Raw genomic sequence first — 278392 nt, 5'->3', positions numbered from 1 at the left:
ACTGAAAATCTGCACCAACCAACTAGCCGGAGTGTTGACGGTCATTTTCAGCCTCTCATTGCTGCAGCTAGAGGTTCCCATCAGCTTCAAAAGGGCATCAAGCATCCCGGTACGCAAGGAGAGCAGTGTGAGCTGCCTCAACGACTACTGCCCAGTAGCAGTAACTTGTACTGTGATGAAATGCTTTGAGAGACTGGTCATGGCCAGAATTAACACGTAGCTAAGCAAAGATCTGGACCCTCTGCAATTTGCCTATCGTCACAATCGCTCCACGGCAGATGCAATATCGCTGGCCCACTCAGCTCTGGATCACCTCAAAAGCAAGAATTCATACACCCAGCTACTTTCTTTGGCTTGGCTTCGCGGATGAAGATTTATGGAGGGGGTAAATGTCCACGTCAGCTGCAGGCTCGTTTGTGGCTGACAAGTCCGATGCGGGACAAGCAGACACGGTTGCAGCGGTTGCAGGGGAAAATTGGTTGGTTGGGGTTGGGTGTTGGGTTTTTCCTCCTTTGTCTTTTGTCAGTGAGGTGGGCTCTGCGGTCTTCTTCAAAGGAGGTTGCTGCCCGCCGAACTGTGAGGCGCCAAGATGCACGGTTTGAGGCAATATCAGCCCACTGGCGGTGGTCAATGTGGCAGGCACCAAGAGATTTCTTTAGGCAGTCCTTGTACCTCTTCTTTGGTGCACCTCTGTCACGGTGGCCAGTGGAGAGCTCGCCATATAACACGATCTTAGGAAGGCGATGGTCCTCCATTCTGGAGACGTGACCTACCCAGCGCAGTTGGATCTTCAGCAGTGTGGATTCGATGCTGTCGGCCTCTGCCATCTCGAGTACTTCGATGTTAGGGATGAAGTCGCTCCAATGAATGTTGAGGATGGAGCGGAGACAACGCTGGTGGAAGCGTTCTAGGAGCCATAGGTGATGCCGGTAGAGGACCCATGATTCGGAGCCGAACAGGAGTGTGGGTATGACAACGGCTCTGTATACGCTTATCTTTGTGAGGTTTTTCAGTTGTTTGTTTTTCCAGACTCTTTTGTGTAGTCTTCCAAAGGCGCTATTTGCCTTGGCGAGTCTGTTGTCTATCTCGTTGTCGATCCTTGCATCTGATGAAATGGTGCAGCCGAGATAGGTAAACTGGTTGACCGTTTTGAGTTTTGTGTGGCCGATGGAGATGTTGGGGGGTTGGTAGTCATGGTGGGGAGCTGGCTGATGAAGGACCTCAGTTTTCTTCAGGCTGACTTCCAGGCCAAACATTTTGGCAGTTTCCGCAAAACAGGACGTCAAGCGCTGAAGAGCTGGCTCTGAATGGGCAACTAAAGCGGCATCGTCTGCAAAGAGTAGTTCACGGACAAGTTGCTCTTGTGTCTTAGTGTGAACTTGCAGGCGCCTCAGATTGAAGAGACTGCCATCCGTGCGGAACCGGATGTAAACAGCGTCTTCATTGTTGAGGTCTTTCATGGCTTGGTTCATCATCGTGCTGAAGAAGATTGAAAAGAGGGTTGGTGCGAGAACGCAGCCTTGATTCACGCCATTGTTAATGGAGAAGGGTTCAGAGAGCTCATTGCTGTATCTGACCTGACCTTGTTGGTTTTCGTGCAGTTGGATAACCATGTTGAGGAACTTTGGGGGGCATCCGATGCGCTCTAGTATTTGCCAAAGCCCTTTCCTGCTCACGTTGTCGAAGGCTTTGGTGAGGTCAACAAAGGTGATGTAGAGTCCTTTGTTTTGTTCTTTGCACTTTTCTTGGAGCTGTCTGAGGGCAAAGATCATGTCAGTGGTTCCTCTGTTTGCGCGAAAGCCGCACTGTGATTCTGGGAGAACATTCTCAGCGACACTAGGTATTATTCTATTTAGGAGAATCCTAGCGAAGATTTTGCCTGCAATGGAGAGCAGCGTGATTCCCCTGTAGTTTGAGCAGTCTGATTTCTTGCCTTTGTTTTTGTACAGGGTGATGATGATGGCATCATGAAGGTTCTGAGGCAGTTTTCCTTGGTCCCAACAAAGCTTGAAAAACTCATGCAGTTTGACATGCAGAGTTTTGCCACCAGCCTTCCAGACCTCTGGGGGGATTCCATCCATACCTGCTGCTTTGCCACTTTTCAGTTGTTCAATTGCCTTGTATGTCTCTTCCCGGGTGAGGACCTCATCCAGCTCTAGCCTTAGGGGCTGTTGAGGGAGCTGGAGCAGGGCAGAATCTTGGACTGAGCGGTTGGCACTGAAAAGAGATTGGAAGTGTTCTGACCATCGGTTGAGGATGGAGATCTTGTCGCTGAGGAGGACTTTGCCGTCTGAGCTGCGCAGCGGTCTTTGGACTTGGGGTGAGGGGCCGTACACAGCTTTTAGAGCCTCGTAAAAACCCCTGAAGTCGCCAATGTCCGCGCTGAGCTGGGTTCGCTTGACGAGGCTAGTCCACCATTCATTTTGGATCACCCGGAGTTTGCGCTGAAGATGGCTGCATGCGCGACGGAAGGCTTGTTTCTTCTCTGGCCAGGACGGCTTTGTAAGGTGAGCCTGGTGGGCAGCTTGCTTCTTTGCCAGCAGCTCCTGGATTTCCTGGCTGTTTTTGTCGAACCAGTCCTTGTTTTTCCTGGAGGAGAAGCCCAGTACCTCTTCAGTGGATTGCAGTATGGTAGTCTTCAGCTGATCCCAGAGGGTTTCAGGGGACGAGTCCGTGAGGCGGATTGCATCGTCGAGCTTTGCTTTGAGGTTTGCCTGGAAGTTTCCTCTCACTTCGCCTGACTGCAGGTTTCCAACATTGAACCTCTTTCTGGGGGCTTTACTGTTCCTGGGCTTTGGCTTGAAGTGAAGGTTGAGCTTGCAGCGAACCAGCCGGTGGTCAGTGTGGCATTCCGCGCTGGGCATGACCCTGGTGTGGAGCACATCTCGTTTGTCTCTTTATCGCACCAGGATGTAGTCCAGGAGGTGCCAGTGTTTGGATCGGGGATGCATCCAGGTAGTCTTAAGGCTGTCCCTCTGCTGAAAAAGGGTGTTTGTAATGACAAGCCGCTGTTCTGCGCAGAGCTCCAACAGGAGGCGCCCATTGTCGTTGCACTTGCCGACACCATGCTTGCCCAGGATTCCTGGCCAGGTTTCTGAGTCTTTGCCGACACGAGCGTTGAAGTCGCCCAGGATGACAACCTTGTCGGCTGTAGGGGTGCGTTGAATGAGGTTGCGCAGGTCAGTGTAGAACTTGTCCTTTTTTGCTGGTTCCGCCTGGAGGGTTGGAGCATAGACACTGATGAGGGTGATGCGACGCTTGTTTTGAAGGGGGAGTCGCATGGACATGATCCGGTCCGAGTGGCCTGTCGGGAGGTTTTCGAGTTTGGAGGCAATGGAGTTCTTGACCATGAAGCCTACACCAGATAGGCATCGTTCATCCATAGGTTTGCCAGACCAGTAGAGTGTGTAGCCCGCGCCGCGTTCTTGGAGGCTGCCTACATCTGCAAGGCGGACTTCACTGAGAGCGGCTATGTCGATGTCAAGTCTGAGGAGTTCATGTGCAATGAGGGCAGACCAACGTTCATGTCGGTGGCTGTCAGCCTTGTCTATCATGGTTCTGATGTTCCAGCATGCTAGCTTGAGTTTGTGAGCATCTTTTGAGGGGGAGGACATGGAGGGAGAGGACATGGAGGGGGAGGACGTGGAGGGGGAGGACGTGGACCTGTCCTCAGGCCTGCGCAAAGGAGCTTTTAGGTGGAGTGCAGTGCGCGCAGTACTGGCCCCACCCTTTACACCCATGGTTCGTGTGCCGTGGCCAAGCAAGCTGGGACGTGCCAGCGAGGTCCTTGGGTCGTAGGTTTTATATCGGAGTGGCCTTCTCCTATGCAGGTTTCTTACCCGGGCTGGAGGGGTCTGCCTCCCCTCCTAGGTCGGTCCATACTGCCCGGACCGGGGCCGAGGCCGCCGCTGCTGTCCCTGTGCCCGGACCGGGGCCGCCGCCTCCTACTTTCTGCCCGGACCGGGGCCTCCGCCAGCCTCACTCGACTGAGGCCGGGGCCGCCGCCTCCCCTTAGCTCTTGCACGGATTGGGGCCGCCGCCGCCTACCCTCTGCCCGGACCGGCTACTATTTATTGACTACAACTAAATCTTCAACACCATTATTCCGTCAGTGCTGGTCAAGAAGCTACAAACTCTAGCCCTCTGTACCCCACTCTGCAAGTGGATCCTTGACTTTCTCATCGGAAGACCACAGTCAGTATAAATTGGAAACAATGCCTCCTCTTCATTGACAACCAACACAGGCACGCTCCAAGGATGCGAGCTTAGCTCTACTCGTTATACACCCATGACTGTGTGGCCAGGCACAATTCCAATGCTATCTACAAGTTTGCAGATGATGCCACAGTTGTCGGCAGAATCATAAATGACAATGAGGAAGTGTACAGGAGGGAGATGGATCAGCCCGTTTAGTGGTGTAATGACAACAACCTTTGGCTCAACATCAGCAAAACCAAGGGACTGATTGTGGACTTCAGGAGGAAGTCAGGGGAACACGACCCAGTCCTCATCAAGAGCTCAGTAGTGGAGAGTGCCAAGAACTTCAAATTCCTGGGTGTCAACATCTCTAAAGATCTGTCCTGGAGCCTCCATGTTGATGCAATTACAAAGAAGGCTCACCAGCGGCTATACCTTGTGAGGTGTCTGAGGAGATTTGGTATGTCACTAAAGAGTCTCGTAAACTTCTACAGGTGTACCGTGGAGAGGATGGACAAGAATAAACTCCAGAGGGTTGTTAACTCAGTCTGTGATATCACTGGCACCAGACTTCACTCCATCGAGGACATCTACATGAGGCGGGGTCTTAAAAAAGCAGCTTCTATCCTTAAAGACCCCACCACCCAGGCCATCCCCTCTTCATTCTGCTACCATCGGGAAAAAGTACAGGAGCCTAAAGATGAGCACTCAGTAGCACAAGGACAGCTTCTTCCCCACTGCCATTACATTCCCGAATAAGCAATGAACCAAAGGTACTGCCTTAGTTTTTGTGCAGTTATTTTTTAAAATTTATAGTAATGTTGTAAGATGGTTATAATATGAATGTTTACACTGTGATGCTGCCACAAAACCCCGAATGTTATGACTTGTTCATGACAATAAATCCGGATTCTGATATTTGTGATTATTTTGTGTTGTGTATTGTGTGTGTATGTGTGTGCACCATGGTCTGGAGAAATGCTGTTTTGTCACGCTGTACATGTACAGTCAGATGATAATAAACTTGTCCATGAACTTAGGGGAATAAGAACAAGACTCGTCAAAGAGATGGAAGTATTGGATCTAGATAGGGGAGGGGGGGGGGTTACTCAAAATTTAAAAAAAATCAATGTTTGTGATGCTGGGTTTAAGGCGATCCAGGAGAAATATAATGTGTTGTTCCTCAAATTTACATTTGGCCTCACTCTGGCAGTAGAGGAGGCCAAAGTCAGACATTTCAACGTGAGAATTGTTTGAGGGACTTAAACTGGTTGGCTACCAGGAGTTCAAGCTCGGACCCAAAGACAGAGTACAAGTGTTCTGTGCAGCAGGCACCCAACAATCATTTGGTCTTACCAATGTAGAGGTCGCACCGAGAACACCGAATACAGCAGATCAGGTTGGACGCTATGCAGGTAAAGTTCTGCCTCACCTGAAAAGTCTGCGTGTGGACGTGGATGGAAGTGAGGTAGAAGCTATAGGGACAAGATTTACATTTTCTGTGGTTACAACGGAAAGTGTCTAGTGGGGGGGGGAATGAATGGACAAGGGAGTCTCGGAGAGAGGGGGAGAGGAAGATGTGGTTAGTGGTGGGATCATGCTGAAGGTGGCAGAAGTGTCTAAGGATAAATAGTTGGATGGGAGTGAGGTGGAATGGAAAGTAAGGACCAGAGGGACTCTGTCTGGTTCTGCCTTTGGGGAGGTAGAGTGAAGATGGAAGTATGGGAAATAGAGAGGATAGGAGTACAAACTTAATCAATGACAGAAAGGGGAATCCATTTTTATTAAAGAAAGAGACCAATCTCTGAAATTAGACTGTGCAAGACCCGAACCATTATCATTTTATTAGAGAGTTTCAATGAAGTAAGCCCCTTCTGTGTATTTCAGTTCCAATCTGTGATAACGCAGTCTGTGAAATACATGTGATAGTATGGCCTCTTTCAACTACAAATAAAAGCAAACTTTGGGTTGTTATCTGTTCTTTTCTCCACTAGTGATTGCTACAAAATTCCCTTGTCCTCAGCACTGTTATATTAAAATGAGTGAGATTTTAGTGGCTTCAAAAGAAGTAATTAGCTGATCGTCAGGAGTTACCTTGGGAAGCTTACAGCTCAAGCCCTTTTCTTGTAACACGCTTCTAATTAAAGTGTATACATATTGCTGAAGGACCCATTTCAGTAACAAACTGGCTTTGGTTATCTGGAATGAACTACTGATTAAGGATTTTTGGCTGACCTGTTTGTTGGATTGGAACCTTCCAAAATGACACTGATCATGTTCCTCGCTTGCTTCTATTTTGACAAATATTTCATGTCTTCAGTTCAAAAATGCAAAAGACTGCGGATGCTGAACATCTGAAACTCACACAGAGAATGCCTGGCATACTCAGCAGGTCATTGAGGCAGGAAAATTCTTATGGGGATTGGGAGGCACGGGGACATTTCTCTTGGTGGGAGTACATAGAAGCAGGGGTTAGAATCGCAAAATAAAGGTTTGACGTTCAGGTTGAGATGAGAAGTATTTTTTCACCCAGAGGTTTGTGAATCTTTGCAATTCTCTGCCCAAGAGGGTTGGCGAGGCTTAGATAATTATTCTGCTTTTCTCTACATTCTCTAGATTTTCCGCATCTCATTAGCACCCTCTTTCACCATACACTATCAGCCCCTTTTCCATTTAATTCACGCTGTTAAAGAAAAAAAAACCTTCCTTGTTTTCTCTGCTCCTCTCCCTCTTTTGGTGAATCTTAAAATTCTCAGGTCTGATAAAAGAACATAGAGGAATGGCTCTGACAATGGATAAGGAGCTTATTGTTTTGTACATTGTTCAATGTACCTATAAAAAATTATTATTTGCTGCAGGCAACAGACACTTCATTAATAAAAACAAATGCAATAGTGAGCATTAAATTAAATTAAGAAGAGATAATAAATACCAAAGTCAGATGGATAATACATATTCACAGTAGCCACTGTGCAAGAAAAATAGTGGCATTACAATAGAGCAGACAGGTTTTGGGGGGTCTCAGAGTAGTTTATGGTTAACACTATCACATAGCCAAGTCGAATGTAAAAAAAACCCTAGTTCCTTACATCTAAAGCATAAATTTGACAAAATTAAATTATATATCTTTAATTTTTGAGGGGTTAAATACAACGATGTATATCTCACATTAACAATCTTAGTCATACTATCCTTACATATAGTTCTCCAATCATCTTGATTAAGTCGTATCCTTTAAGGAATTTTTAAAGATTCAATTACCGATGGACCCAACATTATTTTTGTTCACCAACATTAAAATGTTGAGTTTGAAATTGAGGTTGACTATGTATCAAATCACGTTTTTAAGACTAGCAATGGTTGTAGCAAGAAAATGTATAGCCATTACTTGGAATGAGATTGATTTGGGTTTGCAAAGATAGCATCTGGAAATGAGGTCGTATATTTCATTGGAGAAAATAACGTATAATTTACGTGATAATTATCTTTTTTTTGGGAACTACGGAGCCCTTATTTGAATTATATGGGTTTAAGATGTGGAGTTCCCTGTGGTTCGTTGTGATGTTACTCTGATCCAAGACATTCGATTGTGTTAACAATGGTTTAAATCTCCTGCTTTCTTCTTTTTTTTCTTTGAGGTCTTTGGGTTGGGAGGGAGGGGGAGGGTGTGGAGGGAAGGGGTGGAGGGGAGCATTGGGGGATTAGACTGTAGACCATATGTATTTTCTTATATATAATTCATTATTAATTGAATGTATTGTGGCTTAAAAATTTTAAATAAAATATTTTAAAAATATAGTTTATGGTTAGACTAGTAGGAGAAGGTTCAAGAGCCTGATAACCACTGGAAAGAAAATGTTCTTGAACCCAAGGTGCTGGTCTTCAAGTTTCTGCACCTTTTTCCCACAGGTAGCAGAGGGATTGCTACCTGTGGAAAGAAGAATGGAGTGGGGAGGGGAAGATGGTGGTGGGATCCAGTTGCATCTGATGGCAGAGGCGAAGAATCGTGTTGCGGATGTGACGATTGGTTGGGGTGAAGATAAGATGCCCTTGGCAATGGTGATCTCAGTGTTAGTGACGCACCTTGTCAGTGTTAATCACTGTAATGAAAACATGGAAGAATTCATCACTCATCCTATCCCACTGTTCGATAAGATCGTTCTTGAATTGTTCTCCTGATCCCATTTCTCCTCATTTTTTCTGATGCCCATACCTCTATTAGCCTCAAACTTACCAAAAATTCCCTACCCTTTGAGTGAAGATATTTCTTTTCTCCTCACTTTTCCCTCTCTCCTGAAGCTGTGACCTGGTCTTGGGCTCTCTACAGTATGTACCTTGTCAATCTCACTTACAATCTGATATGTTTCACCTTATCCTGTCTGCACAATAGAATACTGTACGTAATAAACATCCCCTCTCTGTATTAATAGTTAAAGGTAGAGATGATTGAAATTAGCCTCAAAATAGGAAACCGGTTTCAGTAATTGATTAAGATTTGAGAAACATTGAAGTCTTATCCTTGTACTGTTGGAAAATCCTGAATGTCAACAATTCTTCTGAATCACCAAACATTATAGGGAATAGAAGACAAAATATATAAAGATTGCCGTAGATAGCATGTGGTCCTCTTTGCCTGTCAGATGAATTAAAATGATGCTTACAGTTGTTTGCAAAATAGAGCAATTCTCCATTTACATGGAATTGTCAGACCTGGTGGTTCCAACTGAGATATGGTAATACATAACTAGAATAAGCAAAATGTTTGAATTCCCTTCCCAAAATAGACAAAATTAAATGACAATGTAAATGTAAAAAAAGCAATTCATGGGTGTTTGCAGAGTTTACTCTCACCCATAACACTACCTTCTTCAGTCAGGGCTGTTCGACAATGGAGCATTGTATCTGAGATAGGATGGAAAAGGAGGCTTCAGCTGGGAGTGTGTATGTTTGTTTTTATGTTTACTTTGAGTGTGTAATATTTAAAGTTCTTCCTGGTTCTGGTGAAAAGTTTTTAACCTGAAACCCTGTGCAATGGGTTCTGGGCAAAAGGGAACAGTGTAGAAAGGTATAACATTTATCAGGGATCCAACTCTACAGCACAGAAAGAGGCCATTCGGTTTATCTAGTCCATGCCGAGCTATTATTCTGCCTGGTCCCATTGACCTGCTCCTGGATTATAGTCGTTCATACCCTCCCATCCAAATTTTTCAATAATGTCAAAATCAAGCCCACATCCACTCCCTTAGCTGGCAGCTCATTGCACACTCTCACCACTCTCTGTGTGAGGAAGTTCCCCCTGAACATCTCATATTTCACCTTTAACCCATGTCCTCTAGGTCTTATTAACCTCAGTAGAAAAAAGCCTGGTTGCACTTGCTCTTTCTCTATGCCTCATTGTTTTAGATACGCCTATTAAATCTCTATCATTCTCTGATGCTCCAAGGAATAAAGTCCTATACTGTTTAAACTTCCTCTGTTACTCAGTTCCACAAGTCCTGGCAAGATGATTCAATTTTATTGATACCATGTCTGTAGTAAACAAAACTGCACACAGGTCTCCAGATTTGGCCTCCCACTATACAACTTCACCATAACATCCCCACTCCTGCAATCAGTACTTTAAATTATGAAGGCCAACATTCCAAAATCTCTCTTTATGACCATATCTGACACCATTTTCAGGGAATGATGTACCTATTCCTAGATCCCTCTGTTCTACTAATCTCCTCAGTATCCTACCATTTACCATCTATATCCTACTTTGGTTAGTCCTTCCCAAAGTGCAGAACTTCACACTTGAGATGGACTGAAAGGGACCAACCTGTTTCCGTCCTGTACAATTATTCTGCCGTAGGTACAGCAGAGGTATTGGAGATTTGCGATGATAACCTGCCCTTTGGCAGTGGTTGAACGGGACCCGGCGGTTTCAATGAAGGCCAAAGACCAGTAGCTTAGGAAGACAAAGATGAGCAGTCTGGTGACCGTGGGAAAGCTTTGTGAAGTTGTCAGATGAAGTTTCAATCAGCTGCTTGAACTATCTGCAAAGTAATTGGAGTTTGTCAGGGCCTGGTGTACAAAATCTTGAGAGGAATAGATTGGGTGAATGCACCAAGTCTTTGGCCCAGTGTAGGAGAATGGGTAGCTAGAGGACATAGATGTAAGGTGAGTGGGGGGGAGGGGTGGAGATATTTAATAAGAATCTGAAAAATTACTTTTTTTGCACAGAGGATGTATGGAGTAGATAGTTGAGGGAGGTACTATTGCAATGTTAAAGAAACATTCAGATGGATACTTGGAATAGATGGATTTAGAGGGATATGGGCCAAACGAAGTTGGTGGGACAAGTGTGGGCGGGGCATTTTGTTTGGTGTGGGAAAATTGGGCCAAATGGCCTGTTTCCATGTTGTATGACACAATGGCTCTATGATGTTTTATCCAGGGCTAAAGATTCCTGGCTGCTTCATATATCAAATTGGTAAAAATACAGAGGAGGAGGAATTCCTTGAATGTTTACGGGACGGTTATTATGTTGAGGAACCAACTCGGGAGCAGGCCATTTTAGATTGGGTATTATGCAATGATAAGGGGCTAATCAGCAATCTTGTTGTGCGAGGCCCTTTGGGAAGGAGCGATCACAATATGATCGAATTCTCACTCGACATGGAGAGTGATGAAATTAAAACCGAGACTGAGGTCCTGAATTTAAAGAAAAGGAATTATGATGGTATGAGACGGGAGTTGAGTAAGATTGATTGGGTGGTGTTTATGGGGGAGTTGACTGTGGATAGACGATGGAAAGCATTCACAGATCTAATGGAGAAATTGCAAAAATTGTTTATACCGGTTTGGCATAAAAATAAACCAAAAAAGGTGACTCAACCGTGGATAACAAGGGAAATTAGAGACAGCATTGGGTCCAAAGAGAGAGCATATCAATTGGCCAAAAAAAGTACCGCAACCGAAGACTGGGATCAGTTCAAGATGCAACAAAGGAGGACAAAGGGATTAATCAAGAGAGCAAAAATAAATTACGAAAGTAAGCTTGCGGCAAATATAAAAACCGACTGCAAAACTTTTATAAATATGTCAAGAGGAAAAGATTGGTGAAATCCAGAGTAGGTCCTTTGCAGTCAGAATCAGGGGAATATATAATGGGGAATAAGGAAATGGCAGACCAATTAAATTCTTACTTTAGTTCTGTTTTTACAAGAGAGGATACAAATAACCTCCCAAGGATGTTGGGAAACATAGAGACTAATGCAAGGGAGGAACTGAAAGAAATTATTATCTCTAAGGACATGGTCTTGGGGAAATTGATGGGATTGAAGGCAGATAAATCCCAAGGGCCTGATAATCTACATCCTAGGGTACTCAAGGAAGTGGCCATTCAGATAGCAGATGCTTTAAGAATTATTTTCCAGAACTCGATAGACTCAGGATCAGTACCCATGGATTGGAGGGTAGCTAATGTTACCCCACTATTTAAAAAGGGGGGGGTAGAGAAAAAGCGGGGAATTATCGGCCGGTGAGCCTTACATCAGTAGTGGGCAAAATGTGGAATCCATTATTAAGGATGTAATAGCAGAGCATATGACTAGCAGAGAAGGGATCGGACGGAGTCAACATGAATTTACAAAAGGTAAATCGTGCTTGACAAATCTATTGGAATTCTTTGAGATGGTGACAGGTAAAATAGATGGGGGAGAGCCAGTGGATGTGGTGTACCTGGACTTCCAAAAGGCCTTCGAAAAGGTCCCGCATAAACGACTGGCTTCCAAAATCAAGGCTCATGGGATTGGGGGCAAAGTATTGATGTGGATTGAGAATGGCTGGCAGGTAGAAGACAGAGAGTTGGGATAAATGGCTCGTTTTCTGAGTGGAAGGCGGTGACCAGTGGGGTGCCACAGGGATCTGTACTGGGACCCCAGCTGTTTACAATTTACATTAATGATCTGGATGAGGGGATTGGATGTAATATCTCCAAATTTGCAGATGACACTAAGCTGGGAGGGGTTGTGTGCACGGAAGAGGGGGTCAGGAAGCTCCAGTGTGATTTGGATAAATTTAGGGACTGGGCAGATACATGGCAAATGCACTACAATGTGGATAAATGTGAGGTTATTCACTTTGGTAATACAAACCGGAGGGCAGATTACTATTTGAATGGCAATAGATTAAGAGATGGGGAAGTGCAGAGAGACCTAGGGGTACTTGTACACCAGTCTCTGAAGGCGAGCATGCAGGTACAGCAGGCGGTTAAAAAGGCAAATGGTATGTTGGCCTTCATATCAAGAGGGTTTGAGTATAGGAACAAGGATACTTTACTGCAGCTGTACAGGGCCTTGGTGAGACCCCACCTGGAGTATTGTGTGCAGTTTTGGTCACCTTATCTAAGGAAGGATGTTCTTGCAATGGAGGGAGTGCAGAGGCGATTCACCAGGCTGATCCCTGGAATGGCAGGAATGACTTATGAGGAAAGATTGCGCAAATTGGGATTGTACTCGCTGGAGTTTAGAAGATTGAGAGGGGATCTCATAGAGACCTATAAAATTCTGGCAGGACTGGACAGAATGGATGCAGATGGGATGTTTCCAATGATGGGAAAATCCAGAACCCGGGGCCATGGTTTGAGGATAATAGGCAAACCATTTATGACCGAGATGAGGAGGAATTTCTATACCCAGAGGGTGGTGAATCTGTGGAATTCATTGCCACAGAGGGCAGTAGAGGCAGGTTCATTAAATCTATTTAAGAGGGAATTAGATCTATTTCTTCAGTATAAGGGTATTAAAGGTTACGGAGAGAAGGCGGGGACGGGGTACTGAACTTTAAGATCAGCCATGATCTCGTTGAATGGCGGAGCAGGCTCGAAGGGTCGAATGACCTACTTCTGCTTCTATCTTCTATCCTCTAATTTCCTGTACTTGGCATTCTTGTTCTTTGATGTCCATGTACATCACCACTGTCTTCTGTACATGCAGGTGCAAAGTATTCAGCTTCCACACTCAGCCTGCCCTTTGGTGTCAAAGGAGACCTTTTGTTTTCTCTCAAAACTCTGTTCTTTTACACATATATAGAACATTTGAGAATTTCCCGTCTTTTACCTGACAATATTTTTTCATACCTGTTGTAGGGGAAAGAATAGTGAGGTCTATAACTAATTTTTAAAAAATTTAGACATACAGTCCATGTTGTCCCCACAGGTCTGTGCCACCCAATTTATACCCAATTAACCTACACCCCCAGTACATTTAAGAGTAGTAAGGAGGGATATGGATTTTGCTAATATGGTAAGAGGGAACCCAAAACAGGCCCAAGAATAGAGCTGTGGAATACAGCAATGACAATATCCACGTTTCAGGAACATTTTAATTATTTTATGGTGCTGTAGGAAGATATTGGATTAATTGTTAAGTAAGTTACAGTCATAATATGCATCTATTGTTGTAACAGAAACTTTGACTCCTTCTTTAGTTAAACTTATGGATAATTAACCATCCTATTCTGTAATCAAACTTCATCTTGTCAGTAGCTAGATCTTTGTAAATCCTATTCCGTAATCAAAACAGTAAAACCAACTTAATCAAGTTTCTGTAATCATGTCCATAGAGTGAACCAAACTCGTGCTCAGGAGATCAACTTTAACTGATCTCTGGAAGTGCATTAGTTTTAATAATTTTGCCCTTTGTTTCGAACACCAACTCCACATGGCATTTGCACTTGCTCTTACGATACCTCTTTTTATTCTAATTTCTTTTTAAATCCTCTCTTGCTCCATTCACTTTCAGGCTCTCCATGGTGCTGGGCACCCAGCATCTGCCCAAGTTTCCCTTTCTTTTCTTCAACCTGCCCAATATGTTCCTCAACACCCTTTGTCATAGGGCATTGGAAGCTCCCCTGTAGGGCTGTGCATGTCTTTGTTTTCCTGCAAGCAAAATGATGAGAGAGAGGTGGAGCTGTACACTGAATGTTCTTTATTGACTTAGGCCAACAGCAAGTTCTCATGCAATACAAGAATGTTTCAAGGTCATTTTCAGTACTGAGGTACACTCAGTTCTTTAAGGTCCCCATTCACTCACCCACAGAACTTTGAAATGGAAATAAATCTACACACAACATCAATTGTTTGCCAAAATGAGTTATCCAAAATAGGAAATATTTATTTCCGATTAGAATCATAAAAATACAACTAATGTTGAATTAATTTGATTGCTAAACTTTTTGATGATCATGATTTTTGACAAAGGTCAACTCCAAGGTGTATTTGTCATCCTTTTAGTGCTCACAACAGTGGCCTCAGATTTGATGGGCACAAATTCCTCTTCAACCATTAAATCCATGCCGTGCAGGGCACCAGAGGGGGAGAGCGTGCCCACTCCTGTCGAGAAGGTGAAGCCTGAGAGAGGACCCTAGGGGCGAGGAGACGACAGAACGGACCAGCAAGGGGCTTGTGGGTCGAAGGACTTACACTAGGGCCATGGGCTGCTGGAGACCGGCCCGTGGGTTCCAGGTGTCGAGTCTGGGATTTTTGAGGATGCCAATGGTGTGATGGACTCTCGAATGGCCTCGGGTGCTGTCAGCTTCCTGATCACATTGGGTTTCTGAACCCGGGGGCGGGAACTTGAACGCCTAGAGCTGGAGTTCATCGCTGGACCAGACAAGGGGCCGTGAAGCTCTGGAAATTTCGGGAGTGCAAGAAGTGGTGGCGTCAGAGGAGGTGGTGGGATCCACAGGCTTTCAATGTCTTGGAAGGCAGTCTCTTTAGTTTTACTTTTTCTTGTTGGTGGGGCCGCTTGTGTAGCTTTACAAGCGAAAGTAAACAAGTTTTATGTCTTTATGACAATAAAGAAACCTGATCATAAGGCATGATGGGAAGCTTGGCTATGTTTATTGAAGGTGAAAGGGTTATTTCCACAAACCATGCAGGTTCTAGAATTTTCGTTAACTGTGCTGTTGCCGCAGACTAGCCCCCTTGTGAAAGTGGTCTTCCCAGAAAGGAGCTGTTAATGCAATCAATTGCCTGTTTGTTGAATTGAATATTCTAAACAAATATGATCCACTCTAAAACTGCAGAGGAGATTCGCTATGATGTTTCAGGGACTGGAGGGATTTAGTTATAGGGAGAATTTGGAGAGGCTGTGCCTTTATTCCCAAGAGTGAAGGAGGCTGAGGGGTGACCTGAAAGAGGTTTATAAAATCATGAGGGGCATGGATAAAGTTTTTTTTTCCCCAGGGTAGATAATTATAGAACTGGAGGCCATAGATTTAAGGTGAGAGGGGAGAGATTTAAGAAGGATCTGAGGGGATGGGGCAACTTTTTCACTTAGTTGATGGTCCATACCTGAAGCGAGCTGACAGAGTGAACTGTAGAAATGGGCACAACAACAACATTCAAAAGACAGTTGGATGGATGTATTGGCAGGAGGGGCTTAGAGGGATCAAGTCCAAATGCAAGCAATGGGACAATCCCAGAATTCCAAGTTGGTAAACATGGATAAATTGGGCCAAATGGGCAACATTGATAATGAAACAACTGGCTTCCAAAATCAAGGCTCATGGGATTGGGGGCAATGTATTGATGTGGATTGAGAACTGGCTGGCAGGTAGAAGACAGAGAGTTGGGATAAATGGCTCATTTTCTGAGTGGCAGGCGGTGACCAGTGGGGTGGCACAGGGATCTGTACTGGGACCCCAGCTGTTCACAATTTACATTAATGATCTGGATGAGGGGATTGGATGTAATATCTCCAAATTTGCAGATGACACTAAGCTAGGAGGGGTGTGTGCACGGAAGAGGGGGTCAGGAAGCTCCAGTGTGATTTGGATAAATTTAGGGACTGGGCAGATACATGGCAAATGCACTACAATGTCGATAAATGTGAGGTTATTCACTTTGGTAATACAAACCGGAGGGCAGATTACTATTTGAATGGCAATAGATTAAGAGATGGGGAAGTGCAGAGAGACCTAGGGGTACTTGTACACCAGTCTCTGAAGGCGAGCATGCAGGTACAGCAGGCGGTTAAAAAGGCAAATGGTATGTTGGCCTTCATATCAAGAGGGTTTGAGTATAGGAACAAGGATACTTTACTGCAGCTGTACAGGGCCTTGGTGAGACCCCACCTGGAGTATTGTGTGCAGTTTTGGTCACCTTATCTAAGGAAGGATGTTCTTGCAATGGAGGGAGTGCAGAGGCGATTCACCAGGCTGATCCCTGGAATGGCAGGAATGACTTATGAGGAAAGATTGCGCAAATTGGGATTGTACTCGCTGGAGTTTAGAAGATTGAGAGGGGATCTCATAGAGACCTATAAAATTCTGGCAGGACTGGACAGAATGGATGCAGATGGGATGTTTCCAATGATGGGAAAATCCAGAACCCGGGGCCATGGTTTGAGGATAACAGGAAAACCATTTAGGACCGAGATGAGGAGGAATTTCTTTACCCAGAGGGTGGTGAATCTGTGGAATTCATTGCCACAGAGGGCAGTAGAGGCAGGTTCATTAAATCTATTTAAGAGGGAATTAGATCTATTTCTTCAGTATAAGGGTATTAAAGGTTACGGATAGAAGGCAGGGACGGGGTACTGAACTTTAAGATCAGCCATGATCTCTTTGAATGGCTCCGGGATCATGATGCCGGAATTTTCCATTTGACTGCGACTCCCTTTTCCAATGCCTAAGAAAACACCATTTAAAAGACATAGATTTAAGGTGAGAGGGGAGAGAGCAAAATGGAAAGGAATTTTTTTTAAAAATCAGTTTTGTTGTCTCTAATTATGTAAAGTTCACTTTAATCAAGTAATTCCTGCAACTTACAAAATTTAAATTAAAATTTGAACGCCAGTCTCTGGCGCTGTAACAGCATTGCGAGAACTGCAACAATAACTGTGCTGATGCCATAATTAATTCCTTCCTCATCCAAGTTTACAGATAAAGCTTTACTAATATACCTAATGCTTATAAAGACTCTTACCAGGCAGAGATAGGGAGACACTTTGGGAGAGTTGCTCCAGCGATGCACGGCATTGACTGGTCTTTCATCCTTGTGTCCCGATGTAACCCAACTCATTTCCACCCCAGTGTCCCGGTCAGGCCCTCGGCACAACCCGACTCACCTCCACACCAGTATCCAGTCAAGCCCTCGGCACAACCCAACTCACTTCCACACCAGTGTCCTGGTCAGGCCCTTGGCACAACCTGACTTACCTCCACCCCAGTGTCCCAGTCAGGCCCTCAGCACAACCCAACTCACCTCCACACTAGTGTCCTGGTCAGGCTGTTGACACAAATTGACTCAGCTCCACACCAGTGTCCTGGTCAGGCCCTCGGCACAACCCGACTCACCTCCACACCAGTGTTCCAGTCAGGGATAAGGAAACACTTTTGGGAAAGTCACCCCAGCTGTGTCAGGCATCCTGGGTGCCATTTTAATCCAAACACAACTTTATTGAAACTGCTGCTGTAGACGGGGCATATCTGGGGCACTCCGCTGGCTGAAATTTTGCTCCCGGGGGTGGTGTGTTACTTCAGAGAACATTTACTTTAACATTTTTAAATTTTATTTAAACTTTTAGTTAAAACTTTATTTATCCTGATTTATTGTTAATTCTATTTATTTATTTCCATTATTATTTGTACTGGTTCTTTGCTGATTGATTGCTAGATAATGGCGATTTTACTGTATAATGTACATGTGCACCGAGATTCTCACTTGCTGAGAAAGTACTTTGGTTAAAATGCAGTTAGAATAGTATACATTAAATAACCCCAGTATATAAGAAATAATAAATATGAAAGATGAATATGCAATAAATATTCACAGTTAAAGTTAGAGCAGTATTTTTTTTCTAGAAATTAAAAGTGCACTAGTGCAGACAGGACTTTTAAGGTTGGGACATTGCAGCCACTGTACTAATGCACTGAATGGGACTTCACCAAATCAATCCCAGGCCTGTACACATCATCTCTGGCCACTCTCAGCTTGGGGACAGCTCCCATATGGTGGCCATCAGTTTTCACTCTCCACTTCAAGTAACTTGAAGTTACTTAACACTGGTGTCTTCTGCAGAGGGATTCAGTCTCTTTGCTCACTTCTATCCATACTTCTTTCCAACTTCTGGCAAGTCATTCCTATTCATTGAAGGAACATCTGTAAAGGTGGTCATGACAATCTTTTTGGCTACCTCTGGAAAATCATCAACCACAGGTTAAAGAATACCCTGTTCCAAATGACCAGTTAGCCAATGAAGCCAATGCAGCATTGTACCCTGCTGCTTAACCTGGTGTCATGTGCAGTACCCAGTTGAAGAGTCCATGTGCAACAGCTGGATCATCAGTTGTGGCAGATGTGCTGCTGCCATGGTCAAAATGCTCCAATGTAGGACCAGGATGAAGGGCCTGTCAAGAGGGAACATCTGAGGTTGAATTAGCCAAAGAATTTGCTTTATTAATGAGCCTTTTTAAAAAATTCATGCACAGTTTGTCTCACTGGAGCTGTGGGTAATGTCATATGGATTAGGGATCAGATAGATAACAGGCAAGAGGTAGAGAGTGGGAATACATAGGAGTGTTTCATTTAGGAGCCTGTGGTCAGTGGATGCCACAGGGATGGTCACAACCTACATCAATTATTTGAATACTGATGAGCTAAGATGGGTGTAGTATGTACTGTGATGAAGATGTTTCAGACAATATAGTCAGGCTTTCTATTTTTCATTGATTTTTATATACATAAATATGCATTTACAGGTTACACAATAAAAATGGTAAGTTACATCACTCAACAAATTATATAAAGACATATAAAGCACATCCATAACACACAGATAGATGTGTTTCTAAACCCCATCCCCTTACCATTGTTGCATGGCAAGAGGGGAAAAAAAGGGAAAAAATGTAATTCGTTCCTGGAGTTATAACTAAAGTTTAGGATTTCTATGATGCCCAGAGGTTGTGGAAAATATTCAAGAATGGCCTCCACAACATTTGAAACCTTATATTTGAGTTACTAATTGAATAACAAATCTTTTCTATATTTAAAGCAGGACATAATGTCCCTTAGCTACTGAGCATGGGTAGGTGGGGCAGCATCCTTTCATCTCAGCAATATCGCATGCCTGGCTAAGAGAGAGCCAAAAGACAGAACTTGACATTTGATTGGAGTTAAAAGAACCTCATCCTCTCCAGTTGTGCCAAAAAGAGCAACCAAAGGATTTGGCGCTAGATTTAAATTAATGATTAAGTATAAAGTGTGAAACACATCTCTCCAATATCCTTCAAGAATAGGTCACATCCAAAACATGTGGATTAGAGAAGCCTCTTCCTTCTTACATTTATCACAGCAAGGATCTACATCTGGATAAATTTGAGATAACTTAACTTTAGACTTATGAACTCAATGTGCAACTTCAAATTGTAACAAACAATGACGTGCACATAAAGATGTGGTATTAACCAAATTAAAAATTGAATCCCATCTTAATTAATCTTATCTATATTCTATTCAACACTAATTTTGGCTATATTATGAGGAATGGATTTACTGTTAACTCAATATAATCATAGAATTCAATGTTTTGAACAGGGTAGGTTAAGTAAATAATTATGGTTACACATTTTACACATTTGATATACAATTTTTGTGTGATATGATTATGATTTGATTTATGTTATTAATTTGGAGACTATGTATAAAAGTTTTTTTTCTATTAAACTCAGTAAATATATTTTAAAAAGAAAAATTGAATCCCAAATCTTATCCAATATTGAAAGTTTTAGATCCTGTTCCAAGACATTTTTAATGTTAACTAAGGGAGCATGCCTTAAACCTACCAACTTATCATATCAAACCTTTGTGAGACGGTTGTAACCTAAAAAACATATCAATAACGTTCACGTCAGGCAGCCTCGGAAAATTAAGTATCTGAGATTGAAGAAAATTTCTGATTTGCAAATATCTGATAAAATGAGTATTTGGTAATCTTAAATTTATTAGAAAGCTGCTCAAATAATGTGAAACTATTGTCAATAAAAAGATCTTTGAAACAATCAATATCAAATCTGTATCAATTATGAAAAGCAAAATTGTGCAAAGAAAGTTTTAAAAGGTGATTGGACAGAATAGGACTTAAGAGAGAAAAGCCATGAAATCCAAAATATTTTCTGAACTACACCCAGACTCTCAGAGTCTGCCTGACAACTGGATTGACAATTGATTTGTTTAAAGAAAAAGGAAGTGAGAATCAAAGAAGTGCTGAGGCAGAAAGCTTCTGAGTAGAATTCAGCTCCATTGCTACACAAACTGGATGGTCCATCTCGATTATGAAAATGTAACCAAAACATATTGACCACCCTGTGATGACGCACATGATTGTAGTGGCGAACTGGCCCCGGTTGTCATGCGCAGTTAGCGGGACAGCCGCGGCAAAGATGGCATCATGGGTCCTTCTCTTCCAGTGCAGACCAGAAGAGGGAGTACTTGCTTATGTCAGGGTGATGTAAATTCTGGAAAATGAGGGGCGGGCTGAGGACGGCGTTGAAGGCTGTAGCGCAAACTTCAAAGTAAATCATTTGTGCTAAATGACCTCACAGTCTGCTGTCTCAGTCTTTTCGCTGTGCTCGTGCACAACTCGCTACAATTGAATAATAAAATTTAAAATTAGGTAACACCATACCTCCATTACTTTTGGATTACCCTTCCATTTATAAGATGATATAGCCGAATCAAGTGAGTCAAAAAACGATTTGGGAATGAAAATTGGTATAGATTGAAAAATATATAAAAATTTTGGTAAATATTCATTTTAATAGAATTAATACAACCAACCAGAGATATAGACAGGGGTGACCATCGTGTTAGGGACTGTTTCACACATTTTAATAATGCGAGGAAATTTTCTTTAAAATGGTTCTTGTGATGCTTTCTAACTCTAATGCCAAGATATGTAAATTGACTTCTCACAATCTTAAAAGGGAGACTAGTGCACATTGATGCTGTAACATTCAATGGGAAAAGTTCACTTTTATGCAAATTTAATCTATCTCCTAAAAACTGACTATATTTAGAAAGCAGTGATAGCGTGGAAGGTAAGGAAGTGTCAGGACTAGATGTAAAAAGCAAAAGATCACCCACATAAAGGGAAACTCCTTTCCTACAAATTCCTGAAATATCCACACACTCTTGAAATGCAATTTCTAATGGCTCTATAGCTAAATCAAAAAGTAATGGACTTAAAGGACAGCCTTGACAGGTTCCCCGTTGGAGAACAAAAGGCTGTGACAGTTGAAAGTTAATAAGAATTGAAGCTGTAGGGCATGAATACAGTAATTTAATCCATGCAATAAAACATGGTCCAAAATTGTATTTTTTTAAGGTCACAAATAAATATCTCCATTCCACCCAATCAAACACTTTCTCTGTATCTAAAGATAGAGCACATTCAGGAACTGCACTGGGAGGAGACTACAAAATATTGAATAAGCAATGTGCATTAAAATAAGAATAAAGAAAAACATATTTTAATAAAACTGTCTGATATTCAGAAAGAATTGATGGTAGAAAATCTTCAGTCTATGGGTCAATTCTTTCACAAAGATTTTATCATCAATATTTAATAAAGAAATTGGCCTGTAGGAAGAGCACTCAGTTGGATCTTTACCTTTCTTTACTATGAAAGATATACATGCTTCATTAAAGAAGGTGGAAAATTACCTTGGTTAAATGATAACACAGAACTTAAATGGGGTGAAAGCAATTGAGAAATTGACTTTAAAAACCCCACAGGAAACCCATCAGTTCCTGGAGATTTCTTAGATTGCAAAGAAGAAATAGCAGTAGCAATTTCCTCTGTTATCAGACTCTTAAATGGACCTCTCGTTGGTAAAAAGCCAATTCACCTGCACTAACTGTACTTTTCTCAATATCGCCATGCTTTGTCATTGTAGCACTATACCCAGTACACTCTGACTAACACTACACCTGGCACATTTTTTATTGCACTGCCTGTTGTACCTGAGTTGACTTTACCAGAAGGAATGCCCTAGTTCAAATAGGTGGCTCACATCTGCTTCTCAAATGCAATTAGGAATGGACAATTCATGCTGGCCTCTCTGGTAATGCCTACACCATGAGAATAAAAGGGTGAATTAAAAATGGCTTTGATTTCCATGAAGGAGAAATCAAAACCAATGACTGTATCAATCAGTATGAAATGTAATAGGAATTGGGGAGAAGGTGGAGAGCATTCTCTTGGTGAGTGGTAGAGCAAGGCTAAAGGTAAGCTCAGTAAACAAGTGATGGACAGGAGAATGGAAGAATAGGATAAAGGAGAAGATACAGAGTAGAAGGTAGGAAGAAACATCAACCTGGAGTGATTGAGCTGCTTCTGGGCTATAACTAGTTCTGAGCCCTCGGAGAGGTAACATTTCCATTACATGCCGTCCCTTGAGCTGGGAGTTGAACCAACAGAGTGGACTGAAGTTCAGTGAATGGCTTGGAGCAATAACCCAACTTATTCATTGCAAGAAACCCAGTGAAACAGAGAGGAGCAAATTCAGTCCCCTGGTAAGCACAGTCTTCATTTGCTCCACAATACCTGATGAGATATTAATTCAACAACATATTTATATGCTGTAGTTCAAAGGACGGGTGATTTGCAGAACAAAGTGCTCAGGAATAAAGTGCACTTCAATTGGAGACTGAGTGCAGCCCAGTTCCTGTGAAATGAATATTGTTGGGTTTAAAACCCAGCAATAAACCAATGTGCTTTATTGCCGTGTTCTATGATGGGATTTATTTTTAACTCATTCTTCTTTCAGACAGACAAAGTCCTCATCCAAATGGGAATACAGGACAAGGTCAGGGGCATTGTTGTGGCTATTTCCACTCCTGTTCCCTGTCCATTAGCAACATTATGTTAGAAAGGTGCTTCTTGCTGTGCTGTAGACTCACAGTGGTGAGTACAGTACATGAATGGTTTAACTTACTGGGTTGATGATCCAAGAGGCACAAGCTTGAATCCTGCCACTGCATTTAAAAATTTAAGTAATTACATCAAAGTCAGCCACAGCATTGTTAACCATAAAACTACCAGATTATTTTAAAAACAATCTGAGGTTCAAAGAAGGAAACCTGCCACGCCTTCCTGATCCAATCTTTAACAGATTGAGACCCATGACAACAAAGGCAAGATATATCTGCATCCCATGAACAAGCTTTCCCTCCCAAAACCTTAAGCGCTGTAACTCTCTTAATCCCATCAACAAATAGAAAGAATTCTCACCACTCGTAAATCTGACTCTGAAGTTAAACAAGAAAGCCTGCAAATGCTGGGATCATGTGCAGTACACAAACATGCTAGAGAAACTCAGCCGGTCACGCAGCATCCATAGGAAGTAAAGGGTAACCAACGTTTCAGGCCTTCGTCAGGTACCTTCACTTCCTGTAGATGCTGCGTGACTGGCTGAGTTTCTCCAGCATGTTTGTGCATTGTAATCACTCCCTGAACCTTCCCCTTTCCACTTCTCATACCTCACTCTCCTCCTGCTGACAGCTTGATGTCCTGTTCAGTAGAATCCAAATATTCTTATTGTATCGTAGATCAGTGCAAAGGGTTTACTTAGAGTTCCACTTGTACAACGATGGCAGGAAAATTATGGCCCAGTTGAGCTGTACTTGCAGTCTGAAAGAGACTTCCTTTAAGTTTTGTTCCTCTGTCCTTTCTCCAAAACTTGCAATAGGCCTCACTTGTTCTATGTTTTTTTAAAAAAATCTCTGGTCCAGTTGGGGCCATGTTCTTCAGTTGTCTTCTGCTGGTTGGATGAGAAATGGTTAAAGTTTGCTCACTACTAACCAGGAGCCTGTTCAATCAGTAACCTGCCATATATAGACCAGGTGTAGTTTGACATCTTCGTTAATTATCTGAAACCATAATCCATAAAAACTATCAGATCAGTGACAGCAATTTCCATGAAAGAAGCTTTAACATAACTTTGCATTTCAAAGAAATTAGATCATCTCTATTTTATATAAAGAAAGGATCTAATTTGAACGTGCATTCATCTGCATATGTGTGATGGTGGCAGAGTGCCAGGGGTGCTAGTGCCATTTATGCTGGGAGATTGGAAGATCAGCCAGGTTAATGTTGCAAATTCCCATCATCACCTCTCTTACCATCTGGTCTGCATCTAGGAGTTAAAATTTATCCCATCTGATTAATATTCCTCATTTTCTCCAAGCATTATTCCAAGAGATGCTCTGCCTGACACCCAGAAGGAATTAAATTGCATCTTTTACTTCATCCCTCTTCTCAGGAGATGGCATTTTTATTCCACTTCCACTCTCTCCCACTTGAGCGGCACAGGAAAGAAATCCACATTCTTCATCCTACAGACCAATGCAGCCCCTCTGATTTGAGCTGGCAATTTTGCTCCACATCTGCCTCCTCCCACCTCTTTCCATCTCCTTCCATTCCTCTCTACGACCTTGTGTTTATCAAGCTTCCTTTGAAACACATCTCGTCTGTTCACCTCAAACATTCTCCAGTGGCAGGCCCCCACGGAAGCTCCATCCTAAAACATGTGCTTCAAGGACCTTACTCTGGTGGGACGAGATGTTGTGCAGAGTGCCTCTGATGTAACTTGTGTGAATTAAAGTCATGAGCCACAAAAATGGAATGAGTTTAGTTGTGTGAACATGGCATTTGGAAGTGATTCTACCTGTAATTACTTTGTTCTCTAGCTTTGATCAGGGATTCTATCATGACATGTAGTTTATCGACCATAGTATAGCCCAAAGGTAACAACAATCTATCTGCTGCAGTGTCCCAGGGATAGCTCATGTACACTAAAAATCCTGTGGCTCTTGACAAACCAACTACATTCTTGGTCACGAAGTTCCTGCAGACTCCTGCCTTATTTTTAATGTCAAATTCTACAACTTCAGGTGCGTCACTTTCTTTCTGTATGTCAGAACTGACAAGTTATACTGCAGGTCACTCATGTGTGAAATTGGAATTTTTTTCTCTCCACCAGTACAAATTGGCCTCCCAAATTCTTGCATTTCCTATTGAACTCTTACCCTCTCAGTGCTCTCATTTCATTACATTTTCTCAAACTGGCCCATCAACCCATGATTGGAAGATCTCTTCAATCTGCATGTCAGCCATTGCCTCATCCTATCCATTCTTCCTACACACTTTAAGTAACAAAGCAAACTTCTTTCCTCTCTAGTTCTGATAAAGGATCCTCAAGCCAAAACGTTAATTCTGGTTCTCTTTCCAAACATGCTGTCTGATTTGCAGAGTTTTGTGAGTATTTTCTGTATTAATTTCTCCTGAAGTGTAGAAGATTGAGAGGGGACAGGTAGGATCTGATGGCACTTGTTAAGATGGATGCAGAGAGGATGTTTCCTCTTGTGGGATAGTCTAGAACAATGGTTTTCAAACTTTTTCTTTCCACTCACCTACCACCTTAAGTATTCCCTCTGCCATAGTGCTCTGTGAATAGTAAAGGATTGCTTAAGGTGGTAGATGAGTGGAAAGAAAACGTTTGAAAATCACTATTTGAATCGTACCTAATTGACTCGTTATGTATCTGGTTTCATAACTCCAAAGGAAATGGACCAATGATAATTTTTCTCAAGCAAAATGTTTCAGTAAAATTTGGGTTTAGAGCAGTGATTCTCAACCTTTTTTTTCCCCATTCACCTACCACCTTAAGCAATCCCTTACTAATCACAGAGCACCTATGGCATAAGGATTACTTAAGGTGGTAGGTGAGTGGAAAGAAAAAGATTGAGTGGCACTGGTCTAGAACTAAGGCTTACTGTTTAGATGTTTGTCAAGAAATTAGCTTTATTTTCCTCAGAGCATCACAGATCATTGGAACTCTCTTCCTCAAAGATGAGGGGGGCATAGTCTTGGGGTGTTATGAAAACAGAGAGAGAGAGATAGCTTCATGACAAGCATGGGATGAAAGGTTACCATTGGCAGAGGGGAACATGGAGTTGAAGTTACAAGCACATCAGCTATAACCTCATTAGATGATAGAGCGGTCTGGAGAGACTGAGTGGCCCACTGCTGTTCCTATTTCATATGTTTCTATTTTTTATCATTTTTATGTGGTTCCTTATAGAATGCCTTTCAGATATTTGACAGTGTTGCATCCACTGGCTCCTCTTCATCTATCATGTGAGTTACATCTTCAAAGACCTTTAATACTTCTTATCTCTTTTTGCCAACCTAAGTTTATTTCTGTTGCTTGCTCAATGACAGAGACTAACATTTTCAGAACACTGTTTAGTTTGTGACCTGTGGTCCTCTGCACCTTCTTTCTTAATCAAATTTCAGGGTTTGTAAGATATAATATAACATAGTCTGCAAAAAGACTAATTTTATGTTCTTTATCTTCTATCTTGAAGCCCTTAATCTCATCATCTCTTCTTATCACCTCTGCTAAAGGTTCTATAGTCCAGCTCAAATAAAAAAGGTGATAATGGACAACCATGTCTAGATGATCTTTCCAATGTTCTGAAATTTGTCTATTTGTAACTACTTTAGCCTTTGGGCGATTATATTGTGCTCTTATTCAATTTATAAAATTTATTGGAATTCCAAATACCTTCAAAATTTTAAATAAATAGTCATGAGGAAACATCCTCTCTGCATCCATCTTAACAAGTGCCATCGGATCCTACCTGTCCCCTCTCAATCTTCTACACTTCAGGGGAAATTAATACAGAAAATACTCACAAAACTCTGCAAATCAGACAGCATGTTCGGAAAGAGAACCAAAATTAACTATAAATAGACAAATTTAATGTATCAAATGCTTTTTCTGCATCTAAAACCAAGGCTACTGATGACATTTTTCTTTGTTGAGCTACATTAAATAAGCTTAAAAACTTAATAATATTATCTGCTGATATTAATGAAACCTATTTGGTCCAAATGTATCAATTTAGTTAAATATTTAGCTAACTTATTAACTAATAATTTAGACAAAATTTTATAATCTGTATTCAATAATGATATTGGTCTATATGAAGATGGAAGCAAAGGATCCTTCTCTTTTTTTGGAATATGCACCTTCTTTCTGGATGAGTGATGTTATACTTCTATTTTTCTAAACTGTTGGCAATTTTTCAGAATCTAGAGCATTTCGAAAAATGAAGGTCAAACATCAATTTCCTCTGGAGCGTAAATCTTTCAGACCCCTTGAACATGAGCCATCGGTTGCAGAGGATTTGGAAGACTTTAGGTCCATTATTTTGCCTGGAACTTTTGTTCTAGTGATAAAAATTGCCTCAAGTTCCTCTTTTTTTTGTCCTGTGGATAGCTGCTGTATTTCAAAAGTGAAGGCTGTCTTTGAATGGAACGACAGATGCAAAACATTTGATTGACATTAATGCAATTTTTAAAAATCACCTATTGACAAATCTTGTTAAGAAAGTTTTGTGAATTCATTTAAAGAGCCATTAATTTTGACGTTACCATTTCTCCCTAATTTGTCGCAAATTACTGTTATATTATTCCTTCTGACTTCTGTTGTTACTAATATTTATTATCTCCACTCTATCTTTAAATTTCTAAATTCCGCAACACAAACCCAATATGTTTTATTCAGTTTAAGAGCCATCAACAGCCTTGATAATTCAATATATGTAACCACTTCCATAGAACAGTTCCCCTTTTCCTATGTTCTGTTACAAGGGAGCCATGAATCAAACCTCCGTTCATCCCACACCACTCTGAGACAATGGTCTGGCCTGCTTCATCCTATGCTGATGTACAAGTGGCTGCTACATGCAGATTGATACCCTAACCCCTGTCCTCTTTCTGCTGACCTCTTCCTTCCTTGTCAAAGGAAGCGGATTCTCCCTTTCCTACCTCCTGATCCAAGAGACGTGACTCAGCTTATCACTGGTTAAACAGCACAGGCTTTGGTGAACCACGATAAAACACCCCCTATTTTAAAATGCAATATATTATAATATGATTATTATAAAATGTTCTATTGTAAAAAGTACTCTTTGATAAGAGCAACTACTGTGTGTCAGCGAGATTTATTCACTTATATAAGGCCATCTTTAAACACTCCCAAATTCCCCAAGCACTGTCTCAGCTTCTGTTGACAATAATTACCACTTATTCAGGTAATCAATTACATCTGACTACTTAAGCATCTGTCAGCTGTTACCTGGCAAGCTTTCTGTTTAGTTTGGACTAACACTGTGAGAATTTATAAATTAGAATTAAGTTAAATTCGCACTTCAAGCATAAAAATTATGATAAGATCGTACCCCACCCAATTCCCAGATTCTGTTCAATCTAGATGTTATTTAAGCTACATTTTATGTAGTAGCCGTTATGCAAGACTAAAGTTGAAAGTTCATCACATAAAACCCTGAGATTCTTTTTCCTGCAGGCGAGGCAGAATTACCACTTGTTGGTAGTGCAAAAAACTGTTCTCAAGAAGATACGTGCGCAGAATACAGAGATGTAAGCAAACTAACTGTGCAATACAGAGAGGAACAAAAATCAATAAAGTGCAAAAGTAAAAGTCCTTAAATGAGACCCTGATTGAGTCTGTCATTGAGGAGTCTGATGGTGGAGGGGTAGCAGCTGTTCCTGAACCTGGTGGTGTGAGTCTCATGGCACCTAGACCTCTATCCTGATGGCAACAGCAAGAACGAAGGGTGTACTGGGTAATGTAGATCCTTGATGATTGCTGCTGCTCTCTGATGGCCTGAGATGTCCTGGGTTGTGTCCACTACCTTTTGCAAGGCTTTACACTCAGGGGTATTGGTGTCCCTCATATTAGACCGTGATTCAGGCAGACAGCACCCTTTCCACCACACATCTGTAAAAATTTGCCAGGGTTTCTGATGTTATACCAAACCTTCGCAAACTCCTGAGGAAGTAGAGATGCTGATGTGCTTCCTTCATTACACCATTAGTGTTTTGGATCCAGGAAAGATCCTCTGAGATAGTGACTCCCAAGAACTTAAATTTGCTCACTCTCTCCACCTCTGATCCCCCAATAATTACTGGGTTGTACACCTCTGGCTTTCCCTTCCTGAAGTCAATAATCAGCTCCTTAGTTTAGGTGACATTGAGTGCAAGGTTGTTGTTGGTGCACCATTAAGGCACGTTTTCCATCTCCCTCCTGCATTCTGACTCATCACCCCTTTTTATACAACCCACTACCACTGTGGGGCATTAGTGCTATGTTTTTCACACAATCCTTATGAGCTATTGGTACTCTGTGAAGAGCAGAGATGTATTGTTTGGACCTCATCCACACAATACCTAGTTGTTGGTGGATGACACTTTTAAAATTATTCTTCTATATAATCCTTGTGTTTATACACTTTTTGCTATATCAACCTAGATTTTTTTTGTCTTCCCTCCATCCTGGTATCTATGCCCTTCAGCACCAACCCCCTATTCTTGCCCTATCTCTAAGCACATTGAATTGTATAGCATAGACATGAGTCTTCTGCTCTCCCTGCTGTTTCTCTATTTCTTTGCTCTTGTGAATATCCTTCTCTTTACTTTAATATCCATTGTGGAACATTTTTTTTAATTGGATGGCTAGTTGGGGATGCTACATTCAGAATTGCCAATTCCCCATCTAACTACTTTAATTCCACTTTCCTTTTTTCCTTATGGGTCTTAATATTTTCCTTTTGTAGGTACTTTTCATAATTCATTGTTAAATGCTGCCATTCCTTCACCACTTGCTATCAAATTCAAACGATCTCCTCATAAACCTTATGGAAAATATCCTAAATTTATTAACTTTAGCTGTTACTTCACCAAGCAGTGTTAATACACTGTCACTCATTCCCATTGCAACCATTTTTAAATCTTTAAACATCTCCATTAAACTCTCCATAACCTTTTTCACAGTGAAATCATTACTCTTAACCTCTGATACTATTCTAGTCTTCATCATTGTGCTTTCTCCATGGGTCCAATATATTTTTTATACCATTCAAACCTCTGTAGAACATTCATACTGGTGCCTGAACATGCACACAATCCTTAATTTTCCCTTCCTGCTTTGGATACTGTTGGATACACGTTAAAGGGTTGACAATTGAGGAGTGCAATGGAACAAAGGGATTTAGGAGGCATGCTACATTATTACCTGAAAGTTGAATCACATGTGGATAGGCTGGTGAAGAAGGCATTTTGTATGTTGGCTTTCATAAATCAGAATATAGAATACAGGAGTTGGGATGTTATGTTGAAATTGCATAAAGCATTGGTGAGGCCAAATTTGGAATACTGTGTGGAATTACAGGAAGGATATAAACAGTATAGAGAGAGTGCAGAGGAGGTTTACGAGAATTTTGCCAGGGTTTCAGGGTTTGAGTTACAGGGAAAGTTTGGGCAGGCTGGGACTTAATTCCCCGGAGCGTAGAAAGTTGAGGGGTGATTTGAAAGAGGTATTCAAAATTATAAGGGAGAAAGATAGAGTCAATGTGGATAAGCTTTTTCCATTGAGAGTGGGGGAGATACAAACAAAAGGGCATGGATTGAGAATAAAAGGGGAAAAGTTTAGGGGAAACATGACGGGAAATTTCTTTATACCGAGGGTGGTGGGTGTACTGACAATAACCACAACAGCAGTGTGAGTATAAGACAGCTTTAATAAACTAATATGTACACTAAGAGATCTTGTCTCTCTGCAAGACAAACCTGGAAGGCTAGACTGTAGCTCTGGACTGCTTTATATACAAGGTCACCGGGATGATGACATATCATGCAGCAGATGTGGTAGAAGCAAGATCGATGTTAATATTCAAGGAAAGTTTGGATAGGTATATGGACGGGACAGGTGTGGAGGGTTATGAGCCAAATGCGGGTCAGTGGGACTAGGTGGGAGAAGATGTTCGGCACGGACTAGTAGGGCCGAACAGGCCTGTTTCTGTGCTGAAATGGTTATATGGTTTATATGGTTCTTCTTGACAGTTTAATTCAGTGATTTATTTACCTCTGCAAATGCTAAGACACAAGCTTGTTCATGCCATTTTTTCAAGCACCATATTATATATATATATCTATATAGATATATATAGATATATCTATATCTATATAGATATATCTATATAGATATATCTATATCTATATAGATATATCTAAGAGTCGAATAGTGTGGTCCAATTTTAAGTATAAAATTTAGGAGGTCCACTATTAGGTGGCCAGGATCAGGTGGTAAGTCCATGGTTGGGTGTCAGGAGCTCAGATGGGTGGGTAGGCATCCAGGATCAGGTGGTAACTCCACAGTCAGGTTGTCGGGAGCTCGGATGAGTGGCCAAGATCAGGTTGTAAGTTCACAGTCAGGGTATCAGGAGCTTGAATGGGCAGGTGGGTAGTTGGGATCAGATAGTCGGGGTGTTGGGAGCTTGGATGGGTAGGCGGCCAAAGCAAGGGTCCACAGTCGGGACATTGGGTGCTTGGATGGGTAGGTGGATGGGCAACAGAGGGGGAGAGTCTGTAGATGAGTAGTCAGGAGCTCGAATGGGTGGGCGGCTGAGGTGAGAGTACATGGTCGAGGAAACAGGAACTTGGGTGAATGGGCAGCCAAGGCAAGGATCCATGGTTGGATGGACAGGTGGCCAAGGTTAGGGTCCGCGGTCGAGGTATCAGGAACTTGGCTGGGTGGACAGCTAAAGCAAGGATCTATGGTTGGAGTGTCGGGAGCTCTGGTGGGCAGTCGGCCAAGACGAGGGTTCGTGATTGGGCCATCGGAAGCTCTGATGGGTGGGCGGCCGAAGTGAGGGTCCACAGTCAGAGCATTCAGGAGCTCAGACGTGTGGGCGGCCTAGGCCTAGGTGAGAGTTCGTGGTTGTGGCATTGGGAGCTCTGGTGGGCGGGTGGCCGAGGCAAGATATGGTGGTTGGGAAGTTGGGAGCTCAGCTGGATGGGTGGCCGGAGCTAAATATAGGTGGGGGGGGGGGGAGCTGCTTTTATATGGTATTAACTATTACACGCAAATATATATCTATTTACCAGTTAGTTTTGACTTGCTTTTTGGACAAAAGAGTTAAACAAGAAAGTCTGTAGATCCTGGGGTTGAGTATAGTGCACAAATATGCTGAAGTAACTTAGCAGGTCATGCAGCTTCAATAGCAAGGGTAAACAACATTTTGGACCTGGGCCCCTTCATCAGGTATAATGAATGCAATGCACAAACATTTTGCATCTTTCAAGGGGTCGGGAGCTGATATGATACCTGATGAGGCCTGAAATGTTGGTTACCCTTTCGTTCCTCTGGATGCTGCCTGACCTGCTGAGTTTCTCCAGCACGTTAGTGAATTATCTTTGTGACAAATTGCCAAGTGATACCTCAGCTCTTTATTTCTGAAACAAATGAGGTAAAAATATACTCTCACATACTTCATTGATGCAAATTGCTACCTAATTGTACTAACTTCTTGCACATCAGGAATGTGGACGCTGACTGATTGAACAGACACTCAAAGTAAAATGATCAACTTGCACGTTATGTTTCAATGGCATAACTTTCTCCTAACTTCCCAGATAGGGGAAGCTGGTTTTGTCAGTATCCTTCCAAACTAAGGGTAGATATAATTCTGACCATGAGAAATGGTTGTTTCAAAATGTATGACCAAAATGTAACAAGCAATTAGAAACTAGTTTAAATGCATTTAAATGAGATGTGATTAATATTAGTTGACAGAGAATTAATCTTCTGTCCAAGGAGTCCCAAGAAGACTTCTCCACCAAGAATAAATGTATTGAAGAACTGAAATTTACAGAAAAATGTTTGTATTGTTAACCAATGTCCTTTATTTTAACACTTTTGGTAGCTACAGTCTACCAGCAAACAAAACCCACCATAAAGGACTGGAGGGGATTACCCTGACCAAGAGCTGCATTTCTCCATCTCCTCCTGTCCTTTCACATAATCCTTCTTAACATTTTTAACTGAATTTTAAATCTCTTTGCTTGTGCTTTTTTCTCTCGAGTGACTATTCTTTTACAAGTGATTGGCATGTTTGTTTTACACTCATAGGGGTCTTTCGATGCACTATGGGCTGGACTGTTAAATGTAATCCAAGGATTATGACTAATCCTTGCCTGTCAGGATTAAAGGCAAAGTTAACAGGCATAGGGAACCTTGGTGTTCAGGGGATATTGGCGGTCTGGTTAAGAAGAAGAAAGAGGTGTATAGCAGGTTGTAGAGCTTGTCGAAAGAATCAAAGACTTGTTGATCCAAACCAAGGCTTTTATTAGCAAAAGACAGGAGCTCTTCACAGGTGGCCGACCAGTCGGGAATGATCCGACCTGGCTAGGGACACAACCCTTTAAGGCCCAGACAATAAGCGTGGCTTAGCTCTCAGCCAATCGCTGTAAGCACAGTCTAGATACAGTAACTATATACATTATGTACATTAGTGATAGATCTGTTCTATCACATTCACCCCTTCTTGGAGAACTGACCCTGGAAAAAAAAAAAAACGAGGGAGAGAATGAAAGGAAGGGGTAGGTTAAGGACTGTAGCAGTCAGGGGGTCTGACCATCCGGCGTGACCGCTGTGGTGCTGGGATTGGGGTCGCTGGAATGGTGTCACCAGCGGGCTCGTCGGGTGCGACCGCTCCTTCGCTCAATTCCCCAGTCGTGTTGTCGGCAGGGTGGCCCGCGTCATTGGGGTGCTGTTGGTCCTTCTGTTGCGGCACGGGGCTTGGGGAATAAAGAGTTGGGGAAGGTTGGGTTGGGGGGTTTGCTGGGTCTACCACATCCTGAGCTAGGTCCTGCACCGAAACAGTGTCCTCCCGCCCGTCTGGGAACTCAACGTAGGCGTAATGTGGGTTCGCGTGGAGTAGAGTCATTTGGTCGACCAAGGGGTTGTTCTTTGAGTGCCGGACGTGGCGTGGCAAAAGGATGGGGCCAGGGACGGTGAGCCATGCCGGTACAGTGGTTCCTGATTCAGATTTCCTCGGGGAAAGGAACATCCTTTCGTGGGGGGGTGGCATTTGTTGCGGTACATAGGAGGGAGCGGATGGAGTGTAAGGCACTAGTGAGAACCTCCTGCCAGTGAGAGGTGGGGAGACCTTTAGACCGGAGAGCCAGTGTAACCGCTCTCCATATGGTGGCATTCTCCCTCTCGACCTGGCCGTTACCGCGTGGGTTATAGCTCGTGGTCCTGCTTGAAGCGATACCACACTTCAGAAGGTACTGTTGCAGCTCTGCGCTCATGAATGAGGACCCCCTATCACTGTGGATGGAATTGGGGTACCCGAAGATGGCGAAAATACTGTGAAGGGCCTGTATCACTGAGGTGGCAGTGGTGTCTGGGCAGGGCACAGCGAACGGGAAGCGGGAGTACTTGTCGATGGCCGTAAGGATGTAGGTATTATGGTTGGTCGACGGTAGGGGCCCCTTAAAGTCTACGCTAAGACGCTCGAAGGGGTGGGTGGCTTTGATAACGTAGGAGTTATCCGGACGGAAGAAGTGGGGCTTGCATTCAGCACACACCGAACAGGCTCGGGTCATGGAGCGGATCTCCTCGACTGTATAGGGTAGGTTGCGCGCCTTCACAAAGTGGGCAAACCTAGTGACCCCTGGATGACAGAGCGCCTCATGGAGTTTCTGTAGTCTGTCCATCTGTATGCTGGCGCACGTCCCCCTGGAGAGCGCGTCAGGCAGGTCATTGAGCTTACCAGGCCGGTACAGGATGTCATAGTTAAAGGTGGAGAGTTCGATTCTCCATCTGGCGATTTTGTGGTTTTTTTATCTTACCACGCTGGGTGTTGCTGAACGTGAAGGAGACCGCGCGTTGATCAGTCAACAGTGTAAAGCGCCTCCCAGCGAGGTAATGTCTCCAACGATGCACCGCTTCAACTATGGCCTGGGCCTCCTTCTCGATTGAGGAGTGTCTACTCTCTGGACCCTGGAGGGTTCTGGAGAAGAAGGCTACAGGCCGACCGGCCTGGTTCAAGTGGCTGCCAGGGCGAAATCAGATGCATCGCTCTCGACTTGAAACGGGACAGACTCATCGATCGCGTGCAGCGTCGCTGCGGCGATGTCGGATTTGATTCGATCGAAAGCCGCTCTGGCTTCAGTTGAGAGGGGAAAGGAGGTGGTCTTGATAAGAGGACACGCCTTGTCGGCGTAGTGTGGAACCCATTGGGCGTAATACGAGAAAAGACCCAGGCAGCGTTTGAGCGCTTTCTGGGTATGGGGGGTGGGGGGGTAAGTCCATTAGGGGACGCATGCGGTCAAGATCTGGCATGACTATCCCGTTCTCCACCACGCAACCTAGAATAGCGAGTCGTGTGGTCCGGAAGACACACTTGTCCAAATTGTAAGTCAGGTTCAGCTGACGGGCAGTTTGAAGAAATTTGTCTAGGTTGGCATCGTGGTCCTGCGTGTCGTGGCCGCAGATGGTGATATTGTCCAGATACGGGAAGGTAGCGGTTAGCCTGTTCTGGTCCAACATCCGGTCCATTTCCCGCTGGAAGACCGCGACACCATTCATGAGCCCGAATGGTACCCTGAGAAATTGATATAGCCGCCCATTCGCTTCAAAGGCCGTGAATGGTTGGTCCTCGCAGCGGATCGGGAGCTGGTGGTAGGCCGAACGTAGGTCAATGGTGGAGAATATGCGGTATTGGGCGATCTGGTTCACCACATCCATGATGCGAGGCAGGGGGTATGCATTCAGGAGCGTGAAGCGGTTAATGGTCTGGCTACCTATGAAGAGCTCCTGTCTTTTGCTAATAAAATTGTAGAGCTCGTCGAAAGAATCAAAAACTTGTTGATCCAAACCAAGGCTTTTATTAGCAAAAGACAGGAGCTCCTCACAGGTGGCCGACCAGTCCGGAATGATCCGACCTGGCTAGGGACACAACCCTTTAAGGCCCAGACAATAGGCATGGCTTAGCTCTCAGCCAATCGCTGTTAGCGCAGTCTAGATACAGTAACTATATACACTATGTACATTGGTGATAGATCTGTACTATCACACAGGTATAGGCAACAAGGAGTGAATGAGTTACTTGAAGAGAATAGAAAAAGTAAGAGAATACTAAGAAGGATGTCAGGAAGGCAAAAAGAAGACACGAGGTTGCTTTGGGAGATAATGTGAAGGTCAACCTGAAGGGTTTCCTCAAGTATATATTTTTTTATTATAATTTTTTTATTTTTCACACTGTGAACCATATCAACCAAAATATGTACAAATGTATCTCATTAAATTTACACAGTGGTCTTTTCTCTCCTTCCCCCCCCCCCTTTCCCTCCCTCCCCTCTACCCACCTCTCTCCAAAACCCATAAATATTCAATATATACAATACAATAAAACCATAAAACAATATTTTCACACAAAGGAAAATAAACTAGAAAAATGCATCATCTATTTATTACACAAAGAATCTAGTCATTTTGTCTTCTTATCATTTTCATTCTCATTTTAGGGGATGGAAGTCGAGGGCAAGCTCTCTCTGATATGTTCCATGTATGGTTCCCAAATTTTTTCAAACATTGTGACTTTATTTTTTAAATTATATGTTATTTTTTCCATTGGAATACATTTATTCATTTCCATGTACCATTGCTGTATACTCATGCTCTCTTCCATTTTCCAAGTTGACATTATACATTTTTTTGCTATCGCTAAGGCTATCATAATTAAATATTTTTGCACTTTATCCAATTTGAGGCCTAATTCTCTTCTTATGTTACTTTAAAAAATTATCTCTGTTTTTTTTGGTATTTTTTTTTGTAATTTTATTTAGTATCTGATTTAATTCTTCCCAAAACGTATTTACTTTTGTACATGCCCAAGTTGCATGTAATGTTGATCCCATTTCCTACTTGCAGCGAAAACATCTATCCGATAATGTTGAATCCCATTTTTTTTAATTTTTGAGGATTAATATATACCCTGTGTAACCAATTATACTGTAACATGCGTAACCTTGTGTTTATTGTATTCTTCATAGTTCCAGAACATAACTTTTCCCATACTTCCCATACTTTTTATCTTTATGTTTAAATCCTTTTCCCACTTCTGCGTAGGTTTATAGTTTATCTCATTTTCCTTATCTTGCAGCTTAATGTCCATCTTGGTTATAAATCTTTTGATTATCATTGTGTCTGTAATCACGTATTCAAAGCTGCTTCCTTCAGGTAGTTTCAAGCTGTTTCCCAATTTATCCTTTAAATAAGCTTTCAATTGATGATATGCAAACATTGTACCATGAGTTATTCCATATTTGTACTTCAACTGTTCAAATGTTAATAAATTATTTTCCAAAAAACAGTTTTCTATTCTTTTAATTCCTTTTCTCTCCCATTCTCTAAAGGAAAGGTTGTCTATTGTAAAAGGGATTAGCGGATTTTGCAACAATAGTAATTTTGGTATTTGATAATTCATTTTTTTCCTTTCTAAGTGGATCTTCTTCCATGTATTAAGTAAATGATGCAGTATTGGTGAGTTTTTATATTGCACAAGCTTTTCATCCCACTTATAAAGTATATGTTCCGGTACCTTTTCCCCTATTTTATTTAGTTCTTTATTAGTCCAGTCTGGTTTTTCCCTTGTCTGTTAAAAATCTGATAAATACCTCAATTGTGCGGCTCTATAATAATTTCTAAAATTTGGTAACTGTAAACCACCTTGATTATACCTCTCTGCTAATTTATCTAATGCTACCCTTGGATTCCTCACTTTCCACAAGAATTTCCTTATTATTCTCTTTAGTTCCTTAAAGAATTTTTCTGTTAAGGGAATTGGTAATGTTTGAAATAAGTATTGTATCCTTGGGAACACATTCATTTTAATGCAGTTTACCCTCCCTATCAACGTTAGTGGTAATTCTTTCCAATGTTCTAAGTCTTCCTGCAATTTTTTTTATTAGTGGCTGATAATTTAGTTTGTACAAGTGGCTTAAGTTATTATCTAACCTGATCCCTAGGTATTGGATTGCTTGTGCTTGCCATTTAAATGGGGTGATTCTTTTTAAAATTCTTTATAGTCTGTATTACTCATTGGCATCACTTCACTTTTATTTGCTTTGATCTTGTACCCCGATATTTCTCCATATTCCTTCAATTTCTTATGTAATTCTTTTACTGATACTTCTGGTCTGTTAGGTATATTATGATGTCATCTGCAAATAAGCTGATTTTATACTCCTTCTCCTTTATTTTTATCCCTTTTCTTTTATTTTCTGTTCTCATCAGTTCTGCCAAAGTTTCTATTGCTCAGGTGAACAGTGAGGGGGATAGTGGACATCCTTTTTCTGCATCTAGAGCAGCAGCCACTATTGGTTTCTTATTTACTTGAACTGCGTGGATTAGATTAATAAGTTTGCAGACATTGTCCGTTGTTTGTCTTTTCTTAATAAATCCAGTTTGATCTTGTTTTACTATTTTAGGTACACAATTGGACAATCTGTTTGCTAATAATTTTGCTATTATCTTATAGTCTGAGTTAAGTAGAGATATTGGTCTATTTGATGCTAGTGTTAGTGGATCCTTCCCCATCTTTGGTATTACTGTAATTATTTCTGTCTTACATGAATCTGGCAAGTTTTGTGTTTCTTCTATCTGGTTCATTACTTCCAGGAGAGGAGGAATTAATAACTCTTTAAATGTTTTGTAAAATTTTATTGGAAATCCATCCTCACCTGGTGTTTTATTGTTCGGCAGCTTTTTAAAGATATCCTGTACTTCCTCTATTTCAAATGGTTTTATTAGTTTGCTTTGTTCCTCTTGCAATTTCGGCAGTTCAATTTTAGCTAAAAATTCCTCTATTTTATCATCTTTCCCTTTGTTCTCAGTTTGATGCAATTGTTCATAAAGTTCCTTAAAGTTTTCATTAATCTCTGTTGGATTACATGTAATTTGTTTGACCTTTCTCCTTGATGCCGGAATCATTCTTTTAGCTTGTTCTGTTTTAATTTGCCAGGCTAATATTTTATGTGTTTTTTCTCCCAGTTCGTAATACTTTTGCTTTGTTTTCATTATGTTCTTCTCCACCTTGTATGCTTGTAATGTTTCATATTTAATTTTTTTGTCCTCCAATTCTCTCTTTTTCATTATATCATCCCTTTTTACTAATTCCTTTTCTGTACTTACTATCTCCCTTTCCAACTGCTCTATTTCCCGATTGTAATCCTTTTTCATCTTAGTCACATAGCTTATTATCTGCCCTCTAATGAAGGCTTTCATTGTGTCCCATAATATAAATTTGTCTTTCACTGATCCTGTGTTAATTTCAAAATATGTTTTAATTTGGCATTCAATAAACTCCCTAAATTCCTGTCTTTTAAGTAGCATGGAGTTTAACCTCCATCTATATGTTCTTGGTGGGATGTCCTCCAGTTCTATTGCTAATAATAGGGGTCTAGCTTTATACTCAGTTTTCCTAACTCTCCCTTGAATATGGGCTGACAACAAAAATGTATCAATCCTTGAATAAGTTTTGTGCCTACTCGAATAATATTAAAATTCCTTCTCTCTTGGGTGTTGCCTCCTCCATATATCCATAAGTTTCATTTCATGCATTGATTTAACCATAAATTTGGCTACTTTATTCCTTTTACTTGTCTTTTGTCCAGTTTTATCTAACATTGGATCCAAATTAAGGTTAAAATCCCCTCCTATCAATATATTTCCTTGTGTGTCTGCAATCTTCAAAAAAATATCCTGCATAAACTTTTGATCCTCCTCATTAGGTGCATATATATTGAGCAAATTCTAAAATTCTATATCTGACACATTATCATTGCATACCTCCCTGCCGGATCTATTATTTCCTCCTCTATTTTGACTGGTACATTTTTGTTAACTAGTATGGCTACACCACTAGCTTTTGAATTATAGGAGACTGCCGTTACGTGTCCTACCCAGTCTCTTTTAAATTTGTTATGTTCTGCTTCAGTTAGATGTGTTTCCTGCACAAATGCTATATCTATTTTTTCCTTCTTCAATAAATTTAGTAGCCTCTTCCTTTTAATTTGGTTATGTATTCCATTAATGTCTATAGTCATATAGTTCAACATGGCCATCTTATATCTTGCATACATCTCTTTTCCAACTCTTTGCCACCTTCATCCCCTTTTCTCCATTTTCCTCTCTTAGTTTTCTCTTATTACACTTAATGTACAACAACACATTTAAAATACCCTCGCAGTTTGCACATCCACTAATACCTTAACCCCAAAATATCCCCCCCTCTCTGAGTTGCCCCATACCCCTTGTCGGGCAACCACAACTCCCCTTCTTTTCATTTGGGTTGCGATCTTGTTCGAAGCGTCAACTGATTTTCCAGTGACGGTTATTCCCCCTACCCAGCCCTCCCCAGAAAACACTTTTTTTTAACACATTTAACAAAGCTCTTCTTTTTTTTATTCCTCCCTTACTCCCTTCCTTCCCTTCTCTTTTCCCTCTTTAGTTCTTTATATATACATTGTTTTTACATCTTTATGTATACTTTATCGCCATTCTTCATTCTTGTAACATCTCTTGATCTCTTCTCCTGTCCTGCAAACGTTCTGCGAATTCTTGCGCTTTCTCTAGATCCAAGAACAGTCTGTTTTGCTCCCCGGGTATAAATATTTTAAGCATGGCTGGATGTCTTAATATGAATTTGTAACCTTTTTACCATGAAGTTGATTTCGCTGTATTCAATTCTTTCCTCCTCTTTAAGAGTTCAAAATTTATGTATGAGTAAAAAAATATTTTTTTGACCCTTGTATTCCTTTGGTTTATTATCTTCTCTAATTTTATTTCTTGCCTGTTCCAGTATATTTTCTCTTGTCGTGTATCTCAAAAATTTTACTAAGATGGATCTTGGTTTTTGATGTGCCTGAGGTTTCGGAGCTAATGCTCTGTGTTCCCTTTCTATTTCCATTTCTTCCTGCATTTCTGAAATTCCCAGGACCTTCAAGATCCATCCTTTTATAAATTCCTTCATGTCTGTGCCTTCTTCACCCTCCTTCAGGCCCACTATTTTTACGTTGTTTCGCCTACTATAATTTTCCAACATATCAATTTTATGAGATAACAACTCTTGTGTCTCTTTAATTTTTGTCACTTTCTTCCAGTTTTTCTCTTAAGTCATTCACTTCCATTTCTACAGCCATTTCCCATTCTTCCACATTTTCTACTCTTTTCCCTATTTCTACCATGACCAGCTCTAAACTTTGCATTTTATCTTCTGTTCTTTTCATTTTCCTTTTAATTGCATTAAATTCTAATGATAACCATTCTTTTAATGATCTCATTTGTTCTTCAAAAAAGACTTTATCTATATTCTGTTCATCAGTTTTACCTTTTATTTCTCTTTGTCCATCAGTTTTACCCTCTGTGAAGATCTTGGTTTTCTTCTTCCTCTTCTTCTGTGTCTGTATCTGTGTTTGTGTCTTCTTCTTCACTTCTTTGTGTCTGTATCTCTTCTGTTTTTTTCTGATGAGCAGCTTGTGTCTCTTTGTCGGGTCTCTTCTTTCTGGGCTTCTTGTTGCTGTTCCTCCCCTCCTGGGCTGCTCATCTCTTGTACTTCCTGATGTTGGTCTTCTTGTCGATCTTCCCTCCGTCTGTCTTCCACGTCTGTTTCGTCGCACCCTTTTCTGCAGTCTTCCTTATCCTCCACCTGAGAACCCTGGTGTTAGGGGTCCCTCAGCTGCTCGGTCTGTGACAGCCCGCTCCTCTGCTGAGCCCCCCTCATGCCGGTGTCCTCTTTTTCCTCTGATTGCGCACTGTGCACACGCGACTCCTCATGCATGTGCAGTTGTGCACTTTTGTTTGGCTTCGAGAGCCATTTTTGTAGTGCACCGGCTGGTGGGTCACGACTCTGTAGGACAGGTACTGACCTTGAGGGTCGGGCACTCCTCGTCACAACTGCCTGCAGGTAAGGCCTTCTTCTTTCTTCTCCGGTGACTTTTTTACTTCTTTTTTTCCAGTTCTTACTTTCTCCATCTTGGAAGCCATCTTCTTTCTCTTCTCTGTATCCTTATCTTCTATTTCTTGTATTCTATTTTTGTTATGCTTTGCTTTTTCCTAACTTTGTTTCCTATTTTCCGGGAGCGGCTGATTTTCCCAACCGGCCACTACTCCAACACATGACTCCTCGTTTTCTACAAGTATATTAAGAGTAAAAGAATAATAAGGGACAAAATTGGTCCCGTACAAGATCAGAGTGGTCGTCTATGTGTGGAGTCTCACAAGATGCGGGAGGTTTTAAACATTTTTTTTTGCATCAGTATTTACTCAGGGGAACAAGCAGTAGTGGCATGGAACAGATGAAGATTAAAGAGCAGGAGGTGCTTGCGGCCTTACAGTGAATAACGGCAGATAAATCTGTCAGGCCTGACATGATATTCCCTCAGACCTTGAGGGAGACTAGTGTAGAAATTGCAGGAGGATTGGAGGGTAGCTCAAATTGTTCCATTGTTTAAAAAAAGGCCCCAAAAGTAAACCAGGAAATTACAGGTTGGTGGGCCTGATGTCAGTAGTTTGTAAATTATTGGAAGGTGTTCTGAGGGATCAAGTATACAGGTATTTGAACAGCTGACTGATTAAGGATAGTCAGCATGGATTTGTGCATGTGAGGTTGTATTTAACAAAATTTATAGAGTTTTTTGAGGAGTTTTCCAAGAAGGTAGTTGAAGGAAAGGCTGTGGATATTGTCTACATGGACTTTTGACAAGGTCCCAAATAGGAGGTTAGTTCAGAATGTTCAGACACTAGGTATCCATGGAGAGGTTGTAAACTGGATTCAAAATTGGCTGTATTGGAGAAGTCAGAGAACTGAAGGCCTGTGACGAGAGGTGTGCCTCAGGGATCAGTGCAGGGACCCTTGTTGTTTGTTGTCTATATCAATGATCTGGATAACAATGTGGAAAATTGGATCAGCAAGTTTGCTGATGGCACTAAGTTGGAGGTGTTGTGGTCAGTGAGGAAGGCTTGCAGAGGGATCTGGACCAACTAGAAAAATGGGCCAGAAAATGGCAAATGGAATTTAATGCAGATAAGTGTGAGGTGTTGCATTTTGAAAGGACAAACCAAGGTAGAACATACACAGTAAATGGTAGGGCACTGAGGAGTGCGGAGGAACAAAGAATCTGGGAATACAGATGCATAATTCCCTGAAAGTGGCATCACATGTAGACTGGGTTGTAAAGAAAACTTTTGGTATCTTGGCCTTCATAAATCGAAGTATTGCTCATAGGAATTGGGTTGCTATGGTGAGATTGTATAAGGCATGGTGAGGCCAAATTTGGAGCATTTTGTGCAGTTCTGTTCACCTAAATACAGGAAGGATATCAGTAAGATTGAAAGAATGCAGAAAAGATTTACTAGGATGTTGCCAGGTCTTCAGGAGTTGAATTGCAGGGAAAGATTAAACAGGTTGAGACTTTATCCCATGGAGGGTAGAAGAATGAGGGGAGATTTGATAGAACTTTACAAAATTATGAGGGGTATAGACAGAGAAAGCTCTTTCCACTTAGATTGGGAGAGATAAATACGAGAGGACATGGCTTTAGGGTGAAAGGGGAGCTTCTTCACTCAGAGATGGTGGTGGGAGTGTGGAGCGAGTTGCCCTCTGGAGTGGTAAATGCAGGCTCACTCTTAAATTTTAAAAATAAATTGGACAGATACATGGATGGGAGAGGTCTGGAGGGTTATGGAATGGTGCAGGTCAATGGGATTAGCAAAATAATATTTTGGCTTGGACTATAAGGGCTGAATGGCCTGTTGTCTGAGCTGCAGTGTTCTATGGTTCTGTTACACATTTATGAGCTGTGGTGTTTGCTAATACACTCAATAGGTCATGCAGCATCCATAGGAAGTAAAAGGCAGTCAACTTTGTGGGCCTGACAAACTGGTAGACACCCGAATGAAAAGGTGGAGGGGGGGAGGAGAGTGAAGGGGGGGAAGGGGCAGGGGGAGGGGCAGACTAACAAATGAGAGCTAATAGGTGGATATAGGTGGGAGGGTAGAAGTTGGGAAGTGATGAGGGAGAAGATGGAGGGTAGCTCTCTGATCGGAGAAGGAAGGGAAGTGAATGAGGAGTTGAAGAAGACAGAAGGGTAGAGAAAGAGAGAGACTTGAGGGAGGGTCTAACAGGAAATGGAGTCTTCAGTGTTAATGCCATCTCATTAGAGACTGCTGGGACAGATCAAGGTGTTGTGCTTCCAATTTGTGGGTACCCTGGATTTGACAGGCCATGGAGCATTGTTTACAGAGACCTGACTTAAACATGGGCAGGAATAGGAACAACTATTCCTGGGCACAATGTATTTAGAAAGTATGGGAAATATGAAAATAAGAAGTTGGGTAAACATAATAATTCCACAAAATGTCAATTTAGTTTGAATAAGAAAATAGAAGAGTAACTGTTCCATTGTTGGGTGTTTACTGCAGATCTTAAGATGATGAGCACACTTGGGAACAGAGGGAGCAGAATTCCCAGATTTTGTACAGGAGAAACTTCTTCATTCAGTGTGAGGAGGTAATGACCGATCCAGATGAAATAGAGAAATTGATAATCATTTTGTGATCACAATATAATTAGATTTAAGGCAGCTGAAAATGGGGATTAAATAATGTTAATAAAAGTGAAAAAATATACAACTGGAAGACAGTTTCAGCATTTGAAAATGAAAGCTCACCAGTGAGTGATGTTCAAAGTGGAGATAAACTGAGCCTACTCCCATAGGAAGAAAAGGATCTAAAGCCACACATCACTGGGTAACAAAGAGAGTAACAAGAACAGGAGAAAAAAAGATCTATGACAGATGCCAGGATGGGGATACATGCAGAAAAGAGCACAGGAACATTGAAAAGGAAGGAAATAGAAATTGTAATATATAAAGAAATCCAGAAAAATGTGAAGCCTTGAAGGTGTAGGTTGGTCAATTAATGACAAATGGGAATGCTATTGTTGTGGCAAAGGGCATGAAAATGAAAATTACATCTAAATGAGGATTATGATGGATTATATCATATTTTGTATTGTAAATAGATATGTTTTTGAAGGAGGTAGATTGTGGAAGTAGTGTAGGCCACAAACAAACACAAACACTTCACAAAACAAATCGCATTTAAAATGCTGGAGCTCTGCTCAACCCAGACAGTCCAGGCTCTGAGTGCCTTTGCAAAAACATTGAAGGATGCCTATAGAGACTTTGCATGTAGATGTTAATTGGACATACTGTGGAGTAATGGATTATTGTTTTGAAAGCAACAGATGAACAGAGCTCAGATGTTTGGGTCCTGTGCCACAATCTGTCTGGTTGCAGTTTGCTGTTCCAAGAAGATCATATGGTTTTTGCAAGCAGAGAGAGAGGAGACCTAACTGGTTTTCTCTGAGAGAGAGAGAGAGAAAGAGAGAGAGAGAGAGAGAGAGAGAGAGAGAGAGAGAGAGAGAGAGAGAGAGAAACTGGTTTCTGCAACATGGCAAGCTGGCAGCTTGTTGAAATTCCATTTTGAAGATGGTTTGTGAGTTCTAAGTTCAACCTGTTGAAAACTCTTGTGGTCCATACAAGAGGAAATAGCTGGCTAGAGTGGGAAACAAAAAGGAACTCTGTAGTGATCATTTGGAAAACCCTGATGGGGCAAATTTCTTTGGCAAGACACTGAAGTGGCTGAACGGAGGGAATGAATCTCTCTCTGAAACCAATGAGAACCTTCATGAGCGGTAACCGTTTACCTTTAAACACCAGAACTTGGTGAAAATTCATAAATGTTAAATTCTGTGCACAGTTTAAGAATTACTTGGTACCAGTGAACTAGGATAAGTGAGAAGTGAGATTGGACTGTGTATCAAATAACTTTTATGAACCTATATATACATTACATACATGTTCACAAAATTAAAATGGGGTTAAGTTAGGTTAAGTAAGTTAATAGTAATAAGTTAAAGTTTGATCCTGTTTTCATGTTTAAAGAAAATTAAAAACATCTTTTGTTTTAGTAACCATTTGTCTTGGTGAATTTCTATTGCTGCTGGGTTTTGGGGTCCTCTGAACCATAACAGGATGTGGTTATTGATAGAACAGAGCAGAGGTTGGGACCATCCTGTTAAGAAGTGATCCTGAACTACTAATGGAAACAAGAGACACTTTGAACTTTATCTTCCAATCCTCCTTAGAAATGTGCATGGTGCAAAAGGACCACAGCATTGCAAGTACAGGCCAGTATATCAAACTATGATGCAGAGAGATATAGACTGGAAATAAGCCCTCAGATAACTCTGAGCTGATGATCAACCATCCATTTATTACTAATTCTTCCTGAATCAGTTATTTTCTCTCTATACTCCCATCAAATTGCATCCTTACCCATAACAGTCTACCACACCTCAGTACAATAAGGGGAATGTACAATAGCCCACATATTTTTTGGAGGACATGGGAGAAACGTGGAGGTCCTGAAGGAAATCCAAGCAGTCACAGTGAGACCAAGCAAACTCCACCCAGATACCCTGAGTCACTGGAGCAGTGAGGCATTAGCAGTGTAAAAATGCCACTTCTGAGGAAGTAAGGGAGAAGATTTGATACAGTAAAATAATTGCATTTTTACCTTAGAGATTCAAAAGGTAATTGATAAAAGGCTTTAAATAAGCATTGAAATAAAAAGAACCACGTGCTATTAAAAAGACAGTGATCAATCAGACCCACAATTGACTCAGGGATAAGAGACAGAAAGAAGGAGTATACACAGAGATCTCCAGTGGTCATTACTGTCAATATTTCCTTCCTTGGTTAATGTTCTGGATGGACTTGGAGCCAATTTCACAGAACTTGAAGATGTTGCAAACTCTGCAATGTTCCAATTAGTGAGCACGGCAGTAGTAGACTTCAGGAGGACTGAGACAGATACGTGTAAGAAGCTGAGAGGTGGTGAAATCAAAATAAAAGTGACTATACCTGTATGTGATGTGACACATAGCGAGACACAATGGGGAGGCAGAAGGATCTAAACACAATATTTGAAAGCCATGTGCATTCAGAGGGACTAGGGGATATATATTCATAAGTGATTTATCAACCTTTAAACCCACTAGTTTACCCAGAACTACTTCCTTCGTGATTGTGATTACACCAAATCTTTGGCTCATTACCTGTGTTGTTCACTGTAAAGTCCGATACAAAATACTCGTTCAAGGCATCGGCCATTTCCACATTATCCATTATAAACTCCCCTTTATCTTCTAAGGGATTTATTTTTGCTTTAGCAACTCTTTTCCACTTTATAACAACTTTTACTATCTGTTTTTATATTCTGTACAAATTCTGTCTTTCATTTCTTTATGCTTTCTTAGTGGTTTTCAAAATGTTCCCAATCATCAGGTAAGCCTGACATCAGTAGTATTAATTCCACAAAATTGACATTTTGTGGAATTATGATGTTTACCCAACTTCTTATTTTCATATTTCCCATACCCTCGAAGTACATTGTGCCCAGGAATAGTTGTTCCTATTCCTGCCCATGTTCAAGTCAGGTCTCTGTAAACAATCAAAATATCACAACATGAATTAGCACACACTCCTCCATGGCCTGTCAAATCCAGGGTACCCACCATGTTATTGCAAGGTGTTCTACGAGATTGGATATAAAAAGTATTTGGATAGACAAGGACTGATTAGGGATAATCAACATGGCTTTGTATGTGGTAGGTCATGTTTAACCAATCTTATCAAATTTTTCGAGGTTACATGGAAAGTTGACAAAGGAAAGGCTGTGGATGTGGTCTACATGGACTTTAGTAAGGCCTTTGACAAGGTCTGACATGGAACGTTGGTCAGGGAGGTTCACTCACTCAGTATTCACGATGAGGTATGTAAAATGGATTAGACACTGTCTTTACAGGAGAAGCCAGAGAATGGTACTTATGATTGCCTCTCTGACTGGAGGGCTGTGACTAGTGGTGTGCCTCAGGGATCGGTGCTTGGTTCATTGTTGTTTGTCATCTATTTCAGTGATATGGATGATAATGTGGTAAATTGGATCAGCAAGTTTCCAGATGACACAAAGATTGGCAGTGTTGTGGACAGAGAGAAAGGCTTTCAAAGCTTGCAGAGCGATGTGGATCAGCTGGAAAAATTAGCTGCAACATGGCAAATGGAATTTAAAGCAGAAAAGTGTGAGGTGTTGCATTTTGGAAGAACAATCCAAGGTAGGGCATATTTGGTAAACAGTATGGTACTGAAGAGTGTGGTGAAACAGAAGAATCAGGGAATACAGATTCCCTGAAAGTGGCATCTTAGGTAGATAGGGTCCTAAAGAGAGCTTTTGACACATTGGCCTTTATAAATCAAAGTATTATCGGAGTTGGAATGTAATGGTGAATTTGTATGACATTGGTGAATCCAGAATTGAGTCTTAGGGAAAGGGTGGACAGATTAGGACTTTATTCCCTGGAACCCAGACAAATGGAGGGGGGGGGGAGATTTGATAGATGTATATAGAATTATGATGGGCATAGACAGAGTAAATGCAAGCAGGCTTTTTCCACTGAGGTTAGGTGAGATAAAAACTGGAGGACATGGATTCAGGGTGAAAGGGGTAAAGTTTAAGGAGAACATCAGGGGGACTTCTTCATGGAGGGAGTATGGAACAAGCTACCAGCTGAATTGGTGAGTGCAAGCTCAATTTTGACATTTAAGAAAAAATTGTGCAGGTATAGGATGGGAGGGGTATAGAGAGATATGGTCCAGTGCAGGTCAGTGGGACTAGGCAGATTAATAGTTTGGTACACACTAGAAGGGGGAGAAGGGCCCATTTTGGTGCTGCAGTGTTCTATGGTTCTATGGTTCTAGTTCCCCACTAATCTTCACATCGCTGAATATCTTAGCTCATAATTTGATGCCTTCCTTACTCTCCTTGTTTTTAACTGGAATATACTTTTGCTGAGCACTGTGAACTTTGAAAGTTCTCCACCATCTCACATCTGTTTCCAGTCTATATTATCACATTGAAGCCGCCTTTGTTTGTGCATTACACACATCTTACATGATGTGATTTCTATCCTTACCTCCCAAAGTGTCCATCCATAAATGTTTCCATCTCAAGATCAAGAACAAGATGCAAGATCCCTTCATTGTCATGTCATTCAGAGCTTTTGCCAGCCATAGAGGCAAGGGCTCATGGGCCAGAAGGGCCTGTTACCATGCCGCATGTCTAACTTTAAATTTAAAATTGAGTTCCTTTGGAGATTTGCCTCCTGCATTCCCGCAACCTCTGCAGTCACGCCGCCTGTCTGCTTCATCAATGATCCTGACTCTATGATAAGTCGAGGAAGTTGTCAGCACTCAATGCCCTTTAGGAGCCCTTCTTGCCATCAGTAGCCTCATGAATCCTGGTCCTGATACCTGGTTCTCACAAGCAGCCCGTGGGCTGATGTGAGTCCTTCAGGTGCTGAGCCCACCTACTCAATATTAAATAAACAAAAAATCTGATGTGAACAGTGATTAGTTTTGAGGGAGGTGTGGCTGGCATATGATGTTGGCACTGGTATCAGGTGATATTGAACGGATTACAGGAAATCTCACTTAATGGACTTTGATGGTCTAAAGAACCGACTTGTTAATTTTCACACACTGTTGATTTGTGTACATAGCAGAGTAGTGAGAGTGGCCAGGAGGTATCATCTGCAGTTAGACTGTTACATTCATTGTCTAGTTCAGGGTGTGAACCACAGCCCAGGAACTGGTCTCTTAACAGTTTCCATTTCTTGCCACAAGAGGTGGTTTTGTAAGGTTTAACCTTCAGTTGATAGAAGAAACCCACTTATTTTGAACAATAGAGATGAAATGTATTATTAGTCTTTAATTCTAAAGAATTTAAAGCTTAAATCAGACAAAGTAAAATGGAAAGAACTTAAACAAGGAAAAAGGAGGGCCAAAATTGGCAATGCTTGGCAAGTAGGATTAAAGAGAATCACAACCCATTCCAGATGTATATGAAAAGAAAGAATGAGACAGAATATCCTCAAAAGAGGAAATAAATGAGTGAGGCCCAAAATGAGTATTTTGCATGGGAATTAAAATTAATGATCTAATAGTTAGGGATCCTCTCAGAAAGATTGATAATGTAATGGTTGAATTCATAATTCAGATGGAGAGTGAAAATGTAAGATGTGTGTAATGCACAAACAAAGGCGGCTTCAATGTGATAATATAGACTGGAAGCAGATGTGAGACGGTGGAGAACTTTCAAAGAGATTTTTCACAGTTCTCAACAAAAGTATATTCCAGTTAAAAACAAGGAGAGTAAGGAAGGCATCAAATTATGAGCTAAGATACACAGCGATGTGAAGATTAGTGGGGAACTAGAACCATAGAACCATAGAACACTGCAGCACCAAAATGGGCCCTTCTCCCTCTTCTAGTGTGTACCAAACTATTAATCTGCCTAGTCCCACTGACCTGCACTGGACCATATCTCTCTATACCCCTCCCATCCTATACCTGCACAATTTTTTCTTAAATGTCAAAATTGAGCTTGCACTCACCCATTCAGATACATCTGGAATGATGGTTGTAACCCCGCAGAAGAACACATTCTGGAATGTGGAAGCTCACATTTCAGATTGTGGGGCCCCTTTGCATCTCATGTGATGACTCCAATAAATAAATAGATAGGTAGGTGGGTAGATGGGTGGTTGGATGGATAGATGGATGATAGATAAATAGGCAATAATATAAATAATTAAACAGACAATTGAATAAATGATTAGATAGCTAGATACATTGGATGGATACGTGGATAGGTTAGGATGAGTTTAGAAGGATATGGGCCAAATGCAGGCAGGTGGGCTTAGTTTAGGGGGGACATTTTGGTCAGCTAGGGCAGGTTGTGCCAAAATGTCTGTTTCCACACTGCATAACTCGTTAAGGATTCAACATTAAACTGTCGTGCTCATGCATGGCCCTGGTTCATATATCTATTCAAGCCTGTAATTTTCATCGCTGTTCAACTCGCAGACTTTCACGTGTTGTACTCAGTTAAAGGATGAGTAATTAACAGGAAGAAAATGTGTGGGAGTTTCTTATCGACTTCGACAAGATTTAATGTAAACTGTTTATTTTCTTGGATGACACGGGGTGGGAAATTGGCATTTACAGCCAGATAGCATCGAACTTGTCTTGAGAGCACAGCAGTTGCATTGTTTTGGTGCCTTGTTACTGGTATTTGCCCAAGGGCTTGTTCTGATTTTGGAGCCTTTACTTGCCCCAGGCTGAGGACCGCTCATTCATTCACTGAAACACAGTAACTGGATTCAAAAGGGAAGGGATTAAAGTGGAAGACAGCCTCTGAGTGATGCTGGGCTCCGTCCTGTCATGACAGAGGAAATAAGAAACCTTTGAATGATTAACCATTTATTATTTAATTGATGTCATATTTTACAAAAAAAAATCTCCAAGAAGAATGGGTTGGAGATAGAAGAGGATTTACAATAAAATTAAAATTACTTAATGGGTTCTCAACAAGATAATCCATGATATGTATAATAAGAAATGAACAGGTTTACATTCTACTTTGTTGTGCTTTACTTTTGGAGTCTGTTCAATGCTAACGAGGCACATGTTTATTGTCCATTATTGGAGTTACACACAAAGTGATGGAGGAATTCAGCGGGTCAGGCAACAAGCATGGAAAGCAACAGACTGTCGATGTCGATCAGGAATATCAAGAATCAAGAACTGAGTGGACGCCCGAATAAAAGGGTGAGGGAGGGTGGCGGGAAGGAGGAAGGGGGGAGAGTGCTGGGTGACAGGAGATGAGTAGATACAGGTGGGAGGAGGAAGAAAAGAAAGGGGCTAAGATGTGATAGGGTGAGGGGCAGAGGCCTGAGCAAAGTCCACTCTGATAGAAGGGGGACTGGATGAAGGAGGGAGGCGGTGCCGGGCAGGTAGAGGGTGGGGGAGTGAAAAGAGAAATGGGACCAAAGAATAAGGCAAAGTTACATAATGACAAAAAGGAGGGAAAGTGAGCTAATGGAATTTGGAGGTCCATATTGGTGCTGTCTAGCTGGAGACACCTTGAGAAAATGGGAGTGAGTGGCCACCTTAAACCATGAGGTCCAAGTGGTATAATTTTATATTACATTATTTCAAATGATGCCATCCAATATGGATCCATGGTTTTAAATCTAAACAAAGGCAACTCCATCAGCGTGAGGGGAGGTTTATGACTGGAAACTAGGAAACTACTTAGGATGAGAGGACAGTGGGCAGGCAGTAGTTGGCGTTATTTAAAGATTACCAACAATATACTGACCATTGAGGCAAAAAAACATTGTAGGAAAAGTGGTGGATGGAGAATTTAACGATCATGTTAAACCTTATGAATAAGGTTTCTAAAGCTGTAGAAAGAACACTAAACCTAGGGATTGGGGAGTTACAGAATACAACAAAGAATGGCTGGAATATTAATAAAATAAAATGTAAAATGCCATAAAAGATTGAAAACTCTTCTGCAGGTGTATAAAAATGAAAAGACTCTTAGGGTCCAATGAAGGTCCTTTGCAGATGGGGATCTTGGGGATAAGGAAATTGCAGAGGAATTAGACAAATATTTTTGTTTTCCTCCATGAAAGTACACAAAAAATCATTTCAAGAAATGCTGGCAATTAAAGGGTTCAGTGCAAATGAGAAAATAAAAGAAATGTGAACAGAAATATAACTGCAGGGGTGAATGCCTGAAGACAGATGATGGCAAGGACAGAGCAATTTACATGTCAGCATTTTGAAGGGCGTGGTTATGGAGATAGTGGGTATCTGGTTATCATCTTCTAAAATCCCAAAGAATCTGGACTGCCTCCTACAGATGGGAGGGTGGCAAATGGGACACAATCATTTAAAAAAAAGCATAGAACATGAAAATAGTACAGAGCAGGAATAAACTCTTCAGCCCACCATGTCCATGCCCACTATGATGGCAAATTTAAGTAATCCAACCTGCATGAACATGTGGCATATCCCTCCATTTCCTGCCTGCTCATGTACTTCTCTAAAAGCCAACACCCCCTACTCCCCACCAATCACACAGTTGCTAACCCATTCTGGACACCTCCCAGTGACTGGTTAAAAAAAAATGCCTCTTAAAACTTTCCTCCTCCCTCCTTAAATGTGTACTCTTGTGTTTGACATTTCCACTCTGGAACTAAGACTGACTATCTAAACTATCAATGTTACTCAAATTTCAATAATCTTCCACCCAGCCTCCCCTCAACCTCTGGCACTTCAGAAAAAACGATCTAAATTTGTCCAAACATTCCTTATTGCTAATACTTTTCAGTCCAGGAAACACAAAGAAGTGAAGAGAAAACCGGAAACTCCTAACCTGTTAGCCTAACGTCAGGGCCAATGAAAATGCTGGGACCTGTAATGAAGGATGTGCTTTCATGACACTTGGAAAATAAGTTTCTGCTGACTGGTTCCTGGGATGATGGATGAGGGGAGATCGATTGAGGGGAGAGAGGCCTTTATCGTTCAGAGTTTTGAAGAATGAAATGTGACAATTGAAATATTCAAAATTCTTGGAAGGCTTGACAGGGTAGATGAGTTGAACTCACAATAAAGGTAAGATTATTTTGTGGTGAATTGAGGAGAAATATCTTTACTTGGTGGGTGGTGTATGTTCGGGATTCTTCACCTTGGAGGATTGAGATGCTTTATTGTTGACTGCATTGAAAACAAAGATTTCCAGCTCTTGAAGAGATCAAGGTGAATGGCGATAAGGCAGGAAAATTACCTCTGATGTACAAGATCAGCCATGACCTTGCTAAATTGTAGAGCTGACTGGGGCCATTGGACTGTTCATACTCCTATTTTGTATTCTCTTATATGAGCCATGGGCTAATTTTCAGAAATTAAACTTTTGACTTTTTTTGATGGTGCAATAACCTTAGGAACTGACACAGCACGTTCGTTGGACTATGGCAACTGGAATACACATGAGCATGGCTGTAGCCACTCTCTAACAAATAGGTTTACAGAGAATTCCTAACAGATAGATTAAGAAAAGTGCCTACACAAGAGTCCTTAAATGAGTCTCTGAGTTTGTCATTGAGGAGTGTGATGGTGGAGATGCAGCAGCTGTTCCTGAACCTGGTGGTGTGGGTCTTGTGGCACCAATATCTCTTTTCAGATGGCAGCAGTGAGAACAAAGCATGTGCTGGGTGGTGTGGATCCTTGATAATTGCTGCTGCAATTATCAAGCAGCAATTATTAAGGATCCACACCACCCAGTAGATGTTCTCAATAGTGGGGAGGGGTTTCCCAGTGATTTCCTGGGCTGTGTCCACTACCTTTCGTAGGGCTTTACATTCATGGGTATTGGTGTCCTCATAACGGATCATGATGCAACTGGTCAGCACAATTTCAACCGAACATCTGTAGAAATTTGCCAGGAGTTCGCAAACTCCTGAGGAAGTAGAGGCGCTGACGTGCTTTCTTCATGATGTCATTGGTGTGTTTGGTCCAGGAAAGATCCTCCAAGATAGTGATTCCCAAGAAATTAAATTTGCTAACACTCTCCATCTCTGATCCCCAAATGATCACTGGATTGTAAACGCCTGGTTTTCCTTTCCTGAAGTCAACAATCAGCTCCTTAGTTTTGGTGACATTGAGTGCAAGGTTATTGTTTTTGCACCATTCAATCAAGTTTTGAATCTCCCTGCTGTATGCTGACTCATCGCCTTTCTTTATGCAACCCACCACCGTGGTGCAGTCGCCAAATTTGTAGATGATGTTGTAGAAAGTAGGTTTGTGAAGTGTTGTGAGAGTAGTTTTGTTAAGAAATTTCAGTGCATTTTATGGATAGAACTCACTGTTTACCAATTGTGAAGGGAAAAGATATTAAGGACGGTGAATAAGATCCGTCAGATGGGCTGCTTTGTCCCTCCAATCATCAAGGCAAGTGAAGCATTTTCCATCACTCGCCTGACCTGTACCTTGTACATCATAGGAAAGATTTCGAGTGACTCATCACAGGATAATTAGTCTTTGTCCTGCTTTTGTCCGCATGTATTAATGTACCCAGTTAAAGTTCTGGTCAACGCTGGCCACCCGCATCTCTAGGAAGGTGATGGTGGAGAATTCAGTGATGCCATTGATATTCAATGTCGAGGTCAGCTCTTTGGATTCTCTTTTGTTGGAAACGATCATCGGCAATTAAGTTATTTGGACAGATAAGTGGATAGAAAAGTTTCAGAGGAATTTGCCAACCACAAGCAAATAGAAGCAATTTGATCGCCATGAATGAACGGCCTGTATGGCGTTATATTTAATTTAATTCAGAAATGCAGCACATGAGCCCGCACTTTGTCCAATGAACCTTCTAACCCCGTATGTCTTTGAACGTGTGAGGAAAGCGGAGTACCCGGAGGAAACCCACGAGGTCATGGCTGAGAACGCGCAAACTCCTTACAGACAGCTGCTGATTCGAACTCGGGTCGCTGCCGTACAAAACCTGCCACTTCATCAGGTGGCCTGGATATTTTGCTTGATGCAGGCATTTGGTTGGTTATATTCTGGGAAGCTGAAAGTGGAATGGAACTTTGGTCGCTCAATGTAACCGGTTGGCAGTTATTGATGAAGGTAGGTTGATCAAAGTCTGGAGGAACGCCCGTATTTGGGGTGGGGGGAGAAACTGCGGACACTGAGAACCCAAAATCAAAATTGTTCACTTGAAGTATGAACTCTGCTCTTCTCTCCACAAATTTTGCCTAACTGCCGAGTATTTCCTCCATGTAACCCCACTGTGGTCTTTATCTGTGTGAGATTATGTCTAATTTCCCGCTGAGTTTTCTTTGATTTCAGTTTTATTGGTTTTTTTTGCTGACTTGGAGTCAACGAGATTCACTCGCGACAAGTCCACCAGAGGTCTGGCACCCTCTCGTCCTCCGGGTTGGTCAGCAGGATATCATCAGCGAGAATGTCTGCTTGGTGTATTGTACTTCCTACTGCGTTGTCACTGTTTGAGAAGGATAATCTTGGAACCTGTTCTCCTGTCAGCCGATTGTGCCCGCCATCACTGACGAGAGAAAGGACCAGAGAGCTGAAATATATAAAAAAAAAGATAGCTTAAACCAGGAAACTATGTAAAATGAATAGAGAAGAGATGGAATGGCCGAGATGGGGAATCATTCGCCACCGTTTGCTCTGTCTATACCCCCTCCTCCCCACCACCCACCCAGTCCAGTGATGATCTGCGAGCTCATTTCATTGCGTAAATTGGTTGAACAAGATGGGCTTTGGGGGGGGGGGGAAATTCATGAGCCATTTATTCTTGAACGAGTGAGTGATGAGAACGTGGATTGGGGCTCACGAGTGAAGGAAGGGGGTTGAGCGAAGCCCGAGGTCGAGAAGATGATGATGGGATGTGGCAGACTCCAGCACGAAGTACATTGCCTGACTTCCGCGCTCTACATTTGCAACGTGCCCCCATTCAAACTCGAAGGCTGCTGGAAATGGCTGATTGAGATTGGAAGCCCGGAAATTCTCGCTTCGCGATTCTTGCTTTTCTTTCAAATGTGCCACGATGGGCTCTGTGGGTTGCAATCGTTTCTGCCGCCTGTGACGACAGCGAGCGCTGATAGCTGTGATTCTATTCTCTCCGCTCAGCGCCCTGTCTTTTACCGCCTTGACACTCGTGGCTGGGAGTGTGGGAACCTTCAGCATGGGAGGGGCGGAGGAGAAGCGACCGACAACAGCATCTCATCGCTGCGTGCACCACAAATCACCACAGCCAGTAATTTAGGGGTTAAGCGAGCGGGAAGGTGAAGTTTCATTATTCTGGCAAGACCTGAAGTAGTTGTCAGAATGGAACCTTTCTCATGAAATGCTGGGTATTATATATCTAGTTCCCAGAGATGGACAGACTACCTTTGAAATCCCCACAGATCCCGGTCATTCAAATAAGATGCACTTAATCATTGAATGAATGTTACTAAATGATCCACATCTTTGATGATCGTGAATAAATCTTTGTGTATTGGCTAAGCCTTCATTGGGAGCGGTGCCAATAACTGACCAAGAAACTGTATGGCAACACTTTGATAGGAGGACTGCCTCAACCATGAATACATCTTTGTTCGGTCAATTCAAAGAGTGCCACCTGTTGAAATTAAAGCGGACTAAAGGGATCCCGAGTCGGTGCCATCAATGAAACAAAAGATCCAGCTGTCAGCGCCTAAGGTTCAGTACGGGCCTGGCGGATAAGCCTCCCGCTCTCTGCAGGGAAAGTTACCTGCCGGTGAAAGCAATGGCCTTTGCCCGTGGGAGCTCTGGCCCGGATTACTGCAGGTCCGCCGGGTCATTGTGCTGGGGCAAGGACTGACGCCGGTCCCATTGCTATCTTTTTTTATTTAATCTAACGCGAACCCCTCGCACTTTCACTAAATTTGGGTAAGAGCTGGAATCCCTTAGAAACATTGTGTCATTTTGAAAACAAAGGAACCAATGTTTATGCGTCACTTCCAACAAAAGATGGGAACTCCTCCAATATTAGGCGCTGCGATAATGCTACCTTTGCATCTGAGAAGGCCAACAGGGTTGACCTGCCGTGGACCTATGATCCCACGTTAAATGGGCCGTAACAAAGTGCCTGGTGGGATTCAGGTCTGTTTTGGGCGCAGTTAGTTCCTTATTGAAACTCATTGCGCAGAAAATTGAAGCATTGCATATTGATATTTTGTGTGGCTGTAGTTCCTCGGTGTCTCTAGAGCAGAAAGGAACCGGCTCCAATGATCAGCCGGCGATCATTTCTTTTCTACAAAACGTGCTCGAGAAACTGAGCAGCATCCCCAGGAAGAAAAGAGTAATCAACGTTTGGGCCTGGCCCCTTCGAACGTGGCGCGTTGCTGAGAGACATCGATCCCGTTTCCACCGACACCCGCGGCGAGGGAAAGCTTGAACATTAGCGATGGATTCGGTGACATGTTGCGTTTTGGGTATGAAAGACCCCAACAATGAAGACGCTGTTTACATCCGGTACCGCACGGATGGCAGTCTCTTCAATCTGAGGCGCCTGCAAGCTCACACCAAGACACAAGAGAAACTTGTCCGTGAACTACTCTTTGCAGATGATGCCGCTTTAGTTGCCCATTCAGAGCCAGCTCTTCAGCGCTAGACGTCCTGCTTTGCGGAAACTGCCAAAATGTTTGGCCTGGAAGTCAGCCTGAAGAAAACTGAGGTCCTCCATCAGCCAGCTCCCCACCATGACTACCAGCCCCCCCACATCTCCATCGGGCACACAAAACTCAAAACGGTCAACCAGTTTACCTATCTCGGCTGCACCATTTCATCAGATGCAAGGATCGACAATGAGATAGACAACAGACTCGCCAAGGCAAATAGCGCCTTTGGAAGACTACACAAAAGAGTCTGGAAAAACAACCAACTGAAAAACCTCACAAAGATAAGCGTATACAGAGCCGTTGTCATACCCACACTCCTGTTCGGCTCCGAATCATGGGTCCTCTACCGGCACCACCTCCGGCTCCTAGAACGCTTCCACCAGCGTTGTCTCCGCTCCATCCTCAACATCCATTGGAGCGCTCACACCCCTAACGTCGAGGTACTCGAGATGGCAGAGGTCGACAGCATCGAGTCCACGCTGCTGAAGATCCAGCTGCGCTGGATGGGTCACGTCTCCAGAATGGAGGACCATCGCCTTCCCAAGATCGTATTATATGGCGAGCTCTCCACTGGCCACCGTGACAGAGGTGCACCAAAGAAAAGGTACAAGGACTGCCTAAAGAAATCTCTTGGTGCCTGCCACATTGACCACCGCCAGTGGGCTGATAACGCCTCAAACCGTGCATCTTGGCGCCTCACAGTTTGGCGGGCAGCAGCCTCCTTTGAAGAAGACCGCAGAGCCCACCTCACTGACAAAAGGCAAAGGAGGAAAAACCCAACACCCAACCCCAACCAACCAATTTTCCCTTGCAACCGCTGCAATCGTGTCTGCCTGTCCCGCATCGGACTGGTCAGCCACAAACGAGCCTGCAGCTGACGTGGACTTTTTACCCCCTCCATAAATCTTCGTCCGCGAAGCCAAGCCAAAGAAAGATGTTGGTAGCGCGCCGATAGCCCCTCTCCGTTGTGGAAGCAAAGCTCATTCTAAGTTTACCTACTATACTGCTCCGTCCACGAACATTAACCATGTTATATGTCAAACTATATAAACCTACTCAACAGTCTAAACTTTTCCCACACACCCATAAGTCTTTTTTTTCTTTTGAGTCTTTTAAATGTCCCCATTGTACCAACATCCACCACCATTCTTGGCAATGCATTCCAGTCACCACGACTCTGTAAAAAAAAAACTTTACCCCTGCCGTCTCCACCAAACTTTCCTCCCCTGCCCTTACACAGATGTCTTCCGGTATTTGCTGCTGTCGCCCCCATGGGGTGCTGGATGCCACCATATCTATAGTAAATCATCTCTCATCCTTCCAAAGAGAGAAAAAAAACTAGTTCTTCAATCCAGAGAACGTCCTAGTAAAACTCTGCACCCTCTCCAAAGCTTCCACGTTCTTCCCGTTGATGGGCCAGCAGAACGCAACACCATATTCCAAGGGTGGTCGAACCAAGAGTTTTATTTCGGGCTGTAACATTGCCTCGTGGGATTCCATGTGAGTTGCTTAGAATGAGATGAGCTGCCCACGTGGATCTGCAGTGGTAAATTGGAATTGTTGGAACTAGGTGTCCAGGAAGGAGCTCAGCTCGAAACAAGCTTCGGAACAGAGGCGTTCCCCCACCCCAGCGTTTACTTCAGATATTTTGGGTGGGGATGGGGTAATCTATAACCATAGTTTAATTATATCTAGAAAGGGGAAATGAATTCTATTTACAGTCCAATTACATCTGCTACCTGATTTAATGGAGCTCTGTTATTTCTCTTCTCTTCACGAGGGAGGACGTCATCGGTAAAATGAATAACCCTAATGGATTTGTCAGTTGAAAATGATATGCTGAGGCTACGGAGCTGACCTGTTCACATGTAAAAACTGGATGGCGCCTGACAGGACTTGGCGTGACATAGCAAGGCACTTACCATGAGAACTTGACAACGCAATTGCTGTCATAAGTAGCAATCACCACGGCAGGCTCCAAATAAATTGAAAATATGTAGTTGAGGGTAAAATCCAGGGCCCTTTCTAAAACTTCTTCATGCCCTATCCGATTTTGGAACTTCACGTAAGGAAAGAAATTAAATGGTACGTTTCTAAACCCTTTAAAAATGCAAGTTAAATCTATTGTTCACTGTGGGACTATCCACTGACTGATTGCTCATGCTAATTTATGTAAATATGTTGTAAAGAAAAAAAATTGTCTTTTTGCCAGCTCTCTCATTAATCGGTAAACAGTGTATCCTTGGTAATTGCATTCCATATTTGCTAAACAAAAATTGTGTAATTAAAATAGATAATTATTTTACAGAGGGGCATATCCTGAACTGTGTCCTCGGTGGAGCTGCGAGACTGACTATTGTTAGTTGGAATACAACGACGCCTAATAATGTTCGACATAAATTAAACGGGGAACTAGTGTTAATATGAAAATACAAAACTAAAGGACTGACACAGAAAATGGAACCCGCGAATCTGGAATTAACAACTGCATTGCCGAATACGCGATTAGACAGAACCGGGTTAGCAAGTTACAAAGGCTTTAAAACTCGTGGAAGAGCAGAAATACGCCAAGGCAGATGGAGATCTCACAAATTAATTACGTCCAGTCTAAATTATCTTCAATTTCAACTTTGGATAATGAACAAATATATTTAAGCCCTGAATACGATTTAAACGTTGACAGAAACAGCGACGGATTATTGGCAACGGCAATAGAGAAGATGGATTTTAACCAGTACTGTGCCCGATTTACATTTTGTCTTTGAACAAATGCATTTCCTGAACAAACGGGCCACCTTTTAAGTTAGAGAGCCTTTCTGGATCTCTGTCTGTCCCAGGAGAAAAATTATCAACTGACATTTTCTACAAACCTATTGACTCTCACAGATAACTAGACCACACCTTCTCCCACCCTCTCCTGTAAGGAGACCATCCCTCTCACACAAAGCCACTCAATTTATTTCCCTTCTGCTAACCGATTCCATCTGCCTCATCTCCCACACCTGTCCCACTGATTTCCCCACTCCCGACTGTTCCCCATTTGCCCACAACCTTCCCTTATTTGAATCTGTTGTCAGATTCCAGAATCTCCACCTCCCAGCCTTTCACCATCTCCATCCTTCCTTCCCCTCCTCACGTGGACACACCCATCACTTACCAGCCCTGCTTCGCCCCTTCCCATTTTTTACTGGCTAATTCTCCTTTACCATCTCCTTCCTGATCTGGTGCAGGGTCCGGACTTCTCTCTGCCTACACAAAGTTCATCCAACAGAATATTTTTGGTACCTTCAACGTTTGGTGCTTAAAATTCAATCAAGTACAGAGTCATACTACCTGATCACCAAAGGGAAGAAACAGTTAGTGTTCAATCAATCGATCGGTCAGCACTGCTTGATCCTAACTCCTCAAGAGCGATCATTACTCTGGAATTTGTCATTTTGGTACTCGGACTGATAAAATGAAATCACCTCAGTTCGGAGCTCAACTCGAATTGCCAGGAATTTCAGTAAAATCTGACATGGGGGGGGGGCGGGGTAGGCATGATAATCTCTGGATTCACCATTCAAGTTACTTCCAAAATATTGTTTTGAACTAATTTTAATCTTGACCCAACAACTGTAGCCGTTCACGCGAGACCGCAGATGCTGGAATGTGAAGCTCTGCCGGAGGTCCAGCGTCAGTGGGGATGTGGGGTGGCGCGTGGGGGAAGGAAGAGGGGGAAATAGTCGACATTTCGTGTAGGAACCCCTTCTTCACACAGAGAACAGGAGCCGGGAGAAGAAACAACCCTACACTAACTATCTCCCTTCTGCTACTGTATCTATTGCAAACGAAATGTTCCTTCGTTTTTTAAGCCGATTCTTGGTGAGGGTGCCAGGCAACCATCATTCTTATCTTTGGGAACTGTAATCCATCTTCAATAATCTGAGTAGTTCGCGACATTTTTCTGGACGCTGGCTCCACTCCTCCGGCACCAGTTTGCTGAGCATTCGAGGCGTGGAATCCGTCAGTGCCTCGACCCAACCAGACCACGCTCGGATTTCCCCACTCCTTTTCAGACTTCATTCCAGATTCAGTAATTTCCAGCCTCCAAAGACGTCTTCATCCATTACTTTTAACTAGAGACTAAATCACGTCCTTTCTTTCTAGCGGCCCATTGTGTCCAACCACCTGATCTGTAGAGTATTTTTTGTGTTGCACTTTCGCACCAAGACCCGGCAGTGATTATTTTCTCTTTTATCGTCTGCTGTCTTCCTTTGATTAGGCCAGTCAGCCTTGACATTATGTTTCCCAGAGATGCTAATCCATTACCCTGTCAGCAGGACAAGGTGCAAAATTCTGGCAGAGTGTCTGCAAAAGGTGAGACGTGAAATCATCAGGCCATCTAAAGCTAATTAGCCAGGGATGAAGTTAATTAAATACTTGTTAGCAGCAGCGGGCACAGAAGGCTAATTAAAGTTGTCTAATAATGGCACACCGACATATGAAATACCTACAAGGTCTAAATAAATTTGCACGGGGCAGATTACAGTCCCTTATCTGGATGGAGAGAGTCGATTTATTGACACGGCCGCTCATATTCTTGCCACAAAAGGTTCTTTCGTGGCGTTCTATTTCACGGAGAAACTCATTTCAAGTCCTTAGATAAAATACCCCGGGTAATTGATTAGAAACAATCCAGTAATTAAACCAATATATCAATTGGTTACAAGATTATTATCCTCCGCCCATCCCAGAACTGCTCCGTGCCATACAGAGAGATTTGAGAAAGACAGTCTCCCTATCCATTTCGGAACATCACCTTTATATAATATCCGAATGCTGCACTTTGACATATAGGTCGAGGCGAAAAACAATAAAATCTAAATGGGGCTGATTATAATCATTACAAAACATAAGGGCAAATCTGCGTAATTGCCCTACGAGATGTATGTATGATGAACTCATAATCAGACTTATTGTTAGAAGACATTACAATACAATTAAATATGAAAACACATGTTTATAATAACCTAATTATAAGTATCATTGGTTGCAATAATCACATTAAATTTGAGGGGTTTTAATAAACATTGCAATTAAATATTAAAACACGGGCTTGTAATTAAATATCTTTGGTCTATTAATCCAATTTACTGTTAAATATCAGTATCTTTTTTTTGTTAACAGTCCCATTAAATATGAATATTTGCACGGAATTAATATTTGATCCTATTAATCTTAATTTTGAAGTGTAACTGGTGTAATATTAAATATCGGAATGTACGATTATATTCAATTTAATTGACTTAATATATCAATTTTAAGACTCTTGTATTTGCAGGAAGCAACTGGACCAGTAATAATTAAACTAACTTGGTCGAGCTATCATTAAATTGCCTGAAAGCAGTCATTGGAAATTGATCAAACAAGCACAGAAATCTGCCAGATTTAAAATATAAATTATATCAAACCTAAATCCTGTTTTCAGATTTATTTTATCCTGATGCTGGATCTCGCCGAGTTCTTTGATCACTTAAAAAAAACCGACCAGAAGCTGTTCACGTCGACCAAAACGGGGGCACCTCCAACTGAATTAATCAGTCTGTGAATTTGGGGACGATATGAGAACAAAACAAAGGAAAGCAGTAATAGGACCCCGCTTCTGTTCTGCCATTCAATAACATCAATGCTGATCTTTCATCCTGGTCTAACCTCATATTCCGCGATTCATTTAATATCCAAACATTATCCATCTCCAGATGAATAGACTCAGCGACTGAACTTCCACGCGGTCTCTAGCACAGATTTCAACGGCCACAAGTTTGGGCTCTTTGACTTTGGACACTGGAAAGTTTTGCAAACATTGTATATATAAAGAAAGAACCTCTTAGTCCTTTCACCCAGAGAATATATGAAGAATAAAGATTGAGGTCAAGCCGATATAATAAAAATCCTGTTAGCGAAGGAAATCACGCTTCTTCTGTGAAAGTTCCGTGTTGTATATTTGCAATTTTTAAGGATAAATTCTATTTTTCTGGCGTTTGTCTTCTAAGAGCAGGATTTGATTACCGAACATTCTGGTCCAGAGGAATGACTACCAAGCAGGGAATTCCAGGATTAAGAATTAGCATCAGTGCAGGGATTCGCGTTGTATGATTCTGAAAAGGAAACGTTGTGGTTAAAGCGTTTTCATGGGTTTTCGGCTTTGGTCTTTACCGATAGACTATGGGGATTGATGGTGCATTTCACCATAGAATCAAAATATTGCTTCAGAACAGGAGGCCATTCAGCCCACCGAGTCTACAACGGTTTCCCGTACACCAAAACTCATTAGTTCCAGTCGTCTGCTCTTTCCCCGAATGATTTCATGTTATTTCTCTCATAAGGTGTTAAAATTCTGATCGATTCCTCTTCCACCACTCCAACAAGCGGTGAATTCCAAAACACACCCACTTTTTGTGAAAAAAAAGAGATTTCCTCTCCGTGCTTTTTTGAATTATCCACATATCTAAACCATTCATGGCCTATAACAAGGTGACTGTGATCTTTTGTCCCAGAAGAACAAACCCACGTTTTCCAGTCTAGCGTTACAGGTGAAACCCCTCACCACAGGAAATATTTTCAACAATCTTTCCTGCACCATCTCTGGGACCTGGGCATTTGATATGTTACTCCAGTTGTGTCCTCCAGTGTGTTACATATTTGACGCAAGCTTTCTCTCTCTCTCTCTTTGTATCTCATGCTTTATTAACCATTATCTCACATGCCCTCCCACTTCCAAGGATCCCCAATTCCCTCTGCTTCCTTTACGCCTGTGCTCTGTATCGTCTTCCCTTGATCTTTCTGATAAAAGTGTATTATTTCCTAAAGTTCGGCGTTAAATTCCATTTGTTACTTACATGCCGATTCAATGAGCTGATCTTCGTTAGTCTTAGTCATAATGTATGCATAGTAGAAGGTTTGAATGTTGGGTTAAGTGATGTGGGCAATGATTAAAAGGCTTGCTGTAATTTGGAGGGAGTCGGTGTTCATGAGTATTGTTGTGAATATTCACGCCCAGTAAAATGCTGAGTTTTCCGCGACACGCATGATATTTACTATGTGGAAAGATATTAGGAAGTGCGCCACTTGTGGTAGAATACTTACCAATTAATCTGATCTTGTCATTATTGACATGGCATGGCTGGCCTATTTATAATGTTTAAACATATAATTGTAATATTAATTTATTCACATAAGAATTAGGACCTGAAGTAGACACTTAGCCCCGGACCCCGGATAATAAGTGTATCCTGCCTACCGGTGGTAACCTTTTTATCCAATTGCCTATCGAGAATCTATCCACTATTCCTTTAGAGCAGTGGTTTTGAAACTGCCCCCCAACTCACATTCCACCTTAAGCAATCTCTATGCCATAAGTGTTCTGTGATTAGCAAGGGATTGCTTAAGGTGATATGTGGGTGGAAAGAAAAAGATTGAAAACCACTGTTTTAATTGTACCTCATTGACTCGTTATGTGCACGGTTTCCTAACTCCCAAGAAAATGGGCCAATGACAATTTTTCTCAAGCAAAATATTTCAGTAACAATTGGGTCTAGAGCAGTGATTCTCAACTTTCCACTCACATCCCACCTTTAGAAATCCCTTATTATGGACTGCTTAAGGTGGAAATGTGAGTTTAGGTGGGCAATTTGAAACCCATTTTTATAGTATTCAACGAGCCTGTTTCCACTGTTCACCGCTCCCTTAACCTCCGTGCTACTACGGAGGCTAAGAGGGGGCAGGAAGCGGCGTCACCGGACGATGGCAGGATGCACGGACTAGTGGCTCCCCTTTGTGAGCCTTCACGGACAAACAAAGTGAACGCCTTTTGAGTATATATGTACACGACATTGAAGGACTTTGAGTTGGAGTTCCCCCAAAGACACAACCATCTGAAAGGAAAACGTTTCTCTATTAAATGGGTAGCCCTTTATTTTTTTAAACAGTGATCCGCTACTTCTCCAGTCTCCGATGAGAAGAAACATTCTCACCACACAAAGGCCACCGCGCCTTTTTATAATGTTTATGTTTCATTCAATACATTACGTGTTTTTATATGTCTTACTGTGAAATATTTTTGTGACCCCTATCAATTCTGACACAAACTAGAAGGATGTTGAACAGGTCGGGCAGAGGTGAAGGGGTGGCATTTTGGTTCACTTCATGGTGAAGAAACTGTTGACTTGAATGATTTGCTCTGTTTCTCTCGCCACAGGCGCTGCCTGACTTGTTGAGCGCTCTGTGCAGAACAGAATCCTCCACCCATTAAGGATTGAGGGACGGCCCCATGCCTTCACTGGTGTGTCCAGGGTGAAACTCGCTTCTCATTTTTCGTTCATACGCATTTCATTTTTTTAAAAAAATGAACACAAACGATGTAAGAATTCGCTCCATCAATTGACATCCAATCGCCAATCAGGAAACCTTGAGGAATATCACTCGATAATACACTGTGGTACCAGTTTCCAATTGGTTGACTGAAAGCGGGAAGGTCGCCGCTGAGAGACCCTGGCGCTTGCACTCTTTACTCGGCAGAGCAATGCACGAGGTTTGCCTGTGTTCGAACAGCGTTCAAACAGCAGAATCATTGCCTGACACTGCAAAATCAAGCTTAAATCGATGGGGGTAAAACTTTCCGGAAGTATTTGGACTGCTGTGAGAGTGAGCTGTGGGGAGGAGGATGGCAGTCTTTACAGGGGGGAGAAGGGCTTCAAGCCCTGCTAATGGTCAGAGTGTGGTGAGGGGGACGGGCAGCACTAAGGAAAGTTCACGAAAAGGATTGACTTCTGTCTAGGTCGGACCGTTCATGTTCATCAAAGGGCAGTGATGGCAGGCTGTGGAGTGGTCGGATCCTCCTGTCAGATGTGGGAAAGCACGTCCTGATCAAGGGTACCGACCCCAAACGTTGAGTGATGGATATCGAGTCCCTCCGACAGTTCACTGCTTGCCCAGGGTTCCAGCATCTGCAGTCGCGTGTTTATCACAAGTCAGGACTGACGACTGCGTCTATAGGAGGCATGTCCCGATGCAGCTCCTCACAGGCCGCATGGATCGACTGGAGCGGCAGTGGATTCACCGAGGAGTGGACAGGAGTCGGCGGGTCATAGAGAGGAATGGGCTGATTAGACCGATTCAGGCAGGTGACCGCCAGGCAGGGAGGTGGTGCATGGGTGCCCTGTGGCTATCGCCTCGTTGTCGTCAGGATCTGTCGGTATATCAGAAATTCTTGCACTGAGGGTAACTTTTCCATTTCAAAGAGTAGAACAGAATGTCACCAGAAAATTTTAAGAATTAAAATAGCAATTGCCTCCAACGTTTCCTGCACTGAAGCAAGAAATCCCCTCCTCGTTTCCTCACCAGTTATCGAGTCCGTGACTAGCAGTTGACAATCTACTCACCACAGAGAATGATCGTGAAAAAGACCCCTCTCGGGTCACGCCATATCCCTCCCTGTTGCAAGAAGATGCTGCCCTCTTCCCCATCTCTTACTGGCGGCCTATTTCTCGTAACTCAAGGGCTAAGTTGCCTTTTAAAAAATCTATCTACACGGGCTCCAGACCCAAATAAATAAAGAACTCAGCCTGAAATTCCCTCAGTTCCTGGCCATCGGAACTGATCCGTTATTTCGACACCCACAGCAGCCATACATGGACTGGCTAAATCTACTGCTGCTTAATTCTCTCGCAACACTTTACAAACACTTTATTAACACAGACACATCGAGTTTATCAAACAATTTCAAAACATGAAACGCAAGACAATACATCTATATTAAAATGTTGTCATCTCTATCGAGGATGGAGTGTACACCCCGCGGTGCCCAGCGCTCCCGAAACCCCTCCATGGTTCCCGTGGATACCGCATGTTCCCGTTTTAAGGACGCGAATGAAGATGGCCAGCGCGTCATTGCGGGAGGAGCCCTGAGGCGCCAGCTTCCAGGACGAGAGAGAGGGTTTGGCCAGGCCCAGGACAGAGTAAGGCAACACTGGACTCGGGGAACAGAAGGCCGGCGTGGTCTCACCAAAACAGCGGAGTAGCGCCAACGCTGGGGGCGTGGGAATATTTTCATAACTTTAGAAACTCAATTGATTTTGGAGTCTTTCTTTTCCCTCACCAGTAGTGCCGAACAAAAAAAAGACTATCTTTTTTTAAATTAAAAAAAAATTTTCACACTATGAACCATACTGACCAAAATCCACACAAACATTTCCCTCTTGAATATACACAGTGTCATTTTCTCCCCTCCCTCCTTCACCACCCCCTAAAAAAGACTATCTTGATGAATGAACTTGTTCTGTGCCGACAGCAGGACGACGAGGATGTGGTTCAGCCATGTGTTCAGTCAAGATGGCAAGTCAATGATGTTTCTGCAGCTGCTCGAGGAATCCACTTCACTGTGCACACAAACCTCGGTATCCCAGCCTCGCCAAGACTGGGAAATGCTAAGCTTCCGCAATGCCCAATCCAAAGGGAAAATTGGCACCCGTTTTTACACAAGTAGCAGCTTCCTGGCCATGGTGGGGGGGGGGGGGGGGGGTGGAGAGAGAAAGACAAACAGCCGAGATCCTGGAATCTTGAGCAAACTAAGCGTTGGTCCAGGACGCCAGGAGCTCAGGCAGCATCCACGGGTCGACGTGGACAGTCACTGGCCGCCCTATTATCGATGCATGATGAATCGAGTAAGAAGTTAACTTTTAGTCAGTAAGCAGAGTTCTCCCACTGGCTGCACTCGAGCAGGTTCATTGGAGAACCTCCGAGTTTCCAACAGAAACAGCTGTCGGCCCGACTGCACGGCCAACTGAATATTTTTGCGAATATTACGCGGAGTAGTGAGGCTTCGATAATCGCCCATGTTGGACCAGCACATAATGGGCTAATGATCGTCTCGAGAGCAGGAGAGCGGAAAGAAGTCTAATGTTTGCCCATAAATATCTATATTTTTATCATTCTGTCGCCGAACGGGAAATATAGTTGGATTTCGGACAGCAAAACGCCCCTCTGACTGCTTCCGCTGGAACTTGCACATTCCTTAATTTTATCAAGGACGGAATGAACATTCCTGATTTATTTTACTCTTTAAATGGTCGGCCATGGCTGAATTGGATACGATTCTAACTGGCAACAGAGAGGTCATGTTGGCCACTTTTTCATTCAAAGTGAAGGGAACCAATTTACCTCCAGAATATAAAAGAGTAAAGGGCAAAGCAATTGCTTTCAGAAACATGTTCCCGCGAACGGGGCTGTCTGAACCGCTGACACCGTTTGTTACACCGCTGGTGGGAGTGTCAGCCACTGCTGCCATGTGTTTGTAGGACTCTGCCATTGTTTGGTCCAATTATTCCACATCAACAGACGGTGTCAGTGATAAGTCACCAATGCGCTGATGAAGCTCATGTCTTCTGGATAAGTGAGTGTCACTCTTAGTGCTGACGGGCGTTTAGCCAGCGTGTTAAAAGTGCTGATTGCCTGGAAATGCTGTGAGCCCGCTCCCGATGCGGACCGCTCTCTGCCATTGTGAAATCATTCCAGGCCACCTGATTTCAATGGTGTCAGAAACGCGAAAGCAATTCCCCGAGTAATGACATGTTGCTCGCGTCCTATGCCGGGAGCTCGCGCGAAGGAACCTCTGGTGCCTTCAGAATCTTCCCTCATCTTCAATTCACCGGCGCGGCCCAGTCAACTGCGCTAATGGATGTCAACATGCTCGGGTAAAAGATCAAAGCAATAAGCTGCCAGCTTGTCAATGGTTTGCATCGCGAAAAATTTCCTTCAACCCGCCTGACAGCATTTGCACAAACTGTTCAGTGTTTGGCTTCAGTTGAACCTTCTGAACCTACTTTTATGGCCACTTTTTGGAAAGTTCAATACAACCTATGAACGGAGTAGGTTTAAACTCACATCACCCGCCAGCACAGATTTATAGCGAATTGAATTGTTGGCTGTCACGTCGAGTTTTGCGTGCCATCCAGGCAAGTCAACCTATATATACTCTCAGCATGTTGGGGAAGGTGGAGCGGTTGATGTAGCATGAAGAAGTTCCCCATGCAAGGCTCACACAGAGAGTAAGGAGGTATGGCATTCAAGGAGGCCTTGCTTCAGGGACACAGAATTGGCTTGACTAGAGAAGGCAGAGGGTGCTTGTAGATGGTTTGTATTCTGCATGGAAGTCAATGACCAGTGGTGTTCTACAGGGATCTGTTCTGGGACCCTTCCTCTTTGTGATTTTCATAAATGATCTAGATTAAGAAGTGGAGGGTGGGTTAGTAAATTTGTGGAATAAAGCCAAGGTTATTGCTATGTTTGTTAGTCTGGAAGGTTGCCAGAGGGACATTGATAGGATGCAGAGCTGGGCTGAGAAGTGGCAGATGGAATTTAAGTGGTTCATTTTGCTAGGTCAAATTTAGGAACAAAATACAATGTTAATGGGATGTCTCATAGCAGTATGGAGGAACTGAGAGATCTTGGGGTCTATGTCCACAGGACACTCAAATCTGCTGCATAGGTTAATAGTGTTGTTAAGAAGGTGTATGGTGTGTTGGCCTTCATTAACCATAGAATTGAGTTCAAGAGCATGAAGTAATGTTGCAGGTATGTAACCCCTCACTCAGAATTTTGTATTTAGTTCTGGTCACCTCATTACAGTAAGCTCGTGGATGCTATAGAGTGGGTGCAGAGGAAATTGTACTGTGGACCCCAAGGGGTTGGGGTCATATGGCCACTACTGAGATTGGATGTGCAAGACAGACCATGGTTCAATGCCAGCTTCCAGTGAGAAAATTGACCTCATGCATTTGGAAATGCAGTTTCTTCACCATGCACCTCCAATCTGCCATTCAATATCTCTAAACTGCAGATGGCAAAACGTGGATAACAGATTCCACTCTGTTCTTCAATGATCATATCCTGAGTACAGATGGGACCCTGGAATACACCCTCTCTGATACCTTTGTAAGGTTAGCCATACAAATTCAACAGGGACAGGTACATGACTCATGATGCAGGCAAGTTATAAATTTTGTCCGATAATGCAACAATTGTTTTGCAATTAGCTACTTTCAAAACTGAACATTGCTGTTTACATTCAGAGAGTTGACAGAAATTTTCACTGGACATTTCCACTTGGGTGTGAAATATTTCCACCAAGATCACGCCAATCATTGCCAACATTACAACCTGGGTCAAAGCCACCCCACCCCCCATCTACACTGTTCCTTTCCATCTTCTGTCAGAAATGGGGTTTGAATCCCATGCTGTCTGTCAGGAGTTTGTACGTTCTCCCCATGTCCGTGTGTGTTTTCCCTGGGGGCTCTTGTTTCCTCCCACTATTCAAAATGTACCAGGGATGTAGGTTAATTGGGTGTAAATTGGGCAGCACAGACTCGTGGGCTGAAATGGCCTGTTACCATACCTTCTGTCTACATTTCTAAAAATTGAAGTATGATCTGAGAAGAAGCACACGGGGACCCAAAATATAATTTGTCACCCACCCTAGTCTCTTCACAGATCACAAGTCCACTGGTTCTTCAGAGATGGTGGTTGAATTATTTGAATAATGTCCCAATCATGGTATAACCTGAAAAAATATAATCTCTTTCTCTGTCAAACTTCCACCAGAATATAACAACCAATAAGATCATGGTGTGGTCCATTCACATAAGCAGTAAAGATACAATGCAATGATTCTTCATGGAAATGTTGCTGGATGTGAACATTTTAGTAGTTTAGGGAAACTTGCACTTTTTCAGTAAAATTTCATCCGCTGTTTCTTGGCCCACTTTCCAAGTTATTCAGATCATGGTTTAAACAAGTCAGGATGATGGAAATATTTAATCAAAGTTAAAGACCCTGGAGGAACAATTGGCAGTGATGAAACAGGGGTTACTCAAGGCATGGTTCAGTCTGGCGAGGAAAGGGCAAAATGCATGAGGTCCTGGAGTTGATTCTGTAGAATACCATCAAATGAATCTTTAATGCATCATCTGACTACTGGCACAGGTCATGGAATCATCGAACCATACAGCACATTAACAGGCCCTTTGGCCTGACTCATCCATGGCAACCAGGTTGTCCATCCAAGCTAGTCCCATCTGCCTGCATTTTGCCCATATTCCTCTCCAAGCACCTGTCTCACTTTTACATTTCACAATTGTACCTGTCACTTCAGCTTCTTTTGGCAGCTGATTTCAGACACCCACAAATTCTCTATGTGAGAAAGGTACCCCTTAGGACCCTTTTAAACCCCCCCCCCTCACTTTAAACCTATGTATCTTAGTTTTAGTCTCTCATTCCCTGTCAAAAAAACATGACCATTCAACTTATCTATGCCCCTTGTGATTTTCTATGCCTCTATAAGAAAGAAAAAGAAAACAGAGGTCCTCCATCAGCCAGCTCCCCACCATGACTACCAGCCCCCCCACATCTCCATCGGGCACACAAAACTCAAAACGGTCAACCAGTTTACCTATCTCGGCTGCACCATTTCATCAGATGCAAGGATCGACAACGAGATAGACAACAGACTCGCCAAGGCAAATAGCGCCTTTGGAAGACTACACAAAAGAGTCTGGAAAAACAACCAACTGAAAAACCTCACAAAGATTAGCGTATACAGAGCCGTTGTCATACCCACACTCCTGTTCGGCTCCGAATCATGGGTCCTCTACCGGCATCACCTACGGCTCCTAGAATGCTTCCACCAGCGTTGTCTCCGCTCCATCCTCAACATTCATTGGAGCGCCTTCATCCCTAACGTCGAAGTACTCGAGATGGCAGAGGCTGACAGCATCGAGTCTACGCTGCTGAAGATTCAGCTGCGCTGGGTGGGTCACGTCTCCAGAATGAAGGACCATCGCCTTCCCAAGATCGTATTATATGGCGAGCTCTCCACTGGCCACCGTGACAGAGGTGCACCAAAGAAGAGGTACAAGGACTGCCTAAAGAAATCTCTTGGTGCCTGCCACATTGACCACCGCCAGTGGGCTGATATCACCTCAAACCGTGCATCTTGGCGCCTCACAGTTCGGCGGGCAGCAACCTCCTTTGAAGAAGACCACAGAGCCCACCTCACTGACAAAAGACAAAGGAGGAAAAACCCAACACCCAACCCCAACAATCAATTTTCCCCTGCAACCGCTGCAACCGTGTCTGCCTGTCCCGCATTGGACTTGTCAGCCACAATTGAGCCTGCAGCTGACGTGGACATTTACCCCCTCCATAAATCTTCGTCCACGAAGCCAAGCCAAAGATAAGGCCTGAACCTCCTAAATTACAGGAATAAGACCAAGCTCATTCAGCTTCTCCATTCCCAGAAACATTCTTGTGAATCTTTTCTACATACATTCCAGATGAATGACTACCTTCCTATTGCACACAATATTCAAAATATGACATCACCAATGTTTTTGCAAACAATGCTTTGATCGATAAAGGCCAACAACTTTCTTCACCACTCTGTCTAGCTATGTTACCACATTCATAGAATAATGTACTTGTACCCCCAGGTCTTCCTGTTCTACCACATTCTCCAGTGCCCTGTGGCCTGGTTTAATTCACTAAAATACAACAATTTGCAATTTGATCTGCCACTCTTTAGCCCACATTCCCAGTTGATCTAGATTATTGGTTTTCAAAATGTCCCCCTAAACTCACATTCTACCTTAAGTATTCCCTAATGCCATAAGTGTTCTGTGATTAGTAAGCGATTGCTTAAGGTGGTTTGTGAGTGGGAAGGGAAGGTTGAGAATCACTGCTCTCGACCCAATTCTTACTGAAATATTTTGCTTGAGAAAAATTGTCAATTGCCTCTTTCCTTTGGAGTTATGAAACAGTGCACATAACAAGTCAATGAGGTACAATTAAAACAGTGGTTTTCAAATCTTTTTCTTTCCACTCACATACCACCTTAAGCAATCCCTTACTAATCACAGAGCACCTATGGCATAGGGATTTTTTTAAGGTGGAATGTGAGTTTAGAGGGGCAGTTTGAAAACCACTGATCTGGATCCTGTAATAATTTTAGACAACTTTCTTCACCGTCTCTGTACCACCATTTCAGGTGTCATCCACAAACACATTGATTTCGCCATCTACATTCTCATCCAAATCATTAATGTAGATCAGTGGTTCCCAACCTTTTACTTTCCACTCACATACCACTTTAAGTGTTCTGTCTTCCATAAGTGCTCTGTGATTAATAAGGGATTGCTTAAGGTGGTATGTGGGTGGAAAGAAAAAGTTTGAAAACTTCTGTTTTAATCATTCCAAATTGATTCGTTATGTGCACAGTTTCATAACTCCAAAAGAAATGTGCCAATGACAATTTTTCTCAAGCAAAATATTTCAGTAATAATTGAGTCTAGAGCAGTGATTCTCAACCTTCGCTTCCTCCTCACATCCCACCTTAAGCAATCACTTACTAATCACAGAACACTTATGGCATAGAGAATACATAAAGTAGGATGTGAGTGGAATGTAAAAGGTTGGGAATCACTGATGGAGATAGATGATGAATACTTGTGAATCCAATGTGTATCCATGTAGCACACCACTGGTCACAGCCTTCCAATCTGAACAAGATCCCTCCATTACCACCCTCTGACTCATACCACCAATCCATTTTGTATCTAGTTTGCCAGATGCCAGATAACTGTGGATCCCATGTGACCTAGCCTTGTAGACTAGCCTATTTTGCACAATCTTGTCAAGGGTCTTGCCAAAGTCGTCTTAGACCACATCAACTAACCTGCCTTCATCAATCCTTTTCATCTCCTTTACAAACATCTCAATCAAGATTTTGAGACAAAATTTTCCAGGCACAAAATTATACTTTCCCAAATGTAAGTATCTCCCCAGTAACTCACCATTCAGTGAATTAATTAATCCACAGAAAAATTATGAAACATGAGCAAGACTGACTGTTTTGTCTTTAACTTTGCACAAGAAACAAATTTCTGTAATTTGGCCCTGGCATCCTTTGAGCTAGAAAGTAATGAACCCAGAGGTTGAACAAAGTCCTTATTACTATGGTTAAATTCTTCAGATGGGTAACTCCAGTCAGGAAATCGCTGCCTCACAGCTTTAATTGTGCCTTGGTTGACTGAGTGTAGCCCTTAGCCACATAATCTTCATGGCATCTGGAATAAATGCTCTGACATTTAAGCAAGTCAGTGCGGATATGGTGAGTTGGTCGAAGAGGACAAAAACCTGGAAAGGTGGGGATGAAGAAAAAGTTACATAAAATCCATAATTAAGTAATGTCGTGTACAAAACTAATAGACAAAAAGACATTCAATGTATTTATTGAGAAATTGGTAAACAGAAAGGGAATTTTTGAAATGTAGAGAAAATTATTTTGAAATTACTGTTAGGACTGCATTGAGATCAGCTCCTTTAATGGACCTATTCAAGAGTTTTCTATCAAACTCCAGCAATTTTGAAGTTTCTACATCATTTTGACATAACAAATTGATTTTTAAATGGACTGACCCACGTCTGGTCCATCAATCCCACACATTCAGGCTGGAATTCACTGTTCACACCACTGCACATTGGAATCAATGAAGCATGCCCATCATTGGCTGCTTTCAAATAGTGTGGTTTCTGAGGGTGAGCATTGTGAAGGATGTCCTTCACTGTACATTCCGTACAAATTGTGCTTCATACCTCATTGGAAACATTCTTCCCAAAGGGTGATGAATGGGGGATAAAAGGTAAGACAATCAAAACATTTACTATCACCTTTCTCTATCTCAAGGTAACCCAGAGTTGAAAATGAATGGCAAGAAGGTTATGTAAAGCAAATTTCCGCAACGGGTGCTGAGATAAAGGAGCAGATACTTCAGTGATGTGGGATAAAAGATTCATAGTAATGAGGAACATCTTGTTCTTCATCAAAATAATGCTGTGCCATTCTTTGCCACAGCTGGTACAGAGGTACATAGAACAATACAGCACAGTGCAGGCCTTTTGGCCCTTGATGTTGTGCCAACCTGTATATCCCTTTCTATAAAAAAAGTATTAGACTCTCCCTACCCCATAATCTTCTATTTTTCTCTCATCCATGTGTCCATCTTAAATGCCCCCAATATTTCAGCCTTCACCACCATCCCCAGCAAGCATTCTAAGCACCCTAAATGTGTCTTCAAACAGGCACTGACTTTACACCCTATCTATGCCTTTCATAATCTTGTAGACCTCTATCAAGTCTTCTCTCATCCTTCTACTCTCCAAAATGAAAAGTCCCAGCTCTACTAACCTTGCCTCATAAGACTTGTTTCTTAATCCAGGCAACATCCTGGTAAATCTCCTCTGCACCCTCCCCATAGCTTCCTCATCCTTCCTATAATGAGGCGACCAGAACTGAACTCAATACTCTTAAGTGTGGTCTTACCAAAGATTTGTAGGGTTGTAACATGACCTCTCTACTCCTGAACTCAATCCTCCTATTAATGAATCCTAGCATCCCATAGGCCTTCTTAACTATCCTATCAACCTGTGCAGCAACCTTGAGGATTTGCACCCCAAGATCCCTCTGTTCATCCACACTCTTAAGTAACTGACCATTAACCCTGTATTTAGCCTTCTGGTTAGTTCTTCCAAAATAAATCACCTCACACTTATCCAGATTGAAATCCATCTGCCACTTTTCTGCTCAGCTCTGCATCCTTTCTATATCCTCTTGTAACCTTCTACAACCTTCACCACAACTCCTCCAACCTTCTTGTCATCTGCAAACTTACTGACCCATCCTTCCACCTCTTCATCCAGGTCATTGATAAAAATCACAAAGAGCAGGGGTCCCAGAACAGATCCTTACGGCACTCCACTAGTCACTGACCTCCAGGCAGAATACTTTCCTGCCATTACTACTCTCTGCTTTCTTCCTGCAAGTGAACTTTTTATTCATACAGCTAATTTTCCACTGATCCTGTGACTCATGATTTTCTAGATGAGTCTCTTGTGGGGGACCTTGTCAAAGGCCTTGGTAAAATCCATGTAGACCACATCTATTGCTCTACCTTCATCAATTTCTTTTTTTTTACCTCTTCAAAAACCTCATTTAGACTTGTGAGGCATGACCTTCCCTTCACAAAGCCATGCTGATTGTCCTGGAGTAGACTCTACTTCTCCAAATGCTCATAGACCCTATCCTTAAGAATCCTCTCCATTACCTTACACACCACTGACTTAAGACTCACCTGTCTATAATTCCCAGAATACTCCCTATTACCTTTGTTATACAAGGGGACTAAATTTGTCATTCTCCAATTCTCTGGCACCTCCCCTGCAGTCAAAGATCGTAGCTACTGCTTCAGCTATCTCTTCTTTCACTTCCCACAGCGGCTTGGAGCATATTGTGCCAGACAATCTATCCAATAATAGAGTATTCATGTTCCTGCCCTTGAAGCATTAGCCAACATTGCTGGCTCAGGCCTTGGAATGACAAACTTAACAACATTCTGACTCAGAAGCAAATGGGTCATCGAGAGCATAAAATACTGTGAACATTCACCAGGTCAGGCAGTCACTCAGAGGGAGTTGCAGAGTTAATGTTTCCCCTCAATTACAAAGATTGACTATACCTTTCTCATGCATCCTGCCTGCATAGCTCAGCTTTTCCTGATTTTATTCTTCGTGTTTCAGAATTCCATGATGTGTGGTGTTTTGCTTTTGGAATAACTCTGAGTTACATTTAACACTCCAACAGGGAATGCTTGCAGGAGGAAATGGCATATTGTACAAGGAATTGCCATAATAAATAGCTTAAAGTTCCCTTTCATTCAAATCCCTTGAAAATTCCCATCATCATAATCCTGAATCCGCAAACCTCCAACCTCCTGATGGTTTCAATCCCCCAAGACTCTCCTCACAAACTCCAGGCCCAGGCCCTCAGCCTCATACATGAGTTAAACACCCTGGACCATGAGGTGAATATGGCTCTTTAGCTGATCAAGCTCCTCAACCTACCCCAAATCCCATCTCTTGGCACTAATCTTTCCTTCCACCCACAGCCTTTAGTTGATTGCCAACTTGAACATGGAGAGTCTCTCTCCACTGACCTTTACTTAATCGACCCTTCAAAACCTGTCGTGGTCCTAGCCAGCACACTTTCAACAAACGAACAGTGCAATAGCCTTTCAGTAACAGCATTGAAATTTGTGTTGGAGGATCATGACCGTTAACATATCACAAAAGAATTTAGTTCATTACTAAATTCAGTTCCTAAATTTAGTTCATTACAATTTTTGAGCAGCTTTTCCTGATAGTGAGGTTGGTTGATAGATAATCATGAGTTAGAAAATCAAGTAAAACTCTCCTATTCTTCAGATATTGCCACAGGATATTTTAATTCTACACAAGATTAGTTAGGTTTTCTATCGATTTACTAGCTCATCCAAAGGGGAGCAACTCAAAGCACAATCATCTTGATGACTAGCTTGAAGTTGAACGTAGTACCTTTGAACTGTGAAAGTCCTGTCAAGATAACTTACATTTAAAATAAAATATCAAAACTAGGATTTAAAAAAGGCCCTGAGATGCCCACCCATCTAAAGTCATGATCTCTTTGTTAAAATCACATCTTAACTAACATGGGGACCCACTGCCACAATGGAACATAATTCAGTTTTTAGGAGGTGACAAAGATACTAAAGGTAGGGCAGAGGATGCTGTTTACATGGACTATGGTAAGGACTTTGTTATGTTTCCTCATGGTTGGCTGGTCCAGATTAAGGCACATGATATTGAGTACATTGGATTCAAAATTGGCTTGGTCATGTACCACAGAGGGTGATGGTTGGAGGAGTATTATTCTTATTGGAGTTCTGTAACAAGTGGTGTTCCACAGGGATCAGTGTTGGGACTTCCATTGTGACTTGGATGATACAATAGGTGGTTGGGTTAGTTAACTTCCAGATGGCTCTAGAATGGTGGAGCTGTGGGCTGTCTGGAGGGCTTTCAAAGAATAAAACAGAATATAATGAAAATGTAAGTGGTCTGATAAATAAGTTTGTTGACAAAACAAAAATTGGCAGAGTTTTGTATAGTGAGGAAGGTTGTCAGAGGATTCTGCAGGATTTAAATCAGTTGGAAATTTGGGCAGAAAAACGGCAGATGGAATTTAATCTGGACATGTGTGTGAGGTGTTGCACTACAGTACAGTGGCAACATGGACTCATGGGCTGAAATGGCCTGTTACCATACTGAATGGCTAAATTTAAAATTTAAATTTAAATATTAAAAATTACAAATTTATCACTTTTAAATTTAAATGTAAAAAAATGTTAAAAGCATTTGAAGAACAGAGAGATCTCAGGGTGCAAGTCCAGAACTCCCTGAAAATGGCAAACAAACAAGTGGCCAAGAAGGTGCACAGTTTGCTTGCCTTCTTTGGGTAAGGGACTGAATATGAAAGTAGGGAAGTCATGTTCCAGGTGTATAAAACTTTGGTTAGGCCAAATTTGGAGTATTGTAGTCATTTCTTGTTGCTGCCATTACAGGAAGGAGGTGGAGGCTTTGGAGAGACTGTAGGAGAAGTTCACTGGGATGTTACCTGGATTAGAGAGTATTAGTCATAATGAGAGAATGGACTAACATGGGCAAGGTCCCACATGGTAGACTGGTCTGAAGGTGAAATCACAGTGATCCAGAGAGTGCTAGCCAATTGGATACTAAATTGGCTTGATTGTAGGAATTAAGAGGTTGTAGTGGAAATTTGTTTTAGAGATTGGAGATCTATGACCAGTGGTGTGCTACAGGATTAGTGCTGGTCTACTGTTGTTTGTCATCTATATTAGCGATTTGAATGATAGTGTAGGAGGCATGATTAATATGATGGTAGATGACAGTGAAAATTTGTGGTGTAGTTGACAGTGAAGAAAGTTGTCTAAGGCTACAACAGGTTCTGGATCAACTGGGAAAGTGGCCAAGAATTGGGAAATGGAATTTAAATAAGCAAACACAAAGTTTTGCATTTGGAAAGTTAAATCAGCTCAGGAGTTTTAGAGTGAATAACAGTGTTGTAGAACAGAGAGACCTTGGCTACAGTATTGGAAATGCCTCACTGCTGAAATCCCAATACATTTATACCTTCTAGAATGTGCTTACACGACTTCTCTAACTCTTGTTGACTATTGGGAAATCTATAGTATTATCACAGTGAAGTGATTTACCTCTGTTATTCTTGCTCTTGATTTTGCAGATCTTTTAAAATCACTGTGGTACATCATGTTTTGAATAAACTCTCAGATTTTATACAATGCAGAGGCTCCAGAGGGTAATAAACATAGCCAGGTCCATCACAGGCTCTGACCTCCCATCCATTGGAATGCATCAATATGAGGCACTGGATAAAAGACCCCCATCATCTTAGTCACAACCTCTTCTCTCTGCTACCTTTGGGCAGAAGATACAAAATCTTGAAGACCTGCACCTTCAGGTTCAAGAATCACTCCCTTCTAATAGCTATCAGGCTCTTGAACCTCCCCTTGTTACACTTAATCATGGACTCTTCCAATGTCACAAAAGGACTGTTTGCACTATTGCGAAGTCACTTTATTACACAAGTATAACTGTGAATATAACTGTCTACTGTATTTATGTCTCTCTCAATTGAATTAAGTGTACTATTGTATGTTTTTAGTTGTTTCTGTAGTCTTTTGTTCCAAAGTACCTGTTCAGCTGTAGCAGGTAAGAATTTTGGTGCAGATCTACATTGTAGAGTGTGCATGACAATAAACTCATTGTCATTATCAACGGATGGCACCAGTATTTTGAGTTCAGTTGCTTAACACAATGGTTTATTCTGTTGACTGAAATGGGAACATTTAAGAGTTATCTTTTAGAAGTGATATTCACGGGATTACCTTTGGGAATTTAACTGAGATGAGGAATCCTGCAGTTTCTTGTGTTTACATTAAATTAAAAGAGAACGCTGGAAACATTCAGTAAGGTCAGGCAGCATATTGCATAAAGAAATAGTTAGCATTTCAGGTTGAAGGCCCTTGATCAGAACTGAGTGTGAACTGATAATATTTAGTTGCTCTACAACTTGCATTGGTAATTTTCTCCTTTAAAGCAGACAAGAAAAAAGCCTAATAGTTGGAAATCTTAAGTAAAAATTAATATTACCAGAAATAATCTGCAGGATCAGGAGAACTGAAAGCTGAAGTTACCATCCTTAACTGCGGTGTCATTTAACAACGGTGTCAACAGAATCTTGTGTTTTACCCCTAAAACATTAACTCTGTCTTCACAGAGATAGCCTAATCTGAGGTGAATTTCCACCATTTTCTTTCTGTAACTGTTGAATCATTTCTGTTTCTCCATTTTGCTTTCAGTCTTTTGAACAAAATTGCAGGTTATGCCACAGTTCTATGCTCTCCGATTAGAATTTCACTCTTTAACATATATTACGCAGTGAATCTAAACTGCAGCACTGTGCTGAACATGGTTGAACTAAATAAGCTGTTTTCTGTGTGAGTCGCATCACTCAACTTCCAGCTGTCTTTTGTTTATACTGAGCCTACAATAGGAGCTACAGACCTCCCAATACATCTTTTGTAAGTGCATTGTACCTCTGAATGTACAGACAGAATTGGCAGTGTGAATAAGCTTGGTGAATATTGCCAAGACACTATGCTTTGTTCAGCATTATTCTTCACAATAGATATCACACTTTGGAAGTAATTTTTAAAAGGGAATCAAAATAGTGGGTACTTTTTGCTTTTGTTCATTTTCTATGACCATGCACTCTGTCTCTCACTCAGCTGCTTCCATTATACTGACAAATTAAATAAACCACAGCAAAGTACCAAAAGGCTTTGGGCAGCATTGCTTCAAGTACTCTGTACTTCGAAGAGTGAGAGCCGTCTTGCGCTTCTCATCTTACTGAAACCAAGTGAAATCTGCAGATGGCAAGAGATCAGTCCTCTGTAGATGGCAGACACCAGGACACCCTGAAACTAGTCAGCAATTTCCAGGTAAAATAGGCTGTTGAAATTCTTGCTTTCAGAGGCGCAGAGGTATCTGTGATGCCCACTGAGTAAGAGTTTACTGAGCGAGAGCACAGGCTAGTGATCTTACGATGGTGTGAATATGTGTAAGCCTGTGTCATGTGTGTGTAAGCATGTGTGCATGTGCATGTGTGTTTGTGTTGTGTGCATGTGTGTCCTGCATATGTGTGTAAACTAGAGAGATCACTGTTGTGTGAAAGGCTCTAGGAGACTGCTTGAGTGTATTTATGTGCATACATGGGTGAGTAGGGTGAATTTTTTTTGTGTGCATGTGTGTGTGTGCGTGCGTGCGTGTGTGCACGTGTGTGTGTGTTCGTGTGTGCGTGTGTGCACGTGTGTGTGCCTGTGTGTGTGTGCGTGTGTGCACATGTGTGTGCCTGTGTGTGCATATGTGTGTGTGCGTGTGTGTGTGTGTGTGTATGTGTGTGTGCGCGTGCCTGTGTGCGTGCATGTGTGTGTGTGTGGTGTGTGTGTGTGTGTGTGTGTGTGTGTGTGTGTGTGTGTGTGTGTGTGTGTGTGTGTGTGTGAGAGAGAGAGAGAGATGGAGAGAGAGACTGCTCCTAAGCACATTTCCTGGAGCCTATCTCATTACCCTCCTACTGCATTAGTGCAGGTTCTCCAATGTTTTGAATTTCTTTGCTGCAGGAGAGTTAACCTCAACAGCTGGGATACTATGGAAATGTTTGTTGTTAACATTATATTCGTAGGATATTGTATTTCTGTAGGTAATAATGGAACTTGTGGAATTATTCCCAGTGAATTAAGTTTTTTATATTTAACCAAAATTGCAGAAGTTGCAATAGGACATAGAAAATTCAATATTCCCTAATATTTGTAAACAATATTATTTAGTAAATTGAAAATTATTTCCTTTATTTAAAGATGCAGAACGGAACATTGGTTTAAATTTTCACTCTTTATCTATCACTTGCGCGAGTAAAATTAAATTCACCTTTCAAAATTCAAGATGCATACTGCAAAATTGCCTGTGTTCATTATTTGCATTCATCTGAGATACAGTGAGGGATATTTAGGTTAACTTTCGATTGTTTAAACTGTTTGCAGCAAAAACTATATTCTGTGTGCACTTATCCGAAGAAATTGGTGTGTTCTTTAAAACAAAACTAAACTTTGAAGTGGGAATGAAACGTGGCTCTTGGTGAGGGAAGATAATTGATAGAAATCTTGGTGTATGCAGGAGATTTCTTTGTACCAAGCAAAGTTGTATCTTAGCTACAAGCAGAATACTTTCCAAAATCTTCCACTGGTTACAATCAAGTAAATGCCAATGTGGGAGTTTGCCTTTGAAGAGTTCAGCCACCAACGAGGATGACCTCATTTAGGATGCAAGGAATCAGAAGGGCAGAAGTGGCCCTGCTGTTTACCAGCAGGGTTTACCAGCTTCAGAAATAGAGAGCCCTGCATGCACACAGTGAAGTATTGAACCCAGAAGCTTGAAATGGACACTGTAGGATTCATCTTTTATTACTGGATAAGGACTTTCTAAAAAAACACACAGTCAAAATTCCCTTCAACTGTCTAAATATTCAGTATAATTTGTCTCTGGGGAAATTTGACTTTATGGAATCCTAAGATTCTCTTTATCCTTGTCCTTCTCTAAATGTCTGCAGGGTCTCCTGGTGAAAGAAACAGGTTGGAGGATACAGCTGAAGGTCAGGGTTACCCACTGTGGCTTGACTTTTAAAATGAAGAGCTTTTCATTTCTCTTGTTGCCATGTCAGATCTAATTTACTCTACATTATGCTGCCGGAGTTTTCCTGCTCCTGACAGGAGGGGGTTAAATGAGATTACAAGCTTAAGAGCTTGTCAGCAGCAATTGCTGACTAGGATGTGAAATGCCGATTTAATGATCAGTTTTATCAGAGTTAGTGGAAAAAGTGCTGCTTTCAGCAACTCAACTGGATCGGAGGGTGGATGAATCTACTTCAAACTTTCAACTACTGTATATGCTTAAAAAGTTTGTTACAGGGGAAAGGAAGGATTTAGGCTTAAGGTGATTTACTGAAGCATTCTATAGCCTATGAAGACCCTATTGGAATCTACTATTTTAATGGAGACATTTACAACAAGGTCTCACAAATTGTTTTGCCATCATAAAATGCTACTGTCTCCCCTATACATAACTCCTTCTTTCCACGTCAATAAAAGAGGCCAACGTGTTTCTTAAATTTTCAAGCTTTCATTTGTAGTCAGCGGGAATTTCTGAAGTTGAACATTGTGATCAATCTCAGTTCAACCATGGGCAGCAAATTATTTCATTTCAATGTGTTCAAGGCTAAAGTACATCTGACTGCAACTTCTAACTAATTTGATGCTGTTACATCTGAGTTCATGCTGAGAAATTTGTTCCTCTTTTGTATTAGTTTTTTTTAAGGAATTTAGTCATAATTGGGTTTGTAATATTCTTCAATATATGATAAAAAGAGAAAATGTGAGTGTTTACAACTGGTAGAATACAATCAACACAAGCTTTCAGTTATACACCACGGATGGGAAGATCAGAAAAGCATTTAACATAAAAAAAACTTTCAAAGATCCTTGGGTGGTACAATAGTGGCAGTGTCCAAGGCTCAAATCCACTGCTGTCTGATGTCCGTAAGGAGTCTGTATGTTCTCCCCATGACCTGCATGGATTTCCTCCGGATGCTCCAGTTTCATCCCACATTCCAAAGATGTATTGGGTTGGTAGGTTAATTGGTCACAGGGGTGTATTTAGATAGGGCAGACTCATGGGCCGGAATGGCCTGCAACTGTGCTGTACTTTCTAATTAAATAGAACACTACAGGAAAAATATTGAAGAGCACTGGAAAAGATTTGCGGAGCATGAGATTTCCGATAAAGGATGAAAACAAAGGTACCAAATTTCAGCATGAAATAGAGAGCTTGAGGGGGTGGCGCGCAGCAGGACTGAGGAGGATCAGCATGACATGAAGGAGCAAATCCACGGAGGAACTTGAGCATGAACTTGTGAATCTTAATGGTGTTGGTGGACTGGAGCCAATGTAGGCTTGAAAGGAGGATAATGAATACACAAGGAGAGGAGTGATGGAGCTTTTCATTGAGCTGGAATTTAATAGAGGTGAGGAATGCAAGCTGTTAAAAACTGCACCTAGCCTGGAAGAGCATTAGCGATGATTTGTTATTCAGCATTATGGATCAAGGTTGGGGGTCAATGCAGCAAGGGCAGTCTTTGCATTTAAGAAAAGCAGTGTGATACAAAATAAAAAGCTGAGATCGTGGATGATTTATTTCAACAGAAACAGGGATTGATGTGGAATTCATGCCATTGGTACCATTGGTTAGTAATGGCAAACAAAGACTGGCATCACAGCACAGCTTGAGGGAATTGTAGAACATTCAAAATTGGGTGATAAATAGGTTTCCTCAGCAGTGAGAGATAGATCAAAGTATCATTAGTATACAGATGGCAGCAGCTGACCCATTTGCTGGACTAAGAATACCAAGAAATAATATGCAATGCTCAAATGCTGGAGGAACTCAGCAGGTTGCACAGCATCCGTAGGAAAGTCAAAGGCAGTCGGCATTTCGGGCCTGAGTTCCGAAAATCAGACAGATGACTGAATAAAGAGTTGGGTGGAGGGGGGCAGGGGTGGGGAGGGCAGAGGGGGAGGAGGAGAAGGCAGAGGAACACAGGTAAGAGGTAATGGGTGGATACAGGACGAGAGGGTGGAAGAGAAAGAAGGGATGGGAAGTGATGGGAAAAGGGTTGAGAAAGGTAGCTCCTATAGGAGAAGGAAAGGAGTGGGGAGTGAGAGGAAGGCAGAGGCATAAGAAAGACCAGGAGAGGGGGGTTAATGGAAGTTGGAGTTGCTCTAAATGCTGTCTGGTTGGAGCCTGCCGAGATGGAATATAAGATGTTGTTCCTCCAATTTACGTGACCTCAACCTGGCAGTACAAGTGGGCCATGAACAGAGATGTCAGTGAGGCAATGGTATGTGTAATTGAAGTGGTTGGCCCCTGCGAGGCCCTTACTGTTGCAGCGGACAGAGCAAAGGTGCTCAATGAAATGTTCTGCATCCAGTCTCCCTGTTGTAGAGGAGGTAGCTTCGGGAGTACCAGGTGCAATAAATGACACCTATAGATTCACAGATGTTGCTTCACTGAGAAAGGCTGTTTGGGGTCCTGGACAGTGGTAAGGGAGGAGGTGAAAATGCAAGTGTGGTACTTCTTGCGGGCATGGGGATAAGTACCAAAGGTGCAATTGGTTAGAAGGGATGTGTTGGGGGAGTCGCAGAAGAAGCGATCCCTATGGAAAGCAGAGAGGGGAAGGGAGGGGTAGATGCGTCTGATGATGGAATCCCATTGCAAATGGTGTAAATTGTGGAATCTAGAGGGATGCTCTGGGAGAAGGGAAGAGGCCAGGGCAGATGTGTGAGAAATAAAGGAGATGTGGGTAAGGGCCGAGTTAACGGCAGTAGAGGGGAAACTGTGATTCTGAAGAACGATGTTGAAGGTGTCCTGGAATGGAAAAGGCTTATCCTGGAAACTGGCTGCCAGGATTCAGGCTGCAGGCTGGGAAAAGAAAAAAACATGTTGTGTTCACCAGTTCACAAAATAGCATTCATGTTGTTATGAGTGACGGCAGGATAATCAGAAACTCACTCTACAGCCTATCCTTTTGGCCAATGGAGAACCCTTGGTGGAAGAACTGTAGTAATCCACTCAACTCTGCACACACACATGTGCTTTAAATGTTAAAGCACATTCTGAAATTAAAATATTGGCCTGCATAAGTGTTGAATACATTGTCTATTTTGGAGAGTTATATTGCCAAAACACTCCCTCAAATTATTAATCAAGTGCCAAGATGGGCTGGAGGCTTGTTTGCACATTGCATGACTCTTGACTCCATGGCTTGAATCCAATGCAGCCATGCTTCACTGAAGCTTATCTGACTGCAAAGTACCCCCAGTACTGCCTCTTTCGCAGTACAAGGCTCTAATACACGCTAACCAAAGCAGACTGCATTTCCTGCAGTGTTCATAGACACTGCACTGTTGTGTGATGTCTCACTGAAATACTGATTTGCTGCCACTGTTTTAACTGTGCAGCTCCCCGATGGTGCTCTATTGCAGCAAGATTCAAAGTTCAATGTTCCATAATTGTCAAACACATAAATACACAACATTTGTTTACTTTTGGGTGCCCCGCAGAGACACACAAAGGGGTGTCACAAGTGCAGTTCCCCTATCGAGAAGAGAAAGAAAAACATAAGAGAGCCCTTCAGAGGCATCAAATATCCATAGATTGCACCACTGTGGTGGTCCACCACTGGCCTGCTGCAAACTCTGTACCTGCAGAAGAGCATGGGGACAAGACAACACCTGGCCAGCTGTCAATCAGCCGACCTGAATAGACCAAGCCCCACCTGGTCAGGTGTCAATCACCCTCCGGGATATAAGCCTGAGCCGGCCCTTCGAAGACACTCTCAGAGTTTACAGCAGCTCTCCTCACAGCTGGTTCTGTGGAAGTTTAAGTTGAAAAAAGCCTGTTGTACAGTCTTTAGGTTTTTTTGTGTTTGCTTCTGTCTGATAGCGCACCACAACCACCTCCTGATGCTGCCATCTCCTGCACCCTAAAACCTCCTTTGCCCCACAGCCTCCTGTCTGGTCCAGCAGTGTTGCACAGCTACCCTCTGACAATAAAGGGCAACATACTGTTCGCATTCCAACCTGCGGGCAGTACTTGGTCATTAACTTTCAGTGATCCATGTCCAAGGACACGCAGATCTCTGAATATCAACACCCCCAATCTCTCACCACTTAAAAATTACCCTGCCATCCTATTTTCTAATTGTTTTTTTTCATCTGCCATATCCTTGCCTGTCAACACAATATTCCACTGGTTCTATCCCTCTTTCTGTGTAGTATGCTCTCAGAACTAGTCCTCATACAATGCAATCTTCCATTAGTATCGTCCCTCTGAATACATTCTGTTCCCGCATGCTGCTCCTCTCTCACCACCCCCAAGGCACTGCAATAGAGCACAGCCCTCTACACAGGAGCAACTTCGTCTCTGAAATGCTGCTCATGACAATGCAGTGCTCCCTTAGCACTGATAATGGTAAGGAGTTCGCTGTCAAAATCATGGTACAATGGACATATGCACCAAAATTCTTGTGGCAGCTTATCAGGTACTTCATAAGGAAAATAAACAACTACAATGGCATACATTGAATTAATTAAAAAGAGAGAAAAAATACAAAACATAGATGGATCATAAATATGCATGGTAATCTGTGCCCAAATTTGAGGGAATACTACTTCCAAACAGTGCAATATTCCCTCTTTATTGCCACTCCAACCATCAGTCTCCCTCTGTACTACATTTCTGAGAATGCCATATTAAATCAGCACTGCCCCTTCAACAATACATGAAAGCCATATGCTGTACCTTCAAATTAGAACCCTGTGGCATTGCAATCTCCCTAACCTAGCCCCAACAACAATGCGCTACTCCCTCAGAAGCACAGGTGCAGGAACAGGGCAATAGGTCAAAATATGATGGTAGATCAGAATCGGAGGAGATGCTTCACGACGAGAAAGAAAGACTCCCTGTGAAGGATGCACCATCCACGCCTAACTAAGGATGTTAATGAAGTAAATGTGTAGTCAAAGGTCATCAGGAGGCATAAATGCCAATTGCTTTAGTCAAGCCTTGCATATAGGAAGATGACTGAGTGGACTGGAGATCAAGCAGCCAACTTCCAGATATCACTATACAATTCCTCTGAGCAGTGCCAAGACCAAATGATATTTAGCTGCTTCACCATCGACCTTCCTTCCAACATTAGATTGGAAGTGAGGATGCTTCTTCCAGTGTCTCACCTTCTAACCCTCAAATTCCTTTCCATATCAATAGGTAAAAACACTCTCCACTTTCCAGAATCTGTGAGGCTCCAACAATTTCCAAACGCACCTCCACCTCAAATTACGCAGTTCACCTGATTGGCTCTGCGGCAGCCATCTTCAACATTCTTTCCTCCTGTCACTGGCATAATTTGGCCGCGGTGTCTACAAAATTATAATTGCCTACCACAGTGCTAATCCTTTATTGTCCCTCAGTTTGAATCCTGGGACACTCTGATCCTTGGAATAATTTTTAACAAGAATGCAACAGTTTAAGAAGATGTTTCATTTCCACACTCAGATAGGGATTGGCAATATACTGGCATTCCCGGTGATACCAGAGACTGAGAAATCATCAAATTAAAAAAAACTTCAGGATTGCATCCCCAAAAGTCACAGTTCCTTCAATAATTCATCTCTAAATGTCCAGTACTCCTTCAGTACTTCTGCCTGACAGATGATTAAACAATAGTTGGCCTCAACAGCAATAATGATGACTCAGCTTACAGAGGGAAGGTTGGGAGCCTCATAAAAAGGTGCCAGAACAACAACCTGATTCTCAGTATGGACAAGACAAAGGAGACGACTGTGCACTCTCTCTGATCTCCTCTAACAGTGTGTTCTCTCTCTGATCCCCTCTGGCAGTGTGCACGCTCTCTGATCCCCTCTGGCAGTGTGCACGCTCTCTGATCCCCTCTGACAGTGTGCACTCTCTCTGATCCCCTCTGACAGTGTGCACTCTCTCTGAGCACATCTGGCAGTGTGCACACACTCTGATCTCCTCTGGCAGTGTGCACGCTGAGCACATCTGGGAAGGTGCAATCTCTCTGATCTCCTCTGACAGTGTTCACACTCTCTGAATATATGCATTTGTGATTTGAGCGTTAACATGAGTCATTTGTGGCAACCATTGTTTATGGATGTACGAACAGGTGAACGTTATGCAATGTATTCAACATTGATAGTACTAAATGTCCAATCATCTATTGTGGGTATTGTTACAAGCCGAGAGGACCACAAAACACAGCAGCAACAGATATTCACCAAGACAAATGGTTACTTAAACAAAAGTTGCTTTTAATTATCTTTAAACAAGAAAACAGGTTCAAACTTTAACTTATCTCTATTAACTTACTTAACTTGACCCCCTTCTAATTCTAAGTGCACATGTATGTAATGTGTGTGTGTAAGTTCAGAAAAGTTCTTTGGTTCACAGTCTGAAGTGCCTGTTGATGAAGTAGACAAAGGCGATGTTGTCAAACAATAATCATGGCTCCTTTGTAACCTTCGGAACTGATACTGTTCCTGGGTCTGTAGTGTGGGAAGGACTGACTTCTGGACCCGCTCCAGAATCGCCAGCATGACACAGTGGAGCCTCAGCATGGCCATCTGAAAGCTTACTAGGGGTCACAGGCTTGGGGGGGGGGGGGGTGAACCCAATCTCTCAGGCTCACTCTGAGTAAGGGTGTGAGGAAGGGGCGAACCAGACGAGGCCTGATCTCTTAGGGGTACAGTGTCAGTACTTCTGTCTGGGAATTTAACATGAGCGTAATTGGGGTTGGTATGCAGTAGCTGAACTGGTTGGACTAGGGCAGGGGTGTCAAACTCAAATTCACAGAGGGCCAAAATTAAAAACTTGGACGAAGTCGTGGGCCAAACTAAATATTTATTGAAAATTTTCAACAACATCTGCATGTTTTCTCTTCTTTCAACATATGTAATGTTAAACTTTTTCTTATTAAAATAAATGTTTAATAATAGTTTTGGTTAAACTCTTTCCAGAAGAAGCATTAACAAATGAGAAATAAAATATAAAGTTTTCTGTAAAACCAGACCTTTTCATCTGCTCCACCTTCTGGAGCTTTTGCTTCTCATTCAGATCCTTATACCTGTCCTGGTGTTTCGTTTCATAGTGTCGTCGTTTGTTATATTCTTTAACTACAGACACGCTGGCTCCACACACAAGACAAACAGGTTTGTCTTTTAAAATGATGAACATATAGTCTGCCTCCCACCTGTCTTGAAAGGTCCTGATTTCTGTCTTTCGTTTGGCCATTTTTAGTGAGGGGTTTATTACATGTGAGTTGGGCGACAGGTCAGAGAGGAGGTGGGGGCGATTAGCAGGCTGACGGGCCGGTGCCAATGCATTTGCAAAGCATTCTGGGATTTGTAGTATTAACTGTGCATGCGCTATACTGGCGCAGCGGCCAGCGGGCCAGCTCTAATACATATTTGATATGATCTTGCGGGCCAAATATAATTATATCACGGGCCAAATTTGGCCTGTGGGCCTGAGTTTGACGTGTGGACTAGGAGGTCTGTTTTACGTGCCCGAGCATGGCTCCTCAGCAGCACGGTTCCAGGCTCAGATAAACAGGCTGGCCAGTCCATCGTAGTTCCTGATTTCCTAGGAAAGGTAAACATACGTTCATGAGATGTTTGATTTGTACCCAATAATGACAGAATAGAATGTAGCACCTCAGGCATCACCTCCTGCCACCGGGTAACAGGGTAACCATTGTTTTTAAAGCAAGATTAACAGTCTTCCTGACTGTAGTATTTGCCCTTTCGACCTGCCCATTGCCCTGCGGGTTGTAGCTCGTAATGTGGCTGGTGGCAATCCCCTTTCGTAGCAGGGCTTGCCGCAGTTTAGCGCTCATGAATGCTGAGCCCCTATTGGTATGAATGTAATTGGGAAAACCAAAAATGCTGAAAATTCTTCTGTCAAGTGACTTAATGACAGACACTGACGAGACATCAGGGCAGGATATCGCAAAGGGAAACCTTGAATATTTGTCAATTACAGTAAGGAAATATACATTTTTGTTGTTGGAAGGTAACGGTCCTTTAAAATCTAAGCTAATCCTCTCAAAAGGTTGGGTTGCCTTGATGAGAGTGGCCTCTGGAGCTTTGAAGTATTGCGGTTTGCATTCTGTGCAAAAGGGACAGCTTTTTGTTAGTTTCCTGACTTCTTCCAGAGAGTAAGGAAGGTTATTAGCCCTTATGTAGTGGAAGAATCTCGTGACTCCTGGGTGGCACAGTGTGCTATGGATCTCTTTTAGCCCCTCCAGCTGAGCACCAGCAGCAGATCGTGACAATGTGTCAGAGGGATCATTTAACCTGCCCGGTCTGTACTGGATCTCATAATTATAAGTTGAGAGTTCTATTCGCCAGCGTGCCATCTTATTGTTCTTGATTTTACTTTTGTGTTTAGTACTGAACATGTAGGCTACAGATTTCTGATCAGTGACAAGAGTAAATTTTCTGCCAGCTAGAAAGTGTCTCTAGTAGCGAACAGCTTCAATAATAACCTGGGCTTCTTTTTCAATGGCAGGATGTTTAAGTTCAAGTCCGCGTAATGTTTGGGAGAAGAATGCCACAGATCTGCCCTTTTGATTAAGGGTTCCTGCCAAGGCACAATCTGAGGCATCAGTTTCCACTTGGAATGGGACATCCTCGTCAATGGACAAGAGTGCAGCTTTGGCAATATCAGCTTTAATTCTCTCAAAAGCCTTCAAGGCCATCGGAGAGAGAGGAAAAGATTTAGTGTCAAACAGAGGGCATGCCTTTGTTGTGTAGTCCCGAACCCATTTGCAGTAGTTGGCAAAGAATCCCATACACCTTTTAAGGGCTTTTGCTGAGTCTGAGGATGGTAACTTCTTAAGGGGGGCCATTCTTTCTGGGTCGGGGCGGATTTCGCCCTTGCGGACAATATAGCCCAGAATGGGTAGCTCTATGGCGTTGAACACACATTTGCCCTCATTAAATGTAAGGTTGAGTTCTTTAGCTGTTGCTAAAAATTCCTTTAAGTTGTTGTTGTGCTCGCCCTGTGTTTTCCCACAGAAAGTGATATTATCCAGATAGGGAAACATACCCTGTAACTCATACGTCCTAACAATCTTATCCTTTTCCCTCTGAAACACGGACACTGTCATTAATGGCCCCAAAAGGTACCCTTTTAAACTGGTATAACCTTCCATCAGCCTCAAAAGCCATATAGGGTTGTTCCCTTTTCTTAATGGGGATTTGGTGATAAGCTACTTTGAGGTCGATAGTGGAGTGCACTTTGTATTGCGGTATCTGATTAATCATTCCATTGATGTGTGGCAGGGGGTAGGCATCCAGGTTCATGTAATGGTTGATTGTCTGGCTGTAGTCAATAGCCAGTCGTTTCTTAGTGTGATTTTTCACGACTACCACTTGGACCCGCCACGGACTCTTACTAGGTTCAATTACTCTCTCCTTAAGCAGTCTCTGGATCTCCGCTTTGATAAACTCGATCCTCTTTGCTGTAAGAACGGCTCTTAGTGGCAATCGGCTGACACTCAGGGGATAAATCACTGAAAAGGGAAGGAGCTTTGATTTTTAATGTGGACAGATCGCAGTAACTAGCGCGGGGGATGGTAAGTGTGGGTAGTGGCCCATTGAAATTTAACACTACACTGTTCATCTCAGATTGAATATCTAACCCCAGTAACACAGGGGTGCAGAGCTCTGGCATAATAAAGAGCCACACATCAGCAAGGCTGCAAATTTAAAGTAACTTTCACTTGTCCCATACTGTTTTTGTAAGTTCACTACAAGCCATCGATATCTTTCGGTTCGCTGGATATCTCCACAAATTTAAGGCTCTGGCAACTCTCTTGTGAATGTAGCTGTCAGTACTCCCCGAGTCTATTAGACAATCAAGAGTCTAATCATTCACCTCCCCCTCCCCATTCCAGTCCGTAACATCCCCTAAACTTTACAGTCAATTGAGCTATCACCTCGCCGTCACTTGAAGTCGATTCAGCCTGCTCGTCTGAAGATTCCCCCAATCTCACTTCTCATTCCTCCAAATTTACTGGTTGCAGGCAATTCTTATACTGTGCACAGAATTTAACATTTATAAAGTTCATCAGGCTTTGGTGCTTGAAAGGTAAATGGTTACCGCTCAGAAAGGTTCTTGTTGGTTTTCAGAGAGAGATTTGTTATTCCAGGACATCCACAACTGATGTACTTCCATCAGCCACTTCAATATCTTGCTGACGAAACTTACCCCTTCATAGTTCTCCAAATGATAACTGCTTTCTTTCAGGTCACCACAGAGTTCCTTTCTGTTTCACTTATTCCAAGTGAAACATTAGACAGCCAGTCCTCTTCTTTTGCATGAACCACAAGGGCTTTGACCAGGCCGTCTTACAAGTAGGGGACTTCCACAAGCTTGCCAGCTTGTCCTGTTCCAGTCCCAGCTACTTCTGCTGGCTGTAACCCTGTACAAGTGATCTCTATGTCTCTCTCTCTCTCTCTCTCTCTCTCTCTCCCCTCTCTCTGACTCCTTGAGAGAAAGCCTGTTTGACTCTCTTTGCTTACAAAACCACATGACCCTTTCAGAATAGTGAGCTCTCCTCCAGATAATATGTGGCTCCAACAAGCTCTTTTATCTGTTGTCTTTTGTAAACAACAATCTATTAGTGAAGTTACTTGAGCACTCTTCAAAGCTCTTGCAAAAGTTGTGTAGCCAATAGGTCTAGCATGGGGAAGAGCTCCAGTATTTCAAATAAGATCTGTTTTAAAGTGTTTATATGTAACCTACTCTAACAAACCTTTCCCAATATATGTCCCAAAAAACATGTACTCTGTCACAATATATTCCACTCACCACATATATTAAGGCGAGCCAGCATAGTCTGCCTCACATTTGCACATGAACAGAATTTGTTCATTTTTTGAAAGGATCCTGGGAAGTACTGAATTTAAAAAAATAATTGGTGATAATGATCCATTGATAACATGATAACAGCAACATTACAAATCAAAATTTATAGTAAGAAAGGAGGAAATGGAGTCAGTTAGGGTCGTTAAGTTTTCCAGTTGTGGGATGTGGGAAGTCAAAGACAGCACAGCTGTTCCTGACGATTACACCTGCAAAAGATGCATCCAATTGCATATAATAAGTGACCGTGTTAGGGAGCTTGAGCTGCAATTGGATGAACTGAGGATCATAAAGGAAGCAGAGGCAGTGATAGAGAAGAGTTACAGGGAGACAGTCACCCCTAGAAGGCAGGAGTCAGGGAATTGGGTGACTGTAAGGAAAGGAGAGAGAGTGCCTGTGCAGAGTACCCCTGTGGAAGTGCCACTCAGCAACATGTATTCGGCATTGGATACTGCTGGGGGGAACAGCCTACCAGGGATGAGTCGTGGGGTTCAGGTCTCTGGCACAGGGGCTGCCCCTGAGGTTCAGAAGGGAAGGAGAAATAAGAACAGGAAACGGAAAGGGAAGATAAACAAAGTATAAAATGGCTACACTGAACTATATGACTTTAAATATTAACGGAATACATAACCAAATTAAAAGGAAGAAACTGCTAAATTTACTGAAAAAAGAAAAAATTGATATAGCATTTGTGCAAGAAACACATTTAACTGAATTGGAGCACAAGAAATTAAAGAGAGATTGGGTAGGACATGTAACAGCAGCGTCGTATAATTCAAAAGCAAGAGGGGTAGCTATATTAATTAGTAAAAATGTGCCAATTAAAATAGAAGAGGAAATAATAGATCCAGCAGGGAGATATGTAATGATAAAATGTCAGATATATTCGGAGTTTTGGAATCTACTCAATGTATATTCACCTAACGAAGAAGATCAAAAGTTTATGCAAGATATTTTTTTGAAGATAGCAGATACGCAAGGGAACATATTAATAGGAGGGGATTTCAACCTGAATTTGGATTCAAATATGGACAAAACTGAGAAAAAAATTAACAGAAAGAACAAAGTAACCAAATTTATAATTAAATCGATGGAAGAAATGCAACTTTTGGATATATGGAGGAAACAACACCCAAAGGAAAAGGAATATTCATATTACTCGGCTAGACATAAAACATACTCAAGTATAGACCTATTTTTGTTATCAGCTCGTATGCAAGATAGAGTAAGAAAAACAGAATATAAAGCTAGAATATTATCGGACCATTCACCCTTAATATTGACAGTAAAGTTAGAGGACATCCCTCCAAGAATGTATAGATGGAGATTAAACTCCATGTTACTCAAAAGGCAGGATTTTAGAGAATTCATTGAAAGACAAATTAAAATGTATTTTGAAATAAACACGGAATCAGTGAAAGATAAGTTTATACTATGGGATGCAATGAAAGCATTCATTAGAAGGCAAATAATAAGTTATGTAACCAAGATGAAGAAGGACTATAATCAGGAAACAGAGCAGTTGGAAAGGGAAATAGTAAATATAGAAAAAGAATTAGCAATGAAGGAAGATACAACTAAAAGAAGAGAATTGGCAGATAAAAAAAATAAAATATGAAACACTACAAACATATAAGGTGGAGAAGAACATAATGAAGACAAGACAGAAATATTATGAACTAGGGGAAAAAACGCATAAAATTCTAGCATGGCAGCTTAAGACAGAACAAGCTAAGAAAATGGTATTGGCATCAAGGAAAAAAGACAAACAAATCACATATAATCCAAAGGAGATCAAGGAAAACTTTAGAGAATTCTATGAACAATTATACCAAACTGAAAACGAAGGGAAAGAAGGGAAAATAGATGAATTTCTATCTAAAATTGAACTACCAAAACTACAAATAGAGGAACAAAATAAATTAACAGAGAAATAAGAACAGGATACTTGTAGTTGGGGACTCATTAGTCAGAGGGACAGATAGAAGGTTTGTGGGACGTGATCGGGGATCCAGGTTGGTCTGTTGCCTCCCTGGTGTCAGGGATATCTCTGATCGAGTTCATAGCATTCTGCAAGGGGAAGGAGAACAGCCAGAAGTTGTGGTCCATGTGGGGATCAATGACAGTTAGAAGTGGGGATGAGGTCCTGAAACAGGATTATGTGGAATTAGATAGGAAGTTAAAAAAACAGGACCTCCAAGGTAGTAATCTCTGGATTGCTGCCGGTGCCACGCGCTAGTGAGGGTAGAAATAAGAGGATGTGGAGGATGAATGCGTGGCTAAAGAGATGGTGCAGGGGGCAAGGGATAAGATTTCTGGATCATTGGGATCTCTTCTGGGGAAGGTCAGACCTGTACAAAAGGGATGGACTCCACTTGAACTGGAGGGGGACCAATGTGCTGGCAAGCAGATTTGCTAGAGCTGTGGGGGAAGGTTTAAACTAGTTTGGCAGGGGGTTGGGGAACAGAGTGTGAGAGCAGTGTCAAGGGAGCATGGCCACCTAGATAGGAATAATAACGATAATGAAGATTAGAGTAAAAGGTAGAAAAGAGAATATAGGTGAGGGTCATTCTCTGAAATGCATATATTTTAATGCAAGAAGCATAGTGAACAAGGTAGATGAGCTTAGAGCATGGACAGATACTTGGGGTCATGAGATTGTGGCAATTAGTGAGACCTGGCTACAAGAGGGGCAGGTCTGGCAACTTAATATTCCAGGATACATTTGTTTTAGATGTGATAGAGCAGGGGGTAAAAAAGAGGGAGGAGTTGCTCTGCTTGTTAAGGAGGTGGCAGGATGGTCTGGAGGGATCGTCCAGTGAGGTTGTTTGGGTGGAATTGAGGGGTGAAGGAGGCATGAGGGTGCTAATAGGGGTGTATTACAGACCACCAAATGGGCCAAGAAAATTAGAGGAACAAATTTGTAGGGAGATAACGTATATGTGTGAGAATCATAAGGTAGTGATCATGGGAGATTTTAACTTCCCTCACATTGATTGGGATACCCATACAGTTAGAGGGCTGGTCGGCTAGAGTTCGTTAAATGTGTTCAAGATTGTTTTCTAAATCAATTAGTAGAAGAACCGACTCGGGACGGTGTACTACTGGATCTCCTGTTAGGGAATGAGCTAGGTCAGGTATCGGAAATTAATGTTGGAGAACAAATTGGGTCTAGTGATCATAACTCTGTTAGTTTTCGGGTAGTTTTAGGGAAGAGCAATGAAGGGCCTAAAGTTGAGGTTCTGGATTGGAGAAGAGCAAATTTCGAAGGAATAAGAAGAGATTTGGGGAGTATTGAGTGGGACAGCATATTTTCAGGTAAGGATGTAAATGAAAAATGGAGGATATTCAAAAAATAAATTTTGCGGGTACAGAGTAGATATGTCCCAGTGAAGATCAAAGGAAAGGCTGGAAGTCATAGGGAGGCTTGGTTTTCGAGGAATATTGGAAATTTGGTTAGGAGAAAAATGGAGGTGTACAAGAGGTATAAAGAGCAGGGAGCTGAGAGTTTCAAGGAGGACTACAAGGAGTGTAGAAGGAATCTTAAGAAAGAAATTAGAAAGGCCACAAAAAGGCACGAAGAGGCTTTGGCAGACAGAGTGAAAATAAATCCAAAGGGCTTTTATAAGTACATTAAAAGTAAAAGATTAGTGAGGGATAAAATTGGACCCCTTGTCGATAGCGAGGGTAGGCTGAGTGAGAAATCAGAGGAAATGGGGGAAATTTTGAATGATTTCTTTGCCTCGGTGTTCACAAGGGAAAAAAATATTGAACCAGCTGAAGTAAAGAAAAATAGTGGGAGGTAATGAAGCATATAAGGATAACCGAGGAGGTAGTGATGGCTATGTTGAAAAAGATAAAGGTGGATAAATCTCTGGGACTGGACAAAATATTCCCTAGGACACTCAGGGAGGCTAGTGGACAGATAGTGGGGCCATTAACAGAGATATTTATGATGTCACTGGTCACGGGGATAGTGCCAAAGGATTGGAGGGTGGCACATGTGGTTCCGCTGTTTAAGAAAGGGTCCAAATTTAAACCTGGGAATTATAGGCCCGTGAGTCTGACATCTGTGGTGGGTAAGTTGATGGATAGTGTTCTGAGGGATGGTATTTACAAATATTTGGAGGTACAGGGATTGATAGGGAGTAATCAGCATGGTTTTGTCAGGGGTAGTTCATGCTTGACAAACCTGATTGAGTTTTCGAGGGGGTTACAAACAAGGTTGATGAAGGGAAAGCTGTGGATGTTGTCTATTTAGACTTTAGTCAAGCTTTTGACAAAGTTCCCCACAGGAGGTTAGGAAAAACGGTGGAGGCATTAGGTATAAATAAGGAGGTAGTGAAATGGATTCAGCAATGGTTGGATGGGAGGTGTCAGAGAGTAGTGGTAGAAAATTGTTTGTCCAATTGGAGGCTGGTGACTAGTGAAGTTCCTCAAGAATCGGTCCTGTGTCCACTATTGTTTGTTATATATATTAACGATCTGGAAGTAGGGGTGGAGAATTGGATAAGCAAGTTTGCGGATGATACAAAGATTGGTGGTGCTGTGGACAGTGAGGAAGATTACCGTAGATTAAAAGGTGATTTAGGAAGGCTGGAAGTGTGGGCTGAGAAATGGCTGATGGAATTTAATACAGATAAGTGTGAGGTGTTACATTTTAGAAAGGTAATTTTAAATAGGTCATATGCATTAAATGGTAGGCTATTGAGATGTGCAGAGCAACAGAGGGATTTAGGAGTGATGGTAAATAGTACCCTCAAGGCTGATACTCAGGTAGATGGTGTGGTGAAGAAGGCATTTGGAATGTTGGCCTTCATAAATCGGAGTATTGAATTCAAGAGTAGGGAGGTTATGATAAAATTGTACAAGGCATTGGTGAGGCCAAATTTGGAGTACTGTGCACAGTTTTGGTCACCAAATTATAGGAAAGATATAAACAAAATAGAGAGAGTACAGAGAAGGTTCACAAGAATGTTGACAGGATTTCAAGGTTTGAGTTACAGGGAAAGGTTGTGCAGACTAGGGTTTTTTTTCTCTGGAGCGTAGAAGATTGAGGGGGGACTTGGTAGAGGTGTTTAAGATTTTAAAAGGGACAGACAGAGTAAATGTGGATAGGCTTTTTCAATTAAGAGTGGGGGAGATTCAAACTAGAGGGCATGGTTTAAGATTGAAGGGGGAAAATTATAAGGGGAACATGAGGGGTAATTTCTTTAGGCAAAGGGTGGTAGGGATATGGAATGAGCTTCCGGCAGACGTGGTCGAGGCAGGATCATTGGTTACATTTAAGGAAAGACTGGATCGTTACATGGAGAGGAGAGGACTGGAGGGGTATGGACCGGGTGCTGGTCAGTGGGACGAGGAGGGTGGGAATTTGTTACGGCATGGACTAGTAGGGCCGAACTGGTCTGTTCTGTGCTGTAAGTGGTTATATAGTTATATGGTTATATGGTTAAAATACTTCAATAACTTTGAGGAAATATTCTATCATTACATTAAAGTGTGTTAAATATTTTTCATAAAATATTTTGGTATTCGGTATTTAAAAGCAAGTAAGAAGCAACTGGTATTTTTCTAATGAAAATAAATATTATATAGCATTTCTTGTTTTTGTCATTTTCTTCCAGAGTATCCCGACAAAAAGTTGAGGCTGGTGCTTGGATGCTGAGTTGAATGTTTGGAGTTTGTCTAAGCAGCTGTCACATTCTTGTATTATGGTCACTGAATCTGAATGAGGCTGTCCACATCAAAACCTTGCATCCATTGTGATATCATCTCTTGCTCTAAGCTCTAATGCTTATTAATTCTGCACCCTAACTCTACAAGGCTCACAAATATATTCCATCAGCCTAGCGTTTAATTTAATTACAACAGCTGCGTTCTCATTCTGCTTTCTGTCTCAGTGCATTATGATATAACACAATTACTGATTACTTTTAGATAGGACAAAAATTATTAGGGCTTTGGGTGACTGTATCATGAGGCCTTATTAGATTAATTTTAAGTTTACAGATAAATAAAAGTTTTGTTTTAATTTGTGGTGTGATGAATAAATTCATATTGGGGCAAGGCCTGGTAACCCATTGTATGATGTTATGAAACCATTTGTGGGATCAGTTGTGGAACCTCATTTAGGATCAGTTGTGGAAGATTCCGACTGACTGCACAGCCCAAGATGAGCAAAGCAGTGGTTTGTAATGAAGACTTCCCCTTTTTGACATTGTCCTGACCTCTTCTGAACCTTGACCTTTGAGTCCGGAGAAATCGAATCTGATCTCAATGTTGGGCTGCGACGCACACAGAAAGTACAGTAGGCTCCAAGCAAGGCGCTCACATTAGTGTTTAACTACTGTGAATTTAATTTTCAAAACACATGTTGTATCACACACCACACTGTAGTATCAATACACATGGATACCAGTCCTATCATACAGAGGGCATGGATATCAGCCCCATTATCAAAATTCAAAGTTCAGATTTATTGTTCATACATGACATCACATGAAACTGTAAGATTATTTTTATTGTGTGTGTGGCACAGTTACTCCTTATTGGTCATGGAAAAAAAACTCATCAAGATATGTATACATGTAAACAAATAAAGAAATGTCAACAAACTGATTGTGCAATACAGAGAGAAATAAAATCAATAAAATGCAAACGTAAGAGTCCTTAACTGTCTTTGATTGAGTTTGTCATTGAGGAGTCTGATGGGGAGGGCTGTTCCAGGACCTGGTGGTGTGAGTCTTCTGGCACCTAGACCTCTTTCCTGATGGCAGCAGCGAGAACAGAGCATGATTGCTGCTGACCCTCTGACAGCACCGTTCCCTGTAGATGTTTTTGATGGTGGGGAGAGTTTTGGCTGTGTTGTTCTGGGCTGTGTCCACTACCTTTTGCAGGGCTTTATGTTCAGGGCTATTGGTGACCCCATACCAGACCATGATGCAGCCGGTCAGCACACTTTCCTTGACACCTCTGTATAAATCTGCCAGGATTTCCAATACCATACCATACCTCTGCAAACCAATGAGAAAGTAGAAGGGCTGATGTGCTTTCATCACGATGCCATTAGTATTCTGGGTCCAGAAAAGATCCTCCAACATGGTGATTCCCAAGAATTGAAATATGCTCACCCTCTCCACCTCTGATTCCCCTGGTGATCACTGGATTGTACACCTCTGGCTTTCTCTTCCTGAAATCAATAATCATCTCCTTGGTTTTGATGACATTAAGTGTGAAATTTTTGTAGGTGCACCATTCAGCCAAGTTTTCAATCACCCTCCTGGATGCTGACTCATTGCCAATATTGTGGCATCATCAAAAACTTGTAGATGGAGCTGTTGTCATCCCGAGTCACACAGTCACAGGTGTATAGCAAGTAGAACAGGGGGTTAAGAACACAGCCTTGTGGTGCTCTGATATTGATGGAGATTGAGGAGGAGATGTTCTTACCAATACTCCCTGATTGTGGTTTGGAGGTGAGGAAATGCACGATCCAATTACACAGTGGGGTATTGAGGCCCAGGTCTTCGAGTTTGCTGATCAATTTTGAGGGGATGATGGTGTTGAATGCCGAGTTGTAGTCGATAAAGAGTGTCCTGATATACGCATCTTTGTTGTCCAGGTGTTTCAGGGCTTTGCGTAGCAACAGTGAGATGAAATCTGCTGTAGACCTGTTGGTACAGTCGGCAAATTGTAATGGATCCATGTTGCCACTCAGACAGGAGTTGATGTGCTTCAACACCAGACTTTTAAAACACTTCATTTCTGTTGGTGTGAGGGCTACTGGTCAATAGTCATTTAGGAAGCTTACCACACCCTTCTTGGCACTGTTTGTGTTACAGATGGATACCAGTCCTATCATACATTACACATGGCTATGAGTCACATCTTGTGGTATGCATTATTACTGGTTCCATCATGTTGTGTACATGGTTACCAGTCCCATCATGTGGTACACATGGTTACTAGACATATCATGTGGTATACATGGCTAACAGATACATCATGTGGTACACATGGTTACCAGTTCTATCATGTGGTACACATGGTTACCAGTTCTATCATGTGGTACACATGCCTATGAGTCACATCATGTGGTACACATGGTTACTAGAATCATATGGTACACATGGTTACCAGACCCATCATTTGGTACACATAGTTACTAGACACATCAAGTGATACACTTGGTTACCAATCCCATCATGTGGTACACATGGTTACCAGTCCCATCACGTGGTGCACATGGCTACCAACAGGAGAATTTCAAGAGAACAATTCTCTGAGGAAGTGAAATTATTATATCAATACCTGACATCCCCTTTAGTTAGTAGAAATGGCTTGTGGGGTTAGGTGGTGAGGCCCCAGGCTCTGGATGGTACTTTGTGCACAGAACCATGCCTCTGTTTCCAGCATATTGAATATAATTAGGGAACTTCTCACACCAGCAGATAAATGTCTGTGCTGAACATGATGTCCAAATCAAAGTGAATCCCTGCTCTTTGTACCTGATAAATATGAACAGGACAAAGATATCTATGTGTCTATCTAGAAATGTCTTAAAAATTCCTATTGCATCTGCTTTCTCCACTGCTCCTGGCAGCCCATTCCAGGCACTTACCACTCTCTGGGCAACATATTTATTTCGTACATCTCCTTTAAACACATGTCCTCTGATGTGTAACACTTTTGCCCTGGGGAATATTCTGACTGTTTACTCTCGATGCTCCCAAATTTCGATCAGGTTCCCCTCAGGCTTTTAGAGTCATGAGAGATCATTACAGTTCTTGGAGTGATACATCTCAAAATCAGGCCATTTGACCCAACTCATCCAAACTGGCCAAGATGCCTATCAAAGATAATTCCTCTCAACCTTTCCTATCCACGTGCTTTCAATTTTTATTTTAAACAAAGTTGTAATTTTGTCCATCTCTATCACTTCCTTTGGCAGCTCATTCCCAATACCCACCACCTACTCCTCAAATCCCCTTTAAATCTTTCCCTCTCACCTTTAACTCATTCCCTTTAATTTTAGATTCCCCTACTCTGGGGAAAAAAACTGTGACTAAATGGCCTGTTGATGCCCCTCTTAATTTTACAAACCTCTATAAATTATCTACCCCTTTGCTCCAGGTAAAACATTCCCTCAGGTTTGGTGGGTTCACAGAGAAATGAGTCCAGACACAGCTAAACAAAGGATGATATTTATTGCACACGTGGGGAAATAGTAACTGGGAAGACACAAAATAACACCCAGTACTTTAAACAATGCAACAGTCACATTGGATACAGCGATCTCCTATACCAGTGTCTGCTTACACTCTCTCACACATGTGCAGTAGCAAGATGGGGTCTTAAACGCGCACTCCTCATTCTCTGTTCCAACAGGATACAGCTCAATGCTAAGTATTCCTACAGTCCCCTATTCAGTGTAGTGCACACCTTACCAACGACTCCTCCAGTGGTATCAACAGTTGGCGACCTGGCATAAAGCAGAGTTTATAGTTAGGACCAAGGAGCAAAGAGAATGGCTGGTGCACTTGGTAGGCTTTAAAATTGCAGTCATCTGGGGAGTTTGGTCCAGGTAATCACTAAATGATTAAAAGGGGCCAATGGTGAGGTGTGGACTAATGGTTGGGCAGAGTCCAATCTTGATTGGCAGATGATGCGACTAGGTTCCAGACAGAGAAGTCATGTGGCCTTCCACAATCCACACTACACCCAGCCAATCCAATCTCTCCTTCTACTCAATGTCTCAGTTGCTGAAGATGTCTGTAATGGAAGGGTCAAGGTAAGGTCAAGCTGGATCACTCCAGCTTGAAGATGGTTGCAAATGGAAACCACCATTACTAAGGAGGAAAATATTTATCAGCTCTTGTGCTATGGAGGATCAAGATGTACTTTATTGTTTTTCACCAGCAAGTCTACAATCTATCATCCCTCTTTAATTGTCCCTGAATTGTTGTGGCCCAAGGCCAATGGCACTTCACAGATCATAAAGAGCTGATCACATTGCACCTTACCAATGACTACAGCAGGCAAATATATGTGTAAAGTACTGGAGATAGTAAGCTAGTGTATTAAGTGGGACATCTGGATTTCTTGGGTTAACAGCAATGTGTGCAAAATATTAAACATGACTGGTCCAGCACTGCCAGAAAAGTCTACAATGACAGTGTCAGTAGTATATGGCCCAAGGCCAATGCCAGGTACAGGGTCACCTCGGCAGAGAAATTATTCATCCTCATGACAACTGAATAATTACTGAGGGAAGGTGTAGAATAGGAAGAAAAAGGAAAATGGAACAATGTAAACCTAAGCCAAACTCATGGCTGCAAAAAAGGAAAGGGTTTCTAACAAGCACTTCAAGGTACCCAATACTGTATTAAATGTGTCCAGTTTATCAAGTATATAGACCATTTTTACACAGGGCACAGCTGATGCACCAACATTGAACCAAGAGCTATTCATCAGAAAAAAAATTGTTGAATGTACTAAAACTGAAAATTCCCTCTTCCGAAATTATCGCTGACATCTTGCGAAAAAAACGAGAGGCCTCACTCAGCGCAGCCTGGTAAAGCTCTGTAAATGATCTCTTTGCAAACCTGCAGCAAGCAGCTTTTCTGCAAACCCCCAATAAACAGGCCTTGTGTAAATTTGTGCCTTTGTTATCTCACTCTTTGATTAACACATTGCATTTAATTGAATGGTGAAACACTGGTGACAATGGAAAATCTAGAGTTTACAAAGGTGCTAATTTGAAACATGAGTGATAACAGGCTAAAAGCTGAGGTTATTGGTTTATTTCGAAAATCAACCTTTAAGTGTACACTTGTTGTTTTCCAACATGAAATATCTTTCCAATGAACGAAAGTTATTCTCTTCAAAATGGTTTACCTAACGCCCCTGCTGTGTCAGACATTGTGTTTGAATCAAGAATTTCTAAATTCTAATATAATTCACCCAGAAACGTATTATATTTCAATCTGTCACAAGCAGTGTATTTAAAGGATGCATTTAAAGGCTAATATTTTATAAAGGAAGTTTATGAAAAGAACATAATAGCAAAGTTTTTTGTGATCTCCCCCAGGGCCTCTCCAAATGTACTCATTGTGAATGGAGCTCAATGCAAGATTGATTATTATACAAAATAATTGCATTTGAGTTTGTGAGAAAGTAGCTTCAGTGGCAATTTGTAACTTAGAGCTGAACATTGTATTGTGGTGCAGACTGCAGAACATTAAACTCCTTTACAGCCTTGTTTTCTGTATTGAAATAGATTTGTGTGACTTTAGCAGTTTCTGGAACAGAGCCCACAAAAAAAATGGAAGATGTTTACTTTTCCCTCCCTATTATATATCACCTTTCCACTAATCAATTGTTTGATCCAGTCGAGAGGGGACTTAAGAGTATGTTTTGGGCATTCAGTTTTGATATGAGTTTTGAGTTATGAGTGAGAAAACAGATTCAATGGGTCTCAAAGCATGGACTCTGAACACAGTTTGATAGTAATTTATTTCATTTATAAAAGACGAACGTGGGAAAATGATAACGGGAATAAAACACAAGGACGCACAGTTTATACACGAGCGTGGGAAAAGCACACCTGGAATAAAATACACATACACACACAACGAACTGGAAACAGTCAACGATCAAGGGAAAAACAATACGATGCCCAACACCCCTTGACTCAGTGCGGGCATGGCTTTGCCATCTTCGAGGGTCTACCCTGCCTTAATCCAGGCTTAGAATCATGGAATGGCGCTGGAGAAATCGTTGGTAAGATATCCACTGTTAAAGAATTGGGATCGTTTAATTAGTATTCCTCAGAGGATAGAGCTATACCCGCATTGAGTCAAGGGACGGTGGGCATCGTATTGTTTTTTTCTTGATCATTGTCTGTTTTCAGTTCATTGTGTGTGAGTTTATTGCCCCTGGCGTACTTGCTGGGCAATTTCAAGGGGAGGTAAGAATCCAGCATACTGGTGAGGTTCGAAGCTTGAACAGAATCCAGGAACTTCAAGGTCTCCATTAATGGCCGCAAAACATATTGTTCTATATTTAAGGTTTAGTCATGAATTTAAATTCCCAACTTCTATGATTGATTTTGAACTTACATCTTAAGATCCGTAGCCTGGGCACTTGGATAGTATACCTCGTCAATGAATTCATCCAGATAATGTTTGAACATAGTTCCTCCCTTCTAATGGATTAGGTCCCAATATGTGGAAATATTGTAATCATGTTCAGCACAAAAAGATCATAATTTTCAATAATGTCGACTCTTGCTGCATGTATTGAAACAGATGTCACTAAATCTTTTCAGTCCTCTGTCCAGCATAGGATTCTGCCTCTCTGTGAAATTTCAAATGCATTGCAAAGATTGACAAGTTCAATGAACTTTGCACCTAATGTAGGTTTCCGGGCATTTTAAATTTTTTTAACCTAAGAACTGACAATATTAGGCAAATTAGAATTATTTTTGTTAATCAACACCCAGTACAATGACTCAAGGCTGAATGAAGATAATTGCACCCAATGAGTAAGTTGGAGCTGAAGCTGGAGTTCACAGATCCTGTCATTATTTGCCTGACTATTGTGTGATTTTGTAAATAGTCTCAGTATTTGCCATTTGTAATTCACGAGAGGTTTCAGGACTAAAAAGATTGTTATGTTACAGGCTCCTACTGCACACCAAGTTCAAGCTTGAGTTTATGACCATCTGACTGTACAGGTACATATATGGCCAGACACATGCACACACAGAATACATTGCTCACACAGCACATAATAATCACATATATGCATTGAAAATAAAATAAATACATTTGGAATGATTTACTCAATTTCATTAATAAGAGACCCAAGGTTTCAGGATATCTTTCATTAACCTCACAGCCTGTGGGAAGAAGCCATATCCCAGTCTTGCAGTACTGACTTTGATGTCCCTGTACCTCTTTTCTGATGGTAGCAGATTAAAGATGCTGTGTGATGGATGGTAGGGATCCTCATTCTTGGGCCCAGTGAATGCTGTCAATAGAGGCGAAGGAGACCCATGTGATTTTGACTGTTTTAATTCTTCTCTATTGACCTTTGGTCTAAATGGTCCAAGTGATCATCTGTACCACCTGCACATTTCAGAAGCTCTGCACTTCTTCTTTTGAAGTTGCCACAACCCACGTTCCTCCTACAGCAGACCTCCTCTTACATTCAGAGATTAACAAGAAAATGCCATGGTCTAGTGCAGTACACAATAGTGTTGGAGAGACCCAGCAGGTCAAACAACATCCATGAACTGGCTATTGCTTTCCATGGATGCTGGGTGCCTGGTGAGATTCTCCAGTAATTTTGTGTGCTCCTCCTGCACTCATCCTCTTTTGAAAAATATATTTCACTGCAAATTAATTTTACTTTCTTTTGCCAGTTAGGTGAGCATGCTCACCCATTGGGAAAGCTTTAGGGAAGCTTGCAAGCAAGTATTCCTTTGCTGGGTCACTGTAGTGTGGATTGTGGAGGATCATGTGACCTCTCCATCTGGAACCTGGTGAGCATGTAGATTAAATTTAAATTAAATGTTTTAGAATTTTTAAATTTAAATTTAGACATACAGACATACAGCATGGAACAGGCCCATTCGATTCACGAGTCTGTGCTACCCAATTACACCCAATTGACCTACAACCCCAGTACTTTTCAGACAGTGGGAGGAAACCAGAGCCACTGGAGAAAACTCACGCAGACAAGGGGAAAACATACATACTCCTTACAGACAGCACAGGATTCATAGCCCCAGACCTGACTGCTGGCGCTGTAATAGCATTGTGCAAACTGCTACACCAAATGTGCCGTCCATTGGGAAAGCTTTTGGGAAGCTAGCAAGCAAGTATCCCTGTGCTGGTTCACTGAAGAGTGGATTGCAGAGAGTCAAGTGGCCTCTCCGTCTGGAACTTAGTGGGAGTGTGGATTGTGGAGGGTCATGTGACTTCTCCGTCTGGAACCTAGTTGGAAGTTGCACCTTTAATCACCTAGTGATTCCCTGGGCCGGACCCGCCAGTTTCCTGTACTCTAAAGTCCACCACGTGCAGTAGCTCGTCCTCTTTTGCTCTTCGGGCTTGAGACGAAACCAGCTCCAGTGAACTGTGAACAACGCTGGGGGAGTCATTGGTAAGGTGGATTGGGGCTACACAGGGATTAAGTAGCATTGGAGCCATGCCCCCATTATACAAGGAACAGTAGATAGCATATTGTAATCCTTGGTTGTTGTAAGTCTGTACATAGTTGCTCATATCAGTAATGTAAAGTCCGATGTGCCTGGGTTGTACTGTGTTTGTATGAATGTTAATAGTTGCTAATCTGGATAGTATTAAGTCCGATATGACTGATAATACTGTATTGTGATTGAGAGTACTAGTGTGTGTTATCCCTGTGGCAATCTCCTTATGTGTGTTTTAACAAAGATTCTTCCTGGGTCCAGCCTGTGTCCAGACTTGTTGAACTCAAGAACTTTTCCCTTCCCACACAATTGGCACTGAGAGCAGGGTTCACGGAATCTGTGTGGGTCTTGTGTTGTATGTGCGTGTCATCGCATTCTTTCACACAAACAAGACTGGCAGGAAGGGCCCCACAGCTAGTAAGGGATCCTCAGGGCATGAGAGTAGAATTCCTGCCTGGACTGATGTTAGTGCAGGGTTTAGCAGGTTAACGGGTTTACTGGTGGACCACAGAAGACAGGTAGACGGAGCTGACAGTTTGGACCTGCGAGGGGAGAAGACGAGGCAACACGTGGCATCCCTCATTGAGAAGTCAGGATTTATCGAGATCGAGGAAGTCATGGGGGGGGGCGGGGAGAGCTTTGGCTTATGGTGTCTCTCCTGGGACAACAATGGAGAATTGTAGAAGAATTAGGCCAACAGGGTGCCCAGAAATATAGGGATATATCACTGTACTGTGCTACAGGAGATAATGCAGATTGCCCAAGTTTGAGCTACCAATTTAGAGATAAAAATTGCGGAGGCAGCTTGCAAGGTGCAACAGCTGCAAGAAGTTCACCAGTCTGGCTGGCAGCTCAACCTGGCTAAGGTCCAAGTAATGTCCGGCAGGAGTAAGGGGTTGACACATGGTTGGGCGATGGGTATGTGTGGATGAACGGTGATGACCATGAGGAAACTGAGTCCTACTACACATCCTCTCCCTGTGTGCCCAAGCCTTGACAAGCCTGGCTAGTGACCACAAGGACCCAGACCCGCCACAAGGGCACCTTGCTGATTCTCCAAAATGGGGAAGTAGCCGAGAATGGGGGTGTTCAGGTGGGCACGCATGTGACTGCTGTGAAATCACAAAAACCCAGAAATGCTCTGACAAGGAGCTAACCAGGCTAGGGAACTGATACCGCCAGTGGCCATGCAAACACCCAGCCACCTGGCTGCTATGGCTGTGGGACCAGGGAGATCCAATGTCCACCTCTTTCATCAGGAAGTGAGTGCTTGGAGGAGTCACGTGATGGAGTAGTGGCCGGACGGTGAACTCCAGCCCTCTCCAGAAAAGTCGGGAAAAACGAGAGAAAATACAAAGGCACAGAAATACAAGTTAAAGAAAAGTGAATATAAAGGTGGAAAGAAGATGGAGACAAAAGGAGAAAAATCAAAATCAACGGAAAGAAGAGAGGAAGAGAAGACAACGGAGGAAAAAGGTGAAGGCCTTACCTGTCCGAAGAGGCCCGCTGTGGAGAGAAGACCCCATTACCTCAGGTCGGTAGAAAGAGAACTACAACAATGGCTCACAGAGCCGAGTAAAAGTGCGCAACCGCGCATGCGCGACTCCTCGCGCATGCGCGATGCGCATACAAAAAAACACACCGACGGGAGGGGGGACCAGCTGGGGAGTCGATCTCCACAGCCGGCAACGACAGCTGCAGAACACCTGCAGCAAGAAGACACCACAGAAGACAATGGAAACAAGAAAGAAGAGGAGGAAAGGGCAGCAAAGAAACAACAGATGGTCAACCTAGAGGAAGAAGAAGAGGAAGAGGAAGAGTACAGGGAAATAGAAGAAGAAAAGATAGGCAAGGTAAAGGAGGTACTTGCTCTTGTTAGAGGATACATGGAGTCATTTAAAGAATGGCAAACACAGGAATTCAATGATTTAAGAAGAAGAATAAACAACACAGAAAAGAAAATAAATAAAATGGATATGACCTTAACAGAAATGGGGAAAAAAATGGACAAGATGGAAGAACGGGCAATAGCAGCAGAAATGGAGGTAGAAGACTTAAAAAAGAAATTGGAGGAATCTAATAAAAAAACTAAAGAGACACAAGAATTACTAGCCCAAAAAATAGATATAATGGAAAATTATAACAGAAGAAATAACATAAAGATAGTGGGCCTTAAGGAAGATGTAGAAGGCAAGAATATGAGGGAGTTTATAAAAGAATGGATCCCTAAGGCCCTAGGATGTCCAGAACTACAGCAAGAAATGGAAATAGAAAGGGCACATAGAGCATTGGCCCCTAAACCACAACCACAACAAAAACCAAGATCTATTGCAGTAAAATTCCTAAGATATACTACAAGAGAAAAGGTGCTGGAGAAGACAATGGAAAAGGTAAGAGAGGGCAACAAACCACTGGAGTATAAAGGGCAAAAAATCTTCATTTATCCAGATATAAGCTTTGAACTCCTAAAGAAGAGAAAAGAGTTCAATGCAGCAAAAGCGATTTTATGGAAGAAAGGATATAAATTTACACTGAAGCATCCTGCGGTATTGAAAATATTTATTCCAGGACAACAAAACAGACTATTCTCGGATCCAGAAGAAGCACGAAAATTTGCAGAACAATTACAAAAATAGACTGAGGGATGAAGACGGGTAATGAGAGCAAAAATTATCACGATTGATATGTATGTGGGTAAAGACAAAAATAGACTGAGGGATGAAGACGGGTAAGGAGGGTAAAAATGACCACGATTGATATGTATGCGGGTAAAGAGGTATAAGAGTGAATAGAGACAACGGGCATATGTGAAAGTATCTGTAATTAGAGGAAAACATAGAAAGTATAGACAAGAATTAATAAGGGAAGGTAATGGAATAGAGAGAATAAGGAGGGAACTAAAAGAGTGACCTTTGTGACATATAAAAAACGAAATCTTTTCTGGGGGGGGCTGGGTGGGGGGAAAAGAGCGGTCACTGCAAAATCAGTTGACGCTTGCGAGTGGATTCGCAAATCCAAATGGAGAGGGGAGATGTGGTTGTCCGACAAGGGATAAAGGGCAACTCAGGAGGGGAAGGGGAGATTGGGGATAAAGAAGATAGAAATAGGAGAATAAGGAAAATGTTGGATGTTGTAGGAATGTTGTCTGGTAAAGAGTTGAAAATAAGAAAACAGAAATGGAAAAGGAGGAAAGGTAATGATGGAAAAACGGAAAGAGAAGATAAACAAAATATAAAATGGCTACGCTGAACTATATGACTCTAAATATTAATGGAATACATAACCAAATTAAAAGGAAGAAACTACTAAATTTACTGAAAAAGGAAAAAATAGATATAGCATTTGTCCAAGAAACACATTTAACTGAATTGGAGCACAAGAAATTAAAGAGAGATTGGGTAGGACATGTAACAGCAGCATCGTATAATTCAAAAGCAAGAGGAGTGGCTATATTAATTAGCAAAAATGTGCCATTTAAAATAGAAGAGGAAATAATAGATCCAGCAGGGAGATATGTTATGATAAAATGTCAGATATATTCAGAGCTTTGGAATCTACTTAATATATATTCACCTAACGAAGAAGATCAAAAGTTTATGCAAGATATCTTTTTGAAGGTAGCTAATACGCAAGGGAACATACTAATAGGAGGGGATTTCAATCTGAATTTGGATCCAAATATGGATAAAACGGGGAAAAAAATTAACAGGAAGAACAAAGTAACCAAATTTATAATTAAATCAATGCAAGAAATGAAACTTGTGGACATATGGAGGAAACAAAACCCAAAAGAAAAGGAATACTCATACTACTCGACTAGACATAAAACATACTCAAGGATAGACCTATTCCTGTTATCAGCCCACATACAAGGGAGAGTTAGGAAAACGGAATATAAAGCTAGACTATTATCGGACCACTCACCCCTGTTATTGGCAATAGAGCTAGAAGACATCCCTCCAAGAATGTATAGATGGAGATTAAACCCCATGCTACTTAAAAGACAGGATTTTAGAGAATTTATTGAAAAACAATTAAAAATGTACTTTGAAGTAAATACGGAATCAGTGGAAGATAAGTTTATACTATGGGACGCAATGAAAGCATTCATTAGAGGGCAAATAATAAGTTATGCAACCAAGATGAAGAAGGACTATAATCAGGAAACAGAGCAGTTGGAAAGGGAAATAATAAACATAGAAAAAAAATTAGCAATAAAGGAAGATACAACCAAAAGAAGAGAATTGGCGGATAAAAAAATAAAATATGAAACATTACAAACATATAAGGTGGAGAAGAATATAATGAAGACAAAACAGAAATATTATGAACTAGGGGAAAAAACACACAAAATCCTAGCATGGCAGCTTAAGACAGAGCAAACTAAGAAAACGGTATTGGCAACAAGGAAAAAAGACAAACAAATTACATATAATCCAAAAGAAATTAAGGAAAACTTCAGAGAATTCTATGAACAATTATACCGAACCGAAAACGAAGGGAAAGAAGGGAAAATAGATGAATTTTTGACTAAAATTGAACTACCAAAACTACAAATAGAGGAACAAAATAAATTAACAGAACCATTTGGAACAGTAGAAATACAAGAGATAATAAAAAATTTACCAAATAATAAGACACCAGGAGAGGATGGACTCCCAATAGAATTCTACAAAACATTTAAAGACCTAATAATACCGCCCCTCCTGGATGTAATCAACCAGATTGATGAGACACAAAACTTACCAGATTCATGTAAAACAGCAATAATTACAGTGATACTAAAACAAGGGAAAGATCCACTCTCACCAGCGTCATATAGACCAATATATTTGCTAAACACAGATTATAAGATAATAGCTAAACTATTAGCGAACAGATTAGCAGAACAGGTACCGAAAATGGTAAATTTAGACCAAACTGGATTTATCAAAAAAAGACGCACAACAGACAATATTTGTAAATTTATTAACTTAATTCATGCAGTAGAAGGAAATAAAGCACCGGCAGTAGCAGTTGCTTTAGACGCAGAGAAGGCCTTCGACAGAGTAGAATGGAATTACTTGTTCAAAGTATTGCAAAAATTCAGTTTACCGGAGAAGTATATTAATTGGATTAAAGCATTATATAAGGGACCGTTAGCGAAAGTGACAGTAAATGGACATGTATCAAAGCAATTTAACTTAAGCAGGTCAACGCGGCAGGGATGCCCACTATCACCATTATTGTTTGCGCTAGCTATAGAACCACTAGCAGAATCGATAAGAAGAGATAATAATATAAAAGGAATAAAAATAAAAGACAGGGAATATAAAATCAGTCTGTTTGCGGATGATGTGATAGTGTACTTAACAGAACCAGAACTATCAATAAAAGAACTATATAAGAAATTGAAGGAATATGGAGAAGTGTCGGGATACAAGATAAACGTAAATAAAAGTGAAGCAATGCCTATGAATAACGCGGATTTCTCAAAATTTAAGGAGGAATCCCCATTCAGATGGCAAACGCAGGCAATAAGATACCTAGGTGTGCAAATAAACAAAAATCTAGGCCAATTATATAAACTCAATTACAATCCACTAATGAAAAAACTACAGGACGATTTAGAGCATTGGAAAGAGCTACCACTAACACTGATAGGAAGGATAAACTGTATTAAAATGAACATTTTTCCAAGGATACTATACTTATTTCAGGCATTGCCAATACAACTGACAGAAAAATTCTTCAAAGAGTTAAAGAAAATAATAAGGAGATTTTTATGGAGAGGGGGGAAACCGAGGATAGCACTAGACAAATTAACAGAATGGTATAAACAAGGAGGCTTACAATTGCCAAACTTCAAAAATTATTATAGAGCCGCACAATTAAGGTACCTATCAGATTTTTATCAAACAAGGGAAAAACCAGACTGGACGAGACTAGAATTAGATAAAATAGGGGAAAAGATACCTGAACACATATTATATAAATGGGACGAAAAATTGGTACAACATAGAACTTCTCCAGTATTACACCATCTCCTCAATATATGGAAGAAGATACATGTAGAAAGAAATAAAATAAATTACCAAATACCAAAACTAATATTGACGCAAAATAAGCTACTCCCTTTTACAATAGACAACCTTGCCTTTAGAAAATGGGAAAAAAAAGGGATTAAAAGAATAGAAAATTGTTTTTCAGGAAGTAGATTCTTATCCTTTGAACAAATGAGAGATAAGTACAATATAACGGGAGATACAGCGCTGGCATATTACCAACTGAGATCCTACTTGAAAGATAAATTAGGAAGCAACTTGAGTTTACCAGAGGGAAGTAACCTTGAATATGTGATTACAGATACAATGTTAATCAAAAGATTTATAAAAAATATGTATATTAAACTGCAAGAAAAGGAAAATGAGGAAACAAATGGTAAAACTAAACAAAAATGGGAACAAGATTTAAATATAAAGATAAAAAAGGAAACATGGGAGAAGTTATGCTCTGGAACGATGAGAAATACAATAAATACGAGGCTGCGTATGATACAATATAATTGGTTACACAGACTATACATTACACCGCAAAAGTTAAATAAATGGGACCCAACAGTATCTGATAGATGTTTTCGATGTAAAAAAGAAAGGGGAACAACAATTCATGCAATCTGGACATGTGAGAGAGTAGAAAAATTTTGGGATGATCTCAATCAGATATTAAATAAAATAACAGAAAACAATATACCAAAGAATCCAGAGATCTTTCTCCTAAGTAACATAAAAAATAAAGAATTTGGAATTGACTTGGAGGATGCACAAAAAAGATTTGTTAAGATAGCCCTAGCTGTAGCAAAAAAATGTATTATGTCAACCTGGAAATTGGAAGATAATTTGAAAATACAACAATGGTATATAGAAATGAATAAATGTATTCCATTAGAAAAAATAACATATAGTTTAAGAAATAATATTGAAATATTCGAACAAGTATGGGAGCCTTACATTAAATACAATAGCGAAAACCTACCGGGAACAAACATTACCTAAGTTGATGGAAGGAGAAGAGAAGAAAAAAATGGACTCAGTAGAATTTCTGGTGTATTTTTGTTGAATGACAACATTGTCTAACTGAATTAATGCAACCTAGATTGTATAACTAAAATGGATGAGAGGGGGGAGGGATGGGGGGGTGGCTTGGGAGGAGGGAGGGGGGAGGGAGAAAAAGTCACTGTAAATGTGTGGAAAAGAAAAAGTGTATATCATGGCTATTGTGATTTATGGTGTGAAAAATAAAAAATTAAAAAAAAAGAAAAAAAAAAAAAAAAAAAAAAAAAAGGAAGTGAGTGCTTGAGACAGCAGAAGGGGTCGGTGAAGGCACCAGCTGATAGGAATGAGTCGTGAGTGCAGTGCAGGCCAGGTTTCCTGTCTTTCTAGAGTGGGACCTACATGGCTGGCTGCAGTGGCACATCATTTGTGAGGAGATATTGGTTTATTTTTTTTATTTATATTACACAGTCAGTTTGTTTACATTTCTCTCTTTTGCATTCACATCTTTTCTTGAGTACAGTTAACACTACTGATAAGTAGTGGCCTGTAAGTGAGGTCATGCACAGTATGTACTCTGACAATAAATCTGAACTTTGATTTTGATTGAGTTCAAGAGCCCTGAGGGAATGTTGCATCTCTGTAAAACTCTGATTAGACCTCCCAGAATATTGTATTCAGTTCAGTCATCTCATTACAGGAAGGATGCAGATGCTTTGGAGAGGGTGCAGAGGAGATTTACCAGGATGTTGCCTAGATTGGAGGATGTGTCATATGAAGCAAGGCTAACAGAGTGAGGGCTTTTCTCCTTGGAGCAACAAAGGATGAGAGGTGACTTAAGATTATGAGGGGCTTAGATAGCTAACCAGAATGGACATCCAGAGCCTTTTTCCTGGGCCGACTATGGCAAATACCAGAGAACTTCTGTTTAAGGAAAGTTTAGTGGGTACCTGGAATGCATTGCCTGGGCTGGTGGTGAAGGCTAGTCTTCTTCTTTGGCTTGGCTTCGCGGACGAAGATTTATGGAGGGGTATGTCCACGTCTGCTGCAAGCTTGTTGGTGACTGACAAGTCCGATGCGAGACAGGCAGGCACAGTTGCAGCAGTTGCTAGGGAAAATTGGTTGGTTGGGGTTGGGTGTTGAGTTTTTCCTCCTTTGTCTTTTGTCAGTGAGGTGGGCTCTGCGGTCTTCTTCAAAGGAGGTTGCTGCCCGCCGAACTGTGAGGCGCCAAGATGCACGGTTGGAGGCGATATCAGCCCACTGGCGGTGGTCAATGTGGCAGGCACCAAGTGATTTCTTTAAGCACTCTTTGTACCTCTTCTTTGGTGCACCTCTGTCTCGGTGGCCAGTGGAGAGCTCACCATATAACACGATCTTGGGAAGTCAATGGTCCTCCATTCTGGAGACATGACCCACCCAGCGCAGTTGGGTCTTCAGCAGCGTGGATTCGATGCTTGCGGATTCTGCCAGCTCGAGTACTTCGATGTTGGTGATGAAGTCATTCCAATGAATGTTGAGGATGCAGCAGAAACAGCGCTGATGGAAGCGTTCTAGGAGCCGTAAGTGATGCTGGTAGAGGACCCATGATTCAGAGCCGAACAGAATCGTGGGTATGACAACGGCTCTGTACACGCTGATTTTTGTGTGTTTCTTCAGGTGATTGTTTTTCCAGACTCTTTTGTGTAGTCTTCCAAAGGCGCTATTTGCCTTGGCGAGTCTGTTGTCTATCTCTTTGTCGATCCTTACATCAGATGAAATGGTGCAGCCGAGGTAGGTAAACTGGTTGACCGTTTTGAGTTCTGTGTGCCCGATGGAGATGTGAGGGGGCTGGTAGTCATGGTGGGGAGCTGGCTGATGGAGGACCTCAGTTTTCTTCAGGCTGACTTCCAGGCCAAACATTTTGGCAGTTTCCGCAAAGCAGGACGTCATGCGCTGGAGAGCTGGCTCTGAATGGGCAACTAAAGTGGCATCGTCTGCAAAGAGTAGTTCACGGACAAGTTTCTCTTGTGTCTTGGTGTGAGCTTGCAGGCGCCTCAGATTGAAGAGACTGCCATCCGTGCGGTACCGGATGTAAACAGCGTCTTCATTGTTGAGGTCTTTCATGAAAGACCTGATGAAGGCTAATACAATAAGGACATTTAACATATAGGCACATCGATATACAGCAAGAAGAATAGGGGGTTATAGGTGTGAGGGAGGGAAGGATTAGATTGTTGTGGAGTAGATTTACATAGATGAGCACAACATTGTGGGCTGAAAAGTCTGTAATGTTCTATGTTCTACAAATGTAAGGGGCATGAAGTTTTCTGAATACACAAAAATTGTACTGCATTGCCTCGCAATTCTATTTCTCTTTTTGCCCAACTAACCACCCTTGCAGTCCAAAACTTCATTTATTGTGTTTTTTTTTAAATTGTCAAAATTATACTGCTGCTACTGAGAATGGAAAATTGAAGCTTTGAAGATAAAATAGATAAATTTGAGGATAAATTAGATAAACTGGGGCAGCATTATTTGGAGTTAAACAGGAAAGTCTGCAGATGCTGTGATTGGAGCAATACATAAAAGTGTTGGCAAAACTCAGAAGGTCACGCAGCGTCCATAGAAAGCAAAGGCATATAATCAATGTACCTGTGGCCCTTGTCAAGGTATGAGTGGAAAACAGTGGCGGATTAACTACCACCCGATGCCCCTAGGCTGAGCTTTAGTAAGGCTCCCCCTGACCTTGCCCCCAGCCCCACCCTTTGTTGAATAGAATAAAATGATGTTAAGTTACCTTAAATAACATGGTTATACTATGTATAATGTACTACATGTATAAGCAAGAAATCTAACTGTAGCAACAACCCTTTGCAGAAGTGCTTTCATGTAATCACGTTCTGACTGGTATTGTCGAGTGATCAAGCGTGGTCTTCACTTGAAAACATCCTGCAGTTAAAACAGAATGGAGAATAGAACAGCCAACTTCTCTTGATTTCCTGCCATTTGTAAGGGAGCGGTAAAACAGGGACTTAATAAAGTAACGTTTCTGTTTACCATCATATTTTATAGATTTCACAATGCTAGCATTTATGTTCCAACAGGCTTCTCTCCCTGACTTTAACCAGCAGACGCGCATGTCTACGCCAACTCATGATGTAATAAGGTGGTCATAGTAAATAGAATCTCGCAGCTGCAGTATGAGGTGAAAAAAAAATATGCAAAAGAACTGAAAGATCATCCGAAGTATCACATGTACACTCAATTAAACCATTTTTCTTTGCTCTCAGGTTCCCCCCCCCCCCCCCTCCTCCCTTCCAGGCCCCCTAAGCTACTAAGTCCACTCAGCCTATTGGTTAATCCTCCATTGGTGGAAAGTAGGTAGGTGTCTTAATAAAAAGGTAAGGGGAGGAGGGAAGAAGGGGCAGGGGGAGGAGCATTGGCCACCAGGCATGAGGTCATCATTTTACTTGGAACAGCCGAGAGGAAATTTGACTGAGGTTATAAAATTATGACAGGCTTTAGCGGACTAAGTATGAAGAATCTATTTCATTTTAAAAAATAGATCAAAAAGCAAAAGAGGCAGATTTAAGGTATTGGTAGAAGGAAGAAAAAAGAGAAGGTCATAAACCTGTTTTTCATCATCAGATGGTGGGAATCTGGAACCCATTGCCCAATGGAGTGGAAAAAGCAGAAAGCCACGCCACATTTTGCCACATAGTGGAAGAGCCTATGCTGGAAGGTAGGATTAGTTACATCTTTTTCAGTCAGCACAAATGTATGAGCTGAATGGGCTGCGTCTGTGTTGTAAGTATTTTTCATGATTTCTAATGGATCTATATAACAGATCTGACCATGTTACCTTATTGGTCGCCAAGGACAACAGCCACATCCATTAGCATTGGCAGGTGGTGGCTTTAGATTGAATGTCACTCAAATACTCTCTTTGCCCCAGTGGTTCAAAAGCCACAACTATTCTTTCAATTTGAAATTTAAGCCCTGGCCATTAAACAAAACATGTGTGAAGATTCATTCATTTTCTTGTCACTCACCGTTCTCGAGGGGAGTTAAAAGAGTCTTCAGCCGAGCGGGTATAAAGTCGTGATAGTAGATGCAACCGGGAAATGGTCCTCCAGATATATCAATTTATAGGTGCACTCACATCAATCTGCAACCCAGAACAACATGACAATAGATGACAGCAGGTTTGAGAGATGCTGTCACCTCAGAGCAATTGCCCTTCCAGTCAAAGGGAAACGCAGGAACGTATTTCTCTTTATTAGTATTTTTTAGGATGTGGATGGACATTGCTGACGAAGCCAGCCCATCCCTTACAGCCCAGAATGTGGACTTGCTCAGCAATTTCTGAGGACATTGTAGAGTTAATCACATTGCTTCAGTTCCAGAGTCACTCATAGAATCACAGGACCACACAGCATAGAAGCAGTTCCTTCTGCCCAACTTGTCCATGCTGACCGAGATGCCTATCTGAGCTAGTCTCATTTGCCTGCACTCTGTCCGTATCCCCCAGCCATTCCCTATTGATATACCCATTCAATTCACTTTTAACTTCTGTCATTGTACCTGCCTCTGGCCCCTCATTCCATATACATACTACCTTCAGAGTGTAAAGGTTAGCCCTCAGATCCACTCACCTTAAATATATTCCCTCTTGTTTTAGATTCTCCTATCTTGGGGAAATGTCTGTGTTCAATTCCCTTTATCTGTGTTCTTTATGATTTTATGTACCTCAATAACATTTATTTTTCAGCCTCCTTTGCTTCAGGAAAAAAGGTCATTACCTCTCCAGTGGCTCCTTATAACTCAAGTTTTCCAGTCTCAGAAACATCCTTGATGATCTTTTTGCACCCTTTCCAGCTTAATTGTATCCCAATAGCAAGGCAGCCAGAACAGCACACAATATCCTAAATGTGGCTTTCCCTTATACAGCTGTAACATGATATCCCAACTCCTGTCCTCAATGCCTTTACAATGAAGGCAAATGTGACATATGGTTTGTGCGCCATTATGTTTACCTATGTCATCACTTTCAGGGAAGTATGTACCTTTTGGTCTCTCTAATCTACAAGACTCCCACATTTACAGTGCAGTCCTGCCCTGGTTTAACTTAACCAAAATACAACACCTCAAATTTATCTGAATTAAACACCACCTGCCTTTCCTTGACCCACTGCCTCAGTTGATCTAGGACCCTTGTAACCTTTAGATAACTTTCCGCATTGTCTACTACATCACCAATTTCAGTGACATATGCACACCGACTAACAATGGCATCTGTTTTCTTACCAGATCATTCATTTAAGTGATGAACTATGGTGGTTCCAGCACCGATCCCTGCAGCCCTGAAATCCGACCCTCCACCATTATCCTCTGTCTCCTAATGTCAAGCCAATTCTCTATCTGATTCGCTAGCCTGTCCTGAATCCCATGTGATCTCACCTTCCTAACTGCCCACCATGCAAGACTTAGTCAAATATTTTGCTAAAGTCCATGTTAGCTATATCTATGACCCTGCCCTCATCCATCCTCAGTCACTTCTTCAAAAGCGCAATCAAATTCATGTGATACTATTTCCTATACATAAAGTCATACTGATTATCCCTATCAGTCCTTGTTTTTCCAAATGCAGGTAGATCCTGTCTCTCCAAATCCCCTCCAGTAACTTACCCACTGCTGATAATAAACTCACCTGTCAGTAGTTCCCAAATTTTCTTGCAGCCCTTCTTAAATAAAAACATAATAGCCACATTCCAGTCTTGCAACACATCATCTGTATCTCCTTCTTTCTTTGGCTTGGCTTCGCGGACGAAGATTTATGGAGGGGGTAAAAAGTCCACGTCAGCTGCAGACTCGTTTGTGGCTGACAAGTCCGATGCGGGACAGGCAGACACGATCTGTATCTAATGATGAAGGAAATAGCCCCACCAGGGCTCCCACAATTTTTCCATAGGTTCCCACATTGCCCTAGGATTTACTAGATAGGTTCCAGGGACTTATCTACCTTTATACTTGTACATTTTATGACCTCTTCATTTCTTCTTCTGTAACCTGGACTATCTTCAAGACATTGCTCTTAACTGTAACACAGAGTCTTTTCAAAACATCACTATTAACTTCCCCAAGATTTCTACCCTCCACATCTTTCTCCATGGTAAATACAGATGAGAAATTTAGGACCTCACCCACCTTCTGTAGTTCCACACAATAGATGAGCTGGTTGATCTTCAAGGGGGCTTATTATCTTCCTAGTTAGTCTTCTGTCCTGAATATATGTAAAATCTCTTCAGGTATTCCTTTATATCCCAGAGCTACCTCAAACTCTTCCTTGCCCTTTGTATTTCTCTCTTAAGTATACTCCTACATCCCTGTGCTCCTCAAGCAATTCCTAGCTGTCTGTACCTAATTAATTCCTTACTTTGACCAGAGTTCTGGTCATCTTGGGTTGCATAATCCTGCCAGGCTTGCCCTTCACTCTAAAAGGAACATAATGCCCCTGAACTCTCCCTTTCTCTCTTTTAAAAGCCTCCAATTTACCAGATCCACCTTTGCCTATAAATAGTTCCTCCTAATTAACCTTTAAAGTTCTTGCCCAATACCATCACAATTGGCCTTACTCTAATGTAGTATTTTGATTTGTGGGCCAGTCCTACCTTTTTACAACTATTCTAAAACTCATTATTATTACTTTTCTCAAAATGCTTCCCCACTGTCACAATAACCTGCTCCGCCTAGATTCACAATAGGAAATCTAGTGTTAGAACCATAGAACCATGGGACACTACAGCACAGAAACATGCCCTTCTAGTCTGTGCCAAACTATTTTTTTGTCTGGTCCCACTGACCTGCACTGAGTCCATAGCCCTCCATACCCCTTCCATTAAATATACTTCACAAAATTTTCTTTCATGTTACAATTGTACCCACACTCACTATTTCAACTGGCAGTTCATTTCATTTTCTTACCACTCTCTGCATGAAGTAAGTTCCCCTAATGTTCCCCTTCAATGTTTCCCCTTTCACCCTTAACCCATGTCCTCTGGTTTGTATCTCACCTAACCTCAGTGGAAAAAACCCAATTTGCAATGACTCTATCTATACCCCTCATAATTTTGTGTACCTCTATCAAATCTCCCCTTATTCTTCTAAGCTCCAGAGAATAAAGTCCTAACCTGTTTAACTTTTTCCCTATAACTCAGTTCCTCAAGTCCCGGCAATACCCTAGTAAATTTTCACTGCACTCTTTTTCAATCTTATTGATATTTTTCCTGTAGATAGGTGACCAAAACTGCACACAAAAATACTCCATATTTGACTTCACCAATATTTTATAAAACTTTACCATACCATCCCAACTCATGTACTCAATAATTTGTTTTATGAAGCCAATTATGCCAAAAGCTTTCTTTACAACCTTACCTACCTGTGATGCCACTTTCAGGGAATTATGTATCTGTATTCCCAGATCCCTCCATTCTATCACACTACACTCCTTAGTACCTTACCATTTACCATGTATGTCCTAATTTGTTTTTCCATTCCAAAATGCAACACCTCGCACTTGTCTGCATGAAATTCTATCTGCCATTTTGTAGCCCATTTTCCAATTAGCCCTCTGCAAGCTTTCAAAGCCTTCCTTGCTGTCCACTACAGCTCCAATCTGCATGCCATCTGTAAACTTGCTGATCCAATTTGCCATATTATCATCCACATCATTGATATAGATAGCAAACATCAATGGAACTATCACTGTTCCCTGAGACACACCACTAGTCACAGGCCTCTACTGAGAGGCAATCATCCACTAACCCTCTCTGGCCTTTACTGTAAAGCCAATGTCAAATCCAGTTTACTACCTCGTCATGAATACAGAGCGACTGAACCTTCCTGACTAATCTTTCATGTGGGACCTTGTCAAAACCTTTACTAAAGTTCCTGGACTGGAAAGATTTGCCAATAGCTTTAATTGGTTGAGTGAATTGTATAAAAATGAATGTATTTCCTAGACTTCTGTATCTTTCAATCTATTCCTTGTAATATTCCTAAAAAATTTTTAGAGTTGAAGACAGCAGTCAGGAAATTTTTATGGAAGGGGAAAATGTCAAGAGTATCTATTCATAAATTAACAGGGAAATATGAATTAGGGGGATTACAACTTCCAAATTTTAAACTTATTATAAGGCCACTCAGTTAAAATTTATTACTAGAATGTTCGATCTTGATAGTTCTTTGACTTGGAAGGATACAAAAATTAAATAGGATAGAAGGGATCAATTTGTTTATAAATGGAATGCTAAATTGTTAGGTTCTTAAAAGTCGCCAATTTTATCTCACTTGATAGATATTTTGGATGGGATAAATAACAAAATTGGTACTCCAGGTAAAATATCTAGATATACTTTGTATCAGAATAAACTTTATCCTTTATGGATAATCTTCTTAAGATTTGGGATCAGGAAGGGATTAAGATAGTAAATAATTGTAATGAATTAAACCGATTTCTTTCATTTCAAAGAAGGGAAGAAAAGTTATCGAGTTCCAACTCAGACTTTTTTTTATTATCAAACTAAATTGATGTTGTATGATTCTTTTGGGAAGAATTTGTTTCTTCCAAAAGAATAAAAATTTGAAATGATGGTTGGTGACAGAGGAAAAAAAGATTTATATTTGAAATATTTAAATTATTGCAACAGAAAATGTGTAAAATTGATTTGCACTAAAATAGGAAAAGGATTTTGGACTTGATTTGGATAGAAATCATTGGAAAACTATTTGTAATGATGGTATTGTAGCGGCAGCTACTCTGCTCCTGCAATAACACACACACAACCAGATGGGTTGAGCTCAGTGAGCAGACTAGTTTATTGCAGGCTGCTGGGCTGCACTTATACTCCCAGCCTGGACCTGGCTGAGAACCGCACTGGAGGGCGCTGATGTCACCCGGGCATCAATTGGTCCCCCAGCGCGGGCTTCTGAGCCTCGTGCTGGGAGGAAGGGAAAACCCCTGATGGCGCCATTTTGACCGGCTGCCCCGCCACATGGCTTACAAGTGGGGCCGCTTCGCCTGCCTAGTGGTGAGCCACCACACAGCCGCCCCCCCCCCCCCAGAACCAGTGCCAATGTCCTTTTTCGGCAGGCAGTCTCACTTCTTGGGCTAGGTTACAACCATGGGCTCGGTGGGATCAAGATGCACTGGCTTCAGCCTGTCCATGGTAGACAGCTCCCACCTGCCGCCAATGTCCAGCGTGAACATAGAGACAGAATGTATGGCCCCTCGTACAGTTGCTGCAGAGGTGCCGCAGTTGGGCCCCGCCGAACAAAAACGTACTCCGTGGAAAGCAGTTCATTGGGAACCTGAAACAGTCGGGTGCCATGCCTGGGCAACGGTGGGGGTTTAAACAAGTCCAAGCGTGCCCTGAGTTGAAGAAGTAGTTCCCACTGGGGATTGTGAGGTGCGTTGACAAACCCACCAGGTAGTGCCAGCGGCGCACCGTAGACCAGCTCAGCTGATGACGTCTGCAGATCTTCCTTGGGAGTGGAGCGGATGTCCAGGAGCACCAAGGCAGTTCGTCCGCCCAGTCATGACCGGTGAGTGCCGACTTAAGGTGGCGATGCAGACGTTCGACCAGTCCATTGGCCTGCGGGTGGTAGGCCGTGGTGTGGTGTAGCTAGATCCCCAACCTGAGCTGTGCCTAGAGCGCAGATGTGAACTGGGCACCCCGATCACTGGTGAGGTGACCCGGGATGCCGAACCGGGTGACCCAACCATGCAACAATGCTCGGGAGCAGGAATCAGTGGAGGCATCTGGCATAGGGTTCGCCTCAGGCCAGCGAGTGGTGCAGTCCATCATCATAAACAGGTAACGGTTGCCCAGGAAAATGGGTAAGGGCCTGACGATGTCCACGTGAATGTGGCTGAATCGTTCCCAGATGTGCTCAAACTCCTGTACGGGTGCCCTGGTGTACCTGCGCACCTTGGACATCTGGCAATGGATGCTGGTCCAGCCTGCGATCTGCTTCCACAGCCCATGCCATACGAACCGTTCTGTCACCATCTGGACCGTAGACCTGATGGATGGAGGTGAAAGGTCATGGATATGACGGAAGACCTGCCTGCGCCACTGCTGGGGTACCACTGGTTGCGGGGTGCCCATGGAGATATCGTACAGGATGGTGCCTTCACCACTTGGAGTCAGGTCTCGGAACTGCAGGCCCAAGATGGTGGTCTTGAAGGCCCTGGCCTCCTCATCGGACTTCTGGTCCCAGGCAAGCTGGTCAAAGTTGAGGCCGGGCGTCAGCCCGCAGATGGCTGATCGCAAGAGTACATCGGCAACCACATTGTCCTTCCCTGCCTTGTGCCGAATGTTGGTGGTAAACTCCGACACGAAGGAGAGGTGATACTGCTGGTGGGCCGACCAGGGATCCTTTGCCATCGCGAGCGTCTGGGTGAGGGATTTGTGGTCGGTGAAGATGGTAAAAGTCCTCCCCTCCACAAAATAGCAGAAATGCTGCACTGCCAGGTACATGCCCAGTAAACACGTGGTCGAAGCCATTATACTTGCGTTCCGGCGGGCGGAGCAGGTGGCTGAAGAATGCCAACGGCTTCCAATTTCCATTCACCTGCAGCTCCAGGATGGCACCGATGGCTGTGGCAGAGGCATCAACAGAGAGTTCCATATGCAGGTCGGTGTGCAGGTGGGCGAGCATGGTGGCCTTTGCGAGGGCATCCTTGGTGGCCTCTAATGCAGTGCAGGCTTCTGGGTTATAAGCGAGCGTTTTGGACTTGGCTGCGATGAGGGTGAATAGCGGCTACATGATGCGTGCAGCTCCTGGGATGAAGCGGTGGTAAAAGTTGACCATACCCGCAAACTCCTGCAGCCCCTTGAGGCTGTCTGGGCATGGGAACTCCCTGATAGCAGCGACCTTCGCAGCGGCGGGCGTGGCTCCTTCAGCTGTGACGATATGGCCCAGGAACTGTAGGGTCTCTTTCCCAAAGTGGCACTTAGCCGGGTTGATGGTAAGGCCGAAGTCGGCCAGCCAGGAGAAGAGGGCGTGTAGGTGGGCCTTGTGTTGCGCCCGGTCCTTGCTGGCGACGAGGATGTCGTCCAAATAAATAAAGATGAAATCCAAGACCCTGCCCACAGAGTCCATGAGGCGCTGGAAGGTCTGAGCGCTGTTCTTGAGCCCGAACGGCTTGTGCAAGAATTCGAACAAGCCAAAGGGGATGATGATGGCCATCTTGGGTATGTCCTCAGGGACCACCAGGATCTGGTGATAGCCGCGCAGCAGGTCAACTTTGGAGAAAACCATTGCACCGTGCAGGTTGGTCATAAAGTGTTGGATGTGAGGGATGGGGTAACAGTCAGGAACTGTTGCCTTGTTGAGCCATCGATAGTCTCTGCAGTGATGTCAGCCACCGGCGGCTTTCGGGACCAGGTGGAGCAGCGAAGCCCACGGGCTGTCGGACCGCCCAATGATCCCCAGTTCCAACAGGTGCGAAAACTCCTCCTTCACCACCTGGAGCTTGTCAGGCAGGAGCCAGCATGCCTTGGCATGAACCAATGGGCCCTGGGTGGGGATGTGGTGGAACACCCCAATGGCGCGGTGAGGCAGCGAAGAACTGTGGCTTGAGGAGTGTCGGGAACTCATCCACGATTCACTGGAACTCTTCTCTGGGCGTGCTGATCGTACCCATCTGCAGTTGCTCCAAGCGGGAGGCATCGAGGCGTACGGCCTGGAAAGTACGGGAGTCCACCAGATGCCTACCTTGAATGTCCACCAGAAGCCTGTGTGCGAGGAGGAAATCTGCACCCAGGATGGCAGTTGGGAGGGATGAGACAGTGAACCAACACGCAAAATTTCATTGGCTGATCTGTAAGTGGACTGTCTTGTCTCCATAAGTCCAGATTTCTGCTACATTGGCCACACGGAGGGGAGGTCCACGAGGTCATTCCCTGGACTCTGGCCGGGATGATGCTGAACTGGGCTCCAGTGTCAACGAGGAACCACCGGCTGCTGACTGAGTCCTGCAGGTAGAGGAGGCTGTGTCCTTGGCCAGTCGCCGTAGCCATTAACAGTAGCCGGCCTGGTTGTTTCCTTGGAACGAGCAGGGCTGATGACATTTCTGAGCCTTGGCTCCCCAGCACTGGTGGTAGAAGCAGAGGCCTGGAGCGGATGCTGTGGCCTTGATTATGCTCTTGGGGGCTCCTGCAGGGGCTGGATGCTCGACCGCAGCGCTAGGGGCGGGCTTGGTATGGTCGTGCCCATGACTCGTGATCTGCTGGACCACTGAGCCATCTGGGAATCATGCGAGCCATAGCTCCTGGGCCTTTTAGGTGACCTTCCTCGTGTCGGTGAAGCTCTCCTGGACCAGCAGTGGCTGGATGTCCCCAGGCATATGATTGAGGAAAATGCGCTCAAAGAGTGGGCAGTTGGTGTGGTCACCCATGAATGCAAGCATCTCATCCATCAGCTCCATCGGGGACCTGTGCCCCAGGGCGTCGAGGTGCAGCATCCGAGCGACACGCAGGTGTCTGGATAGTCCAAGGGATCCAGTAAGCATTCACTTGATGGTCTCATATTTGTCTTCGGCGGGTGGGTGCTGAATGAGGTGCAGCACATGTCCGGCGGTGGTCTGATCCAGGGCAGCGACCACAAGTTAGAATTTGGTCGTGTCAGACAAAATCTGGCATTGGTGAAACTGAGCTTCTGCATGGCCGAACCAGGACTCCGGTTCCTGAACCCAGAATTCAGGCAGTTTTACGGCTATAGCGCTGATCCCAGGCTCATGATGGGTTCAAAGACGTTTGAACCAGTTGGGGTCACCAATTGTAGTGGCAGCTACACTGCTCCTGGAAGAACACACACAACCAGACGGGTTGAGCTCAGTGAGCAGAGGAGTTTATTGCAGGCTGCTGGGCTGCACTTATACTCCCAGCCCAGTCCTGGCTGAGAACCGTGCTGGAGGGCACTGATGTCACCCGGGCATCACGTGGTCCCCCAGCGTGAGCTTCTGAGCCCCATGCTGGGAGGAAGGGAAAACCCCCGATGACGTCATTTTGGCCGGATGCCCCACCGCGTAGCTTACAAGCAGGACCGGTTCACCTGTCTAGTGGTGAGCCGCCACAGTATGACAAAAATCATCAATGCCCAGTATAGAGTTGTAAATTATAATTTTATGCATCAATTATATTTAACTCTGGAAAGTTTGAAAAGATATATTATGATTTTTTTTCCTGATTTGCATTTTCGATGTAATAGAAGGGTACGTTTTTGCATTCAGTATGCTCTTGTGATAAGGTCTTGGTCATGTTAAGGATTGTTTACAGAATGTTTTGAAAGTAAAATCTCTTTAGATTCAAAAATGTTTTTAATTGGTGATATAAGTGGAATTTGATATATAGATTGGATAAATTTCAAATAGCTTTTTAGAGACTGGCTTTAGCAGTGGTGAGGAAATGTTTAGCAAGTACATGGAAAGATCAGATAGAACTTAATTCACAGAGATGGCATTCAGAATTGCCTTGTATTCCTTTGGAAAAAAAGATGTATAATTTGAGAGATAAATACAATATTTTCAAGAAGGTTTGGAGCCCTTATTTGGATTATTGCAATTGGAAAAACTTTGAAGATTTTGATCTGAATCTAGAAGGGTTCCCTCATTCCAGGTGGTATTAATTCTTGTTTAGGTTTATTTCTCCTCTTTTTTCATTTCTTTTTTTCTATTTCTTTATTCGGGGTTAGTTGGGGTAAGTAGGGGTGGAGATGGGAGGAAAGACTTGTATTATTGTAGGGTTTTGGGGTAGATAGAGTTTTTTAAAAAATATATATATATAAACCATGTTAAATTTGAAGATATATTTCTATTATTACATTATTGGTGTAATCACGGTTGATTATATTTAAAATAAAATATAAAAAAATGTTTGTGATCACAACAACAGCATTTCTTTCATCAACTTTCCTGGTAACCTCTTCAAAAAACTCTAAAATCAGTTGGATGGGAGGTGTCAGAGAGTAGTGGTAGAAAATTGTTTGTCCAATTGGAGGCCGGTGACTAGTGGAGTTCCTTGGTCCACTATTGTTTGTTATATATATTATATATATATTAACGATATATATATTAACGATCTGGAAGTAGGGGTGGAAAATTGGATAAGCAAGTTTGTGGATGATACAAAGATTGGTGGTGCTGTGGACAGTGAGGAAGATTACCGTAGATTAAAAGGTGATTTAGGAAGGCTGGAAGTGTGGGCTGAGAAATGGCTGATGGAATTTAATACAGATAAGTGTGAGGTGTTACATTTTAGAAAGGTAATTTTAAATAGGTCATATGCATTAAATGGTAGGCTATTGAGATGTGCAGAGCAACAGAGGGATTTAGGAGTGATGGTAAATAGTACCCTCAAGGCTGATACTCAGGTAGATGGTGTGGTGAAGAAGGCATTTGGAATGTTGGCCTTCATAAATCGGAGTTTTGAATTCAAGAGTAGGGAGGTTATGATGAAAGATAACCAAGGCATTGGTGAGGCCAAATTTGAAGTACTGTGTACAGTTTTGGTCACCAAATTATAGGAAAGATATAAACAAAATAGACAGCGTGCAAAGAAGGTTCATGAGAATGTTGACAGGATTTCAAGGTCTGAGTTACAGGGAAAGGTTGTGCAGACTGGAGCTTTTTTCTCTGGAGTGTAGAAGATTGAGAGGGGACTTGATAGAGATTTTAAAAGGGACAGACAGAGTAAACGTGGATAGGCTTTTTCAGTTAAGAGTAAGGAAGATTCAAACTAGAGAGCATGGTTTAAGATTGAAGGGGGAAAATTATAAGGGGAACATGAGGGGAAATTTCTTTACGCAAAGGGTGGTAGGGATGTGGAATGAGCTTCCGACAGATGTGCTCGAGGCGGGATCATTAGTTACATTTAAGGAAAGACTGGATAGTTACATGGATAGCAGAGGACTGGAGGGGTATGGATCAGGTGCTGGTCAGTGGGACTAGGAGGGTGGGGATTTGTTACGGCATGGACTAGTAGGGCCGAACTGGCCTGTTCTGTGCTGTATGGTTATATGGTTATATGGGTTATTTTTGGAGCCTTTTTTAAACAATGGAACAACATGAGCTATCTTTCATTCCTCTGGATTCTCACCCATAGATGAGGGCATTTTAAATATATCTCCCAGTACCCCTGCAATTTCTACACTAGTTTCCCTCAAGGTCCAAGGGAATACCTTGTCAGGCCCTGGGGATTTATCCCCCCATATCAGAATCAGAATCAACTTTATTGTTATGACCAGGTGCCATGAAATGTGTTGTTTTATGGCAGCATTATTGAACATTACAGCTGCAAAAGTTGCAATAAATTACATTTCTGTACATACACAATTTAAAAAAAAGTGCAAGAGAAAAAGAGTGAGGTAGTGACTGTTGTTCATTGTCCATTCAGAAATCTGATGGCAGTGGGGAAGAAGCTGTTTTTATAGTGTTGGTGTTAGTCTTCAGGCTTTGAGACTGAAAACACCTCCTCCTCCTCTTTAATCTGTATCGTTTCCCTTACCTCATTGCTTGTTTGCCTCACTTCCATAAACTTTGTGTTAGGTTCCTGAGTAATACCGATGCAAAAAGTCCATTTAAGGTCTCCCCTATCTCTTTTGGCTCCATACATTACTTATTGCATTGATCTTCATGAGGACAAATTTGGTCTCTTATTATCCTTTTGCTCTTAATAAAAGACCTTAGGGTTTTCCTTCACCTTGTCTGCCAAGCAACTTCATATCTTCTTTCGTCCCTCCTGATTTCCTTCTTATTTTTTCTTGCATTTTTTATACTCCTCAGATGCCTCATTTGCTCCTTGATGCCTATACCTGCTATACACTTCTCTCTCTTCTTCTTAAACAGATCCCCAATATCCCTGAAAAACCAAGGTTTCCTTTCATGTTAACTTTTACCTTTATTCCTGACTGGACCACCTGTACTCTCAAAATTTTGATTTGAAGGCCTTCCACTTAACGAGCACATTCTTGCCAATCCATGCTTTCTAGATCCTTTCTCATTTCCTCAAAATTGGCAAAATTAGCAACTCAATGAGTGGACTAATCCTTATCCAAAATTAAACTAATGGCATTATGATCACTGGACCCCTACCCCTACCTGTCCTGTCTTGTTTCCCCAACAGGAGATCCAGTGCAGCCCTCTCTCTAGTTGGTACTTCAACATATTGACTTAGAAAATTTTCCTGAACACATTTGACAAACTCTAAGCCATCCAACCCTTTTACAGTATGGGAGTCCCGGACAATATGTGGAAAGTTAAAATCATCTACTATCACAACTTTATGTTTCCTGCAACTGTCTGCTATCTCTCTGTGGCTCTGCTCCTCCAATTCTCACTGACCATTGGGTGTGGCATCTTCTCTAAAGGGACATCTACATGTGGGATTATCCGTCCACTCCACCACTCTCACATCCCAGATGAACTCGGCAAATTATAAATAAATGACAGCATTGTTAAAGAAAGTAAACTCCTCTATCATGAGGCACTTTTTTTTGAGTATGTACAGAATTGTCACAGTTATATTCTAATATATGTCATGTTTTATTGAGTTGCACTGCTACATTGTTGCACAATTAGGCTGCTATAAAGCAATGCAAATAATTACTGAATTCTAGTTGACAGTTAAGTAATTACATAGTTACACCATCATAATGTTATACAGTTAGATTGTTATTTTTTACAAGATATATAGTGATAGAATTTAATTGTCAGTGTTCAAAACTACTCATTTTCTATCCCTCCACTGTATGGGATGCCTCTCCATTGTCTGACCAACATATTTACCCTGCATAGGAGGATAAGATGTAGAAACAAGATTAGGCCACTGAACTTGCTCTGACTGATAGTTTATCTCAGTGCTTCGTGCCCACATCCAAATCCTTTATTTCCCTTGGCATCAAAAAAATTTATTGATCTCTGTCTCAATAACTGAGCCCTTTCTATTCTCTCAAGATTCCAAGGATTCATTTGGCTAAAGACACTTCAAGTCAAGTCAAATCAAATTTATTGTCATCTGATTTCCCAAGAAGAAAGCAATGAAACAGTGTTCTCTAGTCCTCAGTGAAAAACATTCAGACACACAACCAGACAAACAATATATTTGCATGACAAGTATTCATATACACAAATAAATATTATTTTCATAAATATGAGAGTCTCGGATGGTTAGTGGGAGCAGTTCCTTTGGTCGTTCAGCATTCTTACTGCCTGTGGGAAGAAGCTTGGTGGTTCTGGCTCTGATACTCCTGTATCCCTCTCCCGACGGGAACAGCTGAAAGATGGCAGGGGGTCCTCAACGATTTTGCATGCCCACTTCAGACAACGATCCCAATAGATCACATTGATGAGGGGTGGGGAGGGAGAATCCAGTATTCTCTCTGCCATCTAATGGTCATGTGGAGTGATCTCTGATGAATTTCTCTTCATCTGTGCCTGAATGGCATGACTTCTCATTTTGAGATTGTGACCCTTGGTTATCGAAACCCCAGCCATGGGGTGGGAGCAGCATCAACTAGTCTGCCACATTGCCCTTCATACATCAAACCCACCATCCTTCAAACTAATCTGCTGAACCTTTGTTGATCTCCCCTAATCAGAGTATTTCCTCCTTTAGTTCAAGAGATAACACAAACAAACAAAACTGAAACATGGCACCTTTACTCCAGTGTTCAAATCCTCATGATAAATGCTAACAAATTACTTTCCTTCCTAATTCCTAATTGCTTCATATTTTGCCTTCCCAATGGAAGTATTTCAATATTTTTGGTGGGCAGAGAATACACAAGAAAAATCTTAATTTCATTATCATCTATCTGTCCAAGTTCCTTCTTCACGTTGAGGGCAGGTGTCATATGTCCCTGCCAGCATGCTCAATGGCATAGTTTCAGAGTGGAACAGAAATGGATGTCCAAGATATGTAGTGGGCCATCAGCAGTAGTGGAAATGTATTCTTCTATGTAACCCAAAATCTTTCTCCCTTTACCATTAAAATCAAGCCAGAGTCCAACTGGAATAAAGAAGAGCTTGCCCAGAGCAACCTAAAATGTTAGAAGCTTCATATTCCAAAGCATCCTGGAACCAATACTTTCACAAGAGCCTTGAAATATCCAGTCGTGATGTTTGGTGCCAAGTGATCACCTAACAAAATTAGGAGTTCCATGAACACCCACCTCCTCAATGATGAATCCAGCTGGAGTGCAAGGTGCAAGACTGAAATATCTTCAAGCATCTTCAGCAAGAAGTATCATGAGGATGATGAATTTGGCCTCTTCCTGTGTACCCAGCATCACAACCCATCTGAAGTGGTGGAGCCAATGGGACAATGGATGCTGGCTTTAGCCCCACTGTACCACTGCAGCCAGGGTGCTTCCATTCAGCAATAACATGAGAATTTATTGAAGAATCTGTAAAATTATCCAAGTATTCCCTGTCCAAAAAAAAACTAGGAAAAAATCCAACTTAATTATTGCCTCATAACTTACAAGATACTATTGGTCATGATATCGAACAGCATTTACTCACCTGTTCACTTGATGCTTAGTTTGATTTTGAGAGGTCAACTTAGATTCAGATTATAGCCTTGGGTAGTACATATGGGCACAAGACCTGAATTCTAGCATTTAGACCAGGTTTCCAGGCATTTAGGCATGACTATAGAATGAAAGAGCAATCTCTATGAGTGGAAGAGACATAGATTGAGTTTAAAAAGGGAACTCAATGCAAGGAAGGGAGCACAGTGCATGGAGAAGGCCATTCATATGCTTCTATGCTGAGGGGTAATGAACACATAGCATCAGTTGTAGCTTCTTCAATCTCCGATTTTAAAGATTGCCTGAGCAACAATAACTCAAGCCTCTCCATAAATAGAGAGGACACTTAACTATGCAACGAACCAAACTTCACAAACCTCAAGGCAGACAATCCAAAGAGTTACATGGCACCAAGATTCTTGCATTGATATTGAATATAGTCTCCTTATTTTCTTGATAGAAAAATTAAGTCTTAATTATGCTTTAGAACCATCAAAGCAATTGGGTGACAGAACATCGATAAGAGAGTAACATTTGGAAATAGAGATTAATAAGACAGAGTCCTAACTGGCAACAACTATGTAATTACTACTCAGGCCTTTCATTCTACGATGATAGGCTTGTTTTATAAGAACAAAGAATAGATTGAATCTATAATGTGACATACAGGACAGAACAGATTTGATTGGAGTTTGACAACATTGATATTTGAAGACATTTCACCTGTTGAGTTAAAATTTGGAAGATGGTCTCAGAACCAGATATCAATCTCTGAATATTGATATGGGAGGAATTACTTCTCTGAAAGGTTTGAGGATCTTTGCAAGTCAAGGAAGCAGTGATAGTTGAGTCATTAAGTATATTCAGGACAGTGACATCAAGTCATTAGAGAAAGATTGGAAAAAAGAGTTGGGACCAACATCAGATTGGCCATAAACATCTGTAACGGCAGAACAGGCCTTGATATTAGGTTTAGGAACTTCTTAAGAACATACAATGCAGTGTAATTATAGGACACACCTTACCACACTGATGTACAATAACACATACATGACCCTACACTGCTATACAATTACACGTACACACCCTCCCACACTGATATTCTTTCTTTTCTTCTTTTCTTCTTTGGCTTGGCTTCGCGGACGAAGATTTATGGAGGGGGTAAAAAGTCCACGTCAGCTGCAGGCTCGTTTGTGGCTGACCAGTCCGATGCGGGACAGGCAGACACGATTGCAGCGGTTGCAAGGGAAAATTGGTTGGTTGGGGTTGGGTGTTGGGTTTTTCCTCCTTTGCCTTTTGTCAGTGAGGTGGGCTCTGCGGTCTTCTTCAAAGGAGGCTGCTGCCCGCCAAACTGTGAGGCGCCAAGATGCACGGTTTGAGGCGTTATCAGCCCACTGGCGGTGGTCAATGTGGCAGGCACCAAGAGATTTCTTTAGGCAGTCCTTGTACCTTTTCTTTGGTGCACCTCTGTCACGGTGGCCAGTGGAGAGCTCGCCATATAATACGATCTTGGGAAGGCGATGGTCCTCCATTCTGGAGACGTGACCCATCCAGCGCAGCTGGATCTTCAGCAGCGTGGACTCGATGCTGTCGACCTCTGCCATCTCGAGTACCTCGACGTTAGGGGTGTGAGCGCTCCAATGGATGTTGAGGATGGAGCGGAGACAACGCTGGTGGAAGCGTTCTAGGAGCCGTAGGTGGTGCCGGTAGAGGACCCATGATTCGGAGCCGAACAGGAGTGTGGGTATGACAACGGCTCTGTATACGCTTATCTTTGTGAGGTTTTTCAGTTGGTTGTTTTTCCAGACTCTTTTGTGTAGTCTTCCAAAGGCGCTATTTGCCTTGGCGAGTCTGTTGTCTATCTCATTGTCGATCCTTGCATCTGATGAAATGGTGCAGCCGAGATAGGTAAACTGGTTGACCGTTTTGAGTTTTGTGTGCCCGATGGAGATGTGGGGGGGCTGGTAGTCATGGTGGGGAGCTGGCTGATGGAGGACCTCAGTTTTCTTCAGGCTGACTTCCAGGCCAAACATTTTGGCAGTTTCCGCAAAGCAGGACGTCAAGCGCTGAAGAGCTGGCTCTGAACTGATATACAATTACACAAACACCCTCCCACACTGATGTACAATTACACAAACACCCTCCACACTGATGTACAATTACACATACACACCCTCCCACACAGATGTAGAATTACACACACACCCTTCTACAGTGATGTACAATTACACAAACATCCTCCTACAGTGATGTACAATTACACACACACACACACCTCCCACACTGATGTACATTTACATATACACCCTCCCACAATGATGTGCAATTACACACATACCCTCCCACATTGCTGAACAATTACACACAATCTCCCATACTGATGTACAATTACACACACCCTCCCACACTGCTGCCCAATTATCGATACACCGTAGAATCTCCCAGAGTGCTGTACAATTGCAGCACACACCCTCCACATAATGCGGCCCTATTACACCACACTCCCTCCCCACACAGCTGCACAATTACACCACATATTCCCCTACCTCACATACACTGAGGCACATTTACAAAATATAGGCAATTATCAGTTTGATTGTATAGATGGTCAGATTCAACAGCACTAGGGAATGTGACAGCAGGATGCAATCAGAGAGCAGGGTGTCCAGGTGTGTTAGAGAGTGCGAGCTCAAATTGCCCAACGAGCAGGGACTCGGTTTTGCGGAGGTGTCTGCAGAAAATTATGGAGATTCATGGGGAGGCAATCAGCGAGCCTGGGTCATGGGAGGCATGAGACAGTGATTTCTAACTCCATGGCTGCCTGCTTCTTACTGTTGTTAATGACCTCAGGGCAGTGAACACCTCATAGGAATGTTCGTTAAGGATTGATATAACCTTGCTCACACACAAGCCTTTTGTTTGTGAAGACTGCCACTCAGTTCTGCTCCACCTTGACCAGGTATTGGGAATACGCCCAATACCTTTTCATAGATCTGAATAACTGAATTTTTTCTGTCCAACGAATCTAGAGGAAGTCTTTCCACCGTCTTGACGTGACACTTGCTCTAACCAAGAAATGAAAGGATCAAATCATTTCAGTAATTTTGAATCCTTGACCTCACACCCCAATAGAGAGAAGGTGAGCTGGGTGGGTTGGCATTTGCTGCAGGGTGTTTAATCAGGAGTGATTGAACACGCAAAGAATTGCTGGAGGAACTCAACAGGTCACACAGCATCCATAAGGAGAAATGGTCAGTCAACATTTGGGATCTGAAGCGTTTGTCAAGTGTGAGATGGAATAGGTCAGTGGTTATCAAACTTTTTCTGGGGATTGCTTAAGGTGGTGTGTGAGTGGAAAGAAAAAATTTGAAAACCACTGTATTAACCGTACCTAGTTCTCTCATTATGTGCACAGTTTCATAACTTCAAAGGAAATAGGCCAATGACAATTTTTCTCAAGCAAAATATTTCAGTAACAATTGGGTCTAGAGCAGTGGTTCTCAGCCTTCCCTTCACAGTCACATACCAACTTAAGCAATTCCTTTACAGAACATCTGTGGCATAGGGATTACTTAAAGTGGTATGTGAGTGGAAAGAAAAAGGTTGAAAACCACTGGAATAGGTGAAATTACAAATATAAATGGGAAAGGGGCAGAGAGGTGGTGGAAGAAAGGTTGGAAAGAGGGAGACAGAAAAGTACACGAGTAAGTAAAGAAAAAAAGGAACTGTGAAATCAGATGGGGGTAGGGGTTACTTAAAGTTAGACAAATTTATGTTCATGCTATTAAGTTTAAAGCTGTCACAGAAAGATCACTCCTGGGTTCTTATTTACCTAAAACAACAGATGAGAACAAAAGACTATTGTTTGCTGGAGAAGGTGGGTTTTTTTTTGGCAAGTGAGAGAACGAAGGACACGTGGCTAGCAGATTGGTATCTCAGGTGGAGAGAGAGAGAGACACTGAACAGTCACAGCTGAAGAACGCGGGAAAAGCTTGTTGGGACTGAAACAGAAAGCTCCAGAGTAGCTGGAGTGCTATCTGGAAATGCTAACTGTCTGATGTTTCTCTTGGAATAAGTAGAACAGAAAGGAACTCTGTGATAGCCTGAAAGAAAGAGGTTATCATCTGGAGAACCCTGATGGGGCAAGTTTCATCAGCAAGACATTAAGGTGACTAATGGTGGTACTTCAGTTATGGAAATCCTGGAACAACAAATCTCTCTCTGCAAACCTCCAAAGAATCTTCCTGAGTGGTAAACATTTACCTTTGAAGCACCAAAGCCTGGTGAACTTTATACATGTTAAATTTTGTGTGCACAGTATAAGAATTGCCTGCAAACAGTGAACTTGGAAGAATGAGACATGAGATTGAATTGTGAACCAAAGAACTTTTCTTAAATTTCCACACACATCATACATGTGCACTTAGAATTAGAAGGGGGTTAATTCGGGTTAGTTAAGTTAATAGAGATAAGTTAAAGTTTGATTCTATTTTCATGTTTAAAGATAATTAAGAACAACTTTTGTTTAAGTAACTACTTGTCTTGGTGAATGTCTATTGCTGCTGGGTTTTTGGGTCCTTTGGGCTCGTAACACATTGTAATGGAGCTTTGTACTTATCGCTAGCCCCTTATTTAATATATCTGCAAAGAGTTTCACAAGTGTCATGCCAAAGGATACACTGCTCCATACTATAAAGCAAACATGAGATAAAGATTGAGAATGTTTATGGAATATAGCCCTCTCCAAGGTTAAAATCTTGCAATGGGATGAGAGATCCAGTCCAGGTAACTTGGAATCAAAGCTTGATAGCAAGACTTGAATTGTTCAATGGCAAGCATTTAAGGTGGAGACATTTCTACTTGGATTGAGGTGAGTAAGAAAAGAAGGGGAACAAAGGCAGAGATGGAGGACCAAAAAGAGGTAGGGAAAACGAAAGTAGAAAATTATTAGTATTAACACATCTGAAAGCTTGTTGGATAAAAGAACATTCAAAGGAGAAGGAAAGAAATTACATTCAAAGTGAGGGCAGAATAAAAAGAGGAAGTCATGTAACAGCTGTATGATGCATGCAGTTCTGGTTGGCAGAATATAGAAAGGTCTGGAGGCTTCAGGAAATGTACAAAAGGGTTTCACCAGAATGCTTCTAGGATTGAAAAAGTGTGAGGAAAAAGTTTGACAAAATAATTGTTTTATCTGGAGCTTCAGAGGCTAAGATGCAACCTAATAGAAAAATGTAAAGTTATGAGAAGCATGGATAGGGTAAATAGTCAGTCTTAATCCCAGGTTAGATGTGTCAAGTACAAAAGTATAATGTTCAATTTGAATTTTATTGTTAATGTACATAACATGACACCACATACAACCCTAAGATTCTTTTTTCCTGCAGGCCAGGCAGGACTTCTACTTATCAGTAGTGCAAACTGTACTAAAAAAATACTTAAACAAAAGAGAGAAATCTAATTATAGAAAGAAATGTGAACAAACTGACTGTTCCAATACAGAAAAAAAATCAGTAATAAATGAGGTGAAAAGTTAGAGCTTAAAATTGTGCCTCTGATGGTGGAGGGGTAGCAGTTGTTCCTGAACCTGGTGGTCAAGTCCTGTGGCATCTTTACCTCTTTCCTGATGGCAGCAATGAGAACAGCTCTGGGTTACATGGATCCTTGATGATTGGTGCAGCTCCCCAACGGCAGTGTTGCATGTAGATTTTGTCGATGGTGGGGAGGGTTTTGACTGTGATATAGTGGGCTGTGACCGTTAACTTTTGCAGGGCTTTCTGCTCAGAGCTATTCGTGCCCCCATAGCAGGCTGTGATGCAGCCAGTTAGCACACTTTCCACTGCTCATTTGCAGAAGTCTGCCTAGGTTTCCGATGTCATACTCAACCTCTGCACACTCTTGAGGAAGTAGAGGCACTTTCTTCTTAATGGCATTAGAATGTTGGATCCAGGAAAGGTCTTTGCGATAGTGACTCCCAGAAATTAAAAATCTGCTCACCCTCTCCACCGCTGATCCCCTGATGCTCACTGGATCATACTCCTCTGGCTTTCCCTTCCTAAAGTCAATAATCAACTTCTTGGTTTTGGTGACGTTGAATGTGAGGTTTTTGTTAGTCCACCATTCAGCCAGGTTGTCAATCTCTTGTATGCTGACTCAATAACATAACATAATAACATAACAATTACAGCACGGAAACAGGCCATTAGGCCCTTCTAGTCCGCACCGAACCAAACACCCCTTTCTAGTCCCACCTCCCTGCACAATGCCCATAACCCTCCATCTTCTTCTCATCCATATACCTGTCCAACCTTTTCTTAAATAATACAATTGACTCCGCCGCCACTATTTCTCCTGGAAGATCATTCCACACAGCTACCACTCTCTGAGTAAAGAAGTTTCCCCTCATGTTACCTCTAAACCTCTGCCCCTTAATTCTTAACTCATGTCCTCTTGTTTTAATCTTTCCTCCTCTTAACGGAAATAGTCTATCCACATCCACTCTGTCTATCCCTTTCATAATCTTAAATACTTCTATCAAATCCCCTCTCAACCTTCTACGCTCCAAAGAATAAAGACCTAATCTGTCCAATTTCTCCCTATACTCTAGATGCTTAAACCCAGGTAACATTCTGGTAAACCTTCTCTGCACTCTCTCCACTCTGTTTATATCCTTCCTATAATTAGGCGACCAGAATTGCACACAGAACTCCAAATTAGGCCGCACCAACGTCTTATACAATCTCAACATCACCTCCCAACTCCTATATTCCATGCAATGATTGATAAAGGCCAGCATACTAAAAGCCTTCTTCACCACCCTATTCACGTGAGTTTCTACCTTCAGGGAACAATGTACCATTACTCCTAAATCTTTCTGCTCTTCTGTATTCATCAATGCTCTCCCATTTACCACGTATGTCCTATTCTGATTCTTCTTACCAAAATGAAGCACCTCACACTTATCAGCATTAAATTCCATCTGCCATTTTTCAGCCCACTTTTCTAAGCAGCCCAAATCCCTCTGCAATCCTTGAAAACCTTCTTCATTATCCACTATTCCACCTATCTTAGTATCATCTGCATATTTACTAATCCAATTCACCACCCCATCATCTAGATCATTAATGTATATAACGAACAACAATGGGCCCAATACAGATCCTTGAGGCACACCACTGGTCACCGGCCTCCAACCTGACAGACAATTATCCACTACCACTCTCTGGCCTCTCCCTTTCAGCCAATGTTCAATCCATTTGACTATCTCAAAATTTATACCTAAAGACTGCACCTTCCTAACTAACCTTCCATGTGGTACCTTATCGAAGGCCTTACTGAAGTCCATATAGACAACATCCACTGCGCTACCCTCATCCACATTCCTAGTCACCTCTTCAAAAAATTCAATCAGATTGGTCAAACATGACCTTCCTCCCACAAATCCATGTTGAGTGCTCCTGATCAGTCCCTGTCTATCCAGATGTTTATAAGTACTATCTCTAAGAATTTTCTCCATTAATTTACCTACCACAGACGTCAAACTTACAGGCCGATAGTTGCCAAGCTTCCTCCTTGAACCCTTTTTAAATAACGGAACCACATGCGCAATGCGCCAATCCTCCGGCACTATCCCCATATCTAATGACATTTGGAAAATTACCGCCAGAGCCTCTGCTATTTCCTCCTTCACTTCTCTCAATGTCCTGGGGAAGATCCCGTCTGGTCCACTTATCCACCTTTATATTCTTCAAAAGCCCTAAAACTACACCTTTTGTAATCTCTATATTCCCCATATTTACCCAATTTGCTTTTTTTTATCTCACATCTCCCAATATCCTTCTCCTTAGTGAATACCAAAGAAAAGAAACTGTTCAATATCTCCCCCATTTCTCTAGGCTCCACACATAGTTTTCCGCTCTGATTTTCTAAGGGACCAATTTTGTCTCTAGCTTTCCTTTTACCATTAACATATTTGTAGAACTCTTTTGGATTAGTTTTCACCCTGCTTGCCATAGTTTCCTCGTACCTTCTTTTAGCTTTCCTAATTCCTCTCTTAAGATTCCTCTTACATTCAATGTATCTTTCAAACATCTCCTTAACTCCATGCTTCTTATATCTAATGTACGCCTCCCTTTTTCTTCGAACTAAGTTTCCAATATTCCTTGAAAACCACGGCTCTCTCAAACCTTTTGCCCCTCCTTTTAACCTAACAGGAACATAAAGCTTTTGCACTCTCAAAATCTGATCTTTAAAAGACTTCCATCTCTCTACTACATCCTGCCCATAAAACAAATTGTCCCAATGCACACCCTGCAAGTCCTTTCGCATCTCCTCAAATCTAGCTTTTCCCCAATCAAAAACCCCATTTTATGTAGCCTTCTACTGTGGGATCAACGGCAAATTTGTATATGGTGTTGACATACAGTCATAGGTGTAAAGTGAGTAGAGCAGTATGCAGCACTGTGGTAAAGGGCATAGAACATTCTGCACAGAACAGGCTCTTTGACTCAATTCATCAATACTGATGAACTTGGCATTCTGGGCTAGTCCCATTTGCATGCATTTGGTCCATATCCTTCCAAGACATCCTATTTATAAATCTGTCCAAACACCATTTAAGCATAGCTTCCCTTTGCAGCATGTTCTAGATGCGGACCACACTCTGAGTGAAAAGGTTGTCTCACTCAGGCCCCCTTAAACTTCTCCCTTCTCACTTTAAACCTATGTCTTCTAATTTACTTTTTTTTAAACTGAGACATACATTACAGTAACAGGCCTTTCTAGTGCACAAGCCTGTCCTACCCGTTAACCTACAAACCCCATAGGCGTTTGAAGTTCTATAGCAACACACAAATGCTGGAGACACTCATTGAGTCCAGCAGAATTCATGGAAGTGAATAGGTAGTCAACATTTCAGGCTGAAGGAATAACAAGAAATGGGCAGATGTCTGAATAAAAGAGTGGGGTGGTGGGGTGATAGGTGGGGGGCAGGGAGGAGGGGAGGTGCATATGTAGCTAGTTGATAGGTGAATACAGGTGGAAGAGGCAGAAGGCTGAGGGAAATATACTCTAAGAGGAGGAAGGAAGGGAAGGATTTGGAGGAAGAAAGGTGTTGGTGAAGAGCAGATAGTGAGGACAGGGAGGGGAAAGAGAAGGAAAGGAGAAGGAGAAATTGGGCAGGAGAGATAAGAGAAAGATGGAGGTGGAGGGAGAGTGGGTTGAGAAAACAAATTTATTGGAAATTGGAAAAGTCAATGTTGATGCCATCTGATTGGAGACTGCCAAGATGGAACATAAGATGTGGTTTTCATGTGGCCCCAACTTGGCAGTACAGTGGACCAAGGACGGACATGTCAATGTGGGAATGGGAATTGGAATTAAAGTGGTTGCCCACTGGGAGGTCCTTGCTGTCACAGCAGATGGAGCAAAGGTGTTCAACGAATAGGTCTGCATCTGGTCTCCCTGATGTAGAGCAGGCTGCATCTGGAGCACGTTTGGCTCGGTAATGTCATCGCTAAGGATACCTGGTCTGTGTATTAGTCTTTATCTTAACACCAAATGGATATTTCCTTACCTGACCTTAATCATTATAACCATTTCTCTGAGGATGACACCACTGTCTTGGCAATAGTAATTTGAAGGGAATGATCACAGAAATATTACCGCATGTTGCTCATAGGGTCTCTGCCAACACTGTGGATGAGTATTCAAGGTAGCTCCAACCCTCGATTCTCTCCTGTTCATTCTGTATTTTTCCCCTTTCATTTTTATCTGCCTTCATTACCTCACCTCACAGTGTCTTTTGAACCGAATCATTTACAATATAAAATACTATTTCTTCATGAGACTGAGATAAATGTTACATTCTGGGTTGACTTCCACATCTTAGGTCCATTGGCAATGGTCTAACTTGATGAAGGGCCACCACCAATGAATGTAGTTCCTACTTGTTTGTAAAGTGACTTAACCATTGACATTTTACCCCTGTGGTGGGTGTCCTTATCCAAATAAATGAAATGAGGGGAAGGAAGATTGTACTAGACTCTGCTTTAGTTACCCACACAACCACCCCTGCATATACTGTCATTAATAATCACTCTTGTGAGGTGAAGGGAGAGGGAACAGAGTTATAAGTAACTGAAGTGGAACATCACTGCTCTGCTCTTTTCCCAAAATCCCCTGCATCAAACTCCATCTAATCTCATTGATCTATCAGTGAATGGCCTCAGTAACAGCATAACCCTCCCCCCACCTCCCCCAATGCAAATTAAAATTGGGGGACACTGCAGGTACTGGAAATTGAGCCTATACACACTCTGGTGGAGGGACTCTGGTGGGTCGAGCAGCATCCTGATGAGAGGTTCTGGCCTGAAACACCGACCGTTCTTTTTCTCCCATTGATGCTGGTCAACCTGCTGAGTTTTTCCAGAAGGTTGTGTTTGGCCTCAAAATAAAATGTGCTTTCCTCAATGAAAACAGAATTTGACAGCCTTTCCTGTGTAAAGCTGGGCACTATCCATCTAATTCATTTTCTTTTAATCAGCTTTATCCAGAAAGTCCTGGAGAAATGAAGGTTATGTGGGCACCTTGGGGAGAAGTTTTGCCTGCAGCTCTATCTTGGTTGACAGTTCCTTTCTAAATCACCAGACTCTTGAGATCATGAAGCAATGAAGGGCATGATGGAATGGCTGAAATAGATCAGTTATTAATCACTGGTTTGGAGAAGCCCAACACATGCTTGTCTGCAGCATGTGTCCCCCTCCCAACTCTGCCGAAATATTAACCCTGCAAGTCAGCCTTATAATGCACACATTTTCTTGAAAGGATCTTTAATCAAACCTCGATCACTTCAACTACTCAATTTATGTCCATCCAGCAGCAGTTTCAATGTGCGGTGTAGAAGGTGAACAGCTTCAATTTCTACTGAGTTCCTTGATTCTGGATAGAATTGCAGTGTTGAATCAAGATGGTTTACACAGCTCCAATATGGAAATTGGAGCTGATGTAAGTAATATTGCTTCAGGAGTCTTTCGATCCATTAGTATCCAGGAAGACTGTAAAGAGCCTCTGATTTTTATAGTATCTTTCATAACCCAAGTTTGTCCCTCAGTACCTTTTGATCAATGATACACTTTTAAAATGTAGAGATGATTTGGGATCAAACGTGCAATCAGTGCTGCATTCAGAATGTCATCCTACACTATAGCCTCAAGGCTCCTGATTGTTCCTCTTGGTGTCACACTCGGCCCTGAGGTGCTTTTCCACTAATATATCTATAGCATTTATCATAATATTTGATACTTCTGTGACTTTAGCTCCTCTGCTCTTCCACCTTCCTCGATAACCTTGTTGCCTCTAGACATTCTTATTCTAATCCATTCCTGGCCACCATCCCTCATTTTATTCCTTATAAATTCAAAGCCATTCAAAATTCTACTGGCTGTCTGTAAACTCCTTCCCAGGCCTATTCACCCATTCCTTCTGAACATCGGCTCCAGTAAAGCAGCTTCTCTCTTAACATTCTCACCTTTGATATGTTTTAAAACCCCTCCAGAGCATCTCCTTCCTTATCACTAATGTGACAGATTATGTTATATTTTATATTGTATATAGATAGATATGTTTTAAAGGAAATAAATTCTGGCAGGTTTTTAGTGTAGGCCACATACAAACACTTCAAAACGGATCTCATTTAAAATACTGGAGTGCTGCTCAAGCCAGATAGGCCAGGCTCCGAGAGCTTTTTCAAAAACTTTGAAGGGTGCCCAACGGACTTAACTAATGGACTGTTGTTTTGAAAAGCAACAGATGAAAGAACACAGAGGATTAGGTCCGGAGCCGCAGGCTGTCTGAGTGCAGTTTGTTGTTCTAAGGGGGTCATATGGTTTTGCAAGCAGGGGGAGTAAAAAATGTAGAATTCAGATGAGCAGCAGCTACTAAGACTGGAACAGGACAAGCTGGCAAGTTTGTGGAAAAACCCCATTTTGAAGATGGGCTGTGAGTGCTTAGTTTAGCCCGGTCAAAACCCTTGTGGTTCATACAAGAGGAGAGGCTGCCTAATGTTTCACTTGAAATAAGGGAAACAGAAAGGAACTCTGTGGTGGCCTGAAAGAAAGAAGTTATCAACTGGAGATCCCTGATGGGACAAGTTTCTTCTGCAAGACACTGATGTGGCTGATGAGAAGAAATCAGTTTGTGTCCAACGACCAAAAAAATCTCTCTCTGAAAACCGATAAGAACCTTCCTAAGTGGTAACCACTTACCTTTCAAGAACCAAAGCCTGGTGAACTTCATAAATGTTAAATTCTGTGCACAATATAAGGATCGCCTGATACCAGGAATGAGAAGTGAGATTGGACTGTGAATCAAATAACTTTTCTGAGCTCACACACACACATTACATGCACATGCACTTAGAATTTGAAGGGGGTTAAGTTAAGTTAATAGTAATAAGTTAGAGTTTGATCTTGTTTTCATGTTTAAAGATTAATAAAAGCAACTTTTGTTTAAGTAACCATTTGCCTTGTTGAATTTCTGTTGCTGCTGGATTTTGGGGTCCTCTGGGCTTGTAACATTATCCTTTCCTCTGCCTTTATCCACAACCCTGGAATCCTCTGAAATGTCTGTGTTTGATTGCTCATTCCTAAATATAATTGCTCCATTACTGGCTTTGGTTGCCTGGATCACATCCTCTCGTGATCCTTCCAGAAACCTCTTCGGCTTACAACTGCTCGAAACCCACCTCTCTGACTAAGCTTTGGTCATCTGATGAAATATCTATCTCTCCAATTTATTACAAAATAAGAGAAAGTTACACGACCCATTGGGTTTATGCTGCCTCTCTTGCACCCCCATCACTTCCATTCCCTGTAAATGAATCTATCTCGTGTGTCCACAAATCCAAACAGCCCCAATGATCCTGCCAGCCATCTATACTGAGGAAATGTAAACTGGTCAGTTCAAGCTGCCACAGCATCTGTGGGGAAAGGGAGGGAAACAAGGAATCTGGGGGAAAGCCACATGGTTATAGGGTGAATTTTTAACTTCAAAACCATGGCACCCAATGTCAGGATTGAAGCTGGGTCGCTGATGCGCCACTCTGCTCCACAATAATGATTTTATTCAAGTGTAAATATTTGTATCTTCATGCCTTGTTTCAGCATCATGCTGAAGAAGATTGAAAAGAGGGTTGGTGTGAGAACGCAGCCTTGCTTCACGCCATTGTTAATGGAGAAGGGTTCAGAAGGGTACATCCGGTACCACACGGATGGCAGTCTCTTCAATCTGAGGCGCCTGCAAGCTCACACCAAGACACAAGAGCAACTTGTCCATGAACTATTCTTTGCAGACGATGCCGCTTTAACATAGAAACATAGAAACATAGAAGATAGGAGCAGGAGTAGGTCATTCGACCCTTCGAGCCTGCTCCGCCATTTAACGAGATCATGGCTGATCTTAAAGTTCAGTACCCCGTCCCCGCCTTCTCTCCGTAACCTTTAATACCCTTATACTGAAGAAATAGATCTAATTCCCTCTTAAATAGATTTAATGAACCTGCCTCTACTGCCCTCTGTGGCAATGAATTCCACAGATTCACCACCCTCTGGGTAAAGAAATTCCTCCTCATCTCGGTCCTAAATGGTTTGCCTATTATCCTCAAACCATGGCCACGGGTTCTGGATTTTCCCATCATTGGAAACATCCCATCTGCATCCATTCTGTCCAGTCCTGCCAGAATTTTATAGGTCTCTATGAGATCCCCTCTCAATCTTCTAAACTCCAGCAAGTACAATCCCAATTTGTGCAATCTTTCCTCATAAGTCATTCCTGCCATTCCAGGTATCAGCCTGGTGAATCGCCTCTGCACTCCCTCCATTGCAAGAACATCCTTCCTTAGATAAGGTGACCAAAACTGCAGACAATACTCCAGGTGGGGTCTCACCAAGGCCCTGTACAGCTGCAGTAAGGTATCCTTGTTCCTATACTCAAACCCTCTTGATATGAAGGCCAACATACCATTTGCCTTTTTAACTGCCTGCTGTACCTGCATGCTCGCCTTCAGAGACTGGTGTACAAGTACCCCTAGGTCTCTCTGCACTTCCCCATCTCTTAATCTATTGCCATTCAAATAGTAATCTGCCCTCCGGTTTGTATTACCAAAGTGGATAACCTCACATTTATCCACATTGTAGTGCATTTGCCATGTATCTGCCCAGTCCCTCAATTTATCCAAATCACACTGGAGCTTCCTGACCCCCTCTTCCGTGCACACAACCCCTCCTAGCTTAGTGTCATCTGCAAATTTGGAGATATTACATCCAATCCCCTCATCCAGATCATTAATGTAAATTGTGAACAGCTGGGGTCCCAGTACAGATCCCTGTGGCACCCCACTGGTCACCGCCTGCCACTCAGAAAATGAGCCATTTATCCCAACTCTCTGTCTTCTACCTGCCAGCCAGTTCTCAATCCACATCAATACTTTGCCCCTAATCCCATGAGCATTGATTTTGGAAGCCAGTCATTTATGTGGGACCTTATCGAAGGCCTTTTGGAAGTCCAGATACACCACATCCACTGGCTCTCCCCCATATATTTTACCTGTCACCATCTCAAAGAATTCCAATAGATTTGTCAATCACGATTTACCTTTTGTAAATCCATGTTGACTCCATCTGATCCCTTCTCTGCTAGTCATATGCTCCGCTATTACATCCTTAATAAAGAATTCCATCATTTTGCCCACTACTGATGTAAGGCTCACCGGCCAATAATTCCCTGCTTTTTCTCTACCCCCCTTTTTAAATAGTGGGGTAACATTAGCTACCTTCCAATCCATGGGTACTGATCCTGAGTCTATCGAGTTCTGGAAAATAATTCTTAAAGCATCTGCTATCTGAATGGCCACTTCCTTAAGTACCCTAGGATGTAGATTATCAGGCCCTTGGGATTTATCTGCCTTCAATCCCATCAATTTCCCCAAGACCATCTCCTTAGACTTACTGATTTCTTTCAGTTCCTCCCTTGTATTAGTCTCTATGTTTCCCAACATCCTTGGGAGGTTATTTGTATCCTCTCTTGTAAAAACAGAACTAAAGTAAGAATTTAATTGGTCTGCCATTTCCTTATTCCCCATTATATATTCCCCTGATTCCGACTGCAAAGGACCTACTGTGGATTTCACCAATCTTTTCCTCTTGACATATTTATAAAAGCTTTTGCAGTCGGTTTTTATATTTGCCGCAAGCTTACTTTCGTAATTTATTTTTGCTCTCTTGATTAATCCCTTTGTCCTCCTTTGCTGCATCTTGAACTGCTCCCAGTCTTTGGTTGTGGTACATTTTTTGGCCAATTGATATGCTCTCTCTTTGGACCTAATGCTGTCTCTAATTTCCCTTGTTATCCACGGTTGAGTCACCTTTTTTGGTTTATTTTTATGCCAACCGGTATAAACGATTTTTGCAATTTCTCCATTAGATCTGTGAATGCTTTCCATTGTCTATCCACAGTCAACTCCCCCATAAACACCACCCAATCAATCTTACTCAACTCCCGTCTCATACCATCATAATTCCCTTTATTTAAATTCAGGACCTTAGTCTCGGTTTTAATTTCTTCACTCTCCATGTCGAGTGAGAATTCGATCATATTGTGATCGCTCCTACCCAAAGGGCCTCGTACAACAAGATTGTTGATTAGCCCCTTATCATTCCATAATACCCAATCTAAAATGGCCTGCTCCCGAGTTGGTTCCTCGACATATTGGTCTAGATAACCATCCCATAAACATTCAAGGAAATCCTCCTCCTCAGTATTTTTATTAATTTGACTAGTCCAATCTATATGCAAATTAAAGTCTCCCATGATGACAGCTGTTCCCTTATTGCACGCTTTTCTAATTTCTCTTTTAATGCCTTCCCTCACCTCTACACTACTATTTGGAGGCCTATATACCACCCCCACTAACGTTTTCCGCCCCTTGCTATTCCTCAGTTCTACCTATATAGATTCTGCATCTTCCGAGTTGATATCCATTCTGTCAATCGTGTTGGTCCCTTCTCTCACCATCAATACTACCCCACCCCCTTTTCTTTCTTGCCGATCCCTCCTAAATATCGTATACCCTGGGATGTTAAGTTCCCAGGCTTGCCCACCCTGCAGCCATGAATTAGTTGCCCATTCAGAGCTAGCTCTTCAGCGCTTGACGTCCTGTTTTGCGGAAACTGCCAAAATGTTTGGCCTGGAAGTCAGCCTGAAGAAATCTGAGGTCCTCCATCAGCCAGCTCCCCACCATGACTACCAGCCCCCCCCCCCACATCTCCATCGGGCACACAAAACTCAAAACGGTCAACCAGTTTACCTATCTCGGCTGCACCATTTCATCGGATGCAAGGATCGACAACGAGATAGACAACAGACTCGCCAAGGCAAATAGCGCCTTTGGAAGACTACAAAAAAGAGTCTGGAAAAACAACCAACTGAAAAACCTCACAAAGATTAGCGTATACAGAGCCGTTGTCATACCCACACTCCTGTTCGGCTCCGAATCATGGGTCCTCTACCGGCATTACCTACGGCTCCTAGAACGCTTCCACCAGCGTTGTCTCCGCTCCATCCTCAACATTCATTGGAGCGACTTAATCCCTAACATCGAAGTACTCGAGATGGCAGAGGCCGACAGCATTGAATCCACGCTGCTGAAGATCCAACTGCGCTGGGTAGATCACGTCTCCAGAATGGAGGACCATCACCTTCCCAAGATCGTGTTATATGGCGAGCTCTTCACTGGCCACTGTGACAGAGGTGCACCAAAGAAGAGGTACAAGGACTGTCTAAAGAAATCTCTTGGTGCCTGCCACATTGACCACCGCCAGTGGGCTGATATCGCCTCAAACCGTGCATCTTGGCGCCTCACAGTTCGGCGGGCACCAACCTCCTTTGAAGAAGACCGCAGAGCCCACCTCACTGACAAAAGACAAAGGAGGAAAAACCCAACACCCAACCCCAACCAACCAATTTTCCCCTGCAACCGCTGCAACCGTGTCTGCCTGTCCCGCATCGGACTTGTCAGCCACAAACGAGCCTGAAGCTGACGTGGACATTACCTCTCCATAAATCTTCGTCCGCGAAGCCAAGCCAAAGAAGAAGAAAAAAAAAAATTTGTATGACAATGATACAATGAAGCACTTTGGCAAGTTTTATAATGTTAAAGGTGCTACATATATAGTAGTCATTGCTGTTACTGTTTGAAACTGAAACCTGTTTTCTAATTCACAGGCCAGAGGCCTGATTACAGCACAGCTGATGTACCATCTCATTCAGCTGGTCAAAAGGAGGTTTGTCTGGTTGGTACTGAGGGAGAAAACCTCAGATTTAGAATCAGCGTTGATGTCACGAACGTGTGTCACAAAATGTGTTGTTTTGCGACAGCAGTATTGTACATGACAGATGCAAAAGTTGCTATGAATTGCATTACTGTATATTATTTAAAATAAATAAATTAGTGCAAAAGAAGAGAAAAAAGCGAGGTCATGTCTGTGGTTCGTTATCCATTCAAAAATATGATGGTGGAGGGAAGATGCTGTTTCTGTTATGTTGGGTGTTCAGGATCCTGTACCTCCTTCCTGATGGTACCAGTGAGAAGAGGGCATGTCCTGGGTGGTGAGGGCTTTTGATGATAGAGGACACTGCCTCTTATAGACGTCCATAATGGAGTGGAGACAACTGCCCATGATGGTGCTGGCTGAAATCACAACTCTCTGCAGCCCTTTCCTGGCCTGTGCATTGGCACCTCCACACCAGGCAGTGATGCAACCAGTCAGAATGCTCTCCACGGTACATCTATATATATTTGTAAGGGTCTTTGGTGACATACCGAATCTCAAGCTCCTAACAAAATATAGCCACTGGCAAGCCATCTTCTTGATTACATTGTCATGTTGGCCCTGGGATAGATCTTCATAGATGATGACACCCAGGTATTTGAAAATCTTTACCCACTCTACTGCTGATCCCTTGGTGAGGACTGGCATGTGCTCTCCTGACTTCCCCTTCCTAAAGTCCACAATCAATTCCTTAGTTTTGATAACATTGAGTGCAAGGTTGTTGTTGTGACACCACTCAACAAGCTGATCTCTCTCACTCCTGTACTCTACTTCATTGGCATCTCTTATACTGCCATCAACCATGATGCCATCAGCAATGTGTAGATGCCATTTGAATTGTGCCTGGCCACACAGTCATGGGGGTAGAGAGAGTAGAGCAGTGGGGTAAACCTGCATCCTTGTGGTGTGCCTGTGAGAAGGAATGGAAACCGGCCCTTCATCCCATCTTGTCCCTGCTGACCAAGCTAGTTCCTTTTACCAGCATTCGACCCATATCCTGCAACATGTACACGTTATAAATGCCTTTGGAATGTTACAATTGCCTCCACCACAACCACTTCTTCAGGCAGCTTGTTTCATACACCCACTTCCCTCTGAGTGAAGAATGTGTCCCTCGGGTTCCTTTTAAATCTTTACACTCTCGTTTTAAATATTTTCCCTCTAGTTTTAGATTCACCTATCTGAAAAAAAAGACAATAGGTATTTATCTTATCAATTTCCCTCATGACAATCCTCTATAAAGTTCCCCCTCCCCCCAACATACAAATAGAATCCTTGATAGAATTGAGTTGCTGTTTGAAAGAATTCAGACTAGAAGGAGGGGATTGATTGATAATACTTCAATCCCTCCTTCCATTTGGAAGAATAGTGAAGCCTAGCCATCATTTCCCCAATCAGTGGATGAATGTCCATTTCAAAGCCTCAAACACAAACCACATTAAATGGGAAACATTACCCCAAATGTACCACTGAGAGCTGTATGATTCTACTCTACTGATGGTCACTTTTTCAGGTGGTTCAAGAGGTATAATGACATCAGTGGAAGAAAGATAAAGGGTAATTTGTGTGGACCCATTGCCTGCCATTAACTTCACATGGCAGATAGGATAGGGAGATTAGACGACAAGGAAACACCTACTACTAACTTGTAAATTAATGGAATTCCCAAGTAAGAATGAAATACTACAGCATCCAAGTGTCATTAATAAATATAGAAAAATTGAACATGCTGCGCCATTGCATAGTCATCCAGTTTTACTTTAGAACTGTATTCCGAATGAATTAATAAGATAAATGGTGTACTGGCCTTCAAAGATTTGATAATAAGAGTAGAGATGTTTTCAGTTTAATTGCAAAGAGCACTAGTGAGAGTGGACCTCAAATATTGTGTAGCTCTCCTAACCAAGCAACAATATACTTCAGAGAAATTTATGTGATGGGCTGGGGTGAAAGACAGATTAAGTAGCCAAGCCCTACACTCTCTCCAGTTTAGAAAGATGAGAAGTGAATTTGAACTAGGGGCCAGAGAGAGTATTAAAGCACAAAAATAAGCCACATACCCACCATCCTGTGTGTGAATGTTCCTTCTCAAACCCCCTTTAAAATTCCCCCCTCCCTGCATCTTAAATCTGTGTCCTCTAGCTATGAATTCCCTTAACCTGGGAAAAAAGAATGTGCCCATTCATCTTATCTATGCTCCACGTGATTTTATAAAGTCACACAGCAGAGAAAAAGTCTCAGCCTATTCAGTGTCTATTTCTAACTCACGTCTTTCAGTCCCAGTGACATCCTGATGAATCTTTTCACAGGTTCAAAATAAAGAGTTGTTCGTGAAGGACAGATTTGAGAAGAAATGCTTCTATTCATGAGTGAATGTTTGGAATTCTGTTCCCAAGATCAGAGGAGGCTCAATTACTGAGTATATTAAAGGCATCCATAGATTTTTGGATATTAATCATGAGATGAATCAAGTGATTGGCGTTGGTGCAGGTAAGTGGCAGTATGATGTAAGATTGGACAAGGTTTACAGGATCAGACATATTAGGGGGCAAATGGCCTGTTCCTGCTTCTATTTTTTATGCTCTTATCTTCTTATATTGATTAACTCATTTTATTTTTAACTTCTGTCACTGTATTCACTTGGGGACAGGTTGCATTCCACAGCTGAGAATTAATGCAGTATGCTTCATATCATTATTTAATTAGATTTAATATGTTGGTTGTTTTGTTCTGTTAAAACTGTAATCATTATTGAATATCTGCCAATCTGATAGGACAATGGCAATGTATTGTGAACCTATGCTTAATCCATTAAGAAGATTACTGTAAATGGAAACCCTTAGGTCACCAACAACATGAGGGTGAGTTAGTGAAGAATATAAGCTTTTCTGTCTTTGGAGAGACATTATAAAGAAGCATCTGAATTGTAGCAGGTTCATAGTCACAGATTCATAGAGTTCAATGGCATGGAAACAGGCCCATCAGGTCGTCTTGTCTATGCCAACCACTTGCCTGTGTTTATCCCATATGCCTATAAACCTTTCCCACCCATGTACCTATCTAATTGCCTTTTAACTATCACAATTGTCCCTGCCTCTACCCCTTAGCAGCTCATACGATTCACCCACCATCCTCTATGTGAAAATATTGTCACTCAAGTCCCTTTTAAATTTTTCCCCTACCACCTTAAATCTATGCCTCTAACTTGAGATTCCCCTACCTTGGAAAATGATATGACTTATCTTGATATAACCTTATTGTAAATTGTAAAATGATATAACCTTATCTATGCCCGTCATGTTTTTTTTAAACCTCATAAGGTTCACCCTCTGCCTCCTTTGCTCCAGGGGAATAAATCTCAGCCTGTCCTTATCCATACCAGTCCTGGTAACATTTGTGTGAATCTTTTCTGCCAACCCTCAATACGCTATCTTTCCTGTAACTGGGGTGACCAAAACTGTTCACAGTACTCCAAGTACACACTCACCAACATCTTGTAGAGCTGTAAAATGATGTCCCAGCTCTTGCATTCAATGCCCTGGCCAATTAATGCAATTGTACCAAACTCCTTCTTCACTATCCTGTCTACCTGTTTGCCACATTCATAGACCACGTACTTGCCATAGACCATGTACCTGTACCCCCACATTCCTTTGTAGTTCAACACTCTCCAGGGGCCGATGATTCACTGTGCAAGTCTTGCACTGATTTAACCCATCAAAATACAACACCTTACACTTGCCCAAGTTAAATTCCATCTGCCATTCCAAGTTCATCTGTTTCCTCATAATCTCAGAAAACTTTCCTCCCTGTCCGCTATACAAACAATATTGGTGTCTTCCACAAACTTACTATGTAAACTATATCGTCATCAAAGTAGTTAATATATATGACAAAATACAGTGGGTCCAGCACGGATCGTTGCACACTACTGACCACTGGCCTCCAATCTACCACCCTCTCTAACTTATCTTCAAGCCATTTCTGCATCGAATTGACCAGATCACCCTGTTACATAGATACAAAATAAGTGGCCAGCCATGTAAGACTTAAGTGTTCGGAACTCTCTTCTAACCAAGGTCAGTGAATCTCTGGAATTCTCTGCTCCCATGGCTGGTGCAGGCCAGATCATTAGATTTGCTTAAGGTGGAGATAGATAACCATTTGAAAGATCAAAGTATCGTGGATAATGGGGAATTGGCAAAGGTACTGATGTCAGCAGTGATATTGCCGTGACCGTGTTGAATGTTGGGACCTACTCTCCTTCTATTTTCTTAACTTCTTATATTTTCATTAAAATCAACTGATCAAAATAGTCCCCTCAACGTAACAGGTGCTGTCATTTGAACAAATAAAGAATCTGACCTGTGAATATTGCCATCACCTGTTAAAGAAGCTTAATCATTTCTGGCATGGGTCCTTCAAACTTAGGAGATAAACCACAATCTTCTTGCCATCATTATTGTTGATTATCTTTCTTTGGCTTGGCTTCGCGGACGAAGATTTATGGAGGGGGTAAAAAGTCCACGTCAGCTGCAGGCTCGTTTGTGGCTGACCAGTCCGATGCGGGACAGGCAGACACGATTGCAGCGGTTGCAAGGGAAAATTGGTTGGTTGGGGTTGGGTGTTGGGTTTTTCCTCCTTTGCCTTTTGTCAGTGAGGTGGGCTCTGCGGTCTTCTTCAAAGGAGGCTGCTGCCCGCCAAACTGTGAGGCGCCAAGATGCACGGTTTGAGGCGTTATCAGCCCACTGGCGGTGGTCAATGTGGCAGGCACCAAGAGATTTCTTTAGGCAGTCCTTGTACCTTTTCTTTGGTGCACCTCTGTCACGGTGGCCAGTGGAGAGCTCGCCATATAATACGATCTTGGGAAGGCGATGGTCCTCCATTCTGGAGACGTGACCCATCCAGCGCAGCTGGATCTTCAGCAGCGTGGACTCGATGCTGTCGACCTCTGCCATCTCGAGTACCTCGACGTTAGGGGTGTGAGCGCTCCAATGGATGTTGAGGATGGAGCGGAGACAACGCTGGTGGAAGCGTTCTAGGAGCCGTAGGTGGTGCCGGTAGAGGACCCATGATTCGGAGCCGAACAGGAGTGTGGGTATGACAACGGCTCTGTATACGCTTATCTTTGTGAGGTTTTTCAGTTGGTTGTTTTTCCAGACTCTTTTGTGTAGTCTTCCAAAGGCGCTATTTGCCTTGGCGAGTCTGTTGTCTATCTCATTGTCGATCCTTGCATCTGATGAAATGGTGCAGCCGAGATAGGTAAACTGGTTGACCGTTTTGAGTTTTGTGTGCCCGATGGAGATGTGGGGGGGCTGGTAGTCATGGTGGGGAGCTGGCTGATGGAGGACCTCAGTTTTCTTCAGGCTGACTTCCAGGCCAAACATTTTGGCAGTTTCCGCAAAGCAGGACGTCAAGCGCTGAAGAGCTGGCTCTGAATGGGCAACTAAAGCGGCATCATCTGCAAAGAGTAGTTCACGGACAAGTTCACGGACATGAAAGACCCCAACAATGAAGACGCTGTTTACATCCGGTACCGCACGGATGGCAGTCTCTTCAATCTGAGGCGCCTGCAAGCTCACACCAAGACACAAGAGAAACTTGTCCGTGAACTACTCTTTGCAGATGATGCCGCTTTAGTTGCCCATTCAGATTGTTGATTATACTAGGCTTGGAACTGATGATCTCTGACAGGGCTGAATGCAGTGCTGATTATTAAAATAATGAAAACAAAGACATGATTTTATATGGCATCTTTCATTATCTCAAGGCATGAGGAGCTGAAGTATAAGCCAATGTTATTTGAATGTTGCATATCAAACTCTCATAAATATCAATGGCCTCGGGGTTTGTTTTAGCACACAACTCCAGGAAGGATGTTTCTGATTTATTTAGAAGTTGCTTTCATTCATGGGTGAGCAGGTAGGGATTTAGCTCAACACAACATTTGAAATAAAACACTGTTGACAGTGCGGCACTCTCTCAATACTTATTTTTGCCCTTTTGGCAATATAGCAACACCACCTCTTTATTGTTCATCATCCAAAGGTTACAAGTACTACATTAGCCTACAATTCAGGCTATTCACACAAAATATAAGTTACAAATTGAAACATGCTTCTCTCCATTGATACCATCAAACCCTTGAGGAACAATCATGGAGTTTAAGGAGAAGGAGGTGTCTTGCAACGAGTAAAGGTAGACAAATCCCCTGGTCTGGATATGATATTCCCCTGCACTTTGAGGGAGACAAGTGTTGAAATTGCAGGGCCCCAGCAGATATACTCAAAATTTCCTTAGTCACGGGGTAAGTGCCAGAGGATTGGAGGGTGGCTATTATTGCCCCGCTGTTTAAGAAGGGCTCCAAGAGAAAACCAGGCAATTATAGGCCAATGAGCCTGACATGAGTAGTATGTAAATTATTTGAAGGATTTCTGAGAGATATATAGTTATTTGGACCATCATCAGCTGATTAAGGACAGTCAGCATGGATTTGTGCATGGCAGGTTGTGTTTAACAAATGTTGTAGAGTATTTTGAGAAAGTTACCAAGGTTATTGCAGCAAAGACTGTGGATGTTGTCCATATGGATTTTGGTAAGGCCTTTGACAAAGTTCCACATGAGAGATTGGTTCAGAAGATTAGGTCACTAGGTATACATAGAGAAGTTGTAAACTGGATTCAAAATTGGCTTGGCCGAAGAAAACCGAATGGTGGTGGATGGATGCTTCTCAGACTGGAGGTCTGTGTCAAGTGGTGTTCCTCAGGGATCTGTGTTGGGACCATTATTGTTTGTTATCGATATAAATGATCAAGATGATAACTTGGTGTAGAGCTCATCGAAAGAACCAAAGACTTGTTGATCCAAACCAAGGCTTTTATTAGCAAAAGACCGGAGCTCTTCACAGGTGGCCGACCAATCCGGAATGATCCGACCTGGCTAGGGACACAACCCTTTAAGGCCCAGACAATAGGTGTGGCTTAGCTCTCAGCCAATCGCTGTAAGCACAGTCTAGATACAGTAACTATATACACTATGTACATTAGTGATAGATCTGTACTATCACATTGACCCCTTCTTGGAGAATTGACCCTGGGAAAAAAAAACAAAAACGAGGGAGAGAATGAAAGGAAGGGGTAGGTCAAGGACTGTAGCGGTCAGGGGGTCTGACCATCCGGCGTGACCGCCGTGGTGCCGGGATTGGGGTCGCTGGAGTGGTGTCGCCAGCGGGCTCGTCGGGTGCGACTGCTCCGTCGCTCAATTCCCCAGTCATGTTGTCGGCAGGGTGGCCCGGGTCATTGGGGTGCTGTTGGTCCTTCTGTTGCGGCATGGGGCCTGGAGAATAAGGAGTTGGGGGGTTTGCTGGGTCTACCGCGTCCTGAGCTAGGTCCCGCACCGAAACAGTGTCCTCCTGCCCGTCTGGGAACTCAACGTAGGCGTAATGTGGGTTCGCGTGGAGTAGAGTCACTCGGTCGACCAAGGGGTCATTCTTTGAGTGCTGGACATGGCGTCGCAAAAGGACGGGGCCAGGGACGGTGAGCCATGCCGGTACAGTGGTTCCTGATTCGGATTTCCTCGGGAAAAGGAACATCCTTTCGTGGGGGGTGGCATTTGTTGCAGTACATAGGAGGGAGCGGATGGAGTGTAAGGCACTAGTGAGAACCTCCTGCCAGTGAGAGGTGGGGAGACCTTTAGACCGGAGAGCCAGTGTAACCGCTCTCCATATGGTGGCATTCTCCCTCTTGACCTGGCCGTTACCGCGTGGGTTATAGCTCGTGGTCCTGCTTGAAGCAATACCACACTCCAGAAGGTACTGTCGCAGCTCTGCACTCATGAATGAGGACCCCCTATCACTGTGGATGGAATTGGGGTACCCGAAGATGGTGAAAATACTGTGAAGGGCCTGTATCACTGAGGTGGCAGTGGTGTCTGGGCGAATGGGAAGCAGGAGTACTCGTCGATGGCTGTAAGGATGTAGGTATTATGGTTGGTCGATGGTAGGGGCCCCTTAAAGTCTACGCTAAGACGCTCGAAGGGGCGGGTGGCTTTGATAACGTGGGATTTATCCGGACGGAAGAAGTGGGGCTTGCATTCAGCGCACAACGAACAGGCTCGGGTCATGGAGCGGATCTCCTCGACTGTGTAAGGTAAGTTGCGCGCCTTGACAAAGTGAGCAAACCTAGTGACCCCTGGATGACAGAGCGCCTCATGGAGTTTCCATAGTCTGTCCATCTGTATGCTGGCACACGTCCCCCTGGAGAGCGCGTCAGGCGGGTCGTTGAGCTTACCAGGCCGGTACAGGATGTCATAGTTAAAGGTGGAGAGTTCGATTAAAGCCTTGGTTTGGATCAACAAGTCTTTGGTTCTTTCGACGAGCTCTACAATTTTATTAGCAAAAGTCCGGAGCTCTTCACAGGTGGCCGACCAATCCGGAATGATCCGACCTGGCTAGGGACACAACCCTTTAAGGCCCAGACAATAGGTGTGGCTTAGCTCTCAGCCAATCGCAGTAACTATATACACTATGTACATTGGTGATAGATCTGTACTATCACACTTGGTGAATTGAATCAGCAAGTTTGCTGATGACACAAAGATAGGAGGCGTCATGGACTGTGAGAAAGATTTTCAAAGCTTGCAGAGGGATCTGGACCAGCTGGGAAATTGGGCCAGTAAATGGGTGATGGAATTTAATGCAGTTAAGTGTGAGGTGTTGCACTTTGGAAGAGCAAATCAGGGTAAGACATACACAGTAAATGGTAGGCCATTGAGGAGTGAGGAGGAGCAAAGAGATCTGGGAATACATATGCATTGTTCCCTGAAGGTGGCGTCTCATATGGATGGGGTTATAAAGAAAGCATTTGCTATCTTAGCCTTTATAAATCAAAGTATTGAGCATAGAAGTTGGGATGTTATGTTAAAGTTATTCAAGTCATTGGTGAGGCTACTCTTAGAATAATGTGTGCAGTTCTGGTTGCCCAGCAGCAGGATTGAAAGAGTGCAGAGAAGATTTACTAAAATGTTGCTGGATCTTCAGGAGTTGAGTTACAGGGAAAGTTTAAACAGGTTAGGACATACTCCTTGAAAGAAGGATGAGGGGAGACTTATAAGAGGCTTATAAGGTTATGAAGAGTATAGAGAGAGTAGATGTGAGTAAGATGTTTCCACTTAGATAAATATGAGAGGTCATAGCTTTAGGCTGAAAGGAGAGAGGTATAAGGGGAGCATTAGGGGAAAGTTTTCACTCAGAGAGCAGTAGGAGAGTGGAATGAGCTGCCATCTGATGTAGTGAATGCAGATGCAATCTTAAAAATAATTTGGATAATACATTGATAGGAGGGGTCTGGAGGGTTATGGAATGAGAGCAGGTCAGTGGAACTAGCTAGCACAGACCAGAAGGGTCGAATAGCCTCTTTTATGTGCTGTATCGTTCTAGGGTTTTATAATTCTATGGTACCAAGATTCCTTCAAACTGCCCATATGAGCACTGAGTGCTCCTTCTCCAGGGAAAGACAAGCACACAGATGTCCTCAGAAAAGGGGTATGCAGTTAGTCTGAACTGATCCCCAACTGCCTGCTGCCTGGACCCATGGATGGCAGTCTTGGCCAAGACCAGTACCAGAATGACAAGGACAACCCTTGGCTGACCCTCTCTTTCCTCAGTATCAGGTGCCAAAAGATCAGGAGCTTGGGGCTGAAATGTAGCCAGAACTTGAGGAGCGACCCCTTCAAGCACGCGAGCAGGCATATAGCACACTGCATATCTACATGAAACTCATTCTCAGTCAACTCGCTGAAGTGCCAGACAGCTGGTGAGTTCATGAATCGATTCAACTTGTGACTAGGCCCACCACTTTTACATTTTGCAGGAAAATTATGGATTTCTGCTCTATTTTCACACTCGCTGTAATGGCCAAGGTGCCATTGCTCCCCACCATTGCCTTTGTTCATTTCCCAACAGTGATAGTTGGGGACAAGTATTATGACCGCATTCTCGTCTTCCAGTGATACAAAAGAATTACTGGCCACATCGGTCACTGAAGTCATTGGCCCAACGCGACTGCTGTAAGGTCCAGGTCTTTCAGAAGACGAGTCTGGCAAATTTACGAACAACAAAGAAATCAGACCACTGTATCAAACAATAAACCAAAACTTGCCAAGACGAGTCTCATGTTGACTGAAGTCGTGCTAGCTCAGTCCTCCTCAGTGCACACCATTCATATCGAAACAAGAGACTGAGATGTGAGCCCTTTATCTGGATAATGAAATAGCAGAGCGATGAATAGAAATCCCCACATGCTTCACGAACTGGTTCCCTGGCAATCCACCATAGCATCCCGAACTCCTCAAAGGTGAGGGCCAAGCTTCCAGGCTTTCGAGGCGCCATCAGAAAGTCATCAGTAACAGACTGCTGAGCTAATCAGTGATAAACCAGTGGTGGAGTCATCGATGTTAAAATATAGAACAGACCAGCATAGGATGCCCTTCAGACCACAAGACTGTGCCAACTAATCTCAGCATCCTGCATATGGTATGTTTCCTTCCATTCCAGCCTTTTCATGTGTTCATCTAAAATGCCTCTTAAATATGGCTATCATCCCTGTTCCAAGTATCTGTGTGAACTTACCTCACTGATCTCTTTAAACTTTCCATTTCTCACCTTAAGCCCACACACTCTTCTATTTAACATTTCCACCCTTGGAAAAAGATTAGTTAGGCCAGCCTCTTTTTGGCAATGGACTCTGCTCAAAGTTTTTGGGCCCCCTTCTCTTCCTTACTTCTTCTCTACTGACTACATAAAAACAAACAAAATATTTTATGCTTCCTTTACATCTGCTGTTCCTCGGGGGGGGGGGGGGGGCAGGGGGCATACGGCATACAGTCCCTGTTGAGTGTGGCTGATCTACCTATCTATTACCGCTCATAATGTTCTATAGTTATGCCTCAATCTTTGAATTTCCAACGGAAACAATTTAAGTTTGGGCAACATCTCTTTTTAGCTAAAACTATCCAATCCAAGCAACATAATGATGATCCTATTCTCTAACCTCACCAAAGCTTCCAAATTCTTCCTATAATTTGGAGATCAGAACCACACACAATATTCTAGCCACAAGTTTTTATTCATGACTTCTCAAATTTTATATTCAGTGCCTGGACCAGTGAAGTGTGCCTTATTCCTTCTTTATTGTCCTATCCACATGTTGTCACTTTCAGGAAGGGCTTCTCTCCCAAGATCCCCCAGGATGTGAACCCTATTTATTGTATATTTTCCTCTTGCATTTTATCTCTCAAAATGCTCCATCTTGCACTTGTCCAGATTAATTTCCATATGCTATTTCTCCCTCCAAATTTCCCATTGGTCTAAATTCACTGTCCATATTGCACGTTGATTATTACCAGAGTTTACAAGGTAAGGTATCATTTGTATAATATATTTTTTAAAATACTCTGGTATTAAAATATAAAGAAATTGTTCCCTATGCAAGTCTAAATGACAAATGGCAATACTGAAAAAACAGGCTGACAAAGGTTTCTCAACAGAAAACAGTCATTGCGTTCGGGCACCTGCTACACTTAGTCATACCTTGATGAAGGGCTCAAGCCCGAAATGTTGGTTATATATCTTTATCTTTGCTACATAAAGTGCACTGTTTGGCCTGGTGAGGATCTCCAGCTTTGTGTTTTTACAGTAATTCTAATAGTCTTTCCATGCAGTCTGCATGCCAAACTGCATGAGTTTTTCAAGCTTTGTTGGGACCAAGGTAAACTGCCTCAGGATCTTCGTGATGCCACCATCATCACCCTGTACAAAAACAAAGGCAAGAAATCAGACTGCTCAAACTACAGGGGAATCACGTTGCTCTCCATTGCAGGCAAAATCTTCGCTAGGATTCTACTAAATAGAATAATACCTAGTGTCGCCGAGAATATTCTCCCAGAATCACAGTGCGGCTTTCGCGCAAACAGAGGAACCACTGACATGGTCTTTGCCCTCAGACAGCTCCAAGAAAAGTGCAGAGAACAAAACAAAGGACTCTACATCACCTTTGTTGACCTCACCAAAGCCTTCGACACCGTGAGCAGGAAAGGGCTTTGGCAAATACTAGAGCGCATCGGATGTCCCCCAAAGTTCCTCAACATGATTATCCAACTGCACGAAAACCAACAAGGTCGGGTCAGATACAGCAATGAGCTCTCTGAACCCTTCTCCATTAACAATGGCGTGAAGCAAGGCTGTGTTCTCGCACCAACCCTCTTTTCAATCTTCTTCAGCATGATGATGAACCAAGCCATGAAAGACCCCAACAATGAAGACGCTGTTTACATCCGGTACCGCACGGATGGCAGTCTCTTCAATCTGAGGCGCCTGCAAGCTCACACCAAGACACAATAGAAACTTGTCCGTGAACTACTCTTTGCAGATGATGCCGCTTTAGTTGCCCATTCAGAGCCAGCTCTTCAGCGCTTGACGTCCTGCTTTGCGGAAACTGCCAAAATGTTTGGCCTGGAAGTCAGCCTGAAGAAAACTGAGGTCCTCCATCAGCCAGCTCCCCACCATGACTACCAGCCCCCCCACATCTCCATCGGGCACACAAAACTCAAAACGGTCAACCAGTTGACCTATCTCGGCTGCACCATTTCATCAGATGCAAGGATCGACAATGAGATAGACAACAGACTCGCCAAGGCAAATAGCGCCTTTGGAAGACTACACAAAAGAGTCTGGAAAAACAACCAACTGAAAAACCTCACAAAGATAAGCGTATACAGAGCCGTTGTCATACCCACACTCCTGTTCGGCTCCGAATCATGGGTCCTCTACCGGCACCACCTACGGCTCCTAGAACGCTTCCACCAGCGTTGTCTCCGCTCCATCCTCAACATCCATTGGAGCGCTTTCATCCCAAACGTCGAAGTACTCGAGATGGCAGAGGTCGACAGCATCGAGTCCACGCTGCTGAAGATCCAGCTGCGCTGGATGGGTCACGTCTCCAGAATGGAGGACCATCGCCTTCCCAAGATCGTGTTATATGGCGAGCTCTCCACTGGCCACCGTGACAGAGGTGCACCAAAGAAAAGGTACAAGGACTGCCTAAAGAAATCTCTTGGTTCCTGCCACATTGACCACCGCCAGTGGGCTGATAACGCCTCAAACCGTGCATCTTGGCGCCTCACAGTTTGGCGGGCAGCAACCTCCTTTGAAGAAGACCGCAGAGCCCACCTCACTGACAAAAGGCAAAGGAGGAAAAACCCAACACCCAACCCCAACCAACCAATTTCCCCTTGCAACCGCTGCAATCGTGTCTGCCTGTCCCGCATCGGACTTGTCAGCCACAAACGAGCCTGCAGCTGACGTGGACTTTTTACCCCCTCCATAAATCTTCGTCCGCGAAGCCAAGCCAAAGAGAATAGTCTTTCCAGAGATGCTGACTAACCGGCAGAGTTTCCACTATTTTCCATTTTTACACAAAAGAGACACTTTTGAAACAAGCATTGAAATGCTTTTTGCTAAGTGCCAGCCCATTACTGAAATTCAAGAAACATAAAGTGTCGTTGTCAGGAAAGTCTGCAGATGCTGTGGTGTAGTGCAACACAAGAAAAGCGCTGGAGAAACTCAACAGGTCACACAGCATATCTTGACGATGGGCTCAGCCCCGAAATGTTCATAACACTTCGCTTCCCATGGATGCCGTATGACCTGCTGAGTTTCTCCAGCACTTTTGTGTATGGCATGATAATATCTACCCTGTAACTAATCAAACAGAATGTACAAGAACATCATGTCCAATGTTCTATTCTTTTGAATTAAATGGCTTCAAAAGTCGTTTCCTTTCTCGGTTGGGTTATCTCAAGATCCAACAAATTTTAGAAGAAGGAAATGAAACATTCACAAGTGGACAATCTGACCCAAAGTACTGGTTTGATTTTTTTTGTTTGGCATGAAGGGAAGTGAAATGATGAGTGCTCAGGGTCTCAGGCTGTGAAATCAAGGTTCTGCCTCACTCAATCCTAGATTGAAACAAATACTGCACTAAACTGTAATCTAAACAATAGCTGTAATTGTTCCAATCTCTTTTTCTCTGATGTAAACATGCACAACATACCACAGATAACAGTAGAGGTAGAGCTCCCAGTGTCTGGTTTTGGATACTAATCTGACAGTTGTTTGTCACATGCTTTAAGTACAGAGACTCAGAGTGGCAGAATGTGACAGTACTGTCAGAGACAATCTAACTAGATGATGGCTAGAACCCCATAGTGTGTTCACAACCTACGGGGACAGACCAAGATCTTGCCAACTTCAATATGGTGGCATTTTTAAATATTTTCTAAAGCAAAAAGTTGGCCCAACTTGAATCCAGCACTCGAACAAAGACCATACTTACTCTAAAGTTATTATTGTCGATCATGCATAATAGTAAATTTATATAAAACTAATTAGGTTTTGCTCTTTAATTTCAAATAACTTTTTGACTGGTTCAGTTATATGCTTACCTATGATTTCTATTGACATTTCCAGAGAAATTAAAATGCCCAAGTTTGTAAGATAGCGTACAGTGCAGGACAGAGTTGAACAAGTGGGTTGAGTGCAATATGTGTGCTGGAGAAACTCAGAAGTAAATGGTAACCAATGTTTCGTGCCTGGGCCCATCGACAGGTGCACTGCAGGAACTCCTTCCCATCAGTTGCACAGATTGCCAGATGGCCTTGCAAATTCTTCCTTCTGTAATTCCCGCATCGGACTTGTCAGTCACCAACGAGCCTGCAGCCTGCCTCCATAAATCTTCATCCGCGAAGCCAAGCCAAAGAAGAATTCTCCACAGCCTCTCTCTCCTAACCAGGCATAAATGTCTTAATCAGCATCTCGTGAATTTGAATTGTCCAAAGGATATGAGTAATTCCAGCAGAGTATTCACTTGAAAGGAATTGCACTTCTCATCAGATTATTTATTCTATGTTTTCATCTTAACCATTCATGTAAATAAAAAGCATATTTGATTTAGATTTCAGTCAGATATTGAGGTGAGCTTTTAAACACCATAAGCAGTCAGTTCGCATTTTGGCAGGGTTTCTGATCTACTGAATATTGTGTGACATTTAAAACTAGATTGTAAGTATTTTGGGTAATGTCTGAGTCCATTTAGTGAAGCATTTAACCAGGGTGAGTCATATTTTGGACTGTTTTATGTGGTTTGAGGTCATTTTTAGAGGTATTTCATGCTAGGTTTATATGGTATTTGAGCCCAGTATCTTGTGGGGTTGAGCTGGTTGATTTGGCGTGTCTGCTGTTTGAGACATGGCATTTATCTCCAGTTTATATCACATTTGTGCCCAGTTTGTGTGGTTCGTGCCCAGTTTTCATGATGTTTACGCAGAGGTTACTTGGTGTTTGTCCCCAGTTTCCATGGTATGTGTGTCCAGTTTCTCAGTTTAGGTCACAGGTGTGTGTTCAGTTTTCCAGTTTAGAGTCATAGAGTTTTATGCCACAGGAACTGGCCCTTTATCCCAATTTGTCAATGCAAATTAAGCATCAGTACTATTTGGCTGCATTTTGGTTCATGTCTATTGTCTTATCTCTTACAACCCTTTCTATCCATGTATCTATCTAAATATCTTTTAAACATGACAATTTTCCCTGCCACTTCCACATACCAACCATCCTCTGTGTGAAACATATACTTCTTACGTCACTTTAAAATATTTAATCTGAACTCTCAGCCCTCTGACTTTGGATTCCTCTACCCTGGAAAAAAGCCAATGACCTACTTACTTTCCTTTGCCCCTGTGATCCTCTGAATCTGCGTTAGGTCTCTCATTAGCCTCCTAAAAGCCCAGGGAGAAAGGTCCCAGTCTATGTAGGCTCCTCTTAAATATCAAGTCTATCAATCATTCTTGTGAATTGTTTCTGCACCCTTTTCAGCTTAATGATATCTTTGCCAGAGCGGGATGACCAGAATTGGCCAAAATATTCCAAGTGTAGTCACATTAATGTCTTGCACAGTTGTCACATGATGTCCCTGGATCCCCAACTGATGAAGGCAAGAATGTCAAGCACCTTTTTTTCCTGCCACATCTACATACCATGCACCAGTTTGTGTCTACTTTACATAGTGCTTGGGTCCAGCTGAGTGCCCAATCAATGTGATTCTTTCCTTCCGTTACTCTCATCTCAGGTGTGCCAATATTTACTTTGCATTATTTCTGCCAGTTTGTACTTATTAGGAGCTCTGTGTGCCTGTGGTGTCAGGAATAACATCCTGACTGGTTATTTGGAGCTGGCGAGATTGAATGTCTGACTGGGTAGCTATGTAGGCTTAGTCTCCTTCCAGTTTCATTACACTTACTCTTGGCTAGTGTGACAGGATGTTTTAAATAACAAAAAAAAAGTCATCCAATATACATGATTCTGGCTTTAAAAGGCTGTAGAATCTGATTACAAAAGCACTGGTGCTTCTATCCTGATGTCCTGCCTTTTCCTCAAATCCCACAGGAATCAAAAATCTAATTGGGATTGGGAGATGCTGAACCTAAAAGATACCATGTTATGGTTGGGACAATAATTTAGGGAATATGATAATGCTGTCACCTACCCCTGGGACTGACCGTGGTACTGGGGCAACACCATCTCCAACTTCTGGGACTGTGACAGTGGGTCTGGAACAATACCATATCTCACCCCTGGGACTGTGACAGTGGGACTGGGACAACACCATCTCTCACCCCTGGGACTGTGACAGTGGGACTGGGACAACACCATCTCCCACCCCTGGGACTGTGACAGTGGGACTGGGACAACACCATCTCCCACTCCTGGGACTGTGACAGTGGGACTGGGGGAACACCATTTCCCACCCCTGCGATTGTGACAGTCGGACTGTCAATTCCCAAACCAAACTCACCCGGGGGACATGTAAATTGATCCTTTCTTCGCCTGTTGAAATTTGTTTTCAACCAAGGCCAAAAGGGATCTGCTTTCACAGTTATTGCAATAGAGCGGGTCAGCAAGTCAAACGCGCCAGCACCTCGGCACTCACAATCCCTTGGACCCATCTATTCGGACAAAGCACCGAGACCCCAGAGGCGCAGAGCCCTCGCCCCAAAGAGGGTCCATTGACGCTGTGAGTTTAGTATGATTTGGTGGCAGTGTAGCCGCGGCGTCGAGACACTGTTGATCCCGTGTCTCCGTGATCCGAAGTAAAAGCATTTTCTTTATCGGTCAGAGTTTGAGGAAGCAGGTAACGAATTGTTCAAATATATACAGTCTATTTTTAAAAAACTTTACATCACTAACTACAAATATTAAACAAAACAGGAAGCCTAGTTGGGTGAAAACTAAGTTAAAATATTCACATCAGCGATGCCTGGGCAGAATTTCAAACAGAACGTCGGATTAGCGCAGAGGAATAGATGGAGAAAGAATCGAGAGAGAGGATAGAGAAACGGGGGGGGGGGGGGGGAGATGAGAGATGGGAGAGAGGGAGAGGGAGAGAGAAGGAGAGAGGGGGAAGGGAGGGAGAGAGAGAGTGAGGAAGAAGAGGAGGAGGAGATATAGCCGAGGAGGAATGAATCTGGTGAAAGAGGGAGATTGCGGGAGGGTGATGGATCGTGTGGGAGAGGGAGGGACGGAAGGAAGGTAGGTGGGGTGGGGGGGAGGACTGGAGGTGGCCGAGGCCCTCAGCTGTCGGAGTATTGACATTTGGGACGCGGTTGGCTCCTCCTTCTCCTCGCTTAGAACGTGGCAGCTGTTCACAAACTCGACTTGTTCATTCCTCATTCAGCGTCGAGAGGGAACAAAAATGGCCATTTATTAGAATACTTGTTTTTTTTTAAATTGTTCTCCACGACACAAAAGGCTTTTCATTATGTAAGAAGGGTCCCTTTGCAAAAAGAAACAATAACTCGAAACTGTCTTTTAAAATCTTTCTAATAATAAATTCAATTTGATTGTCTCCATTCAGTGTGTGTTGAGCGAGCGTGGCGGATCCGGCTCCTGTGTCGCCGCTACAGACGTTCGCGCTGTGCGGTTTGGCCACACAACTCCGCAAACATGAAACGGTTTTTGAAAAAATTGTCGAGCTAGGTTTTAAAATCGAGTTGATCGGCAACAAAATGCGCGTTTCTGCTAAAGACGACGCAAGGAAGCATCGGTGTAAGTCTAACTTCACACGGGCGTGACCCGTCTGTACTTCTCTCTGAAATGTTGATACTTATAGTGGCCCTTCGGAGTCCGTTGACCGCAATATCATAGAAAGTTACTGAATGAATAAATAGAGGGTTCCGTTGTATTAAAATTCTAATGGTTATACTTGGGATCAGATCGTCTCTACCATTAAGATGTGTGGCTCCTACAATTAAACGATTATTGGATTGCCTGATAGTCTTCTCAGACTTGATTTAAAGCTACTCGGTGGAATTTTGCTGAAATGGCGAGCCTCGAAGGGCCCGTGTAATCACAGATTGAATTTTACACATGAGCAATCAAATGGAATTCACACACACACACACACACAAAATACCGGGACGATTTATTTCTTCCATCTTATCCGTGTTCAATTAGACGAGGTGTTTCAAAGTCTAAACTGTAGCCCCACTTTAACTGCAGGTTAAGAGGCGAATTGTCAGCCACTCTCCCTGAGTGAATGGCGACGCTCGATAGGGTTAAGATTGTTGACAGTTGAAATGTCTTTTTTATTGGTTTTCCAGACTGTTGGCGGATTGCGGTTCTTTTAGTAAGATTTGGCTCTATGGCGGAATATCAGTTGTTGGTTTTGGTTTGAGAAAAACCTTACTACCATTATCATTACTTTGCGAGATTGAAAGAAAACTTGTCCTGGTTGCCAGGACTACCTTTAACTACCTTTTTACTCTCAAGGTAAGTTGATGGGGATGAGATAACTCATCTATTTCCCGGTATTCGCAGCGTGGCTGGAAGTGACCCAGTATAATACGGCGAAACGACTTGCGAAGTCAATATTGATAAACAATATTACGTCTGGCTGTTTTCCTTATCAGAACAGGTGCTTTAACATGATAGCAATTCTAGTCAATTAACCCATTACACGTCCGTTTTATTTTATCGATTTCTTTATGGTCAGATTTCACACAATAACAAGATTGGACATCAGTCCACTGGTGTACCCCCGGTGACCGCGCACGCTGGGGTCAATAGTTAGACAAGCCTCCAACTGCCCACTTCTGTAGATTTTTTTCAAAAGTTCCAATAAAATGGCCAAGCGTGGGGAACTGGACTGCAGAAATTCGCCAAATATTGTCACAAGTTAAATCATAATTTTAGAAAGGCTGTCCACTTCAAAGATTGACGATTAACGATCCATTGGTTTGAATAGACGAGTGGGTGAAATAAATGAGAATCTCAAACAGAGCTGGGGGGGTGGGGGCGGGCAAAGCCTTCTTAAAGGAAACAACGATTTTCAAACTCATTTTTAGATGGAACTCCTCCCCCTCTTCCACCACCACCCCACCCCCCCCCCCCCCCCCCCCCCCACCCACCCTCACCCCCACCTCCACCACCACCTTTTCAGGGACGAGCACAACTTGACACAGAATCTCCTTCAATAATTTAGAGCGTTGATTTTATTTTGTTTAAAACCACTAATCTGGACATCATAGATCTGAAATGCTTAATGACTGAAAGAGAAGTAGACATAAAACTACTTGCACACGTGTTAATTCAAAGTCTCCGCGAACTGAGCGTCCCCTTTCTCTCATTATAGCCGAAGGCTTCACAGGTAACAACTCTTGACATCGTTTTAGGAAACAACAGTGGCAGTTTCGAGTTATGAACACACACACAACATACTAACCTCTCTCTCTCTCTCTCTCACTCACACCCACACACACACAGGGTTTGCACGCATTTGGTACATATCGAACTCTCGAGATTTCGTTATATTTAAATATTGAAGTGTATTTTCTCGAGCCCACTGAATATCTGATACTGTGTCGAATTCCTTGAGCTCCTACAGTTAAAACTGAAATCCATATTTAAGTCATTAGCAAGATGTTTAACGTTTTGAAACTAATCAAGCTGAATCTAAAACGAATGAGAAAAAATCTAGGGACTCACCGCATGCACCGTGAGAGTAGGCCCGTTTAGCTGGCAATGTCGCACAAAATGAAGGACGTGATGGAGGTTGCACTCGGAGGCCAGACACACGAAGAGAGCTGGAGCAAATTAAATAAAATACATTTCGTAACGTGAAATCGCAAGATTTACCAGAACGTAAACTGAAATTGGCAAAATGACCTAAACAAAAAGGGGGTTTAATAATAGCTAAATTTCAACAACTCCAACTAACAAAGAACGAGAAACTGCAGCTACACAAGTCCTATTACAACATTATTGACATGAGCCATTATAGGACGAGGGTCAGCTGTGGGTGAATCAGACCTTTATAGAATTGTTCCAACTAAAAGCTGCTTCCCACCTCCAGCCCGTGAGGTTCCCCTGGCTCTGACCCTTTTCGCCCGCAACTGTTTTCCGTTTAAATATGTGGAAAACGGAGTGAATTTGAGGCCATCGCCCTTTATCCCGTTCATCGTGCTGGCTGAGATGGAAAAACCTTAGAACTCCCGGTTCTTTCGCCACCCACCTTAAATCTGCATCCTTTGTTTCTTGACACTTGGGCTGTTTTACTTTATTAGTGATATTCCTCGTGTAATGTTCTCCAGCTCTGAGTTTTTATCTGCTTTTAGCCTTTATATTCGCCAGCTTCATTGCAGTGAGCCTGGTATGTTCCGTTTTACAATTTAGAAATATCTCCAAGCAATTTCAAGGCACTGGCGAACTTAGAATTTCCACCCTCATTGCAAGTGCGCGCCGTTTTATGGGTTACGTGTGAGGATTTCTGGTTAACGACTGGAGTCTGCAGGAAGAACTAACACGTGAAGAGGTCTTTCAGTTTACAAAAGTTCGCCGAACGCCAGATCGCTGCAGGATCCCACATGAGTTCATTGTCACAGTTCCGCGCTCAAGATCTGTGTCGGTTGCCCTTCGACTTTATCGTCTTGATGAAACTTTCACCCCGCGCCCATATTTTAAACCGACTGACATTTACCATATCTCATTTTAGCAATAGCAAAATGAGATTTGGGGTTTCAATAATAAGGTGTTCACTTTACATAATAATATTGAATGGGTACGTGCAACCGAGAAGATGTCAGACTAGTTGCTAGCATTGCTGTAGTCCTGGATCAGTACTGGCCCTAACAAATAGCAGTAGAACTGGACAGGTTCGAGCACAGGCACTCGCACTAAACTGGGACGGACGTTGGATGAGGTCTGGTCTCAGCAATGGGGCACTAAACCTTGCCCTAACGCTGGTACTAATACTGGCATTGACACTTGGACCAACATTGGCACTAGGACTGACATCACCACTGTAAGTCATAAAGACCAGTACATATATTCACGGATGTGAAGTGAGTCAGGAGATTTGGGATTACGCCAGGAAAAGGGGCCTTGGGATAAAAGTTCACCTATGATCTTACAGGCGCCAGTTCACCGTTACCGTTATCGTCAACGTTATGCCCTAAAACGCCACTTCTTAAAGATGGCCACAAAATGTGTCCTTCAACACCCGAATGAGAGTCACCTGTTTAAGAGAAGACATGAGACCAACCTACAAGTTTGCATTTAATTACGTTCAACGAATGCTATACGGAGATATTTTGGCACCTCTGCCGGTAGTGGATAACCTAAGTTGCCGCTATATTGTACCTACTTGCATTTGTTTTCGGTGAAACCATATATATATATATATATATATATATATATTATATATCTATAAAATATCAAGCTGCGCTCTTGGGTACAGGTAGAGTAAGATCAATAATGTATTAAAGTTTGAATACTCTTTCATGGATTACTCATTAATGGATGGGTTTTGGACATGCATATAAATATTAAAAAACTTGCTGTTTAAAAATTCGCATTGTTATCGCCTTTGCAAATCAGGTCAGTGTGCGAAATAGATAGACTCTCAGCAAGACGACAATTATTTTGAAGAGTCTGGTTTTATTTTTTGATTGTCCCCCACAATACGAAACTATCTTCATTAATATTCAACCAAGCTAAAAAAAATATTCGCAACAGCTCATAATCATTTGATTCGTTGTTTGCAAAACAGAAAATTGTGGGATTTGAAGTGGTTTAAAATGCTGCTTGACATTATCTTGAAATATCCCGAGTCTTTGACTCCAGGTCTGTGCGGTTAATTAAAAATGTATTCATGGATACGAATTCGAGCACAACCGAGGCGCCTGATTGAACGAAGACTTGAAAACAGTTGCTATCTCTTAATTTAGGCGTTTCATAAATGCTTGCATTGGGACACAGAGATTATTTCTGAAGCAAGCGAGACAGTATTTTCAGTGAACGATGTTTCTGGACCATTTGTGCAGAGGACCTATTTTGCGCGAATCGATTCAATCGGTTTGAAACTATTCGGTTCCCTAACTATTCCTGCTGGACGCTTTAAACTGAAATATTGTAAATGCAGTTGTGGTTTGTTTTATGAAAAACAGAGCGGGCCATTGCAAACTTTATTTGCAAAACTAAAGCGGTGTAGGAGAGCGGTTCGTGATGTCCTATTTCAGCTTCAATATGTCAGTTCTGACATCAAATTGCTTTTAATCACTCTAAATCCCAAGTGCTGTTATTTAAAAGTTGTGTTTTATCTCGCAGTCACTTGATCCCGTAAAGGGAGCTGTCAGTTCCCAGGCACCTGGGTCTGAATGATGTCTTTGTGTCCTTTACCCTCAGGAACACACCAGCCCCTCTCATTATGCCACGGCCTTCTTTAATCTAGCTCTGTACTTACAAAAAAACCATTCAACATTTCATCTGCATTTTAAGTTAATTAAGCGTGGGTATTGTTCGGAACTGAGAACCAAATTATTCTGTATTATTGTAAACGACTGTTGATCGATTGGGAGACAGCAACACATGATTCCACTACAGAACATATCCTTGAATAAGTATGGGCCACCACCCCTCAGACAGCCAACCATAATAAACCAGCGGGCATTAAGAATATCGCCAGCTTTTAGAATGATTTAGTTGTTCTAATTTTTAGCCAGAAAACGTAACATTCGATCCACTGAGGATCTGCACTGTGGAAAAATCACCCTCTTTTCCCCAAAGAACATGCCGAACTAGCAACACGGGAACTCGGGGGTACTGCGTCCGTGTCCTTGCTTTCCTCCGCCAAGGCTCGAGCACGCTGACGCTAAGCATGTTACCGGCGCTCCAGTCGGGTACCGGCATTGTTTCGGCTCAGGCGCGCTGCGAGACCGGCTGAGTTCTTCCAGCATTTCTGTGTCAGTTTTTAACCAGTGTTTTATTGCAAGTATCAGTGCAGGGTTTGAGTGTGCCCTTTTTTTCCCCATCCTGTATCCTATACAAGAGTTTCCTTTAATTGAATCTAGTGGCTGCCTATTCCCACTGCTTGCCTGTTAACCCAATTATATAATTCATCATGAAATGTATTGAATTACCTTTTACCATACAGTATCAACATTAACCTAATTAAAAGCCATGGTGTATGATATAATGATTAAATCGTTAGTCCTAGTGTAGGAAGCAATAATTTATTTCCCCTCAATTAGAAACTGATTGAGGTTTTCAGAGCAGTTCATCTGTGAAATTTGAATGATATCTGTGAGGACTGTTTACGGCGCCGTCTCCCAAGTCGAGCTTCGACCGGGTGCCCGAATTAATTGATTTCATCTCCATAGTTCCTTCTTTTGCATGACCAGAGCTTTAAATTTGGTGCAACTTTCACTTAAAAGTAAAACAAAAAGTCGTCGGCCTTCCTCCAACCCGTTCTTGTTGAACAGAATGAATAATAATTGAAATAATTTAAAAATAGAAGTGGTCCGAGTAAATCAGAGTTTATTGAAATTCGCCGTTCCTGGAGTGATGTTGCATGGTGGGTGTGGTTCGCCATTCCTCGACGTGTGAGTTCGTTTCTGTTGACAGCGGCTCGGAAACGGGCAACTAACCAACAGCCGACGGACACCGCCAGCAGACGGCGATGACCGTCTGTTCTCCGACGCAGAATTCCACCAAAGGCACTACATTCCACCCCCCCCCCCCTCTTCGTCTCATTTAATAATTAGCCTCCCCGTGGAAGCAAATCGCTAATGCCCAGAGAGTATTCTAATATGTAATTGGATTTCCCGTAAGTACTGTCAGTTCATTTGAAGCAGCGGCGGTGGGGCCGAGCGGTCCCACGCTACATTGTGCGCGCAACAAATGAACCTCTGTTCCTATGGTAATTCTTCACAAACTTCTGCAAAGGGCTTAATTTGTTTAAAGCCCATCAGTGGACACCAAGGAAGCCAATTAGCGGCATAACACGAAGTGGGAGGGCTTCTTGTTCCATCCAGCCTTTTCCTTCACCTCCCACGAATCTTTCCTGAACGGATGGTAAGGACGACGCTTCAAATCTGTTCCCACCTAATATACCTTTCAACGTCCAGATGGTTGTGTTCAGCTTTGACAATCACGAGAGCCAACCCTTTTTTATATCGGGTGCCTGCCAGCTTTTTGCTCATACCTTGACGAAGGGCTCAGGCCCGAAACGTTTGGTTATATCCCTTTACTTGAGATGCGGCTCTTCATGACAATCACAGCGTCTGCAGACCTTCCTGTAGAGACACTAAGCTCTTTCTTTCCCATTGTTGGATCTAATGGTTACATTAAAATAAAATAAACAAACGATGTGGTTGAAGGGCATTTGCATTACAACCGCGACCACATCGTTTCATTGATTCTATAGGAGACTGGGACTCCTTGTAAAGGGAGTGACAGGTGCTGCAGAAACAGGAGTATTTCTGTATCTGAGAATAGAACCCCGAAGTTAGGTGGGGAGGAGCGATGGGCAGGCAAAAATAATGATTCGCATCCATTTTATGGTGGGCAATGTCATATTTTCTCTCTCTACAGATGCTGCTTGATCGGTTAAGTATTTACAACAGGGTTCCATTCCGTTTATAGTTTGGGGGGTGTGAGAAAGTGATGTGTGCCTCAACAAGTTCACGGATACCTAATAAAACGACTCATCGAGGAATCATAAATGCCTTCTCCGACCTCCAACCACCATCTACCGTAATAAAGTCTTAGTCACATCTTTTAACACAAATCACCTCAACTGACAAATGCAGCCAGCGAACACTGCTTTTCACATGCCCAAAGTACTCGTTTAATTCCAACCATTAATGGTAACGGTAATCTAAATCTACCCCCAAAAACCCCACTCATGTCAGAATGAAATCACTGGAAAGTAAAACTCGATTCCATCCGACCCCAGTACAAATATCCTCCTCATTAACTCTTACACAATCGTTTCATTTTAAGGTGGGATTTACTCTTTAATCTAATATTTGTGTAATTCGACACGTTAACATTTTGGGCTCATCATATATTACAAGGAAATTCGGTGGCATGGGATTGAGCCGTTTATGCGGATTGTTTTTTTGCTCGATTCTCCCACTCTTGTCTCTCTGGGAGTCAAGGCGCTGGGGTACCTCTCTTCTGCCTATTGAAGGACAGCTCCTGGGGACCCGAAAGGGAAAAGCCGTTTCCGAGGGCCACGTGTCGCGCCTGTCAGTCAACCCGCCACCTGACAACAGCACCTGTTGAGGGTGTGCGGACAAATCGGAGAACTGTGGTGGGTTTGAGGCATTGGGCTGATGATCGAGCATTTCTGGGTCAGGGAGGGCATTGGACACATTTTACTGGCCTCGCTGCAAAGACAGCCGGAATCGCTAATTGGAAGCCACGACTTCCTCGGGGTGGGGGTGGGGGGAAGAATTATTGCGGTTTCCTTGGTGTTCGGCGAGCTTTTGATTCCGAAATTCATTAATGGCTAAATGCTATTAAAAGATGCGGGGTCATTATCCGGACATACCCTGCTTTGGCTGCACGCTGTTCGCTTCAAGCAGTGGCCTCAGGATCCATCACGAGGCGACGAGGGGCGCTGATTGAGGTTCACGGGGTTGGCACCGAAAATCTCCACCCGCCCCCCTCACTCAGACATACATATCCCTCTCCTCCACACAACGCCCCGTCGACACACGGCCCCCAGAAAACATCGAGCTTCCCCCTACACTGACATCCAGCCCCCACAGACACCCACACACAAGCCCCCACAGGCACATGCATACCGCTCTCCCACACGGACCCACTAACACACATACAGCCCCCTGCCGCCCCACACCGCCTCCCTCGCACACACACCGAGCTCCTCCGCCCCCACTGTCACGATCATTCCCCCCCCCCCCATCCCGACCTCCGAAAAACTCCGGACATTGGGTCACTCCCCCAACCTTTATCTAATTAGTACATATTCGTTCCCTTACGTCACAACCATTCAACTCAACCTCACCCAGGGCGCCAGCCCATTGGCTGCTGCAAACTCATTTAATAGCTGTCAATCTGCATCCCCGGGGCCCTTTCTCTGAGTTACCTTCTCCCCACATGGAAAACACAAGCGAATAACTCCGGGCAAGAGCGGCGGCAAAGCCAGTCAAACCGGAGCATCCCCAACAACTCTGCACCGAGTCCAAGCCCAGACACTCTGAACCGGTTCCAAACCGAGGAACTCTGAACCGGTTCCAAAACTCGCAACGCAACACCGGTTCCAGTACTCGGCGCTAAATCGGGAGTCTCCGCATCGGTTCCAGCCAGTGGAGGGGGTCTACACAAAGAGAACTTTGCTGCTTTTTTTATGCGTTAAGAAAAAAGGAAAGGGTCGCTTTGGATTGCAATTAGGCGAGGACGAGGACGCATATTCACCAGACCCTCGCCCGCGCCTGTTGACAGACTCGGTGCCGTTTGAATGTATAGTTTGATGATGGAGAGTGAGCTGCAGTCTCCGGGCCATCAGATCAGTGCAGCAGGCGGTGGCACGACCGTGGCCGCTACAGGCACCAATGGCAAGCTGGGTGGCGAGCGCGTCAAGCGACCCATGAACGCCTTCATGGTGTGGTCCAGGGGTCAGCGGCGGAAGATGGCCCAGGAAAACCCAAAGATGCACAACTCGGAGATCAGCAAGCGGCTGGGAGCCGAATGGAAGTTAATGTCCGAGGGAGAAAAGCGGCCCTTCATTGACGAGGCGAAGAGACTCCGGGCGCTGCACATGAAGGAGCACCCGGATTACAAGTACCGGCCCCGCCGAAAGACCAAAACTCTGCTCAAGAAGGACAAGTATTCGCTCCCTGCCGCTCTGATGCCTCAAGGCCACGGGGCACTCGGCCCGGCGGTGGGCTTGAACCAGCGGCTGGACGGGGCGGGCGCGGCTGGTGCCTACGGGCACATCAACGGCTGGTCCAATGGCTCTTACCCGGGTTCCGCGGCAGCCGCGGCGGCCGCGGTCATGATGCAGGAGCAACTGTCTTACACCCAGCACCCGGCGCTGGCAGCAGCGGGAGGAGGAGGGGGCGGCGGCGGGAGCGCCGGCGGAGGACCCGTCCATCACCACCACCACCACCATCCGCAACAGCTGCATCGTTACGACATGCCCATCCAGTACAGCCCGCTGCCCGGCTCGCAGGGCTACATGAGCGGCTCCCCTTCCTATGGCACCTTCTCCTCCGGCTACAGTCACCAAACCCCCGGCGGCATCCAGCTGGGCCCGATGGTCAAGTCGGAGCCGGCCCCCAGTCCCCCGGTCAGCTCACACTCCCGCGCCCCCTGCTCGGGGGACCTGCGGGAGATGATCAGCATGTATTTACCTGGTGGAGGAGAAGCAGGCGACCCGTCTGCCAACAGACTGCTGCCGCTCTCTCAGAACTATCAGAGCCCAGCCACGGGAGTCAATGGGACCATCCCACTAACTCACATGTGAATACTGAATCTCGGGAAAGAATGCAATGGGTTTCTTGATGTAAAACAAAGAGTGAACTGCGAACATTTGCTGCCTCTAAACCTAGTGCACACACCTTTTAAAAAGAATTTAAATGTTTTATTACCAAGGTTTTGTACAGTATTTATCATCTCGGGCAATTGGGAAAATGAATGACTCTGTTAATTGTCGGCTGTTGGAATTTGCCCATACGGTGCACTCTCGCTGTTTACATACACTCCAGAATGACTCGAAACGAGCTGTGTGAAAAATCAACACCTAATATTTCTCCCCACCCCACACACCACGGGAATTCTTCGAGTTTTGGACAAGTCTTTCAACTTAATTTGTAGGAGATTTCAGTCGCTTTTAGGTGCAGGTTTGTGATTCATGAGTTTCTACCTTTGAAACCCGTTCCCACGTTTTGCATTGTAACATTTTCTGTAAATCACGGAGATAATTATATTCTAAAATATGCCACTGAATTCCAACAGCAAATGTAAATAGATTCGTAAAGACCTTTCTGAACACACCGACGCGTGTGCTCAGAGCAACTCGGTTGAAATAATAAATTTTACATGAAAGCGTTGTTTATCATTTGTAATTCTGCTTTATCCCAATTCCGTTTTGGAACATGGTTTTGGACACTACATCCTTACACATAAAAACGCGTTTAGAAACGAGGTGTAGTGTTCAATTTTGATTTAATTCCCCCCACAACCGAAAATACCATCTAGCCTGGGCAAGGAAAGTTTACACCTTAATCTGGAGTGAAACAGGAAAGTCTGCTGATTGTAGTAAAAACACAGAAATGCTGAAGGATCTCAGCAGGTCTCGCAGCGTCCACGGCAGGTTAATACATATTACCGACTTTTCGCTCCTCAACCCTTCTCGCTTGAGGAAGGAAGGGCCCAGGCCTGAAACGTCGGTAATAAGTACTTACCTCCGAAGGTCGCTGCGAGACCTGCTGAGATCCTCCAGCATTTCTGTGCTTAATAATCCTAATCCTAGGGGTGGTTAGAACTAAAATATCATGACTTGTGGAAATAGTTTGAAGCATCGAATCTGGTCATTAACTCCAAACCGCAACACTTTACCTTCAATGTCGTTAACCGGGTCAATTTACGAGCCCCTTCGATTTTCTCTCTTTTCTTGAACAAGATTGCATGTTTTATTTTAAATTATGACAATTTAATCGTTTAAATGTTACCGCTCGTTGGGTTTATAACTCAAATTCTCGCCGTTTGTAAGGCAAAAGATTATATTTAACTTCTGTGAATGGTGTCTTCCTTTCCGCGGGAACCACCGGGCATTCTCTTGAGGGGGTTTTAGTCGTGGGACGGTCACCGCTACCTTTAACGAAGAGCAAGAGGAGAAAAGGACCCAACAAGGGCCTTTGCATGTCTGACAGAATTTCTCAAATAGAAACTTGTGTTCCAAAAATCTATTAGATCCTTTCAGAAAATTGCCGCCTGAATTTTGACTAGCATGCGCGTTTGCATGTAACGCCGTTTCATTTAATGCGATGAAAATATATATTTTAATAAATCGGTATCGTCACTGTATCAATATAAAACTAACAGCAGGACGCTATCTTCAACATGCACAAAACCGGTAATCCGGCGGTTAAATTCGGTCTAAATATTTGGTAATTCTACTTCTAAATTAAATTATACAATATTCCAGTTAAACGCCTGCCTGATGTCGGTTGAGACGTCTAACAGCGCTGTGAATGGGGCAGAATTCAAACGAAAAAAATAAGTTGCGTTGTTTCATTAAACCATACAGAACAAGGGCGATTGATGTATTTTACAGACTATAAACCAACAGATTTTAAAGGAATTTGACCGAAACTCGGCTGTTTGCCACGTCCACCGCTGGCTCACTTGTACATAAACTTCGGCGCACCTCACGGAAACAGCCGAACAATGTACTGAACTGTTCCACATTTCTACATTTGCCCTTAACGAATAGTCACCAAGCAAAGAAACAAAACAGACCAGAAGGCTGATTGCTGAAACTGTATCCCGTGCTGACATAAGATTAATGCCACGAATTTGGCGACTTGTAAATGTTTGTTGTCCCAACACCGAGTATCTCTCTTCATTATCCGTGTGATTGGCAATGTTTTTTTTAATTATCCTTTACTCCGACGAATTAACTAATAATTCATGTTAAATGCAAAGTCTGTTCAGAATCGCATGCTTGGGTCAAAGTGGCCGTGCTCGGTTGCAGCTTTATTTCCTCCCTGTTTATTTGTCACGTTATTGAAATAGATTGAGGCATTGTCCTTGAAATACCTGGGTCTGGTCAAGCGGAATTTCTGTTGTTTAGCCCTTTTTAACGCAGTTTTTTTTACAAACTTTGGCATGCTATACATGTTTGCATTTTTTTGATTTGCTATTTATAACAAAAGTTCAATAAATGTCTTCAAATATTGCGAACAGGGATGTCTTTGTACGTGGTGCGTTTCCCCTCCAGAGGTGCTCCTAAGTGTTTGTTGAGAGTTACACAGACAATTTCCCTGAAAACTTGACTGGTCGTCTCCATTTTCTACACCTTTGCTAAGCCAGAGCCTCAAATTGCATCCAAGAGAGAGAGAGAGAGAGAGAGTTCACATTTTAGAACGATGACCCAGATACTGCCTTCCCAGAGTTTCCTATTTTTTATTTCCGATTTCCATTACGTGCAGCAGTTTAGTTTCAATGTCCAAAACAAATGGGTTTAAAGAGGGTTAGGTGCGCTGGGACCCAGAGGTTGCTCTCCGCCCCATCTCCAAAAACTGGATTTTTAAGTCACGGAAAACTTTTCGCTCAGGTGCAGCAGAGTATTCGCCAGTCCTCGCAGCGCGTCTGCGCTTCTGAAAATAAAGTCACGTCTCTTCGTCGGTGAGCGTCGGCGCTTCTACTGCAGGTGGAAGCTGCTACTAGGTTGGCAATTGGCAGTGTGCCGCGCTTAAACGGTGGAGAACCCCATAAAGATCGTGACTTCACTTCAGGGGTTTAAAAAGTGCGGTGTGGCCGTTTATTTTATGCTACATCAAATCCTAAAAAAAATTAGAGCCAAACCTGGAGCCGTCGATTCACGCGAACTTCGGTTTGGCTTGTGGAGACAGTAGCTTTGGTTATTTCTACAGATGGGCCCTGCCGAGGCGGTCCTCCGCGACCGAGGACGACTTGTTTCCATGCACCCGTTGGGCTCTGAGGTTGTCACTGTGGGACCCGCAAATTCTGCCACAGTAGGGTAGGAGTTGGCTCTCGGGACCGGCGGATAGGGAATGGGGAAGGGGCGCGCTCCTTCCGTCGGTCACACGGGTCTGCCGTGTGCGCCCGAGGCAGCAACTTCTCCCCATCGGTCTTGTGTTTCCAATAGGCACAGGACAGGGGGGGACAACCACTTTATCAAGGAAGCCCTTGAATCGCTTCCTCTTGCCCTGGCGCAGTTCAAAACGGGTCAGTGTCGGGAGTGTGGTGTGAGGCCGACGAAAGACGTGGCCTGCTTAGCGGAGAGGTTTGAGTGCGATTAGCGAAGGTCGAGAGAAGACGCTGGCGTTTGGCTCGCTTCTCCCATCAGTGCCTCACTTCCCAGATGGCTGGAATCACGTCGCAGCCTAGGCAAACATTGTGGACGAAATTCACATTGACTTCAGAGGGGCTTTGTACCCCGAGGAGAGCGCAGAACCCGAAGAGGTCTTCCAGGCGGCCTAGATTTGTTTTAGGGACCACAGCAGTTGAATTGGTTGGATTCATACTGCAGGGGAAACAACGGAGACAGCGCAAACCAGGAAAGCGGAATGAAATGTTAAAAAGTCATTATTTTGCACCACTTGTCATTTTTATTTAGTCACAGCATATTCAATGCATCTAAATCAAACACGTTTGTCGCTCAGATCAAAGAAGAACGTTTCTAATACTGAAGGCAGAATTAAAGCCCCACCAATGTGAGTTGTTTAGAAAGTGACCATTTCCCCTCTGCGTTAGCCGATCCAGTGCAATTTATCCGATAACGTGCTCAAAGACTCAACCATCTATAAACGCGAGCCAAAAATTACTATCCGGTTTATAGTTTCCATATGTATGGACCATCATGTTTATCCTTCTGCTTAAATGACGAGTTCTCCTGCCAACTCCATAATCTTCCCAACACTCCATTAAATCCATTTTGCAACCTTCGGAGACCATTCCGACTGCTTGTTCAAATGTGCTCCGATCGAGGGATCTCACGCTGCAACAAACCCCGACCAACACCTCCTTTCACAACGAGGTCCAGACCCAAGCAAAAGTAAATGCTTCCTATCGCCTGCGTTCTTTGTAAAATCCCGTTGACCTATAAAGCAGGGACAATTGCGACTGATCGCTAACCTGGGCTTTGAGTGCTTTTAGCATTGCTTGATCTGCGATGAGTTGTGGCAGTTAGAGGAGACCTAGAGTGTAGGGAATTTCCGAGAGTGGATTCATTTTTATGCTTTTGGAAAACTAGGCCGTGAATTAGGCAGTGTCCAACACTACAGGCAGTATTCGGAAAAGTGGGGAGACTCTTGGCCAAGTGGGGTACGGACAGTGTTGAAACAATTTCCAATAAAGTGGACATTGGGTTCATGTTTGGATTGGGCTCCTTGTTTTAGTCATTGTCTGGAGAACGCCCTATACCTTGGCGAGCAGTGGTGTGGAAAGGGAGCAGCGTGCCAGTGATTTCTTCTCATATCCGCTGCCTTGCCACTCAGTAGAAAATAGTTCACATCAAGTTGCACGTTTGCAAATGTTACAACTAAAAATATTAGACTATCTTTAGGAGGGTTCAAAAGACTCATTCAATTATGCACACATATAAACTCAACGCTGCGAAATATCCAACCCCTAAATAGATCCATAGAGCAATAAAACTGCAGCACAAAAAAAAACAAGCCCTTCGGCCCATCTAGACCATTCCGAACTGCCTGGTTCCACTGACCTGCACCCGGTCCATAGACTCCATACCCCTCCCATTCATATACGATCCAAATTTTCTTAAATATGAAAATAGAAACCACTTTCACCACCTCAGCTAGCAGCTCCTTTCACACTCTTACCCCGCTCTACGTGAAGAAGTTCCCCAATGTTCCCTGTAAACATATTACCTTTCACCCTTAACCAATGCTGTCTCGTTCTTACCTTGGTTACCTTCAATTAAAAAAAACCTGCTTGCATTTACTTGATCTGTACCCTTCATAAATTTATATACATCTAGCAAATCTCTCCTCCCCCACCCCCCATCCCTCATTCTTCTAGCTCCAGGCAATAAAAACCTTGCCCTTACTTCTTGATCCCCTCGCCTTGCAGTTCCGCCTTCAGCAACTTTGAATGCGTCGTCTACATTTAAATGTTAAATTACATTTTAAATGTAAATGAATTTTAATTTTTATCAGCAGAAAAATAACATCAGGAGCGAGTGTTCGTGGACGATCCCCCATCCCCTCCCCCCAGCAGTCTCTTCAAAGGTGCGTGGGCTTGCGATTGCCTTTGCCTGGGCTGGATTGGAACCTTTCCATTTGCTAACAGCCAATTCAGATTTCCTAAGCTCCACGCAGGCAGTCACAGGCACTTTGCCGGATCACGGCACCATGAATCAGCTGATTCAAGGGTCAAAGGGACTGGCAAGCAATAGAATCTGGCACTGAGCCCACCCTGAACTCAGAAAAAGGCGACTGCTGTGAATTCGTTAGCAGAGTGACTCCGTTTTTTAGCTTCCCACATGGGACGCATATCTGCAGATGCTGGGGTCCAGTGCAACACACAAAAGTGCTGGAGAAACTTAGTCACCATGCAGTCACGCAGCATCCATAGGAAGTACCTTCGTCAAGGTATGAGCAGACAGGCGCCTGAATAAAAAGGTTGGGGGGAAGGGGTAGGGGAGAGAGGTCGGGACAGGGGGAGGAGTACAGGCGAGCAGGTAGAGAAGGATAGTCCAAGGCTCAGAGCATGCAGGCCCGATTCTGCCTCTGTTTTAAGGGTCTTTATTTGTTTTTATAACTTCGCCTGATGAATCAGTTTAATTTTTGAGTTTAAAGTGAAGGATATTCAGCATTCGGTCAGCAATCCCTTGTTTCAAAGGCTGTCTGGAGAAACCAAACGAGCCAACTGAGTGCCACCTCCCTCCGCCAGAGAAGGTCATTGCATGTTTACAGCGGGACGTTTCGTTGTTAAGTCGGCACGGGGAAATCCCGGAAAGTTTGCACAAAATCGTGACACCGATCTGACCACAGGAGGTGGGGTTGTCGTTAGGAAAGGCTGGGTGGGTGGTGGGGGGGGGGGGGGGGTGGGCAGAGTCTTTCAATAGACTCGAATAATAGGCGGCGGTTACTTTGCAGTCCTGGTAAATTTCGGTGCAACTATGGTACAACTAACTCCATAAATGTCTTGGGGATTTCTATGGCTCCTAACTGGAAGCTGGTTGAAAGAAACCTTTCTCAATTTCGAAACATTTGAACTTTCAGAAAGGACGAGATGTCTGGGAAGATGGAAGAATTCAACTTCTTTTTGAACCATGTATAATATTTTCGGATAGTACCCAATGAGGAACTATCTCATGACACCAGAAACCCTGGCAAATTTCTACAATGGAAAGTGTGCTGACCATCTGCATCACGGTCTGGTATTGGGACACCAAAACCCCTGAATACCAAAAGCCCTGCAAAAGGTAGTGGACACAGTCCAGGACATCAAAGGCTTTTGCCACCCTTCCCACTATAGAGAACATCTACAGGGAACGCTGCCATCCGAGAGCAGCAGCAATCAAGGATCCACACGTCCCAGCACACACTCTGTTCTCACTGCACCCATCAGGAAAGAGGTATCGGTGCCAAAAGACTCTTACCTACAGGTTCAGGAACAGCTGCTCCCCCTCCACCATCAGACACAACAAACTCAATCAGAGATTCATTTAAGAACCCTTGTGCACTTTATTGATTTTTTTTCTCTCTGTATTGCACAGTTGGTTTGTTAACATTTGTTACCTGTTTACAGTTCTTTATTTGTTTACATGTTTACGCTGTGTACAGTTTTGTTTCGCGCTACCATTTAGTGGTAATTCTGCCGCGCCCGCAGAAAAAGAATCTACGATTGTATGCGGTGTATACCTACAATAAATCTGAAATCATCTGAACAAACAGATGACCAAGTATGAGAAGAAAATAATGGATACAATGTCAGATAGCTATTTGGAATTTGAATATTGTTGCCATTAACTCATTTTCAGTCTAATTAGCATAGTGATGTGTGAAATAATATGTTTTTAAATAAAACCTTCCTATTATCCTGCTATTCTGAATGCAGGTCCTGATGCAGGGTCTCCATCCAAGTCATCAACAATTCCTTTCCCCTCACATATGCTACTCAGCCCACTGTGTTCCTCCAGCAGTTTGCTTATTTTTGCTCCAGATTCCAACATCTCATCTGTATCCCTACTGAAGCAAATATCTAGTTTTAACTGAGACTCCCTTCAGGCAACAAAAACCTCCCCAGGGTTCTTCACTCGACTGATATCATCAGTTGGAAGGTGGACCAGGAATTGTTTATTCAATTGAAAAACAAAACCTGGAGATGGTGGAGATCTGAAATAAAAAAAGCGAGGGAACCATTCAGCATGCCCCACAAAGGAGAAAGACTGCAGAAGCTGGGAAATTGGAGGAACACAAAATGCTGGAGGCATCCTGATAAGGGGTTCAGCCAGAAACATTGACAGTCTATTGCCTTCCATGGATGCTACCTGACCCACTTAGATCTTCCAGAAGTCTGTGTGTTGTTTCAGCAAGTCAGGCACCATTCAGTACAGTCTGATCTGCTGAGTGTTTTCAACTTATCATTTTTTAAACATTGGATAGTTTCTTGTGATTTACATGCATCAAATTACATGTTTACAATGCAACTGACTTTAGTCATGCTTCAACCAAACAGAAACCACAGTTTCTGCTGCCTGATTCCATATTGCTTACTCCTGATGTTCTTTCTTTGGCTTGGCTTCGCGGACGAAGATTTATGGAGGGGGTAAAAAGTCCACGTCAGCTGCAGGCTCGTTTGTGGCTGACAAGTCCGATGCGGGACAGGCAGACACGATTGCAGCGGTTGCAGGGGAAAATTGGTGGGTTGGGGTTGGGTGTTGGGTTTTTCCTCCTTTGCCTTTTGTCAGTGAGGTGGGCTCTGCGGTCTTCTTCAAAGGAGGTTGCTGCCCGCCAAACTGTGAGGCGCCAAGATGCACGGTTTGAGGCGTTATCAGCCCACTGGCGGTGGTCAATGTGGCAGGCACCAAGAGATTTCTTTAGGCAGTCCTTGTACCTTTTCTTTGGTGCACCTCTGTCACGGTGGCCAGTGGAGAGCTCGCCATATAACAGGATCTTGGGAAGGCAATGGTCCTCCATTCTGGAGACGTGACCCATCCAGCGCAGCACATTGATTGGATAATTTAGCATGGCAGAGGTGAGTACTACAGTTTTGTGAGACTATATTGGTGTGAGCAGAAGAGAGGTGATGAGCATTGGGAGAGTGAAATTGCACATGAAAAAGAAGCAATTGTGAGCACAGGTGAGATTAATGGTGAGCACACAATTGAAGTGGAGGAAGAAGTGGTGGGTCATTGTAAACACAAACAGCGTGCACTTTTTATCATCACTTTTCAGGATTTGTGGGTCATGGAAAAATGCTGGCATTGATTGCCATCTCGAGTTCTTTAAAGGTGCAAATGTTTTTTTTCTTGATGAAGTGTGGGGCACTGACTGTATTTTTGGGCTGTATTGCACGTTGAAAGAATCAAAGGTTGATCTAAACCCAAGGCTTTTATTAACTAGAAGACTGGAGCATATCACGTGTAGGTCGACCAGTCCAAAATGATCTGGGTCTGGCTGGGAACAACCCTTTAAGATCTGCCAGTAGGCGTGGCTACGCTCTCAGCCAATCACGACCATCCTATACTACAAAATATACATATGCACATTGGTGATAGAATCCGTACTGTCACACGGGCCATTTTCAGAAATCAATTGTTGATCAAAGAACTGTTGAGGGAACTCAACGGGTCAGATAGCATCCATGGGTAGAAATGGTCAGTCAGCGTTTCACTCTGGATCATTCATTAAGATCTTCTTGCCCTACTTTTCATAAGCCAATTTAAACTCTTATTTTCATGAGCCAATTGACTTTATGGCACTAAGTAAACCATGTTCTTGTAAATTTGTATCACCTATCCATTTTACCTACAATTTAACTGATTTTATATATTCACACTGACAAGATGTTGATGTATTCGCCTGGACTATTGGTCCAGAGATGCAACCACAATAAGATTACAACTCATCTTAATCAAACCCATGTATATGATGTGGCAAATGGTCCAAATGTTCTCTGTCAGAAGTACAAATTCTCACACGAGTCTCTTTAAAGTCGGTGACACGACAAGCTTTATTTACAAGTCTGCAGAGTTGGACTCGACTGGCTTCTCGCCAAGTCAAGCCCCGATACATACAGTGCATTGATTTTTATACCTTTTTTGCTTGTCCTTCCCCTCCTCTTTAACACTGTTTTAATTGGTTAGTTTGTGCAAAATCATTCTAAGTACACTTGCATCTGTAATTATCATGTTAGTCACGTACACTACGAACTCTGCACACACTAAATTCTGTTTTTCACTCTTTTATCAATCTTTGGCTCCTACATGTCTCTTTGTGACCATGAAAGATCTCTGTTTGTTATAACATTGTCCAGCTAAACTTTTATGGTAAGCTCCCTGTCTATTCTTGTTTCCCCTTTTATGATTAATCATCACATTTTAACTTAAGCCCTTTTTAACCTAAATCCTCTATCTATAACATTCTCTACCAACATGTCAAGGTACTACAAGGGGATGGATAGCTATTGTTAAATGAGAAATAAAAACAGAAAATGCTGGAAATGTTCAACAGGACAGGCCACATCTGTGGGCAGAGAAACAGTTCACAAGGACACCATGAAATGAGAGCTGATTAATTTAGTAATCCTGCAACAAGATTATTTTGAGAAGAATTATAATGACTTTCATACTGAATTTCAGAGCAAACATATGAACACAGATGAATAACACAGAGGAAGATTGGAAAATCAGGGTGTTGTGTGTGAAGTTTGGTGGTTCAAAGAGCAACGAGTCTGTACACAGACTGAACACAGGAAGGATCTTTATTAAAACACCCATAAGGTGATCACAACAGGGCTAACACCCACTCGTACTCTCAATCACACAACAGTCAAATCAGACTTAACTCTATTGATACTAGCAACTGTGTACAGACTTATAACAACCAAGGATTACAACATGCAACCCGGCATTCCTTGTCTAATGTGAGGACAGCTACAACACTAATATACAACAGCCCTGATCCCTGTGTAGTGCACACCTCATCAAAGACTCCTCTAGCATTGACCACAGTTCACAACCTGGAGTGGAGCAGGGTTCATTTCAGGACTGAAGTGGAAAAGAGATCAAGCTATTCCATGTGATAGAATTTATAGTATAGTAAGCTGGAGGATCCAGCTCAGGTAATCACTAGATGATTAAAGGAGCCAATGGTCAGATGTAGATCAATGGGTGGACAGACTCCAATGTTGATTGACAGGTGATGCAAATTCCAATTAGGTTCCAGATGGAGAGGTCACATGACCCTCCACAATCCACATCTCCACCAGGTTCCAGATGGAGAGGTCACATGACCCTCCACAATCCACAAAATCCAGAATGGAAGCAAATCAGGACTTTGTGGATGATATGCTTAAAAGGTCTCAGTCATAGGAACATGAGAAATATGAGCAGGAGTTGGCCATCCAGCTATTCAAGTCTGCTCCATCATTCAATAGGAACATGGCTGATCTTCCGCTTCCTGCCATTTTCCAGCATTATCTTCATGTGCCACAATTTCCTTAACATCCAAACACCTGTCCATGACCACTGTCTGACTGAACACATTTCTCACCATTTCAGTCTCCCCATCCTGGAGTTAGCGTGGGGGAAACAAACTCCAACCCTAGCTGCTCAGCCATTTTATAAAAGTTTCAACGAGATCTCCTCTCAAACTATAGAGAATACAACGTTCAAAGTTATTGAAATGATATCACATACATCCCTGAGATTATTTGTCCTGTAGGCCAAGCAGAATTTCCACTATTGTACTTATCTTGTTATCTACTTATTCCACAGGAAGATCTCTCGTGATTGCCCAACACCAGATCCATGGCCAAGAAGGTCCAACAACACCTTTACTTCTTGTGGAGGTAGAGGAAAGATCAGCTTCCACCCTCCACCCTCACTACATTCTACAGGGGATGCATTGAGAGCATCCTATGTAACTGCAACACTGCCTGTTTCAGGAACTGCACCATCTCAGAACACAAGTCCCTGCAGTGGATAGTAAAGACTGCTGAGGGGATTATTGGGGTCTCTGTCCCTGCCATGATGGACATTTATAACGTCCGTTGCTTGTGGAAAGCCGCACACATTGTGAAGGACTCCACACACCCCTCCCACAATGTGTTCTCCCTCCTGCCATCCGGGAAGAGGTACTGAACCATTTGAGCCCTCATGACAAGATTACGAGACAGCTTTTTCCCACAAGCCATGAGGCTTCTGAACTCTTGGGGACACAGGCCTAGGATTTGTAACATGATATTTATAAGTAATATTTATGATATGTTATTTATAAAAAAGTTTCAGAGGTAATTTATCCATGTAAGTAACCAGCTCCACGGTCTGGAGAAACACTATCTTATTTTTCATTGTACACTGCAAGGTTTATGGTATGAACAACAAATAAATTCAACTTGACTTGTCTATTTAAACTATACTCAAGAAAAAAAGAAATGTGTACAAAGAGAAAAATGTAAACAAACTGACGGCAATACAGAAAAAAATAAATATTCAGTAACAATTAATGTGCAGATTAAGAGTCTTTAAATCAGTCTCTGGTTGAGTTTGTGGTTGAGGAGTCTGATGGTGGAGGTGTAGCACCCATTCCTGAACCTGGTGGTGTGAGACTTGTGGCACCTTTCCTGATGGCAGCTGCGAGAACAGAGCGTGTGCTGGGTAGTGTGGATCCTTGATGATTGTTGCTGCTCTTCGAAGGCTGCATTCCCTATAGATTTGCTGGATGGTAGGGAGATTTTTGCTTGTGATGTCCTGGGGTCTGCCTACTACCTTGTGCAGGGTTTTCCATTCAGAGCCCATACCAGGCCATGTTGCAGCCAGTCAGCACACTTTCCATGACACATCTTTAGATATTTCCCAAGGTTTCCGATATCGTAACAAACCTCCACAAACTCTGGGGGAAGTAGAGACACGCGTTCTTTCCTTTCAATGGCATTAGTATGTTAGGTCGAGGAAAGATCCTACGAGATAGAGACATCCAGGAATTTAAATTTGCTCACCTTTTCCACCTCTCTTCCCCAATGATCATTGAAGAAGGGCTCAGTCCCAAAACATTGGTTATATACCTCCTAAGGACACTGCAAGACCTGTGGAGTTCCTCCAACATTTAGTTTTCTCTTCGTAAAGTCTACAATCAGTTCCTTGGTTTAGATGACATTGAGTGAGAGGTTGTTGTTAAACAGCCACTCCTATTGGCTGTCTGCACCCGCTGCAGCCACTGTACCCGCCACGACACTATTGCGCACGCGCGAGTCCCCGCAAAACATGCTAGTTAAAGAAAAGGAGCTTGGCTGGTGGCGGACGCCATTTCCAGGAGCTCTCGTTATACATTGTATTTTTGAATTTAACAGTAAAGCATTCGTCAGAGGTTGCCACTTGGTGTGGTCTGGTTATTTGATGTAATAACAAACGGTGCACCATTTAACCAGGTTTTCAATCTCCTTCTTTTATGCTGACTCATCATCCCATTTTATTCAATACTGTGGTATTTTCAGCAAATTCGTAAATGGTGTTGTTGTACCGAGTCACAGTTATAGGTATAAAATGAGTAGAGCAGGGATAGAGATTATGAAGGAGGTGTTCTTGCCAACCCTCACTGATTGGGATCTGGAGGTGAGGAAATCTAGGATCGAATTACAGTTGGGTACTGAGGGCCAGGTCCTGGAGTTTGGTGATTAGTTTTGAGGAGATGATGGGGTTGAATGCCGAACTGAAGTCAATTAAGAACATCCTTATGAATGCATCTTTTTTGTCTGGATATTCCATGGTTTTGTGTGGAGCCTGTTGCTGTGGTATGCAAATTGGAACAAATTCACCTTGCCTCTCATATAGGAGATGATGTACTTCAACACCAGTCTCTCAAAACACTTCAGCGCTATAGATGTGAGTGCCACTGGTCTGTAGTCATTTAGGCAGGTTGCCACACTCTTCTTGGGCACTGGTACGATTGAGGCCTGTTTGAAACAGGTGGGTACCGGGTATGTAGGAGTGAGATGTTGAAGATATCCATGAATACATCGGTGAGTTGGTCAGCACAGGTTTTCAGTAGCCATCCAGGTACTCCGTCGGGACCTCATGCTTTCCTTGGATTCACTCTCCTGAAGGCAGGTCGCACAGCATCCTTGGACACTGACAGTACGGGATCATCAGGAGATGCTTCTTCCTTTTTAAAAAAAAATAATTTTTTTTTAACCATACATGCGGTCAATTACAAAGTTAAAGAGTAACAAGTAAAAAAATAGATCCAGTATTTACTCCATGATGGTTCTACCCCAACCCCCACCCACCCAAGAAAGACCCCAAAGAAAAAGATGTGGATATAGAAAAATAAAAGCAGAAAAAACGGAAAGAAATAGAAAAGAAAGAAAAAGCAGAATGAACTGTTGAAAAGTGCTGCACACTCCACAGATCACGAGTTCATATTCTCTTTAATCTTCTTTGGAGAGGATCAGTGCAAGTCTCGAGGGCTAGGAAGAACACAACTAAAATTTACACCTGAGATTTGCAAATATGGATGCAAAACTTGTAAAAATATGTCCAGTACTTCTTCTTTGTTCTGATGGTCAAATTGGGCATAAAAGGCATTGAGTTCATCTGGGAGTGAAGCTTTGCTATCTCCTATTGCCTTGGTTTTGGTTTTGCAGCAGGTTATGTCATTTAGGCCCCGCCACAGCTGTCGGGTATCCTTTGTGGTTTCCATTCTCGTCTGGAATCTCACTTCACCTGGGAGGTAGCTTTCTGCAGGGCATACCTGATCTGGGTCTCTGGTCTTAAATGCCTGTGATCTGGCTCTCAGCTGGTTCTGGATTTCATTTTTCATCCAGGGTGTCTGGTTGGGGAAAACTCTGAATGGATACAGTCTTCAAACCCTCCTCATAAGGCAAAATTTCCAACCCACTGAAACCACTTTAGTGTATCTTTGCTACATTCCCTCTACTTGGCAAATATATTTTTTCATACGTAAGGAAGCCACACACCAGGTACGCCAAAATTCCATACATTTGGAAGGAGACACTAGCCCTTGGAGTCCTGGATGAGAAGAGCTGGTAAAGGCACTTTGAGATATCCTTCCTTAATCCTTCCACAACCGTTTCCTCATTTTTTGACTTGAAAATTAGATTTAAAATTCTCACACTGTTTATTATGGTTTGACTCGCTTGTATCAAAGTACTCCAAGGGTGCTTGCTTAAGCAAACCACTGAGAAGATCTGGCTTATTGCCGTGCTTTCTAATCCGCAGGGCCACCATTGAGAAGCTGTAAAGCGACCCCATGACCACTCTCTGTTGTTCCTGCTCCTTATCTCCCCCTATCCAATATATTTCCCCCGTAAATACGCCTCGACTGGTTGTTTACTGATTTAAAGGCAGTCTATATCCAACAGCGTTCTAAATACAGGTAATGAGCAGCACTTTATCGGGCGTTAGCATATTTCTGTTCTCTCGCATTTACTGCCTGCTATTGGTTGTGTTTCTGTCACAGGAGATTATGGAGACAGATTGCATGGAACAAATGTGCTGAACCAGATTAGAAAGAAAGAGAAATAACAACTGCGCCAATAAATTCCTCATGAGAGCCTTATCAGACAAGTCCACACTGATATGTTTCCCATTGTTGGAGGCTCTTAATCCAGTGCTTCATGACGACATCTCCTCCTGAGTCCCACCATTTGTTTCCCGGGATCATTGCATTAAATCCGTTTGTGCAATTTGGAGTGGCGCCACAGTGGTGCCTGGCATCGCTTCTGAACTATTATACTGGCGGCATGTCATTGCCATGGAGCTAGGGTTTACACGCAGATCCACTCAGCCTACCGTGCAGCCGGCACTCACTGTCCACTTTTACATGCTGTACATTTTAATGGTTTGAATGGTATCAGTGATGCAAGATATCTTCCTTTGTTTAGAAACACGTAACACTTTGAAATGGTTGGATTAATTGGAAATTCTAATTCAATCCATCCTGTGGGCAGATTCTTAAAGACCTGGTGGAACGAATATCTTCCAATTTGCCTGCAATTGGCATCCATATTCTTCTTTGTGACAGCACACGAATGATCCGCTGTCTTCACTGCACAGGATACCATCTCCAAATTGTATCTTACCGTTCATTATTACCATACCTATTTATCTTGTAGGCAAAGCTTTTGCAAGTCAATAGCATTTATCATCCTCCTTTAGCAGACACTACATCATTCAGGTCCCCCATCTCTCCAAGTCACACCTTTCTGTTCTCTTCACTCCTCCTCATGTTCTCTGGAAATTGACACTTGATTTGAAATATTAACCATTTCCCTCCTCACAAGATGCTTCCTAACCTGCAGGGTATTTCCAGCAATCTCCATTCTCTAGAGCTTTACCTACCCATTGTTCAATAGAGCTCCGAAGAGGAACAGTCCCTGTGCTTGAGCAACAGTGGGTGTAGGCTACCCAGATTCTTGCTCTGACAGCTGAGATGTTCTGATATTGTTCATGTTCGACAGTCCATGGGTAACTAGATTTTGACTGCTCCATCTACACGGGGCACAGATAGACCTGTACTCAGAGAGCATTTGGGCAGCAGAACTTGGAATGCTTTTATTAGACGACATTTCTGTCTTCTATCACTATCTTCCTGCTTATGGCTTCCCACAATTCCTGCACCCTGTGAACTGATTGGGAACTTTGCTGTGCGTTAATGCTGAACAGCCAAAGTTTGCACATCATGTATCTTCTTTAAGCCGGCATTCAAAGTACAAGAATATACCAAAGAAAATGGAGCAGGGTAGGCCCCTCAAGAGTGCCTTGGCATGTAATAAAATCACAGCTGATGTGATTGTAACTTCCTTATCTCATCTACCCACAGTTATTTACACCTCCTTGTCTATTTAGAGTCGATCTACCTTTGTCGTAATCACAATATGCTCCCTCCACTCTTTGAGGAAGGAATTTCCAAAGTCACACAATCCTCTGAGAGAAAAATCTAAATCATCTGTGTCAATTTGAGAACCCTTTATTTTCAAGCATACTTCTACCACCTTGGAAGATTAATACGTGTCCAAATCTCCCTGTCCTTGTAGCCATTTTTAGGATTCCATCATTTAATTTATATTGTCTCTTTCTTCTGAGTTGATACTGGATCACTTCAAATATCCCTATAACAATTTTATCTTTCCATCTTCCTACGCATGTCAACTTGTCTACCACCTTTCCTTTACCACAGAGCTACCCTGCCCCTCTATCACTTCTCAGCTTTTTTTCTCTTCTACGCTCCCACCTATATCCTCCTATGACCTCCTTTATCCACACTCTACAGTTTGTATACCTACCTGCAATTTCCCCAGAGATATGCTGCTCTATTCCCTTCACATTATTATGTGGTGACCTGTAGATTACATGAAATGTAGCAGCTCGTTTCTTTCTAGCCAAGAAATAGGAATATGTCACATGCAAATATCAGCCACGAGGTGATCTAGTTTTGATTTTGCTTAGAAGAGATCATGCTGGTGATTTTTTCTTGCCGCAAATTTGACTGGGCACTTCCATGTACATGTACATTGTGCGCCTGGCTTATTCATCGTATAGCGTGACTCAGGGCTGTATAAATTATGAGGAGCATAGATATTTTGCCAGGGGTGAAAATAGCAAATACCAAAGGACATCTGATTAAGGTGTCTGGAAGAATGTTTAGAGGAGATGTCAGATGCAGGTTTTTTTTTAAGAGAATGGTGGGTGCCTGCAATGCATTGCCAGGGATGGTACCAAGGGACATTTTAAAGACGCTTAGATAGGCACATAGATGCAAGCAAATAAGAAGATTATGGGCTGTGAGGGAGGGAAAGATTAATTGATGTGGAGTAGATTTACATAGGTCAGCATACATCATGGCTAGAGGGGTCTTACTGTGCTGTACTGCTCTATGTTGTAGTCCAAGGCACCATTTGAATGAACAGTTCAGAAGCCTTAAAAAAACCACTCCTTCATTTTTAAGCATATTCTGTGGATCTTGGAATGTGTTCGAACAGCCCAAGGTCATTTTTAAAGTGAATAGTTAGGTTCATGGTTGTCAGAAGAATGTTATTTTAAGTAACAATTAATGAGGCTAACTAATACCATTCCTTTTTTTTAAAAAAACAGTATTGATTTGGGGGAGATTAATTGCTTTGGGAAGATGATGTTGAGCAGTGGCATCTTACTGATGCTGGTCCTCCCACCATGCCGTTTGGGAGAAGAGTAGAAGAATTCAGATCCATTGCAGGAAACAGCAATGCATTTCTAAGTCCGAATACCATCCATTTTGGAGGGGAACTCACATGTGATTGTATTCTCTTACACCAGAAGCCTTTGCCCTGTTTTGTCATGGATTTGGGAGATGCTACTGAGTGGACAAGATGAGTAATAGCAGTGCAAATGGTGCTCACTGCAGCCACTGCATCAATGGTAATGGGAATGAATGCTTATATAATAGTGAATGGTGAACCAGCCAAGCAGATTGTTTGCTTAGGGATGTCAACAACCTTCTTGACTGTTTTACACTGACAATCAGAGACCAAGTTGAAAGTATTATATAAATATCACAATATTGACTTGTTCTTTATAAATGATTCCCAGTTTTAAACCTTCCCTTGTATCCACAGTATTTATCTAGATGATCCAGTCAAGTTTTTAGACAATGGTAACCACTAACCCCTCCACCCTCTTCCCCTGCCAGGGTGTTTATAGTGAAGAAATAAACAAGGGTAAGGCCTATAAATGAAAAGGCATGGTAACCATCAATGAACATCCCAACTTCTGATTTTATGTCATTCTTCTTTGGCTTGGCTTCGCGGACGAAGATTTATGGAGGGGGTAAATGTCCACATCAGCTGCAGGCTCGTTTGTGGCTGACAAGTCCGATGCAGGACAGGCAGACACGGTTGCAGCGGTTGCAGTGAAAATTGGTTGGTTGGGGTTGGGTGTTGGGTTTTTCCTCCTTTGTCTTTTGTCAGTGAGGTGGGCTCTGCGGTCTTCTTCAAAGGAGGTTGCTGCCCGCCGAACTGTGAGGCGCCAAGATGTACGGTTTGAGGCGATATCAGCCCACTGGCGGTGGTCAATGTGGCAGGCACCAAGAGATTTCTTTAGGTAGTCCTTGTACCTCTTCTTTGGTGCACCTCTGTCACAGTGGCCAGTGGCGAGCTCGCCATATAGCACGATCTTGGGAAAGCGATGGTCCTCCATTCTGGAGACGTGACCCACCCAGCGCAGCTGGATCTTCAGCAGCGTGGACTCGATGCTGTCGGCCTCTGCCATCTCGAGTACTTCGATGTTAGGGATGAAGGCGCTCCAATGAATGTTGAGGATGGAGCGGAGACAATGCTGGTGGAAGCGTTCTAGGAGCTGTAGGTGATGCCGGTAGAGGACCCATGATTCGGAGCCGAACAGGAGTGTGGGTATGACAACGGCTCTGTATGCGCTTATCTTTGTGAGGTTTTTCAGTTGGTTGTTTTTCCAGACTCTTTTGTGTAGTCTTCCAAAGGCGCTATTTGCCTTGGCGAGTCTGTTGTCTATCTCATTGTCGATCCTTGCATCTGATGAAATGGTGCAGCCGAGATAGGTAAACTGGTTGACCGTTTTGAGTTTTGTGTGCCCGATGGAGATGTGGGGGGAGCTGGTAGTCAAGGTGGGGAGCTGGCTGATGGAGGACCTCCGTTTTCTTCAGGCTGACTTCCAGGCCAAATATTTTGGCAGTTTCCGCAAAACAGGATGTCAAGCGCTGAAGCAGAGGAAGTGATTGATGGTGGTCGTGAGGTTTCTGTTATGTGGCACAAGCACTCATGCTGCTGCTGTGATTTCAGTTCAACTCAGTGAAGGCACGTGTTGGGAGCTGAAGCCGAGTACAGCTGCAGTCTAGGGTAAGTTGTGACAGTGTGTGCGGGATTAGGCCTCATGCTGCTTATTTTATTCCAGAGTTACAGTTTGTGTTGAGAAGCGGAGGCCTTGCCCATTCACTGGGTGAGCTTCTTTGTCCTTTCTTCACCATTTTGTTTCTTAATTGGTTTATATGAGATGAGTCAGTAAAAATAGAATATAAAATAGGAACTGAATTTCACATTTACTGGTGACAAACATGTTGAGATTCAATGAGTAACAGTTGGAAGGTCACTGAACTGCATGTTTCTTAATAATTATATGGAGGTATATAACATCTCAAAGGACATATGTAGAGTGAATGGTCAGTCTTTCTTTTGCCAGGATGGGAGTCAAAGGTTTAAATTGAGAGGGGAAAGATAAACTTGATCACACAGAAGATAGGCGTCACGTTGGATGAACTGTAAGAAAAAGTGGCAGAGACATACAATTGTGATGTTTAGAACAAAGAACATTATAGCACAGTACAGGCCAGGCCCTTCAGCCCATAACATCGTACTGACCTCCAGGAACTTACTCAACCACAATCTAATTTTTCCCAACTTTGCACCCACAACCCTCCATTTTTAAAAACATTAATCTCCCTAACTAGGAATCTTTTAAATGTCCCTATTACACCAGTTTCCACCACCATCATTGGTAATACATTCTAGACGCTCACCATACTGTGCAAAAAAAAAACCTCTGACATCTATTGCACACTAGCAACCCTTTGAATTATGTTTGGGACGAAAGGGACTTTGTTAGCACTAACACAGGAACAGCAATGGAAAATTCACCAGACAATGGTAAATTCAAAATAATAGTATTAAACTATTAATCACATAACATTTCTTACTTCTCTCTAAACTTAACCCCACTTTGTGCGCATGGGTGTGTGCGTGTGCACATGTGCATGTCATTCAAAGGCTCACTCTAAAAAGCCACGCTTTAAATGTTCAGCATCATTTTAGTCTGGCTCAAAGGCCTTAAATTCTCAGTTCAGAAATAATTATAAAACGCTTTTAAACATAATATCTTCAGGCACTAAAAACACAGCCCTGGAGGCCCTCGTGCTTAGTGTGATGGCCTTGGAAGTGTTGTTTCTGATCTGGACTGGTGAGGTCTCCCCGACAGAGAATCAAGAATCCAATTGCAGAAGGAGGTATTTAGACCCTGCAAGCTCAACTTCTTTATCATGTACTGAGGTATAATTGTGTTAAATGCTGAGCTGAAGTCAATAAACAGCATTTGAGTCCTTGTTTTCCAGGTGGGTGAGGGCTAGATGGAGGGCAGTGGCAACAGCATCATCCACTGAGCAGTTGGGTCTGTATGTGAACTGCAGGGGGTCTAGTGATGGGGGCAACAGGAGCTCGATGTGCCGCATGACTAGCCTCTCGAAGCACTTCATGATGATGGACGTGAGTGCGTCAGGGCAGTAGTCATTGAGGCAGGACACAGATGACTTCTTCAGCACAGGGACAATGGTGATGGCTTTGAAGCACTTTGGGACCACGTGCTTCTCAGGAAGATATTAAAGGTGTCAGTGGAACATCTGTTGGCTGAGCTGCACGTCCCCTGAGCACTCTGCCAGGGATGTTATCCAGTCCAGCAGCTTTCCATGGATTGACCTTGCCTTGATCTCTCTTTTCATCAGCCACTGCAAGAGACAGCAGCTGGTCATTTTGAGGAGCAATGATCTTCTTCACTGCAAAGTCAATTTTCACCTCAAAGAATGTGTTGAAGTTGTTCAGTGCATTTGGGAAGGAGGCATCACCAGCACTGGAAGATGGTGTAGCCTTGTGGTTGGTGATGTCTTGCATGCCCTTCCACATGCATCATGTGTCCTTGCTGTCCAGGAAGTAACGATGAATGTGCTGGGCATGTGCACACTTTGCTCCCCTGATGGCCTTAGACAGCTCGGCTCTTACAATAGCTGGGCTACCTTGTCATCCGTTCTAAAGGCAGCGCCTTGGATCCTGAGCAGCACATGCACCTCTGCAGTCATCCATGGCTTCTGACTGAAGTGAGTTATGATGGTCTTGGGCACAGTGATGTCATCAGTACATTTACTGATGTAGCTGGTCACTGATGCCGTATACTCCTCGAGATTGATGCAGTCGCCATTGGTCGCTGCTTCCTTGAACATGTTCCAGTCAGTGTGCTCAAAGCAGTCTTGAAGTTCATGAATGCCCCCCTGCTAGCCAGGCTTTAACCTGCTTCTGAACTGGTCTGGAGCATCTAACGAGCAGTCTGTATGCTGGGTTAGCATTACAAAGATGTGGTCTGAGTATCCGAGGTGGGGATTGGGCTCCACCAATACACTTCAGAAATGTTCGTATACACAAGATCCAATGTGTTCGCCCTCTTGTAGCAAAGTCCACATACTGATGGAATGCGAATAGGACTGGGTCAAACAGGTGACCTGTTTGGAATTGGCAGGATGGGCCAAAGGAACGGTTTCTGTTCTATAGAATCTTATGATTGATTCTGATTAATCGATTTCAAAACCAATTACAGGGTTGAAATATTTTGAATGCAATTCAAACAAAGGTAGATGGTGATAATCCCATTCGTGATATCCTGGTGATGATTCTTCCAGAATTTTCTTTCTTGTCATTTATCATCATCACTCTGTGTACGTTTAGCTTTACCATGCCACAGAACTGAAAGTGAAATCGTGAATGTCGTTGAGGCAATTCTAATGAAAAGGTGTGGAAACTGACTGGAGAGTACAGAAGTAGAGACATGAAGTTCTACATCATAGAAACAGGCCCTTCGGCCCAACTTGTCCATGCCAACCAAATTAATCCTATTTGTCTTCATTTGGTTCTCATTCCTCCTAACCTTTCCTATGCATGTACCTCTGTAAATGCTCTTTGAACATTACAACTGCCCCGCTTCCACCATCTTCTCAGGTAGCTCATTCCATGGACCCACCACTCTCCATGTCTCAAGTCTCTTTTAATATTTACCCTCCCACCTTAAATTAGTTTTAGATTCCCTTACCCGAGGAAAAAGGTTATGATTATTTACCTGATCTATGCCATTCATGATTTTATAAACCTCCATAAGATCCCCCATCCTATAGTTCTGGGGAAGAAGTCATAGCCTCTTCTTCTAATTAAAACATACCAGTACCAGTAACATTCCTGTGAATCTTTTCCAGCATTCGTTCCAGCTAAATCATATCTTTCCTATAAATGATGACCAAAACTGCACGCAATACTCCATGCACCCTTTCCTACATCTTGTAGAGTGGTAAAATGATAAGACCATAAGATATAGGAGCAGAAATAGGCTATTCAGCCCATCAATCCTGCTCTGCCATTTAATCATGAACAGATCCATTTGCCCACTCTGCCCGGCCTTCTCACCATTACCTGTGATGCCCTGGTTAATCTGTAATCTATCAATCTCTGCCTTAACTACACCCAATGTCGGCCTCCACAACCACCTATGGCAACAAATTCCACAATTTACTGCACTCTGGTTAAAAGATTTCCCCTGCATCTCTGTCCTAAGGAAAAGCCCTTCAATCCTGAAGTTGTGCCCTCTTGTCTGAGACTCTCCCACCATAGAAAACAACCTTTTGACATCTACTCTGTCCATGTCTTTCAACATTCAAAATGTTTCAATTAGATTCCCGTCATTCTCCTAAATTATGAGTAAAGGCCAAGAGCTGTCAATCGCTCCTTCTCTGATAACCCTTCATTCCTGGAATTATCCTTGTGAACCTCCTCTGAACCCTCTCCAAGGTCCTTTCTTAAATGAAGAGCCCAAAACTGCAATACTTCAAGTGAGGTCTCATGGATGTTTTAAAAGCCTGTCTGTATCTATTGAAATGAAGGCCAGCATGGCATTTACCTCTTCACAACTGACTCAACATGCATGTTTACCTTTGGGCCATCCTGCATGAGGACTCCCAGGTTCCTTTGCATCTGGATATTTTAAAATTTCTCCCCATTTTAAATTTTATTTATTTATTTCTACCAAAGTGCATGACTGTACATTTCTGCAGCCTCCCTGTTTCCTCAACACTCTCTGCTCCACCGCTTACCTTCGCATCATCTGCAAACTTGGCCACAAAGCCATTCATTTCAGAATATAAATCATTGATATGCCACGCAAGTAGCAGCCCCAACACTGGAACACCACATGCAAATGGCAGCCAACCAGAATATGATTCCTGTATTCCGACTCTGTTTCCTGCCAAACAGACAATGATCTACCCATGCTAGTATGTTTCCTGTTATGCCATGGGCTCATGTTGAGTCGCCTGATGTTCCAGCTTTGTATTCAGTGCCCTGACTGATGAAGACAAGTGTGCCAAACATCATCTTCACCATCTTGTCTACCTATCTTGCCACTTTTGAGGACTATGTACCTGTACTCCCAAGATTCTTTGTTCTTCAATATTCTCCATGGGCCTATGATTCACTATGTCCTGACCAAGAGGTGCCCTATGGAAGTTCCAAGTTAAATTCTATCTAGCATTCCTGGCCCACTTTCGAAGTTCATTTGGATCCTCTTTAATCTTAGCTAACCTTCCTCTCTGTTCACTATACCAGCCATTCTGAACAAGGCCATACAGACTGAAATCATAAAATATTTTTAATTTTTTTATGTAATTGGTGGGAGAGAAGTCTGGAATAAACCAACTAAACTTGACTGTTTCACAAGGAAGGGAGTCTGGTCCTCAGGGGGCCATAGCAAAATAAAGGTTGCAAATGGTTACACTATATCACCAATGTTGGTGTCATCCATAAACTTACTCATCATGCAAACTAGACTGCCAAAGTTGTTAATATAAATGACAAACGACAGTTGGCGCCGCACTGATCTCTGCCCCACACCACTGGTCAAAGTCCTCCAATTTGAGTAACAGCCCTCCACAACCACTCTCTCTCTCCTACTGACAATTCAGTCAATTACCCTGCCTTGTTTCACAACAGGGTCCAGTGTGGCACCCTCACAGTGTGGCCTGTTTGAGAAAACTTTCTTTGGCACATTTGGCACATTTAATAAAATCTGCCCTGTCAAGCCCTTTGCACTGTGAGAATCTTGGTCAAATATGAGGGAAGTTGAAATCCCCGCCATTACAACCCTATAATTCTTAAACTAATCTGTGATCTCCGTGCTGACTGTTAGGTGCTGAAAATTACAACCCTCCCCTTATTTTTAAGTTCCGCCCTCATTGGAAGACTCCCCGAGAATGTCCTCTCTTAGTACTGCTGTGGTTTTCCCCAATTAAAAATAAAAATTTCCACCTCTATATAGCTTGTAGCATCTGTACCCTGAAACATTGTGCTACCAAGCCTGCTTCTCTCTCAATCTTGCTTCCGTTCTGGCTATAACATCCCAGTCCCATTTACCTAACTGTGTAAACATGATCGACAAACAAAGACTCAATAAAACTGGAGTGCATTTCAAGATCATTTATTTTTAAAAAATTCTACAAATTTAGAACTTTTATCGATGCAGAATTGGGTTTAACACAGTATTTCAAAAGAGCAACAAAAAGAGAGTTGTGAACTCGGCCAGCGCCATCACGGGCACCAACATCCACTCCATGGAGGATATCTACAAGAGGCGGTGTCCCAAGAAAGCAGCCTCTATCCTCAAGGACCCCACCACCACCCTCTTCACACTGCTATTGTCATGAAGGAGGCGGTGCAGGAGCCTGAAGATGAATACCCAATGGTACAACAACAGCTTCTTCCCCTCTAAAATCAGACTCTACCTTACTTTTCCTTCTTTTGCACTAATTTATTTATTTTCTTTAAATGTATTTTATAGCCTGTAATTAACAAATGAACAAATGCAGTAATATCATTATGCCCCCCTCCCCCTTGGTACATGAATCAGGGACTGCTCCAACGCTACAAAAAGGATCATCTGCAGGATTGTCATGCCACTTTTTTCTCTTGTTTGTTATCTCCCTTTTGCATTTATTGTCTTTTTAAATTAAATGTATACTATTGTGGTTTTATTTAAAACAAAGTACCTGTTGGGCTGCAGCAAGTAAGAATTTTGGTGCATATTTACATTGAAAAATGTATATGCCAAGAAACTCTTTACCATTATTATTATCGAAGCTCCACATGCGGCCTTTCTATCATTTTTTTTCCCTTGTTTACTGCTCTTACAGTCCACCAATACAGTACATAAAAAATTCTGCTGATTGTTTATGTTTCTATCTGGAACTTATGGACGCTTCAATGTTTATTCAGTGCGAATATTTTTCAAGGCTCTCCCTCCTGCTCCAGAGCCCAGATTTATTATTGTGAAGAAATGGACACTCACTATTTATTTCCTGTGAGGCACTGCATCCATTGTTTGTAATGAACTATTTTTAAATAGAAACCAGAAATTATTGTGGTTACCTGCCTTTCCACTGGCAAAGCGTAACCTTGCTACCTTGTCAACATTAGTGCCCAGACTGTCCCTCTTCTCAGAACCTTGTCCCAGTCTGTACCATTGTTAGTCATTGTTCTTGAGAAAATCTCAGAGGTCCCTGGATTTATAGAGAATTCGAAATACATATTGAAAATGTAACAAAAAAAAACCACACTGTGTGAGTCGTTTGAAGGCAGTTGGCCAGATTGAAATGCACAGGGAGACCAGCAACCTGGGGCATGGAGTGGTTTGATGAGATTCCCATCACACTGCAATGGACATCACAGGTTTCTCTGGCTATCTGAATGCTCACACTCTACAGATGGAACAAGATACATCTCAAGCGGAGATTTACTACCGTGTCCCAACCTCGAAGGTTTACCTTGCTTCATTTGTGTGATCCTTAGGAAATCAGGTTGGGATGCAAATAATTGGCAAACTATGAGATGAAAATTAAATCAAAGAAGGAGGTGGCAGGTGAAACAGAATGAGGAGAAAAAAAAAATTAAAATACAGATACTAGATACCAGAAACAAAAAAAAAGATGCTGGAAATGCTCAGTAGGTCAAACAGGATCTGTGGAGAGAAACATTTATGTTCTCTGCTCCTCGGCCCTTTATTAGCATAGTTACTTGTGGAATGTTTCTTGCATTTTGTGAATTTTGGGAGAAGGGTTCAGGAATTCTTTGCAAAATGGTTGAAATTCTCAGTCTGCAGATGCTGGAAAACTGGAGCATCGGAAGAACTCAGTAGGTCATGGAAAACAATAGACAGTTGATGTTTCAGGATGAACCCCCTTCAGCAGAACTGGCCCAAAACACTGGGCTCCTCCAGCATGTTGTGGGTTGCAACCAAGATAATTTTCTTGCTTGCCTCATGGTGTGAATACATGTCAGACTCAGCATGCTGCTGTGGTTGACAAGTTGTTGCTGTTTATGGTGTGGCTGTCGAGGGCTCCGTGCGGACATTTTCCCAACACTCTCCTCTCCCCATCCCTCAAATCCATGGAATGAGGGCTGTCTCTCTACTTTCCGACGGCTTTCCTGGGATGTTCAGCAGCCTGTGTATATTGCGAGTCACGTAGGATAGTGACAGATTGCAGATGTTGAATTGAGCTTAGAACAGTTTTCACACCGTGTATTATGTTATATAACATAAGTAGGAGGTTTAAAAAGTCACCAATGGCTATCATTATCACCTCACTACTGCTTAGACAGAGTGTTGTGAAGAGAACGGTAAAAAGGACATTCAAAAGCCATTTCCTCTACAAAAGCACTTCAGCTCAAGTCATGGAAAATACTCAATTGTGACATCCACAAAGTGTGATGTTAACATCACCCTGATGGGTAGAAGCAGATAATAAGGCAATTTTGTTATACCCTTTCTACTGAATTGTAATTATAATGTAATGTATCTGTTGCATTTTAAGATAGCTTTGCATTGGTTCAATCTGCTTCTGAAATCATTATTAAACACAGAGATTCGTCATTGTAGTTTTCTCAAGAACTCAAAAAAGCCCTTGCTGTTCTTTCAGGTCCCCTCTGGAACCCCTGAGTCTGGTGGACTGTCACTGAATCTTTTACCTCTTTCCAGCCTTTTAGCTTGTTTTAAGGAGAAAGGTGCTTCTATCAAAATTCCCTTTATCCATCTCATTAACATTAGAGGGTTCATCTGCAGCTGCGGACAACTCCCATTCTAGACTTCGGACTCTGGTCCTGGCATTGTTAGTGACATTTTACAGATAATTAGTTTTTGTATTTTGTCTCAGAATAGGACAAAATAACAAAAGCTTGCATTACTGTAGCACATCAGAAATACTGGCACGTTCAAAGGTGGTTAAATTAGACGGGTACATAATCCAGTAGTTTGCTTCCCCTTAGAGCAGTGATATTAGCATAGGAGATCATTCAGGCCATTGAGCCTAATGTCAGCTCACAGAATACACAAAACCCAAGAAATAAGTGCAGGAGTCCGCCATCTAGTCTGCTCTCCAATTCAGTAGAATCATGGCTGATCTGCACTCAGCTCCACCAAGATTTGATTATTTTATTGTTGTATATTAAAACAGAGAATGGGATATTATATGAAATTTCCTTTAGTCTATGCAGTGAACTGGGATTCACTGGTCAGGATTTGTGCTGATGGCTGGCCCTGCCTCCCAGTTCCACCCCCATCTGGTCACATATAATCCTCGTTTCCCGCCTAAACCCTGAACCCCTCTGAACCTACCCATAGTTATAAGCTAATGAAAGTGTTTGTTCTCTCTCCAGTCGTGAGAGCTTTTATTCGTGCTACAATTTTATGAGCTTATTTCCTAAATGATGGATGTGCTATTCAAGCCAGGGATGTTGCTGATAGACCCTCTATCCCCCTGACGCGGTTGAGGAGTTCACATACTGGTTAGACTGCTTCCAAGCCTACCTGAATGCAACCAGAGACGTCTTCCACACCGATGAACTCAGGAGGTCTGCACTTGTTTCAAGGGTAGGAACATAAGGGTATGCAGTCATCAGGGACTGCTCTATGTATGATGCTGCCATCGAGGCGTTGAAGGCTCGGTACCTGAAGTCGCAGAACGAGGTCCTAACGAGGCACTGACTCGCTCTATGTCACCAGTGACCAGGAGAGACCACCGATGACTACCTGCTGGATCTGTGGACGCTTGCCAAAAAGTGCAGGTGTGAAATGGCTACAGGCTGCACTCGTGAAGAACAGATCCAGGACACTCCAGTTGTGGGGGTCCACTCGATGTATATGAGACAGTGACTGCGTGAGTCAGGTAAGAAGGACCTGGCGAGCCATGTTGAACTGGCCAAATCATTGGAAAAGGCCAAACTTGGAAATGATGACCTCGAAGCCAGCAAGTTTGCTCATCCAGGTGACCCCTTCCAAGAAATGGCTGCTCCCGCTACCCCAGCCCTAAGGGCTACCACTTCCCGTGCCAGGGAGTGGTTTTTCTGCGACAAGAGTCAGCATCCCTGATCTTGTTGCACGACTAAAAACTCAGTGTGTTCCAGCTGTGGCAAGAAAGGGCATTGGGCAAGGGTTTGCCACGCGAGCTGAAGCCTGGGGAAATCCACAGCCTGCACCACTCCTGCATCCGATTCCAGCCCCAAGCCGTCTGCCCCAAATTCACCCAAGCCCACTTGGGATGCTACACGCCGACGGACGGTGGCAGTGGCAGTAAGGAAATGGCGCGAAAAGGCTCGGCAGCCATCTTGCTGTGACCCAAATTGGAACTTGGTGCCATAATCAGAGGAGGAGGAAGGAGGGTGGTCATCTTTCCGCACCACAAAGTCGAAGCCATCTTACCCACCCAGGGCAACCCAGGACGGTGGGGGCCACTTGAGTGATGAGTATGGAGTCTCCGGGGTCCTGGCCTCGATGGTGCTAGATCAGGATAGACCTCACCAGCTCAGCAACTCCATAGTGACTGTGAAGGTAAACGGACATTCCACTAAATGCCTAATTGACACCGGCTCTACTAAAAGCTTCATAGACTCACGGACTGTGGAAGAATACAACTTAAAGATGTATCCTTCCAATTACTGCATGTTCTTCATGTCTCATTACGTTCTAAACATGTACAACAACATTGTATAATACATCTGTTGTTTGAAGGGGAAGAATTCTATAAGATTCGCCTGTATATACTTGATGAATTGTGTGCTCCGGTGTTGTTGAGTCTGGACTTCCTATGTCACCTTAAAAGCATGACCTTGGAGTATTCTTGACCCCTCCCCAATAATGGTTCAGAATGGAGGGCCCCTAAAATCAGAACCCACATGCAGCCTCTCCACACTGAATATCGATCCCCACACCTCTCTTCCCGATTCTGTCCTTCGACTGGAAACCTATTGTTACCAAGAGCAGGAGGTACAGCACAGCCAACTGAGATATCATAAAGTCTGAGACACAATGTCTGCTCAACTAAGGTATCATCGAACCCAGCACCAACCCATGGAGAGCACAAGTGGTAGTGGTAACAGGGGAAAACAAATCCAGGCTAGTAATTGACAATAGCCAAACTATAAATCGGTGCACATACCTGGTTGCATACCCACTTCCTTGAATTTCAGACATAGTGAATGATATTGAACAGTATCGGGTCTATTTGACCATCGACCTGAAAGCTGCTCATCACCAGCTGCCAATCCATTCTGAGCACTGACCATATATGACACTTAAGGCTAATGGTCATCTCTATCAATACCTTTTGGTATCACTAATGGGGTTTCAATCTTCCAGAGGCAGATGGACACAATGGTAGATGAGTATGGGTTGAAGGCTACCTTTCCCTAACTTGATAATGTCACCATCTGTGGCCACACTTTAGAAGGCCATGACGCCAACCTCCAGAGTTTTCTCTATGTGACGAAAGCCCTGAACCTCACTTATAGCTCTAATGAGTGCATTTGCAGGACTAAACATCTGGCTATCCTTGGCTACCTGGTGGAGAATGGAATCATTGTCCCCATTCCCAGGAGCACAAAGTCTTTGAGGAGATGCCTGGGGTTTTTCTCATATTTTGCCCAGTGGGTCCCTCAATATGCTGATAAGGTTTGCCCTCTCTTAAAAGCCACTAATTTCCCCCACTTGGATGAAGCCCAAGTGGCTTTTAACCACCTCCGAAATCACATTGTGAAAGCCACTATGCATGCGGTGGACATGAATGCACCTTTCCAAGTGGAAAGCGACACTTCGGACGTAGCTCTGGCCGCTACCCTCAACCAGGCAGGCAGGCCGGTTGCATTTTTTCATAAACATTACAAGGCCACAAGCTCTGGAACCCCTCTGTGAAAAAGGAGACTCAAGCCATTGTAAAAACCATGAGGCACTGGAGACTCTTCCTGGATGGTAGGAAATTTATGCTCCTCACTGACTAGCGCTCAGTCGCATTATGTTTAATAATGTCAAGAGGGGCAAAATCAAAAATGAAAAGATTGCTAGGTGGAGGATCGAACTCTCCACCTACAATTATGACATTGCCTATGATCCAGGAGCCCTTAATGACCCTCCAGATGCCTTATCCAGAGGAAGCTGTACCTCTGCACATACCAGCCAACTACAGTCTATGCATAATGAGATCTGCATTCCAGGGGTTACCCGCATGGTTCATTTTGTCAAGGCGCACAATCTGCCCTACTCCATGAAAGACGTTACGGAAATGACCAGGTCTTGTCAGGTCTATGTGGAGTGCAAGCTGCACTTCTACCGCCATACAAAGGTGCACCTGATCAAGTCATCCAGGCCCTTTGAACAAATCAGTGTCAATTTTAAGTGACCTCTCCCCTCCACGAACGGAAACACTTTCTTCCTCTCTGTCATTGATGAGTACTCCCGCTTCCTGTTCACCAGTCATGAAGGCCCTAGATTTGATTTTTGCCATTTGGGTATCCCAGCTATATTTATGGCGACCAAATTCTTTATGAGTGACGAGTTATGCCAGTATCTGCTGGCAAGAGGCATCGCATCCAGCAGGACTACTAGCTACAACCCCCGGGGGAACGGCTGGTTTAAAAGGAGAACACCATGGTCTGGAAGATTATCAAAGTGGCCCTGAAGTCAAAATACCTTCTGGACTCATGCTGACAGGCAGTCCTTCCTAAGGCATTCCATTCCATCTGGTTGCTACTATGTACTGCAACCAACGCTACTCCTCACAAGCTCCTATTCAATTTCGAAAGATGGTCGGCATCAGGAACTACACTCCCAACCTGGCTCATCACTCCTGTTCCAGTCCTTCTCAGGAAGCACGTGAAGAGAAGCAAGACCGACCCCCAGTGGAAAGGGTGAAACTGCTCCACGGTAAACCCACTTATGCCTATGTGGAGTACCCGGATGGCACCTAGGACACTATCTGCATCAGGGAGCTGGGACCCACCAGAACAGAGGGTCCATTGCCTCAAGTGCTTTACAAGCCACGGAGCTCATTCCCACAACACACCGCAGAGCCAGAGATCCAGCCCACCACTCCTCCTTCACAGGTGGACCAGGAGACCTAGGGAGTCTAAGGCCCTTCGGTGCTAAGGCGCTCCACCAGGATCTCCAGACCTGTGGACCGCTTAAATCTGTAAATTTGTAAATAACTATATATTTTGCAACCATTTTTTTCTGAGCCCATGTTCTCTGTCTTCATTCACAGACCCTAAATTCTGCAGGAAGGGATGAATGCAGTGAACTGGGTTTCTCTGGTGTGTTGGACTGATGGCTCGCTCCGCCCCATCTGCTCACATATAACACTAGTTTCCCGCCTAAACCCAGAAACCTTCTGAAGACAATTGTGAGATCCTACCCATAGTTATAGGCTATTAAAAGCGTTTGTTCTCCCTCCTGTCGAGAGAGCTTTTATTCGCACTGCAGTCTACTGTAAAGCAGATATCAGCAAAACTTTCCCAGTGCCCCTCACAGCCAGAGAAAGAGAAGCAAAAGAGAATCTCCCTCCCCCAGGGTCACTGAATGTCCATGGCTTTGCCTCCAGAGGTCCCCCAGCCTCTGCTGCCACGCAGCCTTCAGTCGGAACCATCAGCAACCTGAGTTCCTGATGCACAACTCTCACATAATCAGGACGCCTTCAGCACCCTCTCACATTCAGGTTCCAACACCTGGGACCCCTTCATCCAGTCTTAAGCTAGTCTCCAGCAGTCTACAGCCTATAGCAAATCCTTTGACTGCAGACCACTTACCCGTCTGTTTCCCATAACCCTTAATTCCATTGATCTTTAAAAATCTGTGTCTTAAATACATTGAATAAGGCAGCCTCTATTGCTACATTTGGCAGAGCATTCTCAGGGAGAAGTAGTTCCTCCCCATCAGTCACAACAATACTCCCCTGAATCTCAAGGTTATGTCCTCTAGTTCTAGTAACACATGGTTGGAGGAAAGAACCTTCCTGCATCTATCTTATCTATTCCATTCATAATTTTACACGGGTCTATAAGATCCCCTCCTCATCCTTCTAAATTCCAACGAGTAGAGTCCCAGGTGACTCAATCTTTCCTCATAAGATAATCCCTCATCTCGAGAATCAACATGGTGAACCCCCTATGCGCTTCTTCTAAAGCCAGTATATACTTTTTTCTCAAGAAAGAGACCATATCTGCGCAAGTACTTCAACTTGACCTCACCAATACTTGTACAGAATTCCCCATCCCCACCCTAGTCTTAAATTCAATCTCTCGAGTAATGAAGGCCAACAGCAAACTTTCCTTCTTGATTACTTGATGCATCTGCAAATTATAATTCCCCCACTCCCATACTAATTTTGCTTGCAACTTATTCTCTTCAAATCCTATCACCCACTACTTTAGGGGCAGGTTACAGTGGTCATTTAATCCAGAAACCTGCACATCTTGGGAAGTGAGAGGAAGCAAGAGCACCCAGAAGAATCCACTCGCTCACAGAGAAAATGTAGTCAGCATAGAGGTTAAGGTTGAAGCAAGGTTGCTGGAATTGTGAGGTACCAGGTGACCAATGCCTGGGAGCCTATGGAGCCAGAGAATTATCAAGCCCTTCGGGAGGTTCTTCATCCTTAAGATTGCCCATAAAGCAAGAGAACTTCATCTCTCCAGAAAAGCCCGCTGCAGTCAGTAAGGTGAATGACAAGGAGTAACTGCAATAGGCAAAGATCCAGAAAGACTCACTCTTACCAGATTTTCCAAATCCTGTCGTCATGGTTGTGAGGGGCTTCTCAGCAGATCTTCCCTGCACAGCTAACAACTCAATCTTCAATCTCCTGCACAGCCAGCACCTCAACCTTCAATCTCCTGCACAGCCAGCACCTCAACCTTCAATCTCCTGCACAGCCAGCACCTCAACCTTCAATCTCCTGCACAGCCAGCGCCTCAACCTTCAATCTCCTGCACAGCCAGCGCCTCAACCTTCAATCTCCTGCACAGCCAGCACCTCAACCTTCAATCTCCTGCACAGCCAGCACCTCAATCTTCAATCTCCTGCACAGCCAGAGCCTCAACCTTCAATCTCCTGCACAGCCAGTGCCTCAACCTTCAATCTCCTGCACAGCCAGCACCTCAACCTTCAATCTCCTGCACAGCCAGCACCTCAATCTTCAATCTCCTGCACAGCCAGAGCCTCAACCTTCAATCTCCTGCACAGTCAGCACCTCAACCTTCATTCTCCTGCACAGCCAGTGCCTCAATCTTCATTCTCCTGCACAGCCAGCACCTCAACCTTCAATCTCCTGCACAGCCAGTGCCTCAACCTTCATTCTCCTGCACAGCCAGTGGCTCAATCTTCAATCTCCTGCACAGCCAACGCCTCAATCTTCAATCTCCTGCACAGCCAGCACCTCAACCTTCAATCTCCTGCACAGCCAGTGCCTCAACCTTCATTCTCCTGCACAGCCAGCACCTCAACCTTCAATCTCCTGCACAGCCAGTGGCTCAATCTTCAATCTCCTGCACAGCCAACGCCTCAATCTTCAATGTGCTGCACAACCAGCGCCTCAACCTTCAATCTGCTGTACAGCCAGCACCTCAACCTTTAATCTCCTGCACAGCCAGTGCCTCAACCTTCAATCTCCTGCACAGCCAGTGCCTCAACCTTCAATCTCCTGCACAGCCAGTGCCCAAGGTGCATGTGATGTGGATATGATCTTTACCCCTTTTCTTCTCGAGGATACAATTGTTAAGAAGATTTGGAGAGGAATTGTACATTAGAAAGTTTTATGAGTGAGGTTTTTATGAGTATTCCCTATACTTTTTTCTGTGTATTCTACTCCATGGTTTATCATTTTATTTGGTATTAGTAATCTCTGAATAGATTTTACCCTGTGTTAACCTTTCACACATATTTTTAAGTAGATGGTTGTCCGTTCTACACTCGTGATACTTGAGCTAATTCTTACAAAATTCTCAATAAAGTTGCTTTGTGGAGATCATGACAAAGTGTTGGAATGAAGAGGCTCAAACTGAAATAGTCACCAGTAATCATTCCACAGCCTCAATATCCTCAGCAGTGTATAATTTTGTGATGTGCGGAAATAAAATTTCACCATAAAGGAACATTTCCACCGTATGCAGAAAAACTTGTGTCAATACAGCATATTTCTTCCGAAAAGAAAAATTACAGAACTCTTTACAGGCAAACCGGTTTTTTTCTTAGTCCCTGCAGGTAGGGGAGGATGTGCTCCACTCCAATTCTATGGGGACTAAGGTGGCTGATTCATGCATGACACATATATTTGCACTGGTGAGGCAAATATGATGGGACTGGAGTGCAACCACGTTGGAATTTAATGTACTTTGGGCTTCCCAAATTAATAAACTCAAGATTTGCAATGCTCCTCTACTCTGAGGGGCAATGGACTAGTATTCCCACAGTGGGAGAAGATTTTGGTAACATCCTTGAATCTTTTTGCTTGCATCATGTCTATTGGATAATATCTTGGCACAACAAAGCACAAAGTCCACATCAAGAGTCTGGAGTATCTATTCAATTATTTCATTTGTTTTTTGATTATATCCATCTGTCACTTCACGTACAATTTTTTAAAATAATTATGATCAGAGAAGGTTATTGATTAACTACTATATGATGCACTCTAATTTAACAAATACTGGTACATTGCATGAGAGAGGGAAAGGTGGAGAGAGAGAATGATAGATGGGAAGTGGGGCTTCTCAGCAGTTGGTTCAAACAAAGTCATGGAAATATTATCAGACTCCCATTGTCTACCGATCAGGGGCACTTGGATCCGCTATGATAAAATGTTTTGAGAGGCTGGTGTTGAAGTACATCAGGTCGTCTCTGAGCACCGACATGGATCCATCCCAATTTACCTACAGCAGCATCACGTCTATGGCAGATGCCATCTCACTGGTTCTAGACAAAACCCTGGAACACCTGGGACAGCAAAGATGAATGCATCAGGATGCTCTTTATTGACTGCAGTTCGACATTCAACACCATCCTCCCCTTAAAACCGATCAGCAAACTTCAAGACCTGGACCTCACTACCCCACTGAGCAGTTGGATCATGGATTTCCTCCAGACCCCAATCAGTGTGGATTGGTAAGAACATCTCCTCCACAATCTCCATCAGCTCCAGAGCACCACAGGGTGGTGTACTTAGCTCCCTAGTCTACCTGCTTTACACCTTTGACGGTGCAGCTCAGTATGACAACATCATTTACTCATATGCTGATGACACCACAATAGGAGGCTTTATAACAAGTGCAACGAGTCAGCGTACAAGGAGATGAAAACTTGGCTGAATTTGTGACTTTTACTCAATGTCACCAAAGCCAAGGAGCTGATTATAGACTTTAGGAAGGGAAAACCAAAGGCATACAATCCACTGAACACTGGGGGAAAATCGGAGGTCGAGAAGGTGAGCAAATTTAAATTCGTGGGAGACATTATGCCAGAAGACCTTTCCTGGGCCCAAAATACTAACGTAATTGTGAAGAAAGCACGTCAGCACCTCTACTTTCTCGGGAGTTTGCAGAGTTTCGCTATGACATTGGATACCTTGGCAAACATCTACAGATGTGTAGCGGAATGTGTGCTGACCATCTGCATCACAGCCTGGTATGGAGGCACCAATACCTCTGAGCTGAAGCCCTATAAAAGGTAACGGGCACAGCCTAGGACATCACAGCCAAAACTTTCTTCACCATTGAGAAAAATCTACATGGAACACTGCTGTCGGAGAGCAGCAGCAATCATCAAGGATCCACATCACCCAGGACATGCTCTGTTCTTACTGCCGCCCTTAGGAAAGAGGTATAGGTGTCACGAGACTTGAACCACCAGATTCAGGAAGAGTTGCTACCCCTCCACCATCAGACTCCGAAACAACAGAGACTCTAGTAAGCACTAAGCAGATTATTTATTTCTGAATATTATTTTTTCTGTATTTGCTATTTGTTTACATTTCTTTGTTTGAATTTCTCTAATTTGTACATGTTTCTTATTCATGGGTACAAGTTGCACTACTGATAAGTAGAATTTCTACTTGGCTCACAGGAAAAATAATCTCAGGGTTGTATGTGATGCCATATGTACTCTGACAATAACTTTGAACTTTATGTTCACACACTCATAGTTTGTGAATTGGTCTATATCCATGCTTATTTACAGGCAAATGCAGTTACCTATCACCAGGAGTAGAAAACTGCAGCTAGGTGACAATTTAAGAAAAGTAAGGAATGGAACAGAAAAAATACAGGACCAAAATCATACAACCTTTTAGTCATTTCCTTCAAAGCCGTGGGATTGTTTATATCCAGATCTATAGAAGGAGACTTAAGATGAGAGGGGAGAATTTTAAAGGAGATCTGAGGGGTAGGTTTTTCCAAACAGAGGACGATGAATATCTGGAATGAGCTATCAGATGAGGTGGTGGAGACACATATTCTGACAATGTTTAGAAGTCCTATGGATGGGTAATCAGGACAAACCTAGAGGGGCCCAATGCAGGCAACTGGGATTTGCCTTGATGGCCATTACAATCAGCATGGATGAAGTGGGGTAAAAGGCCCCTTTTGGTTACTTTTTGTGGGAACTGGTTGTGCACCATTTGTTTGCAATGCTCTCCTTATTGAAAATATGACAAATATTTCAAAAGCACTTCATTGGCTGAAAAATGTTTTTGGATTGCAAGGGACTGGGAAAAGTGGTTTATGACTACAAGTCTTTATTGTTGAAGTGGCAGTTTCATTCAGACATCCTGGCCCAACCCCACACATGCTCCAAAGCATTCTTTTTCTTAAGAGCACTTTAGAAACAGGTGATATGAATAAAGCTTCCCAAATCTTCTGGCAGCATTTAAAAAATGTTTGTAACGTATCCACAGTTGTAGGGGAGATAAATAACAGTCACAAGTCTCTGAGTGTCTTAACCATATCAGATAATCAAAACTTTATTCCTGTGTATAAAGAATAAGTAAATGACATGAATAAAGTTTTGATTACTGTAAATATTCAAGTATAATGCAAAAAAATTTGTACTGAAATTCAAAGTGAGGGTGGGGGGTCACTTTTTTCACTGGAGTAAAATTAAAAAAAAACTTTTCTGTCAGTTTTAATGATAAAAAGATTATCAGGAGCCACCTACATTGACGGCAACATGACTAGGAGGAGTGGGGGGAGAGATGGCAGTGTGACTCGGGCAGGCGGGCAGAGAGATGGCAGCGCAACTCAGGCGGGCAAGCAGGCGGAGAAATGGCAGCACGACTCAGGCGGGTGGGCAGGCAGGTGGAGAGACGGCAGCGTGACTTGGGCGGAGAGAGAGATGGCAGTGTGACTCGGGCAGACGGAGAGACGGGAGTGCGACTTGGGTGGGCGAGGGGGAGAGATGTCAGCGTGACTCGGGTGGCGAGGGGGGAGAGCCACCAGTACAACTCAGGTGGGTGAGGGGGGAGTGACGCTAGCGCGACTCGGGCAGATGGAGAGACGGCAGCGCGAATTGGATGGGCGAGGGGAAGAGATGCCCGTGTGACACAGGCGTGGGAGGGGAGGGGGTCATATTATACTCAGGGGTAAAAATTTTCCCCCTAAAATATCGGGGGGGGGGTCACATTATACACGAAACACATTATACACAAATATTTACGGTAACTGATATGGTTAAGACATTCAGAGACTTGTGACTTATTTATCTCCCCTACAACTGTGGATATGATACAAACTTGGAATCATCCTGTCACTGCACTACAAATTAGAAAGCACAAATTATTTAACAGATAATTAATAAAGAAATACAGGATCTTGATTTTAATTGCATGATAATATGAATCTCAGATATTTACTGAAACATTTTTTCACAAAAATGAGACAGCCAAAATCTACATTTGCAGAATGTTCCTGGGAGAAATTCTTCAGAAATCAGGGGAAAGAAGACTTCCAAGTAGTTTGGGAGCGTTTCACAGTAATGATATGAACATTGTTAAAAATATTTCTGTGTGGTCTTTTAGAGGTTTGATCTTGTATTCTATATTATCTGAATATGTAATCAACAAAAAAAATCAAGATATTTATCCAAGGTACCTAAATTTTTAAAAAATACACGATGCAGGATTTTATATTCTTTATCTGATTTATTTACAAATACATTTAGTAAAGATAAGACGTGTTTCAAAAAGCTACCTGAACTTTGAAAAAAAATCTGAAATACTAATCTAATGCTATTCATAAAATCCCAGAAACATTTGGTTTGCAATAAACACTTGGAATTAAAATTAAATTATCATAGGGGAATATTCATTTCGATACGTCAGTACTGATTCTTTGCGAACCAACGCATCTCGTCCAATGCCCTCACTTGTTTTCGCATAGCCCAGAATCAGGAAATGTTTATTAAATTCTCTTCCTTTTAAATCTGCTCACAAAGTTATTCACCTGTGCTACAGCCAGTAAAAGCTAAAACTACACAAAGAAGAAAAGAATCTAACTTAACTTATTCTATATGTCTTATTGTCTTCTGTTGTAATTGAAGCTGCTGTGTTGTAGAATTGCTGCCAAATTCTTATGTTTAATATATTAAGCCAGAGAAATATACAAGAAACAGGCCTACGAATTTTCGTGTCATATATTTGACTCTTACTTATAAATGAAAGCATTGGATTTTGACTCTGTCCATGAGTGTTTATCAAACCTCACGTAGATTAAATGGAATATGTTATAGCCCATTTAAAATAATCTATGGTTTTCTTTATGCCTCTAATAACAGTCAGAGTTTCGACTGTAGTTAGACCATAAAAAAGTTCAAAGTAACACATGATGATATAGAAATGCATTAATTATATATTTCCCTGTTTCAGAGATAAATGAACACGTTTTAAAATGGTGATGTACATGGTGAAAATTCCAGTAATTTTACAGCTTTTATGAGGAACTAACAAAGTATTCAAAGATGGATTTTTCTTTCTGAGCAGGTAAAAATGCTGCATTCTCATGAGAGACAACGTGTCCTCAATAACTCTGACATTAACGGGTCCAGTGGTTCAAATCCTAAATCACGTCTATTCAAGCAAACTGTCAGCTGGGGTTTTAAGAGCCAAGATCCCGCTGTGCAAATGGAGCCTTAATCAGATACCTCTGTAGCATCCTGATCAAATGAGCATCCAGCTAGATCCATAAGGAGATCTTAATGAGCTCAGCCACCGGGGGAGGCTTTACGAATATTTGTTCCTTTAAGAGATTATTTAGTTCGGAGCAGTAATGTCTTTACAACATTATACTTGCACAAGAAATGTACTTCTGATAATTTGTTGTTTAACATTGAACTTTGCATCAGTAAATATTGGCAAATGGCTTGATTAAGATAGCTTAGCAAAAATTCTATTTACTGTGATACAATCTGATTTCATGTGATTTGCAATTCATCATAAATTATGCATAAGGCACGAAAAGATTAGTGGTATAACCAGTCTCAGCAGTCTGACTTGCAGCTATTTCAGAATTCATTAGAGGATTTTGCTGACAGTTTAACTATCCTGTCCACAAAAAAAGCACAATCGTGAGCCCGTACCTTATTCTACCCGCGGACAGAATGGAATTCAATTTTTCCATGAGCATTTGACAATTTGACAACTTGTTGGGCAGTATTGTATATGATGAACCATCAATAATTCACAAAAGGCTGAGTGATGAAACCATCAGGCTTTTAATAGGTAAAGACCGGAACACAAACAGCCATCCACCTCCTTGACTGATCAGAGGAAAAGTTAAAAAGGGTGGCATGCAAGGGGCTGTGGGTAGGATTGGTCTCGGGAGGCGTGTCCAGTTGGTAGCAGCCAATCCCAGTATAACAGTGGTTTACCACAGTATAATCCCTCAAATCTGGATGACGGTTCTTAATAAAACAAGGGCCAACACACATGAATTGCTGATTTTTTGCTTTCTATTTTGGGACAAAGGAGGAAAAAAACCCAACACCCAACCCCAAGCAACCAATTTTCCCTTGCAACCACTGCAACCGTGCCTGCCTATCCCGCATCGGACTTGTCAGCCACAAACGAGCCTGCAGCTGACGTGGACATTAACCCTCCATAAATCTTATATATAAGTACCAGCCACCTACAAATATCCCTACAATCCTTCAAATATCTCTTCATATCAATTCCCAATGCCCCCTCTCTGAAACTCCAAATGTGCCCTTAAGCAAGTTCCAAATACCCCTATGAATGACACTTTCCTTATTCTAATATATCCTTATATCAAAGTATCACTTATTAAAGCCATGAGCTATGATATTCTGAATTTCAATCTCTTTAATCCAACAAATCAAACTCCATTATTTTATGTAGCTTTAATTCATTGATAAAACAGATAAACATCTTGCATAACTTTGCATTAAGACTTTCATAATGATGAATAACAAAGCATTTACTGTATGATAGAGAAATAAAATGTAGATAAAGAAGCTCAAACTTTAAAGAGATACATAACGATATTTAAAGTGTTACACAGAAAAATTCAAAGAAAAATGTCTCATGCTCACACTTCCTTCACATGTCGAATAATGAGAAAGTCATTAGTCTGGGTGGATATTATGACATATTATATCATAGTCACTATGGTAACACTAAAACAATAGTTCTCTTAAAGACACAGACATAAAATTAACTAAGAGTTAAAAACACAAGGTTTTTACCTTTACATTCTGGCACCTAATTATTATAATAGACATTGATGACTAAGATATAATAATTACTATTACAGATATACAAAGTAAATATAGTAAGCAAAAGATTAGAAATCAAAACTTTCAGCTTCGTGTAAAAGACAGATTTTAGTAATAGGTTTATTTAAGTAACCAGTTTTGGTTTTAATCCGCACTTGCCAATCAAAACCTTTCTAGTCTGGAACTGTATCCATGATTTTCCCCAGCAACCAAGAATTTCTTGGTGAAGAATCATCTATGATAAATACAATGTCTCTTTGATTTTGCACAAAACTGTCTGAAGATTGTCATCATTGAGTATTTGACTATTCAAAATGGAATTAAGAATTTTTCTGATTGATCTAATCAATTTTTTTCCACACACCTCCATGATGTGATCCAGTGGATAGGTTAAATATCCAATTAATTCTGAAGTAATAAATCATGAATTTGATGTTGATTCCAATTTTGAATTGTTTTTCATAACTCTAGTTGAGCTCCTGTAAAGTTAAATCCATTATCAGAACGTAATTCCTTTACTTGACCATGTCCAGGTGATAAAACATCAAAGAACATTGATTAAAAAAACATCTGTATCAAGCAATGATGGTGCTTCAATATGAATTGCTCTTCTAGTCAAACAGGTAAAAATAGCTCTGTATCATTTTTCAACACTTCTTTCTTGTTTTACTTTCAAAGGACCAAAATAATCAATTCCCATGTATATAAATGGGGATTCATCAGATGAAATTCTGTCCTGGGGAAAATCTGCCATTTGTTGTTGTCCAGGTTTTGCATTTTCACATCGACAATGAAGACATTTTGATATAATTATTTTGATCTATGTTGAAGCACCAAGTTTCCAATATTTCTGGCACAGTTCTGATAACACGTGATTACAACCACTATGACCTGTTTTATCATGTATATGTCAAACATTCAAATCAGAAATATGAAATTCCAGAGCTAATGGATGTTTCACTTCTTCTGACAGTATTGATTTTTCCAATCTTCCTCCTACTCTTGATACATCATTTATAAAAATAGGATTTAGCTTGTAAACATGACTTGTTTTTGTAACATTCACATTCTTCTTCAATTTTGATATCTCATTATCAAATGTCTTCTACTGATAAAAACAATTCAGCATTTGATAACTCCTCAACTGTGAGGTAACAGCTCTTTCAAATCTTCAGATTCTCTTTCTTGAAATGATTTAAAAGCATAGATTTTAACCTAAGAATCCTGCTACATTCTTTTTGAAACAAAACCATTAAGAGTGATGGTAAATTAATTGAGTGATCAGATCATTTTCATTAGTTATTTGAATAGTGTTTACATGAGTGTTTTGGATTTCAGGATCCTCCATTGAAATTTCTCTGAACTCTTCTGGATTTTGAGGCCACTCTTCTTGAAATCGTGAAAGAAATTGAGGACTGAACACATGCATTGGCTCTGTTAGGAAAAGATTGAACTTTTGATCCTCGTGAAGCCATATCAGCTGTTTTAACACATCTCCATTGATTAGCATGCGAAAACTTTTCAATTTCATTAACTCTGTTAGTCAAAAAGAGACGAAACCTTGTGGTTTTGTTATTAATGTATTAATGCGCTGGATGGGTCACGTCTCCAGAATGGAGGACCATCGCCTTCCCAAGATCGTATTATATGGCGAGCTCTCCACTGGCCACCGTGACAGAGGTGCACCAAAGAAAAGGTACAAGGACTGCCTAAAGAAATCTCTTGGTGCCTGCCACATTGACCACCGCCAGTGGGCTGATAACGCCTCAAACCGTGCATCTTGGCGCCTCACAGTTTGGCGGGCAGCAAGCTCCTTTGAAGAAGACCGCAGAGCCCACCTCACTGACAAAAGGCAAAGGAGGAAAAACCCAACACCCAACCCCAACCAACCAATTTTCCCTTGCAACCGCTGCAATCGTGTCTGCCTGTCCCGCATCGGACTTGTCAGCCACAAACGAGCCTGCAGCTGACGTGGACTTTTTACCCCCTCCATAAATCTTCGTCCGCGAAGCCAAGCCAAAGAGAAAAATTTAAGTACTGATGTACCATCAGTCCAAAACATAGAGTCTGCTAACTCCATCTGTAATTCTCTTAACATAGTGTCTATTTTGCTTGTCATAGTAGTGGCAGTCAATTCCATTCGAGGTATGGTGACTGGCTTTAATGGAGCCACTCTGGCTTTTCCATTAAAAATCCACAATGTATTCGCTCTTGGTTATTTCGCAATACTAAATAACTGGCAGGACCAAAACCATCTTCACTTGTATCAGCAAAGTGGTGTAATGGAGCAAATGTGGCAATTCCAAAATCTGTAGGCTTCAAACATCTGTTGACTTTCAAATTGTCTAACATTTTAAGACTCTTAATCCAATTTAACCAATCTTGTGCGATGGAATCTGGTATAGTTTCATCCCATCCAAATTTTCATCTGCACAATTCTTGCAGAATTTTCTTGATTATTGGTGCCAATTTTCCCAAAGGATCGTATATTGAGCTTACAATCGAAAGAATACCTCTTCTTGTTAAAGTCCATTCTTTCAAAACAATTTTGAATTTGAAAACGTCAGATTGACCACACTATTGCACTTCTAGAATTCTTTCGACATGGAGAACGTCACAATCCAAATCATTTTGGATTTATCTCTTTTGCTCGTTCTGCCTCAGGAATAACAGCCAACTCATCTCGACTATTGCTAATCCATTTCACAAGGAAGAAACCTCCTTTATTGCAGATCTCTTTTAACTCATGATAAAGATCTTTCGCTTTTTCTGAAACCACTGAAATAAGAGAATCATTAACACAGAAATTATTTCTGATGAAGCTAAGTTGTTCTTCATTATCTTCGGTGCATTTCCTGAGATCAAAATTTGCACAACTCAGTGACCAAGTTTCTCCAAGTAGATGAACTGTCATTCTGTATTCAATCATGTCTTTACTATAATCTCTATTAGGCCACCATAACAATCATAAAAAATCACTATCTTCTGTTGGTGCTTTTACTTGATGAAACATCACCTCAATGTCTACAATTATAATAGGCTCTTTACAAAATGTTATCAACACCTATTAAAGTACTGGTTAAGTCTGGACCTTGTAAAAGTTGAGAATTCAATGAAAATCCTTGCAATGATGCTCCACAATCAAATACTACACGTAGTTTCTCCTTTTGTGGATGTACAACTTCATGATGAGGTAAACACCATTTTTTAACCATCTTTACATTCCAAGATATCTTCTGAATCCTTTTCTATGTAATCCTTGGTTATCATGTATGACATGAGATTTGTATATTCCAAATGAAAGGAAGAATTTATCTTGAATTTTCTCTTTAAATTATTGTTCTGCAATTATTTTATTATCTGGCATACAAATTTCCATTTTCTTCAAAGGTAATGTCCATCAACATGTTTAACAGAATTTGAAACTAAATCCAGAAACTGTCTATCCTCCTTCGAAGGTTCTTGAATATCTGAGACATTTAGGAAAATCAATTTTAAACTGTTATTCCCACAGATCATTAAGTTTTACAACTGAAATTCTGTTGACATTCACATTCAATGTCTTCTGATCATTATTCATTTTTCCTCATAATGGTCTGTTGATCATCCATCCAAGCAACATTTTCACAACATAAGGTCCATCATTTTGACTCCTTGTTATGTCTAGACGTTCGAGAGCCTTTGGTATATCTAATCCAATTAACATCTTAATCTTGGCATCAATCTTAGGGAAGTAAACATCTTTTAGATGAGCCAATGTTTGATCTCATCTTGATGTGAAATATTCTCCTTATTCACAGGCAGAGTCTTCTGAGTATATACACTTGGAAGATTCCCAAATTCATTGCTGTTTAATTCAGCAATCTAAACCTGAAACTATATCAGTTTCAATGTTCTTTTCATCAATCATTGTCTTCAGTAAGATCTGTGATCATTTTCCATGAAGATTAAGTTTATTCATTAATTCAATAGTGCAAAGTGATGTGATATTTCCTGGATCAAGAAATGTGTAGGTCTTCAGTAGAAGCTCCCCTTTTTAGCTTTAATCTGCACAGGAACTATTGAGAGGACTGTCACTGGCCCCAGTAAGACTGTTTGTCTGAACTGAAGCTGAAGCATCCTCTCTGATTGTGTCTTTAGTCTTGGATTCAGATTGATTCATTCATTCTCAACTTTAATTCTTTGAGTATGCAGTACCCTGGGATGCTTTGAACTGCATACATCACAATGGAGTCACTTATTACAAGTTTTGCTGATGTCTCCTTTACATAAGCAGCTAAAACATATTCCATTTTTCTGTAAAAAATGTTAATTTCTCATCATATGATTTTTTTCTCCAATTGTGAACATTTTTCTAAACCATGGTTATATTTGCAATACAAGCAGCTTTCCTGAACAATCTGATCTTCCTTTGTTTCCTTGTTCTTTCCTGTGCTTGTATCTGACACAGCAGCAACAACGGTACTTCCCTTTGGTTTCTGTTGAGACAATGACTTAAACCTTTTTACATCTTTAGGAACTATTGAAGTATCCTTAATATTTCCAAATGCTGGTACAGTGATAACATGCACATGCCATTCCAAAAATTGTACAACGTCCTCAAAAGTGGTGTCCCTTTCCGGGAAGAATCTTAAGCTCTGCAACTTTTGGTCTCAATTTGTTTATAATAATTGGCAAATTAGCAAGCAAATTTGGCTCTTGCATTGTGTTACAACATCCTCTCAGAAATGCTTGTAAGGCCTTTGCACCCTCTGATCTTATTGGTGACCAAGAAAGAATCTTGTCTCTGTGGGCCCTTGCGATTTTACGTTCATCTCCATAATGATGATGCAATAATTCTTTTGCCCTTTTAAAACCTTGTTCTGGATTCATATATTGACAACTGTTGACTAACTCCTTCACCTGTCCTCCAGTGTACTCTTCCAGGTTATACAGACGATCTTTAGTGTTTTCAGTATTACTTTCAATGTGATGTTCAAAGGATTTCATAAACATCAGATATTGTAATGGATCTGCATTAAAAGCTGGAATTTCCTTTTTGGGTAAACCGTATGAATCTTGTTGCTGCTCTAACAGAGCAGAGATTTCATTTTGTTTTGCTATGAGTGACATTATATTGTCTTGATCACCATGGCTTGCGACTGGTTGTCTTGAGGTGAATGGAGAAAACGGATCTTGAACTGGTGCCATAGGAGTAGGACCTTGGGTTGTAAGTGATGGCATTGGTGGGGATCCTTGGGTTGTAGCTGGTTCTCCAGAAACATGAATAAATTGAGTATGATCACCTTGCATGGTTGAACTTTTTTGAAATACCCTCCTTTTGAGAAGATCCTTATATTGTGCACTCTGGAGAGATTGAATATTGCTGGCTCTTTCCACAGGATTGGTCATTGTAATTTGAGCCCTAGCAGTGACACCCATGGCTCCTTGCTTAATTGTATATATTTTTTGTGGCTGCGATACACATGGCTCTGCTGGAAAGTTAGGTGCTAGCCCTTTGGGTATGTCACTTTGAGTATCAAATCTTGCAGATGTTTGGGCTAATGCTTTCACTTTGTCCATATTCATAGCATGTTGTTCCTCCAGCTCTAGTCTTTTCTTTTCTCTATTCAATAATCTATTTTGTTCTTCACTAGCTATTTGTAACTTCATTTGCTGATTCTAGATTTGAATCTCCTTATCCTCTAAAGCACATCTTTTTTCCAACCACTGTTGTTGTATTCAGACAGTACCCAAGTTTGCTTGTGCCTTAGCATGCATAGTGGACATACTTGAAGTATGCAAAGCTGTACTTGCTCTGGATGCCTTTGAAGGTCTTCCTGTGCTCATAAGATGTGCTTGGAAATACTATCATCAGGATTTACATTTGAACTTTCAGATACCACTGCTTGAGCCTCTCTCTTCTGCATTTCACATGGTACAGCACCAATGGGACTTTGCAACATTGTTCCAGTCCCACTAACCTTTAATGAAGCCTGCAGAGCCTTAACAGCGTCCTCTTCTTGATTGGTAGTTGAAGCTGTTTCTTCTTTGGCTACTGGCTCCAACCTCCTGCCAAGCGTTGTTGGTCAGCATTACTGGCTCAACTCACAACCAAACAGTTCTTTGAGAGGAACCTTTAGACCAGTGAGACTTCTTCTTATCCATCTTGGGTTCTTCACATTGCAACCTCGCTTCACCTGGCTTCTCCTGGTTCCTGTAAACAAATTTTATATCTTGGTCCCTTTAAGAGAGTTGCAGCAGGCCTGCACACATGCTCAGTTATCTCTGGTTGTTTATTGTTTATAAGAGCACATTCTGGACTTCCTGCCAATTCTGCCGCCAAAGCTGTGGCTTATATTTTCAAGGTCGCAGATGTCTGGCCAGACATCTTTTGCAACCTGTGCGATTCACAAACAGGTTCTAATGGTTTCTAGAATATTCTATTATTACAGCGTAGATGCCCGTCAACTTTAAATCAAGCTGTTAATTATTTTAAACAAGTTTTATGAGCCTTTCTTACAAACAAAGTTAACAATTAAGTATTTATTTGAATCAAAATATAGACGGCACTTTCCTTATTCTAATATATCCTAATTTCAAAGTATTATCTTCCAAAAGCATGATCTATGATATCCCAAATTTAGATCTCTTTAATCCAATAAATAAAACTCTGTGGCTATTATTTGGCATAGCTTTAATTCATTGATAAAATGGATAAACATTTTGCATATTCTGAATTTTCATCTCTTTAATCCAACAAATCAAACTCCATTATTTTATGTAGCTTTAATTCATTGATAAAATGGACAAACATAACTTTGCATTAAGACGTTCATAATGATGAATAACAAAACATTTACTGAATGATAGAGATATAAAATGTATATAAAGAAGCTTAAATTTTAAAGAGCTACATAACAATATGTATTGTTACACAGAACAATTCAAAGAAAAATGTCTCGTGCTCACACTTTCTTCACATGTTGTTGAATAATGAGCAAGTCATTAGTCTGGGTGGATATTACAATATATTACATCATAGTCACTATGGTAATACTACAAACAATAGTTCTCTCAAAGAGACAGGCACAAAATTAACCAAAAGTTAAAAAAAAGACAAGGTTTTAACCTTTACAGCCCCCTAAAACAAGCTCCATGTCCCATAAAACAAGTTACAAACACCCCCTAAAACAAGATCCAAATGCCCCCAAAGCAAGCTCCAAACACCCCCTAAATCAAGCTCCAAACACCCCCAAAGCAAACTCCAAACACACCCTAAAACAAACTCCAAACTTATCCATTGTAAGTGCGTGGAGGAGCTCTACTTCGTCTGTTCTTCCATCTCTGGGGTTCTGTGCCCTACCACTGGCAGTTCTTCTTTCCTAAACTCCTTTTGGATGTACTTGGGTGCATCGCTGGCTCCCATTGAGATTACCAGGGATCTTCTCCCATGCCCCTCTGAGGGACTTCCTTTGTTGGTTTAAGTCAGCAGGGCTCTCAGTGCTTTGAAATGTATCAGGGCTTGGACCACACCAAAGGATTATGAATTCCACCCAGTAGTTACCCTCGCCTTGTTCCCACACTGTTCTACTTGCTGTGCAGTGCTCCCAGTAAACAGTTTGGGCAATAATATCCCTTTGCTGCTAAATAGAGCTGGTCTCTTTTTATTGTGCTCCTTTCAAACACGTGGAACACTGTAGCTCAATCAATAACCTACAAGCAGACGCAAAGCAAATGGTTAAAGGCTTTAATATCCAGAAATATTGGGCATGTCACTACATGCTGCCGAGTCCAAGGCTGGTATGGAGGGAGGAGACCAGGACTATCGGCCATTATTGGGGATTTTATGGGGAGGAGTTACGGGGACGGAGGTGGGCCAGCCTGTGCAGTCCAGTCAGGTCACACTTGCACTATCATGTTGCACTGCGAACACATTGTCCTTTCTCTCTCTCTCTCTCTCTCTCTCTCTCTCTCTCTCTCTCTTTCCCATTCACTCCCATTCTTTTCCTTACCCCTTTTTGTCCCCTTTCTCTCCTAACTCCATCCAGCCCCATGCTGGTCATTCCCTTCCACCTACAGGTGACCAATAGGACCCCCCCCCAACTCTCTATCTAATCACATCTGTCCTCCACCTCTCCCCTAATATTTTCAATTATATCACCATTGTCATCTTCTCTAATGAGTTTCCAGCTTTGGTACCTTTGTCTCCACACACCTGAGTGATTTCCCCACTTAATCTAGAGGAGTAACACCTCATATTCCACCTGGAAAGTCTACAGCCCCATGATATAAATTTTCCAAATTCAGGCAAGGTGTCTTCTCTCTCTTCTGAACTACTTCCACTCTCCCCTATTTCCCCTCCTTTCCATCCCCATTGGTGTCCTCTTTCCCACCCATCCACTGCCTATCCCCCACCCACGCCAGCCATTCCTTCCTCTTCCACCCCAATTTTCCCCTTCTCTCATGTCAGATTCTTCTCCTGTCAGCTTTTGTCCCTATTACCCATCCCACCCTGAGTGACTCATTTTCTTCCACCTCACCTCTTTATTTCTCTCACCCTATCTGGTATCTGCCAGTCAACTGCCTCTGTCCACCATTTTTCACCTCTTCCAGCTACACCAATCCACACTGTCCAACCCTCCCACCCTGTGCTCTTATATCAGCACTCTCTCCTCCACCCTCTCAGTTCTGATGAAGGGTATCAGCCTGTAACATTAATAATTTTTTTTTCCTTCCCACTGATTCTGCTTGACCCTCTAAGATCCTCCAGCAGATTATGTGTTACCCCTGTAAGGTCCCTTCTCAGCCTCCCACCCTTTCATCGAGAAAAGTCCAACCTACCCAGTCCTTCCTCACAATTCATGCCCTTCAGTCCCGACTGCAGCCTTGTGAATCCTTCCTTTTTTTTGGAATATCTTATTTTAATTTTTCCAAGACTGAAACATTATTACATACATCATATAAACAGTATTTTAAAATTACAGAGTGTCATATGATTACCCAAACTTCCCTCCCCTCCCAACTGCTAACATTAAAAAAATCCATTGTCCTAAAACAGAAGGGGTGGTTAACCTGCCTTCATTAATTAGTCCATAACTTGATCTTCAGGAATTCAACGCTATTAACCTAACTATATTATTTAAACCTTTTTGGGGAAGTTAATTATATCCTTAAGCCAGTACGATTCAAATAAGGTTTCCATATTTTAACAAACACATCATATTAAGATTATGTGATCTTTTCCAGGAGGGAACAACTTTGCATTTCCATATTCCAGCGAGTAATAAGTAGAGGAGTCGGACTTCCCTGTAACAGCGATATATTTCCTGGCTACCACTATTGCAGTCCTCACAAACTGGATTTGATAATTTTATGCCAATAACCATAAGATTGCTGAATAAACACAGTTCTGGTTCCAATGGAAAATCCACTTCTAGGATTTTTATCAAAATTTCTTCTAACTCATACTAAAGGATCTTACGTTCATGCGTAGCCAGGTTTTATATAAATATTCCAACCTCTAAACTACACCCAAAACACGAGTTTCAGATTTTAATAATTCTCTCATACCAAACATTATGGTGCGCTGAAATGCGGGGACTATGTATAAAAAGTGCTGTAATTTCTACATGGTCAAATCAAGATGTATACAAATAACCTTGAATAAAATCTGGGATGTGCCCTTTACTCACATGTGAATTGTTTGATTACAAATTGAGAACTGTGGAGCATGGGGGAAAATAAAGGAAAAAAGTGTCTTTGTCCCAAACACTATGGAGGGTTATCAGGACATTGTAATTATAATCCTCAGCCTTCTTTTGTTCTTCTCATTCACCACTCTAACTTCTGCATAATTTCTGTCATCTGTGGATTCCATCATGGCTGCTCCCCTCCCCATTCTGCTTTTCAGGAGGACCATTATCTCCTTGGCCACTTTCTCACTCCTCGTCCTCCATTCCACTTACCCATTTCATTTCCCCCTCTCGCCCTACCCACCACATCTTTTTCCACTACCACCATACCTCCTCCTCCACTGTTCCCATCAGGCCATAATTCCTCCCTTACATGGTTCCACCAATTCCCTTTCTTCAGCCACTGTGCTCACTCTTCCCTCCAGGTTCCATCTGCTCTATTTATTCCCACTTTGCCTGCTTCCATCTATCAGTGTTTTCCAAGTCCACTTCACTTGTTTCCATCTATCCATCAGCCTTCATTCCTCTTCAGTCCACCAATCAGCTCCAAACCCCCTCCTCTCTTTAATACTGCCTTTCTTCTCTCTCCTCTTTTACTGTCCATTTCCCTCCATGGATGATACTTGGCCCACTGCAATCCTCCTGCAGTTTATTTTAAAAAAAACTTTGGCCTCTGATCAACACTTGCCATTCAACCTTGCCACTCAATGTGTTCTGCCCTGGTTTAACCTCCCTGTAGCATGAATAAAAACTCTCACAACTTATAACTATGGGTAGAGTTTCACAGTGGTCTTCAGAAGAGTTCTGGGTTTAGGCAGGAAACCAGGGTTATATGTGAGCAGATGGGGGCGGAGCCAGCCATCAGCACAACACACTACCAGTGAATTCCAGTTCACTGCATTCACCCCTTCCGTTGAATTTAGTGTCTGTGAATGAAGACAAAGAACATGGGTTCAGAAAAAAAAGTTGAAAAATATACAGTTATTTACAATTTTACAGATTTAAGCGATCCAGGGGTCTGGAGATCCTGGTAGAGTGCCTTAGCACCGGGGAGCCTTAGACTCCTTGGATCGCCTGGTCCTCTTGTGAAGGAGGAGTGCTGGGCTTGGTCTCCTGCTCAATGGTGGAGGGCGTGCACTTTCCTCCTAAACTGGATCTCCTGAGGCCCTGACTGGGGGTGGTGAGAATGAGCTCCATGACTCTCAGGGCACCTGAGGCAATTAACCCTCTGTTCTGGCAGGTGCCAGGTCACTGATGGAGACAGTGTCTCCCCCGCTATCTGGGTACTCCACATAGGCATACGTGGGGTTGGCATGGATTGGTTTCATCCTTTACACCAGGGTGTCGGTCTTGCTCCTCACGTGCTTCCTGAGAAAGACTGGACCAGGAGTGGTGAGCCAGGTTGGGAGTGTAGTTCCCGATGTCGACCTTCTTTTGAAATCGAATAGGAGCATGTGAGGAGTAGCATTGTTCGTGGTACGTAGTAGCAACTGGATGAAATGGAGTGCCATAGGGAGGACTTCCTGCCAGCATGAGTCTGGAAGGCCTTTTGACTTCAGGGCCAGTTTGACAGCCTTCCAGACAGTGACGTTCTCCTTTTCAACCACCCTGTTGCTCCTGGTTTTGTAGCTAGTAGTCCTGCTGAATGTAATGCCCCTCGCTAGCAGCTATTGATGTAGCTTATCACTCAAAAAGGATGAGCCCCGGTCACTATGAATATAGCTGGGATACCCAAACAGGGCAAAAATAGAACCTAAGGTATTTATGACTGACGAAGTGGACCTGTCTGGACATGGGATGGTGAACACAAAGCAGGAGTACTCATCAGTGATACAGTGGAAGAAAGCGTTCCCATTCATGGAGGGAAGAGGTCCTTAAAATCAACACTGAGCCGTTCAAAGGGCCTGGATGACTTGATCAGATGTGTCTTTGTGGGGCAGTAGAAGTGCAGTTTGCATACCGTGCAGACCTGGAAAGACCTGATCATTTCCTTGATGTCTTCCATAGAGTAGGGCAGATTGCACACCTTGACAAAATGAGCCATGCAGGTAACCCCTGGATGACTGAGCTCAATTTGCAGAGACCACAGTTGGCCAGTGTGTGCTGAGGCACGGTTTCCTCTGGTTAAGGCATCTGGAAGATCATTAAGGGCTCTGGCCGATAGGCAATGTCATAATAGTAGGTGGAGAGCTCGATCCTTCACCTAGCAATCGTCATTTTTGATTTTGCCCCTCTTGACATTATTAAACATGAATGTGACCAAGCGCTGGTCAGTGAGGAGCATAAATTTCCTACCAGCCAGGTAGTGCCTCATGGCTTCTACAACTGGCTTGAACCTCCTTTTCCACAGATGGGTTCTGGAGCTCGTGGCCAGGGCTATGTCTGAAGCATCGCTTTCCACTTGGAAAGGTACATTCTCATCTACTGTAATGATAGTGATCATGGTTGCAATGCAACTAGCATTGCCTTATGAATTATAGCTCCCATTTGATTAGACTTTGCTGCCAGCAGGGGGCTGACACACAGTATGTAAGATCTGTAATGGAGGCTTGCAGCCTCATGGCATGCCTCATGGGCTGTTTACATCAACTTTAAAGAACCTTTTCCTTCATCCATGTGTTGTCTAAGAACTCCCACATACAAATACAAGATGAAACATTGTGTCAGAAGTGGGATGAAGGAAATTAGAAGGAAATACTTTAAAAGGTAAAATCTAAAGTCAGCAACTGATCATTGAAGAGAAGCTAACAAAGTGAAAAATGGAAGAATTACACCCACCAGCGAAACTTCAGTTGACAGATAATGTGGCTGAAAATTGGAACAGCTTAAAACAACATTTTGGATTGTATTTAGTGGCAGTCAGAGCTGATGGGAAAAGTGATAAAGTGAAAGCGTCAATTTTCTTAATGTCATGGGTGATGAAGCCCTGGAGGTGTATAATAACTTTACATTTGCTGCTGAAGGAGACAAAATGAAACTGGGAAAAAAAAATAATGGAAGAATTTTGAGGCATACTGCATACCTAAACATGACGTGACATTCGAGAGGCACAGATTTTTCACATATGTACAGAAAATGGAAGGAAGTATTGATCACTAAATGGCTGAATTGAGAAACAGAGGCAAAATATGTGAATTTGGTGAACTGACCGACTCGCTGATAAAAGACAGACGTTTCCGTGATATTCTAGATAATAGTCTAAGTGAAAGACTGCTAAGAGAGCAAAATCTAGCCCTGGAAAAAGCCATAGCACTCTGTAGAGCTTCAGAAACTGTAAAAATGCAGGCAAAAGAGCTGTTCAGTGAAACTAGCTGCAACGTGGATGCAGTGAGCAAGAACAGACATAAACCATTTAACAAAAAGTGCGCCAAAGAGGAAAGAGAGGCGTGGCCAGTGAACAAAAATGAAAGGGACAATCGAAAACTATGTCGTGGATGCGGTACACAACAGCTACCAAAAATGTTTCCAACATGTGGTAAAGCATGCTATTTGTGCAACAAAAGCAACCATTATGCCTGTTGCTGTAGGAACCAAGTGCAACAAAGCAAGGTTCAAGCAGTAGATGAAAGGGACATAGAGGAATTCTATGCCGATGTTGTGACTGAAAACAAGAAAGAAAACAGAGACTGGATGTTGAGATTAAAAGTGAATGACATATTCATTTCAGTTAAATTGGATACTGGAGCACAAATTAATGTAATATCAGAGACTGATTTTAAGAAGATTAGACCCAGACCAAAGATGTATGGATCCAAAGTGAAGGTGACAGGATATATATATTTTTAAAAATTTTTAATTTTTCACACAGTGAATCATACTGATCAAAATACACACAAACATTTCCCTCTAAAATATACACAGTATCATTTTCTCCCCTTTCCCCCCTCCCTTCCCTCCCTCCTTCACTCCCCCCCCCCCCACTCACTCAACGTTCAACATATATGAAACATTAAACCCATTAAACAATGTCATCACACAATGAAAATAAACAAGAAATTTGTGTCTTCTACTTTTACATACTGGATCAGGTCATTTAGTCTTCTTCTCCTTCTGTCATTTTAGGTGGTGGAGGTCTGCGGTAGGACTTCTCTGTTGTGTTCCATGTACGGTTCCCAAATTTGTTTGAAAACTGTGATGTTATTTCTTAAATTATATGTTATTTTTTCCAATGGAATACAGGATATTCAGGTACTGATATACCAGTGCAAGGAGAATGTATGGTCAAAGTGAAACACAAGGAATAAGAGCACATGCAAACATTCATTGTGGTACCAAAGGATGTACAGGCCATACTAGGATTAACAGCCTGTGAGAAAATGAACCTGGAATAAAGAGTCCTTGTTGTGGAAAGCGAAGGAGAGACAGTCTATGATGAACTAATGAAAGAGTACAATGATCTATTTCAGGGTCTAGTTGCCTTCCAGGAGAGAATGCGATTAGAGTGGATAAACGTGTGCCACCGATAATACATCCATTCAGAAAAGTTCACGTGCTTCAAAAGCAACTAAAAGCAGAGTTGGACAGGATGGAAAGGCTGAACGTGATTCAGAAGATAGATGAGCCAATGGAGTGGGTGAGTTCACTCATTGTAGTGGACAAAAAGAATGGAAAGTTTAGAATTTGCCTGGATCCAAGAAATCTAAACAGAGAAATAAGGAGAGAACACTTTAAGCTTTCAACATGTGAAGAAATCGTGTCAAAGTTTGCAAATACAAAGTTTTTCAGCAAGTTAGATGCATCATCAGGATTTTGGCAGTTAAAATTGGATGAAGCAAGTTCAAGACTGTGCACGTTCAATAGTCCATTTGGCAGATACAGTTCCTGAAGTGTATCACAAAACTACCCATATGGTCTATGAGAACCTGGACAGAGTTGATTCCTCAATGGATGACATCATAGTCTGGGGAACCACAAGAATGGAGCATAATGAGAGACCAAGGAAAGTGCTGGAAGCAACAAGGAAAGCAAACCTGAAGCTGAATAGAGAGAAATGCCAGCTCAGGGTGACAGAACTAACATTTGTAGAAGATATTATTGGAAGTGAGGGCATCAGACCAGATCCCAGAAAGGTGTCCTCCATTGGGAACATGCCAAGGCCACAATGCAAAAAGGACATACAGAGGTTTAATGAAATGGTCAACTCTATGGGTAAATTCATATCCAACCTCTCAGAAAAGATGGCTCCATTGAGAAGACGAACAGAAAAAAACATTGAATGGGAGTGGAATCATGAGCATGAAAAGTCATGGAGGGAACTAAAGAAACTGCTCACAGAGGAACCAGTTCTGAGGTTTTACGACCCAGCGAGACCCATCAAGATATCATCAGATGCATCGCATAGTGGTTCAGTGCAGTTCTTCTGCAAAATTATGATGGCTGGCAACCCATTGCATACGCATCATGCTCAACGACAGATGCGGAGACGTGATACATTCAAATTGAAAAGGAGCTGCTCAGCATCACTTATGTCTGTGAAAGATTTCATCAGTTTGTGTCAGGACAAGCAATCAGTGTAGAGACTGTCCATAAGCCCTTTATTTCATTGTTCCAAAAGCCTTTAAATGAATGTCCACTTAGAATACAAAGAATGATGATTAGGCTGCAACGCTATATACTGAATGTGGCGTACACTCTGGGTAAGCTAATGTACACAGCGGACACATTGTCTAGAGCTGTTGACATGAGAGAGCCAGGAAACACCAAAATGGATGAAGACATGAATACCTTTGTGGACATGATCACGTGCACTGCTCATATCAGATGCAAAAACGGAGCACATAAAGTCAAAAACAAACAAAAGACAAAACTCTGAGACAACTGAGTAAAAACATCTTGGATGGATGGCCCAAAGTGAAGCAGGACTGCTCACCTCATGTTTCAGCGTACTGGAACAGCAGGGTGGACCTATCAGTGGTTGAAGACATCATCTACAAAGGAAGCAAAATCCTTATCCCAAAGATTCTGAGAAAAGGGAAGCTAAAAAGGATCCATGGAGGACATCTTGGAATCAAAAAGTGTAAGAAAAGAGCACGAGAGGTGATGTACTGGCCAAGAATCAATAATGATATAACAAATGAAGTGTCAAACTGTATCAAGCAAGCGATCCTGCAGAACCACTAAAGCCACATCCAGCACCATACAGACCTTATCAGAAGGTAGGCACTGACCTATTCGAATTTCAAGGGAAGGACTATCTTATAGTCACAGACTATTACTCCCTGTATCCAGAGGTGTGTAGACTGAACACCATCACTGCAGATGCTTTAATAACAGGTATGAAAGCCATATTCTCCAGACATGGCGAGGCAAGTGAGGTCTTCACAGACAATGGACCCCAGGTTTGCAATTTAAAGTTCCGACAGTTTGCTAAAGAGTAGAACTTTGTATACACCACATCAAGTCCTCATTTTCCACAGTCCAATGAAAAATTCAGTGCAGACAGTGAAGACTGATGAACAAGACAAAAGATAGTGGAATGGACTTCTACCAGAACATGCTGGTATATCGCACAATCCCACTCGAGTGTGGTATGTCACCAGCACAACTCCTTATGGGACGTAGGCTAAGATCAAATCTATCCATTCAGGAGAATCTTCTAAAAACAAAGGAGGGAGAGAAAGTGAGGAAATTCAAAGAACAACATAAAGAAAAACAAAAGTATTACTTTGACAGAGGAAAAAAAAATACCAGAAAAATCCACACCACTGACCAAGTAAGGCTAAAAGACAAAATGAACTTATGGACTCAGAAAGGAAATGTCCTTAGTGAAATCCAGCCAAGATCATTCACCATTCAGACAGATAAAAATGCTGTTCTGTGAAGAAATCGTCGAGATCTTCAAATGGGACCAGCCACAGTAAAAGAAAGACAGTTACTGTTGAACAACATGAATACACAGCTGAGAAGACATCGTCTGAGGCAACAACTCCGATTCAAGGACAATCAATCAGGAGATCGTCAAGACACACGAATCCTCCTAAAAGACTCATTGAGCAAATTTAAAGACCCCTGTTCTAGAATGAAGTAGTGCTATCTTATTCACTCTTCACGTTTTAGTGTATGTAAATGTGAACACACAAACCAAGTTTAAAAACTGTTAACAATGTTGATAATAATGAATATGTAAGTTCTTGATGTTAGAGTTATATAAAGAAAACATGTTGGTTAAAAATAAACTGCTTTTGTTTTAAGAAAGGGAGATGTAATGATAGTGATCTTAGTTACAATCCTTAAGGATTCTAGCTCCCGTTTGATTAGACTTGGCTGCCAGCAGGGGGCTGACACGTAAGATCTGTAATGGAGGCTTGCAGGCCTCATGGCATGCCTCATGGTGCTGTTTACAACAACTTTAAAGTAAAGAACCTTTCCCTTCATCCATGTGTTGTCTAAGAACTCACACATACGAATACAAGATGAAACATTCACTGCATGCATGGCGGATTTTGCAATGTGATTCCAGAGGTAGTTAAAAGCCGTTTGGGCTTCAGCTGAGAAGGGGAACCTTATCAGCATAATGAGGGATCCACTGCATGTAATATGAGAAAAACCCCAGGCATCTCCTCAAAGTCTTTGTGGTCCTGGGAATGGAGAGGACTAATAGGGGACCCATCTTATCTGGATCAGGCCGATGATGCCAATCTCCACCACGTAGCCAAGGATAGCTAGACATTTAGTCATGAACACGCACTTTTCAGAATTATAAGTGAGGTCCAGGACTTTCACTGTGTGGTGTCATGGTCTTCCAAGTTATGCCACAGATGGTGACATTATCGAGGTAGGGGAAGGTAACCTTCAACCTTTACTCATCCATCATTCTGTCTATCTGCCTCTGGAAGATAGAAACCCCATTATAGATACCGAAAGAACAGATTGGAAGCTGGTGATAAGCAGCTTTCAGGTCAATGATCGAATAGACCCGATACTGGACAATATCATTCACCATGTCCGAAATTGGAGGGAGGGGTTATGTGTCCAGAAGTGTATAACAATTTATAGTTTGGCTATAGTCAATTACTAGCCTGGACTTGTTTTCCCCCTTTACCACTACCACTTGTGCTCTCCAAGGGCTGGTGCTAGGTTTGATGATACCTTCGTCGAGCAGACGTTGTGTCTCAGACTTGATGAAATCTCGGTCTGCTGCACTGTACCTCCTGCTCTTGGTAGCAATTGGTTTGCAGTCTGAAGACAGATTTGGGAAAAGAGGTGGGGGGGGGGTCAATATCCAATATAGAGAGTCTGCATGTGGGTTCTGATTTTAGGGGTCCTCCATTCCGAATCATTATGGGGGAGGGGACCAGAATACTCCATGGTCACACTTTTAATGTGAAGCAGCAAGTTCAGACCCAACAACACTGGAGTACACAATTCATCAAGAACATACAGGCGAATCTTACAGAATTCCTCACCTTCAAATGACAGATGTACTATACAATGTTGTTGAATACGTGTAGAATGTGAATAGGACATAAGGAATATGCAGTAATTAGAAGGATACATCTTTAAGTTGTATTCTTGTACAGTCCGTGAGTAGATGAAGCTTTCAGTAAAGCCTGATTAGACATTAAGTGGAATGTCCATTTACCTTCACAGTCACTATGGAGTTTCTGAGATGGTGATGTCTGTCCTGATCTAGGACCATCGAGGCTTGGACCCCAGAGACTCCATACTCCTCATTTGAATGGCCCCCACTGTCCTAGGTTGCCCTGTGTAGGTAAGATGGTGCCAACCTCGTGGTGCAGCAAGATGGCCGCCCTCCTTCCTCCTCTGATGATGATGGTACAGAGTTTGAATTTAGGTCATGGCAAGATGGCCACCAAGCCTTTTCACACCATTTCCTCACTACCACTGCCACCCTCTGTCGGCATGTAGCACAGCAAGTGGGCTTGGGTGAATTTGGCACAGACGGCTTGGGGCTGGATTCCGATCCAGGAGTGGTACAGACCATGGACTTCCCTGTGCTTCTCTTTGCGCAGCAAATCCTCGCCCAGTGCCCTTTCTTGCCCCAGTTGGAACATACTGTCTTTAGCTGGGCAGCAAGATCGGGGATGCTTTCTCTTGCCATAGAAAAAGAAGTCTCTAGCTCAGGAGCGCTCCCTAGCATGGGAAGCGGCAGCCGTTAGGGCTGGGGTAGTGGGAGCAGCCGGTCCTTGGAAGGGATCACCTGGGTGAGTGAGCTCGCCTGCATTGAGGTTGTCATTCTTGAGCTTGGCCTGTTTCCAACAATTTGACAAGTTGAACATGACTAGCCAGGTCCTTCTTTCCCGACTCGAGTAGTCGCTGCCTCATGTACCTCAAGTGGACCCCCGCAATTGGCTATGTCCATAGCCATTTCATATATGCATTTCTTGACAAGCATCCACAAATCCAGCAGGTAGTCATTGATGGTCTCTCCTGGCCATTGGCAATGTAGAGCGAGTCGGTGCCTCGCTAGGACCTCGCTTTGCGACTTCAGGTACCGAGCCTTCGAGGCCTCGATGGCAGCGTCATATGTAGTGCAGTTCCTGATGACGACAAACCCTTTCATTCCTTCCCTCAAAACGAGAGTGGTCCTCCTGAGTTCATTGGTGTGGAAGACGTCTCTGATCACATTCAGGTAGGCCTGGACTATCCAGTCGCATCGGGGGACAGAGGGTCTGTCAGCAGCATATTTGGCTTGAGTAGCACTTCCATCGTTAGGGAATAAGGTCATAAAATTGTAACGCGAATAAAAGCTCTCACAACTGGAGGGAGAACAAATGCTTTTATAAGATTATAACTATGGGTAGGGTTTCAGAGAAGTCTTTGGAAGGGTTCTGGGTTTAGGCGGGAAACTAGGGTTATATGAGAGCAGATGGGGGTGGAGCCAGGAGGCGGAGCCAGCCAACAGCACAACACACTACCAGTTCATCGCACTCCCAAAATACACCACTTTACACTTATCCAAGTTAAATTCCTCCTGCCATTTCTCTGCACTCTCCCATTTGATTTTGATCCTGTTGTAATCTCATATAGTCTCCATTCCCCACACATCATTGATTCTGATGTCACAAATGAGCTTACTTGTCAGGCCACCTGCATGCTTAGCCAACATGTTGAAGCCTATGGCTCTGAGAAACTACTGCCAGCCTTCGACTCCTCCTCACAGGCCAATTGGCCAGCTCACACTGGGTCCCAGGACTATACAATGCGGGACCTTGTTAAAGGCCTGCTAAAGTCTACATAGACAACATCTACCACCCCACCCTCGTCAATCCCCCTCAGTCAACTCTTTAGTATTGTTCCACGAGTCCCTTTTTCGAGTTGAGGCTATTTCCTGGTTTGCTAAACTGACTGGTACTCTGTTTATGATAGTCGTTTGCAACTCCTCGGGACTCGACCTCATTGGGGTTCGAATGACAATAATAATGGTAATAGAAATTTACAGTCATAGAAATTGGACATATACATCGATTTTCTTGCAGCCAACAGGTACTTCAGTAAAAGAACAACTCTCACAGCGTACATTAAATTACAACCTGGAAAGAGATAATAAACATGAAGGAGACATTTTGAATTTTAAATTATAAATTATTTCTTTTTAACTGCAAGTGGACTCTTCCTACCACACTGTTCTAATCTCACCACAGCTCTATGTTAACGCGGTGCCATCAAACTCAATGGTTCTCTTACACTGCACTGGTTCAGGCTTCTGATCAACTCTGAATATCTGGGGCTGCATTATCCTCCTTTTAAACTTTCCCCCATCGTTTCATTCCCCATCATCTTCCAAAGTCACAGGCCGCTGTTATTTGTGGTCCTTTGAAAGCACAGCCCCATGCCTCCTTCTGGGATTTTAAAACTCACCGAACCCGGGGAACCTGGTGGAGCTTCCAAGGCCGCCAGTTCCCTGCTTCTCACAGCCATGGAGCTCTGCTCATTGCGCTCATTCTAGTCTGGAACAGTGTACCCCCACTCTTTTGGGAAACGTTTAAGATCCTGGGATTTCAACCGCAGTGCTTCTGGTTGCTCTCTTTAAACTGCCGGAATACTGAACCTGGGGCGAGTATAAAATCACTGGATCCTCAACATCTGATCTTTTACAGCACGGAAACAGGCCCTTCAACTCAAATGGCCCATGCGACGAAGCTGTCTACCTAAGCGAGTTTCATATGTCTGCGTTTGGCCCATATTGTCTAACTCTAAACCTTTCCTATGCCCTTACTTGGCCGAATTAATATATTGTAATTCTATCTGTCTCTACCCCTGGTAGGTGGTTCCACACACCCACCATCGCCTATGTGAAAACATTTTAAGACTTTGGAGCAGAATTAGGCTATTCGATCCATCGAGTCTGTTCTGCCATTTTAAATCAACCGCATTCTACTGCCTCCTCCCCATAACCTTTCTCCCCCGACTCATTAAGAACCTACCAACCTCCGCTACAGATTTACCCGACAGATTCTCTACCCTCTGGCTTCTCCTCATTTCTGTTCTAAAGGGGCGTCCTTTTATTCTGAAGCCTAACCATCTGCACCTGAATTCTCCCACTATAGGGAGCATCTTCTCCATGTCCACTCTATCCACCAACAACCACTTTGACTGCCCTGCTCATTATTTCATCAAAGAACTTAAGAGGTACAATTGGCATAGCGGTTAGTACAACAACTTTACAGCACCAGCGATCAGGTCATGGGTTCAAATCCTGTGCTGTCTGTAAGGAGTTTGTATGTTCTCCCAGTGTCTGTATGTGTTTTTCTCGGTGGGGGATCTGGTTTACTCCCACCATTCAAAACATACTGCGGGTGTAGGTTCATTGGGTGTAAATTGGGCAGCATGAACTCATGGGCCAAAATGGCCTGTTACAGTGCCGTGTGTCTATTAAAAAAAAATTAAAATTAAAATTCAAACTCAAACATATTTGTCGAGCAAGATTTCTGCTGAAGGAAACAATGCTGACTGGCCCATTTACCTTGTGCTTTCAAGTATCACGAACCATCTATTCATAATGATCTTCATTCAGAATCTTACCAGGCCAAAACTTATGGGGTTGATAGGTTAATTCAGTATAATCAGGTAGCACTGGTTTCCATGGACAGAATCAGCTTTTTCCATGTTGCAAATAATTTAAATTTAATTTATTTAATAAATTTAAATGGCCTACAGTTTTGTGTCTTTTTCCTCTCTCCCTTTTTAAAGAGCAGAGTGACATTTGCAATTTTTTGGTCCTCTGGAACCATTCCCAACTCCAAGAAAGATCACTACTTATGCATTCACAATCTTCTCAGCTCCCTCTTTCAGAATCCTAGGCTGTGGTCCGTCTGATCCAGGTGACTTCTTCACCTTCAGCTTTTCAAGCAGCTTCTCCTCAGTCAGAGATCACATTCACTCTGCCCCCTGACTCATTTATATTTCTGGCACATTATTGATGTCTTCCATAGTGAAGACTGATGCAAAATATCAATGCAGTTCATCCACCATTTCTTTGTTCCCCATAGGTCCTGCAGGGTCATTTTCCAGTGGCCTGATTCCATTTTATTCTTTATGTATATATAAAAAACTTTTGGTATCCACTTTTATTGTCCTCTGGACTAGCTTACATTCATATTTCATCTTTTCTCCTGTCATTGTTTTGTTGAATTCTGTTGGTTTTTGCACAAACCCGTAGCTCACTTTTTGTAATACCATGTGCTTACATGCTGTCTGTGACTTCCCTTGTTGGCCATGGTTGCCTCACACTCTCTTTACAATGTTCCTTCTTCTTTGGGATAAAATGATCCTGCATCTTCAGTATTATTCCCAGAAACATTAAATATAAAATCATGGCCTCAAGTCCTAGATTCTCATACCCTGGGAAAATGTGGCCATCTCTGCCCCTCCTGATTTCATGCATCTCAATAATCACTCTCCGCTGTAAGGGGAAATAAGTCCCTGCCTATCACACTTGCAATATTGTTTGAAATTCCATTATAGGAAGGACGTGGAGGCTGATATGTTTATAATATTAAGACAGGGTAGACAGTTAGAAAAAATTCCCCAGGTAAATTATGAGATGTTGTGCATTCATGGTGTGTAGGGATGGAGAGTTTAAAAATGATATGTGGGGTAAGATTTTTTTTCAACACAGAATGGTAGGCTCTTGTTACAGGAGTAGTGGTAATGGTTGATACAATAGTAGGATATAAGAGGCTTCTAGATAGACACAAGAGTGTACAGGGAATGGAGGGAAATGATTCATTTGCAGTAGCAGAGTTTTCATTTATTTCAGAGTTAGGGTTAGCTTTAGGGTCACCTACAGGTCCCGATCGGTGTAGATGCATAGGCCAAAGGGTCTCTTCTTGTGCTGAGCCATCCAAACCTATGTTCTATCCAAATCCCTTCTTTTAACAGAAATCCTCCACTCCAGGTAACATCTTTTCTGCACCCCCTCCATCCTTTATTCCATAGCTAGGCAACCAGAACTGCACACAATAGTCTAAGTTTGGCCTCAGCAAAGATATCTACAGTTGTAACATGGTGTCCAATCTCCCTTCTTTATCTACCTGCAGGACCACTTTCAAGGAACTATAACCTTAGTTCTCTCTGTTCTACAACACTCTCTGAGCCCTGCATCCATTGAAAAAATCCCACCTTGGTTCGACTAACTGAAGCACAGGACCTTGCAGTTGTCTGAGTTCAATTCTATTTACCATTCCTTGGTCCATTTCCCCAGTTGATCTCAACCCTTATATAAACAGATAACCATCTTCACATTCCACTCTATGACTATGCCACCAATTTGGTGTCGTCCTCAAAGTTACTGACCATGTTAACTGCATTGTCATACAAATTATTCATATAGATGATGAACAATGGACAATGAGCACTGATCCTTATGGAGGATCGCTGGTCACAGATCTAGTAAAATGACCCTTCCCTACCACCTTGACTCCTAGCATCAAGCCAATTTTGTATCCTTGATCCATCTATCACCTACAGGCCTCTGTTTCACCCCTCCCCCTCTTTATACTGGCTATCTTCCTTCCCCACAGTCCTGATGCAACTCTCGACCCAAAAATTTGACAATTCCTCCCACCAGCCACCACTTACCCCCCCCCACCCCCCACCCTGAGCCCAACCAGATGCTGCTCAATCTGCTGAGTTCCTTCACAGCTGGAATTTGGTTCTAAATTCTCCTGACAGCTGGGAGCCTGTATTCGGCACCATTTTAATCTCTAGGGTGACTTCCCACACTCGTTTTAAACTCAATGCGGTTATGTGTTGCACTTATTAAATTTAAAGAAGTTCTTGCTTCCCACGCTATGGTTTTTTAAAACTCTGTTAGAGCTGTAATTATTTTTTTGAAAGTCATCATGGGTTTTGTTGCTTGAACTCTTAAATTCACTGAAGTCCTTCTCATCCTCCCATTTTATTCACCTGCTCGGTTTCCCACCTTCAGCGATGATATTGAGGCTTCTGTCAACTGCGCAAAAAAGAGGAGAGGATATTTAACAGCACCCTGTTGCCTCTTTGATCATAAGAGCAGATGTAATGGAGAGTGATGCAAAAACTGGAATAATGGAAAGGACAACAGAGTGGGAGGATGTATAGCTGACAGCCTGTAGTCTGTCATGCTTGGAACTACATTCCCTGGCATGGAGGCAGGTCGAGAAAGAGAAGGGAAAAGCTTTGGCCCATGTTAAAGTCAGGGCTGAAAGGAAGCTGGAAGTATAAATCTCTCAAATTCTTCAGTTGTATGAAGTGATGTTAATGTTTAAACAACATAAAAGAAAGAGGCGGACCGGCACCGCAGAGATCAAGCCGACATATTGTGCAGTGCGCGGCAGTATAACACACTGTAACACAGTGAACCAGCGCAGTTGAAAGCTGGAACAGTACAAGACCAGCAGCCCTAAAATGGCGCTGGCCAAGCTGCCCAGCTAACAGATCAATAACAGGCTGGGGAAGAAGGCTATTCACATGCAAGAATATTCCCTCCCGCTATTGTTATTCATGCGGCTGATGTCAGCCAATCAAACAAATGGCGGGAACTCCAATTGTATAAAAGAGCCTTTCCAGCCTCAATAAATCTCAGAGCTTAACCTCCCATACTGTGAGTGAGTGTGTGTGTGTGTGTGTGTGTGTGTGTGTGTGTGTGTGTGTGTGTGTGTGTGTGTGTGTGTGTGTGTGTGTGTGTGTGTGTGCGTGTGTGCGTGTGTTTTTGTAGCAGTCAGCTACAAGAGAAAGATTCGAGAGAGGATCCAGCCCTCTCTCGATTGTTCCACATATCCAGAAATATATGTGATTTATAGGTTCATTCTTGTATTTCGGTGACATGGGCTCACGGGCCAGAAGGATCTGTAACCATACTGTATCTCTAAAATTAAGAAAATAAACTTTAAAAATCCCCAAAATAAGTGTGGAGTCATATGAATTCTCTAAAGTTTGATGAGTAAAATGAAGGCAGATGAAGGAGGGTGGTGGTGGAGGGGGACTGGTTGGGTCTCTGTTCAAGCAAGAGTAGAACAGATCTCAGCCTCTACAGGTGTTGGATGAATGTCCATGAGACGTTTATTCCAGGAACTTGGAATCTGTCAAAGGTGGAGGGCCTCAGAGTGCTACAGGTGCAAAGTTGGAAGGGGTTTGACAAAAGCAGTCAAGCTCCATGTGAAAAGAGAATGTTGAGATGCTGAGTGTACCCGGACAGTCCCATTTGTGAATTTTTGAGAGGAGATGCATGGAGTCTAAAGGATGTGGAAGAAAGATTTTGTGAGGTTGTGAAATCAGTGGTTTTCAGGTTCAGTGGTGGGGGTCATGGTTAATGCAAGGTACGAGGGCTGTCATTTGGTCTCTGTGTAATAGATGTCAGTTGGCAAACCACAGCAGTACCAAATCCTTCAGCAGGTTTGATGACCATGTTAGGGATTGTTCTTTTTGAGTGAAATGCTGAAACTTTGGAGAGTGGGGGTGGGGGTAGGTTAGAGTAAGCTTAGGCAGTGGTAAGCAGTACATAGTAGCTTAATAGATTTCTAGAGATAGGATCAAGTCTTGTGTGAGCCCTGCAGGACAACAAAGCTCAATATCATGCCAGGCTCAGAATTCTTTTGTGTGTCATAAAGCTGATCATATCTCTTTTGATCATTCAGAATCAGAGGGGTTAAGTTAAGAGGGGCAGTGAAAACAGCAAGAAGTTCAACTGAAAGGGGGAACGGGATTAGTTCCAGGAAACTGGCTTTTGGGAGCCAATTTTTAACAGCTGATGTGGGTTCAGCAGCTATGGACAATCTCACGGTATCACAGACAACTGATTTTGAGCTTGTGTTCATGGATAGGTGATTATGCAGATTCAGTGGGAGACAACAGATTCGGGGGGATGTAATCAGTTAATATAATGACAGACAACTAAGGTTGGAAATAAAATCAAGGACTGTCAGTTTTGGGGATGCATTCAGGGGACAGCAGATTTTGGAAATAACATCATAAATAGCTGAACCTGGACGTACAATTACTCGGTAAATTGTGGGGTATGATTACAGATAGCTGATTTTGGCAATACAATCATTTGCAGTTTACATTCAAGATGTAATTCCTGACTGATTGATCTTATCCATCGTGTATTGAATAGTTCTTTTCGATGAAGCAATCATACGCAGCTAAGAATGGAAACCCAACCCATCAAAACCTGTTTGAAAGTACAGTTAAAGGGGGCAGTTCTGAGGGTTCAATTACTATGGTGGGCTGCAGTGCGAACAATCAAGCATGAACAATGAAAGGCTGTACTACAAGCTTTAATTAGCTTAAATCTTACACACAAGGTTCCCTATCCTTTCTGGCCCCATGGACTTTGCTCCTGCCCAAGGGCCGGCAGGAGCCTTTATATGGGGCTGGTGATTGGCAGGGAGTAGGTGGAGCCAGACTCCCAGGTTACCTCCCTGCAGGTACAATGGGTTGCCCCTGCAGTAGGCAGTGCAGGAATGCAGACAAGTGCAGGCAGTCACCACCAGTCTAATGGTTGTATCACCACAATTGCAGATAGACGATTTGGGGAGTTACAGCTACAAAGATATGATTTTGGTGTTTCAATCACTGAAGTCCAATTATGGGGTTTCAATAACATAATTTTGGGTTTGAAAGACTTTGATGTTGGGGGTGAAATAACAAAAATATTTGCAATCGAGAACAGATGATTTTTAGACCCAGCTAATCTTTGGGATCCATTTATGGTCAGTTGACTTGGGGTACAATTATGGACAGCTAGCTTTGGAAATTCTGTCACAGGTAGCTGAATTTTAGTATGGCAATCATGTTTGCCTGATCTTGGTGTCATGGTCCAGGAAACACTCTTTTTACTTGCAATAGGTGCAATCATTTGGCAGATTCATCTGCACTCCAGACATGTCAGAGTTAGTGAATTCAATTTAGATAAATGGAGTCTAAATAGGGTTTCTTCTGTAGTGTATACGAGGTGTAAGGTATTTAATTAGGATATTCAGAGCTTAATAAGAATTTTGTGATATGGATGTGAAGGGTAATTGCAAAATCAATCTTTGCTTTTGTGCACTCGCTGAAACTTGTTAAATGATTTACTTGTCAATATTATGTTTAATAAATATTCAGAAGAATATATTTAAACGAAGTTTGTCCCCATTTCATCCTCGTGCACCTTGAATTTAAATGTGAGTGTAATTGGCTTTTATAAAGATATAGTCAGTTCAGCTGTCTAGCTTGGAGTGCAACCGTTTGCATTTTTAATAGCTGTATTAACATGTACTGAAGCCTTAATTTCATACTTCTTTGAATAGAAGGATCTAATGCCATCCTTTAAGTTTAATGTCAAACTGTCAAAGAATCTTCTGTTAAAGATAAAGTGCAAGATTTACTTTGTTTTATTGCAGACTTGTTATCACATTTAGTGAGATCTTATTTCATTGATCTGTCTATTTTTTTTGCTTATTGGCAGAATACGATGCAGAGCATAGATACAGTTCAGTAATAGCTCAGATGATCTTGTAAATTAAAGATCCCTCCAGCCTTTAGCAGACTGAAGGAAACCCTGAAATTTCCAATCACTACCTGTTATTGTCTATCAGGTTTATTAAAAAAAACCTCAAAAGAAATGTAAAAAGACACAGACACCAGCTAAGAAAGAGTAGGTTGATTGGTGTAGTAAACGTATTAAAATCAGAAGGCTCTGTGGTAATGACCTGACGAGCAAATTCAAATCCCACAAATCAAAATGAGAATAAAGACAGAATAACAATTGTGAAATAAAAATGAATATTGGTCAATCAGCAGCTGTGAAGAGAGGAACAGTGAATGTTTCACGTCACTGACTTTCACCCAGACTATATGGTCCTTGGATAATGGGAAGGGAAGAGTTAAAAGAGATAATGCATCTTCTGCAGGTGCAGCTTAAGGTGAGAAGGAGCTGAGAGGAGGAATACATATTGGTAAAGATGGAAGAGAGAATGTGAGTGTCACAGATGGAATTGTCACTTTGAAGTGTTGAAAGAAAGAGGGCAATATTTGTTTGGTGGTCACATCAGTTATACATCATTTTGGATTGTGGACTGTCATTATAAAGGATGGATTTCTGCTAAGAACTTTGTGCAACTTGTGGTACAGCTGAGTTCTGGCTTACCAATTGCTTGGAACTTTCAAGAACAAAGGGAGAATCCAGCTGTGAAGCAGAGAGTGGCAGAACGACAGTTGGATTGGTAGTTGCAGTGGCAGTTGGAGCAGCAGAGGGCAGCTGGAGAGCTGTGTGAAATGCACATGCCTCATATTGAGGATAAGTAAGTTAATGCAATGCAATATCAGTCATTTCTCTCTCCAATGTTCACTATGACATCCTTTGTTATCAGTTAAAGAACTGAACTTGGACATTGAAATTTGAGGTTGATTTCTGTGGACTGTGTTTTTTGGACTGACTTACTTGACTAACTGACCTGGGGATTTGGGGGATTTTTCCTCTTTGAATATCGGGCACAGACTGTAATGGTCTGGGTTATTCACATACACACTGTTTCTTTTTTTCTTTGGCTTGGCTTCGCGGACGAAGATTTATGGAGGGGGTAAAAATAAATATATGATATCTGTATATTTGCTATATCTGTGTATAGATACTTATAAAGGGGTTAATTGTGTTAAGACATTATATTTTTAATAGTCATTAATAAATATAGATTTAAAATATAACCCTTTTGAATTACATCTTCTGTTGTTGCTGGTTTGAGATGTAACAAAGTGGGGGTTCGTCTGGGATTCAAACAATTTTGGGAGCTTAGAGGTTGATTGATTAGTGATCAATCATCTGAGTTTGAATCAAGCTGGAGCTTGGTGATTGATGGAATTCCAGACTAGTCCAGGAAGTTCCTTTGGATAAAAATAACTAAAAGCTAGTGATTGTGTGAAATCAACAGCAACAAACCAGCAGGCCATGGATTTAGAGGGATTCTTGAGAATTCCAAAAAGACGAACAAGCATAATTTGGTGATTATTGGCCAACAGGTTGGCAATAACTTCAGTAGAACCATGAATGAAAAAGATGGAGAACAGGGGGAAAATTGCAAAATACTACATAGAAGCAGGAAAGTTTGAAGAAGCTCCAGCTTGATTCAAACTCAGATGATTGATCACTAATCAATCAACCTCTAAGCTCCCAAAATTGTTTGAATCCCAGATGAACCCCCATTTTGTTGCATCTCAAACCAGCAACAACAGAAGATGTAATTCGAAAGGGTTATATTTTAACTCTATATTTATTAATGACTATTAAAAATATAATGTCTTAACACAGTTAACCCCTTTATAAGTATCTATACACAGATATAGCAGTTTCCCAAGAGTAAACCTTCTGACCAAATACAGTTGGAATTAAATAAATTAGAATTAAAGGCAGCTGAGAGACAAAAGAGATTGGAAATGGAACTGAGGACATTAGAACTAAGGGAAGAGGTGGAAATTAGGCTACATGAGCTGGAAAAGATTAGAGTGGAAAACAGCAGGAGAAAAGAAGAGACCTGAGATCAAATCTTTGGTCAGGGTGAGGGGTTTATGGCCAGTAGAGATGTTAGGTTAGTTCCTCCATTTGAGGATGCTGAGATAGATAAATATTTTGAGCACTTTGAGAAAGTGGCTGTGAACTTAAATTGGCCACAAAAACCAATGGTCTCTTATGTTACAGAGTGTAATTAAAGGAAAAGCCCAATAAGCCAATCCACAGAACAAGCTGCTAATTATGAAATTGTGTAAAAAGCAATACTCCAGATTTATGAATGAGTTCCAGAGGCTTACAGGGATTTTAAAAAATCAATAACCAATCTTGTACAGATTTTACTTATGAAAAAATTGTGTGTTTTGACTGGTGGTGCACATCGAAGACTGTAAACAGTGAATTAATAATAACTGAGGAGATTTAAATAAATGTTTCTGATGATATTAAAGCATACTTGGATGAGAAGGAGGTGAAAACTTGGCATGAGTCAGCAATGTTAGCAGATGAATATGCTTTAACACATAAACCTAAGTGGACGTTAAGCAAAATGTTTCAAGAGTGCACTGTGGATAATTCAAGTAAAGTTGAGAGTAAATTTGGAAGTTGTTTTAGGGGTAAAGATGAATGGAAGTTGGAAGCCATTACTGTAAGAAGGCTGGTCACATGATTGCAAGTTGTCCTGTGCTCCAAAAAAGAGAGAAAAAGAGGTAGCACCGAATGCTTGTATTCAAAGTGAGAAGAGGTATAGAAACAAAGGAGGATCCAAAGTTACTGATAAAATTAGGGATGTATTCCAACATTTTGTGACTGAGGGTTTGGTTTCAGTTAAAGAAGGGTTAAAAAGACAGAAAATTTGGTGTAATCACAAAGCAAAAATTAGAAATTATAAACCTGGTGACAAAGTGTTGATTTTGTTTCCACTGCATTAAAATTCTCTTAGGGCTCGGTTTTCAGGACCCTATGAAGTTAAATCTAAAATTAATGAGATCACTTATGTTATTGAAACACCTCCACTCACAGACGAGAAACTCGGGTCTGCCATATAAATATGATTAAGCCATATTTTGACCAGATATCTCACAGCGAGACTAATATTTTCTCAGTTGATTGTTATTGACCAGGATAATTAGGAGACAAATAAAACAAGTTTCAGAGAAGGTCATGGAACACAAAAATTGATAAACCCAAGGTTGGAAAATTCTATGGTTTTGCAGGACTTGGAAACAAAGTTGGCTCATTTCCAAATTTCAGCAAGGAAAAAAATGAGACAGTTACTTTTAAAATTTGAGAATTTATTTCCAGATGTACTTCAGAATTTTCATAGCTTATCATGATGTTGATGTAGGTTATGCTAGACCTATTAAGCAGTATCCCTATCAGACAAATGTGGAAAAGTGCAGACGAGTAGATCAGGAAATTGACTACATGTTGAAGAATGGTATCATTAGAAAGTCTATTTCAAATTGGAATTCACCTTGTGTTTTAGTGCCTAAGCCAAATAGAGCTGTTAGATTTTGTACTGACTATAGGAAGGTAAATGCTGTGACAAAGACAGATGCTTATCCTATTCCTAGAGTGGTTGATTGTATAGACAAAGTGAGGATGGCCAAATTTCTTACTAAAATGGACTGTTCCTTTAACAGATGGAGGTAATGAGATTTCTGCATTTGTAACACCTCTGGGCTGTTGGAATGTTCTTTGGAATGAAGAATGCTCTGGGGACATTTCAAAGAATGATTAATTCTGTAATTCAGGGGTTGAAGCCCACAGGTGCTTACACCTTGAGTTAGAAGAATTGTTTAATCGACTTTCAAAAGCAAATCTCACAGTTAATTTAAGTAAAAGTGAGTTTGTTCATGCGACTTTTACTTATCTGGGTTGTCGTAGGACAGGGCAGTAGGTGCCAGATGAGGCAAAGACTTTGACTATTTCGGAGTTCCCTGTTCCAATTAGTAAGAAAATTCTTTGAAGGTTCCTGGGAATGATTGGCTACTATCACAAGTTTTGTAAAACTTTGCAGATATTACACTGCCTCTAACAAAATTGCTTAAAAAGGGAAAATAATTTGCCTGGTCGAAATGTTGCCAAGAAGCTCTTGTAAAATTGAAGGCCATTGTATTGGCACCAACCTGTGCTGAAATCACCTCTAGAAACCATTTTCTTTAGCCATGGATGAAACTGTGGGTGTGATGCTGTTACAGATAATGATATTGACCATCCTGTATCCTACTTCTTGAAGAAGTTTAATGATAATCAGAAGAATTATTCCACCATTGAGAAAGAGTTGTTAGCCTTGGTGTTGGCCCTACAAACTGTTGGCTCAAAAACTGCTTGTGATGTATACTGATCATAATCCATTATTTGTTTGTGTAAAATGAAGAATAAGAATAAACACTTGCTAAATTGGAATTTGATTTTAGAAGAGTATGATTTGCTGACAACAAACATTAATGAAAAGGTTCGTGTGATTGCTGATGGTCTTTCTAGATACTAAATTGTAAATGAAAATAGTTACTGTGTGTGCTTGTTGATGAACATAGTGTTTTGTTTTACATTGTGATACCTTAATTAATTAATAAAATTTTGTTCTAACAGACCAAAAGTTTCTTTGTGTGTGGGAGGTGTTCTGGACCATGGCCTGACCTTTTGGATTGTGGACTGTCATTATAAAGGATGGATTTCTGCTAAGAACTCTGTGCAACTTGTGATACAGCCGAGTTCTGACTCCCTAATTGTTTGTAAAGGGAGAGTCCAGCGGTGAAGCAGAGCAGCAGAACGGCAGATGGAATGCCAGTTGTAGTGGCAGAGGGCAGCTGGAGAGCTGTGTAAAACGCACATGACTCATAAGTGAGGATTTGTAAGTTTACTACAACGCAACATCAGTCATTTCTCTCTCCAATGTTCACTATGACGTCCTTTGTTATCAGTTAAAGAACTGAACTTGGACATTGGACTTTGAGATTGAATTCTGTGGACTGTGTTTTTTGGACTGACTTACTTGACTGACTGACCTGGGGATTTGGGGATTTTTTACTTTTTGAATATTGGGCACAGACTGTAATAGTCTGTGTTTTTTCACATACACGCTGCTTACAAAGATATAATATCTGTATATTTGGGCTAGATACAGTGGGGTTAATTGTGTCGAGACATTATATTGTTAATAGGCATTAATAAACATAGAGTTAAAATGTAACCCTTTTGAATTACATCTTCTGTGGTTGCTGTTTTGAGATGTAACATGACTCACCAGAGGCCTTGGATGCTACAGAGGGTACTTCATTGTACGTCATCTTGTGTGGTGAATGTGAGGACCAAGAGACAGCATTTTTTTTTCTATGTGAGTGGAGAAGGGATGCAAAGCGAAATGTGGAACAGAAACAGTTGAGAGGAGTTTGGTGGAGAAGAGTGGGCGGCATAATGGGTGGACTGGTGTGGAAGGTGGCCTCAGAGATAACAAGATGCAACACAGTTAAAAAGATAGAAAATAAAACAGAGTTCTTGAGGGAAAGAGTGCTAGAAAATATAGTCAGGGTAACAGATTTCATGGAGTTTATAAGGGGCTTCAGTCTCCACCAATCTCCTGAAATGGAGAGAGAAAAGGAAGGAAATGAGATCAGAAAACATATTTGATGGTGGCTAGATTTCTACAACGTGCAGTTTTTGGAATCTACAATTGCTTATGGAAATTTTCCAGCATTATCTGTTTTACTTGAGGCTTCTAACATCTGCTCTGTTTTGCTTCTAGATGCATCGTCCACTCCGCCTCTTCTTTCCAACTACGACCAGACCCAAATGAACATAACATGATAAGTAGGATCGGAAATAGGTAGTATAGTCCTTTGTGTTGAGTCTTCCAATCAATACAATCATGGTTGATCTTTGACCTCAGTGCAACTGCCCTAACCCCACGTGAGTTGATGCCCTTAATTTATAAAATAAAATCTATCTTTCCCTTCAATATTTTCAGCCATCAACTTTCCAAAGCTTATTGTATCAATAATTTAACATTCACCACCTTCTGAGGGACAAAATTTCTATCTTGAATTCCCAATTACTTACTTTGAAATTGTATCCCCTGGTTCAAGACTCTCATCACGGGAGACATCTATTCTGCAACTCTACAGCAAACTCCTTAATGCTTTTGACAAATCATTGAGATCACTTCATTTGTCTAAACTATATAGGTCCAACTTGCATTATCTCTTCCCTTACAAGTAACCCACTATCCTTGGAATCAATCAGGTAAGCCTTTACTGCACTTATTCAAACTCAAATACATCCCTTTGGATGAAGATAGATTGGATCTTCACATACAATCAGTGGCGGATTAACCATTAGGCCAAGTAAGCTGAAGCCTAGGGACCTAGAAGGTAAGGGGGCCCAATCACAACCACTGGTACACCAATGTAGCCACTTGTCAATATGAGCTTGCATTAGTCCTGCATCCATCCATCAATCAAGGCTCGCGGAAGTACCGCATTCACCTGTCACTCAGCAAAGAGGTCTCGATCCCATCTCTCAATTTGGCCTCCGCCAATCCCAATGTTACCTATCAATCAATGCTTGTGTTTGTTCGTGCACGCAAGTCTGAGGTTTCCCTCCTGCAGCAGGGTTCACCTCAGTCATGCAGCGTTGCTGACGGGAGGTTTACTTTTTTACAAAAGACTCTCCCTTCTCCTGTATTATTTTGTATTGAGACTGGATTATTTTTTAGAACTGATTTTATTTATCCTTTTGTAACTAAAGACTTTTCAAATTATTCGGAGCTAGCAGACAGCTTCTGTAAAGTTTTGTTTGATTTTAATGAAGTTTCTCCTCCCCTCCTCCAACCAAACACCAACTGATATATTCCCAGCAGATAAATTTAGAATATGTGAGGGCATCGCTCCCAAAGGCTAATAACTGGAACTATTTTACTTTCTTCTATTCAATGAAAGTTGGGGGCCATGGGGCAGGAGGGGGAGCAAGGTCAGATTGGGGGGGGAGCCTTAGTAAAGCTCAGCCTAGGGTCCAGGTGGTAGTTAAACCACCCTTGCATACAATATTTGAATTACACTAGATCTCCATATAAAATCAAGAAAATGTCTTTACTCTTATGCTCATATTCTATGGCCCTACAGTTTCCCAATTGTATCCTGATATTAGTGTATTAATTGTTAATGATTCATACAAGGCTATCCACCCCCCGTAACCTCCAATTCCATTGATTCTGTCAACTATTGGAAGATACTCCATTTTTCTAATTTCTCTTAAAGTATCAAAAATAACTATATGGTAGGGCTGTTCTTGGAGTATTGGGTGAAATTCTGGTCGTCCCATCACAGGAAGAATGTGAACGTTCTATGAGAGGCATCGATAAGGCAGAGAGCAGAATATTACAGGTATGTGTTTGAGCTTGGGGAGGGGTGGGGGTGGGTTGGTGGGTGAGTTTTAAAGGAGATGCATGGGGTGAGTTAATTTTACCCAGAGAGTGGTAGGTGCTTGGTATAGGCTGCAAGTAGTAGTTGAAGCAGATACAATGGTAGCGTTCAGCACAGGCCTTTTCTTAACATGAAAATGGGTGGCCATTAGTATCGGAGTCCAACCTTGGTCTGATATGAATGCCTATATAGTTGTTTAGTAGTAGGGTAATTAAATATAATTTGACATTTTGTCTCCAGTAAAGTTACCTGTAATTGTAACACTTGTGTCCAGACTCATCTCTCTGTGAACCCACTGAACCCAATACTCTTCCAAACACACTTCCCACCCAGAATCACGCATTACAAGTTCTTGGGAGGCACCTGATCAAATGCCACTGAAAGTCCACCAGATCATACACCACAGAAATAGGACTCTTAACTTAACATACATTCAAATCAACTGGTTTGTTGTTAATCATTCTTCTAAATTACAACTGTTTCCTTTCATAAATCCACATCGACTCTCTGTGTCCTGTAACAATTTTACAGTAATAAATGTCAGCATTTTACTGAAGCAACTTCCTTGAGCTTCTCACCTCCATGACATTCTGGACTATTCATCCACTCCACCAAATCCATACTCTCCCCATGACCTTTCCTATGCAACCACAAGATGTGAAACGACAGCCCTTGTACTGTCTCTCCTCCCATTGTCCAGGAAACCAAACACTCCTATAGGTGAAGCAGCAATTTTAATGGGTCGCTTCCTATTTAGTGCCCTTTATTTTGCAGCCTTCCCCTTTGCACTGAAGAATCCAGCGGAGGACTGTGTGATTGTTTTGCAGAACATCTCTGTTCCATCATTGAGAGTAACTTCCAGTGGCGTTTCACTTAAATTATCCGTGTTACTCCCATTTCAACCTCTCACTCCCAGATTGATCCAACAAAACTCAACATAATGCAAGGAAGTCCACCATGCCCTTCAACTTAGCCACTTACCTTCCGGACTCAACAAGGATTCAGATATTCACGCACTCCTGAGTGTTCTCACATTTGCACCATTCATCTTTTTCCCCCTTAATCTTCTGGTGTGGTATTTCGAATTCTATTCAGTTCCGACTTGCATCTTCCACTGACCCTGAGGGTGGTGGATGCCAGATCATCAGATGCTTCTAAGGTGGAGATAGATAAATACGAAAGATCGATGAAATGGCCAGATGAGGAGTTGAGGCCAGTAGAGATCGCCTTGATCAGACTGAATGGTGGGGCAGGATTGAGGGGCCCTGCAGCCTAGAACTTGAGTTTGGGTCTCACATCCAGTCTGAACCCTCACCCAATGATGTTAAGACCATAAGACCTATGAGTAGAAATAGGCTAATGATGAGTTTATTGTAACACACATTATACAATGTATACATATTTGAAAGACTTACTTTCTGCAGCTGAACAGGTACTTGTAAAGAAAAACTATAATAATAAACTAATTTAATGATGTTAAAAGTGACAGTAAATATTGTTATGAGCCCAGAGGACCCATAAACCCAGGAGCAATAGATATTCACCAAGACAAATGGTTACTTAAACAAAAGTTGCTTTTGATTATCTTTAAACATCAAAACAGGATAAAACTTTTTAACTTATTACTATTAACTTAACCCCTTTCTAATTCTAAGGACATGTGTATGTAATGTGCGTGTAAGTTTAGAAAAGTTCTTTGATTAACAGTCCAATCTCACTTCTCATTCCTCCAAGTTTACTGGTTGCAGGCAATTCTTATACTGTGCACAGAATTTTACATTCATAAAGTTCACCAAGCTTTGGTGAACGAAGATTGTTACTGCTCAGGAAGGTTCTTGTCGGTTTTCAGAGAGAGATTTGTTGTTCGCTGGACATCCACAAAACTTATTCCTTTTTAAATCAGCCACTTCAGTGCCTTGCTGAAGAAACTTGCCCTCTCTGGGTTTTCCAAATGATAACCTCTTTCTTTCAGGTCATCACAGAGTTCCTTTTTGTTTCCCTTATTTCAAATGAAATATTAGACAGCCACTCCTCTCCTCTTGTATGAACCACAAGAGCTTTGACCAGGCTGAACTAAGCACTCACAACCTATCTTCCAAATGGGGTTTTTTCCACAAGCTTTCCAGCTTGTCCTGTTCCAGTCCCAACTGCTGGTGCTGACTGTAGCACCGCAGAACTGATCTCTCTCTCTCGCTCTCTCTCAGAGAAAAGCCTGTTTGACCTACCCCGCTTGCAAAAACCACATGACCCCCTTGGAACAGCAAACTGCACTCAGACAGCCTGCAGCTCCGATGAGTTCTTTCATCTGTTGCTTTTCAAATCAACAATCCTTTAGTGAAATCCCTTGAGCAAAGTTTTTGCAGACTCTCAGAGCCGGCCTGTCCAGTTTGAGTAGAGCCCCAGTATTTTAAATGAGATCGATTTTGAAATGTTTGTATGTGGCCTACACTGAAAAAAAATGCCACGCTTTATCTCTCAAAATCATTTCTATATACAATATAAAACACAACATATTCTATCACAGTACATTTGATATGAAATAAACACATTAATCCTAGGATTAGTCCCTGATCACCATCTCAAGGGGAGATTTAAGAGTGTGATGGCTGTTGGAACAAAACAATCCCTAACCCCATCCCCCTCTCGCCTGTGTTTTCTGAATCTCCCCCTTCTCTGGGACATTCTCCTCATTCTGGTGGGTATGGACCTGAGCTGTGGCTTGTTTATTTCCTTCTCCATGTGTGCTGCCTGGGTCGACCTGAGCCAGTTTCCCAGGTCAGGGTGTCAAGGAAGAAATTATTGTAAAGAATGCTATTTTTAAAGTAAGGCTGGGAGGGATTTACTTCCTGTCTGTCTTCTTTACTTCCTGTGTGCCTTATATATAGTTTGGAGGCCATGCTGTGTGGAGTAATAACAGAGGTAGAAGACAAGTGTGTCTATAAATGGTTTTGCTGCTCCGGATCAAGTTGTTCTTTTGAGCTTGAAGTTGGTGAGTGGTTCTTTCTCAAAGTAGAAGTCACCACATATTTTTGGTGATGAGGTGAATTGGTTCTGTGGAAGTGTGGATCTGTTTTGAACTGGAGCTGTGTATTTGGATGGCTATGTTTGGGATTATCAGTGAATTGTGGAATGAAGCGAATATTGGCTGGAGTATGAAAAAGGGTTGGGACACTTTTTCTGTGTTAGTGGAATTACTGAGGAGGCTAAGTAATCTATTCTTGTGGGTTGTGTGTGTGTGGGGGTTGGGGACTGTGTGTGTTTGGGGATGGTGGGGGTGGGGGGGGGGGAAGAGCTGTGTGTGTAACTTGTAAGTTGGTAAGGAACTTAGCCACACAGTGGAAACTGGGGGAAATGTCATTTGAAAAGCTGGTCAAGCTTGTGGGGAACCACCACAATCTGAAGCCTTCTGTGATAGTCCAACAGTTTAAGTTTTACAGCCCTTTCAGGAAGCCAGGTCAGTCTGTGGCCAATTTGTGGCTGAGTTTTGGCAGCTATTGGAGCATTATGTTTTTGAGGCAATATTGGATGATACGCTCCAGGATAGATTGGTATGTGGCATTAATAATAATGCCATATAATGCTGCTTGTTGGGGGACTCCCCACTGCTGACTTTCAAGAAAGCCCTAGAGATTGTCCAAGGCATGGAGATGGTGGCTAATAGTGCCAAGGATATCCAGAAAGGATATGGGGCAGGGAAGTGGGAGGGAGTGGGTCACAGTCAGTGGCAGTGTACCAAGCCAGGAGGGAGACTGGTATACAGGCAAAGTGGGTGGAATGATTTTGGTGTGAAAGGATGCACTATGCAAATGAGGGCAAATTCAAAGACACCGTCTGCTATGGTTGTGGCAAAATGGGGCATTTAGCTAAGAAGTGTAGGAGTTGAAAGGGTAAGGTGAAAGCTGGGCAGAGGAAAGCTCAATGGGCTCTGGCAGGCACACACTACCTAGAAGAAGCAGGAGAAGAGACAGCGTGTGCTTCCAATATGTTTGGAGTGGAAACCGATGAGGAACCACTGGAATCATATTCTGCCACAGTCACTGTCGGATGAAGGGATATTAAGTTTGAGATTGATTCAGGGGCCACAGCTTCAGTCATCAGTGAGGAGACCTATAGGAGGACATGGGGGTCCAACCTGCCTGCCATCAGACTGTCAAAGCTCAAACTCAGGACCTATACGGGGCAGCCCATACCTCTTTTAGGGGTGTTATATGTGGATATTTTTAGCTAGGGACCAGAAGGTAGAGGCCAGGCTAATGATAGTTAAAGGAAGCAGGTCAGTCTTTTGGGCCACAATTGGCTTTACAAATCCGCTCATCTCGCATGAAATTAAATATGTACACGACGGATGACATTCTGCAGTGGTACGATGTTTTTAGGGATGATCTGGGCACATTGAAGGATGTGACAGTGAAACTCAATGTTGACCCCAAGGCCACACCATGTTTTTTTTAAGCTCAGGGCGGTCCTGTCGACATGAAAGACAAGGTCGAGGAGGGGCTGAAACGTTTACAGTGGTTGGCCATCATTGAGTCTGTCCAGTTTTCTAGATGGATGGATCTCATTGTTCCAGGTTTGAAAGCAGACTAAATGGTGAGGATACGAGGGGACTATAAGCTTACAGTGAATCAGGTCTCTCAGCCAGGTGTGTACCCATTGCCACGGGTGCTTGACCTGTTTGTGATCCTGTCAGGGGGTAAGCTATTCACAAAGCTGGACGTGAGCCATATTGCTGCTTGACGAGGTTTCAAAGCAGTATGTCACAATTAACACACATAAGGGATTATTTAAATACAATCGCCTGATGTTTGGAGAGGCGTCCAGCTCCACCATTTTCCAAAGGTCAAAGGACACCTTGCTGCAGGGGATTCCGCACATAGCGGTGTATCTGGATGATACTTTGATCACAAGGCCCATGGATGTGGAGCATCTGGCTAACTTGGAACACACATGGCAAATGTGTGTTCCTGGCACAGAATGTGACCTATCGGGGACACCAGATCACAGCTAAGGGGCTCTGCCCAGTGGATGACAAAGTGAGAGCTATCAAGGAGGCCCCCAGCCCAAAGGGTGTCATGGAACTTAGATCATTCTTGGGCATGGTGAATTATTATGTCAAGTTTCTTCCTGTGAGCTGTTCAGTGAGTTAATGCAGCAGAAGGGCATTCATCACATTCGGACACCCTTTTCCACCCAGCCTCAAATGGTTTAGCTGAGTGGGCTGTTCAGACAGTGAAGGAAGGCCTGAAGTGGATGACAGGGGAGTCCCTAGCCTCAGGATTTCACGTTTCTTGTTTAAATACTGCCTTACACTGCAGACTACAACTGCGCACACACCAACGGAGATGCCGTTGTAGTTTGGACACTTTCTTGAAAGTCAAGATTGGACCTGCTGCACCTGGACATGAAGGCTAGAGTGGAGAGAAAGCAAAAGGAGGGAGATGATCAACATATGTGAGAAAGACAGTAAAAACCAGATGACAATGTCTATGTGAGAAACAAACAACAACAGGGTTATTCTTAAGCAGAGTGGGGCCGTCTCTCTGTTGTTAAGCTGACTGATGTGTTTTCCACAGATATCAGGACCATATCTGCTTGTGTCATACATACTCAGAGCGGACAGTTCCATAGAGTTTCCAATGGTGAGACAGACTGCTGTGGAAGAGTGCTCCCCAGTGACTTTGCCAGAGAGAGAGGTGCTGGAAGAGGGGCCAGGGTTCCCTGAAGAGGATGGACATCCCTACACGGACACACAGACCAGTCTTATGCCACCAGCATGAGATCCGTCTAAAACATCTTCATTGGCGGGGGAAGATCACAGGGCACTTGCCAACCTTCTGACAGATTAAATCTTTAATTGGACAGTTTTTTAGTAGACTGAATGTGGAACCTGCCACTTTTTTTGGGATCTTTTTATATTATTAAAGTATTGCTTAAATGTTATAAGTTTTAGGAGTACACTAGCTCTTTGGGGCCTGTTTGATTCTAAGGGGGGGGCAGAAGAAGTGTTGTAAAGTTAGGCTAGGAGGGGTTTACTTCCTGTCTGTCTTCTTTATTTCCTGTGTGCCTTGTGTATAACTTGGAGGTCAAGCTGTGTGCAGTGGAGAAATAACTGAGGAAGAAGGTGTGTGTGTGCGGTTTTGTTGGTCCAGATAAAGTTATTCTTTCAAGCTTGAAGTTTTTGAGTGCTTCTTTCTCAAAGTAGAAGTTACCATAGGAATAGTTCACCTACCAATCAATGAGGGCCAATAGCTTTCCCCATATTCTGGTGAGAGTCCTCAGTGTTGGTTTGCGCTGCATTCAGAATCCATCACCATACCTCACCTACCAAGGAAGCAGCCCTGAATGGGCAGTTCTATGAATCATTATTGATCTATTAAAGGTCCATTAACCACCAGTTCAGTCCCACAGGTATGTAAGGGTGCCACATTCAGGATAGAAGGGATGCTGCGGGTGAGATAGAACAAAGAAGAGAAGGGGCAGAAGCAACATGAACAAGCAAGGCAGAGATGCAGATGCTGGTCCTGGGCAGATCAGGATATAGAGTCTATGTTCAGAGTATGATGTTGCAGCTCCCCCTAGTGCCAGTACCTGGAACAATGGTAACCTGATCAATCAACCAATTACCCAAGGTTTGAATTGTTTTATGTATTGTCATTGTCATGTGGGCTAGCTGTTCGTCTAATAACAAGTACACAAATAAATGTAGAGAGTGGTGTAACAAGAAATAGTGTGGGGCATGGAGAAAGTACAAGCATACAGTGTAAGATGTAGAGAAAAACACAGTTTAGTCTGAGATCCATTCAAAAGTCTGATCACAGAAGGAATACATTTTTTATTCAATTTAATGTATACGATTGCAGTTTTTTTTTATAAGTTCCTGTTTGGTTTCAGCAAGTAAGAATTTTGGTGTATGTATACATTATACAATGTAGATGGCAATAAACTCATTATCATCTGAAGTTTTGAGTTCTTAAGGATGTCAAGTTTATTGTCATTTGATTGTACAAGTATAATTCAATGAAACTGTGTTCTCCAGTCCTCAGTGCAAAACACTCAGACATACAGCCAGACATAACACACATACAGAAAACTAATATGTATGCAGGCCAAATATTTTATCTCTACAAATAAACAAATGTTGTTTCATGAATGTAAGAGTCTCAGATGGTTAGTGTGAGCAGTTCCTTTGGTCGTTCAGCATTTTCACTGCCTTTGGGAAGAAACTGTTCCTCAGCCTGGTGGGGCTGGCTCTGATACTCCTGAATCTCTTCCCCAATGGGAGCAGCTGAAAGATACTGTGTGTGGGGTGGAAGGGTGCCCTCATCAGACAATGATCCCAGTAGATCACACCAATGTGGGGGGAGGGGGGGTGCAGGGAGAATCCAATGATCCTCTTTACATTCTTATGGTCCTGTGGATTGACAACCGATCCATTTCTCTGCAGCAACTGTATCATACAATTGCTGCAGAGAGCCAGGATGCTCTTGAGAGAGCTCCTATAGAAGGTTTTTAAATATTTTTTTAAATGTAGACATCAGGCACGTTAACAGGCCATTTCAGACCATGAGCCGTTCCTCCCAATTACACCCAATTAACCTATAACCCCCAGTAGGTTTCAAACTGTAGGAGGGAACTGGAGCCCCCGGGGAAAACCCATGCAGACATGAGGAGAGCATACCAACTCCTTACAGACAGCATGGGATTTGAACCCCATTCTGGATTACTAACCGCTATGCTAACCATGTCACCTCTAAGGTTGATAAATTGGAAACCAGTAGTCTTGCCTGCTTCAGCCTGTTGCGCCATCCTGACAAGTGAGGTGATGCTGAGTGTCCACAATAGGTCACTAGTTAAGTGAACTCCAAGGAACTTTGTGCTCTCCACTCTCCCTACCACAGAGTTGTTGATGGATAGTAGAGTGTGGTTGTTCTTCATCCTCCTGAAGTCCACGATCATCTCCTTCATCTTGACAACTTTGAGACTCAGGATGTTATTCTCGCACCATCTCACGAGATTTTCCATCCATTCCATATAGTGCGACTCATCGTTGTTGCTGATGAGGCCAACTACTGTTGTGCCATCTGCAAATTTGATGACACTTTTGGAGCTGAATCTGATGAAGCAGTTGTGGGTCAGAAGCATGAAGAAGAGCAGGATGAGCACACAGCCCTGAGGTGCGCCAGTGCTCCGCATTCTCCTACTAACTTGGACAGACTGTGGTCTTTTTGTTAGAATCTCCAGAATCCAATATCAGAGAGGAGTGTTGAGTCCCAGTGAAGACAACTTTTCCATCAGCCTCTGGGGAAAGATTGTATTAAATGTTGAACTAATCAATGATCAGTCTGAGGTGCCATTCTCATACTGGTGGGTCGGGAAGGAGTGAAGGGATAAGGCTATAGAATTGTCTGCAGAATGGTTTCTTCTGTAGGTGAATTGAAATGGGTCCAGCATCTTGGGGAGGTGTGTTTGATGTGTTCCATTACCAGATGCTTAAAGAATTTCATAATGGTGGAAGTCAGTGCCACAGGGTATTAGTCATTGATGCCTGTTATGTCACCCTCTTGGATACTAGGATGAGAGTGGCTGTCTTGAACCCTGTTGGAATGATGGACCGCTGCAGTGAGGTGTTGAAGATGTCTGTGAAGACCTCCATCAATTGGTCTGTGCAGTCCTTCAGTACCGACCAGGTATGTTGCCTGGTCCTGCTGCCTTCTGTGGGGTTGGATAGGGTTCTCTTTACCTCTTAACCATTCGTCAGGGGGATGTGGAGCTTTCTTTGGCGTCATCCTGTTCTTCTCATCAAACCATGCATAGAAGGTCTTCAGTCTGTCTGGAAGCGAGGCGTAATTGTCTTTAACTCGCAAGGTTGACTTGTGATCTGTTATAATCTTGATCCCTTGCCAGATGAGCCTTGTGTTGCCAGCGTCGCACAGCTGCCTGTGTATCTTCTGTGCGTACCCCCACTTTGCCTTCTGGATTGCACAGAAGTCTTCAGCCCTGCCTGGCTGATCTTAGAGCCATTCTATCCCCTGTCTTGAAGGCAGCATCACGAGGTCTGAGAAGAGCCCAGACCTCTGCATCCAACCATGGTTTTACGTTAGCCCTGGTTGTGAAGCATTTGATCTCGGTAACATCCTCAATGCACTTGCTCATGTAGCCAGTCACTGAACTCCTGTACTCCTCTACATTTACATGATTATTGTAGGTAGCCATCTCCCTGAAACAGTTCAAGTCCACTCTCCCCAGCAACATCCTGATTTCCCTGCAAACTGAAAGGATGTATACTTTCTGCCCAGAGGAAGGTGAGGGAGGGGGGGGGAGAGAAAGGGGGAAGAGAGCACATGACTGCAGCAGGATGAGTCCTTTAGTATTTTAGCAGATCTCCTGAGACAGAGAGTTATGGACGGAGCTGATGGAGTGGAGGGGTTTACATGATGACCTACAAAGTATTTACAATTCTCTGTTGTTTAAGAAGTACATTGAAACCTCGTTAGAATGCGATTCGTTAATCTGTGGAATAGCTTATAGCGCAGGTGTCTGTGGACCCCAATCTTTGTAAATTTTGAAAGATAGATGGATGGAAAAAGGGATAGGTTTGACAGATTATTGATATGCTTTTATGCCCTCAATATCCGTTTCTTTGATCAAGACGACAAAAGGAACCAATTGAAATTATAAATTAAATACTTAACTTATTTTTAATAGATGTGTTTGACTGACATTTTGTACATTTACAGCTTGAATTTAGTTTCTTTGATGGTGTCAATCTGCATAAATTACCTCCATTATTGCGAGTCAATTTACTTCTCACCTATTTAACATTGCACATGATCAAATAGTGCCGCATTAATTATTTTCTTTTGTTTGGCTCAACTTTTGAAAATTTAACTGCAAGTATGATCAAGAATCACTATATAAAGCGTCAACATTATATATTGCTTTGATCTGAAATGGCAGCTCCTTTTAAGTGGTAATTTTGAAGGAAAATATTGGGAAAAACATTTTTCTGTAAAATTCCAAATACCAATATTAAAAAAAAGCGCTTGCTTTCTTTCATTGAAATTGTTAGTTACAGATAGCGGCTCCTTCGAAAACTAGTAATATTTGGGTTTGATTATCTGTGGGCACTCTGACATATATGCATCTATTCCGCAACTCTGCTGTAACACGGTATGAAACCTTGGACCCCAACTACCGTGTTCTAATGAAGTTTTACTGTAACTAATCAAATGCAGCATTCATTGAGAAAGGTTGGATAAAATGAATCAACATCTGGAGAGAATAGAGTCATAGAGTGCAATACACAAAGGTGCTGGAGACAATCTGCAGGTTACCCAGCATCCACAGAAAATAAAAGACAATCGACATGGAGTAATAAAGCCATACAGCCTGAAAACAGGAGCCTTAAGACCAACCCTTCATGCCAATTATGTTTCCTGACTGAGCTGATCCCTCCTGTCTGCATTTTTAAAACTTTGCCCACCCCTACTGTTAGGTCTGCTTTGTTCATGAATGAGTGAGACAAACACCAGACTGAGTCGAAATCAGGGTTCTTTGTTCTTTATTACCGGATTGTAACACTTGCGACTAACCATGTTAGTCGGAGAATGCATTCTGCTGTTATCAGCAAAATGGTGATTTTTTATACCCTTGGATATGTGCTTAGAACATCATCATATCATTACTTGTCCAATGACTAAAACTGTTGCTATCCTTTCCCTGCTAGCTTCCTGCCTCTCAATCCATCAATGTCTCTCTTATCTTGTAAGTACAAGGATGCATTCACATCTTGTTACAGCCCTGCACATTCCCATCTCATGATGTTTTACCTAACAGGAGTACAAGGACACCTCCCCTTCTTGTTACAGCCCTGCACAGGGTAATTCCTTACACATTCCCATCTCATGGTGTTTTATCTTACACTACCCAGAGGAGAAAATTGTGGCCATTTACCTTATCTATAAACCAATGTCTGTTCAACTCTGCAAACAGAAGTCCAATTTTATCCCCTCCCCCCCAGGCCTCTTTGTTCTACTCCATTCTCCAGGGCCCCTGCCATTTATTGTGTTTGTCCCTGCCATAACAAAATGAAACAACTTGCAAATGATCTAAATTAAACACCATCTGCCATTTCTCGGCCCATTTTCTCATTTGATTGAGATCTCTTAGTAGTCTGGCTCTAAATGCCCACTAGAGCAGCGTTTCTCAACCTTTTTACCCTTCTGGAACCCTTAATAGTTTTCATGTCTCAGGGAACCCCTGCATAAAATGATTATATACCATTATTAATACCTATCTCTTTTATATTTTTGTCATAGCTCACGGGTTAAACATTTTTTTTCGGATAACTTGTTTAAGGAAAAAATGACCCCTTTTTTTGTCAAATTTATTGGTAATGCAAAAAAAATCATACTGCTCATTTATGAGACCTCACACTGAGGTTTTCATTTTAAATAATGAGGTTGAAGTCTTTATTATAATAATCAAGGATTTTCCAACAATATGCCGTCTGTTAAGTAAAATTACTAATATAAAATGAAACAAAAATTATTCAAAAATGCATTAGCCTATTTATCACTGTTTCTCACAGAAACCCTAGTGATCTCTCGCAGAACCCTGGTTGAGAAACACTGCACTAGAGGTTGGCATGGATAGTATAGTGGTTAGCGCAACACTGTTACAGCACCAGAGAGCGGGATTCAAGCCCAGCACTGTCTGTAAGGAGTCTATACATTCTCTCCTCATCTGGGATTCTAACTTCTTCCCACCATTCAAAACATACCAAGGCTGTAGCTCAATAGGGTGTAATTGGGCACAATGGGCCTGTGGGCTGAAAGGTCCTGTTACTATACTCTATATCTAAATTTGAAAATAATAATTCAAAAATATTAAAAATGTAAATTAAAAAGGGCCCAGGATTCTCTCTGCTGGATGTGGGAAGTTTGTCTTCTTTGGAGATCTGGTGTTTGAACATAATTTTAGTTAAGAAATAGGAACTAAACTAAGCCTTTGATCAAACACCTCAAAACTCATTATGAGAATTATCTCAAAATGCAAAGCATAACAAAACCATTCTGCAGCAGAGGTTCGTAACAGAAAGGTGAATAAAAATTGGGAGAGTGCTAGATATTAATGTGCATATCAGAGAAGATGGGTCTGCCACTAAAGATCCAGAAGGCACATTATAAATCTGGAGAAAGAAACAAGCTGCTGGAAGACTGCAGACGCTGGGATCTGAAACTAAGCATAATCTGCTGGGGGAACTCAGCGGGGCCGAGCAGCATCAGTGGGAGAGAGAAAAAGAGACTGTGGTAAAGGGAACAGGGTGGGTGGGATGAGCAGGACAGGCAGAGGCAATAGATTGGAAGGTGCCAGACCAAGGGAGAGAGCGGCAAGAGAAACCAAGGGGTCAGGTGGAGGAAGACAAGTCACACAGTGTGGGGTGGGTTTAGAAACAAAAGTGGCCAGTGCTGAAATCTGATATCTGTGGAGTACATAGAGACAAGATAGAACTGAAAGGGAGGAGGGGGGGGTGGTGGTGGAGAATGGGATTGGAAGGGGATGGAACCAAGGGGGAGGGGGTGAGAATGGGTAGAAAGGGGACAAAACAAGGTGAGGAGGGAAAGAGCAGAAGAAGCGGAAGGGAACTCATTATCTGAAATGAGAGCATTCTCTGTTCATACCATTGCACTGTAGACTGCCCAGGAGAATACGAGGTGTTGTTCATCCAGTTTACATGCCCATGATATGAATGCAACATGTTCTAATTTTCGATAACACCGCCCCCTCTCTTCCACTGAGCTACTTCTGCTTCCCTCCACTTTTTTATGCCCATTCCCACCCACCACCTGACTCATTCTCACTCTGCACCCATCCCTTTCTATGCATATTTTCCCGAAAATCATGTATGGCACTGGCGACACACAGCAACTTTTTGTGGGCTGCAGACCCCCCACCATTGCATTCAGTGTAATCCCGCCACGCCTGCAGGAAAAAAAAGAATCTCCGGGTTGTTGTGATGCCAGGTAAATCTGAAATCTAATCACCCCCGCCCGCCCACCCCACCCCACTCTATCTTCCTCTGCCTGACCTCTTTTCTTGCCTCTTTCACCCTTTCTCTGGCATCTGCCAATCAACTGCTTCTGTCCATCATCCTTCACACCCCAACCCCCCTCCCCCCACCGTCTGCTCTCTCTGTCCCGATGAAGAATTCTGACCATTCTTTTCTCCCATTGATCCTGCTCAACCCACGGAGATCCCCCAGCAAGGCTGCTTTATGCTCCAGATTCTTCTGTCTGCAGTATTCTCATCTGGCTTCCCTTTCCTTTCCTGGTTCCTGGACCCCACCCTCCTCCCCCCATGGACCTCTTGGTGATAGCCTGATCTCCTCCTGCAATACGCAAGTGTGCTAGAGAAACTCAGCAGGCCACGCAGTATCCACAAGAAGTAAAGGGTTACCAACATGTCGGCTCTGGGCCTTTTATCAGGCATAAGTAAAAATAGGCAGCCAAGAAACCTCTTCCCACCCCCACACCTCACCCCCCCGACCTCTTGGTGATAGCCTGATCTCCTCCCCTGCCCTTTCCTCCCTCTTCTCCTCCCATCCCCACCTTTTATTCAGGCACCTTCCTGTTTGTTCATCTACCTAACAGAGGGCCCACGCCTAAAATTTTTGGTTATCCTTTACATCTCGTGGACGCTGCGTGATCTACTGAATTTCTGCAGAACGTTTGGGTGCTGGAATCAGCCCCAGTATCTGCAGATTTTCTTGATGAACTTATTTCTTCACTAGTCCTGATGCAGTCTTCCATCTGGGGCATTAACCCTGCTTCTCTCACCACAGATGCTGCCTGACATATTGAGTGTTTCTGGTAATTTCTGTTTCACTTCAGACTTCCAATACTTGCAGAATTCTTTTTCATTTTTGTCTCCTCTGTCAGTGGTGACCTGATCAGGGGTGGGGGTCCTTTATATTAATGAATATTGGTTAATATCTTGCATACATTTATATTTACACTTCCAGACGTGTGAGAAAATGCTCAGTAAATTCTGATTCAATTATTATTAAAGTTTGAACTTTAATAACTGTGGGATCACAATAACAGTTTTGATTTCAGGTCAGTTAACTGAAGTTCCCCTCTCTACGAAGGGAGTTCTGTGGGAATCTCTCTCCCTGCTCCCCTTCGGGAATCCCTGCTCCCCTTCGGGAATCCCTGCTCCCCTTCGGGAATCCCTGCTCCCCTTCGGGAATCCCTGCTCCCTTTTGGGAATCCCTGCTGCTCTCAAACTCTACTTTGATGTACTCAGCCAGACTCACTTTCACAGCCATGCTGCCTTCCTCACTACTTGCCTTGCTGCCATCTTGTGCCTCGTGGCTTGCAGCTCCAGTTACCGGATGGTATTAATATTGTCTTTTCTGGTTTCTGCTGGACCACCCCCTATTCTCCCTCTCTTCCCCAACCCTCTGTATCCTTTCCTTCAGATCTCCACCACCTTCTCTCTCCATTCAGAGCCATTAGCCCACCCCTTCCTCATTTACTGTTGTGCCCTCCCTCCCTTATCCACTTATTACCTCTTGCCTGTGCTTCTCCCCACCCCTCTCCCCCACCATTTTATTCCAGCACCTGACTACATTTTGCTCATATCTTAATGAAGGGCTCAACCCGAAATGTTGGTTATGTATCTTTATATTTGCTACATAAAATAAGCTGTTTGACCCGCTGAGTTTCTCCATCATTGTATTTTTAATGACAATCTTTCAAGTGCCTGTCTCTGTGACACCTTGGCTTGGTATCAGGGTAAATGCTTTGCCCGCAGCCCAATTTGTATGAAGCAGTGGGCACGTGAATGCCATGAGTCTGAGACAAAGCCACAGTTCTCACTTTTTGGTGACCAGTCAAGCATTAAGCAGGTCTGCTTTGTAAATGTGACCAAGCTATCATGCCTGTCTTCGAACCCCTGAAGTTCTGTGGTAGTCCAGCAAAGAAACCAGCGCTAATTTTGCAACATTTATAGCATAGATTAAGATTCAGCTCTTGAGCACCCATTTCCCCTGACTTTGAAATTTGAAGTCATAGGGTAGATTTAAAGTATAGATTCTTGATTAGTAATGACAAAGGATAAGGTGAGAAGCCAGGAAAATGGGGTTGAAAGCCATAATTTGAAGAAAGAGTTTGAGCAGAAGTTTATTGTTGCGGTGCACTATTGAACAGAAGCAAACACACAAAACATGGTCTGTTCAACAGGTTTTATTCAGCATAAACTTCCACAGAGCCGGCTGTGAGAAATGCTGTTGCAAGCTCTGAGACGGTTTTCGAAAGGCCGGCTCTGGCTTATAGCCCAGAGGGTTTTTGACAGCCAACCAGGTGTTGTCTTGTCCCCGTGCTCTACTGCAGGTAGAGAGGTCGCCCCCTTCAGTAGGCCAGTGGTGTACCACCACAATTATCATCTGACTGTACATATACAACAAGACGAAACAGTGTTTCTCTGCACCATGGTGCACACACTTATACAATAATCACATATATACATAAAGATTTAATATAAAATAATTATGTTATCAATAGTTTGGAATAATGTACTCGTTTGCATGATACTGTTGATCAATCACATAGCTTGTGGGAAGAAGCTTTTTCCCAGCGTGGTGGTCCTGATTTTCATGCTCCTGCACATCCTTTTTGATGGTAGTCTACAAAGGAGAGACAAAGGACTGAATAGCCTCATTCTGCTACTGTACCTTCGGGTCTTGTGGTCTATAAATGGAAGTATTGGACATCAGTTTCATTTCTGCATGGACAAAATTGCAATTGAAAGTTGAGTGTCTCTCCAATCTGCCCTCAGTGACGAGCTGGTGAATGTTTCATATCCAGACATCAGTGTGACCCAGTAATTTTGTTTCATGGTCCCAATGTCTGCAGCTTTTATTTTTGTTTAGCAGGTTTATGGGTCTTTGCTCTACATTTAGGAAGAAACCTGGATTTGTTTTGTACAACGATTAAGACAAAATGGGCATCACTTGTCACCAAATTAGAAGCAAACCTAGGGTTATCCAGAAGGGTTATCTGAAACAAGGTCATGAGCAAATAAAATGTTTAAAATTGTACATCATGTTGAGATCCCAAGTGCTGATTTTATTTGGCTAGAATCCATTTATCCGCATGGTTCAAGATAAATTGTGCAGTTGAGCTCTGTTTTCCTTCCATGTTGGCAGTTTCCAACAGACGCACAGAATTGCTGATTAATTACCCTTGTAATAAGATGGATGTGAAAGGTTTGCTTTCCTCCTCAGAGAAGCACCAGCCAGCTTGTTAAAGAAGGCTCTGAATAGAAAATGCCTACTCTCACCATGCAAAAGGGGAACTGTCAAAGCTTCATTTCAGCTCCTAATTCCAAATATTCAAAGACCTTTTCACTGCGAGACTATGGCATAATCCTCATTGCTCTGCTTTCCATTAAGTGTTGTGTTTTCTTGGATGTTCTGCAATTAAGCAGCACACACATGCAAAAGGGCTGCAAATAAACGCCCAGAGCTGCAGGGTCAGACAGCTCGGTTAGCTTAGCCAATAGCACCCCTTCATTTCAGCACCAGTGACCCGGGTTCAAATCTGGTGCTGTCTGTAAGGAGTTTGTATGTTCTCCAAGTGACCTGTGTGGGGTTTTTCCGGGTGCTCTGATTTCATCCTATCCTCCAAAACGTACAGTATTGTACGGTTGATTCAGGATAAATGGGCAGCACGAGTTTCATGGGACAGAATGGCCTTCTGCTGTGCTGTACCATGAAAATTTAAAATGAGAAAAACCCTATCTGCCATTCAGGTAGCTGATATTGGTGCAGTGAACTGGGGTTCACTGGTGGTGTGTTATACTGATGGCTGGCTCTGCCTCCTGACTCCGCCCCCATCTACCCATTCAGACCCTGGTTTCCCGCCTAAACCCTGAGCCCTTCTGAAGACCACTGTAAGACCCTACCCTGAGTTATAAGCTAATAAAAGTGTTTGTTCTCTTTCCAGTCGTGAGAACTTATATTCACACTAAAATTTTATTAGCTTATTCGCTAATTGATGGAAGTGCTACTCAAGCCAGGTACGCTGCTGACAGACCCTCCGTCCCCCGATGCAGCTGAGGAGTTCATGTACTAACTAAACTGCTTCCAGGCCTACCTGAACGCGACCAGAGATGTCTACCAATGAACTCTGGAGGTCCGCACTCATTTCCAGGATAGGAACGAAAGAGTACACAGTCATCAGGAACTGCTTTACATATGATGCTGCCATTGAGGATTTGAAGGCTCGATACCTGAAGTCATAAAACGAGGTCCTAGCGAGGAACCAACTCACTCTACATCGCCAATGGCCAGGAGAGACCATCTGGATCTGTGGACGCTTGCCAAGAAGTGCAGGCACGAAATGGCTATGGGCCATATTCATGAGGAAGAACCGATCCGGGTCACTCTAGTCACGGGGGTCCACTCGAAGTACATGAGACAATAACTGCACAAGTCAGGTAAGAAGGACCTGGCTAGCCACGTTGAACTGGCCAAATCGTTGGAACAGGCCAAGCTCGAGAATGACAAACTCGAAGCTAGTGAGCACGCTCAACCAGGTGACCCTTTCCAAGGATCGGCTGCTCCCACCACCCCAGTCCTAACGTCTGCTGCTTCCCGTGCTAGGCAGCGCTCCTGCACTAGGGACCGTTTTTTCTGCAGCAAGAGCCAGCATCCCCAATCTCGTTGCCCGGCTAAAGCTGCAGTTTGTTCCAGCTGTGGCAGGAATAGACATTGGGTGAGGGTTTACCACATGACGGGAAGCCTGGGGAAGTCCATAGCCTGCACTGCTCCCGGATTCGATTCCATTCCCAAGCCATCGGCCCTGAATTCACCTGAACCCACTTGCTGCGTTGCACGCCAATGGAGGATGGTTGTGAGAAAACAGCATGGAAAGGCTCGGCGGCCCTCATCAGAGGAAGAAGGAGGGCGGCCATCTTGCTGCACCATGAGATCGACCACCTTACCTGCAGGCAACCCAGGACGGTGGGGGCTACTCAAGTGAGGAGTATGGAGTCTCCAGGCTTCTAGCCTTGATTGTTCTAGATCAGGACAGACCTCACCAGCTCAGCAACTCCATAGTGACATTTCACTAAATGCCTAATCAACACAGTCTCTACTGAAAGCTTCATAGACTCGAGGACTGTGCAAGAATACAACCTAAAGATGTATCCTTCCATCTTTCCAATTATCGTATATTCCTTGTGTCTCATTCACACTCCACTCATATTCAAGAACATTGTATAGTACATTTGTAATTTTGTGTGGGGGGGTGTGGGGTGAAATTTGGTAAAATACACCTGTATGTATTTGATTAATTGTGTACTCTGGTGTTGTTGGGTCTGGACTTACTATGTCACCTTAAAAGCATGACATTGGAGTATTCTTGTCCCCTCCCCCCATAATGGTTCAGAATGGAGGGCCCCTAAAATCAGAACCCAGATGCAGCCTCTCCACACTGAATATCGACCCCCCCCCACCTCTGTTCCTGAGTCTGTCCTCAGACTGTAAACCTATTCCTACCAACAGCAGACCGAGACTTCATAAAGTCTGAGACAATGTCTACTCAATGAAAGTATCATCAAACCTAAGACGTGCCCGTGAAGAGCGCAAAAAGTGGTGGTAAAAGGGGAAGACAAGTCTAGGCTAGTAATTGACTATAGCCAAACTATTAATTGGTACACACTCCTGGATGCATCTAATTGTGGACATGGTGAATTATATTGCATAGTATCAGGTCTAATTAACCATTGAACCTTCCAGACTTACGCTGGCAAGAAGTCCTTCCTATGGCACTCCATTCCATCTGGTCGCTACTATGTACCGTGACCAATGCTACTCCTCAATGAGCTCCTATTCATCACTGGCTCATCATTCCTGGTCCAGTCTTTCTCAGGAAGCACTTGAGGAGAAGCAAGACCGTCGCCCTGGTGGAAAGGGTGAAACTGCTCCACGCCTATCTTTTGAGGTGCATAGCATGATAGGTCCAATCGAGCAGGGTTTCTTGAAGGGAAGATTCTGCTTGACCAACATAACAGGGTGGACAAGGGAGAGACTGTGGATGTTGTGTATTTGGATTTTCAAAAGGCCTTCAATAAGGTTCCGCATAAAAGGCAGTTTAATAAGATGAGAGCATATAGAATTACTGGAAAAATAATAGATTGGGTAGAGTATTGGCTGATAGACAGAAAGCGAATGGTGGGAATAAAGGGATCCTATTCTGGTTGGTTGCTGGTTACTAGTGGTGTTCCGTGAGGTCGGTGTTGGGGCCTCTTATTTTTACAATATATATTGATGATTTAGGTTGTGAACTAAATGGTTTCATGGAAAAGTTTGCAGATGACACAAAGATAGGTGGTAGAGTACAGTATAGCAGAAATTGAAATCTTACAGTGAGACTAGGACAGCTGAGGAGAATGGGCAAAAAAATGGCAGATGCGATATAATGTTGAGAAATGTATGGTTATGCATTTTTGTCGAGGATTATTAATTGGATGAGGAGAAAATTCAAACCTCAGAAGTACAAAGGGACTTGGGGGCCCTCGTGCAGGATGACCTGTGTGATAGTACAGATCTATCACCAATGTATATAGTGTATATAGTTACAGTATCTAGACTGTGCTTACAGTGATTGGCTGAGAGCTTAGCCACGCCTACTGTCTGGGCCATAAAGGGTTGTGCCCTAGCCAGGTCGGATCATTCCGGACTGGTCGGCCACCTCTGAAGAGCTCCTGTCTTTTGCTAATAAAAGCCTTGGTTTGGATCAACAAGTCTTTGATTCTTTCGACGAGCTCTACAATTTTATTAGCAAAAAGAAAAAGAATTTTTTTTGAAAGGGATGGAGCGTTTGACTCGCCAGAAAAACTTGATATCGACCCACAGTCAGCTACAGCCTTCAAAGCCTTTAAGTTCTGGCTGCTGAACTTTGAAAACTTCCTGAGATTCATTGAGGTGGAGGAGGATAACCAGCGTCTAACAGCATTGCTGTCTATGGTGTCCTTGAGAGTCTACGAGAACATCCAGGATGAGACCACTTACACCGCAGCCATAAAGGTACTGAAAGAACTGTATGATCAACCGGTGAACAGAGTTCATGCCCGGCTCGAGCTTGCGTCGAGGAAGCAACAGCCCGGTGAATCCAGCAGGGCATATTTACAAGTAGTAAAGGCGTTGGCCAAGGACTGTAACTGTGTTGACAAAACAGATGCCGAGATCACTAGCGACCTCCGGGATGCCTATGTGGCCGGGCTCCGATCGAACGAAGTGAGGCTGCGCTTGCTCGAGTAAGGGGTAGAAAAACTAGAGGACATGGCCCAGATTGCGATCACAATGGAGGATGCAGCCTTAAAGTCCAACAAGTTCTCTAGGGACTGGACCCCTCGTTCTGATATGAGTAGAGTGCCCTTCTAACCTACCACCCCCCGAGATACTGACGGCCCGTCGGCTGCTGATACACTGCCCCCTGCGAACCCAAAATGCTATTTCTGCGGGAGGGACAAACACAGCAGGTCCCAGTGCCCAGCAAGAAAAGCCAGGTGTCAGAAGTGCCTTAAAAAAGGCCACTTTGCCGCAGTCTGTAGGTATAAAATGGCCGCCGGCAAGCACAGTGCCTCGTGTGAAGCCCAACCGCCACTATCCCATTCAAACTCTTCTTCCCCAGAGCTCTCGTCCAATGAGAGCGAGGGCTCCCCTGCACGGCAACGCCTGATGTCACGGAGACGCCGAACCCGGAAGGGGCAGCCCACCCTCGCAACCATGGTGTTGGCCCGCCTCTCGCCCCCGTATGGAACACTCGACCCGGCCTCGGTCCCGACTGTGGCTACCGCTGCTGCTGCCGCCGCCACAGACACCCCCGGGGCCGACGCTGCTGCTGCCCGCTCCCCGTCTGCCGCTGCCTATGTCGCCGCCGATGCGGCCACCACGACCGACTGGGGACCCGCCGCGGCCAACCAGGTTACTCACCCTAGTGTCCATCGCTGACGACCGCCGGGGCCCAACCGCCGCGACTGACTACCTACCCACCGTCAACCGCGAGCAACTACAAACCCCACTACTTACCTTTCATCCGCCGACGCCGCCACAACAGCACTTCCGGGAGGTCCTCCAACCTGCTTCTCCAGCACTGACTATGTCTATGATGTCATCCCATTGCGTGACGTCATCCCGTTGCATGACGGCATCCTGTTGCGTGACGTCATCACGCGGAACTCCCCTGTCAACTGGATCAGTGGCTGCTTCTATAACACTAAACCAGCAATGCTCTCATTCCCTCACTAAAGCAATGGAACTGATTAAAGTGCATGGACACTATACCAATTGCTTATTTGACTCTGGGTCAACTGACAGTTTTATCCGGCCAGATCTGGCCCTCTGTTGGGGACTTGACATTATCTCCACTACCCAGAGGATCTCATTAGCGACGAGGTCGAACTCGACCAGGATAAAGGGGTATTGCATCGCCACGCTGGAAGTACAGGGCGTAACGGTCACCCACTTCAAATTATTCGTCCTTCCCCAGTGCGCCCCAGTGTTGCTGGGATTAGACTTTCAGTGTCAGTTCCGAACGGTGTCCCTACACTTTGGGGGACCCCAGACCCCCCTCTCGGTCTGCTGGAAGCCTGTGGCCACCAAAAGTCGGCAATATAGTTACGAAAACAGGCAATTCATTAGGAGTGAAGTGCGTAGATTGCTGGATGAGGGCATCATCGAACCCATTTCAAGTCCCTGGAGAGCCCAGGTGGTGGTTGTCAAGAACGGGGAAAAGCTATGGATGGTGGTCGACTATAGCCAGACCATTAACCGCTTCACACTCCTGGATGCGTACCCCCTGCCACGCATCACGGATGTGGTGAACCAGATCGCCCAATACCGCATATTCTTCACCATTGACCTACATTTGGCCTACCACCAGCTCTCGATCCGCTGTGAGGACCGACCATTCATGGCCTTCGAAACGAATG

At 42.7% G+C, this 278392-nt stretch overlaps 1 protein-coding gene and 4 long non-coding RNA genes across 5 annotated transcripts; 3 read left to right on the top strand and 2 right to left on the bottom strand.

Annotated features, from left to right (window-relative positions):
- Positions 1-61914: 61914 nt before the first annotated feature.
- On the bottom strand, positions 61915-63227 carry LOC138739883 (uncharacterized). The gene is made up of 2 exons (XR_011342519.1): positions 63135-63227; positions 61915-62683 (listed from the first exon to the last, which is right to left on the bottom strand). It is a non-coding gene; the product is annotated as an uncharacterized lncRNA (long non-coding RNA).
- Positions 63228-120239: 57012 nt separating this feature from the next.
- LOC138739032 (uncharacterized) lies at positions 120240-173497 on the bottom strand. The gene is made up of 3 exons (XR_011341966.1): positions 172782-173497; positions 172256-172353; positions 120240-120350 (listed from the first exon to the last, which is right to left on the bottom strand). It is a non-coding gene; the product is annotated as an uncharacterized lncRNA (long non-coding RNA).
- A 3024-nt stretch (positions 173498-176521) lies between these two features.
- Positions 176522-191962, top strand: LOC138739031 (uncharacterized). The gene is made up of 2 exons (XR_011341965.1): positions 176522-176620; positions 191232-191962. It is a non-coding gene; the product is annotated as an uncharacterized lncRNA (long non-coding RNA).
- On the top strand, positions 178678-180323 carry LOC138739882 (transcription factor SOX-1-like). Its single transcript, XM_069892395.1, has one exon. The coding sequence runs from the start codon at positions 179034-179036 to the stop codon at positions 180039-180041; it is 1008 nt and encodes a 335-aa protein (XP_069748496.1). The 5' UTR covers positions 178678-179033; the 3' UTR covers positions 180042-180323.
- A 24002-nt stretch (positions 191963-215964) lies between the features above and the next one.
- On the top strand, positions 215965-256355 carry LOC138739033 (uncharacterized). The gene is made up of 3 exons (XR_011341967.1): positions 215965-216547; positions 254716-254879; positions 256295-256355. It is a non-coding gene; the product is annotated as an uncharacterized lncRNA (long non-coding RNA).
- Positions 256356-278392: the final 22037 nt, after the last annotated feature.

This window comes from Narcine bancroftii, chromosome 7, assembly GCF_036971445.1.
Source record: "Narcine bancroftii isolate sNarBan1 chromosome 7, sNarBan1.hap1, whole genome shotgun sequence".
NCBI classification, from domain to species: Eukaryota; Metazoa; Chordata; class Chondrichthyes; order Torpediniformes; family Narcinidae; genus Narcine; species Narcine bancroftii.
The sequence above is the reverse complement of the archived record's forward strand: the minus strand, read 5'-3'. Positions and strand labels throughout refer to the sequence as shown.

Coding starts and splice junctions, on each gene's coding strand:
- LOC138739882 (XM_069892395.1), top strand. CDS start 179,034: ATGTATAGTTTGATGATGGAGAGTGAGCTGCAGTCTCCGGGCCATCAG.